This window comes from Giraffa tippelskirchi, chromosome 5 (assembly GCF_054371585.1).
Source record: "Giraffa tippelskirchi isolate mGirTip1 chromosome 5, T2T-mGirTip1v1.2.pri, whole genome shotgun sequence".
Lineage (NCBI taxonomy): Eukaryota > Metazoa > Chordata > Mammalia > Artiodactyla > Giraffidae > Giraffa > Giraffa tippelskirchi.
The window spans coordinates 99575756-99804701 of NC_137279.1; the positions used below are offsets into that span (position 1 = coordinate 99575756).

The window sequence follows — 228946 nt, forward strand, 5'->3', positions numbered from 1 at the left end:
GGATCTCCTTGCAGTCCAATAGACTCTCAAGAGTCTTCTCCAACACCACAGTTCAAAAGCATCAATTCTTCAGTGCTCAGCTTTCTTTATAGTCCAACTCTCAAATTCATACATGACTACTGGAAAAACCATAACTTTGACTAGATGGAGCTTTGTTGGCAAAATAATGTCTCTGTTTTTTAATATGCTGTCTAGGTTGGTCATAGCTTTTCTTCCAAGGAGCAAGCATCTTTTAATTTCATGGCTGCAGTCACCATCTGCAGTGACTTTGGAGCCCAAAAAATTAAAGTCTCTTATTGTTTCCATTATTTCCCTATCTATCTGCCATGAATTGATGGGACCGGATGCCATGATCTTAGTTTTCTGAATGTTGAGTTTTAAGCAAACTTTTTCACTCTCCTCTTTCACTTTCATCAAGAGGTTCTTTAGTTCTTTTTTGCTTTCTGCCATAAGAGTGGTGTAATCTGCATATCTGATGTTATTGATATTTCTCCCAGGAATCTTGATTCCAACTTCTGCTTCATTCAGCCCAGCATTTCACATGATGTACTCTGCATAAAAGTTAAATAATCTGAGTGACAATATACAGCCTTGACATACTTGTTTCCCAATTTGGAACCAGTTCATTGCTCCATGTCCCATTCTAACAGTTGCTTCTTGACCTGCATACAGATTTCTCAGGAGACAGGTCAGGTGGCCTGGTATGCCCATCTCTTGAAGAATTTTCCAGTTTGTTTTGGTCCACTCAGTCAAAGGTTTTGGCATAGTCAATAAAGGAGAAGTAGATGTTTTTCTCGGAGAAGGCAATGGCACCCCACTCCAGTACTCTTGCCTGGAAAATCCCATGGACGGAGGAGCCTGGTAGGCTACAGTCCATGGGGTCGCTAAGAGTCAGACGACTGAGCGACTTCACTTTCACTTTTCCCTTTCATGCACTGGAGAAAGTAACAGCAACCCACTCCAGTATGCTTGCCTGGAGAATCCCAGGGACGGCAGAACCTGGTGGGCTGCCGTCTATAGGGTCGCACAGAATCGGACATGACTGAAGCGACTTAGCAACAGCAGTAGCAGCAGCAGCAGATGTTTTTCTGGAACTCTCTTGCTTTTTCAATGATCCAACAGATGTTGGCAATTTGATCTCTGGTTCCTCTGTCTTTTCTAAATCCAGCTTGAACATCTGGGAGTTCACAGTTCACGTACTGTTGAAGCTTGGCTTGGAGAATTTGAGCATTACTTTGCTAGTGTGTGAGATGAGTGCAATTGTGCTGTAGTTTGAGCATTCTTTGGCATTGCCTTTCTTTGGTACTGGAATGAAAACAGAGCTTTTCCAGTCCTGTGGCCACTGCTGAGTTTTCCAAATTTGCTGCCATATTGAGTGCAGCACTTTCACAGCATTATCTTTTAGGATGTGAAATATCTCAACTGGAATACCATCACCTCTGCTAGCTTTGTTCATAGTGATGCTTCCTAAGGTCCACTTGACCTCGCATTCCAGGATGTCTGGCTCTAGGTGAGTGATTACACCATCGTGATTATCTGGGTGATGAAGATCTTTTTTGTACAGTTCTTCTGTGTATTCTTGCCACCTTTTCTTAATATCTTCTGCTTCTGTTAGGTCCATACCATTTCTGTCCTTTATTGTGCCCATTTTTGCATGAAATGTTCCCTTGGTATCTCTAATTTTCTTGAAGAGATCGATAGTCTTTCCCATTCTATTGATTTCCTCTATTTCTTTGCACTGATCACACTATGCATTGTAAACACTATGTGATAGAGCAATTGCTCTTCCAGGACTTGTCGCTATAGAAGACCTTGTACGAGGGGCCAACGATGTGTGTACAAGGATGACTACAGCATTATTTGTAACCATGAAAGCATATGGAAAGGGTTAAATAAATAGTATTAACAGTACGTGCAAAAAAAAAAAAAAAGACAATAGTGACTCCCCCGTTAAAAGCAATTCAGAAAGTAATTATGATATCTCAGGAATTTCCAGGGGACCTATTTTCCAGGTGAGCTCTTCTATCCAGCTCGGTGATGGCCTTCCGATCCCGCCTTATGTCCCTGTGTGGTGGACAGGAAACAGGAGACAAGAAGGTAGGAGTGAAGGGCCATTTTCCGCCTTTACAGTAGAGGATGGGCAGAGAAGAAAGAACCAAAAGACTTTCAAGTTATAGAAGACAGTGAGCGGAAAGCGTCTCTGGGTGGGCTCGAACCACCAACCTTTCGGTTAACAGCCGAACGCGCTAACCGATTGCGCCACAGAGACTAACGAATGACACAGCTCTCTCAAAGCCGTAGAGAAGAAACAGCGCTTCCAAGCCAGGCGGAGCCACACGCCTTTCCATCGACAGCGACACCGGCTCAAACCTTCCAACAACCGGAGAACTGACTTCGACGCAGCGCGTTGGTTCTCGTAGGGAAGCCGGGAGGCGGGCGATTCCGAAGCCAGAAGGGCAGCGGTTCGTCCCCGCCGCGCTTGCCTCCACACCCGCCGCAGATGCAGTGCCCCCAGGACGCCCCGGGACTGAGCCGAGGGGGGCCCGAGGGAAGCTGAACCCCCGGTGGGCCCTGTGACGGCTCCCCAATTGCTTCGCTGGCGCTGCCCTCCCTCCGCTGGTCCGCGGTCGGTGGGGCAGGAGCCGGAACCAGGGGGTGCGCAGGGTCGGTCCAAACGCGACGAGCCGGGAAAGAAGCCGGCGATGTGGGGACAAGGTGGGACCAGACTTCCCAGGCGGTCTGTGCAGAGGCACGTGCCTGACTTGGGGAGGCAAGAATTAGTTTCTGTTTTGATTTAGTCACCGTGTATCAAAGTTGAGAGGAAGGGACTGAATAACAGAGCGGAGATGAAGGAAAGTCTATGAATATCTGTTGTCATCCAGCAACAGCGCAGTGACTGGAATGAATTTCAGTTCAGTTCAGTCGCTCAAGTCGTGTCCGACTCTTTGCGACCGCAAGAACCGCAGCACGCCAGGCCGCATTGTAACAGCAAGGACCGCGACGGCAGCAGGAGCCGTGGCGCGCCGTGATCGTATAGTGGTTAGTACTCTGCGTTGTGGCCGCAGCAACCTCGGTTCGAATCCGAGTCACGGCACTCTTATCTGTCACTCCTGACGGCTACTCCCTTTTTACTTCGCCTGGAAACTTGCATCATTGTAACCCCACAGAGCACTCATCTCAACGTTCTCATCCCTGGTCTGAGCAGAAGGAAACTGAAGGCGGTGGTTTCTCCTCTGTGCTGCTGTGATATAGGGAAGCCCAGCAAGGAGCCTCCTGTGCTGTAATTGGTGGAACGCCTAGTTTCTTTGTGACTCAAGATGGGCAGGATAAAGACCCGATAAAAATTGTATCAGATAAACGACTCCTCCTCCCTAGACTTGTTTTGCCGGTTTCGTCTGGGCTCTTGGGAATCTCTGCTCCGAGGACTTTTTCAATCCTTGGCCATTTTTCCCTTCCCAGTCATCGTACTAACCTCTCTAGTGCCCTTCGTTTTACATCCTCAAGGATCTTAAATGCCTGTCGGCAGCCACACTCACTAGACAAATGGTATCCATCAGGACTGGACTACTAGAGAAACTTAATAATCACCGCTTATAAATGATGAAGAACGGTGACTACAGCACCCTCTGCTCTGACAACCAACTAGTGGAAATAGCGAACATGTGATTCTTCCGCCTGACCACGGCTTTGCTGGCAACAGACAGGAAAGTTATACTGAGAGCAGGACCCAAAGCGGGGAGTTTGGGTCAATCACAAATGGAGATCAGACTTGAAGATTCCCTGAGTAAAGGAAACTGTTTAGTTGTGCAAGCCAAAGCTCCTTTAGCTTATTTTGCAAAATGAGCGAAACTTACCTTGGGCCATTCTTGTTTATGCCTCTGAAAACCAAAAACAAAACAAAACTGATGGCTCAAATTGATAGGAAGTAACCACTTTTCACCAAGTCCCTATCACGAGGAAGACTCTAATTTATTGATACAACCAATCATCGGTGAAGAATAAACAGCCACTACCTCCTCACTGTATAAGCTGCTTTATAACAGTACACCTCTGAGCCTCCTTGCATAATTTGTTGGAACACTCCCTCTTCCTAAACTGTCTTTTTGGGCACCGTCAACCTTTACTAATTGCTGTTTTGGTGACCTGGTGGTTTTACTTCTGCTGTATATGGACTTTGACAGTGCCTCAACATTTTCATCTATCAGACTGGGCCAACAAGGGAACTAACTCCCAGCCCTACTGTTATTTTCCCCTTTGCCTGGATTTAGTGACTACTCAATCAGCAATGAGGAATCATTAAAATCGTTGTCATTGTCCTCTGATTTATTTGTTAACGATTACTGTCCAGACTCCTTTCATTTGTATATTTGCCTCTTCTAAAATGTCATGGAAATGGGATCATAGTGCAAATACTGTTTTTTTCCCCACACCTCTTTATCTGCATAGTCTCTCTGACTTTATCCATTGTTGAGTAAAACAGATGGCATCTCGTTTTCATTGTTGAGATGTATTCCATGGCAGTAACAGCACAGTCTGTTTACCATTCACTCGATAGAGAGCATTTGAGCTGTTTCCAGTATTGGCTATTGTGAATGAAGCTGCTCTGAACATTCTCTTCACAAGAGATTTTGTAGACATAGGTTTTCATTTCTCTTGGGAAAAAAACCTAAGTGAAGAATTGCTGGTCAAAGAGTAGTATATACTCAATTTCATGAAACATTAAAGCTTTTTCCAGAGCAGTTGTACCATTTTATATTACCCACAACAGTATGAATGAGAGTTGTGGTTATTCCACTTCTTTGCAATATTGTTGGTGTTTCTTCTTATAATTTTAGCCATGCTACTAAAAGAGTAGTGGTATCTCAATGTGTTTTAATGTCCTTTTCTCTGACAGCTACAAATAACGAGCACTCCTTGTACCCTTTGTTGGCCATGTGCATATCTTCTGAAGTACCTGTTCATATATTTTACCCATCTGGAAAAAAAAAAAAGTCGTTTGTTCTTTTAAAAAAAATTATTACTGGGTAGGAGAAGGACATACATTATAATCATGGGGAGGTGGGGTTGTCAGCTATGTTTTGTGAATATTTTCTTCCTGTCTGTAGCTTGCTTTTCCACTTCAGTGGCATCTTTGGCTGAGAAGACATGGTTAACATTGAGGATGTCTAATGTATCATTTGTCTTTGTTTTATATTCTTTGTGTCCTGGTTAATAAATCTTTGCCTACCAGCAAATCACAAAGTATCCTCAAAATGCCTTCTCACTTTTATGTCTTGGTCTATGATGCACCTCAGACTAATCCTCGTCTGTGAGATAGAAATAAACTGCCCCGCCCCCAATATTGACTCTATTTCCTTTCCCCATTGAACTGCTTTTCTTGAAAATTCACTCACTTACTGAGCTATGGGTCAGTTTCAAGTCTGTCAACTCAGTCCGCTTTGTATTTCTGTACTTTGACGCCACTTGCACTCTGTTGGTCTATAGGGGGTCATGGTAACTCTTCTAGTCAGGTAGAGTGACAAGTTTTCCTGTTCCGTTCATTTCCACACCAAATGATACATTTTGCAACATAACTCGTGGAACCATCACCCCGGCCAAGATATGTCATAACTTCCCCCTCTGCTTTCCCTTTGGGACACAGGCCCTCCCTCACATGTACTGGCTGCCCCATTGCGGCCAAAGATCCTCTATTGCACCCTCTTTGGAGAACAAATTCCCGCTTACCTGCAGCGCTGAAGAACCTGCAGGAAAGACCTACGAGTCTCAAAGCACTCTGCATTTCCAGATGATGGGGCAGGGTAGGTTGAAGGGTGGTGGTGGTGAAGGCAGGTGAGGAGGCAGCGGAAGTTAGCTCAGTTTTTAGTCCTTTGATCAAGAGGAAATTGTGTTAGTATACTGTAATGATGTTTTTCTTTCTGGCTTACTTCACTCTCTATAATAGGCTCCAGTTTCATCCACCTCATTCGAACTGATTCGAATGCATTCTTTTTAATGGCTGAGTAATATTCCGTTGTGTATACGTACCACAGCTTCCTTATCCATTCATCTATATATATGATATTTAGTCAATCGGTAAAGATAACCCTGTATGCAAGACATCAAAAGAGACACAGATAAATAGAACAGTATTATGGACTCTATGGGAGAGGGCGAGGGCGGGATGATATGGGAGAATGGCATGGAAGCATGTAAATTATCATATGTGAAACAAATCGCCAGTCCAGGTTCAATGCATAATACAGGGTGCTCGGGGCTGGTGCACCGGGATGACCCAGAGGGATGGGATGGAGACGGAGGTGGAAGGAGGGTTCTGGAAGGGGAAAACATGTACACCCATGGTGGATTCATGTCAATGTATAGCAAAACAAATACAATATTGTAAAGTTAAAAAATAGAAAATAAACTAATTAAAAAAAAAAAAAAAGAGGAAATTGTGCCTAGGGAAGTTCAAATACTACCAAGTGGGAAGACTGGGGATTGCCTACTCACTGGTACCCAGGCCATCCTTGTCTGCTTTGTCTACTTGGGTAGACTAGACAAGGGGACTCCATTCCCCTTCACCAGCCAGGCGGATGTTCCAGAGGAGGTGGACTTCAATGGTAACTCTAGATCCTGAAACCTCATAGGATTTTTCTTCATTTTTCCTTTGATCTCTCTTCCGCCTACCCAAAACGAAAGGATTCACAGCCTTTCTTTCTCAATCAGGACACTTTTGGGGTCCCTTGGGGACAGGACTGGAGTGGGCATCTGGTTTCCACTAAGTGTCCCTTCTGGTTTGGGTGTCTCAGGAGCTCAGGCTGACCCAGTATGAACTCCCAATGGGTGGGACCCCTGGGAGACCAGAGGCTGCAAAGCAGGGGGCTGGAGGTGTGGCCCCACATGTTGGACACCACATTTAAACCCTATTCATCCCTGTGCACCTCCTCCTCAGGGAAGCCTAGGGCGGCCCAAATAGAGTAGCCCCAAAGCTTCTCTGCAGGCTGAATTCAAAGAGACCTGAAATTCCAGATGGGGGAAAGAGGATCCTCAATGAGCAGACCCGACATCTGGCTGCCCTTGGTGGGCAGGCTCAAAGAGGTTGATTTCAAGGATGGAGACATAGTAAAGGCTTCATGGCAGAAAACCCTGCGCTCTCGAGATGAAAATCTTCAATCCTAATGTCTAGATGAGCAGGGGGCCGAGTTGAATCCACCCCTGCATGCTGAGCAGGAGAGTCATCTGCCCAAATTCAGAGGCCAGGAACGAGAGAGACTGGGCACATTGCTGGTTCTCTATCATGAGCAATTGGGCTCCCACCCTCACTCCCTGCACACTCTGTGACACTAGGCCCTATGTGGGGACATCTTTTACTTTTGACTGGGGGAGGGGGGATGGCGAGTTTCCCCCTGGCATCTAGTTGGAGGAAGGGTGAGAGGGGAGGTCACTAAATATGCTTCCGTCCTCAGGCAGAGTCCTATCCCATGACTGCAGAAGTTGAGAAACCCTGGTGTAGATCAATGTTCATAAACTAGAGAGATGAGAAAACACCAATACCTGAGTACTTGGATGAGGGGCCTGAGGAAAACTGTGGCGGCAGAGAGAACTCCAAGATTTTTGACCTGTGTATAGAGAAGGATGCAGCTGGCATGGACTAAGGTGGGAAAACTGTAGGTGCAGCAGGTTGTAGGGGGAGCTCATCCTCCGGGATTCTTCCCAGCAAGAGTACTGGAGTGGGTTGTCACCTCTTTCTCCAGGCAGTCTTCCTGGCCCAGGAATACAAACCCATGTCTCCTGTGTCTTCTACACTGCAGGCAAATTCTTTACCCACTGAGACGTCGGGGGACCCTATAGTGGGGAAGATCTGTTTTCAAATGGCACTCGGGTCCTCCAGCCCATTGCACGGAAGAGCCAAGCAACTGACACCACGTGGTGGCAAAGGAAAGTGCCCCTTTTACTGCAGGGTTCTGAGCACGGAGAACTGGCAGCTGATGCTCAAAAGACCCGAAATCATGGATGGCTTTCAGGCAAGTGTAAATAGAGACAGTGTGGAGGACAGGGTCCCAGGGTGTCTGATCAGCTCCCTACAGTCCTCTGACTGGTTGATGGTGAGGTAACAAGGTGGAGTTTCTGGAATCAACATCATCATTCTGACCCTCTAACCTCTAATGGGTCCACGTGCTTGTGGTCAGCGGTGTCCATCTGGGTTCTGTGAAAACAACCTCGGAATATGCGTCGAACATTGTTACCTATGTCCTAAAGGGAGGAACTACAAGTCCTCTGATGCTGCTACATGACTCGTTTATTGTGAAAATTGTTAGCAGTCCTCCTACCCGACTGCTGCTCTTTGTCTCTGCATGTTCTCATTCCTCTAATCACTAACTCTTGAGCCAGACTTTTGGCAACTCGGGGATGGCTCAGGAGACAGAAGTTTTTCTCCATGCCGAACCGGGGAACGCTGAGGTATGGGTTAACCGAGAAAGCCCATTCAGGGATTGCTCGACTTTGGATCCAGAATCCAGTTCTCAGTCTTGGAGCCAGACTCCCAAGAGCTTTCCATTCAAGCTCTCTCCGTTGCTGCATCCGCCCGAATCCTTCTGGACGGTAGAGATGCGGGGTCTCCGTGAGCCGTCCCTTCTCATCCCGGGCACAACGCCTCCCGCCTCCTCCGGGCCCCTGGCCCCCGCTCCAGCTCCCCGAGCCCCAGCGACCTTCTAGTCTATTCACTCCCGGGCACCTCGCTAAGGCGGATCACCAGTCCGGTTCTGAGGTGCGGCCGGAATGAGGCAACTTGCTCCTGACTTGGGGACCAGGCGGGACTCGGGGGCGCTGGCTGCCTCGCCTGCAGGTGCCTTTTCTGGGGGAAGAAGGGAAGGGATGGCCTTAGGAAAGGATTTCTCGAAGTGACGGAGAAGGCTCAAGACCTCCCCGGGGGAGAAAGAGAAACGGCCATTCTAGTCAGAGGCAAGAAGTAGAAGCGTCAGACCGTAACTCCCTGGTGGTCTAGTGGCTAGGATTCGGCGCTTTCACCGCCGCGGCCCGGGTTCGATTCCCGGTCAGGGAAGTCTTTTGTGCAGCGTTTTCATCCCCTGAGTCACCGTGTCGAGGAAAGCTACAGTCGCCGACTCTCTGACCAGAGGAAAGCAGCTTGTAAAGTATGCGGGTGGAGTACGTAGAGGAGACGCTGCGGGGTCGAAGGGTCGGGCGGAGCGGGCAGTCGGCGCCGTTCCTAGACCAGCTTTGCGGAGCGCGGGTTGGAAGAACAGCGAGGGCCGGGGGGAGGGCAGGGTGTTGACCGTGAGTGTCGGTGGAGGGATGGGAGGCTGCACCGTGTCTGCGGGCTGTGGGCTCACACTTAACCGGGCACCGGAGAGACTGTGGTTACGAAGGTAGCTTTTCCCAGGATGAGGCTCGTCTATTGCACTCGGGACCTGCAGATGCCGGGATCTCCGCTACTGCGAATCGCGTTCGTGCTCTCCGCCGATATCCCGCGGCTCATGACAGGCCACATCTCTTCCGTGGTGCCTCGCTGTGCTCCGCTCCCCAGATCCAGAGCGGGAGGCGCACCCCCAGCCAGCGCGCCACTGCTTGGAAATAGGGTCTGCACCCCCATCTGCCGGCTTTCCTGTTTCGTGACCAAAGCGTCTGGATGTGTCCTGCGTCTTGAGGCACGCCTCCTGTCTGTCCACAAGTGCCAGACGTGCCTTCTCCTGCAGCCTGCAGCCGGCCACGCGCGTGTGGGTGCGTGCGCGCGCCCGGCCCCCACCCGCCGGGCTCCGCGCTGGTCCGGGCGGTCCCTGCAGGCTGGCCCGGCGGGCATCTGCTGGGGAAAGGCCGCGCGGCCCGGGTGCCGGGAAAGCGTGGGAGCGTCTCCCGGAAGCCTCGCGCTCCACAGTCCCTTCGGGGCCAGGTCAGAAGGAGGCACCTCTTCCAGGAATGCGGAGGTCCGAGGCCTGCCTCCGCCCCCCAGGAGGCTCCCGGGGCCGGCGCGCCGTATCCCTGGCCCGGCCTAGCCGACTTCCCACCCGGCTAGCCCGTCCCCCTTCTCCTCTTCCACCCCAGCCGTGTTCCTGCCGAAAGTCAGCGCTCCCTCCACGCGCCCCTCGCCCGTCGGCCGCCCAACCCCCAGATATCACCTAGCCGCCTCTCCGGTGCCTGCGGAGGGAGTTGGATCTCTATTTTCCTACGGCGGGAGGAGAGAGAACGTGCGGACGCAGGCGGCAACCCGTTCCCTTGCCGGTTCTCTGGGCTCTGCCCATCGAGGGGCCTAGCTCAGGACCCTGGGTCTCCCGCCGCCCAGGGAGCCGGCCAAGCTGGGGCCTCTCTCACCGCTCCTCAAGAAAGAGCAGGAATGTCCTGCGGGGTCCAGAAGAGGCACCCGGGAAATCATCCAGCACAAGCCGGGACACTGCGCAATGGACCCCTTCGGAGCAACGCTTCCGTCGGCGCGTCCTTCCCTCCGAGGGCTTCGGGCAGACAAGAAATCGCCTAGGACGACGAGTTCTCCGCTGTCTTGACTGAGACCAGAGGAAAGGAGGGTATCTTCCAGGAGCGCAGCAGCACTGAAGCCTGTGGTCGCAGAGAGGCTTCTGGAGCCAGAGCGCCCTCTCTTCACCAGAGCTATCCAGGGGCTGTAGAAATCTCACCCGGCTGAGTCCGCCTCCTCCCCTGCCCCTCCTCCTACACCTTCCCCCATCTCCTACCCCCTCCTCCCGTCTTCGTTTTCTTTCTTGGTGGTCTTCGAGTGCCTCGGAACCTCTCACCTCCGCCACAGATTGCTTTTTTCTGGTAGTTCTGACCTTCGAATAAGGAAATGTATGTAAGCGTGCAACGAGTGTTCAACAATGGTGACCGCCCCCCCCCCTTTTCTGGAATCAGAAACATCTGAATTATCAGGATTGTCTCGTTTGTAACAATTGCATTTTCATTGTCGGAATGTACTGGTGTACATTTAAGCCTTACATGTTGAGTAATAAATCGGTTCTGCTATTTTATTAACAATAATGATGTGCGGAAGAAGATTCTTACACATACATCCTTGGCATTTCTGTAGGATAGAGACTGTTCTTTTATTTATCAGGTAGAAGGGTAGAAACTGGCCAGCGAGGTGGTGACTGGGAGGCACGCCAAATGCTGCTCGGTCACAGCCCTGGGACTCTGAAAAGTCCCAGTTCCCACGACTCCTTAAGTATCTTCTGCTCAGGGCTGCCTTCGGATTATAGTCCCTTTTCTTACTCCTGGTGGGTAGAACCACGACGTAACTGGACTCGGCGCGTGGAGTAGGCAAAACCAAGCAGTGAAAAGTCTGGGGTGAAAAACTAACACGAGCACGATGCATTGGCCGGGAATCGAACCCGGGTCTCCCGCGTGGGAGGCGAGAATTCTACCACTGAACCACCAATGCCCCGCTCCTTTGACTTTCTGACGGCTCTCCGGAAAAAATCTCCAAAGCGACTGCGACACCCTCGGCGGGGAAACAAAAGAGATTCCGAAACAGGCTTACACCGCTGTGCTTGGAAGACAGAGTTCACAGACCGACAGGCACTCGAAGCAAAGGCTTGCCAAGAAGGGCTACAATCAGGCAACAGCGTAAAGTGGGAACATTCAAATGAAAAGGTCAAAATATCGGCGTTATCAGCTCACACCACAACTCTGGAAAAGGCTCTTTATGACCATACCACAGACCCCTGCAGAAGAAACATCGGAAATCCATCCAGATCCCTTGTTTATGACCCCACACCTTCAACTGTCAACCTCAGACTCTTACCTTAGAGGGTATGAGAAAATTATCCAACTTGCTAGGTTAGGCAAGTGAAATTCTAATCCAGGTATGAAATAAGAAACAGAGGCAGAATCAGACTGTAATTAGAGGACGGAAAGGGCCAGAATCTAAATAGAGATGATGAAGAAATACACCATTTTCCGGTGTAAAATAGTGAGGCAGTCTTGTAAGCATGACAACAATAGTATGTGTCAGCTTTCTAAGGTGTTCAAAGGATTTCGATGGATAGGTGATATGTCATAATTATTTGAAGATTAATTAATACTGTTTGCAACCAATGTTTGATCAAATGGAAGAATCTAATCTCCTAAACTGGACTCTGTGTTGTGCTGAGTTTTCGCATTTGTGACTCTGAGATGCACACGGGGCTTACGTAGGTTTTGGTGTTTTGGTTGTGTAAGGAACAGACTCAATTCTAGAAAAGTATCGATGGGCGAAATGTTAACATATTGGTCCTCTGATGAGACTGAAGTACAGAATGATGTCTTTCCCTAGTTTTCCCTGAGGTATTTACACTGAAGAAAGGAACCGGGGGTGGGGACTCCCCCACATGTTGGGACTTAGGAATCATTATGACTTTTTGAAAGACAGGAGCTGCCGATATGCAGTTATACCAGATCTACATGTATTCCCACACCTCTTTCTAAACTGCAAACCTGCGCTTTCAACTCACAGCTCCTAATTCACAAGCCAATGCCTCCTATACGTCTGAGGGTCACAACGTCACCATCGAGTTCCCTTTCAGCATCACATACCACCCTCTGCTTCAGCTCTGTGTAATCAGACCCAGGCACAGCATCTTCCTAACAGTAGTGTGCCCTGTCTCTGGAGTGTTTCCGTCAATCACCAGTACACACCCAAATCCGTTCCTACCCTTACCTGCTGTGTTTACCCTCACCACCAGCCACCCTGTTGTCCAAACCAGATCTTGTTAGCCTCTTTGTATATACTCTCATCCTCCTGGCACAGAAGTTTATGTCCAGTATAACCAACAGAGAACGCCTAACTTCAGCGCGAACACCACTGGCTTACTGCCATTCTTTGTGTGCTCTCTTCACCTATCAACTCTTACATCCATTGACACAACCAGATTAAAAAAAATCAGCGTCGCTACAGCCAGTCTCTTTGGCCTTAATCACAATTCCGAAGAGCCGTGGAAGGAAAGAAGCTCAGTTGTCACCCAGATCTACTGCAATAACTCAGGCACGTCTCCCAGCATCCAGCTCCCGAACTGCTCTTGGGTCCTGAGTGCCTTTTTAGGGAAAGACCTAGTGAGTGTCTCAAGATTGGGAGAAGATTTGGGAGGCACCAAGCCATGAGAGGGCAAAGAGAACGAACGCGTTCTCACTGAGGAAATGAAGCGCGATGTTTTCATTTGAATCAGGACTCTGCGGTGTTGCCCGACTACAGCCTCCTATGCAAACCTTTGCTCGTTTTTTTTTTTTCCCTTCAGTTTTTCTCTGCCTTTCTACTGAAGAGACCTGTTCAAAAATAAATAAATAAATAAAGTTCTTCCTGAGACACTTCCTGGGGAGAACTAGTCCACAGTACTAGCCAGAGGCAGTGGTGGTTGAGTGGTAGAACTCTCCTTCCCGTGCTGGCAGCCTGGGTTCGACTCCTAGACAACACATGTGAGTATTCTGACCCGGTCTCCCGAAACTTAGGTTTCCACCAGCACCTAAGGTTGTAAAGGGAGGAAAATAGCAACAGGTACTCACTCTCGACAACATATATTTTGCAGCCCTTACATACTGTGAAGAGAGCATGTCTTTGAAGCTCCAAGTGTGTTTGCTGAATCCCGGCGTTTTGGAAAATTTGAAACTAAAACCATTTTTACTTTTATCCTATCTTCTAGAAATTAAGATCACTGTAAGACAGTAGCTGTAGAGGGAGAAGTGTTAGGAGTCCAGGAAGAAAGATGCTTTGTGGGAGCAATTCCTTCAGAGATATAAGAAGCTGGAGAGTGGAGCCTCTGACATTCCTGGTGAGGTAGATCCGAGTTCTCAGATCTTGGTAAATTTCCAGATAGGAAACGGCTTATCCAGCCCAAGGATATTGGCTATAGAAAAGGGGAGAGCAGACCAAAAAGCACGTACGTTGGCCGGGAATCGAACCCGGGTCTCCCGCGTGGGAGGCGAGAATTCTACCACTGAACCACCAACGCCTTAGGTGTACTTTGTTTCACTAGGTCTCCTCAGTAAGTGTGTCAGGAAGGACTTTTCTCTTTTTTTTTTTTTTGAAAACAGGCCTCTTCGGTGCGGAGGCAGAGAAAAACTGGAGAAAAAAAAACCCACCCCGTTAGTTAGGCATTCTCTGTTGGTTATACTCAGAGAAGGCAATGGCACCCCACTCCAGTACTCGTGCCTGGAAAATCCTATGGACGGAGGAGCCTGGTAGGCTGCAGTCCATGGGGTCGCGAAAAGTTGGACACGACTGAGCGACTTCACTTTCGCTTTTCACTTTCATGCATTGGAGAAGGAAATGGCAACTCACTCCGGTGTTCTTGCCTGGAGAATCCCAGGGACGGCAGAGCCTCGTGGGCTGCCGTCTATGGGGTCGCACAGAGTCGGACACGACTGACAAGACTCAGCAGCAGCAGCAGCAGTTGGTTATACTGGACATAAACTTCTGTGCCAGGAGGATGAGAGTATATACAAAGAGGCTAACAAGATCTGGTTTGGACAACAGGGTGGCTGGTGGTGAGGGTAAACACAGCAGGTAAGGGTAGGAACGGATTTGGGTGTGTACTGGTGATTGACGGAAACACTCCAGAGACAGGGCACACTACTGTTAGGAAGATGCTGTGCCTGGGTCTGATTACACAGAGCTGAAGCAGAGGGTGGTATGTGATGCTGAAAGGGAACTCGATGGTGACGTTGTGACCCTCAGACGTATAGGAGGCATTGGCTTGTGAATTAGGAGCTGTGAGTTGAAAGCGCAGGTTTGCAGTTTAGAAAGAGGTGTGGGAATACATGTAGATCTGGTATAACTGCATATCGGCAGCTCCTATCTTTCAAAAAGTCATAATGATTCCTAAGTCCCAACATGTGGGGGAGTCCCCACCCCCGGTTCCTTTCTTCAGTGTAAATACCTCAGGGAAAACTAGGGAAAGACATCATTCTGTACTTCAGTCTCATCAGAGGACCAATATGTTAACATTTCGCCCATCGATACTTTTCTAGAATTGAGTCTGTTCCTTACACAACCAAAACACCAAAACCTACGTAAGCCCCGTGTGCATCTCAGAGTCACAAATGCGAAAACTCAGCACAACACAGAGTCCAGTTTAGGAGATTAGATTCTTCCATTTGATCAAACATTGGTTGCAAACAGTATTAATTAATCTTCAAATAATTATGACATATCACCTATCCATCGAAATCCTTTGAACACCTTAGAAAGCTGACACATACTATTGTTGTCATGCTTACAAGACTGCCTCACTATTTTACACCGGAAAATGGTGTATTTCTTCATCATCTCTATTTAGATTCTGGCCCTTTCCGTCCTCTAATTACAGTCTGATTCTGCCTCTGTTTCTTATTTCATACCTGGATTAGAATTTCACTTGCCTAACCTAGCAAGTTGGATAATTTTCTCATACCCTCTAAGGTAAGAGTCTGAGGTTGACAGTTGAAGGTGTGGGGTCATAAACAAGGGATCTGGATGGATTTCCGATGTTTCTTCTGCAGGGGTCTGTGGTATGGTCATAAAGAGCCTTTTCCAGAGTTGTGGTGTGAGCTGATAACGCCGATATTTTGACCTTTTCATTTGAATGTTCCCACTTTACGCTGTTGCCTGATTGTAGCCCTTCTTGGCAAGCCTTTGCTTCGAGTGCCTGTCGGTCTGTGAACTCTGTCTTCCAAGCACAGCGGTGTAAGCCTGTTTCGGAATCTCTTTTGTTTCCCCGCCGAGGGTGTCGCAGTCGCTTTGGAGATTTTTTCCGGAGAGCCGTCAGAAAGTCAAAGGAGCGGGGCATTGGTGGTTCAGTGGTAGAATTCTCGCCTCCCACGCGGGAGACCCGGGTTCGATTCCCGGCCAATGCATCGTGCTCGTGTTAGTTTTTCACCCCAGACTTTTCACTGCTTGGTTTTGCCTACTCCACGCGCCGAGTCCAGTTACGTCGTGGTTCTACCCACCAGGAGTAAGAAAAGGGACTATAATCCGAAGGCAGCCCTGAGCAGAAGATACTTAAGGAGTCGTGGGAACTGGGACTTTTCAGAGTCCCAGGGCTGTGACCGAGCAGCATTTGGCGTGCCTCCCAGTCACCACCTCGCTGGCCAGTTTCTACCCTTCTACCTGATAAATAAAAGAACAGTCTCTATCCTACAGAAATGCCAAGGATGTATGTGTAAGAATCTTCTTCCGCACATCATTATTGTTAATAAAATAGCAGAACCGATTTATTACTCAACATGTAAGGCTTAAATGTACACCAGTACATTCCGACAATGAAAATGCAATTGTTACAAACGAGACAATCCTGATAATTCAGATGTTTCTGATTCCAGAAAAGGGGGGGGGCGGTCACCATTGTTGAACACTCGTTGCACGCTTACATACATTTCCTTATTCGAAGGTCAGAACTACCAGAAAAAAGCAATCTGTGGCGGAGGTGAGAGGTTCCGAGGCACTCGAAGACCACCAAGAAAGAAAACGAAGACGGGAGGAGGGGGTAGGAGATGGGGGAAGGTGTAGGAGGAGGGGCAGGGGAGGAGGCGGACTCAGCCGGGTGAGATTTCTACAGCCCCTGGATAGCTCTGGTGAAGAGAGGGCGCTCTGGCTCCAGAAGCCTCTCTGCGACCACAGGCTTCAGTGCTGCTGCGCTCCTGGAAGATACCCTCCTTTCCTCTGGTCTCAGTCAAGACAGCGGAGAACTCGTCGTCCTAGGCGATTTCTTGTCTGCCCGAAGCCCTCGGAGGGAAGGACGCGCCGACGGAAGCGTTGCTCCGAAGGGGTCCATTGCGCAGTGTCCCGGCTTGTGCTGGATGATTTCCCGGGTGCCTCTTCTGGACCCCGCAGGACATTCCTGCTCTTTCTTGAGGAGCGGTGAGAGAGGCCCCAGCTTGGCCGGCTCCCTGGGCGGCGGGAGACCCAGGGTCCTGAGCTAGGCCCCTCGATGGGCAGAGCCCAGAGAACGCAGGCGGCAACCTGCGTCCGCACGTTCTCTCTCCTCCCGCCGTAGGAAAATAGAGATCCAACTCCCTCCGCAGGCACCGGAGAGGCGGCTAGGTGATATCTGGGGGTTGGGCGGCCGACGGGCGAGGGGCGCGTGGAGGGAGCGCTGACTTTCGGCAGGAACACGGCTGGGGTGGAAGAGGAGAAGGGGGACGGGCTAGCCGGGTGGGAAGTCGGCTAGGCCGGGCCAGGGATACGGCGCGCCGGCCCCGGGAGCCTCCTGGGGGGCGGAGGCAGGCCTCGGACCTCCGCATTCCTGGAAGAGGTGCCTCCTTCTGACCTGGCCCCGAAGGGACTGTGGAGCGCGAGGCTTCCGGGAGACGCTCCCACGCTTTCCCGGCACCCGGGCCGCGCGGCCTTTCCCCAGCAGATGCCCGCCGGGCCAGCCTGCAGGGACCGCCCGGACCAGCGCGGAGCCCGGCGGGTGGGGGCCGGGCGCGCGCACGCACCCACACGCGCGTGGCCGGCTGCAGGCTGCAGGAGAAGGCACGTCTGGCACTTGTGGACAGACAGGAGGCGTGCCTCAAGACGCAGGACACATCCAGACGCTTTGGTCACGAAACAGGAAAGCCGGCAGATGGGGGTGCAGACCCTATTTCCAAGCAGTGGCGCGCTGGCTGGGGGTGCGCCTCCCGCTCTGGATCTGGGGAGCGGAGCACAGCGAGGCACCACGGAAGAGATGTGGCCTGTCATGAGCCGCGGGATATCGGCGGAGAGCACGAACGCGATTCGCAGTAGCGGAGATCCCGGCATCTGCAGGTCCCGAGTGCAATAGACGAGCCTCATCCTGGGAAAAGCTACCTTCGTAACCACAGTCTCTCCGGTGCCCGGTTAAGTGTGAGCCCACAGCCCGCAGACACGGTGCAGCCTCCCATCCCTCCACCGACACTCACGGTCAACACCCTGCCCTCCCCCCGGCCCTCGCTGTTCTTCCAACCCGCGCTCCGCAAAGCTGGTCTAGGAACGGCGCCGACTGCCCGCTCCGCCCGACCCTTCGACCCCGCAGCGTCTCCTCTACGTACTCCACCCGCATACTTTACAAGCTGCTTTCCTCTGGTCAGAGAGTCGGCGACTGTAGCTTTCCTCGACACGGTGACTCAGGGGATGAAAACGCTGCACAAAAGACTTCCCTGACCGGGAATCGAACCCGGGCCGCGGCGGTGAAAGCGCCGAATCCTAGCCACTAGACCACCAGGGAGTTACGGTCTGACGCTTCTACTTCTTGCCTCTGACTAGAATGGCCGTTTCTCTTTCTCCCCCGGGGAGGTCTTGAGCCTTCTCCGTCACTTCGAGAAATCCTTTCCTAAGGCCATCCCTTCCCTTCTTCCCCCAGAAAAGGCACCTGCAGGCGAGGCAGCCAGCGCCCCCGAGTCCCGCCTGGTCCCCAAGTCAGGAGCAAGTTGCCTCATTCCGGCCGCACCTCAGAACCGGACTGGTGATCCGCCTTAGCGAGGTGCCCGGGAGTGAATAGACTAGAAGGTCGCTGGGGCTCGGGGAGCTGGAGCGGGGGCCAGGGGCCCGGAGGAGGCGGGAGGCGTTGTGCCCGGGATGAGAAGGGACGGCTCACGGAGACCCCGCATCTCTACCGTCCAGAAGGATTCGGGCGGATGCAGCAACGGAGAGAGCTTGAATGGAAAGCTCTTGGGAGTCTGGCTCCAAGACTGAGAACTGGATTCTGGATCCAAAGTCGAGCAATCCCTGAATGGGCTTTCTCGGTTAACCCATACCTCAGCGTTCCCCGGTTCGGCATGGAGAAAAACTTCTGTCTCCTGAGCCATCCCCGAGTTGCCAAAAGTCTGGCTCAAGAGTTAGTGATTAGAGGAATGAGAACATGCAGAGACAAAGAGCAGCAGTCGGGTAGGAGGACTGCTAACAATTTTCACAATAAACGAGTCATGTAGCAGCATCAGAGGACTTGTAGTTCCTCCCTTTAGGACATAGGTAACAATGTTCGACGCATATTCCGAGGTTGTTTTCACAGAACCCAGATGGACACCGCTGACCACAAGCACGTGGACCCATTAGAGGTTAGAGGGTCAGAATGATGATGTTGATTCCAGAAACTCCACCTTGTTACCTCACCATCAACCAGTCAGAGGACTGTAGGGAGCTGATCAGACACCCTGGGACCCTGTCCTCCACACTGTCTCTATTTACACTTGCCTGAAAGCCATCCATGATTTCGGGTCTTTTGAGCATCAGCTGCCAGTTCTCCGTGCTCAGAACCCTGCAGTAAAAGGGGCACTTTCCTTTGCCACCACGTGGTGTCAGTTGCTTGGCTCTTCCGTGCAATGGGCTGGAGGACCCGAGTGCCATTTGAAAACAGATCTTCCCCACTATAGGGTCCCCCGACGTCTCAGTGGGTAAAGAATTTGCCTGCAGTGTAGAAGACACAGGAGACATGGGTTTGTATTCCTGGGCCAGGAAGACTGCCTGGAGAAAGAGGTGACAACCCACTCCAGTACTCTTGCTGGGAAGAATCCCGGAGGATGAGCTCCCCCTACAACCTGCTGCACCTACAGTTTTCCCACCTTAGTCCATGCCAGCTGCATCCTTCTCTATACACAGGTCAAAAATCTTGGAGTTCTCTCTGCCGCCACAGTTTTCCTCAGGCCCCTCATCCAAGTACTCAGGTATTGGTGTTTTCTCATCTCTCTAGTTTATGAACATTGATCTACACCAGGGTTTCTCAACTTCTGCAGTCATGGGATAGGACTCTGCCTGAGGACGGAAGCATATTTAGTGACCTCCCCTCTCACCCTTCCTCCAACTAGATGCCAGGGGGAAACTCGCCATCCCCCCTCCCCCAGTCAAAAGTAAAAGATGTCCCCACATAGGGCCTAGTGTCACAGAGTGTGCAGGGAGTGAGGGTGGGAGCCCAATTGCTCATGATAGAGAACCAGCAATGTGCCCAGTCTCTCTCGTTCCTGGCCTCTGAATTTGGGCAGATGACTCTCCTGCTCAGCATGCAGGGGTGGATTCAACTCGGCCCCCTGCTCATCTAGACATTAGGATTGAAGATTTTCATCTCGAGAGCGCAGGGTTTTCTGCCATGAAGCCTTTACTATGTCTCCATCCTTGAAATCAACCTCTTTGAGCCTGCCCACCAAGGGCAGCCAGATGTCGGGTCTGCTCATTGAGGATCCTCTTTCCCCCATCTGGAATTTCAGGTCTCTTTGAATTCAGCCTGCAGAGAAGCTTTGGGGCTACTCTATTTGGGCCGCCCTAGGCTTCCCTGAGGAGGAGGTGCACAGGGATGAATAGGGTTTAAATGTGGTGTCCAACATGTGGGGCCACACCTCCAGCCCCCTGCTTTGCAGCCTCTGGTCTCCCAGGGGTCCCACCCATTGGGAGTTCATACTGGGTCAGCCTGAGCTCCTGAGACACCCAAACCAGAAGGGACACTTAGTGGAAACCAGATGCCCACTCCAGTCCTGTCCCCAAGGGACCCCAAAAGTGTCCTGATTGAGAAAGAAAGGCTGTGAATCCTTTCGTTTTGGGTAGGCGGAAGAGAGATCAAAGGAAAAATGAAGAAAAATCCTATGAGGTTTCAGGATCTAGAGTTACCATTGAAGTCCACCTCCTCTGGAACATCCGCCTGGCTGGTGAAGGGGAATGGAGTCCCCTTGTCTAGTCTACCCAAGTAGACAAAGCAGACAAGGATGGCCTGGGTACCAGTGAGTAGGCAATCCCCAGTCTTCCCACTTGGTAGTATTTGAACTTCCCTAGGCACAATTTCCTCTTTTTTTTTTTTTTTTAATTAGTTTATTTTCTATTTTTTAACTTTACAATATTGTATTTGTTTTGCTATACATTGACATGAATCCACCATGGGTGTACATGTTTTCCCCTTCCAGAACCCTCCTTCCACCTCCGTCTCCATCCCATCCCTCTGGGTCATCCCGGTGCACCAGCCCCGAGCACCCTGTATTATGCATTGAACCTGGACTGGCGATTTGTTTCACATATGATAATTTACATGCTTCCATGCCATTCTCCCATATCATCCCGCCCTCGCCCTCTCCCATAGAGTCCATAATACTGTTCTATTTATCTGTGTCTCTTTTGATGTCTTGCATACAGGGTTATCTTTACCGATTGACTAAATATCATATATATAGATGAATGGATAAGGAAGCTGTGGTACGTATACACAACGGAATATTACTCAGCCATTAAAAAGAATGCATTCGAATCAGTTCGAATGAGGTGGATGAAACTGGAGCCTATTATAGAGAGTGAAGTAAGCCAGAAAGAAAAACATCATTACAGTATACTAACACAATTTCCTCTTGATCAAAGGACTAAAAACTGAGCTAACTTCCGCTGCCTCCTCACCTGCCTTCACCACCACCACCCTTCAACCTACCCTGCCCCATCATCTGGAAACGCAGAGTGCTTTGAGACTCGTAGGTCTTTCCTGCAGGTTCTTCAGCGCTGCAGGTAAGCGGGAATTTGTTCTCCAAAGAGGGTGCAATAGAGGATCTTTGGCCGCAATGGGGCAGCCAGTACATGTGAGGGAGGGCCTGTGTCCCAAAGGGAAAGCAGAGGGGGAAGTTATGACATATCTTGGCCGGGGTGATGGTTCCACGAGTTATGTTGCAAAATGTATCATTTGGTGTGGAAATGAACGGAACAGGAAAACTTGTCACTCTACCTGACTAGAAGAGTTACCATGACCCCCTATAGACCAACAGAGTGCAAGTGGCGTCAAAGTACAGAAATACAAAGCGGACTGAGTTGACAGACTTGAAACTGACCCATAGCTCAGTAAGTGAGTGAATTTTCAAGAAAAGCAGTTCAATGGGGAAAGGAAATAGAGTCAATATTGGGGGCGGGGCAGTTTATTTCTATCTCACAGACGAGGATTAGTCTGAGGTGCATCATAGACCAAGACATAAAAGTGAGAAGGCATTTTGAGGATACTTTGTGATTTGCTGGTAGGCAAAGATTTATTAACCAGGACACAAAGAATATAAAACAAAGACAAATGATACATTAGACATCCTCAATGTTAACCATGTCTTCTCAGCCAAAGATGCCACTGAAGTGGAAAAGCAAGCTACAGACAGGAAGAAAATATTCACAAAACATAGCTGACAACCCCACCTCCCCATGATTATAATGTATGTCCTTCTCCTACCCAGTAATAATTTTTTTTAAAAGAACAAACGACTTTTTTTTTTTTCCAGATGGGTAAAATATATGAACAGGTACTTCAGAAGATATGCACATGGCCAACAAAGGGTACAAGGAGTGCTCGTTATTTGTAGCTGTCAGAGAAAAGGACATTAAAACACATTGAGATACCACTACTCTTTTAGTAGCATGGCTAAAATTATAAGAAGAAACACCAACAATATTGCAAAGAAGTGGAATAACCACAACTCTCATTCATACTGTTGTGGGTAATATAAAATGGTACAACTGCTCTGGAAAAAGCTTTAATGTTTCATGAAATTGAGTATATACTACTCTTTGACCAGCAATTCTTCACTTAGGTTTTTTTCCCAAGAGAAATGAAAACCTATGTCTACAAAATCTCTTGTGAAGAGAATGTTCAAAGCAGCTTCATTCACAATAGCCAATACTGGAAACAGCTCAAATGCTCTCTATCGAGTGAATGGTAAACAGACTGTGCTGTTACTGCCATGGAATACATCTCAACAATGAAAACGAGATGCCATCTGTTTTACTCAACAATGGATAAAGTCAGAGAGACTATGCAGATAAAGAGGTGTGGGGAAAAAAACAGTATTTGCACTATGATCCCATTTCCATGACATTTTAGAAGAGGCAAATATACAAATGAAAGGAGTCTGGACAGTAATCGTTAACAAATAAATCAGAGGACAATGACAACGATTTTAATGATTCCTCATTGCTGATTGAGTAGTCACTAAATCCAGGCAAAGGGGAAAATAACAGTAGGGCTGGGAGTTAGTTCCCTTGTTGGCCCAGTCTGATAGATGAAAATGTTGAGGCACTGTCAAAGTCCATATACAGCAGAAGTAAAACCACCAGGTCACCAAAACAGCAATTAGTAAAGGTTGACGGTGCCCAAAAAGACAGTTTAGGAAGAGGGAGTGTTCCAACAAATTATGCAAGGAGGCTCAGAGGTGTACTGTTATAAAGCAGCTTATACAGTGAGGAGGTAGTGGCTGTTTATTCTTCACCGATGATTGGTTGTATCAATAAATTAGAGTCTTCCTCGTGATAGGGACTTGGTGAAAAGTGGTTACTTCCTATCAATTTGAGCCATCAGTTTTGTTTTGTTTTTGGTTTTCAGAGTCATAAACAAGAATGGCCCAAGGTAAGTTTCGCTCATTTTGCAAAATAAGCTAAAGGAGCTTTGGCTTGCACAACTAAACAGTTTCCTTTACTCAGGGAATCTTCAAGTCTGATCTCCATTTGTGATTGACCCAAACTCCCCGCTTTGGGTCCTGCTCTCAGTATAACTTTCCTGTCTGTTGCCAGCAAAGCCGTGGTCAGGCGGAAGAATCACATGTTCGCTATTTCCGCTAGTTGGTTGTCAGAGCAGAGGGTGCTGTAGTCACCGTTCTTCATCATTTATAAGCGGTGATTATTAAGTTTCTCTAGTAGTCCAGTCCTGATGGATACCATTTGTCTAGTGAGTGTGGCTGCCGACAGGCATTTAAGATCCTTGAGGATGTAAAACGAAGGGCACTAGAGAGGTTAGTACGATGACTGGGAAGGGAAAAATGGCCAAGGATTGAAAAAGTCCTCGAAGCAGAGATTCCCAAGAGCCCAGACGAAACCGGCAAAACAAGTCTAGGGAGGAGGAGTCGTTTATCTGATACAATTTTTATCGGGTCTTTATCCTGCCCATCTTGAGTCACAAAGAAACTAGGCGTTCCACCAATTACAGCACAGGAGGCTCCTTGCTGGGCTTCCCTATATCACAGCAGCACAGAGGAGAAACCACCGCCTTCAGTTTCCTTCTGCTCAGACCAGGGATGAGAACGTTGAGATGAGTGCTCTGTGGGGTTACAATGATGCAAGTTTCCAGGCGAAGTAAAAAGGGAGTAGCCGTCAGGGGTGACAGATAAGAGTGCCGTGACTCGGATTCGAACCGAGGTTGCTGCGGCCACAACGCAGAGTACTAACCACTATACGATCACGGCGCGCCACGGCTCCTGCTGCCGTCGCGGTCCTTGCTGTTACAATGCGGCCTGGCGTGCTGCGGTTCTTGCGGTCGCAAAGAGTCGGACACGACTTGAGCGACTGAACTGAACTGAAATTCATTCCAGTCACTGCGCTGTTGCTGGATGACAACAGATATTCATAGACTTTCCTTCATCTCCGCTCTGTTATTCAGTCCCTTCCTCTCAACTTTGATACACGGTGACTAAATCAAAACAGGAACCAATTCTTGCCTCCCCAAGTCAGGCACGTGCCTCTGCATAGACCGCCTGGGAACTCTGGTCCCACCTTGTCCCCACGTCGCCGGCTTCTTTCCCGGCTCGTCGCGTTTGTCCCTTCGGACCGACCCTCCGCACCCCTTGGTTCGGCCTCCCGCCCCACCGACCGCGGATCAGAGGAAGGAGGGCAGCGCCAGCGAAGCAATTGGGGAGCCGTCACAGGGCCCACCGGGGGTTCAGCTTCCCTCGGGCCCCTCTCGGCTCAGGCCCGGGGCGTCTCGGGGCCGCTGCATCTGCGGCACGTGTGGAGGCAAGCGCGGCGGGGACGAACCGCTGCCTTTTTGGCTTCGGAATCGCCCGCCTCCCGGCTTCCCTACGAGAACCAACGCCCTGCGTCGAAGTCAGCTTTCCGGTTGTCCGAGGGTTTGAGAGGGTGTAGCAGTCCGGAGAAAGGCGTGTGGCTCCGCCTGGCGCGCAAGGGCTGTTTCTTTACGTAGTTGAGAAAGACTTACCGTTCGTTAGTCTCTGTGGCGCAATCGGTTAGCGCGTTCGGCTGTTAACCGAAAGGTTGGTGGTTCGAGCCCACCCAGGGACGTCTTTCTTTCATAGTTTTAGAACCTATATTACTCTTCTCTGTCCATCCCCTACTGTAAAGGCCGAAAAAGACTCCTCCTCTTGTTTTCTGTGTCTTGTCCACCTCACAGGGACAGTAGGCAGGATCAGAAGACCATCACCGATCCGTACAGAAGAAATCACCCGGAAAATAAAGTGAAAGTGAAAGTCGCTCAGTCGTGTCCGATTCTTTGCGACCCCATGGATTGTCCATGGAATTCTCCAGGCCAGAACACTGGAGTGGGTAGCCTTTCCCGTCGGTAACCTTCCCAACTCAGGGATCGAATCCAGGTCTCCCTCATTGCTGGCGGATTCTTTACCAACTGAGCTATGAGGGAAGCCCCATCCGGAAAACAGGTCCCCTGGAAATACTTGAGATGTCATCGTTACTTTCTGAATTGTTTTTTAACGAGGGGGTTACTGCTGTCTTTTTTTTTCCTGCAGGTACTATTAGAGTATTTATTTAACTCTTTCCATATGCTTTTGAAATTAAGCTGGTTCTACGATTTCATGGTTACAAATGCTGTAGTCATCCTTGTACCCACATGGTTGGCCCCTTGTACAAGGTCTTCTATAGCGAAGAGTCCTGGAAGTAGTAATTGCTCTGTCACATAGTGTTTACACGGTTTGTATACAATTCCATTTCTGCTGAGACGTGTTGGAACATGAGAATGTTGCAGTCATTTTTTTGGTATATGTGCAATCATATATTAGATGACATCTAAAAATATTTACAAAAAACTGTAAGTGGAATAGCTGAGTACTCTGGTTTCTGGAATTATAAGTGTTAATTCCCGTTTAAAGATATTACCTCTCTAGTACATTTAATATACTTGAACACACAAATTTAAAATTTTATATTTATTGGATGCAACATTTGTTTATTTGATCAGTACAACAACTAGAGGAAATTAAGGAAGTGCAATTTAATTTGGATTTTCAAGTCAATATAAACCCAAGACTTGTATAGAGTAGACTATTATGTTATTATTATTTTCTACATTATAATAAAATGTGAAAGAAAATATATAGTCGCTTTTAGACCAAATTATTCCAAGAAGGCACTGGCGACCCACTCCAGTACTCTTGCCTGGAAACTCCCATGGACAGAGGAGCCTGGTAGGCTTCAGTCCATGGGGTCGCTGAAAGTCGAACACGACTGAGCGACTTCACTTTCACTTTTCACTTTCATGCACTGGAGAAGGAAATGGCAACCCACTCCAGTGTTCTTGCCTGGAGAATCCCACGGACGGCGGAGCCTGGTGGGCTGCCGTCTATGGGGTCGCACAGAGTCGGACACGACTGACGCGACTTAGCAGCAGCAGCAGCAGACCAAATTATTAAACCATTCTAACTTTTCTGAGTCACCTCAAAAAAAACGACATAAACCTTTCCGATGCCATTATACATCAAATATTTAAATTATGTAACTTCTTAAATATATTAAGATGCATTTTGTTATCCATTTCATTTCTTTCTTTCTTTTCTTTTTTTGTACCATGTAACCAAGAACATCAATTGCATCTATAACTAAATCTTTTATTTTCTCATGTTAGGAATTCAGCAGCATATTTTTCTTTCAGGAAATATGGCACTTAAATACAGGCATAAAACTCTTTCTCTAGAAATTCTTAATTTTCTCATTTAAAATTTATATTTAAAGTCATGTAAATGATTATTACTTTCCCTAAACTAATTGGGGCAGTAGCTCCTCTAAATTTTTCGATACTTAATTTGTCCTTTCTCTCTGGAGGAAGAGAAAGTATATTGATTTGTTTCTAAGAAAATCTATTTAAAAGGAGAAAATTCCATCAAACTGAGGGTATTATTTAAAGTGAAAGCAGAGGCAATGATATCTAGCAAAACCACTTGCCAGTGAGGGAAACAAAATGAAATAATTAAGCAACACTATTGCTTAATGTTGAAGGACCCTCATTCCTGAAAATCAGAGTAATTCTGTGATACACTTATGAGTCTCCTGTGTATGAATCTGTGCATGAAGTCATTGCTTTTCATCCATTTTGATTAAGGACTGAACTTGCTTGCAGTTCTGGAGGTATTCAATCTTGATTAGTAGAGCCGTCACAAGTGCTCATGTTGCTGACTCATTGCTTTTTTGTAATGACATAAATGTCTCTTCCTCAGCTTTCTGTTGTCTGATTTAAACAATCCTTAAAGGTCATTTATATGATTTTTTCAGTTATTTAGAAACTTGAGTATACCAATGAAAGAGAGCTGCCTGTTGCATGCTGAAACATGCAACAGTATTCTTCCTGTACTAATTCTTTTTAAGTGTAGCTATTTATTAATTTTAAGAGTTCCTTATGGGGGGAACCATTGTGTATTAAGACCATCTTTATCTTATATATTCCCATTTTGCAGTTGTTGACCACTATTGATTGGGCTCATATGGTTTTTACCAAACTGTGGAAAAACAAGAAGTGGACCCCTTCTCCCTGCTGTGGTGTTACTGTTTCATACTAATGAAATACCAGAATCCTCAGGACAAGCAGCAATTGAAAAAGCCTCACAGTCCAGATAAGCTGTCAACTTCTACCTCACAGGGAATGGATCCCTGTCAACCACATTCAACATGGATTATCCCCAGAAGTTCACTTCTTAAAATTACAAGCAGAATCCCACAGTGATGGGAGAAAACAACGATGCACAAATGAGAGGAAGAAAAAAGACTTGTCCAATAAACACCCTTAGTATGTAAAAGCCAAAGAGCTCAATTGTGCTCATGGGATTCAACCGTAGAATAGAGTAAACATGAGCCACTAGATCCGAGGGTCCAGGTCTGAAGGGGGAGCCTGTCGGGGGCAGGGTTCTATTGACTCTGGTGATGTGCTGATTTTTATGGACATAGTGGGGGAAAAAAAGGAATAATAGACAAATTCAAATGCCAATTCCCCATTTTATAGGAGGGAGGATAGGCACTAGATTATTTTCATCAAACCCAAATGTATAAATAAAAGAGGAAAAGGGAGAAAGAGAAAACAACTAGGATCAGCGAGATTTTTCTCCCCAGATAAGTTGCTTGGTAGGAGGTTGTCAAAGAAGTCATTCTGGCCAGTCTTCTCTGGACCTCCTTGACTAAGTCATCAGAGAAAGCAATTACAGTTATTGGAAGACTCAAAAAATATTGAAAGTTTAGGTTTCCAACATACAATATAGAATATCTCTGTGTAATGCCCACAGTGTCCATCTGCTGTCCTTCCCCTTAGTTGTGTCAGAAAGGCACTGCTCCCTTGATTAGTTAGAATATCACAGAGAGATATATGGAAAGACTGTTGTGTTGGCAAGTAAATGAAGAAAAGGACATTTAAAGATTAGAAAATAAATTGGAATATGACTCAGTCTCACTTCTGTAGAAAGTAAATTGGCAGGATTTGCCAACATAAAAACTGTATAAACACTGAAGGTAGCAATTGCACATCTAGTTCTCTAGACTATGGAAATACCTGCAAAAGTGGTCAATGGTATGTGTAAAATCATGATGGCTGCAGCAAATTCATAACCATAAAACCATGAAACCAAGTAATACACAAACTATGGAAGAAATACCCTTATCAAAAATAATGCAGGGGATAATTATGATGATGATTTCTCTGATAATATAATTGATAGAGCAAATACTAATCACTGGTCTCCTATTAAAAGTGAAAAACTTGAGGCAAATATATTTTAACTTACTGTCCAAGCCTTAAAAGACTGAATACATATTTCACCCCAGCAGAACATGGATTCTTAGGTCTCTTTCCAGAGCTCCTGTGTTAGGAACACTCTTACAGAAAGTGTTTTGTGAGAACAGAGCTAGCACTAGCCTGGCAGTAGTTGTAAGGTAGATAGGACCCAGAATAGAAAATCAAGAATGAACTGGAATAAAAACCACTCCCACCATTCTTGGGTGGGCTAGAACCACTAGCTTCCCGGCTAACAGCCTAGTGCGTTAATAGTGTGCACCAGAGACAGTAGTAGTCACATTTTCTGGACTCCATATGGAGTGCCTGCCTGAGTGAATGCTAAGTCACTCAATTGTGTCTCTTTGTGATGCCATAGTCTATATCTTACCAGGCCCCCTCTGTACCTGGGATTACCCAGGCAAGAATACTGGAGTAGGTGGACAAATCCTCCTCCAGGGGATCTTCCCAAACCCTTCTCTCCTGCATTAGCAGCTGAATTCTTTCCACAGAGCCACCTGGGAAGCCCTGGAGTAGACACATACTAACTCCCAGGATTGGTAGGGAGGTAGGAAAGAATTTGTGATTCTACCGCTCCCTTGATCGCTTTCTTGTCCACTCTCTCCTGGTTCTTCTTCCCATCCCTACAACTGAGAAATTCTGATATACAGCCATCTGTGAAGAAAGACCCAACTAATCTGTGCTCAGGAACACAAGCTCTGGGTTGTAAAAATGGTTCTGCCCTTGTGTGGCCTTGGATAAAGTAAATCTTTTGTGCCTCACTTCTTTCATCTGTAACAATGGGAGCAATAAGAGCATTCTACTTCATTTTGTTGTTTTTAGATGTGCCTGGACTTAGTTACTACTGGATCAATAATGTCATATGCAGGGAAATCACAGACAAGATAATTTTCATTATCCTTTTCATCTTTTGACAATTACTATCCCTATTTATTTCACTTTAAATTAGTTTTGCATCTTTTAAAATCTCTTGCATTCAGTATGTCATTCCTTTTTGTTGCTAAGTAGTAATCCATTGCATAGATATTTTACAGCTTCTTTATCATTCTCTTGGTGTTGGATATTTGGGTTGTTTTTAAGTTTTGGCTGTTGTGAAAAAGCTTCTATGGGCATTCTTATTATAAAGTGTTTTTGTGGGCACACTTCCCTTCCCCATTTCTCTGGGTTGACTACTTGAGGAAGGATCTGATGGAACCTAAGAGGAAGGGTGAGTATTTAATTTTACAAGAAACTGCCTAAATATTTCCCCAAATACCTTTACCAATTTATAGTTACATCAACACATATATGAGAGCTATGGTTGTTGAAAAACTTCTCTCCTTGACCAAACTCTAGATCAGGCTCCTCTGAACTCTCTTCTCAACTAGAACCTGAATTTCAGTCTTCAGAATTGGTCTTTGCATTGTCCAGTTTCAGCACAAATCCTTCGAAGTCATTTTAAACAGAACACACCTACCATGATACCTGAGAAGGCTCCTCCGCCTCCACCACCACCACACCCCAGCTGATGCCTGATCACTTTGGCTGGCATTCAGCAAGAATCCCTTAGGTTGGCTTAGCATAATCTCCATGAAACTCCTGATGTTTCCTCTTAGTAACGTTCTATCCACTAACCCTCACCCTGCTTCTTGGCTATAAATTCCCACTTTTCTTTGCTGTTTTCACAGTTGAGCCTGACCTCTCTCTCTTACCACCAGCCCACATTGCAGGAGTCTCCCTGCTACATATAATACATATTTATTTGAGTTCCACAAACGATGCATTGAAAAAAAAAAGGGCCCAATCTGAGGGTCAAACCTAGCCAGCTGAAGTGGCCCTGGGTGTGAGATATTTTCAATAGTGTGTGGTTGTTTTGTCTAGTTTCCCCCACACCTACAGGTCCTCACTTTAAAACTCTTCAGAAATCACTTTCTTGGCTAAAAGATTTTAAAGTACTCTTACTCCAAGTAAGGGCTTCCCTGGTAGCGCAGATGGTAAAGAATCTGCCTGCAATGCAGGAGACTCAGGTTCAATTTCTGGGATCTCTGGGTCAGGAAGATCCCCCGGAGAAGGAAATGGCAACCCACTCCAGTATTCTTGCCTGGAAAATCCCATGGACAGAGGAGCTTGGCTGGCTACAGTCCATGGGGTGGCAAAGAGTCAGACATGACTGAGCAACTAACACACACCCCTCCCTCAAGTAAGTTCATTTAAAAAAAATAGACTTAGCATTTAAACATGTATATTACCATATGTAAAACAGATGACCAGTCCAAGTTCGATATATGAAGAAGGGCACTCAAAGCAGGTGCTCTGGGACAACCCAGAGGGTGGGAAGGGGTGGGGAGGGAGTAGAGAGGGGGGTTCAGGTTGGGGGGACACATGTACACCCGTGGCTGATTCATGTCAGTGTGTGGCAAAAACCACAATATTGTAATTAACCTCCAATTAAAATAAATAATTAAAAAAAATAGACTTACCTGTTGCATGCTTGGAATCCATTTAAAGCCAAGGAAGAGAAGCTCAAGTACTACAAGTTCAACTACTGCCCATCGAGGAGGAAAAGGGGCTGCTTACTCACTGGCCGCTGGTCCCAGGTTGTCTGCTTTGGCTCCAGCTGTTGACAGGAACTCCATCCACCTTCACCAGCGTCGGGAGGACCTGGTCCCTGCGGACATCCACTTCATCTTCAGGGTGCTTTTCAGTTCAGTTCAGTTCAATCGCTCAGTTCTGTCCAACTCTTTGAGACTCTTTGGACTGCAGCAGGCCAGGCCTCCCTCTCCATCACCAACCCCTGGAGCTTACTCAAACTCATGTCCATTGAGTCAGTGATGCCATCCAACCATCTCATCCTCTGTCGTCCCCTTCTCCTCCTGCCTTCAATCTTTCCCAGCACCACAGTCTTTTCAAATGAGTCAGTTCTTCCCATCAGGTGGTCAAAGTATTGGAGTTTCAGCTTCAGCATCAGTCCCTCCAATGAATATTCAGGACAGATTTCCTTTAGGATGGACTGGCTGGATATCCTTGCAGTCCAAGGGACTCTCAAGAGTCTTCTCCAACACCACAGTTCAAAAGCATCAATTCTTCAGTGCTCAGCTTTCTTTATAGTCCAACTCTCACATACATACATGACTACTGGAAAAACCACAGCTTTGACTAGATGGACCTTTATTGGCAAAGTAATGTCTTTGCTTTTTAATATGCTGTCTAGGTTGGTCATAGCTTTTCTTCTGGAGTAAAGAAAGTAATTTCATGGCTGCGTCACCATCTGCAGTGATTTTGGAGCCCCCCAAAATAAAGTCTCTCACTGTTTCCACTGTTTCCCCATCTATTTGCCATGAAGTGATGGGACCAGATGCCATGATCTTCATTTTTTGAATGCTGAGTTTTAAGCCAACTTTTTCTTTCTCCTCTTTCACTTTTATCAAGAGGCTCTTTAGTTCTTCACTTTCTGCCATAAGGGTGGTGTCATCTGCATATCTATTATGCAGAGGTTATTGATGTTTCTCAGGGCAATCTTGATTCCAGCTTGTGCTTCATCCAGCCCAGCATTTTTCATGATGTACTCTGCTTATAAATTAAGTAATCAAGGTGACAGTATACAGCCTTGATGTACTCCTTTCCCTATTTGGAAACAGTCTGTTGTTCCATGACCAGTTCTAACTGTTGCTTCTTGACCTGCATACAGATTTCTCAGGAGGCAGGTCAGGTGGTCTGGTATTCCCATCTCTTGAAGAATTTTCCACAGTTTGTTGTGGTCCACACAGTCAAAGGCTTTGGCATAGTCAATAAAGCAGAAATAGATGTTTTTTGCTTTTTCAATGATCTAACGGATGTTGGCAATTTGATCTCTGGTTCCTCTGCCTTTTCTAATCAAGCTTGAACATCTGAAAGTTCATGGTTCATGTGCTGTTGAAGCCTGGCTTGGACAATTTTGAGCATTACTTTACTAGCATGTGAGATGAGTGCAATTGTGCGATAGTTCGAGCATTCTTTGGCATTGCCTTTCTTTGGGATTGGAATGAAAACAGAGCTTTTCCAGTCCTGTGGCCACTGCTGAGTTTTCCAAATTTGCTGGCATATTGAGTGCAGCACTTTCACAGCAGCATCTTTTAGGATTTGAAATAGCTCAACTGGAATTCCATCACCTCCACTAGCTTTGTTCATAGTGATGCTTCCTAAGGCCCACTTGACTTTGCATTCCAGGATGTCTGGCTCTAGGTTGGTGATCACACCATCATGACTATCTGGGTTGTGAAGATTTTTTGTATAGTTCTTCTGTGTATTCTTGCCACCTCTTAATATCTTCTGCTTCTGTTATGTCCATACCATTTCTGTCCTTTATGTGCCCATCTTTGCATGAAATGTTCCCTTGGTATCCTTAATTTTCTTGAAGAGATCTCTAGTCTTTTCCATTCTATTGTTTTCCTCTTTCTTTGCACTGATCACTGAGGAAGGTTTTCTTATCTCTCCTTGCTATTCTTTGGAACTCTGCATTCAGATGGGTATATCTTTCCTTTTCTCCTTTGTCTTTTGCATCTCTTCTTTTCTCAACTATTTGTAAGGCTTCCTCAGACAACCATTTTGTCTTTTTGCATTTCTTTTTCTTGGGGATAGTCCTGATCACCACCTCCTGTATAATGTCACGAACCTCTGTCCACAGTTCTTCAGGCACTCTATCAGATCTAATTCCTTGAATCTATTTCTCGCTTCCACTGTGTAATCATTAGGGATTTGATTTAGGTCATACCTGAATGGTCTAGTGGTTTTCCCTACTTTCTTCAATTTAAGTCTGAATTTGGCAATAAGGAGTTCATGGTCTGTGCCACAGTCAGCTTCCAGTCCTGTTTTTGCTGACTCTATAGAGCTTCTCCATCTTTGGCTGCAAAGAATATAATCAGTCTGATTTCGGTATTGACCATCTGGTGATGTCCATGTGCAGTCTTCTCTTGTGTTGTTGGAAGAGGGTGTTTGCTATGACCAGTGCATTCTCTTGGCAGAAATCTATTAGACTTTGCCCTGCTTCATTCTGTACTCCAAGGCCAAATTTGCCTATTACTCCAGGTATTTCTTGACTCTCTACTTTTGCATTCTACTCCCCTACAATGAAAAGGACATCTTTTTGGGGTGTTAGTTCTAGAAGGTCTTGTAGGTCTTCATAGAACAGTTCAACTTTAGCTTCTTCAGTATAGCTGGTTGGGGCATAGGCTTGGATTACCGTGATATTGAATGGTTTGCCTTGGAGAGGAACAGAGATCATTCTGTCATTTTTGAGATTGCATCCAAGTATTGCATTTCGGACTCTTTTGTTGACTATGATGGCTACTCCATTTCTTCCAAGGGATTCTTGACCACAATAGTAGATATAATGGTCATCTGAGTTAAATTCACCCATTCCAGTCCATTTTAGTTTGCTGATTCTTAAAATGTTGATGTTCACTCTTGCAGTCTCCTGTTTGGCCACTTCCAATTTGCCTTGATTCATGGACATTCCAGGTTTCTATACAATATTGCTCTTTACAGCATCGGACTTTACTTTCATCACCAGTCACATCCACAACTGGGTGCTGTTTTTGCTTTGGCTCCGTCTCTTCATTCTTTCTGGAGTTTCCATTGATCTCTGGTAGCATGCTGGGCACATACTGACCTGGGGAATTAATCTTTCAGTGTCCTTTCTTTTTGCTTTTTCATACTGTTCATGGGGTTCTCAAGGCAAGAATACTGAAATGGTTTGCCATTCCCTTCTCCAGTGGACCACATTTTGTCAGAACTCTCCACCATGACCCGTCCGTCTTGGGTGGCCCTACATGGCATGGCTCATAGTTTCATTGTTAGACAAGGCTGTGGTTCACGTGATCAGATTGGTTAATTTCCTGTGATTGTGGTTTTCAGTCTGTCTGCCATTCTCCATCAGAAGGCAGACAGGGTACTTTTAGATGAGGAAATCACCGAGGATTTTTTTCCCTGAATGTATTTCCACCTCTCCCTCCATCTCAAGATCGTTTTTGGATCCTAACTGGACAGGACTTTAAAGGAGAGGCCGCCCTTCTCCTACCGGTCTCTTACTGCCCCGGGGGTCAGAACGAGGCGTGCAGCGGGTGCCGCAGAACCACCAAGTCGCCGCGTGGGCCCACGCGCACCTGCGCCTCGCAGGCTCCAGGCAGTTTGAACCAAGCTGCCTGAAGCTCCTCCGCCATCGTCGCACGAGGTTTGCGGCTCCGGATCCCGAGAAAGCGGCTGCGCTGAGGCTGTCCGGTGGTCAAGGACCTGTCGGGGAGAGACAGGTTTTGACAGATCAAGGCGAGAAAAGCCTCAACTGCTGTCGAAATCCACGCACCCCAGGTTAAAAGTGTCAAACCCTAAAGTCAGTTGAATCAATCTGCATGCTTATATCAGGAGAGTCGAGGACCGAAATCAGATCAAGAAAAAGATTTTGTGGATGAAAATCCACAATTAGTCGAAATTTTTACTCTCACCAACTCCCTAGTTCTCTGACCTCTTGACCCAGATTAAAAGGGTTTCTGTGATTAGATCAGTCCATCTGGATAATCTCCCCATTTCAAGATCAGCTTTGTTACATCTACAGAAGTACCTTTTGCCACTTAACATAATTAGGCAAATAGCAACCATAAGAAACCAGGAGTGGTTATACTAGTACCAGACAAAATAGGAGACTTTACAATAAGATGTTACCAGAGATAAACAGTGATATTTTATAGTGATAAAAGGGTTAATCCATCAGGAAGCTAGAACAGTTTTAAACATAGTATATATAACAGAGTCCCATAATACATGAAGCAACAACTGACAGACTGACAGGATCAAAGGGAGAAATAGACAATTCCACAATAATTACTGGAGACTTCAACACCACACTTTCAATAATGGATAGAACAATCAAGCAGAAAAATAACAAGTAGACATTAAGAAGTAAACAACATGACCTTACAGACACCTGTAGACACTCCACCCAACGAGAGCGGAAACTATACACTAAGCCATAAAATAAGCCAAAGTACATTCAAAAGGACTGAAGTCATATACAATCTGGGACACACCAAAACTAGTCTAGAAGGAGGGTGGCAAGGGGGTTGGGTAGTTTGTCTTCCTTCCTTCACTTTGTCATGAATGTTCAGGGGCTCTCATGGCGGTGGCAGTGGTCAGACATGTGTAGGCCACTTGGAAAAGCTAGGCAGATACATATTTCAGGGAAGTTGCCCTAGTCTCAGTCTTCCAAAACGAGGGAGGAATTGATAGGTAGGAAGTAAGCTGAGGTCAGGGGACGACTTTCTGTCTTGCTTATCTGTGCCTCTCTTTAAAACCTCAGCTTCTTAAGAAAAAAGAAGAAACACTTCAGCTTCTATGTCACTAAATCCCACTGCACTGGAGTGTTGTAGGTTACCACCAACCACCACAGATCTTAATGTTTACTATGACCTTGATGTTTACTAAACCACCATAGACCTTGAGGTTTACTAAACATAGATCTTGATGTTTACTTTGTCTGAGAAGACAAATACAGGTCAATAGCTTTGGGTCATCACAAACTATCAATCAAAGTTCTATGAAAACTGCTCTAGATATGAGGAATAGCATTTGCTTACAAGTCATCCCAAATTAGGGGGCCACTACAGATATTCAAAGAAACATACAAAAACTATGTCAGTGACTTTGACAAGTTGGAAAGAAGCCCTGTGATGCTAGATTGACATTCACGAGTGACAAGCACAAAATCTTATATACAGATTAAAACACAAAGCAACCCATAGGAGAAGAGGAGGATGGGGCTGGAGGCAGGGAGGTCAAACCTGATTTCCAGTTAAATGAGAAGCCTATATGCTTTCCCAGCAAGGGAAAAGAAGCCTCCATAACACTGGTTTACAGCAAGAAGGTAATTAAGACACAATCTGGGGAGTTCTCGAGTGGTCCAGTAGTTAAGAATCTACCTTGCAACGTAGGGGACAAAGATTCCACCCCTGGTGGGGAAACTAAGATTCCACATGCCATGGAGCAACTAAGGCAGCAAGCCACAGCTAGAGAATCGATGCAATGCAATGAAAGGTCCCACATGTTGCAACCAAATAATAAAAAAAGCACAACTTGCTCAGTAGTCCTTGTAAATTAAACTGTTACCTAAAAGCAAATTCATGTGCTCCACACACAATGAGGCCAAACAATACTAAAACACTGGAGTCTGGAACAGAGAAAAGTTCATTGTAGGGCCATGCAAGGAGATGGGTGGTTCATGCCTTAAAAACACAGAAGTCACCCAAAGCTTTTGGCAAAGCCCTTTTATAGGAATAGTGAGGGAATGATGTGGTTAGTTGTTGCAAACTTCTTGGTGTCAGAGACTTTGTTCTTGAGTTCAGGTCATGAACAGGTAACGATGTTCCTGTGAATCTCTTCCAAACGAATGTTATTCTCTGTTTTGACAAGAAAGGGCAAGGCTCCAAAACACAATTTTCATCCTCTTAAGATCTTGGTTCTGGTTAAGAGAAAGCAGATCTCAGTTGGTGGCTTGCACAGGGCAAGGTCCCCAGACCCTGCCCAGCAGTCATCACTGAGGGAGGCGGTGCCCAACCCACTGGCCCTCAGGCTTCTCAGGTCCCCCAAATGGGGGGTGGGGTGGGAGGTGGGAGTCACGAAGACTGTGACCCAGGTCGACTGACACTACTATGAGGTCACAGAGACAGGGATGTGTGGGGTGGGGGTGTGGGGGAATTCACTGCTGCCTCAAGGCCTGGGCCCAGTCAGTGGGCAGTCTTGGTGAGGGCCCTGGAGCCCTACAAGACACAGTCCCCAGCCTGTTCCCTGGGCCCCCAGCTCACCCGCTGGCCCAAGGCCGGGTGAGTTGGAAGGCCCCAGGGAGAAGGCTGGGATCCGCTTCTTACCTCACTTTCCCCTTGATGACCACCACTCCACCTACTGTTGGCTGAGTCACTCACTGATGAAAGCTCACTGACAGTTTCTCATTTGTGGACAGGGCCCACTGCGGCACCAACCAAGGGCTAAGCAGAACTCGTGAAGGTCCCACAGTAACCGTTGCTGCTAACAGGGTGTGGGGTAATGGTGCACAGCAACAGCCTGTGCTAAGGGCTGCACTCGGCCTGGCTGTATTACAGTCACTGTATTATACTCAGAATTTTTTTCCCCTGCAATATTAAAATGGTGTGAAAAAACTAGAGAAACAAAGAACATCAAGACTATCTAAAAGTTTTCCATTTTTCTATAAGAAAAGTGTCTTCATGACAGTCCTTAAGCAATGAAAGAATTGGAAAAATCTCAATTCCTTCATGTTTTCTATGCTTGCAAGAGTAAACATTACAAAACAGGCTTAAATTTTAGAAAGAGATAGTTCTGTGGTATCAGTACGAGGGTACACAAATACGGAGAGTGGCTGCTGAGGAAATGTTCCCATCAATGGTGACCTTCAGAACAGACCAGGTGGCCTTTAGTATCAGTATGGCCTAGTCCACTGGAAGACAGGAGCTCCCAAGATTCCATGACACCCCCACCTTCCAGTTCTGTTATTGCAAAACTCCACGTGGTTACCTGCCATGCTGGGTCCTCCCTCTGGCACTCTTGTCAGAACCTGATCTCTGAGCTTTGGCTTCTTGTGCCTTATTTTTGCAGTTAAGGATTCTCAGAGTTGTGGAATGCTGACAAAGTCTAGACCAAAAGTAAATTACATCTATATTCTTATAAATTACATCTATATTCTTTACAAACCTGTTAAAAGACATTTCTTCACTTAATGAAAACTTATTAAGGTATAATTTATGTACTATAATACTCACCCAGTATCATTGTATGCTTCAATGATTTCAGTACCGGGCAGTACATCCATCACCATAATTCCTTCATTTGTCTCTAATTTCTTATTTCTCTGAGTTTCTTCTCCCCAGGCTCTGGCTCTGTTTCTTCCACCCTAAGCTTTAGCATGGCAGTATCTCTCACCACTTTCTCTGGTCCAAGGACAGAAACGAGCATCCTGGAAACCAACCAGTGCTTGAGCTCCCAGCTGGAAAAAAGGAAACAGGCCTTTCAAAAACTCACAGAAAAATTCCTCATGTCCCAAGCTACTGTTTACTCCCTGGTCAACCAGTTGCAATAATACAGTAAGTCCTCAGGGTCACAGTCACCATAGTGATAAAAGATTGTCCATCTTTCCCCAAAGAAACTAAACAAGCTCCAGACTTTCTTTTCCCTCCTTCATCAAAATAATCTCTCCCTTACTACACTCCTAGAAAGGTAGAAACAGGTAGTTTACTCCCACTTTGCAGAGGATGGAGACACTGAGGCACAAAGAAGTAAAGTTTGCCGTGAGACTGTAGGAGGAATAGAGGCTAAGATCTCATTCGGGCACTAAACTTTCTTTTCTCTCCCAGGAATACATTTCAGATTTTATAAACATATAATATAATAACAGATTCTATAAACATATAATATAATATCATTGTTGGCTTAAATGTCTTAGGATTAATTCAAATTTTTGCAGCTCATCCATTTGCAAAGCACTGCGCTAGCTGCATGAGGGGAGAATGAAGTGATAGGATATCCTGCCTACCTTAAAGGAGCTTAAAGCTGTCTGCTCCCAACTGAACCATAGAAATCGGAGATGAGAACACCAATAGCAGACAGCGAGGGAAGTCCTGATGTCTGGAGCAAGATCCTTTCCCCGTATATGTTCAAAGAAGATATTCCTCACACTCTTGTGAGATTGAGGGCATTTCCTGGAACTCAGAGGCTCCTTAACACCTTTGCTGTCTCTCCCTGGATATGAATTTGTAGATAGCAAGCAAGCCCAGGATCTGGACTTTGAGACACACGGCCCAAATGAAAATGAGGCCAAGTGGAGGAGACCTCCAGTCCCAGGAATGGGCCAGGTCAGTGAAGAAGCTAGCACTTCATGCTCCACAGTCAGTCTTCACATTTGAAAATCCACTGGAGCATCTCAAGCCTGTTCAAGATTGAGAGGACGGGTGGAGCTGTCATGACTGAGGAACGAGGGAACGAGAGCACAAGAGGGACAGGGATATAAGGGGAGGATTCTTAGTGACACTGAAGTTGTTTGCTTTCAATTTTCTACGATTATTTTTCAATAAACCAATGGGGGATAAAATTTTCTATCCAAGTTACTGACATGGACTAAAAAGTTAAAATTAGCTCTCCGCCTTAGCGCCATCTTTTGAGAAACCTCTGTGCCATGTGAGCAAAGTGGAGGAAGAAGCAAATGTGCAAGCTGAAGCACAAAAGAAGAAAGATGAGGCAGAGGTCCAAGTGGATTTGTACACCCATGGAAGCCACAGAAGCAGAAACAAGGGAAGCCAGAGGCCAGGGATGCTGATACAAATTGTGGACTGCATGCCTACTATCTAGAACTTGTCTCAATGGATCTGGAACATCTAGGACCATTCTGATTGCCTCGACCATCTTTGAGAGACCCACCTTGCTCATATCAAAGCTGTCCCTTTTGGACCTTTGCCCTGGACCTGTGATACTATGGACTAGTTCTCTTCTCAGTTGTGGCTGGATGTAGCATCTACAATAAATCATCTATTTTGTTGTCTTACATGAAGAAAAAAAGTTTAAATTAAAGCCTACTTATCAAATAAGTGACATGACAAACATTGGGGTATGGGAGTGTAAGGAGATTCTTTCTTTACATCTTTTATTGTAACCATAATACAGCTTCTTTGAAATTGGAGAAGGAAAGATACCATCCAACATCTTCATGTAAAGATAGCACAGTGCAGGGATTAAGAGCCTGTGTCCTGATGCCAGACTTCTGGGTTCAAATCCATGTTGTTCATCTTCTCCATGCTTCAGTTTCCTCATCTGTACTGATAACAGGAGTAGCATCTACCTCCTCAGGGAGTGGTGATGATTACAGGAAGATAATTCTCGAAAATCTACTAGAATAAGGCCTTGGCAAACACATTGCAATAGTCCTCCTCCAAACCTAACACAACACCCTTAGCATTTGAGCATATGTCTTTCAAGCTTTTTTCTCTTCATGTGCACTTTTGCACAGAAGTATCCAGATAAACTTTAAAAACTTTGAAATATTAATGGAATTACTGAAACTCAGCATGGGGTAACTATCAGCTCTACAGTCCTCAGAGCCTTCCCAAACACACAGGGAATTCCTACTCTGTGCCCAGGTTCATATTTTCCTTAAGAGGCTGCAAGGCTTGGTAAAGTGGCCCAAAATTTGGAGTCAGAAGTCAGCATATGTGAATTCTGACTTTGCTTCATTCCGGTTGAATCATCTTGAGTTGTTTTAACCTCTCTGAGGTTCTCTCTGCCCAGCTCTAATTTGGGGGGAATCAAATGCTAGTAGCTGGGAGGCTGAGGAATCAGATGTGGGATTCCCTGTGTGGAGCCTGGTACCCAGGCGACATCTGTCCTGGGGTGGCCCCTCCTCCTCCCTTAAAGGCTGGACCACAGCAGCAGCGCCAGCTTCCCCTGAGACAGTGTCTCTTTTCCCCACAGTGTGAAGAGTACAAGGACCTCATTGAATCTGTGCTGGAGGAGAAAGCACCCTTTGAGGAGGGGGAGTTGGCAGAGAAGAGGAGACTGGCTACACGGCTTGGGTTAGGAGGAAGCTGTGTGGGAAAGTGTGTCAAGTGGGGAAGCCCAGGGCGGTAGAATACAGAGTAAACAGAAGGGCAGAAATGTACACATAGACACAGAGCTAGACAAAGACAGCCCGCAAAGCTGTGGGAACTGATGGAGGACTAGTTAGGTCTCTGGATTCTCCCTGAAGTAATAAATGAATAAAATGGAGTCATATGCCTGGGTTGGAACACTGGTAATGTAGCTTCTAGCTGTGACCTTGGGCAAATGAACGCAACTTTACTGCATCTCAGATACCTCAGCAACCTCATCTGTAAAATGAGAACACCAGCATTATTTACTTCAGAAGGTTATGAAGATTAAAACGCGATGACCAGTGGTTAGCACCATCTCACACACATGTGAAGCTCTCAACAAATATTTGCTTAATTATAATACTTATTCTTCCCTTTTTTATAGGTGTGGTGATTGTCATCTTTTTTTAATATTAGATTTGGTTTATATTGTAGAGCACATACAAGGGCAAAGTGTTTCTACACAACTGCAAATCACATTTGGAAAGTAAGCTGTGAATAACCTGCTACTGTTTCAGGTTTCATGCAGTCCTGACTCAAGGAATCCATGGTGGCAAAACAGTCCTGGCTCCTGAGAGAGGCTTCCTGATGGTGGCTGCCCCAGGTTATCCTGTCTCAGGCCTGGACCTCTGTAAGACTAGGCCTCTGGGGAGGGGCAGTAGGGGACTGGGAGGACCTCTGCTCTTGACAAGCCTAAAACTTGGCCATGGCTGGGAAAGTACACTCCTAATTTCCAACATTCTCAAGTGCCTTTCTTGATAATAATATTTCTCTGGCACATTTGATTTTGTTTTCTAAGTGTCAGACTATGAGGAGTGTTAGCTGGTAGGGCCATTGACTAGATAGATAACTGAGCAGCTATGCCTAGAAAATGAATTATTAATTTGAAAGGACCAGCATTGCCCATCCTTGGAGAGTTTCAAATAAAAGGTATTAATAGATTGTGGCATTCAAGACATCTTTTAACCTTGGTTGAAGTGAAATCTGAGCAGCTCAAATGTGAAAGAGTCACTAAAGCAGAGATACTTGATTGAAGGAAGCCTAGGTCTGGAGATCCTCTTTCTCCCTAGTCTCTGCCTTCACCTCCTCTGACACTTTATAGCAACTCTAAGGAATAGAGACTCAGACATGAATTTGAGCAAACTTAGTTGAGGACAGAGGAGCCTGGTGGGCTACACTCTATGAGGTCGCAAAGAGTCAGAAAAGATATAGTGACTGAACAACAACAAGGAATAGAGTTTGAAAGACAATCTGTAGAAGATCATTTACTTGTAAGGCAATTCAGGCATCAGATAGGTTAGATGACTGTCAATGTTTAGTCTAGCATTAGGATTACGTGGTTCTAAATATTAACTGATTGCCTACTCGGGCGTGTGTGTTGTACTGTGTACTGTAAGTTGGGTCATGTGGCACTGTCATTAGCCTCACAGAGCTCAGATTCTAGTTGGATATCTATGAGAAATATTTGTACAATAATTACAAAATTGTGAAATCCCACAGAGTGATGCAATTATTACTCAGAATTTTAATTACTCTTAAGAGCCTCCTTACTAATATGGTTTATCTTCATGTCATTCAGAACAATGCTCTTCATCTTTTCAGACACTGATTTTTCTTTTCATCCTTTCAATTAATACCAGATGTACCTGTCCAACATTTCTGTACCTGGCTTCCCCATGCCTAGGGTTTCATAGATTCACTCTTATTGGTGACTTTAAAACAGAAAAGAGGGAATTAAAGTGCAGAAAGACAAAGGTGGTGCATGCTCAGTTGTGTGCGCCTCATTGTGACCCCCATGGACTGTAGCCTGCCAGGATCTCCTGTCCACTGAATTTCTCTTGCAAGAATACTGGAGTGGGTTGTCATTTGCTCCTCTAGGGGATCTTCCCAACTCGGGATCAAACCCACGTCTCCAGCATTGGCAGGCGAGTTGTTTACCACTGAGCTACCTAGGAAGCCCCACAGTAAGGAAAAACAAGCGGTCAAACACTAGCTATTTAAATCAAGCAGGGTCTCCTGAAAGAAGAGAAACTTCAGAGATGGGGCAGCCTGCCTCTTCATCTAGTCCTGTAGCTCTCCTTGTGATTCTTTGAAATAGCTGTCTTTGAAGTGAATGCCTCAGGAACCAGTAATAATATCACTCACTTGGGTTATAATTTTAAAAGAAGAGGACTGTCAGGTGCTTACACTACACCTGCTGCTCACCTTGTATTCTGGGGACCCTGACAATCTCCACAGACTGGCTGGGGGCAAGTACAATAGAGAATACACAGGGCTGGAGGCCACATTGTTACAACTGCCTCCTTCATCATAAGCTTTGGAGCACTTCTGGAATAATTCTCCCAGAGCATCCTGAACAAACATATAGAGGATTGTGTTTCTGGTCAGATAGGCCCTTGTATCTGTAAAACATGAAATGGGCCCTGCTCAATTTCCCACCAGCTCTATTTTTGGTTCCAGAAAATCACCATGATAAGAAGGGTGAAGACAGACAGGAGTCACTGGCAGCCAGATAACTCTGAGTGAAAGGGCTGATAATGGAGTGGTGAAATCTAGAGAGGAGCCTTGAAGCAAGAGACCCAGAGGCCAAAGGTCCCAGATCCAGGAGAAACCAGAAGCTGCTGATTATTCCTATTTCATTCATTCATCATACAATGATGTGTCCTTTAATCCATGTTATCTGTTCTCATTGAAGTTCTTGTATTAGCCACCATTTCTTAGTAATTCCTCAAGTTTACTTAACTGGAGTCATTCTGAACTAAAGGTAAACTGAACAGAGAACCCTAGTCTCTCTTTTCTAAAAACCTAATTAAAAACCAAAATGAGATGCTTACTTTATTTTCCTGCACATTTGTTCTAATATATGTTGGGAGATGTTTCATAGCCCAGTTCAGTTGAGTCACTCAGTCGTGTCCGACTCTGTGACCCCATGGACTGCAGCATGCCTGGCCTCCCTGTCCATCACCAACTCCTGGAGCTTGCTAAAACTCATGTCCATTGAGTCGGTGATGCCATCCAACCGTCTCATTCTCTGTTGTCCCCTTCTCCTCCTGCCTTCAACCTTTCCCAGCACCACGGTCTTTTCAAATGAGTCAGTTCTTCCCATCAGGTGTAGTATTGGAGTATTGGAAAAGTATTCCAATAAGTATTGGAGTTTCAGCTTCAGCATCAGTCCTTCCAATGAATATTCAGGACTTATTTCCTTAAGGATTGACTGGTTTGATCTCCTTGCAGTCCAAGGTAAAGTCAATCATTAAATATTTAAAGAGAGAGAGAGAGAGACCTAAAAGCTACAAGAGCAGTAGGAGGTTACATTCTGTCAGGAGACAGTATTTAATGGACCCTTTCATATACTATTGCATAAAATTTGTTCACAGCATTTTAATGTCAGTATTATAGGTCTCTATGTGTCCTGTGTGTCGGAGTATATTTTAGAGGAGACATTGAGTCTACTTCCTCCTCCACATTATGAGATCAGTCCACTGAACACATATTGCTCTCTCTCCTATCCCAACTGTGGGCACACTGAAACACCAGTCAGAAGTGAATTGTTACGTTTGTTTGTTTTTCCTCTTTGAGAGAATGACCCCTTTGGTTTCTGGTGTCTCTTCCATGAGCTTCAGATAAGCACCAGCTGTCAGGCTGTGGTTTCAGGTTGCCTTATTTTCATCTCTTGTCTTGTCTGCTTCCTTCTCCATCCCCCACTCAGGCTCAGCATGGGGCTCCAGGAAGAAGAAGTGAATGAAGTCCTAGAGGACTCACTAGATGAAAAGTATCTGATGCATTCCAGTAAGCATGACTCCCACAAGCCTCCAAGCAGCAATGCCTGTGTGTGTGATGTGCAGGACGCCAGCTCTGCTGTGAACAGAGCCAGTGAGTACTCCCAATATAAAGAGAATAACCCCCAACAACTAGAAGACTGAATAATAAAGCTCTGGTAGCTGCTACCTGCTAACCACCTCTCTAGGTTAATTGAGATCATCTAGGCAGGCAGAACCTAAGAACTAACCTTGAAAAAGTGATTAGGCTGAACACAGTTCTGGGACCAAGATTCAAGTAACAATCCCTAGTGGATCTGTTCATTTGCATTCTTCCTGGTCCATACCTCACCTCCCTTCCTCTGTCCCTCTCTGGCAAATGCAAGCTGAGGAACCCCTGGTAAACCAGACTGCAGAGAGTAAATGGATCATAAGAAACTCTGCCATCCTTCAGCACATGTACAGAATCTGTCCAATAAACTTCCTTCTTTAAGATGAAGCATCTTAGCTTTCCTGAAATGTTCTTGCTAATTACAGCTTCTGAACAATGTCTTGGGCTTTTCAAGCTTTCCAAGACTATCAGTAGTCCTGCCCAATTTCCAAGTCCATTTATCATGGTTCCTGTGTTCAAGTATCAGTGTCCATCCTCGCCCGGGTGGCTTCTCTCCCATTAAGGTTTCATCTCAGTATTAAAACGTCAGGTTGTATCTCTAGGTCAAGGCTCTGATCTTGGCAGTTCAGTTCAGTCGCTCAGTCGTGTCCGACTCTTTGAGACCCCATGAGCTGCAGCATGCCACGCCTCCCTGTCCATCACCAACTCCCGGAGCCTACCCAAACTCATGTCCATTGAGTCGGTGATGCCGTCCAACCATCTCATCCTCTGTCATCCGCTTTTCCTCCTGCCCTCAATCTTTCCCAGCATCAAGGTCTTTTCAAATGAGTCAACTCTTTGCATCAGGTGGCCAAAGTATTAGAGTTTCAGCTTCAACATCAGTCCTTCCAATCAACACCCAGGACTGATCTCCTTTAGGATGGACTGGTTGAATTTCCTTGCAGTCCAAGGGACTCTCAAAAGTCTTCTCCAACACCACAGTTCAAAAGCAGCAATTCTTCGGTGCTCAGCTTTCCTTATAGTCCAACTCTCACATCTATACATGACTACTGGAAAAACCATAGCTTTGACTAGATGGACCTTTGTTGGCAAAGTAATGTCTCTGCTTTTTAATATGCTGTCTAGGTTGGTAATAGGAGAAGGCAATGGCAGCCCACTCCAGTACTCTTGCCTGGAAAATCCCATGGACGGAGGAGCCTGGTAGGCTGCAGTCCATGGGGTCACTAAGAGTCGGACAGGACTGAGTGACTTCACTTTCACTTTTCACTTTCATGCGTTGGAGAAGGAAATGGCAACCCACTCCAGTGTTCTTGCCTGGAGAATGCCAGGGACGGGGGAGCCTGGTGGGCTTCCGTCTATGGGGTTGCACAGTCGGACACGACTGAAGCGACTTAGCAGCAGCAGCAGCAGGTTGGTCATAACTTTCCTTCCAAGGGGTAAGCGTGTTTTAATTTCATGACTGCAAATAACCATCTGCAGTGATTTTGGAGCCCAAAAAATAAAGTCTCTCACTGTTTCCGCTGTTTCCCCATCTGTTTGCCATGAAGTGATGGGACCAGATGCCATGATCTTAGTTTTCTGAATGTTGAGCTTTAAGCCAACGTTTTCACTCTCCTCTTTCACCTTCATCAAGAGGCTCTTTAGTTCTTCTTCACTTGCTGCCATAAGGATGGTGTCATCTGCATATCTGAGGTTATTGGTATTACTCCCGGCAATCTTGATTCCAGCTTGTGCTTCCTCCAGCCCAGCGTTTCTCATGATGTACTCTGCATATAAGTTAAATAAGCAAGGTGACAATATACAGCCTTGACGTACTCCTTTTCCTATTTGGAACCAGTCTGTTGTTCCATGTCTAGTTCTAACTGTTGCTTCCTGACCTGCATACAGGTTTCTCAAGAGGCAGGTCAGGTGGTCTGGTATTCCCATCTCTTTCAGAATTTTCCACAGTTTATTGTGATCCACACAGTCAAAGGCTTTGGCATAGTCAATGAAGCAGAAATAGATGTTTTTCTGGAACTCTCTTGATTTTTTGATGATCTAACGGATGTTGGCAACTTGATCTCTGGTTCCTCTGCCTTTTCTAAAACCAGCTTGAACATCTGGAAGCTCACTGTTCACGTATTGCTGAAGCCTGGCTTGGAGAATTTTGAGCATTACTTTACTAGTGTGTGAGATGAGTGCAATTGTGCGGTAGTTTGAGCATTCTTTGGCATTGTCTTTCTTTGGGATTGGAATGAAAACTGGTCTTGGCAACCCTTGTGTAAATGACCAGGGTTCCCATTCTTTGTGCAACACAAGATGTGGTGGGGTTATTTTTGTTTGTTTATGAATTTAGTTTCAGTGAAGTATTCTAATCTAAACCAACAACCAGCATATCTACTGGAGAAATGGCTGATACTAGCAGCAATGTCACTAGCATGTCCCTTTCCAAAAAACCCACCCAAACTCCTCCTGGGTTAGCAGACTCATGGGTGTGTGTGCACAGATGACGACCTCAACATTCATCTTCTTTTCCTTATGTGACTGATTTTTCTTTGGAGACAAAAGTTTGGATTGTTAGAGGACAATACATTTTATATTCTCTCCCAGGCAGGAGAAAGAGACTATCTTAAATTGCTCACTGTTAACTGAGTTTTTCATAGTGATATAAACCATGTCAAGGATTGTCTTTTTGCCAGTGATGGGTATAAACATGTCTTTTGTTACTCATTCCATCCCCGTACAAAGACATCTTCATTTACTGCTTCCCATTTCACCCTGAGGTGCAGAGGAAGGTCTTTGCCATCTCTTAAAGATGTTCGGTCATAAATCAGGTGGGAGAGGTATTTAGTAGAGAGGAACGTCTTACTAGTACATACAAAGTCATATGGAAAGGGGTCCACTCCTTTCCCAGTGCTAGACAAGCCCTACTCAGAAGAGGACTTCAATACTTTCCCACCTGTGTCAACCCCCCTTAGACTTCCCAGATCCTTATGCAGGAGGTGACCCTGTGGAGTGAGCTTAGCCCTGGGCCACACTTTGTTTGAAAGCCTAAGGGCTCTTACAGAAGGTTACCTGGTGTTTTCTGATGAGAAGAGGAAGTTGGTAGAAGATTGGTGAAAATCAGTGACCTTGCTGAAAAGCCCTGACCACTCCGTTACTGATAAAGACTCTTCATCTTCTACCTCATTCCACGTCCTGGGGGAATGGCTGCAGCAGATAAGATCCAGAACTACTATATACTTTGTGCTCCTCTCCTCTTGTATGATCGTCATTCAGCAGAACTCAGGTTGCTGAGCTCCTCTTGCAGCAGAGTGAGGGTCTCCTCTCTGCCTTCCCTTTTGTCTTGGTTAATTTTCATGGGTCCCACAGTGGTTCTTGTGCTGACATCTTCCTCTTGGATTGCACTCACACAGTGGTCATCATTCCATAGTCTTGTACTGGGACAGTGACCTGGCCCCTTTCCACACCAAAGCAGCAGCATTTTTTTAATGGGAAAGGCTCCCTTTCTAATTGCAGCCATTAGGTGTGATAATATGTATGTGTGTTTGTGCATGTGCATTTATATGTATGTGCATTTATAAAGGGCCATGTGAAAGTTAAGGTTCTGTCCCATCACACTCAAGTCCCCACCCTTGAGTCCCTGGTTTTGTTCTGGGCTGAGGCAGAAGCACAGGACAAGGAACTACAGAGAGCATCCTCTGAAGCAGATGTGTGTAACTTGACTAAACAGTAATTATTTCCTAGAACAGGATGCACTGCTCACTTCTACAGGCAGATCTTGGAATCCACTGCCCAGCTGTACAATGAAAACACAGACATCAGGGAAGAAAATCAGAGCCTTCCACATCACCTAAGTCATATTCCAGTGATAAGCAGTCAAAACCCACAGGGAGACCACTTTCAGATTGCTCTCTTTTCTTGCCACATCTGACCATCAAAACAAAAAATGTGGAGACCAACACTATTACACAATTCATAATTCTCATAGTTTTCTCTATCTAGAAAGATGCTCCCTTTACAGGTCTCCAGACTCCAGGCTCCAGGAATGAGCTCTAGGAAACCCTCCATTTAGTTACAAAATTCACCCTATTATTGAAGCCTGAATTCCAGGCTCAGGTTTCTTAATTTACAGGTCATGTGGCTTTAGTTACTTCTTAATCTCTTGACCGACTGTTTCCTCATGGGCAAAGGAAGTGTACTTGAATGTATGTAGGTTCTGGTGCCTATTCCGAGGTGGTAAGGGAGATTTCCCATTCCACAGGTTAAAGGTTAAGTGTTAAGTCCTACAAGACTGCGATATAGCCTCACACTCTGCCTGTTTCTGAGGGCATTGAAAGCCCAGGATATTACCTGTACTATTGACTGACTGGCTAAAAATCAGAGGCTATCACTACCCCTTCTCAATAATAATTTCCTAGAGTTGTTTCTCAACAACAACTCAGGGAAACATTGTACTTACTACATTACCATTTTATTATAAAAGGATATGTCAGGGGAGTGTGTAATTTCCTCAGTTCTGTCTCACCGCAGAAAAGATTTGATACAGTGGACCAGTGTTACAGCTTGGTTATAGTTCAGTTTTATTTGGCAAGCAAAGAATAATACACCCTCGAGGCATGAGGGTGGGCCGACCCCAAAGGAGAGGCCTCAATCTGTCTTGGCTTCCTCCTTTTATAAGTTTTGTCTCCTCTCGCCTGAGCCTGCCCTATGTAAATTGGGCTAGCCAAGAAGGGGTCGTGTTTGTTTCACCTGAAGTTCTCAGTCCTGTCCATGGATTTTCTTTTGTTCCATTTTTGAGGGCTTTTTTCCTTTCTTTGTCTTTTAGCCACTGCCATTTTGGACTCCTTTTTCCTATTCTAACTATGTACCAGGATATAACTCAGGAACAACAAATGGATGAGATGCACAGGGCAGGGCATGGAAAAAGTTGTGGAGCTTCCATGCCCTCTCAGAGAGAACCACTCTCCCAGCACCTCCATGTGGTCACCAACTTGGAGACTTTCACAACCCTAAAAACCTTTGAGACTTCATTACACTGGCCTGATTGATGAAACCATTGGCCATAGTGATTGAACTCAATCTCCAGCCCCTTTCCCCATCCATAGGTCAGGGGCTGGGACAGGAAGTTCCAATTCTTTAATCACAAGATGGACCTTCCTGGCAACAAGCCCCCAGCATTACTTGCTTCCAAATGTTGCTTCATTAACATAACACAATAACCTTTATCTTCTATCGCTTAGGAAATTCCAAGGCTTTTGGGTGTTCTGAGTCAGAAATAGAGATGAAGACCAAATTAATATACATTTCACATTATAAATCACAATGTACAGATGGTGTCTGCTGACTCTCCTGGTTTCACATTCTAGGACTGTTCCCTTGATACCATCCTCCTATTTAAAAGGCATAGGACATGGAGTTAGGAGACAGATTTCCATTCAAAATAGCCTCTCTTTCCTAGAACAGGGTGTTTCTGAATGTGCATGCTTAAAGCTAGGCACCTCTCTCGTGAGAGATGTGAAAGGCCTTCATTTTTCTCTGCAAGAGTAGAATGGAGAGTAAACTGATGCTGAGGAGAAGGAGATAGGGATCTGACTAATCCACCTGCGGCAGCTTTGAGCAAGGCCCTCAGTGTTTTGGGACAGTGGAGTCCTATGTTCCACACCACAGGGCTGATGGTATATTTCAGAGGACTTTCCCTCTAATCTGCTAGCAAAGCCTTCTCTTTCCAGATTGTAGCTGACCTCCATAGCTTATCCATGCAATGCATTCAGGTGGCACATGGCCTCTTTTCTCTTTAGTTCTCACTGCAACCTCAGTTAGGTATCAGCAGAATCTGATAGAAAATCCTGTTTTTGTTGTTTTCTGTTTCAGGTAACAACTAATGCTGAAACTATGAAAAGTTCTGTCTTATTTCAACAAAGCATAGTCACAAACATTTCCCCAACTGATGAGAAAAAATAACAAAACATCAAAACCCAAATCTGAAAGGAAGAGCAAGATTTCACCCAACCAGATTTTTACTCCAAACAGATAGTTCAATTGCAGAAATCACAGCCCTTCAGCCTACAAATATGACAACTACTCAGGAGACATCAGTGCCTAGATTCACAGATAATCTTGAAAACCCTAATCCTTCTTCTCCATCTCCCTCCTGTGGATAACTGGAGTCATCAGCAGCTGGAAGAAAATGCCAAGGACTTGGGTGAAGAATAAGTCAGAACAATGTCACTACAGACCATTCATCAGCTCTTCAGCACATGTCCCTTTTCCTGGGAGGTTGAGGGTTTAGAACAATCCTAGAATAAAGTTTATTTCATATACATTCTGTTGGCTATCATCTTTTTGTATAAATCAAAATCATAAAGCTTTCTTTCTTCTACATAAAGCAGAGAACTCAAACATTAATGTGCCCAGTGCATTTATAACCCAGAGTGATAGAAACCAAGTCTCAATGCATCACCTCATTCCAAAATTAAATGTTATTGAGCACCTAATACTACATAGAAAAATTCACTGTGTCTCACCATCTGGGAACTGAGATACTCAGGCAAAAAGTTCTGCACCCAAGTTGGGCATCTGCAAGCAGAGCAGCAGTCTCATACATATCCACCCAATGGGACACCCAAGGACACAATGGTAGAATCTCTCCCAGACAAGGATCCTGAGAAACTACTGTTCATTGTTGTACTTCAGATACACTCTAGCAAAAGTTCCATCCTAGAGGTCTGTGTCTAGAACCCATGAGAGAGATCTAACATACCTAGATAGAACTGGAAGCTCAGTGGTAAAGAATCCACTTGCCGATGCAGGAGATAGCAGTTCGATCCCTGGGTCAGGAAGATCCCCTGGAGAAGTAAGTGGCAACCCACTCCAATATTCTTACCTAGAAAATCCCATGGAGAAAAGGAGTCTGGCAGGTGACAGTCTATGGGGTGGCAAAAGAGTCGGACATGACTGAGCTACTAAACAACAACCATCTGCTTGTCTTTTGCTATCAAACATAAAATCAGGACATTTCATCCAGAAACTCTGAAAGGTATAAAGTAGCCTTCAGTTTACCAGTTTTCTAGGTTAAAAGGTTGATTCATGTAAGAAGGACAAATCTTGGGTGGCAGGAAAGTATCCTTTAGATAGGTTTCTAAAGCACACCAGTGACTTACATTTTCTTATATATGTGGGTGGCATTGAGCACTGTCACCTCATTTTGAAAGGGAGAGACCATTGAGAGCCAATTTTTAGTCCAGGACTGAGCTCTTCACAACCTCTTGTATTTACAATCATTTCCCCCCACAATTATGTACTTTGAAAATTTTCATACTTTTGGAAAATTTGAAAGAATCATACAATGAACCTCTCTTCTGTTCATCTAATTACAATAATTAATATTCATTTGTTCCTTTTCTCTGTCTGCATTCATCCCCCCTCAACACATTCATATTGCTTTAATGAATGCAGATAGAACACCCACTTCCAAATACTTCAGAATGTATTTCCTGGTATTAAGGACATCATTTATTAATACCAGGAAATATAATCACAATACAATTCAATTGTCAAAGCTTAAGACATTAATACTAACTCAGTAATATTATCTAATATATGCTTCAGATATAAATTTTCCCAATGTTTAAAAATGTCATATCTATATAGATATATACATGGGTATGTATATAAATATAGATGCATTTAATATATACATCTATATTATGCATATATATATGAGTGAGAGATTAAGAATTAGGTGTGTGTGTTGTGGTAATGCTATCTCCCCCATTCCAATTAAAGTTTCTAAATTGCGCTTTGGTTCTTATTACCTGGAACTTTCTCCTGATTTCTTTGCTTTTGTTGTTTCTGATGGCATTGAATTTTTGAAGAGGACAGGCTAATTATCTTGTTTAGTGTCCTACATTCTGACCAAACTAAACATTTTTGGAAAGATCAGCACATAGTATTTTTGCTTCCTACTGCATCTTGTCAGGAAGCAAGTTGCAAAAGAATAAAGCAACTAAATATTGTGATATCTTTTATCAAAAATATTAAAGGAAATGCGGATTCTCCCAGCAAATTTAGTCTGTGTTTTGGCTGCAGTAACCCTGGCTCCAGTCTAAAAGTGCTGCGTCTGGTATCTATCTGGACATGAAGTGACATGTCTTTCAGTTCAGTTCAGTTCAGTTCAGTCACTCAGTCGTGTACGACTCTGCGACCCCATGAACTGCAGCACACCAGGCCTCTCTGTCCATCACCAACTCCCGGAGTCTACACAGACTCATGTCCATCGAGTCAGTGATGCCATCCAACCATCTCATCCTCTGTCGTCCCCTTCTCCTCCTGCCCCCAATCCTTCCCAGCATCAGGGTCTTTTCCAGTGAGTCAACTCTTCGCATGAAGTGGCCAAAGTATTGGAGTTTCAGCTTCAATATCAGTCCTTCCAATGAACACCCAGGACTGATCTCCTTTAGGATGGACTGGTTGGATCTCCTTGCAGTCCAAGGGACTCCCAAGAGTCTTCTCCAACACCACAGTTCAAAAGCATCAGTTCTTCGGCGCTCAGCTTTCTTCACAGTCCAACTCTCACATCCATACATGACCACTGGAAAAACCATAGCCTTGACGAGATGGATCTTTGTTGGCAAAGTAATGTCTCTGCTTTTTAATATGCTATCTAGGTTGGTCATAACCTTCCTTCCAAGGAGTAAGTGTCTTTTAATTTCATGGCTGCAATCATCATCAGCAGTGATTTTGGAGCCCAAAAAAATAAAGTCTGACACTGTTTCCACTGTTTCCCCATCCATTTCCCATGAAGTGACGGGACCAGATGTCATGATCTTAGTTTTCTGAATGTTGAGCTTTAAGCCAACATTTTCACTCTCCTCTCTCACTTTCATCAAGAGGCTTTTTAGTTTCTCTTCACTTTCTGCCATAAGGGTGGTGTCATCAGCATATCTGAGGTTATTGATAGTTCTCCCGGCAATCTTGATTCCAGCTTGTGCTTCTTCCAGCCCAGTGTTTCTCATGATGTACTCTGCATATAAGTTAAATAAGCAGGGTGACAATATACAACCTTGACGTACTCCTTTTCCTATTTGGAACCAGTCTGTTGTTTCATGTCAGTTCTAACTGTTGCTTCCTGACTTGCATATGTCTTTCAGTTTGCTTTTAATCTCAGCACCAAATGTGACCCTTATTTGCAGTCAGAGAGCAGGAAAATCTGCAGCAAACAAACCTTGAGCTAGGCTACTGGGAAACTTGGACACGCCCACGCTCAGAAACCACCCCTCAAAAGTGAAATGGCTCTCTTGAGGAGCCTTGTCTGAAGCTTCCATTAATGAAATGGTGCCAACACAGCCATGTTTTCTAGTTGAGGTATTTACAATATTAGTGGGCTTCTGGCAAGGAAGGAGGATGAGCTTAGTGTGTTTAAAATATGCAAATCAAAACCCTTACACCTGTCTGCTGCTGCTGCTGCTAAGTCGCTTCAGTCGTGTCCGACTCTGTGTGACCCCATAGATGGCAGCCCACCAGGCTCCGCCGTCCCTGGGATTCTCCAGGCAAGAATACTGGAGTGGGTTGCCATTTCCTTCTCCAGTGCATGAAAGTGAAAGTGAAGTCGCTCAGTCGTGTCCGACGCTCAGCGACCCCATGGACTGTAGCCTACCAGGCTCCTCCATCCATGGGATTTTCCAGGCAAAAGTACTGGAGTGGGGTGCCATTGCCTTCTCCTTACACCTGTCAGAATGAGTATAATCAAAAAGTCTACAAATAACAAAGGTAGGTGAGAACATGGAGAAAAGAGAACCATTGTACACTATTAGTGGAAATGTAAATTGATGCAACTATTGTAGAAACAGTGTGGAAGTTCCTCAACTAAAAATAGAACTACCATATAATCCAGCAATTTCACTCCTGGGCATAATCCAAAGAAGATGAAAACACTGGTTCTAAAAGATATACATACATCTCAATATTCAAAGCAGCATTATTTTACAATTGTCAAGATACAGAAGCAATTCACGTCACTCAACAGATAAATGTATACACACACACACACACACACACACACACACGTCACTGTGGAATAGCTCTCAGCCTTAAGAAAGAATGACGTTTTGCCATTTCCTGGGCCTGAAGGGTATTACGCTTAGAGAAATAAGTCAGAGAGCTATATGAGACAGATACCGTATATTATCACTTATATGTGGAATTTAAACAATGAGATGAATGAATATGACATAACAGAAACAGACTTTCATATTTGGAAAATGAACTAACAGTTACCAGTTGTGAGAGGGAAGGCAGAAGGAGCCAAATAGGGATAGAGAATAAAGAAGTACACATTTATTAGCTACAAGTATATGTTGTGTAGCACAGGGACTATAGCCAATATTTAAAGTTTTAAGTGGAGTATAATCTATTAAAATATTGAATCATGGGACTTTCCTGGTAGTCCAGTGGTTGAGACTTCACCTTCTAATGTAGGGGGGTGCAGGTTCAATAGCTCCTGTCAGGAGGCTAAGATCCCATTTTTTTTGTGGAAAAAAAACCAAAATATAAAAAACAGAAGCAATATTGTTACAAATTCAATAAAGTCTTTAAAGATGATCCACATTTTTTTAAAAAAGTCTTTAAAAATGCTTAAAAAGTATTAAATAATTATGTTGTGCACTTGAAGCTAGTATAATATGTAGTTTAACTACATGTCAATAAAAGTAATATTTGTAAGTTCAGGGGGACTTTCCCAGTGGCCCAGTGGTTAAGAATACACCTTGCAATATAAGAAACTCAAGTTCAGTCCTTGGTCAGGGAATTAAGATCCCAAATGCTGCAGAGCAAATAAGATCATGCACTCTGGAGCCCATGTGTCACTAGAGAGCCCATGGGTCACAAGGAAACAGCCCACTTGATGCAGCAAAGATCCTGTGTGCCACAACTAAGACCTGCCACCAGCATATAAATAAATACATTTTTAAATAAAAATTTAAAGCTTAAAAATAATGTAAAATCACTAGGATCAACATCATCTTCTTTTCCTCTGCATTATTTACTGACAACCACTGGCCTATTTTTTTTTTCACTTTAGTCTTGCATCTTCTAGAACTTCATGTAAACAGAAGCACAGCATATGTATTCCTTTGTGTCCAGCTTCTTTGCACCATGTCTCTAAATTTTATCCATACTGTTGAGTATATCAGATACTCATTCTTTTTTTATTGTTCAGTGGTATTCCTTTGCTTGCATATACCAAGTTTCCTTACCCTTCACCTGATAATGGACATTCCAGTTTTTCCAGTCCTGGTTGTTGTGAATAAAGTTTCTTTGAACATTCTTTACACAGGAGATTTTGTGCATATATGTTTCTCCTTCTCTTGGAAAAATATCTAGGTGAAGAATCACTGATACCCAAGCAAGATATATGCTCAAGTTCATAAAACCCACCAAAGCATTTTCCAAAGCAGTTGTTATCACTTGATATCCCCACCAACATTGTGTGAAAGTTGTGATTTTTTTACACATCTTTGCCAAGATTGAGTGTTTGTTTGTTTGTTTGTTTTGTCTTTTTAATTTTAGCCATGCTACTGGGAGTAGTGGTCTCACAGTGTGGTTTCAGTATTCATTTCTCTGATAGCTAATCATATAAAGCACACTTTTATGTGCTTTATTGGACATGAATATATCTTCCTTTCTGAACTATCTGCTCAAATCTATTATCTCTTTTAATCAAGGCCTAGGGGCCTGGGAAAAAACTTTGGATATTCCCCTGCAAAAAACCTTTTGCACTCGTATTGTTTTCATCCTTAGTTGAAATTCTTCCTCTGAGTCAGGAACCCCACACATCCCTGTTCAGCTGGCAGAGAAGCTTCCGGCAGTGCTTTTTGGGGTTTGTCAGGATCCCCTTAGGCATAGGTGTCCAGGGGTCCAGGAACTGAGTCTGTGTTTCCCTTGGTGCCCTTAGCTGTTTCCAGTCCTGTAGGGGAAAGGGCAACCACTCCCTTTATTCTGTCTAGAAGGGATGCCAAAGTGTCCTCCAAGGCAGGAAGAGAATGAATGCTGTTCTCTGAATGGGTGGGGAAAGAGGGAGATAGATCAAAGAGGGAAGGGAAGAGCAGGAAGTATCAGGAAATTTCCTGATTAAGCTATCATGACATCTGCCTCACCTGGAACTGTCATTCCAGTCTCTGGTGTGGCTGACAGAGTCAATTCCCATTCCATTTTGAGGCAAAGCAGAACAACACTGACCTTGACGACAGGATGTTCCTGTTCCTGCCTTGGGGGATGAGGGGTGAATTTTTTGAGTATGAACAATGGAGGGAATTTATTATATGAAGAAAAGCTACTGCTGGAGACTTCCCTGGTGGTCTAGCAGTTAAGAATCCACCTGCCAGTGCAGGGGACATGAGTTGGATCCCTAATCTGGAAAGATCCCACATGCCGTCAGGCCCATAGCATGAAAGAGTAACCCGGCTGCCAGCACTAGAGAAAGCCCCAGTGCAGCAATGAAAACCCAGAGCATCGATAAATAAATACCCGTTTTTTTTTTTAAAGGAAAATCAACTGATGAGGGAAAAAAGAATACCCCTCAACCAGATTTTATTTTTAACTTCATGTCAAAAACTCCTGAAGAAGAAAAAACATTAATATCTTTCAACAAAGGAAATGCTTTCTGCTCGTGATCTTTTACTATGTGGAAAACGTGGGAACTTTTCAGATACTACCTTTCTCTGAAAACTGACTCTTCCTCATGGTTAAAATCCTCACTTCATGACCTGCTAAGCAGGAAAATTAAGCAGGCAAATAAAACGACGTTTAATTTCTAATAGTTGAAATTAAACAGCCCTTTTGAAAATAATCTCAGAAAAGAGGGAGAGATCCTGTGATCTGAAATCTGCACTGACTTTTCCAGGATCTTCAGGCAGGTCCAGAGCCCCTAGCGGTTCTTGAACAGCCTGGTGGCCAGAGCTTCAACTGAATTCAGTACAGGCCTAGAAAGTTTGATCGGCCTGCGTTGATGTTCCGTGTCAAAGAGCCAAAACCCCCAACGCAGAGCTTTTGTTACAGTACCTGCTAAAACGTGAAAATGGGATTCAACAACAGGACTGTAAAAGTCGACTGGCATACACCACAGCAGCAGGACCGGGGCGCTCACAGTCCCACCTCCAGGACTCTGCGGGGAGGATAGGGGGGAAGCGCAGCGGGGAAAGGGCTTGCGAGGAAGGAGCCCGCGGTTCAGGCGCTTCGAAGCAGAGGGAAGGCGAGAAGAGCAGGTCCTATGGCTCCCGGGTGGACTCGAAACATCGATCATTTCCGAGAGCGCCGAAAAGGCCGACTCCCTGCGCAGTGAACACGGTAGCGCCGGCGCTGGTCCACAGCACCGGAGGAGCGGCGTTTACACTGCTGGGCAACCGGGTCACCCGGATCTCAAACAAAGCCAAACCCCCCATCCCCACTCCTGTGGCTTCCCGGAGCTGAAGCGTCCGCAGAGGCGACCCCCGCCCTCGGGTGCATAGCAGCACAACTGGAGGCTCTGCACTGGGTGTGGGATCCGGAAGCCAGACTCTGAGGGGCCCGAGGGGCAGGGTTTCGGGGGAGGGGAGGAGCCCTAAAGCAGGGGCTCTTGGGAGCCACAGTCTCCTCGCCTGAGACCGGTGGTTCCAGGTTCATTCTTCAATTTGAAAGACTGGTGACCAAGAGAGTGTCGGCAGGACCTGAGGTTTGGGTGGACATAGGGTCAAATTCCAACACGGACCTCGTTTCCGTAGTGTAGTGGTTATCACGTTCGCCTCACACGCGAAAGGTCCCCGGTTCGAAACCGGGCGGGAACAGACTTGCTCTTTTCCTGAGATTTACATTCCCATTCAAGAAACTAAAAAGAGGGGCAGAAGGTGTGGCAGTAGCGGGTTCTCTTGAATTTTCCTTGGCCCAAGAAACATGGGAGGAGTTCCTTGCCACCTGAAAGCCCCATCGGCCCTAGAATCAGCCCTGATTTCTCTGCTCTTAGTCACACTGTAGACCAAGCCATAGTCAGTGAATCCAAGGAGGGCACAGGACAAGACTGACTTCAAGATACCTTTACCTTCTGAAATCCTCGCACCTTCTCATCTGGGACCTAAATAGTCTCTACCCCTGACACCTACTATGTCTCTGAAAACCAAGAAGCTCATTCCTTGTGAAGGCACTTAGCTTTCCCTCACCCCAGCACGCGTGAGAGACATCTAATTTGAGTCAGAGAACGAAAGAGAATGAATTCAAGTCTACACAGCCGGCTGGAGCCAAAGACGCAGGATAATGAGGGTCAGGCTCTGCGAATTGAGCTGATCGCGGAGGAAAAGCAACCTGTCCTCGTGCCATTATCAGGAAAGGCCCGGAAATAGGTCATAGATCAGGGAGTAGATGGACCCGCTCATCACCGACTGAGAGCCAAGTGGCCCCTGCTTCACAAGGAAACAGGTTCAGAAGGAGAGCGTCACCTCTCACCAACCCTGGATTCCAGGTCTTCCCCCATGATCTGGCGCGCCTGCCGTGTCCGCACCTTGGATGACTCCAACTTCCTCGCGCTCATACCAAGAGTAGTCTCGGACGCAGGGCTTTCCTCAGACCCCACATCCAGTTAGGACTTCGTGTTTGTTTCTCGGTCCATGCGGACTTTGGTCTACACAGGCCCCCTTGTTCTAGACTCTGAATTTGTGTAAACGACTTTCCTAATGAAGGCGGGAAATCAGTGGACTGCTTCGCTCCCTCACCCTGAAGCTCGCATGAGGATGGTGGTGGGGTTGGGCGGCCGTTGGGCTCCGTGCTGGGCGGCGTCCCTCTTCTGGGCCCGGCCTCATGGGCAGGGGCAGGGCCCGGTCCCCTCAGCGCGCTCCCCTCGCGGGCTCAGGAGCCCCGCGCCTTCCCTTGCGGCTGCAGGGAGCCTTGTGTCTGCAGGGAGCCTTGTGTCTGTGGTCCCTCAGGAGCTTGTTGTCCCTCCGCCCCGTCCGGGAAACGACAACCGCCCCCTGGTCCAGTCGACTTAAGACGGCAGCGCCGCCAGAGGCGACAGAAAGTTGGCGAATCCGTTCCTCTGGCTGGACATGGAAGGTGAAAACTAGGACCTGCAGGGGTGGAAAACAGGGGAAAGCTCATGAAATGTCCTGATCTAAAGCTATTTTGAAGTCCGACTCTTTGGGGACTCAGGCTCCAGCACTGGTGAGGATGCTGCCGCGCGGTCGCACCCTCGATTGCACTCGGAGTCCACGCGGAACCAGGCGGAGCCCCGCGGCCTGGGGTCTGGTGCGCATATAGCCCGCGACTTCCCTGGAGTAGGAGCCCCTGACCGAAAGAAAACGTGGTGACCGCCGCACTGAGAAAAGGAGAAAACCACGGCGGAGAAAACGGCACATGCACCTCCAAACTTGTTACCCTTCTAAAGGAAACCAGAGACAGACACACAGACAACCTTGCATTAAAGTCTTGCAGCAAAAAGAAACTCTGCCTGCTGTGAGATGAACACGAAAACCCCTCCAGACAACTGTTTTCCGGGAAAACCGCCTTTATCTCTCCTCCTAGGTTAAAATTCGAGCTCCAAGACCTGTTGGAAAATATTATAAAAGGCAAATAAAAGGCGTTTCAGGTATTGTAAAAGGTAAAACAAAGCTATCCTTCAAGCAGAATCTCAAGCACAATAAGGGAGGGATGAACCACCATGAGATCTGTGTGGACCGAGCCTGGCTCCTATGCGGCCTTATTCAGGGGCCTGGTCTGCAAGCAAATTCAGTATAGGCTGGGAGGCCCGACCCGCGTTCATGTTCGGTATTTCCAAACAGACAAAAGACCTGAGCCGTCAGCCTTTGCTGCCCTTCCTGCTAAAACGTGAAAGTGTGACGAAAGTCTTGGACTTAAACTTGACGACTAGAATAAGCCACAGAGGCAGGAACCTGAGGAATCCCCTTTCCCAGGGACGACGCTGGAGAGGCGAGGCTGCGAAAGGCCTGAGAGGAAAGAGCGCGCAGGTCAGGCGCATCGGAACGTAGGGGAGGGCGGGTCCTCGGGTTCCCGGGTGGCTTTAAAGCATGGACCATTTCCGATAGCCAAGCCCACAGACCGTCGGCGCCGTGAAAAAGGCCACCAAGGCGCGGGTCTGCAGCCTGTAAGGGGCTGTGTCCTCCCTGCTGGGCGTCGGGGTGGTCTGGGTCTGAGAGGCACCTAAAGCCCCAGGCTCCTGCGGCTTCCGGGAACCGGGGAGTCAGCGAGGGCGACCCCTGCTTTCCGGTGCGTAGCTGTACTCTAGTTGCAGGATCCCGAAGCTAAACTGTCAGGGGTCCCCGGGGACCTCGCTCCAGAAGAAGCGAGGAACCCTAAACCAGGGCCTTTCAGAAGGCACAGTCTCCTTATCTAAGGGATAGCCTGTGCTTCCAGGATCCCCTTCCTTCGAAGATTTCTGAGGGCCAGTGTGGTCAAACAGAATTGTTGGGTATGTCATCAGAGACTTGCTCCTGTGTGGTTTCCGTAGTGTAGTGGTTATCACGTTCGCCTAACACGCGAAAGGTCCCCGGTTCGAAACCGGGCGGAAACAACCTGTACTTTTCCCCAGAGTTTCAGATTTACATTTTAAACACAAAAAAGAGGCCAGCGGCGTGGAGTGAGACCTCGAACGCAGCTGCATTTCCCATCCCCAAGAAACAGGAGTTCCGTGACAGCCTGAAAGCCTGCTCCTCACTACAAACCAAGCCTCCTTTGTCTGAGTCACTGTGGACACCAGGGCACAACCAGTTACTCCAAGGAGGGCACAGAACCAAAACTTTACCTCTGGAAATCCCCTCAGCTCCTCTGGCGCCTAAATTTCCTCTACACCCTGACACATATTATGGCTCTGAAAACCAATAAGTTCATCCGTCTGAAGCACACTTAGCTTTTTCCCACCTCAGCACACTTGGTTTGCATGAAAGAACAATAGAAACCGAACCGACTCTTCACCGGGGGCTAGAGCCAAAGACGGGTAGAAAAGAACTCCGCTCAACTGAGCTGTTCGGGCATGAAAAGATGTCCATACACGTGCCATTAGCAGGAGAGGCACCTGAGCCAGGTCACAGATCAGGAAGTAGAGCGATCCACCCATCACCCGCTGAGAGCCAGTCAGCACCTGACTTAAGGACAGCAGAGGTTCAGAAAGAGAGCTTGACCTTGGCTCTGATGCACACAGTGCTAAAGCTAGACCAGGGTGGAACCCAGCCTGTCACCTTTCAGCCTGGCCCCAGAGCCCAAAGTATGGCCCAGGAGAGGAGAGGGGAAGGGTAATGAACAGCAGGGCACGAGCTGGGAGACTTGCACAGCTTTATTCAGCCCTGGGCCGCTGGGAATCGCCCCCTTTCCTGCTCTCAGCATCTATGGAATATAATATTTACTTTAGTTTTTACGTGGAGACGCTAAATAAGACACTTCGTGAGGTTCCCTGGTGGTCTAGTGGCTAGGATTTGAGGCTTTCACCACCACAGACTGGGTTTGATTCCTTTTTGCTGGCATTCTGATTTGTAGTTTGTATTGATTCCACTGTGTCTGTGTTCATTCCACTCTGTCCCTCCCCAAAATGAGGTACTGATACAGCTTCTAGGTTGAGAATTCCAGTGGATAATATCCAAGGAGTTTTTTATTGAAATTTCTCACTGAAATGTAACCCTGAAGAAGAAAAAAACAAAAGGTTTAGTTTCACTTTATCATAGAAACAAATTAGTATGTACCTAGTGTGCTAGTATAATAATTCAAGTTTATAATAAAGATAAATCTCAAATATTTTTAACACTATAGAAAATTATAATAATTGATACGTGATCATACAGAAAACTCCTTGTATGCATCACATCAGTTTAATAATTTAGGTCTAAAAACTACTTTGTTTTCCAAATATTGTAATAAATATGGAAAATATTGGTAGCATAGTATTGTAGTTTGCACAAGTCTTGGGCTTATTTTCTCTTCAAAATTCTAATAACACTGAACTGCCTAAGTTTTCTATTCTGGCTTTACTTGTTTATCAAAAATTTTTTAATCCAATAAATATTTATGTTTATAAAATTTTAAATTATGTGTTTCAGTAAATTAAGTATACCATATATGTTAACTGGAGATTGGTATTATAATTCTAGAAATCATAGTCACTTAAATTATTCTGCTTACAATTTGGGGTATCATTTACTGTATGATTCCAACATACATTTCTCTATTGTATGTCAGATCAACTTTTGATGTTAAGATCTATCTTATCTTTGAAGTCTTTGACTGATATTAAATTCATTGATGTGTGATCTTTGCCTGTATAATGTATAACTGAGATAGAAATGAGAAATGCTGTTTTACTTCAATGCTGCCTCCTATGTTTCTAGATTATAGAATGGCCATATGTGAACAGGTTAAGAGGAGGCTCAGGTACCTTTTACAAGGAGGTTAGTGATTGTGTCCATCAATGTCACTGTAAGAATTGTGGAACACATGGAATGTCTGCTCCAGGAAGTGGGGTGCTATCACTGAAAGCCTGCTGTTTCCTTAAAGTGCTTGTTTATGTAATAAGACTTTTTTAAAAAACAAGGTTTTAGTTCTTGGTTTCCTGCCTTCTAAATCTGAAGTCATCCATCTTACTGTTATCATCTTCATTATGCTTCTCTTATCTCCATCACTGCTAGAACCCTAGGCCGAGATGAGCAGATTAGCCTGGAAAAAACACACTGCCAGGAACCAGTTCTGCTCCCATTACACTGTCCCTTTTTGATGCCTCCAGATGTGGACTCACCAGGGCAGAGACCTTGGGTTGGCTCAAAATGCAGCATTTCTCTCCAGTGCTCAGTGATTAAAGACAATCTAGTGCAATGGTGAAAGAAAAGATGAAAAAGAGAAGAAATTAGGTTGATTTGGGGAGACCTAGAGTACAGGGACAGAGAATGACAGATAGAAAAAGACACACACTGAGAGAGTAGAGAGAATCTCCAAGAGTTAGGTCTTACTTTGTGAGACCCTAAGAGCTCATGAGAGCTCATGACGTTCAACAGAAGAACTCAGGGAAGGTCAACTAATAACTCTTGGTACAAGGTCTGTACAGATGTATTGTCAGATGCAGAATCCTATTGGCCCCAACAATTTGCCTCAAATGGGATAATTTTTGCAGAGACAGCCAAACACTGTCAAGGAATCACATAGAGACAGTGATTGGCATGTTAAGGTAGCCTTGAATAAGCGGTCAACCAGTTATTAAATGTGTGCATCCGGATGGCAAAAATATATTCATGAAAAAAAGGAAGAATAAATGTCTGAGACCAATGTTTTCCCCCTCCTATCAACAAATTTAGTGTGAAGCAATTCAGAGTCATGCTGGTCAGTCTTCTCTGGGCTTGAATAAGTAGGTCACCACCAGAATTAATTAGAGTTATTGGAAAGCTTTCTAGAAACATCTTGGAAGTTTAGCTGCTGGACATATGCAACAGGGTAATGTCCACTTGGACTTTTGTTGTAACTCTAGCTTAATTGAATCAGGAGGGTAACATTTCCTTTGTTAGAGTATCATATAGACATGTATCATGTTTGTCATGATGACAAGAATGTGAAGAAAAAAATCTGTTTCATGGAGTTGGAAAAATGGGAATACAAATTGGCACACCTGCTATTGAAATCAAACTAAGAACACTTAAAATGCCTTCAGCTTCTTACAAAGGTGGAGTGAAAAAATCAGATTTACCCTCCAACCTGAAATCAGATTTCACCCTCCCCTTCTTGCTTGCTCCCAAAGGAAATATAAAGGCAATTATATAATATCAGTTTCTAGAAACAGAAAATCAGGCAAAAGAGGACAGCAGCCTCTGAGAGATGAGAAACAAGGTGAGTCCTGCCATTGGCCCACGTGAATGCTTTCAGAGAGTGTCCAGGTTGGGCAAGAGAAGGGCGATCTGAGACCAACACTTTGGATTGTCGAGAAGAAGCTGAGTTTTGCTGGAGAGCAAGGCAGCCAGGGTTCAGAGAACAAAGGTCCAGTGATGAGAAAGCGATCCAGAAATACAAAAAAGTCTCCCTTAAGTAGGAAGCAGAGTTCTGATAAGAGCAGGCTTGTGGAGAAATGCCTAAGACCAAGAAAAGAAATTTTAAACAAGATCATAGAACAGTGCTTAATGTTCATCTAGGATAGGTGATTGTACTCACTGTTGCCAGTCAGACTAGACTACTGATACAACTCATGAGCCTTGGAGAAGACCACAGCTCTAGAAGAGTCAGCCCTTGAATGACCTACCAAAAAAATCATAAAGCAAAATCCAAAGAGATCAAACTGTTTACAAGTCACTTAACTATACCCCAAAGTAAAACTCAAGGTAATTCATAGAAATACCAAAATAGCTAGTATCCAGAAGTGAAATTTTGACAATGTCCAGCATCCAAACAACAACAACAAAATGCCAGGCATGCAAAGAGGCAGGAAAATATGATGCAAAAGAAAGAATATAATTAATCAATCAAAACTGAACCAGAATTGACATGATGTAAAACTCAGTAGAGAGGACTTGAAACAATTACCATGACTATGTTACATATGATCAAAGAGCTCATTAGAAATGTGGAACACAAAAATGGCATAAAAGCAAACTTTAGAGATGAAAATTATAACATCTATGAATCAACAACAGATTAGACATTGTAGGAAAAGGTCAGGGAATACTAAGCCTTGCACAACTAAAAATATCCAAAATGAAATGCCAGTAATTAAAAAAAAAAAACCTGAACATAACACCATTGAAAGGTAGAACAAGTTTAAAAGGCCAAATATAGGAGTGGTTAGAGTCTCTGAAAATCCAGGAGAAATTTTTTGAAGAAAAAAAATTTTGAGGAAATATAACAGATAATATTCCAATCATAATGAAAGTTATGAACCCACCAATCTAAGGAGCCAAATGAACTGTGAGCACAAGAAGCAGGAAGAAAACCATGCCCAGTCACATTATAATTAAACTGCTCTAATCCATTGAAAATGAAAAAAAAAAAAAACCCACAATGCAGCCAGACAGAAAAGACACAGCACATTCCAAAAACAAAAATAAAGTTTGTGTCAGATTTCTCATCAAAAGAAATGGGAGTGAGAAGTCAGTGACGCAACATTTTTAAAGGGCTGAGAGTGGAAAAAGTCGGGGTGGAAGTCTATGCCTACTCCCTGCCAAAAAAAAAAAAACAACAACAAACCTGAAATAAAATTTGAATGATGACATTTATAGACATACACAGGCTGAAAGATTTCATTATCAGCAAGTTCACACAGCAAGAGAAGTTAAAGGAATCCTTCAAGAAGAAGGGAACTCACATCAGATGGAATTCCTGATGTACACCAAGGAAATGAAAGAAAAGAGACATGGTATATGCATGGGAAAATACGTGCTTTTTTATTATCAATTAAATCTCTTTTAAAATATGGAACAATTTAAGGAAAAGTAATAACCTTGAATTTGGGGTTCATAACATATGCAAAGTAAGATTCCGGACAGCAAAAGCGTAAGGGCAGGCAGGGGAGAAATGTGAGGATGTGTGCCATCCCTCGAAGGCAGACTGTGCTGAATTACAGATGTATGTATGCTATCATACCTAAAGCAATTGCTGAAATAACAAGATATTTATAGCCAACAGGTCAACAAAGACAAGAAAAAGGAATCACATACAAAACCATGTAAAGTCTGCAATAAAGCAATTACTCCTCCAGGATTCTACCCTGTCCCCATGTGTACAAGAATGATGACTGTCAGAGGAAAAGCACAGAACCAAACCACAAAAGTACATAGAAGGGGTTAAATAGAAACTACTACAACAGTGGAAAAACTTCATTGGTAAAAGGAGTCTACAGGGTAAAGAAGATAAGCCTACTCTTTCATGAATTACAGGATTCCCAGTGACCTGCTGTCCTCCAGAGAGGATGAAGGAATACCTGGACATAAGTCCTTGTGTGTGTTCGTGTGTGTGTGTACAAGACAAAGGGGGCAGTTGGGTAGTGGATTTGGAAGAGGATGCGCGAACTAGACACAATCGTTCATTATTTACATTCTAAAAGAAGGACACGCGTCCCTGGGTGGGCTCGAACCACCAACCTTTCGGTTAACAGCCGAACGCGCTCACCGATTGCGCCACAGAGACACAAGAGGACGCTGCTCTTTATCCTCACCGAAAGCAAGCCTAACTACCACGCTAGGCAGAGCCACCTGTCTCTCACATGACAGTGGCTTCTGCTCCAAGCCTCGGACAACCGTGGAAAAGGAATCCCCTCAGCGCGTTGGATCCCATAGGGAAGCCGGGCAATGCCGAAGGCAGAAGGGCAGCCGAGCGTCTCCGCCCCGCCTTGCTCCTCTCCCGCCTCAGATGCAGCGCCGGGCGACGCCCCGAGCCTGAGGCGAGGGGGGCCCGAGGGAAGCTGAACGTCCGGTGGACTCAGTGATGGCTCCTTGTTTGCTACGCCTTTACTCAACCACCTGCGCCGCTGAGCAGCGGTTTAGTAGGTGAGGTCCGTGTGGCCGCAGCTGGAAAGAGATCAGATTCAAAGAGGAAAAGTGAAAAGCAGGGAGAACAAGAAAAGGCATGAATGAAACAAAGAGACCTCCCAGAAAGCCTGTAAGGAGATTCGGGCCAGATCCTGAGGGGGAAAAATTACTTTTATTAAGTAGCAGAATAGGGAGGGAGAATCAGAGAAAACATCAAAGAGCGAAAAGCACGAACTTCTGTAAGTGTGCATGAACAAAACAGCAAAAACAGTGTGGTACATTCATGTAGAGACCTGTCTGTGCAGTCATGCAGGTCTGTGGTGCATTGTGCTTGTATAGTGTAAGTGGTGCATTGTGGCAGCAGCAATCTCGGTTCCAATCCAGACTACAGCAAGGTAGTGTCTATAACCTGTCTTTCCATTTGCCTTTTTCCCTTTTTTTTTAGTTGACTTATAGTTGATTTACAATGTTCTGTTAGTTTCAGGTGTACAACAAAGTGATTCAGTTATACATACATATATGTCTTTTTTTTTCAGATTCATTTTCCTTATACTTTACTACAAAATATTAAGCATAGTTCCCTGTGCTATACAGTAGGTCCTTGTTGGTTATCTATTTTATATATAGCATGTGTATATGTTAATCCAAAACTCCTAATTTATCCCTCCCTCTTTTTCCCTTTAGTAACCATAATGTTTTCTATGTCTGCGGGGCCATCTGTTTTGTATACAGGTTCATTTGTATCACTTTTGGTTTTGTGTCTTAGATTCCTCATATAAGCGGTATCATACGATATTTGTGTTTGTCTGGCTTACTTCAGTTAGTGTGACAGTCTCTAGGTCTATCCATGTTGCTGCAGTTGGCATTATTTCATTCTTTTTTACATCTGAGTACTATTCCAACTGTTTGCTTTTAATTCCAGCAGCAGCTATGTCCCTTAGCAGTGGTGGGAAAACAGAGTTTCCCACTGGCCTTGCAGTGATATACAGTGAGAAGAGGAGTAAATCCCAAAGCGCACAAATTGACTGGTCAAAGCAAAACCTAGGACGATTACTGGTCTCACTGTTAAGCAGAACACATCCCCAAAGTTGAAATATCGCCTCTCAAGGAGCCTTGTCTATAGTTTCCACTAATGAAATAACGTGGTCATTGCTGGCTTTTTCTGGTAAAGCTATTTCTTTTTGTTTTGTTTTTAAATTTATATTTAATTTCTTTATTTTTAATTGAAGGATAGTTGCTTTACAATATGGTGTTGGTTTCTGCCATACATCAACATGAATCAGTCGTAGGTATACATATGTCCCCTCTTGATCCTCCCTTCCACCTCCCACCCCATCCCACTCCTGTAGGTTGTTACAGAGCCCCTGATTCAAGTTCCCTGAGTAATACAGCAATTTTCCACCAGCTATCTGTTTTACATACAATAGCCTATATGTTTCCATGCTACTCTCTCCATTCGTTCCACTCTCCCCTTCGCCCCCTCCCCTATGTGCATAAGTCTGTTCTCTATGTCTGTGTCACCTCTGCTGTCCTGCAAATAGGTTCCTCAGGACCATCTTTCTAGATTCCATATATATGTGTTAATATACAGTATTTGCTTTTCTCTTACTGAGAGTGAAGATATTTCTGACATCAGTGAGGGCTTTTTTTACACTAAAGGAAAACAAGTATTTAATGGCTTTACAATAAATGCAAACTAGTCCTCACAGTCTGTCTACAACAACTTGTCTCCACTCACTATCCACTGATTTTTATGGAAACAGTAAATCATTGAACTATATTTTACATAGTGTAAAAAGTACACACCTTTAGTTCATAGGCAGTTTGTTGAATTTTGGCAAATGTAGTCATCACCTGGATCAAGTTGTAGAAAATTCCCACCATCCTAGAAAGTCAGTCATTTGAGCCCCATTTCTAGGCAATCCCTACACTAGATCAATTGCTAATTATTATTGTGAGGTCTACTGCAATAGTGTACTGTTGCTTGCTCTTGAAATTCAAATGAATGAATGCACATTTTTTGTAACTTCTATTTCATGCAAAATTTTATTCATTAAACATATTCATATTATTATGCATATCACATTAATTTTGGTATTATTGGAGTAATTTCAGTGGGGATTTTCTGGTGTTAATTGGTGTTCTTGATGAATATTCTTAGTTATTTTGATGAATATTCCATACCAGACTTTTTGTGTACATGTACATTGACAGAAGTTCTGCAACTGCTGGATCATGGAGTCAAAGATTAACTTTAACTTTATTAGAAATTGCCAACAGTCTTCCAAAATGATATCAAACCAACTACTACAGATGCAATTGCTCCACATTTGTCAGTGTTTGATGTATGAATTCTTTTAAATACAGTCATGCTGGAGGGTGTGTAATGATATCTCCTTATAGTATTAATGTTTATTTCCCTAATGAGTAAAATTGTCAAGAATATTTTGTTACAACTCCTGGTCATTAAAATATCTACCTTTGTGATCCAGGAAGACCCTGGCTTAGGTTTCCAAGGAAAAGGAAAAGGGGTGCTGTGATCTATCCCCGTGGTGCAGATGGATCCTCCAAAGTATCTCTGGTAGACAGAGACCCAAGTTAGAGTTGTTCCCAGAGGCCACTGGTTCACATCCAATGACTGGCCCAGCAAAAGCAGATGCTGCCGGCCTCCCAGGTTTTTGTCATCTCCACCCACTTGTCAGTTGAGCAGGGTGGAATATGTTTTTTAAATACTCTCTTTCAATCTATTCATTCACATTCATTTCTCGGAGTAATTAGAATTTCCAATTCGTCTCACTACCACAAAGAAAAACCTGTTATTGGTAACATAAGCAGATCATTCCTGTAAAAATCAACACCAGAATATCAGTGCTCAGGCCTGGGGCATCTCCAGGTGATCCAGATAAATGCCCTGACTCTCCAGCTGCTGCTGTTTGGAATCCCTGTAGTCTCTACCAGGCAGTGGGCACGTTTTCCCTTTTCCCTTGGACACTTGCTCAGAAGACCTGTTAGGACAAATGTTATGTCCACTGTAGGGCAAGAGGTGAGAGAGGGAGTGGGGGTGGTAGATGAGGGGCGGGGGGTGTGGACCAAGCCTGTTGAGGCAGCAGTGGAAGAGACAGCACAGTGGCTGTGGGTGTGTGTGGGTCTGGAAGAGCTGCTGAAAGGCAGTCAGTCTGGTGGGTGAGTATGTGTGCTCTGCCTGTGTGGGGAGGAGCAGGAAGATTGGGAGATCTTGGCTAGAGTTACTTTGCAGAGAGGGATTTGGTAAGGGTGGAGGGGAGGAGGGTGACCCTGAAAGAAAGATGGTGGCTCATGGGGTACCTGGCAGCAGAGATACCATGATCTTGAAGGGGCTTTATCCAGGGCAAAGGCTTGTCCATTGCCTTCCTGTGGTGCTGAACTCTGTGAGTTCCTTACTACTGGGAAACTCGACTTCAGAATTTCTGCTTGATAATCCCTAGACAGTAAAATGTGTATATTCATTTAGGTGAGTTTGAAGAAAGGACAAGCTTAAACTGTGGAGTGGCCATCAGAATAGCTTAGAGTAGCAGGGGATGATAGGCATTACTTGGAAAATGTATCGAAGGGCCTCATCCATGTATCAAAGTGTATCATCCATACTTGGCTGATAAAAATTTTCTACATCTTGATCCTGGTAATTATTTCACATCAAATAGCTGTTCATTTGTGGATCTTGTTCTGTGATTACACACCTTAATAATTTCCTTTTTGGATAGAATTGGCGGTCACATTTCAGAGAACCCAGTGTAGACCATTACACGGTTTTAGAAAAAAAGGAAAGCAGACACCACGTGTAACTCTAATGCCGTGACTCGGATTCGAACCGAGGTTGCTGCGGCCACAACGCAGAGTACTAACCACTATACGATCACGGCGCGCCACACTCAAAGCTATGACAACTAGCTTTGATCTATGTTGTTTGACTTAAAATGATTCCAATCATTGCGCTGCTTTATTCTTGGAAACTGCAGGTATTCTTTTTCTCTCTTTCATCGCCAATCCCTGGTTTTCCCTCTCTTCCTCTCAATCCTGATACACGATGAGAAAACGAAACCAAACCGAAAACCAATTCGCACCCCCCCAGATATGGCACTCTCTTTCTGGGAAGTCTGGCTGTCTTCGTCCCCACCTCCTCAGCTTCTTTCCTGGCTCTTCGCGTTTGTCCCTTTGGACCGACCTTCCCCACCCGCTGGTTCCAGCTCTTGCCCCACCGACCGCGGCCGATCGGAGCGAGGGCAGCGCCGGTGGCGCAGACGGCTCGGTGAAGGCGGAGCAAAGGAAAGAAAGAACCATTACGAGCCCACCCGGCGTTCAGCTTCCCTCGGGCCCCCTCAGCTCAGGCCCAGGGCATCTCCGGGGCTCTGCTTCTGAGGCGGGGACGCTCGGCTGCATTTCTGCCTTCGGAATCGCCCGACGCCCGGCTTGCCCACGGCTTCTCCGGTTGTCCGAGGCTTGGATCCGGCGCCGCTCTCCGGGGAAAGGCGGGTGGCTCCGCCTGGCGTGGAAGGAGTGATCGCTCATCCCTGGGGATGAGAAGAACCTGACGTACACGCATCTCTGTGGCGGAATCGGTTCGTGCGTTTGGTTGCTATGCAAAAGGTTTGGTGGTTCAAACCTACACAGGGACGCCTTGCCTGTGCGCACCTGCAAGTAAGTACTCAAAGACTTTGTGGTTGTTTCTACTCCTCGCATCCTTTCGGAGAAAGGCCAAAAAAGCCTCTTCTACTACCACCCTCCAGCTCCAAGAATGAGTGCAACAAGCAACTAACTGTATTTCTTCACGTTCCTCCTTCACTGTGCATGTTATAAACCCCATAACTCGCCGTTGTTTTTAAAAATTTGTCCCATATTTCCAAAGAGATTTAAATTAAAAATCTTGTATTTTTCCCACGCAGATGCCGTCTCTCTTTTCCTTCATCCCTGTGTGTACATCTAGGTTTCCACCTGGTGGTGTTCTTCCAGGAAGGCTACTGTAACATTACTTGAAATGTGGGTCTGTTGGTGATGAAGTCTTTCAGCATGTGTATGTCTGTAACGGTTATTATTCACCTTCATTTTGAAAGCCTTTGGGTGTGGGTAGTGATGGAATTCCACCTTGACTTTTTAGGCTTTAGTCCTTTAAGGAGGTTGCTCTACTGTCTTATCAGTTCTATGCTTCTCTCTTTTTTAAATCTTTGTTTAATTTGTTACAATATTGTTTCTCTTTCTTTTTTTTTTTCCTTTTGCCAGGAGACATGTGGGATCTTAGCTCCCCAACCAGGGATCCAACCCACAACAAGGACCATCAAGGAAGTCCCTCACTTACATGCTTATGATGAGAAATCTGATATCTTTATTTTGCTTCTGTAGATACTGGTCTTTTACCTTTGGTCTCTTGGGGATTGTATTCTTTTTTTTCAAAGGGTTTGAGCACTTTAATTATGATGTGACTAGACATGGTTTTTCCATACTGTTGTGCTCATTTATTTTGTTCATTTGGCTCCTTGGATCGGTGGGCTTATAATCTTTACTACAATTGGAATTATCTGACATTGTTCCTCCAAAAACTATTTCTTGTCCCTGGGTATTTTCAGAAACATTAATCACCTATGTATCATCTCTTTTAACGTTGCCCTACCATTAAGTGACACTGTTTTCATTAAAAAGATTCTATTTTGGCATGAGTTTCCTTTTGGAAAAAACTATCCTTGACTTTGTGTTCCCTAATCTTGTTTGTTTGGTTTTTTTTTTTCCTGCAATGTCTAATCTGCTGTTCAATCTGATTGTCTTGGATGTTATAGTTTTCATCTCTGAAGTTTGATTTTTGGCCATTTTTGTATATCCCACAGTTCTAATTAACTTTTGGGACATATACACACAGTCACGATAACTGTTTAAAGTCTTCTCTGCTGATTTTTATATCATGTCAGTTCTGGTTCAGTTTTGGTTGATTAATTGATTCATTCATTCATTCATTAGGAGACGTCCTTTCTCTCTGTTGTTTTCCTGCTTCTTTGTATGACTGGCATTCTTTGGTAGGAGTCCAGACATGATCAAAATTTCCCTTTCTGGACACTGGCTATTTTGATACTTTTATAAATCTTCTTGAATTTTACTCTGGGGTACAGTTGAGTGACTTGTAAATGGTTAGATTCCTTTGGATCTTGCTTTCCTTATTTTTTTGGTAGGTCAGTCTAGTGCTAATTATTCCCATCACTGTAAAAAGAGTTTCCTGACCAATGGTCAATGAAATACAAGTAGTCCAGTCTGTCTGGGGGGATTGAATACAATTGTTTGTCCTGTATGAGCACCAGGCATTGTTCCAGAATCTTTTTAAAAGTTTCTTTCCTTGGTCACAGGTACTTTCCTCATAACCATACCCTGATCATTACTCTGCTGAGTACTTGAGTGAGACCCTTTTGTATCCCTGGATTCTCTCTCTCTCCCCCACTCACTCTCTTATCACTGGACCTTTTTTTTTAATGTTTCTTTTTTATTATTTACTTTTATTGGTGAATAGTTGCTTTATGATGTTATATTAGTTTCTACTATACAGCAAAGGGAGTCAGCTATACATATACACATAACCTCTCTTTTTAGGACTTCCTTCCCATTTAGGTAACCACAGAACATCAAGAGTATCCTATACTATACATTGCATTCTCATTACAATTCTACATTATTGATACTATTTTATACATAGTATCAATAGTGTATATATGTAAATTCCAATCTTCCAATACCAGCCCCCCTTTCCCCTTTGATACCCAAACATTTGTTTTCTACATCTGTGTCTCTACTTCTGCTTTGCAAATAAGCATCACTGGATCTTTGTCCTGTGAACTCTAGCTACCTTACTCTCCACCAAGACTCAGCTTCATTTTCACAGTCCAAGGAGTTGACCTCAGATCCCTTTCCTAGTACCCAGCCTGGGAATTCTCTGAGAGCAGTAAGCTGGGCCCAGTGGCAGAACTCATCTTGTTTGTTTCTCATCTCTCAAGGCTTCTGTCCTTTGCTGCCTGATTTTCAGTGTCTTGGAAACCAGTATTTCATGTCTTTTGTTTTTTTCCCTTCGGGGGTGGCGAAAAGGGGGAGAGTGAGATTTAGGCAGGAGGATTTAAATCAGATTTAAATCTGATTCCTGACACTGCACCTTTGCCAGAAACTGAAGGCATTTCTTTATGTTCTTAATTTTATTCAATAGTTGTGCTAAATTATATTCCAATATATTTTTCCAACTCAAGGAATGAGTCTTTTTCTTCATGGTCTTGCCATCACAACAAACTTTCTATACATGGATCTATTATTCTGACAAGGGAAGTAGTGACCTACTGACTCAGCTTAGTGGGAGGTAAAATGGAAGGACAATGTGGGCATTACCCAGAGATACTATATTGCACATGTTCAGCAGCTAAACTTCCAAGATGTTTGGAAAGTATTTCAATAGCTATAATTGCTTTCAGTGGTGACCTACATACTTGAGTCCAATGAAAACCAGTCAGAATAACTCTGGAAAGCTTCTTGCAGAGCAGCTTATTGATTAAAGAGAAAACAAAACAAAGTCCACTGGTCCCAGACATTTATTCCTTCCCTTTCCTTTATGAGTTGCATTTTTTCTTTGGTGGGATGCACACAATCTAATGAGGGGTCTCCCTCCAATATAATTTGCATGGCCATGACTGTCTTCATAAAACACCTTGACAGTATGTGGCTAAATCTGCAAAAATTATCTCATTTGAGACAAATTGTTGCAACTGACAGAATCCTGCACCTGATGATACATCTTGTGCAAACCTGGATCCTTATAGAGTTATTATTGGTTCACCTTTCACTGATTCCTCTGTTGAAGTTCATGAGGAAACAGCTCTTTGGATTTTCTGTACTCAATCTAGGATGTCTCTAGGTTCTAGGGCATTTCTCTCTGCCTCTCTCTCTCCCTCTTGGAGTGTGTGTCCTTCTGTTTCTCTCTGTCCCTTATACTCTAGGCTGCTGTGGATCTTACCCACTTTCTCTCCTCCTCGTCAGTTTTCTGGGACTGTGCATTAGGATTCCTTCAATAAGCAAGCACTTACTAGGTGCTCACCAGGTACCAGGCCCTTCTCCAGGAAAACCGCTGTATCAGGAGCAGTCAAGGTCCCAGTCCTTGCTGCACTCATACTGGAAGGCATCAAAAGAAGAATCACACACACACACACAATCACACTGGGAGCACAATCTGTCATGTCTTTTCCAGGTTCATCTACCTCCCAGGGCCTAAGGGCCCCAGCAGTGAGTAAAATAAGAATTTCATAGCATGTGAAAATGAGTGACTTGAGATCTACAAGGCAAGAAACCAAGAATTGAGATTTAAAAAAAAAAATAAATAAATGAGTACCTCAGGTAAACAACAGGTCCCAGGTCCTTACTTCCCAGCTTAGAGAGTCTATGTGTTTTACACTTTTTCAAGTAACATTATGGCTACATTCAGGAAATTTCCTAAAGGTACCCACACATTCTCTTAATCTGTTAACCTATGACCATTCTATAATCTATAAAAATAGGAGGCAGCATTATATTAAAACAGTATTTTATTATTTCTATCTCAATTAGAAGTTCTTCAGACAAAGATTATACATCAATTAAACCAATTTAACATCAAATAACTTAAAGTTAACAATAGATCTTAAAAATCACAAATTGAGCTGAACTGTAACAGAGAAATGCAAGTTGGAATCACATATTAGATGATACTTAAAACACTTACCCCTAAATTTTAAGTGGAATAATTAAGGCACTATGATTTCTAGAATTATAAGACTCAATCTTTATTGCAAAGATATTATGTGGTATATTTAATATACTGGGACACATAATTTTAAATTTTAATGTAATACTTTTTGGAATTCAAATTTGCTTAAGGGAAACTAAAACCAACATAGGAAATTTAAGTACTTCACTTTCATGAGGATTTTGAATAGAAAATAAATCCAAGACTTGTAAAAACAAGAATACTATGCCACCAATATTTTCCACATGGTTAGAAAATCTGAAAGTCAACATGAAGTAGTTTTTAGACCAAAATTATTAAACCAGTGTGATGCATACAAGGAGTCATCTCTGGTATTATACACGACAGATATTTTCTATGCAATTAATCATACACCAATTATTAGAATTCTCTAGAGTGTTAAAAGTATTTTGATATTCATCCTTATTATCAACTTGCTTTTTTTTTTCTTGTACCTAGGATGGAGAGCACTAATTTATCTAAAGCTAAACCTTTTTTATATTCCTGAGTTACATTTCAGCAAAACAGAAAGTTCAAGGAAAAGAAAACAAACCCACATGGTTTCTACCCACTGAAATCCTGGAAATAGAAGGTGGAAAGAGGCAGAATACATGTGGGAAAGCAGGATGCCTCTGTGCTTGAATTCAGACTGGACCTGGGACTGGGTCAAGGCCAGAACAACACAAGACTAAGCATTATTATCCTGGGGCAGCACCCCACCGGACAGCAAAAACACAATAGTTCTGGAAAGCTCTTGAGGATAGTCCCCCTCCCTTTGACATGTTTCCCATATGGTTCTCTCTTCCTCCAAGCACAGGGAAGGATTCTTCCCTCTGTGTCCTGACAGAACACTTTATGCTCCCTGCAGGGCACAGGGAGCCAGGCAAGAACCAAGGGGGCAGCTGCACTGCCTCGATGGGTTTCTAGCAAAGGAGCGTGGAAATCCCATGGACAGAGGAGCCTGGTGGGCAAAGAGTCGGACAGGACTGAGAGACTGAGCAGGAACATGAGGTGAATCTACTGCTCAGACTAACCGAAGACGCCACTGCTGACCAAGGCAACCAGCAAGGGGCCAGAGGGCAGCCGGTGCTGTGGAGGGAGGGAGATGGAAGCCTAGAAGGCTTCCTACAATCACAGGGCAAGACTGACCTGCACTTGGGAAATAGTCAAATAAAACACTGCCTGTAGCCTCTCTGCATCCTAAAGAGAATGGATTCCAGGTTCCTGAAGGGGCAAGAGGGTCCTCTTCCAGAGGACACAGCTATCCCTGACCTTCAAAATCATGTCCCACAGAAGTTAACTTTGAGAGGGACACCAAAGGAAAGAAGCGATCCCAAAGTATCGGCAAGTTATTATCAAGTGGTGTCATAATTCTTTTTTTTTTTTTAATAAATTTATTTATTTTAGTTGGGGGCTAACTACTTTACAATATTGTAGTGGTTTTTGCCATACATTGACATGAATCAGCCATGGGTTTACATGTGTTCTCCATCCTGAACCCCCCTCCCACCTCCCTCCCCATCCCATCCCTCTGGGTCATCCCATTGCCCCAGCCCTGAGCATTTATCTCATGCATCGAACCTGGAATGGTGTTTTGTTTCACATATGATAATATACATGTTTCAATGCTATTCTCTCAGAACGTCCCACCCTCACCTTCTCCTTCAGAGTCCATAAGACTGTTCTATGCATCTGTGTCTATTATTCTGTCTCGCATATAGGGTTATCATTACCATGTTTCAAATTCCATATATATGCATTAGTATACTGTATTGGTGTTTTTCTTTCTGGCTTACTTCACTCTGTATAATGGGCTCCAGTTTCATCCATCTCAATAGAACTGATTCAAATGTATTCTTTTTAATGGCTGAGTAATATTCCATTGTGTATATGTACCACAGCTTCCCATAATTCTTATATGAGGAGAGAGTGTGATAGCAAATGTGGGAAAATGTTAACTGTGCACTTAGGTACAAAATATATGATATTAGTATTCTTGCAACTTTTCAGTATATTACAAAAGGTTTTTGTTTTTAATGAATTTTTTGAAACTCGAGTCCCAGATTCTCCTTGGATGAAAACTATGTAAGGCTCCGGGTTTGTAACATGCCAGGAGAAAAGGGTGGAGATGCCAGCTGACCAGCCCAGGCTGTTCATGGTATCTCACCTCCAACAGTCAGCCTGAGGTCAAGGACCCCTAGGCCCTGACTTAGTGGCATTCAGAAACTCGGTGCAGAAGCTCTTCTGCATTGGATGACCCTAAAGCAAAACACAATTCCAATCTTGGTAGAAAGAGGATAACTCCTACGAGTGTAGGAACTAAACCCCAGCCGCAGCTATGAAAGTGCCAAATCCTAGCCACCAGACCACCAGTTCTAGATCACCAGGACAGAAATAGTACACACCTAACAGAAGCAGAAGATATTAAGAAAAGGTGGGAAGAATACATAGAAGAACTGTTCAAGTAAGATCTTCATGACCCAGATAACCACAATCGTATGATCACTCACCTAGAGCCAGACATCCTAGAGTACGAAGTCAAGTAGGCCTTAGGAAGCATCACTATGAACAAAGCTAGTGGAGATGATGGAATTCCAGCAGAGCTATTTCAAATCCTAGAAGATGATGCTGTTAAAGTGCTGCACCCAATATGCCAGCAAATTTGGAAAACTCAGCAGTGGCCACAGGACTGGAAAAGCTCTGTTTTCATTCCAGTCCCAAAGAAAGGCAACGCCAAAGAATGTTCAAACTACTGGACAATTGCACTCATCTCACACACTAGCAAAGTATTGCTCAAAATTCTCCAAGCCAGGCTTCAACAGTACATGAACCAAGAAATTCCAGATGTTCAAGCTGGATTTAGAAAAAGAAAGTGAAAGAAAGTGAAGTTGCTCAGTCATGTCCAACTCTTTGCAACCCTATGGACTATAGCCTACCAGGCTCCTCTGTCCTTGGAATTTTCCAGGCAAGAGTAGTGGAGTGGGTTGCCATTTCCTTCTCCAGGGAATCTTCCCAACCCAGGGATCGAACCCGGGTCTCCCACATTGCTGGCAGATGCTTTACCATATGAGCCACCAGAGAAAAGGTAGAGAAAGCACAGTTCAAATTGCCAACATTCTTTGGATCATAGAGAAAACAAGAGTTCCAGAAAAACATCTACTTCTGCTTTCTTGACTACGCCAAAGCCTTTGACTGTGTGGATCACAACAAACTGTGGAAAATTCTGAAAGAGATGGGAATAGCAGACCACCTGACCTGCCTCCTAAGAAAGCTGCATGCAGGTCAAAAAGCAACAGAACAGGATATGGAACAACAGACTGGTTCCAAATTGGGAAAGGAGTACGTCGAGGCTGTATATTGTCACCCTGCTTATTTAACTTATATGCAGAGTGCTTCATGCGAAATGTCAGGCTGGATGAAGCACAAGCTGGAATCAAAATTGCCGGGAGAAATATCAGTAACCTCAGATATGCAGATGACACCACCCTTACTGCAGAATGCAAAGAGGAACTGAAGAGCCTCTTAATGAAAGTGAAAGAGGAGAGTGGAAAAGCTGTCTTAAAATTCAACATTCAGAAAACTAAGATCATGGCATCTGGTCCCATCACTTCATGGCAAATGGATGGGGAAACAATGGAAACAGTGACAGGCTTTATTTTCTTGGGCTCCAAAATCACTGCAGATGGTGACTGCAGCCATGAAATTAAAAGACATTTGCTCCTTGGAAGAAAAGCTATGACCAACCTAGACAGCATATTAAAAAGCAGAGATGTTACTTTGTCAACAAAGGTGTGTCTAGTCAAAGCTATAGTTTTTCCAGTAGTAATGTATGGATGTAAGAGTTGGACCATAAAGAAAGCTGAGCACCAAAGAACTGATGCTTTTGAACTGTGGTGTTGGAGAAGACTCTTGAGAGTCCCTTGGACTGCAAGGAGATCAAACCAGTCAATCCCAAAGGAAATCAGTCCTGAATATTTTTTGGAAGGACTGATGCTGAAGTTGAAACTCCAATACTTTGGCCACCTGGCATGCTGCAATCCATGGGGTCGCAAAGAGTTGGACCATGGACTGCAGTATGCCAGGGTTCCCTGTCCTTCACCAACTCCCAGACCTCCTTGCTCAAACTCATGTCCATTGAGTCGGTGATACCATCCAACCATCTCATCCTCTGTTGTCCCCTTCTCATCCTGCCTTCAATCTTTCCCAGCATCAGGGTCTTTTCCAAGGAGTCAGTTCTTCGCATCAGGTGGCCAAAGCATTGGAGCCTCAGCTTCAGCATCAGTCCTTCTGATTGGCAGGTGGATTCTTTACCACTTCCTTATTATAATACTAATAGTTTTATATGTATCAAAAAATATTTTTGTCTTCTTTTTCATCCCAGTACAAGCTAATATAAAATGTGTTGATAGGAGTTAACTTTTTTTTTTTTTTGGAGTTTACTTTTAATCTCAGTGTTTTAAGTTAAAGGGTATCTATAAGTTAGAATGAATATGACTCAGAAGAAGAATGAAAATCATTCAAAGTTAAAGAGACTTTATCCTCTTTTGTGGAAGGGTTAGCATATTTTCATTGTTTGGGGTAAGCATGCTTTTGCTATTGTGTTTATTTAGAAGTTAAGAATGGTTTCAAAAGAAGGAGGGGGAAAGGGAGGAAAGGATGTAATTATACACACACACACACACACATGCCAAGCCCACAAGAAGCAGATCCTGGTAGATCTTTGTCAAGGTTGCTAAACTGGAAGCAAATTTCCCAAAGTTTCCATCCTTGCATAGTTCTGGATTAACTTGGGCCATAGGAAGATACTGAGATATGGAAAGCAGAAATTGAAGTGGCTGTCATATTCGTTTGGACCCTGGGCAGGCCATCGGAGTTCACTAGCATTGTTACTGCTCACACATATAATTTATCTGCTGGTACAAACAGGCCCACAGCCATTTGTAGCTTGTGTGTGTGTGTATGTGTGTGCGCGTGCACTCGCGCACTCAGTCGTGTCCGACTGTTTATGACCCCATTGACTAGAGCCAGCCAGGTTCCTCTGTCGATGGGATTCTCTAGGCAAGAATACTGGAGTGGATTGCCATTCCTGTCTCCAGGGGATCCTCCTGACTTGGAAAAAACCCGCGACCCAAGCACTGGCAGGCAGGTTCTTTATCACTGAGTCCCCTGGGAAGCTCCATTGTCCCCCATAACATAACTTTTAAAATCCCACCAAACACAAGACACATCCACTCAGTTGTCTAGTTGCTACACTTGGGAAAAGATAGAGATTTCAAAACCATAATTGAGCCAGGTAGCTGCCCAATGTGCCATGAACCACAGGCATCCCCTCCCCGATGCTGGAAAATGGTTATAGCCCCCACCGGATCTATTCCTAGTGTTTCACAGCCCGTGGGCCTTTAGTTGTTTTGTTCTTTGACAAAGTGCAAAAAGGACATTCCTATTTTTAGAGTTCAGAAGTTGGATGCAATAAGAGACTGAAGCAGGTTCTAGCTGTTTCTTGGGGGGCTTCATTCTCCATTAATATCTCGCAAGCATCGGCTCAGCATCCTAGCGAAGATTTTGTCGAATCTAACCCAATGTAATTTCTCCTTTATTAATAATACAACATATCAGGGAACTTCTAGGACACAAGTTTTAAAAACTCAAAACTGTGTGAACTCTTAAGGTGGCACAGAAAGTGAGAGCAATCAAAATGGAAGCCAGAACAGTCAAGTTAAGTGTGTCGGAAGAAGTGCTTAAATAATTCGTGGCAATAACGTACAATCATGCACGACTTATCTATCAAACCACAACAAAATGATTTCACATTAAAAGCTAAATACGTGCGCAAAAATTACTGGCAGCACAAGAATACAACCAACACTCTCAAAAATACCGTGATAAGTAAATTGGGTTCTAAAAAACACTGGGCTAATAGCTCAAGTAATGAAAGAGATTAAACATTCAGTAACAAGAAACAGGAAAACCTGGAATGTATTAGCTCATTGGGTGAAAGAATTGGAGGCTATGTAGCCACAACACTTCTGATACACACTGACAAGCAATAATCAAGCTGCTGTATCAAACCTCACAACTGCTATACTTGCACACACATGACCAAAGCCAAATCAATTCACCCCTACAGAGTGTTTTTGCACACAAACACACAAAAGGGAATGTCGTGAATGTAAGGACCCACGTTCAGTTCAGTTCAGTGCAGTCGTTCAGTCATGTACAGCTCTTTGCGACCCCATGAACCGCAGCATGCCAGGCTTCCCTGTCCATCACCAACTCCCGGACCCCACCCAAACTCATGCCCATTGAGTCGGTGATGCCATCAAACCATCTCATCCTCTGTCATCCCCTTCTCCTCCTGCCCTCAATCTTTCCCAACATCAGGGTCTTTTCAAATGAGTCATCTCTTTGCATCAGGTGGCCAAAGTATTGGAGTTTCAGCTTCAACATCAGACCTTCCAATGGACACCCAGGACTGATCTCCTTTAGGATGGACTGGTTGGATCTCCTTGCAGTCCAAGGGACTCTCAAGAGTCTTCTCAACACCACAGTTCAAAAGCATCAATTCTTCAGCCCTCAGCTTTCTTTATAGTCCAACTCTCACATCCATACATGACTACTGGAATAACCATAGCCTTGATTAGACAGACCTTTGTTGGCAAAGTAATTTCTCTGTTTTTAATATGCCGTCTAGGTTGTCCATAACCTTCCTTCCAAGGAGTAAGCGTCTTTTAATTTCATGGCTGCAATCACCATCTGCAGTGATTTTGGAGCCCCCAAAAATAAAGTCTCTCACTGTTTCCACTGTTTCCCCATCTATTTGCCATGAAGTGATGGGACCAGATGCCATGATCTTAGTTTTCTGAATGTTGAGCTTTAAGCCAAATTTTCCCTCTCCTCTTTCACTTTCATCAAAAGGCTCTTTAGTTCTTATTCACTTTCTGCCATAAGGGTGGTGCCGTCTGCATATCTGAGGTTATTGATATATCTCCCTGCAATCTTGATTCCAGCATAGGAACCTGGAATGTTAGGGCCATGAATCAAGGCAAATTGGAAGTGGTCAAACAGGAGATGGCAAGAGTGAACGTCGACATTCTAGGAACCAGCGAACTAAAATGGACTGGAATGGGTGAATTTAACTCAGATGACCATTCTACATACTACTGTGGGCAGGAATCCCTTGAAGAAATGGAGTAGCCATCATAGTCAACAAGAGTCTGAAACGCAGTACTTGGATGCAATCTCAAAAACGACAGAAAGATCTCTGTTCCTTTCCAAGGCAAACCATTCAATATCATGGTAATCCAAGCCTATGCCCCAACCAGCTATACTGAAGAAGCTAAAGTTGAACTGTTCTATGAAGACCTACAAGACCTTTTAGAACTAACACCCAAAAAAAGATGTCCTTTTCATTATAGGGGACTGGAATGCAAAAGTAGGGAGTCAAGAAACACCTGGAGTAAGAGGCAAATTTGGCCTTGGAGTAGAATGAAGCAGGGCAAAGGCTAATAGAGTTTTGCCAAGAGAAAGCACTGGTCATAGCAAACAACTTCTTCCAACAACACAAGAGAAGACTTGACTCATGGACATCACCAGATGGCCAACACCGAAATCAGATTGATTATATTCTTTGCAGCCAAAGATGGAGAAGCTCTATACAGTCAGCAAAAACAAGACCGGGAGCGGACTGTGGCTCAGATCATGAACTCCTTATTGCCAAATTCAGACTGAAATTGAAGAAAGTGGGGAAAACCACTAAACCATTCAGGTATGACCTAAATCAAATCCCTTATGATTATACAGTGGAAGTACAAATAGATTTAAGGGACTAGATCTGATAGATTGCCTGATGAACTATGGACAGAGGTTCGTGACATTGTACAGGAGATAGGGATCAAGACCATCCCCAGGAAAAAGAAATGCAAAAAAGCAAAATGGCTGTCTGAGGAGGCCTTACAAATAGCTGTGAAAAGAAAAGAAGTGAAAAAGCAAAGGAGAAAAGGAAAGATATACCCATTTGAATGCAGAGTTCCAAAGAACAGCAAGGAGAGATAAGAAAGCCTTCCTCAGTGATTAGTGCAAAGAAATAGAGGAAAACAATAGAATGGGAAAGACTAGAGATCTCTTCAAGAAAATGAGAGATACCAAGGGAACATTTCATGCAAAGATGGGCTCGATAAAGGACAGAAATGGTATGGACCTGACAAAAGCAGAAGATATTAAGAAGAGGTGGCAAGAATACACAGAAATATACAAAAAAGATCTTCACAACCCAATTAATCACGATGGTGTGATCACTCACCTAAGAGCCAGACATCCTGGAATGTGAAGTCAAGTGGGCCTTAGGAAGCATCACTACAAACAAAGCTAATGGAGGTGATGGAATTCCAGTTGAGCTATTTCAAATCCTAGAAGATGATGCTGTGAAAGTACCACACTCAATATGTCAGCAAATTTGGAAAACTCAGCTGTGGCCACAGGACTGGAAAAGGTCAGTTTTCATTCCAATCCCAAAAAGAGGAAATGCCAAAGAATGCTCAAACTACTGCACAATTGCACTCATCTCACACACTAGTGGTAAAGTAATGCTCAAAATTCTCCAAGCCAGGCTTCAGCAATACGTGAACCGTGAACTTCCAGATGTTCAAGCTGGATTTAGAAAAGGCAGAACCAGAGATCAAATTGCCAACCTCCGCTGCATAATCAAAAAAGCAAGAGAGTTCCAAAAACACATCTACTTCTGCTTTATTGACTATCCCAAAGCCTTTAACTGTGTGGATTACAGTAAACTGTGGAAAACTCTGAAAGAAATAGGAATACCACACCACCTAACCTGCCTCTTAAGAAAACTGTATGCAGGTCAAAAATCAACAGTTAAAACTGGACATGGAACAACAAACTGGTGTAAAAAAATAAATAAATAAAAAAATAAAAAGCAAAGTAAGTACAGACAATAAAAAAAAGAAAGAAAGAAAAAGAGTATGTCAAGGCTGTACATTGTCACCCTGCTTACTTAACTTCTATGCAGGGTACATCATGAGAAATACTTAGCTGGAGAAAGCACAAACTAAAACCAAAAACCTCGAGAACAATATCAATAACGTCAGAAAAATCCATCACCCCAAGTTAAACACCCTAGTTTTCTCCCAGAATTGCGGAAATCACAGAAATCAACACAACCAAAGGCCTGAAGCACAAAAATCTGAAAACGAGAAAAAGATAACGTTACTGTTTATTTCATCTAGCCCTTCGTGCAAGTAAGTTCCTACTTCCTATCCCACTTCAACTTCATAGGTCCTGCACTGTACACACATGCTCACCATACTCCACGCATCTTCGCCCCTTCTTGGACCTTCCACACAGCGGAGGCACGCACTTTCAAGCAAAAAGTCCTGGATTCTCTCCCACGCTACGGGAGACCATCTCGTGTTTAAGCACCAGATGACGGACCAGCAGCCCCTGCGCTCAGATATCTACATACGACACGCCCCATCCATGACGTCAACGGGAATCCGCGCTTTTCCCTCCAGCCCACGCCCCGCTCTAGTCCCCGCCTCCCTCTTCCCACGCCGTCCGGCCCGGCCTACCTGCAGGCGGGCGCCCTCTGGGAGAAAGGACGTCCGCCTCCCGCTCCTGGTCTCCCATCCTCTACGTGTTAGGACCCGGCGCGCTCGGCTGCCTGCCTAACTTTTGTCCTGCCCACCACCGGTCTGGCCGTCGGCTGAAGCCTGTGCACCTTTTTTCAAATAACGGCGTTCAATGCGGAGAACAGAACATTTAGCAGTCCAGAGGAAACCGGTTCCTTTCAAATCCAGTTGTCTTTGTGATGTAGTATCGTGTGTATGTCTAGTAAGACGCATTACGCATCACGACTGACCGTAAACTCAGTTCCATTCGTGAAAATTGTGTCATTCATCAAAAATTTCATTCATTTTATTTCCAGATTCAGGTGTGGTTTTGACTCTGGACAGATTTTAACACCTGTCTGTATCCTCTGTCTAACTGAGACAGGCTGGAACCTGGGACCCTTTGCTGCAGTGTTTGCACTTGGACACACTGAGGCAGGAATTTGATGGGCCCCAGGGTGAGCAGCTGCAATCTATCCCCTGTAGACAGTTAACTCCAGGCTAAGAGCAGGGACTTCCCTAGTGATCCAGTGATTAACTCCATACTCCAGTTCAATCTCTAGTCAAGGAACTAGATCCCACATGGGACAACTAACAGTTTACATGCTGCAACTAAAGATCCTTCATCCCTAATAAATAAATATTTTGTATAAAGATAAGATGCTCCAAGATAAGGATATTAGGAGGAGCAAGAGGAGCTGAGTCCTTATTGGATAGAAGATAGAGACCACCTATTTTGCATTCTTGAGGTCCAGGAGACCTTCACAGACTACACATGCTCAGAAAAGTTCCTCCCAGGTTAAAAAGGAGGGGAGGAGCCACCCGGTAATTGGTGGTGTCAACCTCCCAGGAGGCCTCTGTGCTGCAATCCTTCTTAGCAAAAAATTTCACATACATGTCAGGAAGGGCCCCTGGAGAGGTAGGGTGTGGAAAAAGAGATAATTGGCCAAAAGTAAACAAAGACCTGGAAGAAATGCTCTATATAAGTGATTTGAATCACCTCTCTGATGCACTGCTCCTCATTAAGGAGGACACCCACACCCTTTCTAAGTGTACATCTCTGCCTTACTTCTATCTTAAATAAGCTGTGTATCTATATGCTCTCTGACTTGTGTTGTGGCTCTAATAATAAACTTTGTACCTACTTTTACAGCTTTTGCCTCTTTGAGAAATTCATTTTTCAGTAGAGGCAAGAGCCCGGCCAACCATGCTTCTAGCCCTAGCTTCTGATGGAATGGTGGCTAGGATTCCTGGTTTTCACACAGGCTACCCAGGTTCAATTCTTGGACAGGGAACAAAGATCTTGCTTCAAGCGACCACTCACTGCTGTGTCCTGGAGATCAAAATGTCTCCTCCAGCAACAAAATACAAAGAAACAATAGGGACTAAAAACAACTGCATGTAAGCAGTTGGAGAAGATTATGGACAACAAGATACAAAAAGACCAAAAATTCAAGTGTCATCTATGAAGAGCCAGTGGCAAAAAGAGAATCAGTTCAGTTCAGTTCAGTGGCTCAGTCGTGTCCAACTCTTTGCGACCCATGGACTGCAGCACACCAGACTTCCCTGTCCATCACAAACTCCAGGAGCTTACTCAGACTCATGTCCACTGAGTCGGTGATGCCATCCAACCATCTCATCCTCTGTCGTCCCCTTCTATGCCCGCCTTCAATCATTCCCAGCATCAGGGTCTTTTCAAATGAGTCAGTTCTTCCCATCAGGTGGCCAAGGTATTGGAGCTTCAGCTTCGGCATCAGTCCTTCCAAAGAATATTCAAGACTGATTTTGTTTAGGATAGACTGGTTGGCTCTCCTTGCTGTTCAAGGGACTCTCAAGAGTCTTCTCCAACACCACAGTTCAAAAGCTGGGAGCAAAAGCAGAATACTGCACATTCCCCCTGCACACTACACCACCAAACTCATAGGCAAACCACCTAAGTCAATTTTAAAGCCTGATCCCTCTGTAACAGGAGGGAAAGGGGCAGGGCACAACTTTTGAAAGAATGACACAGCCCAAGGACACAACATAAACCGGTTTTAGAATCAAATGGGACCAAGACGGCAGACAAGACTAGACCTTGATCCACAATCAGCAAGGAAAATGACACATCCAGAGATGCCATGACAGTTTCAAGGCAATGTTGAAGCATTGGAAGATAGCCAAAGAACAGGATACTGAGCCCAATCTCCTCGTGGTGCTGTGAGGTCACCATGCTGAAAGTGAATTCGGCAGGCCCAGGTCAGTCTTAGTAGCACTTGTTAATAAAGTTAAAACAAACAAAAAAATTCTTCGGCCAGGTCATTTGTAAATATGGAAAACAATGTTCAAGTTATTTAGACATCATAATGCTCCTGCCTAAACCTTAATTTTAAAGTCACTGAAAATAATCCAGGACTTCCACCTATGGCCATAGTATAATAATGTCACTAGATTAGACTTCTTGCCTTCAGTTCAGTTCAGTTCAGTCGCTCAGTCGTGTACGACCGGCTCTTTGTGACCCCATGAACCGCAGCACGCCAGGCCTCCCTGTCCATCATCAACTCCCAGAGTTTACCCACACTCATGCCCATTGAGTTGGTGATGCCATCCAATCATCTCATCCTCTGTCGTCCCCTTCTCCTCCTGCCCTCAATCTTTCCCAGCATCAGGGTCTTTTCAAATGGGCCAGCTCTTCGAATCAGGTGGCCAAAGTATTGGAGTTTCAGCTTCAACATTAGTCCTTCCAGTGAACACCCAGGACTGATCTCCTTTAGGATGGACTGGTTGGATCTCCTTGCAGTCCAAGGGACTCTCAAGAGTCTTCTCCAACACCACAGTTCAAAAGCATCAATTCTTCGGAGCTCAGCTTTCTTTTTTTTGTTTGTTTTTTGCTGGTAACATCAGTTTTATCGGTTGGGGTGGCAGCTAGCCTGGCTGGGGGCAGGGCCAGCCCTCAGAAGTTGTTGAGCTCCAGCAGTGTCTGGTCGAGGGTCTGGTGGATCTCCATGATCTCCTCCTTGGCACTGGCCAAGGTCTCTTCCAGGTCATCGATGGTTTTCTCCAACTTTGCCACTGACCTTTCGGCAAACTCTGCTCGAGTCTCAGCCTCCTTTAGCTTCTCCTCCAGCAGTTTGATCTCCTCTTCATATTTATCTTCTTTGGTGGAATACTTGTCCGCTTGGGCTTCCAGGGATTTCAAGTTGTTGGTAACAATTTTCAGCTCCTCTCTAGGTCCCCACATTTACTCTCAGCCACCTCAGCTCTCTCTTCTGAGTGCTCCAGCTCTCCTTCCAGGATCACCAGCTTCCTGGCCACCTCCTCATATTTGCGGTCTGAATCCTCGGCGATGTGCTTGGCCTCCTTCAGCTGCATCTCCTGCAGCTCCATCTTTTCCTCATCCTTCATAGCTCGGTTTTCAATGACCTTCATTCCTCTCTCGCTCTCATCAGCTGCCTTCTCAGCCTCCTCCAGCTTCTGCAGGGCTGTAGCCAGACGCTCTTGTGCCCGGTCCAGCTCCTCCTCTACCAGCTGAAAGCGGCAGTTCAGGGAGGCCACATCTGCCTCAGCATCAGTGGCTTTCTTCTCAGCCTGCTCCAGTTTCTCCTGGGCATCCTTCACTGATTCAGAATACTTTTCCACCTCGTCCTCCATCCCTTTTAGCTTTTTCTGGAGGGCCTGCTGCTCCTCTTCCAGCTGCTTGCAGCGGTCCTCAGCTTGCTTCTTGTTAGCCTCGGCCTGCTCTGCGCGGTCGATGGCATTCTCCTTGTCCAGTTTTAACATCTGCATCTTCTTCTTGATGGCGTCCATGGTTGCGGTGGGGGACTGGCCGGCCGGCGGGCAGTGCGGACCAGGAGAACTGGGCTGGCCTCACGGACTGGGCGCACGGGTGGCGGGCGAGGAGCACCAAGCGGGACTGGGATGTCCCTGCCGCGTGGGCGCCTAAAAGGCAGGGAGGGACCAGGCGGAGCCGGGGGCCAACACCCTCCCCCACTGCGTCCCAAACCTTGTAGGGGCAGAAGCACTGCAGGGTCAGGGGGCGCGGCCACCCCCTGCACCCACCCCCTCCCGGAGCTCAGCTTTCTTTATACTCCAACACTCACATCCGTACATGACCACTGGAAAAACCATAGCCTTGACTAGACGGACCCTTGTTGACAAAGTAATGTCTCTGCTTTTTAATATGCTGTCTAGGTTGGTCATAACTTTTCTTCCAAGGAGTCAGCGTCTTTTAATTTCATGCCTGCAAACACCATCTGCAGTGATTTTGGAGCCCCCCCAAATAAAGTCAGCCACTGTTTCCACTGTTTCCCCATCTGTTTGCCATGAAGTGACGGGACCGGATGCCATGATCTTCGTTTTCTGAATGTTGAGCTTTAAGTAACTTTTTCACTCTCCTCTTTCACTTCCATCAAGAGCCTCTTTAGCTCTTCTTCACTTTCTGCCATCAGCCTGGTGTCATCTGCATATCTGAGGTTCTTGATATTTCTCCCGGCAATCTTGATTCCAGCTTGTGCTTCTTCTTGCCTTAAACAACCATAAAAATGGGCAAAATGTGTGAAGCACCTGGTTATACACACTGGACAGAGGCAGTGCAAGACTCTGAGTGCCTGAGAGAGAGTTCTGGAAATGACCTGCTGGTGGTACAGCAAGCTGGAATTCCAGCAGAGCACGGTGCTCACACAAAGCTAAGGCAGAGATCAGACGGCAACTGAAACAACTAGAATCTGCAGAGAACCAGAAAGGAGAGAACAGTTTACAGGCTAGTTTTCAAAAATCCATATTGGGTGTCCTGCCAGTCATTTGCTGAGTGCTAGGCTGCTCATGGGTGGAGCACTTATGCAAGGCTTATGGGACAGCAGATGCTATGGGGTGAAAACCAGAACAGAGATTTTAGAAGTCTCTGCGGGCAACACTGGAATTCAGGCCTTGTTAACTCTTTATCACCCTGAGCATTCAGTTGATAACTCCAGAGAAGACTGTTTTAGGAGGAAAGACCATACCCTAGTGAGAGGTCTACTCTTGATCCTCCCCCCAAAAGTGTAAAACTAAGACCTGACCAGGTTAGCAGGGTTTGGAGGTTGAGTCACACCAAGGAGGGCTTTGGGAAACACCTTGGACTTTCCACAGATCTACCAACACAACCCATAAATCCAGCCCTACACAAGTTCAAAGTCATTGGCCAGTAATCAAAGCGCTTAGTAGAACAAAAGTTGATCCATTTTGGAGAAAGATACCAGAATCCAGAGTCTCTATAACGTTATCATTCAAAGAGTCCAGTAAACAAAAGTGAAACATGCAAAGAAACGGAAAAATGCTACCCATTCAACACATAGTTTTAAAAAGAAAAAAAAAAGACAACTCCAAGATGTCTCAGATGCTGGATTTAGCAGACTTTAAAGCAGGGTTGTAGATACTAGCTGAGATTTGGAAAGCAGAAATAGAAGTGGCTGTCTTATTCGCCTGGACCCTGGGAAGAGCTCCGGAGGTCACCAGCACTGTTAACCCCTCAGAAAGGTAATTTATCTGCTGGTACAAACAGACTCGCAGCAAGTTATACTTCCTACCAGATGTCCTCTTACTGTTTCACAGCTCTTGGGCCAGGTAACTGTTGTGTTCTTTGACAAAGAGCAATAGGAGGACACTTCTACTTTTAGGGTTGGGAGTTTAAAAGCAGTAAGAGACTGAAGCAGGTTCTATCTAGCTCTTCTTTGTGGGCTTCGCTTCTCCATTAGGACCTCGCAAGCGTGGGCTCAGGTACCCAGCAAAAACCGTTGAATCCTAATCCATTGCAAGTTTCTGTTATTAAGGACATACCAGGGTGCTTCTAGGATACACGTTTTAAAAACTCAAACTGTGTAAACTCTAAGGCGACACGGAAAGTGCAATCAAAATGGAAGCAAGAATGGTCAAGCTCAGAGAACGTGTATGAAGTACACGTGTAAGAAGAAGTACTTATCTCCTGGCAATAATGTAGTCACGAACGACTTCGCGACTAAACCACAGCAACATCATGTCACATTACCAAGTGAGCACCGCGCAAAGCCGCTCGCCGTATTAGAACACGACAATCATGAGTAACACCGCTAGCAGAAAAAAAAAAAAAACCACTGCACTAAAAAAAAAAAAATCACCACTGTCAGGAATACAAGAGATGAAATGAGTCCTGAACACTTGTTGGCAAACACTGGTGCTGAAGCTTCAATAGTTTGGCCACCTGACGCGTAAAACTGGCTCATTGGGGGAAAAAAAAAAACCCCGATTCTAAAAAACAGTAAAAGCAGAAGAAAACCTGACAACAGAAAACTACACAGTTTGACCTCATCACCGATTCAATACACGTGAATTTCAATAACGTCAGAGTGTTGGTGAAGAAGAACTGAAACCTAAACCCAGCATGCTCCAACTTGCGGGACACCACAAAAATAGACAGCGTTCAACTGCCGTCGGCCGCGGCTTTTCAATAATCATAAAAAAAGCTCAAATGAAAAATAGTTAAAAAGGCTACTACTGCTGCAGAGAACAAAACTGCGCGACTTGTTAATGCACCCTCACAACAAAACGAGGTAGCTTCATTCACACTCGTCTAACGTTCAACAACTAAAAGATCAGGGGAAAGCGCGAACGCAGTCCCCCACTACCACAAATTATGCAGTCGAGTTTCCCACATTTGGGGAAATCGCAGGGGTCAGCACATCCGGAGTGCAATGGATAAGCCTCGCCCTGGGAAAACCACCTTCGTGATCATGGTATCTCCCCTGCCAGGTAAGTATGAGTTGCGAGCCTGCCACCCCAGCCCAACCTCGTACGCCCTGCACTGTACACACAGGCTCACTTTACTCCTCGCATCCCCGCGCCTTCTTGGACCTTCCACACAGCGGATCCACGCACTTTCAAGCAAGAAGTCCTGGATTCTCTCCCACGCCACGGGAGACTCCATCTCGTGTTTAAGCACCAGATGACGGACCAGCAGCCCCTGCGCTCAGATATCTACATACGACACGCCCCACCCGTGACGTCAACGGCAGCCCGCGCTTCCCTCCAGCCCACGCCCCGCCCTAGGCCCCGCCTCCCTCCTCCCACGCCGTCCGGCCCGGTCAACCTGCCCGCGGGCGCCCTCTGGGGGAGGTGACGTCCGGCTCCGGCTCCTGGTCTCCCATCCCCTAATGTGTTGGGACCCGGCGCGCTCGGCTGCCTGCCTAACTTTTGTCCTGTCCGGCACCGGTCTGGCGGTCGGCTGAAGCCTCTGCACCTTTTTTCAAACAACGGCGTTCAATGCGGAGAACAGAACATTTAGCAGTCCAGGGGAAACCGGTTCCTTTCAAATCCAGTTGTCTTTGTGATGTAGTATCGTGTGTATGTCTAGTAAAAAACGCATTAAGCGTCACGACTGACCGTGAACTCAGTTCCATTCGTGAAAATTGTGTCATTCATCAAAAATTTCATTCATTTTATTTCCAGCTTCAGGTGTGGTTTTGACTCTTTGAACAGATTTTAACACCTGTCTGTACTGTCTAATTGAGACAGGCTGGGACCTGGGACCCTTTGCGGCAGTGTTTGCACCTGGACAAACTGAGGCAGAAATTCGATGCGCCCCACGCTGAGCAGCTGAAATCTGTCTCCTGTGGACAGATACTCCAGACTAAGGACAGGGGCTTCCCTAGTGGTCCACTGGCTAAGATTCCACACTTAACCAATGCCTGGGGCCCGGGTTGGATCCCTGGTCGAGGAACTAGATCCCACCTGGGACAACTAACAGTTTTCATGCTGCAACTAAATATCCCATGAACCTAATAAATTAAAAAAAAACAAAAACAAAAAACTTCTTTAAGATAAGGATGTTACGAGGAGCAAGGAGGAGCTGAGTCCCGCTTGGATAGAAAATAAAGAGACCACGTATTTCCTATTTTTGAGGTCAAGGAGATCTTTGCAGACTACCCATGCTTACAAACCTTTTTCCTGGGTCAAAAAGGAGGTAGATGGAACCACCCCTTAATAGGCGGTGTTAACCTCCCCCTAGGCCTCTGTGCTACAATCCTTCTTGGCAAAATGATGCACATGTCTGTCAGGAAGAGCCCAAGGACAGGTCAGGTGTGGAAGAAGAAATGAGATACTCATCCAAAGGTAAACAAAGACCCGGAAGAAAGGCCCTAGGTAAGTGATTTGAATCACCTCTCTGATGCACTCCTTCTCGTTAAGGAGGACACAAACCTTTCTCTCTGAGTGTATATCTCTGCCTTGCTTCTGTCTTAAATAAACTGTGTATCTGTGTGCTCTCCAACTTGTGCTGTGGCTCTGCTAACAAACTTGGTACCCGCTTTTACAGCTTTCGTCGCTTTAAGAAGTTCATTTAAAAAAAAAAAAAATAAGAAGTTCATTGTTCAGTGAAGGCACTAGTGAGGCCAAGTTTGCTTCTGGCCCTAGCTCTTGATGGACTGGTGGCTGGATTCCTGGTGTTCACACAGGCTACCCTGGTTCAATTCTTGGACAGGGAACAAAGATCTTGCTTCAGGCCACCACTCACTGCTGTGTCCTTGAGATCCAAATGTCTTCTCCAGCAACAAGATACAAAGGAACAATAGGGGACAAAAAATAACTGCGTGTATGCCGTTGGTGGCAACTGCGGACAACAAGATAGAAAAAGACCAAAATCCCAACTGTCGTCTCTGAAGAGCTGGTGCCAAAAACAGGGTACCCGGAGCAAAAGCAGGGTACTGCGCATTCCCCCTGCACACAACACCAGGAAACACAGAGGCAAACCACCTGAGCCAGTCCTATAGCCTGACCCCTCCACCCACCCCTATCCTCACCCCGTGTGAGGAACCAGCACACCTCCCCGCACCAGCACACCTCCCCCCACCAGCACACCAGCACACCTCCCCCCACCCAGGGCAAACAAGGGAACCTGTTACTTGTTTTGCTGCAGCAGGGATCCCAATAAAGCCTTACCCGACTTTCTAGTCTGTCCTCTTATCAATTTCTATTGATTAAGGAAGGCTAAGGTGGTGCTTTAGTCACTAAGTCGTGTCCGACTCTTGTGACCCCACGGACTGTAGCCTGCCGGGCTCCTCTGTCCACGGGATTCTCCAGGCAAGACTCCTGGAGTGGGTTGCCATTTCCTTCTCCAGGGGATCTTCCCCACCCGGGAATTGAACCCGGGTCTCCTAGGAACTCTTGATAAATAGATAAGCCGAAAGCCATCAAGCGGCTAGGCTGGACTGGTTGATCTGGTTGAAGATGACTAATCAGGTAAATATTTTTGGCTCCATGTGTGGATGCTCCAAAAGTTCTTGAAAGTTTAGTAGTGAAATAAATGTGGCAAATTTCCCTGTGTCATGCCTGCCAGAGTCCTCCCTTTGACACCTCTGAGACAGCTAAGCCTAATTGAACTACTTTCCTCATCAGGATTTCTCAGTTTCATATACCACCCTTTTCCTTGGCTCATAATTATTTTCTTCTTCCATAATTATTTAATTTATTTATTTTGTTTTTGACTGTGCTGGGCCGCGCTGTTGCGCATAGGCTTTTCGCTAGCTGTGGCAAGCAGGGGCTACCCTGTAGTTGCGATGCTCCGGCTTCTCTTGGCGGTAACCTCTCTTGCTACAGAGCACAGGCTCTAGGCTAGCGGGCTCAGTAGGTGTGGCACACAACACAGGAACATTCCCTTACAAGAGATGAAACCTGTGTCCCTGCATTGGTCGGCAGATTCTTAAATATAATTATTACAATTAATTATTCTTAAAATTACACTTCATTTTCTCCTTGACACAGTATTAACAGTTGAAGGTCAACTGACGATAATGATTGTGAGCAACATAGAAATAAGTCATCAGCTATCTGATAGTGAAGGAAAGCCGAAAGTCTGAGGACAGCAAAAATAGCCCAATAAATATTTCGAGTTTACTTTGCCTCCCGGCCCAGGCCGAAAGAAAAGAATAAGTATCAACATCACATTAGCCATAACCAAGTGGTTTTAAATGTTTGACAAAGTGAGGAATAACATGTGTAAAGTTCAAGGAGTATACGCTTCCGAGACGATTACCAGTGTACACCAACCTGAATAACTAATGAAACATTAGCAAAGATCCAAGGTGTGATAAATCACCAGACCACGAAAGGCTTCCTCACGACTTCCATGAAAGAGCTCAGAGTAATCACACACACACACACACCCCTCCGAAGAACTGGGTTTGTTTATTTGGAAGGAGGGGCATGGGCCTGACTTCTTTCACTCAGCGTAACGTCGATGAAATTTAACCATAGTTTTCAGGCAGTTCTTTGTCTCTGTGTGCGTCCCTTGTAAGAATATATCCCACTATACTTATCTACTGTTGAACATCTGAGTTGTTTCCAGTTGAGGATATTCTGAAATGGTACGATACAAACATTCTTTTATGACTTTTCAAGGACATACACATTTCTCTAGGGCAGCCCTTTCCAATAAAATAATGCCAGGGTTGACCCTTCAAATAAAAATTTTAGGATTTTCTCCCCAACAAAGTGGGTTGATTCAGAAATAGCCGGGGAACCACAGAGCAGGACAAGTAAACTGTGGCAAAAGCATAGGCAAATTGCACACAAAGGAGAAGGAACATTCTTTGAGAGAGAGAAAGGGAAAGAAGCTGAGAGGACTTGTTCTGAACCAAAGGACACTGGAGAAAAGTGAAAGTTCAGGGTGGTGACAGTTTCTCATTGGCCGAGTTGCTGATATCTTGCAGGAGATACAAGGTGCATCTTGTTCTGTCCGGGCCTATGATTGATTGTTCTTTCCTATTGGTGATTCTTCTGTTTCCGTCTATGATGGACAATTCTTCCTGTATTTGAACTTGACTGGTAATGCAGGAGAGCTCCCCCTTCTGGTCTCCTGACTCAATTTTAGTCAGGTTTCCCCTTCTTAGCATTACACCAGTCACCTGGAATTTAAACTTTTCAATTATAATCTATTTTAAAAGTTTGTGAGATTTACTACATAAAAAAAAAAAAAATCTCATCATTACCACATGCGACACTAAAAACACTACAGGTGTTCAGTAGTTACCTGTGACTCGTACCTGTCACATTGGACAGCACAGGTCAAATGCATAGCACAGATAAACGTACGATTTCCGGGCCACAGCACGTATGACCCTTAGTCGATGCTGCCAAGTCTCTCTCCAACTTTGTTGACCTTACTGACACTCCTTTTAGAAATGAAGAAGAATTTAGAGTGCTCTCCGTCCTGTGAAATTTTGGTATTGTTTGCCTTTTTATTTTTCGTTCTTAAGTTTATTGAGGTGTAGTCTACATAGTAAAATTTGCCAACATTAGACTATTTTACACTCTATACTATGATATCATATCTCTGCAAAACTGGATTTGGGTAGTTGCTATGATAGAAAGCAAGTGCCATGCAAAAAAAGATGGATGCCTAATAAGAAATAAGGTGACACTTCGAAAAAGTTTGCGAAGCTATGCAGCGCACAGCATCAAGGTTATGATTCTGAAATGTCAGAGCACCAAAAACAACAAACCACTGTACTGAACTTTTGTCAAGGGAACACATAGTAATATGCCCAGCATCGGCCATATACGAACAAGATACAGAGATATTTGTAAACAACAACAGCATTCCCCAACGAAGGCGGTATTTCTGCTGTCAGCCAATCCACCAGGAAATTAGGACAAACGGGAAGGGCAAAGAGAGAACAAACTTGCAGGCAACGAAAGATGATTCATTCATTAAATCAATTTAATATAGTCAAAGGATTAACGTTAACTATAGATCATGAATCTGTAATTTAAGCAGACCCATGTTGGAACACGAGAATGTTGGAATCATATACTGGTATATATGGAATCATATATTACAGGACACCTAAACGTACGTGCCAGATATTGTAGGGGGAATGATTGAGTCCTCTGGTGTCTAGAATTGTAACTATTCATTCCCCTTTAAAGATATTAGTATATTCAATATACTGCAACACATGAATTTAAATTTTTAGACGTGTAAATACTCATTGGCTGTGTTGGCTTCTCTGAGCAGTACAACCAGTATAGGAAACTTAGGAAGTCCAATGTAATTCAGATTTTCAACCTAAATAAACCCAAGACTTAAATACTAAAATATGATACCACCATTATTTTCTGCACCTTTATAAGATAATCTGAAAATACATACAGAGGTGGTGTTAGATCAAAACGAGAAAAACAATGTAATTTTTCTGAGTCACTTCCACGAGAAAAAAAAAAAAAACAACATGAATAAACATTTTGAAGGCCATTATGTAAATTATTTAAATGGTTTAAAAGTATTAAGAATAATCTGTTATCACTTTCATTCCCTCATTGTTGCTGTTCCAAGTAATCAAGACCATCTACTCAATCTACAGCTGAATCTTTTTTTTCCTTGTCACAAATTTAGCAACAAAGTTTTCCTTATATAAATACCACACGGAAGCATAAACAGTAGAGTATCTTCCCCAGAAACTCTTCATTTTTTAATTTTACATTTATGGAACTGATTCTTACTTTCCTTAAGAGAAGTGACACCTTTAAATTTCGAGAGGCCTAACTTGTCTGTTCTCCCCAGAGTTAAGAGAAAGCGTATTGACTTGTCTCTGAGAAAATATATTTAAATGGGGGAAAGAAATACGTCAAAGCGGTGGGCCTTGCTAGACTTCCCTGGGGGTACAGTGGATGGGAATCTGCCTGCCAGTGGAGGGGAAACAGGTCCGATCCCCGGTCTGGGAAGATTCCACATGCCGCAGAGCAACTAAGCCCTCGAGCCTCCGCTGCCAAGCCTGTGTGCTGCCACTGCTGAAGCCCATGCACCTAGACTCTGTGCTCTGCAACAGGAGACGCCACCGCAACGAGAAGCCTACACACTCCAACTAGAGAGAACCCACACAAAGCAACTAGTACGGGGCAGCCAGAAATAAGTAAAATAAATAAATTTTTTTAAAAATTAGTGAGCCTTATTTAAGGTGAAAGCAGAGTCAATGATGTTTATTAACAACACTTGCCAGTGTGGGAAACAAAATGAAATATAGTTAAGCAATAGTGGAGGAATCTCACTGAGGAAAATAGGAATTCTGTAATACACTTATGAGTCCCCAGTGTCTAAAGCTGTGCTTGAGGTCATTGCTAGTCATTCCTTTTTCTTAAGGGCTGAACTTGCTTACAGTTCTGGAAGTATTCAATCTTGATTTGCAGGTTTGTCAGAAATGCTCACGTTGCTGACTTCATTGCTTCTTTGCAAAGATATAAATCTCTTTTTCTCTGCATTCTGTAGTCTGATTTCAACAATCTTTACCTCATTTGTTGAATGTTTTCAGCTATTTAGAAACTTTCATATGCCGGTGAAAGAAACTGTCTGTTCCATGCTAAAAGTTCAGTATCCTTCCTGTGTTAATCTCTTTTATTAATCTTGAGTTTCTCACGAGGGAACTATTGCATAGTAAGATCGTCCTTACTGTAGATACGACACCTGTCCAGTGCTTGACAAGTATCGACTGGGCCCACGTGGATTTTACCAAACCGTGTAAAGAGGAGAGGTGGACAACTTCTCACTGCTGCCGTGTCACATCCCGGGAAACACCAGAATCATCAAGACAAGCGGCAATGAAAAGAGCCTCACGGTCCAGAGTAACTGTCATCTTCTACCTCACAGGGAATGGGCCCCTGTCAACCACCACTCAGTGTGGATTATCCCCAGAAGTTCACCGTCCTAAAACGAGACCAGATTCCCACACGGATAGGAGAAATCACGCGTGTGGGCGCTGAATCGCTTCAGTCGTGTCCGACTCTGTGCAACCCTATGGACGGTATCCTGCCAGGCTCCTCTGTCGGATGGGATTCTCCAGGCAAGAATACTGGAGTGGGTTGCCGTGCCCTACCCCAGGGGATCTTCCTGACCCAGGGATCCAACACCGTGTAACTTACATCTTCTGCAGTGGCAGGCAGGTTCTTTATCACTAGCGCCACCTTATCAGTGATGAACAAATCAGAGAGAGAACATATTTGTCCCCAAACCACACAGTACGAAAACATCAAAACGCGCAGTCTCTGCACATAAGATTTACTAGAAGAACAGAGCAAACAGGAGCCAATAGCTCTAAGGGTCCGGGTCTGAAGCCGGAGCCTGTGAGGGGCAGGATTCCGGGGGCTCCCACCACACGTCTTGGATGGGCTAATTTTTATCAGTTCAGTTCAGTTCAGTCGCTCGGTCGTGTCCGACTCTTCCAAAAAACAACCAAACCAAAAAACTGTCAAGGAACAAAGTAAACGGGGTGTTCCACGGTAACACCCCATTTTATAGGGGGAGGGACAGGCATCAGATTTTTTTCCCTCAAGTTAAAAGTGTAACCAAAGCTTGTAAATAAAAGAAGAAAGGGGAGAAGGAAAAAGCCTCTGGGATCAGTGAGATTTTTCTCTCTGGATAAGTTGCTCGGCAGAAAGAGGTCATCCTGGCCGTCTTCTCCGGACCCGGTTGACCAGGTCACCAGACAAAACAATGGACAGTTACCGGAGGACTTTAAAAATGTTCAGTGACTAACTCTCCACCATAAGCAATAGAGTAGCTCTGTGTAATGCCGCAGCGTCCCTCTGTTGTCTTTCCCCTTAGTTGGGTCAGGAGGCCACTGCTCCCTTTGTTAGTTAAGAGAATCATAGAGAGATGTATAGAAAGATTGTTGTGTTGCCAAAGTAATTGAAGGAAGGGACGCGGAACGACTGGAAAATAATTTGAAATACGATTCAGTCCCACTTCTGTGGAAGGCAAATTTGCAGGATTCACCAACTTAAGAAGCATACAAACACACTAAAGGTAGCAATTGCACTTCCAGGTTTCTACACTGTGGAAGTAAATCGCTGCACAAACGGTCAGAAGTGTGTGTTCAACCATAATGATGGTTGCAGCATATCTGTCGTCATGAAACCATGAAACCAAATAATACATGAACCATGTAGGAAATGCCTTTCTAAAAAAGAATGCAGAAGCTAATGATGATGGTGGGTTCACTGATAACATTATTGACAGAACAGTTGGTAAGTGCTGGCCTCCTTTTACAGGTGAAAAACCTGGGGCACAAAAGGTATAACTTACTTGTCTAAGTCAGTGTACTTGGCAGCATAAAGACTTGACCCCACCAGAAACTGGATTCCTTGATCTCTCTCGGGAGGGCCTGAGGTAGGCAAGTACGGGTGAACGGGAACACCCGCGCACTCGCAGAGAATAGGGCTGGAAAGGAGAGGTGGCCCCGGCTGGCAGCAGTCCGGAGGTGACCAGGACCCCGAATGCAGGAGAGCATATTTTTGCGTGAGCCGATGTCCAGGTAATAATAATCGGCGTGGAACCCCTTGAATGGTCGTCAGCACGGAAAACCTTGAATGGGTTCTAAAACCTCGACCGCCCGTCCCTGGGTGGGCTCGAACCACCAGCCTTCCGGTTAACAGCCGAACGCGCTAACCAATTGCGCTACAGAGACAGCAACACACCGCGCCCCTCGACTCTTTGTGCTGGAGGCAAGAATTCCCAGGACGTGCCTCCTGCTCCGCAGAGAAACGGTGCCGGTTCCAAAGCCTCGGCAAAACGGAAAGATGAGAACGGTGAATCACACTGGACCTGGGACTGGGTCAAGGCCAGGAGAAGACTACACAAAACACCATTACCCGAGGACGGCCACCCAAGCAGACAGTTCCCGAAAGCTCTTGAGAATACTCCCCCTCCCTTTGATGCATTTCCCACCTGGTCCACTCATCCTCCCACCACAGGAGAGAAGGCTTCCCCTTTGCGTTCTGGGCACAGAGAGCCAGGCAAGAGCCAAGGGGGCAGCTGCACTTCCCCATGGGTCTTCCCGAGGTAGGTGGTTCTAGCGCTCAGGCTGACCCAAGACCGCACTGTCCACCAAGACGATCCGGAGGAGTCCGGATAGCAGACGGTCCTGGGGGTGGGGGGTGGGGGATTCCTACAAGCGCAGAGCGTGCCTGGCCTGCACGTCCTGGAGAACCGAACCAAACTCCCCCTGAAGCTTCTCTGCATCCGAAAGAGAATGGGTTTCAGGTTTCCATGGAGAGAGTGAGAAAGCAAACGTGGGAAAATGTGAACTGTGCAGTTAAGTACAGAATCCACGATGTTACTATTCTTGTAACTTGGATGTGTGTTTTGGAGGGTTTGGGGTTTGGTTTTGAATGAATCTTTGGAACTCGAGTCCCTGATTCTCTTTGGATGAAAACTCTGTAAGGAAGACGCTGGGTTTCTAACAAGCAGGGAGAAAAGAGTGGAGAGGAGAGCTGGGCAGCCCAGGCTGTCCGTTCACTGCATCCGGGGAGTCTCCTCCAGCCTGCCTGATGTCAAGGACCCTGAGGCCGGGACTCACGGGCATTCGGGACTCAGTGAAGACGCCCTTCTGCATTGGACCTTGAAGCAAAAGACAACTCTGATCTGGGCAGGAAGACTCCGAGGAGTGGAGAAGAAAAGAGCTTTCCCTGACCGGGAATCGAACCCGGGCCGCGGCGGTGAAAGCGCCGAATCCTAGCCACTAGACCACCAGGGAACCGTGCAGAGATACCGACTTGGCGTGTCCAGGTGAAAACTGAGAGTGGAAAGATGAAACCAGAGATGCAGAGAACAGGAAAGGAAATGTCCCAGCGCCCCCACGGCTGTAAGCAGCCGTGCGAGGCTCCCAGCCCTTGACCCGCTGCTCATCGCCCTTCAGATCCCCGTTCCTGGGCGACGCTTCTCGTTCTGAGACCAGGTCACAAACTATCCGTTTGGGTCCCTCCTGGTCCAGCTCTAGCGCTGTGTGCTGCCGAGCCCAGGTCATGCTCTCTTCGTGACCCTCGGTTTTCCCTCGAGTCAGGCGCCGACTTGGCTTTCAGCGGGTGATGAGAGGATCCGTCTACCTCCAGATCTCTGACCTGGCTCCGGGGCCTCTCTTGACGACCGCACGCGTACCGGTTCCTTTCCCTCAGCGACCGGCTCAGTTCGTGGAGCCTTACATTCTTCACTTCCGTGTCTTTGGCTGGAGCCCACGGTGAGACCTGGGTGCGGTCTCTTGTCTTCTACCAGGGAGATACAACTGCTCCTCAGGTGTTCCGAGGTGGGGGAAAGCAAGTGAGCGTCACGGGAATGAACTCCATGGTTTTCAGAGACAATCTGTGAACACGTGGAAGAGACCCAGGCGCCCGACAGGGAGCCGAGGGGGCTTCCGGACGTAAGGGTGACCCGGAGTCAGTCTTGTCCTCCCCTCCCCCGCCCCTACTCCCCCCACCCCCCCTCCCCCCAACTCCCCGGGAGGAACTGGGCCTGGACTCACAGGGACTCGGAGCAGAGAAAGGAGGGCTGCTTCCTAGTGCTGAGTAGACTTCCAGGTGGTCACCAGCTCCTCCTACAGCTGCGTCCCCTGCTTCACCCCGGGGATGGGGGTGGGGGGTGGGGAGGGAAGAAAATAAGCGCTCTGTTTCCGCCCGGTTTCGAACCGGGGACCTTTCGCGTGTGAGGCGAACGTGATAACCACTACACTACGGAAACAGGACACTCGGTGCTCTCTAACACTGTATCCATGAAAACCTGAGGTCCCGCCATCAGTATCCAGACCACCAACTTCTAACACTCAAACAGGAACCTTGAAGCCCCAAGCTCTCTCAGGCACGGAGACGGCGGCTCCTGAGGGCCCTGCTTTAGGGTTCCTCATCGCCCCTGAAGTGAGGACCCTCGGGCCCCCACAGGCTGCCTTCGGGGTCCCGCACCCAACGCAGAGTCGTCAGACCCTCAGCTCCGCACCCGATCGCAGGGGTCGCCCCCCCGCCGACTCCCCAGCTCCCGGAAGCCGCAGGGGGCGGGGGGTGCGCCCGAGGCCCAGGAGACCCCGCAGCCCAGCAGTGTGGACGCCGCCCCTCCCGCGCTGCAGACCCGCGCCTCGGTGGCCCTTTTCACGGCGCCGGCGGTCAGCGCTCTGGGCTCTCAGGAATGACCGACGCGTCCAGTCCACCCGGGACCCGCCCTCCCCGCTGCTCCTTTGCACCTGACTCCTGTGCTCTTTCTCTGCAAGCCGGCTCGCCGCGGCACTTCTCCGGTGTCCTCTTGGCAAAAGGGAATCTCTCTGGTGTTCTCCAAAACCTCACCCCACCGTCCCTGGGTGGGCTCGAACCACCAACCTTTCGGTTAACAGCCGAACGCGCTAACCGATTGCGCCACAGAGACAGCCGTACAGGTCTCTTCTGGACTCTCTATGGAGTAGACACTTACTCATTCCCAGGGTACGTTCCCTACCCCCAGGGATACGGCGCCACGTCCTTGCCCCCTACCCGCCACAGATGCCACAGCCCTCAGAGATACCGGGATCCAGGGCTCGGACCCTCCGGGCCTGAACCGAATGAGACCCAAGGACAGCTGAACACCCGGTGGGCTCCCATGATGGCACTTCCTGTTTCCTCGCCTACACCCAATGAATGAGAGTTTGCCCACCCTGGCAAAGGCCTTCGGGGCCGAGGTTGTGCTTAGGTTTCCTGTGTCCACCAGGCGGTTTCCACCAGGACCGAGGTCGCGGGGATGGTCGCCCTGGGCCCGCACGCCCAGGACAGGGTCTGGCACTCACCGCGACGCTCTAGGACTTGGAGGAATACATTGTCGTCTTTAGCCCTTCGTCCCATTAAGACCCCTGCGAATGGAAATACGGAAAAGTTTTCGAAGAGCGAAAAGTTCTTTTTAAATGCCTTTATGCCGGTTGTTAGATTTCGCAGCATCCCGTGAGGCGGGCAACGGAAAGGTCTCCGGTGCTCCCGCTGTGCCCAGCTGGGTAGGCTGCGTTCTGTGGGGTCCAGGTGGGAGCGGGAAAGGGCGGGAAGTGAAAGCCAAGCGGGGAAGGCGGGTTTGGGAGGAAGGCATTGAGACCTGCCAGGATCTTGGTCAGGGATCCCGAGAGAGGAGCATTGTCCCAGTCCGGTAACAAGAGTGGGGAAGGAGGGAAAGAGCTGGTGCCGGCAGGAAAGCAGGAGGCAAAGCGAGGAGGGGAGGGGAAAGATGGGAGGGGAAGGCCAGGGAGGGGAGAATCAAAGAATGTGTGCTTCCACCCGTCCCTGCTCCTTCTCTTGCCTTCTCTCTTCCTTCCTGCTCTTCTTCCCATCCCTCCAACTGAGAAATGTTGACACAGCCACATCTTGAGAAGAAAGACCCAACGAATCTTGTGCCCAGGAGCACAAGCTCTGGGTTGTAAAAATGGTTCTGCCCTGTGTGGCCTTGAACAAATAAAGAAAACTCTGGGTATCTCCCTACTTTCTTGTGCAAAATGGGAGCAGTAAGAGGATTCTTCTTCATTCAGCTGTTGTCAGATGTGCCTCGGTTTAGAAACTACTGGATCAATAATGCTATAGGCAGCAAAATCACAAATACGATTATCATAATCCTCTGAATCTTTTGACAATCACTATCCTTATTTATTTCACCTGAAAGTAGCTTTCTGCCTCTAGAAATTTCTGTAAACTAATTGCTCTTGCGGTTTGCTCCGCTGTGGCCAGACCACCCCGTTCATCACCGGTTCTCTGCTTGCTAGACGGGGACCCACGTGCAGGTTGGAGGACATGGGAAGAGCACAGAGCGGTGGGGAAAATGAGCCTTTGCGCACCCTTTGGGGAGGCCTCTGGGACCAGTGGGGTCCTCCCGCTGCCTTCTTTGGTTTCAAGGGAGCTCCAGGAGGGCGGGGATCTGGTGGCGGTCGCTCTTGTGTCCCCTCGCCGAGAACAACTTGAGGGCCTCCTCACTCAGTCTCCCAGAGACCCTCAGAGTGTCCTGCCCAGAGAGCAAGGTATTCGTGCTTCCTGGGATGGTGGGAAATATTCCCGCATCTTCCTCCTAACTGTGGAAACCGGAGGTGGTTGAGGAGCGCTAGCGACAGAAGAAGGAGGTCCAGAAAGACAGGGTGGACTGGGAGGGGGAGGGGGAGGGGCTGCAAAGGGGGGATGGGGAGAAAGAGAGCGAGGAAGAAGGGGAGATGAGAGCGAGGTGGAGCCGTACAAAGGGAGGCGGAGAGAGTGGGAGGACCAGCCAGAGGGAAGCGGCAGTGGAGGAGCGGGAGGAGGAGGAGTTACCTCCCCAGGGTAGTTCTGTTCACCGGCCCCCCAGCACAGGCAGCTCCCACCACATCCCCACCAGCTCCTTAGCTCTCAGGCTTTCGTCCCTCAAAGACTGTCTCTCCACCCATTGCAGTTCTAATCTCGTTTGATTTTTCTCCCTGCCCTTTGTGAGAGCCTGGTTCTCTGGGTTTCCTGGCCATTCTGTGATCTGTCAACATACTTTCTGTGCATTTCTTCTCTTCCTATATCAGCCAGAGACCATTACTGGTCCTTGCACTCATCAACTTTGACTGACCTTCAAGGGCTCCTGGAGGAGCACTTTGTGTTGTTTGTTACCCCCCAGCTTCTTGATTTTCCAAAAGGAAGTTTCATCTTTTCATCCCGGAGCTGTGAACTTCCTCCTCCTAAGAGGAGCCTCCCCTTTGCCTCCTTCCTCCTGTGTCAACCTCTGTCCAGTCTCTGGGAACAAAGTACCTGTCTCCAGGCAACACTGGCCACCTTTCCGACTCCTTTCGTTGGGCCGCAGCTCTCTTCTTCAGATGCTGTTTTGTTTTGTTTTGTTTTTCTGTTCTGTGTATTGGATGAGGGAAGAAATGGCTTTGGGATAGAATGAAGAGGTAAAGATTATTACTTTGAGACATCATGTGGATTTATACTTATTCTACATGCAAATATTTAGTGTGGTGGTATTTTGTGTACATAAATACTGTCTACACTGTAAGACAACTTGGATACATACCTTCTAAATATGTGTACACTTTTTTTTTTAACCGTGCAATTTCTGGATATGTTCAGAAATTGGAATGAAACTGACGTGACCAAGCTCTGACAAGAGTCTGTGACTGTCTAAGTGTCAGAGCCCTGCCTCGTGGGCTCCACCACATGTGGTTGATTTGGAGCCACCCCAGGTGCTTTTGGCCTGGTTTGTCTGAGGGTTTTGTGTAAATGTTCATTTTTCCTTATACAGCAAACCTGACAAATTTGGGGAGAAAAACTTACCCCCCAAATCAGAACTGTATGGAGAAGAAAAGGAGAGTTCTCCTGCCTCCCTCTCCACTCCACACACTTTATATGTTACACATAAGAGGTGGTGGCTTTGGAGTGTAATCGGTGCTACAAGAAAGCCGAGGGACCCAGGAGATCCCACCTCCTGCCCTGACGATCATCTGCCCTCTCTGGGCTCCGGGGAAAGGGTGAAGGCAAAGGAAAGGAAAATAACACTCTTATTTGCAGAAATTTTACCTCAGCACGGGACACTCTGGCAAACCGAGGCAGAACATGCGGTTGATGACGGTGACTTAAGGGGGGTGGGGGGGGGGCCTTTCCTGACCGGAAACCCAGAGTGGAAATTTTACTTCATTGTCTGAGGTGCGAGTGAACTGAGAGATGTCAGTCAAAGGAGAGGAGCAGAGAGAAACCAAAGAGGGATGAACACCAAAGCGGGTCATCCGTATTCAGATCTTGTCGGGTCCTTGGAAGAACTGCCCTGAGATTATGGGTGGGACGTATGGAGCCTAAAGAAGCAGGTGCCGTTCTCTGGCGATGGAAAGACGCTGGCTTTCAAAGGGGTTCCATGGTGTAATGGTGAGCACTCTGGACTCTGAATCCAGCGATCCGAGTTCAAATCTCGGTGGGACCTTTCTCTTTAATTACAAGAAGGACACGTTTTACTCCCCTCATAAGACCTACCTGCTTTCCGGCTCCCGCGACCCCCAGCGGCGTGGCTCACACGGACCCTGCGGACAGATGTGGGACCGACCGGGACCGGGGGCGTCCTCGCTGGGCCCGGGCGGCTCTGCCCATCCCCGGCCGTCGGAGGCCCGGCGCCTCCCTTGCCCTCGACCCCCCCTCCCCAACCCCCCCCCCCACCACCCCAGCCAGGGGCGCAGTGACCCAGCCAGTGCTGCCCCCTTGTCGGGTCCCCTGGGTCTCGGGGGTAAAAGGCCGAGGCTGCGCCCACCGAGTCCTGCCCCGCGAGGGGGCCTCACACCGCAAGTCTTGTAACTGCACGGTGGTCCCGGTGCGTAAATGGTGGCGGGGAGGGGCTGCGATGTCGCTGATCAGCCAGGATGGGAGCTTTCGGGTGGAAGGTTCCAGACCTGACTGGGGATGAACTGTGTTTTATTCAGGTTCTCTATTATTCCGAATATTAATTGACCCTGTCCCAGTTTTTTATGATTTTATTCAGAGTTTCTCGCTCCTAAGTCTCCGCTGGGCACGCAAAGCCGCTGTTCCGCCAAGATTTGAACCTTGACTCCTGGAAATCGCGTCCTTTGGTCCCAAGCTCAGCCCGAAAGAGGAGCGCGGGTCGCGGATTCCCGCATCTGAGGAGACCCCAGGCCCCTGACCCACGGCCGCCCGGCCAGGCTGCTCCAGGGCGGAAGAGGAGACGAGCCACTGGGAGTCCGCACCCCCGGCCGGGCCCCCTTCGTCCTGCCGAGACTCCGCTCCACCGAGAAGACAACCCCACGACATGAGCGGATGGAAACACTTGAGTCCTCTACTGCTCGGGAGAAAAATACGGATGAGGCCCGTGATGGACTTGAAAAGCTGGTTAAAGCGTTCTCTTCGCGGTGCTAAGGAGCATCTCTCTCACGCTTGTATTTTGGAACTTTCAGCGGTTACAAAGGACTCAATGACGCAGCTGTCTTTGGAGGACGGGAAGAGAAAGGTGTGAGGCCGGTGAAAAGATCCGAGGAAGGGGAAGGGCAGGAGAGACCCGAGGATGAGCCAGAAGGGAGAAGGGGACTGGCGGGTACCGCGGCGGGGACGGTCGCTGGGTTGGGGTGACCACAGCGAGCGCCTCACTCTGGAGCAGTTCCCACCCTTTACTGACGTGTCCGGGAACCCGGTTCACCCTAAATCGCAAAGCTGCTGGCCTGGCATTTGTCCTGACCAAGTTTCCTTGGCGGGTTCCCTGCGGAGCGGTGAGGTGGGCTGTGCGAGTCCGCAGGCGAGTGGAAGTCCTGGCGGCTGCCTTGGGGATGACTGGCGGGCAGGGAAACGCACACACTCCACTTTCCCCCTTCGCAGGCCCGTCTGCAGGGCCTGGGGTGGGAAACTGGAAAATCGGAGCGTCAATATTTATTTAGAGATAAGGAGATAAATAGCCAAACAGTTGGTTACCTGACCTGAAACTGTTTATTCTTGGAAAACAAGAAATGTGGGATGGGATCAGGGTCCACTTTCTCCCATAACAAGTTTTGGGGCATATGTAACTGACTATATATATATATACACACACACATATATAAAACTGACTGTATATAATATATATGTACATATGTTACTGCATATAATGTATACAGATATATTATATGAGTAAAATTCACTGCTTGTGTTTCCAACTTAAATTTTTATGTAATTATATGTACCAAGCTTTTAAAATGCTGGGTCCAGTGTCATGTGTAGAAATGTCTTCCATTGTAAAAACGTAAAAAAAATTGGGCGGCTGTGGGGGGGGGGCGGCATTCTCGAAGCAAGCAATTGGACCATTATTCCCCTTTTGATGGGCTGATCACATGAGCTAGTAAACAAACTGGCAGATCCTCTCAGCCCAGGAGGTCACTGCTTTCGTCTCTAGGAAGGTTCATAGTCACTGAAACGTGTCAGTAACAAATCAAATCACACCCAGTCTTTATGCAGTGTTGCTCCCAAAATGCAAGAGGTTACACCCAATGAAGACACGCAAAGTGCCATGTGCCCAGGCATGGTCTACAAGTTTTAAATGGGTTTACTCACTTAATCCTTTCAAAAGGCTTGTATCATGTCATCATCCTCATTTCACATATGAGAAACCTGAGACATAGAAAGGTTAAGTAACTTGTCAAGTCAGTCAGTGAGTGGGATCTGAAAGCAGGAATTTGAACTGAAGCCTTCCTGGCTCCACAGGATATCCTACCAGTCAAAGAGGAACACAAACCGTAAAAATGCTTGATAAGAAGTTTAAGTCCGTATATTTCTTTTGAAAAAACACCCAAGAGGAGTCACGTAACAGGCATTCAGTTCAGCCGCTCAGTCATGTCCAACTCTTTGCGACCCCAGGGGCTGCAGCACGCCAGGCCTCCCTGTCCATCACCAACTCCCGGAGCTTGCTCAAACTCAAGTCCATCCAGCCGGTGACGCCATCCAACCATCTCGTCCTCTGCCGTCCCCTTCTCCTCCTGCCTTCAATCTTTCCCAGCGTCAGGGGCTTTTCCAGTGAGTCAGTTCTTCGCATCAGGTGGCCAAAGTATTGGAGCTTCAGCTTCAGCATCAGTCCTTCCAATGAATATTCGGGACTGATTTCCTTTACGATGCACTGGCTGGATCTCCTTGCAGTCCAAGGGACTCTCAAGAGTCTCCTCCAATACCACAGTTCAAAAGCATCAATTCTTTGGCGCTCAGCTTTCTTGATGGTCCAACTCTCACATCCATACACGACTACTGGAAAAACCACAGCTTTGACTAGACGGACCTTTGACTGCAAAGTAATGTCCCTGCTTTTTTAATATGCTGTCTAGGTTGGCCGTAGCTTTTCTTCCAAGGAGCAAGCGTCTTTTAATTTCATGGCTGCAGTCACCATCTGCAGTGATGTTGGAGCCCCCCCAAAATAAAGTCTGTCACTGTTTCCGTTGTTTCGCCATCAAGTGATGGGACCAGATGCCGTGATCTTCGTTTTCTGAATGTTGAGTTTTAAGCCAAGTTTTTCACTCTCCTCTTTCACTTTCACCAAGAGGCTCTTCAGTTCTTCTTCGCTTTCTGCCATAAGGGTGGTGTCACCTGCGTATCTGAGGTTATTGATATTTCTCTGGGCAATCTTGATTCCAGCTTGTGCTTCATCCAGCCTGGCATTTCGCATGATGTACTCTGCATATAAGTTAAATAAGCAGGGTGACAATATACAGCGTTGACGTACTCCTTTCCCAAATTGGAACCAGTCCGTTGTTCCATATCCGGTTCTAACTGTTGCTTCTTGACCTGCATACAGATTTCTCAGGAGGCAGGTCAGGTGGTCTGGTATTCCCATCTCTTGAAGAATTTTCCACAGTTTGTCGTGATCCACACAGTCAAAGGCTTTGGTGTAGTCAAAAAAGCGGAAGTATGCTTTTCTGGAACTCTCTCGCCGTTTCGATGATCCAACGGATGTTTGCAATTTGATCTCTGGTTCCTCTGCGTTTTCTAAATCTAGCTTGCACATCAGGAAGTTCTCGGTTCACGTACTGTTGAAGCCTGGCTTGGAGAATTTTCACCATTACTTTGCTGGCGTGTGAGATGAGTGCAATCGTGCGGTAGTTTGAACACTCTTTGGCATTGCCTTTCTTTGGGATTGGAATGAAAACAGACCTTTCCCAGCTCTGTGGCCACTGCTGTCAGTTAAGTCGCTCAGTCGTTTCTGGCTCTTTGGGACCCCATGGACTGCAGCATGCCAGGCTGCAGTTTTCCAAATTTGCCAGCATAATGAGTGTAGCATTTTCACAGCATCATCTTTTAGGATTTGAAATAGCTCAGCTGGAATTCCATCACCTCCACTAGCTTCGTTCATAGTGATGCTTCCTAAGGCCCACTTGACTTCACACTCCAGGATGTCCGGCTCTAGGTCAGTGATCACACCATCGTGGTTATCTGGGTCATGAAGATCTCTTTTGTATAGTTCTTCTGTGTATTCTTGCCACCTCTTCTTAATATCTTCTGCTTCTGTTAGGTCCATACCGTTTCTGTCCTTTATTGTGTCCATCTTTGCATGAAATGTTCCCTTGGTAGCTCTAATTTTCTTGAAGAGATCTCTAGGTCTTTCCCATTCTATTGTTTTCCTCGATTTCTTTGCGCTGTTCACTGAGGAAGGCTTTCTTAACTCTCCTTGCTATTCTCTGGAACTCTGCATTTGGATGGGTATATCTTTCCTTTTCTCCTTTGCCTTTCGCTTCCTTTCTTTTCTCAGCTATTTGTAAGGCCTCCTCAGACAACCATTTTGCCTTTTTGCATTTCCTTTTCTTGGCGATGGTTTTGATCACTGCCTTCTGTACAGTGTTACGAACCTCCGCCCACAGTTCTTCAGGCACTCTGTCTAAATATATATATGTAAGAAAATAAGCTGCCACCCGTAGTCCCAATCCCCGGAATTAACTACTGTTATTCTAAGTTTTGGCAAAACATATATATGCTTAGTTTATAAAATTCAAATGATGCAGAAAATACAAATATGTAAAATTTTGAGACATGTTAAATTCAAAAATAACTTCTGTTAAGGTAGTTACATATTGATGGAGTCATCTTGGTATATCAACAGAGAGGAAAAAAATATATCGTGGCTGAGTTGGTAAAGAATCTGCCTGCAATGCAGGACACCCAGGTTTGATTCCTGGGTCGGGAAGATCCCCTGGAGAAGGAAATGGCAACCCTCTCCAGTATTCTTGCCTGGAGAATCCCATGGACAGAGGAGCCTGGCAGGCTACAGTCCATGGGGTCACAAGAGTCGGACACGACTTAGTGACTAAACCACCACCATACTTTTATAAAATAGAGCTCTTATAGATTCTATTTTTATTTTTAAGCATTCAACTTAATAGTGCATAAATTCAATGGAAGAAAAATGAAGAAATTGTTGAACTTTCAATCAAATTGTTTACACGAGAGATGCTTTTCTGAAAGGATTCCCTAAGGCTAGTAATAATTTAATTAATACATTAAATTTTGGAGTGATTCTTCTCGTTACTTTTAAAAATCAAATTTCTTAAGGTATAATTTGAAAATAATACAATGCATCCATTTCAAGTTTGACGACTTTCGACTAACAAACGTACCCATGGAACCACTATCCTGTTCAAGGGAAAAGAATATCTCCAGTACTCCAGACTGTCCTCTGTGCCCCTTTGCAGTCAATCCCCCTACCGCTCCCTGACCCAGGTAATCAGTGATCTAGTTCCTGTCTCTGTGGATCAATTTTTCAGTTCTCGAAATTCACATAAATGGAACCACAGAGTATGTACTTTTTTCCTCACTCAGCATGACGCGCTTGAGAGTAATCCATACTGTTGCCATGTATCAGGTATTTGTACTGCTTTATGGAAGAGTAGTATTCCTTTGAATGAGTATGTCACAATCCTATATATCTATCTATTCACCTCATGATGGACACTTGAAATGTTTTCAATTTGGGGACTATTATGAACAAAGCTGCTATAAGCAAGTCCCTTTTGTGGGCTTACGCTTTATAAATTCCAATTACATTTTTAAAATTCTTTAATACGAATTTACTTTGTGAATGGATGGTACATTCACAAAGACAATTTATTGAAGAGTTCCAAGCTTATCTTTGATTGTTTCCTATCAGGACATACTTACTATAAGCCACAGGTGTATTTTTGATTATCCCATTTAATCTACACAACAACTTTTTGAAGTACTTTATGATGATTACTTTCATATGACACTTGCAAAATTGGCCTAGCAAATGGGAGTCGGCCCAAGGTCAAACCGGAAGGCAACATGAAAAGGCAGGTGGCAACATGACTGAAAAGGAGGCCCGAGGCCCCACCCCCCACCCCCCACCCCCCAGAAGCTGCGTTCCTAACCGCAGACCCACCCCGATGTCTTCCTAATAACCTCCGTGTGTCTGACAGGCCTGGAAGCCAGTGTGCAAGCCGGTCCTCCTCACGGTCTTACTTACTGATCGGCTTCTTCTGGTCAGAAACTCCTCCATCAGGGGTCCAGAGCCTAACAGCGTGGACAAACTTGAGGGTGAGGAAATCTGTTAAAAACTCCAAAAACCGGTTTTCTCATCAGTAAGCCACTAAAAATTAACCTTGGTCTTGGTGCAGATAGTTCATATTTGAGCAAGGAAATCCTCCCGCTGTTGGGGCGACAGAGGAGGATGTTCCACTTTCACTTTCAACGACCTAGATCCTCGATCTGCATCCTGTGTGCTTTTTGGTTAGTTTTCTTTGGACCCACCCTTAAGCATCACCCCACTCCCAGCACCTCCTCGGAGCCCAGAGGCTTCTTGGGGCTGAGCGGATCTACGAGTGCCGTCCCGGAAGCAGCCAGGAGGGGGAGGACAGCCCTTCCCGCCATGGTCCTGCCTTTTCTGTTTGGCCGAGTGGTTTCTATTTGCCAGGAGGACTTTGCGAATCAGAAGTGAGCACAACACATCCTGAGAAAGGGGTTGGCAAATAGCCCACAAGCTGCCGACAACTCGGCCTGGGGTTTTCTCCTAGACTGTAGTTCAACGTTTTCAGATAGGAAGAAAAGAAAAACTACTTTCGACCGAAAGGGCGGGGGTGGTGGTGGGGGAAACGTTAGGTACGATTTCTACTGCCATTTAAGGAGAAAGGAATGTTAAGGAGGTTTCCTAGTTTGCCAGACTACTGAAGCATGCATGTCAGGTGCACATTTGACGCTGAAACAGAGGTACTGTTTTCTGACTGGGAAAGGTAACGAGAGAAAGCCTGAGAGAAAAGGCGGGGGTGGGGGTGGAGCGAACTGGATCCAGAAATACGAAGAGGCCGCTTGAGGTGGGAAGCGGTGAGTGGGGTGGTATTCAAGCAGCATCTCCAACAATGACAGCTGACCGCGCAAAAAATGAAGCCTCGGAAAGGAGGACACTGGTGGGAAAACGGCTAGCGGCAGCCTCACAAAGCAGGCAGCCGAGAAGTTCGTCACGTGGCACCGGTGGCGGCCTCTCTGGTTGTATCCTGCGCGCCAGAAAGCTTTCCCTAACCCACAAACTGAGGCAACGTTCATGGGCGAGCCTGCCACGAAGTCGGCGATAAACGTACATCAGAAATCCGCACCCACGCGTAACCCGGGCAGGCTCCTGTTGTCGCAGAACCGGAAACAGGCGCGCGTTCCTCAACGGGTGAGACACTGTTCTCGTACTCTCTCTGAAACGTCGACTGCGGCCCTTAAGGGAAACTCTCAGCTCCGGCCTCCCAGTCGTGGTGCGCGGATTAAGGAACTCTCGTATCGTAGACGGGCACCCTACTCAAAAGCATCGAATGTCGCAGCTCGCCGGGCCACGGTCCCCACAGCAGGCCTGCAGCATTCTCGAAACACTGTTTGAACACTCTGGGCGCGTCCAACTTGTCTTTCCAAAAGAGGGACTGCACACACCTGCACAAGGAACGCCTATCGCAGGCTCACCGCAACCCTTTTATCTCTGTTTTTCGACACAGAAAAAACCAGGGGAAAGCGCGAACGCAGTCCCCCACTACCACAAATTATGCAGTCGAGTTTCCCACATTTGGGGAAATCGCAGGGGTCAGCACATCCGGAGTGCAATGGATAAGCCTCGCCCTGGGAAAACCACCTTCGTGATCATGGTATCTCCCCTGCCAGGTAAGTATGAGTTGCGAGCCTGCCACCCCAGCCCAACCTCGTACGCCCTGCACTGTACACACAGGCTCACTTTACTCCCCGCATCCCCGCGCCTTCTTGGACCTTCCACACAGCGGATCCACGCACTTTCAAGCAAGAAGTCCTGGATTCTCTCCCACGCCACGGGAGACTCCATCTCGTGTTTAAGCACCAGATGACGGACCAGCAGCCCCTGCGCTCAGATATCTACATACGACACGCCCCACCCGTGACGTCAACGGCAGCCCGCGCTTCCCTCCAGCCCACGCCCCGCCCTAGGCCCCGCCTCCCTCCTCCCACGCCGTCCGGCCCGGTCAACCTGCCCGCGGGCGCCCTCTGGGGGAGGTGACGTCCGGCTCCGGCTCCTGGTCTCCCATCCCCTAACGTGTTGGGACCCGGCGCGCTCGGCTGCCTGCCTAACTTTTGTCCTGTCCGGCACCGGTCTGGCGGTCGGCTGAAGCCTCTGCACCTTTTTTCAAATAACGGCGTGCGATGCCGAGAACAGAACATTTAGCAGTCCAGGGGAAACCGGTTCCTTTCAAACCCAGTTGTCTTTGTGATGCAGTATTGTGTGTATGCCTAGCAAAACGCATTAAGCGTCGCGACTGGCCGTGAACTTCTATTCTTCAGAATTCAGTTTCACTCATTGAGAATTTCACTTATGTTTAGTTCAAACATTTTTTATTAGTATTCCTAAATACCTTAGTTTATTTAGTAATTGGTGTCTCAGTATCTTATTTTTTTTTTTTGAAACTACCTAGTTAATTAATTTACTTCCACCAGTTAAGTCAGCACAACTCTCGGACTTTACCAAATATCTGGAAAGATCATTTGAAGTAGACATCTCTAAAGTATAATTTTTTTAAAGAGCTTACCCAAAGCTCTTATCTCATTTAGATTTACTTCAAGCTTTCATCACATCAAGTTATTTTCCTTGCAAAAGATATAATAAGGTCTTATTTATTAAACCTAGGTACAATAAAGTTCAAAATTGGGAAAGGAGCATGTCAAGGCTGTAAAATATTGTCTCCCTGCTTATTTAACTCATATCCAGAGTACATCATGCAAAGTGCCAGGCTGGATGCCTCACAAGATGGAGTCAAGATTGCCCAGAGAAACATCAACAACCTCAGATATGCAGATGATACCACTCTAATGGCAGAAAGCAAAGAGGAACTAAAGAGCCTCTTGATGAGGATGAAAGAGGATAGTGACAAAACTGGCTTAAAACTCAACATTCAGAAAACTAAGACCATGGCATCTGGTCCCATCACTTCATGGCATCAATAGAGGAGAAACAGTGGAAACAGTGACAGACTTTATTTTGGGGGGGCTCCAACATCACTGCAGATGGTGACCGCAGCCATGAAGTTAAAAGACGCCTGCTCCTTGGAAGAAAAGCTATGAGCAACCTAGACAGCATGTTAAAAAGCGGAGACGTGACTTTGCCAACAAAGATCCGTCTAGCCAAAGCTATGGTTTTTCCAGTAGTCGTGTATGGATGTGAGAGTTGGACCATCAAGAAAGCTGAGCGCCAAAGAATTGATGCTTTTGAACTGTGGTGTTGGAGGAGACTCTCGAGAGTCCCTTGGACTGCAAGGAGATCCAACCAGTCCATCGTAAAGGAAATCAGTCCCGAATATTCATTGGAAGGACTGATGCTGAAGCTGAAGCTCCAGTACTTTGGCCACCTGATGCGAAGAACTGACTCACTGGAAAAGCCCCTGACGCTGGGAAAGATTGAAGGCAGGAGGAGAAGGGGACGACAGAGGATGAGATGGTTGGATGGCATCACCGACTCAGTGGGCATGAGTTTGAGTAAACTCCCGGAATTGGCGATGGACAGGAAGGCCTGGCGTGCTGCAGTCCATGGGGCTGCAAAGGGTCGGACACGACTGAGAGACTGAACTGAACCAACAAAAATATACACACTCAAGTAGAATGAACTTTACTGCTGACATTAACAAAAATATAGGCTCAATTATAATGGCTTCTTTGCAGGGGCAACCTCCTCTCCCCTGTCAGGTCAACAGTTAAGGAAGCCCTTCCAAAGTTAACCTGGTCCCTTCCCTATCTAGGCCCTTCGACGGCTGTTGTTCTTCTCCTTTTTGCTGCTGCTGCTGCTAAGTCACTTCAGTCGTGTCTGACTCTGTGCGACCCCATAGACGGCAGCCCACCAGGCTCCCCCATCCCTGGGATTCTCCAGGCAAGAACACTGGAGTGGGTTGTTCTCCTTTTTAGCCCTTGTTTAACACTGTTGTGGAATCCGGAGTCGCAAAACACACCTCAGAGGACACTCAAGACAGTGGAGTACAGTTTATTACGCCAGTGAGTCCAAGGGGAATCAGTTCCCAACAAGGACCCTGATGTTTCTGAGAGCCCCGGTTTTATACCCCCCACTATGTGACCGGTTACATGTTAGCAACCTCTTTGTTGTGTATGATTGAGTTTTACAACAGGTAGGTGTTAGGAGAACAAACAATTAAGGTTAAAGCCGGGGTGGGGGTGGGGTGGGGGTCGGGTGGGGGAACAATGGTTATACATCAAGGTGGGGATGTCTCCATGGTTAATCTAACAGGGGCAGCCTGACCTCAACTACAATCTCCCTTTGTCATCTGTAGGGAGGGAAGTCTCCAGGAGACCTGGTTTTCACTAGCAACGGTTTCCTCACTCTTTCGGGCAAGGTTCAGGCGCAGTTCACATCCAGTCTTTAAGATGATAACAGGCTTCAAGATGAAGTCTCTCCTGCTTTCCTCACACTGGCCCAAACATTCCTCCCTCCTGATGCTCATCTTACCTTTAACGATGGGCATCAGTCATGGGTAAGTATTGCACACGGGGACTATGTAACTGCAGCAGGACTGTCAGTCTGGAGGGTACACATCGAGTTATACACTGGAGAATACAAGGCCCCAAAATTAATGATACAATGATTAACAAAATAATTACAAAAAAGATTTTCCACCAATCAACTGTGATCCAAGAAAATACCGATGTCTAAAAAGGAGGATTATCATTAGACATAGCTTTTACCTGGTTTTTCATGTCGTCTAGAATGGCTGACATATTGCCAGATAAATCAGGGATATATACACAACATTCAATTTTAATTATAGCGCGTGTCCCTCCTTGGGCGGCTGTAAGTACGTCTAAAACCATCCGATTTTGAATCGCTGCCTTTCTCATTTGTATTCGTTCTTCATTTAAAGCTTGGCTTGCCTTTGCGTTGTCCGGGAGGGCCTGTTTCGTGAAGTTAGTTACAGCTTTTATTTTAATCATCACAGACCTTGCCCATCCTGCATGTAAATAAGGTAAATTTACTGGGGCTTGTTGTAAGGATGGCTTAACACTTCCATGAGCAAAGGCAAATCCTAATGTGCCACGGCCAACCCAACCGACTGGAAGCGAAGGCCATAAATTCGATCCACACAGCTACTGGGTGCCTTTAGTGGCCACCCATCAGATCCCAGGGTTGTACTTCCAGTCTGAGCCAGGCCAGTGGAGCTGGTAAATCTGGGCGATAAGTGACCTCTAATATTTGTTCACATTGCTCAGAGGACAAGTATCCCACATATTTTAATTCTTTTGGATCCATGGGACGGTCACCAAACCCAACTTCTTGTTCCCTTTGTTCCCAACAGATGGGGCAGGGACAATAGTTTGACCTTTTTCTGGGGTCATCCAAAAATATTCATCCTATATGTTGTAAAATTGTTCCAATTACCTGATGGATTGGCCCTTCTTACCGGCCATTGTGTTCTCATTCTTTTTATTTTTTTAGCTAAAAGGTATAGGCTTTGGTTACTTTTGTAAGGCTTGCATTTACCTCAAATGTTACCCCACGGCCTTGATCAATTTGGTTAAAGTCCAGGTTACACCAAGTAAGAAGCAACAGGTTGTGAGTTACCAAGGAAGCAAACACCTCTCGTTGCTGTCTCAAAAATGAGCAGAGGGAGCTAAAGTCCCCTCTGCATAGGGGAGACACCCACCAGGGGAGTCCATCGATTACTGACAAAGGCATGGCCCCACAAACCTAACAGAAGTATTATGGAAGTTTGTATACGAGTGGGCCCAGGACAGGAACACATTATCCTGAGTTTGCAGTCCCGGTTGGGTCATCGTGCCGATCAGGAACAGCAGAAATATTCACAGCAGCTCCATCCTGAATCTGTGGTTGCTGATGGAAAACTAAACAGGTCTTCAATGGTTCCTTCAGGTTAGGAAGGAAGGAAGGTCCCTTTTCCTCTGCTGCTGTCTTGAGCTGGGTGTGGTGAATCTAGGGAGTAATACCTGCAACTTGAACTGCAGTGGGAGTGGTTAGTACGATAGTGTATGGCCCTTTCCATGTGGGGGATAACATCTGCTGTCTCCCATCCTTTACCCATACTAAATCTCCTGGTGAGTATGGGTGTACAGTAGTACCAAAAGAAAAGGGAATTCTTTCTTTTTGAACATAAATGGTGATGTCATGGATTACCTTCCCCAACTGTTCCAGTTGCTGCGACACCTCCATCCCTCCTCTTTGTAATAAATTTCCCTTTACTTCCTGAATAAGTAGGTGAGGCCTCCCGAATATTATCTCATAGGGGGAATACCTGTGCAACCGGGGGGGGGGGGTCATTCTGATACTCTTTAACACTACTGGCAACAAGTCCATCCAGAGGGGTGCCAGTTTCTTGCACCCATTTTGCCAAAGTCACCTTGATGGTCCGGTTCATTACTTCAACCATTCTTGAGCTTTGTGGCCTATATGCTGTATATAGTTTCCATTTAATATTTACTGCTTTGCAGACCAGTTGGAGTAATTCAGCCACAAATGTGGGCTCATTATCTGATTCTATGCTCAGAGGAAACCTAAACCTAGGAATAATGCCTCTCAGCAAGAATCCGGACACTTGGTTCGCTTTTTCAGTCTTGGTGGGGTAAGCTTCTTCCCATCCCACAAAAGTACATACCATCATCAGCAAATAGTTGTATCCTCAGCATGGATTTACCTCAGTGGAGTCTACTTCTACATTATGTTTAAATGGAGTTGTCCCTTATAATTGTATTGCGGGAGGCGTGGTCGCCTTGGTGGGCAGGTTATTCTTAGCTCAATGGCAGCTTGAATCTGCACACAAGGCTATTAGGATTTGCCTTTGCTCATGGAAGTGTTAAGCCATCCTTACAACAAGCCCCAGTAAATTTACCTTATTTACATGCAGGATGGGCAAGGTCTGTGATGATTAAAATAAAAGCTGTAACTAACTTCACGAAACAGGCCCTCCCGGACAACGCAAAGGCAAGCCAAGCTTTAAATGAAGAACGAATACAAATGAGAAAGGCAGCGATTCAAAATCGGATGGTTTTAGACGTACTTACAGCCGCCCAAGGAGGGACACGCGCTATAATTAAAATTGAATGTTGTGTATATATCCCTGATTTATCTGGCAATATGTCAGCCATTCTAGACGACATGAAAAACCAGGTAAAAGCTATGTCTAATGATAATCCTCCTTTTTAGACATCGGTATTTTCTTGGATCACAGTTGATTGGTGGAAAATCTTTTTTGTAATTATTTTGTTAATCATTGTATCATTAATTTTGGGGCCTTGTATTCTCCAGTGTATAACTCGATGTGTACCCTCCAGACTGACAGTCCTGCTGCAGTTACATAGTCCCCGTGTGCAATACTTACCCATGACTGATGCCCATCGTTAAAGGTAAGATGAGCATCAGGAGGGAGGAATGTTTGGGCCAGTGTGAGGAAAGCAGGAGAGACTTCATCTTGAAGCCTGTTATCATCTTAAAGACTGGATGTGAACTGCGCCTGAACCTTGCCCGAAAGAGTGAGGAAACCGTTGCTAGTGAAAACCAGGTCTCCTGGAGACTTCCCTCCCTACAGATGACAAAGGGAGATTGTAGTTGAGGTCAGGCTGCCCCTGTTAGATTAACCATGGAGACATCCCCACCTTGATGTATAACCATTGTTCCCCCACCCGACCCCCACCCCACCCCCACCCCGGCTTTAACCTTAATTGTTTGTTCTCCTAACACCTACCTGTTGTAAAACTCAATCATACACAACAAAGAGGTTGCTAACATGTAACCGGTCACATAGTGGGGGGTATAAAACCGGGGCTCTCAGAAACATCAGGGTCCTTGTTGGGAACTGATTCCCCTTGGACTCACTGGCGTAATAAACTGTACTCCACTGTCTTGAGTGTCCTCTGAGGTGTGTTTTGCGACTCCGGATTCCACAACAGTGTTAAACAAGGGCTAAAAAGGAGAACAACCCACTCCAGTGTTCTTGCCTGGAGAATCCCAGGGATGGGGGAGCCTGGTGGGCTGCCGTCTATGGGGTCGCACAGAGTCAGACACGACTGAAGTGACTTAGCAGCAGCAGCAGCAAAAAGGAGAAGAACAACAGCCGTCGAAGGGCCTAGATAGGGAAGGGACCAGGTTAACTTTGGAAGGGCTTCCTTAACTGTTGACCTGACAGGGGAGAGGAGGTTGCCCCTGCAAAGAAGCCATTATAATTGAGCCTATATTTTTGTTAATGTCAGCAGTAAAGTTCATTCTACTTGAGTGTGTATATTTTTGTTGGTTCAGTTCAGTCTCTCAGTCGTGTCCGACCCTTTGCAGCCCCATGGACTGCAGCACGCCAGGCCTTCCTGTCCATCGCCAATTCCGGGAGTTTACTCAAACTCATGCCCACTGAGTCGGTGATGCCATCCAACCATCTCATCCTCTGTCGTCCCCTTCTCCTCCTGCCTTCAATCTTTCCCAGCGTCAGGGGCTTTTCCAGTGAGTCAGTTCTTCGCATCAGGTGGCCAAAGTACTGGAGCTTCAGCTTCAGCATCAGTCCTTCCAATGAATATTCGGGACTGATTTCCTTTACGATGGACTGGTTGGATCTCCTTGCAGTCCAAGGGACTCTCGAGAGTCTCCTCCAACACCACAGTTCAAAAGCATCAATTCTTTGGCGCTCAGCTTTCTTGATGGTCCAACTCTCACATCCATACACGACTACTGGAAAAACCATAGCTTTGGCTAGACGGATCTTTGTTGGCAAAGTCACGTCTCCGCTTTTTAACATGCTGTCTAGGTTGCTCATAGCTTTTCTTCCAAGGAGCAGGCGTCTTTTAACTTCATGGCTGCGGTCACCATCTGCAGTGATGTTGGAGCCCCCCCAAAATAAAGTCTGTCACTGTTTCCACTGTTTCTCCTCTATTGATGCCATGAAGTGATGGGACCAGATGCCATGGTCTTAGTTTTCTGAATGTTGAGTTTTAAGCCAGTTTTGTCACTATCCTCTTTCATCCTCATCAAGAGGCTCTTTAGTTCCTCTTTGCTTTCTGCCATTAGAGTGGTATCATCTGCATATCTGAGGTTGTTGATGTTTCTCTGGGCAATCTTGACTCCATCTTGTGAGGCATCCAGCCTGGCACTTTGCATGATGTACTCTGGATATGAGTTAAATAAGCAGGGAGACAATATTTTACAGCCTTGACATGCTCCTTTCCCAATTTTGAACTTTATTGTACCTAGGTTTAATAAATAAGACCTTATTATATCTTTTGCAAGGAAAATAACTTGATGTGATGAAAGCTTGAAGTAAATCTAAATGAGATAAGAGCTTTGGGTAAGCTCTTTAAAAAAATTATACTTTAGAGATGTCTACTTCAAATGATCTTTCCAGATATTTGGTAAAGTCCGAGAGTTGTGCTGACTTAACTGGTGGAAGTAAATTAATTAACTAGGTAGTTTCAAAAAAAAAAAATAAGATACTGAGACACCAATTACTAAATAAACTAAGGTATTTAGGAATACTAATAAAAAATGTTTGAACTAAACATAAGTGAAATTCTCAATGAGTGAAACTGAATTCTGAAGAATAGAAGTTCACGGCCAGTCGCGACGCTTAATGCGTTTTGCTAGGCATACACACAATACTGCATCACAAAGACAACTGGGTTTGAAAGGAACCGGTTTCCCCTGGACTGCTAAATGTTCTGTTCTCGGCATCGCACGCCGTTATTTGAAAAAAGGTGCAGAGGCTTCAGCCGACCGCCAGACCGGTGCCGGACAGGACAAAAGTTAGGCAGGCAGCCGAGCGCGCCGGGTCCCAACACGTTAGGGGATGGGAGACCAGGAGCCGGAGCCGGACGTCACCTCCCCCAGAGGGCGCCCGCGGGCAGGTTGACCGGGCCGGACGGCGTGGGAGGAGGGAGGCGGGGCCTAGGGCGGGGCGTGGGCTGGAGGGAAGCGCGGGCTGCCGTTGACGTCACGGGTGGGGCGTGTCGTATGTAGATATCTGAGCGCAGGGGCTGCTGGTCCGTCATCTGGTGCTTAAACACGAGATGGAGTCTCCCGTGGCGTGGGAGAGAATCCAGGACTTCTTGCTTGAAAGTGCGTGGATCCGCTGTGTGGAAGGTCCAAGAAGGCGCGGGGATGCGGGGAGTAAAGTGAGCCTGTGTGTACAGTGCAGGGCGTACGAGGTTGGGCTGGGGTGGCAGGCTCGCAACTCATACTTACCTGGCAGGGGAGATACCATGATCACGAAGGTGGTTTTCCCAGGGCGAGGCTTATCCATTGCACTCCGGATGTGCTGACCCCTGCGATTTCCCCAAATGTGGGAAACTCGACTGCATAATTTGTGGTAGTGGGGGACTGCGTTCGCGCTTTCCCCTGGTTTTTTCTGTGTCGAAAAACAGAGATAAAAGGGTTGCGGTGAGCCTGCGATAGGCGTTCCTTGTGCAGGTGTGTGCAGTCCCTCTTTTGGAAAGACAAGTTGGACGCGCCCAGAGTGTTCAAACAGTGTTTCGAGAATGCTGCAGGCCTGCTGTGGGGACCGTGGCCCGGCGAGCTGCGACATTCGATGCTTTTGAGTAGGGTGCCCGTCTACGATACGAGAGTTCCTTAATCCGCGCACCACGACTGGGAGGCCGGAGCTGAGAGTTTCCCTTAAGGGCCGCAGTCGACGTTTCAGAGAGAGTACGAGAACAGTGTCTCACCCGTTGAGGAACGCGCGCCTGTTTCCGGTTCTGCGACAACAGGAGCCTGCCCGGGTTACGCGTGGGTGCGGATTTCTGATGTACGTTTATCGCCGACTTCGTGGCAGGCTCGCCCATGAACGTTGCCTCAGTTTGTGGGTTAGGGAAAGCTTTCTGGCGCGCAGGATACAACCAGAGAGGCCGCCACCGGTGCCACGTGACGAACTTCTCGGCTGCCTGCTTTGTGAGGCTGCCGCTAGCCGTTTTCCCACCAGTGTCCTCCTTTCCGAGGCTTCATTTTTTGCGCGGTCAGCTGTCATTGTTGGAGATGCTGCTTGAATACCACCCCACTCACCGCTTCCCACCTCAAGCGGCCTCTTCGTATTTCTGGATCCAGTTCGCTCCACCCCCACCCCCGCCTTTTCTCTCAGGCTTTCTCTCGTTACCTTTCCCAGTCAGAAAACAGTACCTCTGTTTCAGCGTCAAATGTGCACCTGACATGCATGCTTCAGTAGTCTGGCAAACTAGGAAACCTCCTTAACATTCCTTTCTCCTTAAATGGCAGTAGAAATCGTACCTAACGTTTCCCCCACCACCACCCCCGCCCTTTCGGTCGAAAGTAGTTTTTCTTTTCTTCCTATCTGAAAACGTTGAACTACAGTCTAGGAGAAAACCCCAGGCCGAGTTGTCGGCAGCTTGTGGGCTATTTGCCAACCCCTTTCTCAGGATGTGTTGTGCTCACTTCTGATTCGCAAAGTCCTCCTGGCAAATAGAAACCACTCGGCCAAACAGAAAAGGCAGGACCATGGCGGGAAGGGCTGTCCTCCCCCTCCTGGCTGCTTCCGGGACGGCACTCGTAGATCCGCTCAGCCCCAAGAAGCCTCTGGGCTCCGAGGAGGTGCTGGGAGTGGGGTGATGCTTAAGGGTGGGTCCAAAGAAAACTAACCAAAAAGCACACAGGATGCAGATCGAGGATCTAGGTCGTTGAAAGTGAAAGTGGAACATCCTCCTCTGTCGCCCCAACAGCGGGAGGATTTCCTTGCTCAAATATGAACTATCTGCACCAAGACCAAGGTTAATTTTTAGTGGCTTACTGATGAGAAAACCGGTTTTTGGAGTTTTTAACAGATTTCCTCACCCTCAAGTTTGTCCACGCTGTTAGGCTCTGGACCCCTGATGGAGGAGTTTCTGACCAGAAGAAGCCGATCAGTAAGTAAGACCGTGAGGAGGACCGGCTTGCACACTGGCTTCCAGGCCTGTCAGACACACGGAGGTTATTAGGAAGACATCGGGGTGGGTCTGCGGTTAGGAACGCAGCTTCTGGGGGGTGGGGGGTGGGGGGTGGGGCCTCGGGCCTCCTTTTCAGTCATGTTGCCACCTGCCTTTTCATGTTGCCTTCCGGTTTGACCTTGGGCCGACTCCCATTTGCTAGGCCAATTTTGCAAGTGTCATATGAAAGTAATCATCATAAAGTACTTCAAAAAGTTGTTGTGTAGATTAAATGGGATAATCAAAAATACACCTGTGGCTTATAGTAAGTATGTCCTGATAGGAAACAATCAAAGATAAGCTTGGAACTCTTCAATAAATTGTCTTTGTGAATGTACCATCCATTCACAAAGTAAATTCGTATTAAAGAATTTTAAAAATGTAATTGGAATTTATAAAGCGTAAGCCCACAAAAGGGACTTGCTTATAGCAGCTTTGTTCATAATAGTCCCCAAATTGAAAACATTTCAAGTGTCCATCATGAGGTGAATAGATAGATATATAGGATTGTGACATACTCATTCAAAGGAATACTACTCTTCCATAAAGCAGTACAAATACCTGATACATGGCAACAGTATGGATTACTCTCAAGCGCGTCATGCTGAGTGAGGAAAAAAGTACATACTCTGTGGTTCCATTTATGTGAATTTCGAGAACTGAAAAATTGATCCACAGAGACAGGAACTAGATCACTGATTACCTGGGTCAGGGAGCGGTAGGGGGATTGACTGCAAAGGGGCACAGAGGACAGTCTGGAGTACTGGAGATATTCTTTTCCCTTGAACAGGATAGTGGTTCCATGGGTACGTTTGTTAGTCGAAAGTCGTCAAACTTGAAATGGATGCATTGTATTATTTTCAAATTATACCTTAAGAAATTTGATTTTTAAAAGTAACGAGAAGAATCACTCCAAAATTTAATGTATTAATTAAATTATTACTAGCCTTAGGGAATCCTTTCAGAAAAGCATCTCTCGTGTAAACAATTTGATTGAAAGTTCAACAATTTCTTCATTTTTCTTCCATTGAATTTATGCACTATTAAGTTGAATGCTTAAAAATAAAAATAGAATCTATAAGAGCTCTATTTTATAAAAGTATGGTGGTGGTTTAGTCACTAAGTCGTGTCCGACTCTTGTGACCCCATGGACTGTAGCCTGCCAGGCTCCTCTGTCCATGGGATTCTCCAGGCAAGAATACTGGAGAGGGTTGCCATTTCCTTCTCCAGGGGATCTTCCCGACCCAGGAATCAAACCTGGGTGTCCTGCATTGCAGGCAGATTCTTTACCAACTCAGCCACGATATATTTTTTTCCTCTCTGTTGATATACCAAGATGACTCCATCAATATGTAACTACCTTAACAGAAGTTATTTTTGAATTTAACATGTCTCAAAATTTTACATATTTGTATTTTCTGCATCATTTGAATTTTATAAACTAAGCATATATATGTTTTGCCAAAACTTAGAATAACAGTAGTTAATTCCGGGGATTGGGACTACGGGTGGCAGCTTATTTTCTTACATATATATATTTAGACAGAGTGCCTGAAGAACTGTGGGCGGAGGTTCGTAACACTGTACAGAAGGCAGTGATCAAAACCATCGCCAAGAAAAGGAAATGCAAAAAGGCAAAATGGTTGTCTGAGGAGGCCTTACAAATAGCTGAGAAAAGAAAGGAAGCGAAAGGCAAAGGAGAAAAGGAAAGATATACCCATCCAAATGCAGAGTTCCAGAGAATAGCAAGGAGAGTTAAGAAAGCCTTCCTCAGTGAACAGCGCAAAGAAATCGAGGAAAACAATAGAATGGGAAAGACCTAGAGATCTCTTCAAGAAAATTAGAGCTACCAAGGGAACATTTCATGCAAAGATGGACACAATAAAGGACAGAAACGGTATGGACCTAACAGAAGCAGAAGATATTAAGAAGAGGTGGCAAGAATACACAGAAGAACTATACAAAAGAGATCTTCATGACCCAGATAACCACGATGGTGTGATCACTGACCTAGAGCCGGACATCCTGGAGTGTGAAGTCAAGTGGGCCTTAGGAAGCATCACTATGAACGAAGCTAGTGGAGGTGATGGAATTCCAGCTGAGCTATTTCAAATCCTAAAAGATGATGCTGTGAAAATGCTACACTCATTATGCTGGCAAATTTGGAAAACTGCAGCCTGGCATGCTGCAGTCCATGGGGTCCCAAAGAGCCAGAAACGACTGAGCGACTTAACTGACAGCAGTGGCCACAGAGCTGGGAAAGGTCTGTTTTCATTCCAATCCCAAAGAAAGGCAATGCCAAAGAGTGTTCAAACTACCGCACGATTGCACTCATCTCACACGCCAGCAAAGTAATGGTGAAAATTCTCCAAGCCAGGCTTCAACAGTACGTGAACCGAGAACTTCCTGATGTGCAAGCTAGATTTAGAAAACGCAGAGGAACCAGAGATCAAATTGCAAACATCCGTTGGATCATCGAAACGGCGAGAGAGTTCCAGAAAAGCATACTTCCGCTTTTTTGACTACACCAAAGCCTTTGACTGTGTGGATCACGACAAACTGTGGAAAATTCTTCAAGAGATGGGAATACCAGACCACCTGACCTGCCTCCTGAGAAATCTGTATGCAGGTCAAGAAGCAACAGTTAGAACCGGATATGGAACAACGGACTGGTTCCAATTTGGGAAAGGAGTACGTCAACGCTGTATATTGTCACCCTGCTTATTTAACTTATATGCAGAGTACATCATGCGAAATGCCAGGCTGGATGAAGCACAAGCTGGAATCAAGATTGCCCAGAGAAATATCAATAACCTCAGATACGCAGGTGACACCACCCTTATGGCAGAAAGCGAAGAAGAACTGAAGAGCCTCTTGGTGAAAGTGAAAGAGGAGAGTGAAAAACTTGGCTTAAAACTCAACATTCAGAAAACGAAGATCACGGCATCTGGTCCCATCACTTGATGGCGAAACAACGGAAACAGTGACAGACTTTATTTTGGGGGGGCTCCAACATCACTGCAGATGGTGACTGCAGCCATGAAATTAAAAGACGCTTGCTCCTTGGAAGAAAAGCTACGGCCAACCTAGACAGCATATTAAAAAAGCAGGGACATTACTTTGCAGTCAAAGGTCCGTCTAGTCAAAGCTGTGGTTTTTCCAGTAGTCGTGTATGGATGTGAGAGTTGGACCATCAAGAAAGCTGAGCGCCAAAGAATTGATGCTTTTGAACTGTGGTATTGGAGGAGACTCTTGAGAGTCCCTTGGACTGCAAGGAGATCCAGCCAGTGCATCGTAAAGGAAATCAGTCCCGAATATTCATTGGAAGGACTGATGCTGAAGCTGAAGCTCCAATACTTTGGCCACCTGATGCGAAGAACTGACTCACTGGAAAAGCCCCTGACGCTGGGAAAGATTGAAGGCAGGAGGAGAAGGGGACGGCAGAGGACGAGATGGTTGGATGGCGTCACCGGCTGGATGGACTTGAGTTTGAGCAAGCTCCGGGAGTTGGTGATGGACAGGGAGGCCTGGCGTGCTGCAGCCCCTGGGGTCGCAAAGAGTTGGACATGACTGAGCGGCTGAACTGAATGCCTGTTACGTGACTCCTCTTGGGTGTTTTTTCAAAAGAAATATACGGACTTAAACTTCTTATCAAGCATTTTTACGGTTTGTGTTCCTCTTTGACTGGTAGGATATCCTGTGGAGCCAGGAAGGCTTCAGTTCAAATTCCTGCTTTCAGATCCCACTCACTGACTGACTTGACAAGTTACTTAACCTTTCTATGTCTCAGGTTTCTCATATGTGAAATGAGGATGATGACATGATACAAGCCTTTTGAAAGGATTAAGTGAGTAAACCCATTTAAAACTTGTAGACCATGCCTGGGCACATGGCACTTTGCGTGTCTTCATTGGGTGTAACCTCTTGCATTTTGGGAGCAACACTGCATAAAGACTGGGTGTGATTTGATTTGTTACTGACACGTTTCAGTGACTATGAACCTTCCTAGAGACGAAAGCAGTGACCTCCTGGGCTGAGAGGATCTGCCAGTTTGTTTACTAGCTCATGTGATCAGCCCATCAAAAGGGGAATAATGGTCCAATTGCTTGCTTCGAGAATGCCGCCCCCCCCCCACAGCCGCCCAATTTTTTTTACGTTTTTACAATGGAAGACATTTCTACACATGACACTGGACCCAGCATTTTAAAAGCTTGGTACATATAATTACATAAAAATTTAAGTTGGAAACACAAGCAGTGAATTTTACTCATATAATATATCTGTATACATTATATGCAGTAACATATGTACATATATATTATATACAGTCAGTTTTATATATGTGTGTGTGTATATATATATATAGTCAGTTACATATGCCCCAAAACTTGTTATGGGAGAAAGTGGACCCTGATCCCATCCCACATTTCTTGTTTTCCAAGAATAAACAGTTTCAGGTCAGGTAACCAACTGTTTGGCTATTTATCTCCTTATCTCTAAATAAATATTGACGCTCCGATTTTCCAGTTTCCCACCCCAGGCCCTGCAGACGGGCCTGCGAAGGGGGAAAGTGGAGTGTGTGCGTTTCCCTGCCCGCCAGTCATCCCCAAGGCAGCCGCCAGGACTTCCACTCGCCTGCGGACTCGCACAGCCCACCTCACCGCTCCGCAGGGAACCCGCCAAGGAAACTTGGTCAGGACAAATGCCAGGCCAGCAGCTTTGCGATTTAGGGTGAACCGGGTTCCCGGACACGTCAGTAAAGGGTGGGAACTGCTCCAGAGTGAGGCGCTCGCTGTGGTCACCCCAACCCAGCGACCGTCCCCGCCGCGGTACCCGCCAGTCCCCTTCTCCCTTCTGGCTCATCCTCGGGTCTCTCCTGCCCTTCCCCTTCCTCGGATCTTTTCACCGGCCTCACACCTTTCTCTTCCCGTCCTCCAAAGACAGCTGCGTCATTGAGTCCTTTGTAACCGCTGAAAGTTCCAAAATACAAGCGTGAGAGAGATGCTCCTTAGCACCGCGAAGAGAACGCTTTAACCAGCTTTTCAAGTCCATCACGGGCCTCATCCGTATTTTTCTCCCGAGCAGTAGAGGACTCAAGTGTTTCCATCCGCTCATGTCGTGGGGTTGTCTTCTCGGTGGAGCGGAGTCTCGGCAGGACGAAGGGGGCCCGGCCGGGGGTGCGGACTCCCAGTGGCTCGTCTCCTCTTCCGCCCTGGAGCAGCCTGGCCGGGCGGCCGTGGGTCAGGGGCCTGGGGTCTCCTCAGATGCGGGAATCCGCGACCCGCGCTCCTCTTTCGGGCTGAGCTTGGGACCAAAGGACGCGATTTCCAGGAGTCAAGGTTCAAATCTTGGCGGAACAGCGGCTTTGCGTGCCCAGCGGAGACTTAGGAGCGAGAAACTCTGAATAAAATCATAAAAAACTGGGACAGGGTCAATTAATATTCGGAATAATAGAGAACCTGAATAAAACACAGTTCATCCCCAGTCAGGTCTGGAACCTTCCACCCGAAAGCTCCCATCCTGGCTGATCAGCGACATCGCAGCCCCTCCCCGCCACCATTTACGCACCGGGACCACCGTGCAGTTACAAGACTTGCGGTGTGAGGCCCCCTCGCGGGGCAGGACTCGGTGGGCGCAGCCTCGGCCTTTTACCCCCGAGACCCAGGGGACCCGACAAGGGGGCAGCACTGGCTGGGTCACTGCGCCCCTGGCTGGGGTGGTGGGGGGGGGGGTTGGGGAGGGGGGGTCGAGGGCAAGGGAGGCGCCGGGCCTCCGACGGCCGGGGATGGGCAGAGCCGCCCGGGCCCAGCGAGGACGCCCCCGGTCCCGGTCGGTCCCACATCTGTCCGCAGGGTCCGTGTGAGCCACGCCGCTGGGGGTCGCGGGAGCCGGAAAGCAGGTAGGTCTTATGAGGGGAGTAAAACGTGTCCTTCTTGTAATTAAAGAGAAAGGTCCCACCGAGATTTGAACTCGGATCGCTGGATTCAGAGTCCAGAGTGCTCACCATTACACCATGGAACCCCTTTGAAAGCCAGCGTCTTTCCATCGCCAGAGAACGGCACCTGCTTCTTTAGGCTCCATACGTCCCACCCATAATCTCAGGGCAGTTCTTCCAAGGACCCGACAAGATCTGAATACGGATGACCCGCTTTGGTGTTCATCCCTCTTTGGTTTCTCTCTGCTCCTCTCCTTTGACTGACATCTCTCAGTTCACTCGCACCTCAGACAATGAAGTAAAATTTCCACTCTGGGTTTCCGGTCAGGAAAGGCCCCCCCCCCACCCCCCTTAAGTCACCGTCATCAACCGCATGTTCTGCCTCGGTTTGCCAGAGTGTCCCGTGCTGAGGTAAAATTTCTGCAAATAAGAGTGTTATTTTCCTTTCCTTTGCCTTCACCCTTTCCCCGGAGCCCAGAGAGGGCAGATGATCGTCAGGGCAGGAGGTGGGATCTCCTGGGTCCCTCGGCTTTCTTGTAGCACCGATTACACTCCAAAGCCACCACCTCTTATGTGTAACATATAAAGTGTGTGGAGTGGAGAGGGAGGCAGGAGAACTCTCCTTTTCTTCTCCATACAGTTCTGATTTGGGGGGTAAGTTTTTCTCCCCAAATTTGTCAGGTTTGCTGTATAAGGAAAAATGAACATTTACACAAAACCCTCAGACAAACCAGGCCAAAAGCACCTGGGGTGGCTCCAAATCAACCACATGTGGTGGAGCCCACGAGGCAGGGCTCTGACACTTAGACAGTCACAGACTCTTGTCAGAGCTTGGTCACGTCAGTTTCATTCCAATTTCTGAACATATCCAGAAATTGCACGGTTAAAAAAAAAAGTGTACACATATTTAGAAGGTATGTATCCAAGTTGTCTTACAGTGTAGACAGTATTTATGTACACAAAATACCACCACACTAAATATTTGCATGTAGAATAAGTATAAATCCACATGATGTCTCAAAGTAATAATCTTTACCTCTTCATTCTATCCCAAAGCCATTTCTTCCCTCATCCAATACACAGAACAGAAAAACAAAACAAAACAAAACAGCATCTGAAGAAGAGAGCTGCGGCCCAACGAAAGGAGTCGGAAAGGTGGCCAGTGTTGCCTGGAGACAGGTACTTTGTTCCCAGAGACTGGACAGAGGTTGACACAGGAGGAAGGAGGCAAAGGGGAGGCTCCTCTTAGGAGGAGGAAGTTCACAGCTCCGGGATGAAAAGATGAAACTTCCTTTTGGAAAATCAAGAAGCTGGGGGGTAACAAACAACACAAAGTGCTCCTCCAGGAGCCCTTGAAGGTCAGTCAAAGTTGATGAGTGCAAGGACCAGTAATGGTCTCTGGCTGATATAGGAAGAGAAGAAATGCACAGAAAGTATGTTGACAGATCACAGAATGGCCAGGAAACCCAGAGAACCAGGCTCTCACAAAGGGCAGGGAGAAAAATCAAACGAGATTAGAACTGCAATGGGTGGAGAGACAGTCTTTGAGGGACGAAAGCCTGAGAGCTAAGGAGCTGGTGGGGATGTGGTGGGAGCTGCCTGTGCTGGGGGGCCGGTGAACAGAACTACCCTGGGGAGGTAACTCCTCCTCCTCCCGCTCCTCCACTGCCGCTTCCCTCTGGCTGGTCCTCCCACTCTCTCCGCCTCCCTTTGTACGGCTCCACCTCGCTCTCATCTCCCCTTCTTCCTCGCTCTCTTTCTCCCCATCCCCCCTTTGCAGCCCCTCCCCCTCCCCCTCCCAGTCCACCCTGTCTTTCTGGACCTCCTTCTTCTGTCGCTAGCGCTCCTCAACCACCTCCGGTTTCCACAGTTAGGAGGAAGATGCGGGAATATTTCCCACCATCCCAGGAAGCACGAATACCTTGCTCTCTGGGCAGGACACTCTGAGGGTCTCTGGGAGACTGAGTGAGGAGGCCCTCAAGTTGTTCTCGGCGAGGGGACACAAGAGCGACCGCCACCAGATCCCCGCCCTCCTGGAGCTCCCTTGAAACCAAAGAAGGCAGCGGGAGGACCCCACTGGTCCCAGAGGCCTCCCCAAAGGGTGCGCAAAGGCTCATTTTCCCCACCGCTCTGTGCTCTTCCCATGTCCTCCAACCTGCACGTGGGTCCCCGTCTAGCAAGCAGAGAACCGGTGATGAACGGGGTGGTCTGGCCACAGCGGAGCAAACCGCAAGAGCAATTAGTTTACAGAAATTTCTAGAGGCAGAAAGCTACTTTCAGGTGAAATAAATAAGGATAGTGATTGTCAAAAGATTCAGAGGATTATGATAATCGTATTTGTGATTTTGCTGCCTATAGCATTATTGATCCAGTAGTTTCTAAACCGAGGCACATCTGACAACAGCTGAATGAAGAAGAATCCTCTTACTGCTCCCATTTTGCACAAGAAAGTAGGGAGATACCCAGAGTTTTCTTTATTTGTTCAAGGCCACACAGGGCAGAACCATTTTTACAACCCAGAGCTTGTGCTCCTGGGCACAAGATTCGTTGGGTCTTTCTTCTCAAGATGTGGCTGTGTCAACATTTCTCAGTTGGAGGGATGGGAAGAAGAGCAGGAAGGAAGAGAGAAGGCAAGAGAAGGAGCAGGGACGGGTGGAAGCACACATTCTTTGATTCTCCCCTCCCTGGCCTTCCCCTCCCATCTTTCCCCTCCCCTCCTCGCTTTGCCTCCTGCTTTCCTGCCGGCACCAGCTCTTTCCCTCCTTCCCCACTCTTGTTACCGGACTGGGACAATGCTCCTCTCTCGGGATCCCTGACCAAGATCCTGGCAGGTCTCAATGCCTTCCTCCCAAACCCGCCTTCCCCGCTTGGCTTTCACTTCCCGCCCTTTCCCGCTCCCACCTGGACCCCACAGAACGCAGCCTACCCAGCTGGGCACAGCGGGAGCACCGGAGACCTTTCCGTTGCCCGCCTCACGGGATGCTGCGAAATCTAACAACCGGCATAAAGGCATTTAAAAAGAACTTTTCGCTCTTCGAAAACTTTTCCGTATTTCCATTCGCAGGGGTCTTAATGGGACGAAGGGCTAAAGACGACAATGTATTCCTCCAAGTCCTAGAGCGTCGCGGTGAGTGCCAGACCCTGTCCTGGGCGTGCGGGCCCAGGGCGACCATCCCCGCGACCTCGGTCCTGGTGGAAACCGCCTGGTGGACACAGGAAACCTAAGCACAACCTCGGCCCCGAAGGCCTTTGCCAGGGTGGGCAAACTCTCATTCATTGGGTGTAGGCGAGGAAACAGGAAGTGCCATCATGGGAGCCCACCGGGTGTTCAGCTGTCCTTGGGTCTCATTCGGTTCAGGCCCGGAGGGTCCGAGCCCTGGATCCCGGTATCTCTGAGGGCTGTGGCATCTGTGGCGGGTAGGGGGCAAGGACGTGGCGCCGTATCCCTGGGGGTAGGGAACGTACCCTGGGAATGAGTAAGTGTCTACTCCATAGAGAGTCCAGAAGAGACCTGTACGGCTGTCTCTGTGGCGCAATCGGTTAGCGCGTTCGGCTGTTAACCGAAAGGTTGGTGGTTCGAGCCCACCCAGGGACGGTGGGGTGAGGTTTTGGAGAACACCAGAGAGATTCCCTTTTGCCAAGAGGACACCGGAGAAGTGCCGCGGCGAGCCGGCTTGCAGAGAAAGAGCACAGGAGTCAGGTGCAAAGGAGCAGCGGGGAGGGCGGGTCCCGGGTGGACTGGACGCGTCGGTCATTCCTGAGAGCCCAGAGCGCTGACCGCCGGCGCCGTGAAAAGGGCCACCGAGGCGCGGGTCTGCAGCGCGGGAGGGGCGGCGTCCACACTGCTGGGCTGCGGGGTCTCCTGGGCCTCGGGCGCACCCCCCGCCCCCTGCGGCTTCCGGGAGCTGGGGAGTCGGCGGGGGGGCGACCCCTGCGATCGGGTGCGGAGCTGAGGGTCTGACGACTCTGCGTTGGGTGCGGGACCCCGAAGGCAGCCTGTGGGGGCCCGAGGGTCCTCACTTCAGGGGCGATGAGGAACCCTAAAGCAGGGCCCTCAGGAGCCGCCGTCTCCGTGCCTGAGAGAGCTTGGGGCTTCAAGGTTCCTGTTTGAGTGTTAGAAGTTGGTGGTCTGGATACTGATGGCGGGACCTCAGGTTTTCATGGATACAGTGTTAGAGAGCACCGAGTGTCCTGTTTCCGTAGTGTAGTGGTTATCACGTTCGCCTCACACGCGAAAGGTCCCCGGTTCGAAACCGGGCGGAAACAGAGCGCTTATTTTCTTCCCTCCCCACCCCCCACCCCCATCCCCGGGGTGAAGCAGGGGACGCAGCTGTAGGAGGAGCTGGTGACCACCTGGAAGTCTACTCAGCACTAGGAAGCAGCCCTCCTTTCTCTGCTCCGAGTCCCTGTGAGTCCAGGCCCAGTTCCTCCCGGGGAGTTGGGGGGAGGGGGGGTGGGGGGAGTAGGGGCGGGGGAGGGGAGGACAAGACTGACTCCGGGTCACCCTTACGTCCGGAAGCCCCCTCGGCTCCCTGTCGGGCGCCTGGGTCTCTTCCACGTGTTCACAGATTGTCTCTGAAAACCATGGAGTTCATTCCCGTGACGCTCACTTGCTTTCCCCCACCTCGGAACACCTGAGGAGCAGTTGTATCTCCCTGGTAGAAGACAAGAGACCGCACCCAGGTCTCACCGTGGGCTCCAGCCAAAGACACGGAAGTGAAGAATGTAAGGCTCCACGAACTGAGCCGGTCGCTGAGGGAAAGGAACCGGTACGCGTGCGGTCGTCAAGAGAGGCCCCGGAGCCAGGTCAGAGATCTGGAGGTAGACGGATCCTCTCATCACCCGCTGAAAGCCAAGTCGGCGCCTGACTCGAGGGAAAACCGAGGGTCACGAAGAGAGCATGACCTGGGCTCGGCAGCACACAGCGCTAGAGCTGGACCAGGAGGGACCCAAACGGATAGTTTGTGACCTGGTCTCAGAACGAGAAGCGTCGCCCAGGAACGGGGATCTGAAGGGCGATGAGCAGCGGGTCAAGGGCTGGGAGCCTCGCACGGCTGCTTACAGCCGTGGGGGCGCTGGGACATTTCCTTTCCTGTTCTCTGCATCTCTGGTTTCATCTTTCCACTCTCAGTTTTCACCTGGACACGCCAAGTCGGTATCTCTGCACGGTTCCCTGGTGGTCTAGTGGCTAGGATTCGGCGCTTTCACCGCCGCGGCCCGGGTTCGATTCCCGGTCAGGGAAAGCTCTTTTCTTCTCCACTCCTCGGAGTCTTCCTGCCCAGATCAGAGTTGTCTTTTGCTTCAAGGTCCAATGCAGAAGGGCGTCTTCACTGAGTCCCGAATGCCCGTGAGTCCCGGCCTCAGGGTCCTTGACATCAGGCAGGCTGGAGGAGACTCCCCGGATGCAGTGAACGGACAGCCTGGGCTGCCCAGCTCTCCTCTCCACTCTTTTCTCCCTGCTTGTTAGAAACCCAGCGTCTTCCTTACAGAGTTTTCATCCAAAGAGAATCAGGGACTCGAGTTCCAAAGATTCATTCAAAACCAAACCCCAAACCCTCCAAAACACACATCCAAGTTACAAGAATAGTAACATCGTGGATTCTGTACTTAACTGCACAGTTCACATTTTCCCACGTTTGCTTTCTCACTCTCTCCATGGAAACCTGAAACCCATTCTCTTTCGGATGCAGAGAAGCTTCAGGGGGAGTTTGGTTCGGTTCTCCAGGACGTGCAGGCCAGGCACGCTCTGCGCTTGTAGGAATCCCCCACCCCCCACCCCCAGGACCGTCTGCTATCCGGACTCCTCCGGATCGTCTTGGTGGACAGTGCGGTCTTGGGTCAGCCTGAGCGCTAGAACCACCTACCTCGGGAAGACCCATGGGGAAGTGCAGCTGCCCCCTTGGCTCTTGCCTGGCTCTCTGTGCCCAGAACGCAAAGGGGAAGCCTTCTCTCCTGTGGTGGGAGGATGAGTGGACCAGGTGGGAAATGCATCAAAGGGAGGGGGAGTATTCTCAAGAGCTTTCGGGAACTGTCTGCTTGGGTGGCCGTCCTCGGGTAATGGTGTTTTGTGTAGTCTTCTCCTGGCCTTGACCCAGTCCCAGGTCCAGTGTGATTCACCGTTCTCATCTTTCCGTTTTGCCGAGGCTTTGGAACCGGCACCGTTTCTCTGCGGAGCAGGAGGCACGTCCTGGGAATTCTTGCCTCCAGCACAAAGAGTCGAGGGGCGCGGTGTGTTGCTGTCTCTGTAGCGCAATTGGTTAGCGCGTTCGGCTGTTAACCGGAAGGCTGGTGGTTCGAGCCCACCCAGGGACGGGCGGTCGAGGTTTTAGAACCCATTCAAGGTTTTCCGTGCTGACGACCATTCAAGGGGTTCCACGCCGATTATTATTACCTGGACATCGGCTCACGCAAAAATATGCTCTCCTGCATTCGGGGTCCTGGTCACCTCCGGACTGCTGCCAGCCGGGGCCACCTCTCCTTTCCAGCCCTATTCTCTGCGAGTGCGCGGGTGTTCCCGTTCACCCGTACTTGCCTACCTCAGGCCCTCCCGAGAGAGATCAAGGAATCCAGTTTCTGGTGGGGTCAAGTCTTTATGCTGCCAAGTACACTGACTTAGACAAGTAAGTTATACCTTTTGTGCCCCAGGTTTTTCACCTGTAAAAGGAGGCCAGCACTTACCAACTGTTCTGTCAATAATGTTATCAGTGAACCCACCATCATCATTAGCTTCTGCATTCTTTTTTAGAAAGGCATTTCCTACATGGTTCATGTATTATTTGGTTTCATGGTTTCATGACGACAGATATGCTGCAACCATCATTATGGTTGAACACACACTTCTGACCGTTTGTGCAGCGATTTACTTCCACAGTGTAGAAACCTGGAAGTGCAATTGCTACCTTTAGTGTGTTTGTATGCTTCTTAAGTTGGTGAATCCTGCAAATTTGCCTTCCACAGAAGTGGGACTGAATCGTATTTCAAATTATTTTCCAGTCGTTCCGCGTCCCTTCCTTCAATTACTTTGGCAACACAACAATCTTTCTATACATCTCTCTATGATTCTCTTAACTAACAAAGGGAGCAGTGGCCTCCTGACCCAACTAAGGGGAAAGACAACAGAGGGACGCTGCGGCATTACACAGAGCTACTCTATTGCTTATGGTGGAGAGTTAGTCACTGAACATTTTTAAAGTCCTCCGGTAACTGTCCATTGTTTTGTCTGGTGACCTGGTCAACCGGGTCCGGAGAAGACGGCCAGGATGACCTCTTTCTGCCGAGCAACTTATCCAGAGAGAAAAATCTCACTGATCCCAGAGGCTTTTTCCTTCTCCCCTTTCTTCTTTTATTTACAAGCTTTGGTTACACTTTTAACTTGAGGGAAAAAAATCTGATGCCTGTCCCTCCCCCTATAAAATGGGGTGTTACCGTGGAACACCCCGTTTACTTTGTTCCTTGACAGTTTTTTGGTTTGGTTGTTTTTTGGAAGAGTCGGACACGACCGAGCGACTGAACTGAACTGAACTGATAAAAATTAGCCCATCCAAGACGTGTGGTGGGAGCCCCCGGAATCCTGCCCCTCACAGGCTCCGGCTTCAGACCCGGACCCTTAGAGCTATTGGCTCCTGTTTGCTCTGTTCTTCTAGTAAATCTTATGTGCAGAGACTGCGCGTTTTGATGTTTTCGTACTGTGTGGTTTGGGGACAAATATGTTCTCTCTCTGATTTGTTCATCACTGATAAGGTGGCGCTAGTGATAAAGAACCTGCCTGCCACTGCAGAAGATGTAAGTTACACGGTGTTGGATCCCTGGGTCAGGAAGATCCCCTGGGGTAGGGCACGGCAACCCACTCCAGTATTCTTGCCTGGAGAATCCCATCCGACAGAGGAGCCTGGCAGGATACCGTCCATAGGGTTGCACAGAGTCGGACACGACTGAAGCGATTCAGCGCCCACACGCGTGATTTCTCCTATCCGTGTGGGAATCTGGTCTCGTTTTAGGACGGTGAACTTCTGGGGATAATCCACACTGAGTGGTGGTTGACAGGGGCCCATTCCCTGTGAGGTAGAAGATGACAGTTACTCTGGACCGTGAGGCTCTTTTCATTGCCGCTTGTCTTGATGATTCTGGTGTTTCCCGGGATGTGACACGGCAGCAGTGAGAAGTTGTCCACCTCTCCTCTTTACACGGTTTGGTAAAATCCACGTGGGCCCAGTCGATACTTGTCAAGCACTGGACAGGTGTCGTATCTACAGTAAGGACGATCTTACTATGCAATAGTTCCCTCGTGAGAAACTCAAGATTAATAAAAGAGATTAACACAGGAAGGATACTGAACTTTTAGCATGGAACAGACAGTTTCTTTCACCGGCATATGAAAGTTTCTAAATAGCTGAAAACATTCAACAAATGAGGTAAAGATTGTTGAAATCAGACTACAGAATGCAGAGAAAAAGAGATTTATATCTTTGCAAAGAAGCAATGAAGTCAGCAACGTGAGCATTTCTGACAAACCTGCAAATCAAGATTGAATACTTCCAGAACTGTAAGCAAGTTCAGCCCTTAAGAAAAAGGAATGACTAGCAATGACCTCAAGCACAGCTTTAGACACTGGGGACTCATAAGTGTATTACAGAATTCCTATTTTCCTCAGTGAGATTCCTCCACTATTGCTTAACTATATTTCATTTTGTTTCCCACACTGGCAAGTGTTGTTAATAAACATCATTGACTCTGCTTTCACCTTAAATAAGGCTCACTAATTTTTAAAAAAATTTATTTATTTTACTTATTTCTGGCTGCCCCGTACTAGTTGCTTTGTGTGGGTTCTCTCTAGTTGGAGTGTGTAGGCTTCTCGTTGCGGTGGCGTCTCCTGTTGCAGAGCACAGAGTCTAGGTGCATGGGCTTCAGCAGTGGCAGCACACAGGCTTGGCAGCGGAGGCTCGAGGGCTTAGTTGCTCTGCGGCATGTGGAATCTTCCCAGACCGGGGATCGGACCTGTTTCCCCTCCACTGGCAGGCAGATTCCCATCCACTGTACCCCCAGGGAAGTCTAGCAAGGCCCACCGCTTTGACGTATTTCTTTCCCCCATTTAAATATATTTTCTCAGAGACAAGTCAATACGCTTTCTCTTAACTCTGGGGAGAACAGACAAGTTAGGCCTCTCGAAATTTAAAGGTGTCACTTCTCTTAAGGAAAGTAAGAATCAGTTCCATAAATGTAAAATTAAAAAATGAAGAGTTTCTGGGGAAGATACTCTACTGTTTATGCTTCCGTGTGGTATTTATATAAGGAAAACTTTGTTGCTAAATTTGTGACAAGGAAAAAAAAGATTCAGCTGTAGATTGAGTAGATGGTCTTGATTACTTGGAACAGCAACAATGAGGGAATGAAAGTGATAACAGATTATTCTTAATACTTTTAAACCATTTAAATAATTTACATAATGGCCTTCAAAATGTTTATTCATGTTGTTTTTTTTTTTTTTCTCGTGGAAGTGACTCAGAAAAATTACATTGTTTTTCTCGTTTTGATCTAACACCACCTCTGTATGTATTTTCAGATTATCTTATAAAGGTGCAGAAAATAATGGTGGTATCATATTTTAGTATTTAAGTCTTGGGTTTATTTAGGTTGAAAATCTGAATTACATTGGACTTCCTAAGTTTCCTATACTGGTTGTACTGCTCAGAGAAGCCAACACAGCCAATGAGTATTTACACGTCTAAAAATTTAAATTCATGTGTTGCAGTATATTGAATATACTAATATCTTTAAAGGGGAATGAATAGTTACAATTCTAGACACCAGAGGACTCAATCATTCCCCCTACAATATCTGGCACGTACGTTTAGGTGTCCTGTAATATATGATTCCATATATACCAGTATATGATTCCAACATTCTCGTGTTCCAACATGGGTCTGCTTAAATTACAGATTCATGATCTATAGTTAACGTTAATCCTTTGACTATATTAAATTGATTTAATGAATGAATCATCTTTCGTTGCCTGCAAGTTTGTTCTCTCTTTGCCCTTCCCGTTTGTCCTAATTTCCTGGTGGATTGGCTGACAGCAGAAATACCGCCTTCGTTGGGGAATGCTGTTGTTGTTTACAAATATCTCTGTATCTTGTTCGTATATGGCCGATGCTGGGCATATTACTATGTGTTCCCTTGACAAAAGTTCAGTACAGTGGTTTGTTGTTTTTGGTGCTCTGACATTTCAGAATCATAACCTTGATGCTGTGCGCTGCATAGCTTCGCAAACTTTTTCGAAGTGTCACCTTATTTCTTATTAGGCATCCATCTTTTTTTGCATGGCACTTGCTTTCTATCATAGCAACTACCCAAATCCAGTTTTGCAGAGATATGATATCATAGTATAGAGTGTAAAATAGTCTAATGTTGGCAAATTTTACTATGTAGACTACACCTCAATAAACTTAAGAACGAAAAATAAAAAGGCAAACAATACCAAAATTTCACAGGACGGAGAGCACTCTAAATTCTTCTTCATTTCTAAAAGGAGTGTCAGTAAGGTCAACAAAGTTGGAGAGAGACTTGGCAGCATCGACTAAGGGTCATACGTGCTGTGGCCCGGAAATCGTACGTTTATCTGTGCTATGCATTTGACCTGTGCTGTCCAATGTGACAGGTACGAGTCACAGGTAACTACTGAACACCTGTAGTGTTTTTAGTGTCGCATGTGGTAATGATGAGATTTTTTTTTTTTTTTATGTAGTAAATCTCACAAACTTTTAAAATAGATTATAATTGAAAAGTTTAAATTCCAGGTGACTGGTGTAATGCTAAGAAGGGGAAACCTGACTAAAATTGAGTCAGGAGACCAGAAGGGGGAGCTCTCCTGCATTACCAGTCAAGTTCAAATACAGGAAGAATTGTCCATCATAGACGGAAACAGAAGAATCACCAATAGGAAAGAACAATCAATCATAGGCCCGGACAGAACAAGATGCACCTTGTATCTCCTGCAAGATATCAGCAACTCGGCCAATGAGAAACTGTCACCACCCTGAACTTTCACTTTTCTCCAGTGTCCTTTGGTTCAGAACAAGTCCTCTCAGCTTCTTTCCCTTTCTCTCTCTCAAAGAATGTTCCTTCTCCTTTGTGTGCAATTTGCCTATGCTTTTGCCACAGTTTACTTGTCCTGCTCTGTGGTTCCCCGGCTATTTCTGAATCAACCCACTTTGTTGGGGAGAAAATCCTAAAATTTTTATTTGAAGGGTCAACCCTGGCATTATTTTATTGGAAAGGGCTGCCCTAGAGAAATGTGTATGTCCTTGAAAAGTCATAAAAGAATGTTTGTATCGTACCATTTCAGAATATCCTCAACTGGAAACAACTCAGATGTTCAACAGTAGATAAGTATAGTGGGATATATTCTTACAAGGGACGCACACAGAGACAAAGAACTGCCTGAAAACTATGGTTAAATTTCATCGACGTTACGCTGAGTGAAAGAAGTCAGGCCCATGCCCCTCCTTCCAAATAAACAAACCCAGTTCTTCGGAGGGGTGTGTGTGTGTGTGTGATTACTCTGAGCTCTTTCATGGAAGTCGTGAGGAAGCCTTTCGTGGTCTGGTGATTTATCACACCTTGGATCTTTGCTAATGTTTCATTAGTTATTCAGGTTGGTGTACACTGGTAATCGTCTCGGAAGCGTATACTCCTTGAACTTTACACATGTTATTCCTCACTTTGTCAAACATTTAAAACCACTTGGTTATGGCTAATGTGATGTTGATACTTATTCTTTTCTTTCGGCCTGGGCCGGGAGGCAAAGTAAACTCGAAATATTTATTGGGCTATTTTTGCTGTCCTCAGACTTTCGGCTTTCCTTCACTATCAGATAGCTGATGACTTATTTCTATGTTGCTCACAATCATTATCGTCAGTTGACCTTCAACTGTTAATACTGTGTCAAGGAGAAAATGAAGTGTAATTTTAAGAATAATTAATTGTAATAATTATATTTAAGAATCTGCCGACCAATGCAGGGACACAGGTTTCATCTCTTGTAAGGGAATGTTCCTGTGTTGTGTGCCACACCTACTGAGCCCGCTAGCCTAGAGCCTGTGCTCTGTAGCAAGAGAGGTTACCGCCAAGAGAAGCCGGAGCATCGCAACTACAGGGTAGCCCCTGCTTGCCACAGCTAGCGAAAAGCCTATGCGCAACAGCGCGGCCCAGCACAGTCAAAAACAAAATAAATAAATTAAATAATTATGGAAGAAGAAAATAATTATGAGCCAAGGAAAAGGGTGGTATATGAAACTGAGAAATCCTGATGAGGAAAGTAGTTCAATTAGGCTTAGCTGTCTCAGAGGTGTCAAAGGGAGGACTCTGGCAGGCATGACACAGGGAAATTTGCCACATTTATTTCACTACTAAACTTTCAAGAACTTTTGGAGCATCCACACATGGAGCCAAAAATATTTACCTGATTAGTCATCTTCAACCAGATCAACCAGTCCAGCCTAGCCGCTTGATGGCTTTCGGCTTATCTATTTATCAAGAGTTCCTAGGAGACCCGGGTTCAATTCCCGGGTGGGGAAGATCCCCTGGAGAAGGAAATGGCAACCCACTCCAGGAGTCTTGCCTGGAGAATCCCGTGGACAGAGGAGCCCGGCAGGCTACAGTCCGTGGGGTCACAAGAGTCGGACACGACTTAGTGACTAAAGCACCACCTTAGCCTTCCTTAATCAATAGAAATTGATAAGAGGACAGACTAGAAAGTCGGGTAAGGCTTTATTGGGATCCCTGCTGCAGCAAAACAAGTAACAGGTTCCCTTGTTTGCCCTGGGTGGGGGGAGGTGTGCTGGTGTGCTGGTGGGGGGAGGTGTGCTGGTGCGGGGAGGTGTGCTGGTTCCTCACACGGGGTGAGGATAGGGGTGGGTGGAGGGGTCAGGCTATAGGACTGGCTCAGGTGGTTTGCCTCTGTGTTTCCTGGTGTTGTGTGCAGGGGGAATGCGCAGTACCCTGCTTTTGCTCCGGGTACCCTGTTTTTGGCACCAGCTCTTCAGAGACGACAGTTGGGATTTTGGTCTTTTTCTATCTTGTTGTCCGCAGTTGCCACCAACGGCATACACGCAGTTATTTTTTGTCCCCTATTGTTCCTTTGTATCTTGTTGCTGGAGAAGACATTTGGATCTCAAGGACACAGCAGTGAGTGGTGGCCTGAAGCAAGATCTTTGTTCCCTGTCCAAGAATTGAACCAGGGTAGCCTGTGTGAACACCAGGAATCCAGCCACCAGTCCATCAAGAGCTAGGGCCAGAAGCAAACTTGGCCTCACTAGTGCCTTCACTGAACAATGAACTTCTTATTTTTTTTTTTTTTAAATGAACTTCTTAAAGCGACGAAAGCTGTAAAAGCGGGTACCAAGTTTGTTAGCAGAGCCACAGCACAAGTTGGAGAGCACACAGATACACAGTTTATTTAAGACAGAAGCAAGGCAGAGATATACACTCAGAGAGAAAGGTTTGTGTCCTCCTTAACGAGAAGGAGTGCATCAGAGAGGTGATTCAAATCACTTACCTAGGGCCTTTCTTCCGGGTCTTTGTTTACCTTTGGATGAGTATCTCATTTCTTCTTCCACACCTGACCTGTCCTTGGGCTCTTCCTGACAGACATGTGCATCATTTTGCCAAGAAGGATTGTAGCACAGAGGCCTAGGGGGAGGTTAACACCGCCTATTAAGGGGTGGTTCCATCTACCTCCTTTTTGACCCAGGAAAAAGGTTTGTAAGCATGGGTAGTCTGCAAAGATCTCCTTGACCTCAAAAATAGGAAATACGTGGTCTCTTTATTTTCTATCCAAGCGGGACTCAGCTCCTCCTTGCTCCTCGTAACATCCTTATCTTAAAGAAGTTTTTTGTTTTTGTTTTTTTTTAATTTATTAGGTTCATGGGATATTTAGTTGCAGCATGAAAACTGTTAGTTGTCCCAGGTGGGATCTAGTTCCTCGACCAGGGATCCAACCCGGGCCCCAGGCATTGGTTAAGTGTGGAATCTTAGCCAGTGGACCACTAGGGAAGCCCCTGTCCTTAGTCTGGAGTATCTGTCCACAGGAGACAGATTTCAGCTGCTCAGCGTGGGGCGCATCGAATTTCTGCCTCAGTTTGTCCAGGTGCAAACACTGCCGCAAAGGGTCCCAGGTCCCAGCCTGTCTCAATTAGACAGTACAGACAGGTGTTAAAATCTGTTCAAAGAGTCAAAACCACACCTGAAGCTGGAAATAAAATGAATGAAATTTTTGATGAATGACACAATTTTCACGAATGGAACTGAGTTCACGGTCAGTCGTGACGCTTAATGCGTTTTTTACTAGACATACACACGATACTACATCACAAAGACAACTGGATTTGAAAGGAACCGGTTTCCCCTGGACTGCTAAATGTTCTGTTCTCCGCATTGAACGCCGTTGTTTGAAAAAAGGTGCAGAGGCTTCAGCCGACCGCCAGACCGGTGCCGGACAGGACAAAAGTTAGGCAGGCAGCCGAGCGCGCCGGGTCCCAACACATTAGGGGATGGGAGACCAGGAGCCGGAGCCGGACGTCACCTCCCCCAGAGGGCGCCCGCGGGCAGGTTGACCGGGCCGGACGGCGTGGGAGGAGGGAGGCGGGGCCTAGGGCGGGGCGTGGGCTGGAGGGAAGCGCGGGCTGCCGTTGACGTCACGGGTGGGGCGTGTCGTATGTAGATATCTGAGCGCAGGGGCTGCTGGTCCGTCATCTGGTGCTTAAACACGAGATGGAGTCTCCCGTGGCGTGGGAGAGAATCCAGGACTTCTTGCTTGAAAGTGCGTGGATCCGCTGTGTGGAAGGTCCAAGAAGGCGCGGGGATGCGAGGAGTAAAGTGAGCCTGTGTGTACAGTGCAGGGCGTACGAGGTTGGGCTGGGGTGGCAGGCTCGCAACTCATACTTACCTGGCAGGGGAGATACCATGATCACGAAGGTGGTTTTCCCAGGGCGAGGCTTATCCATTGCACTCCGGATGTGCTGACCCCTGCGATTTCCCCAAATGTGGGAAACTCGACTGCATAATTTGTGGTAGTGGGGGACTGCGTTCGCGCTTTCCCCTGATCTTTTAGTTGTTGAACGTTAGACGAGTGTGAATGAAGCTACCTCGTTTTGTTGTGAGGGTGCATTAACAAGTCGCGCAGTTTTGTTCTCTGCAGCAGTAGTAGCCTTTTTAACTATTTTTCATTTGAGCTTTTTTTATGATTATTGAAAAGCCGCGGCCGACGGCAGTTGAACGCTGTCTATTTTTGTGGTGTCCCGCAAGTTGGAGCATGCTGGGTTTAGGTTTCAGTTCTTCTTCACCAACACTCTGACGTTATTGAAATTCACGTGTATTGAATCGGTGATGAGGTCAAACTGTGTAGTTTTCTGTTGTCAGGTTTTCTTCTGCTTTTACTGTTTTTTAGAATCGGGGTTTTTTTTTTTCCCCCAATGAGCCAGTTTTACGCGTCAGGTGGCCAAACTATTGAAGCTTCAGCACCAGTGTTTGCCAACAAGTGTTCAGGACTCATTTCATCTCTTGTATTCCTGACAGTGGTGATTTTTTTTTTTTTAGTGCAGTGGTTTTTTTTTTTTTTCTGCTAGCGGTGTTACTCATGATTGTCGTGTTCTAATACGGCGAGCGGCTTTGCGCGGTGCTCACTTGGTAATGTGACATGATGTTGCTGTGGTTTAGTCGCGAAGTCGTTCGTGACTACATTATTGCCAGGAGATAAGTACTTCTTCTTACACGTGTACTTCATACACGTTCTCTGAGCTTGACCATTCTTGCTTCCATTTTGATTGCACTTTCCGTGTCGCCTTAGAGTTTACACAGTTTGAGTTTTTAAAACGTGTATCCTAGAAGCACCCTGGTATGTCCTTAATAACAGAAACTTGCAATGGATTAGGATTCAACGGTTTTTGCTGGGTACCTGAGCCCACGCTTGCGAGGTCCTAATGGAGAAGCGAAGCCCACAAAGAAGAGCTAGATAGAACCTGCTTCAGTCTCTTACTGCTTTTAAACTCCCAACCCTAAAAGTAGAAGTGTCCTCCTATTGCTCTTTGTCAAAGAACACAACAGTTACCTGGCCCAAGAGCTGTGAAACAGTAAGAGGACATCTGGTAGGAAGTATAACTTGCTGCGAGTCTGTTTGTACCAGCAGATAAATTACCTTTCTGAGGGGTTAACAGTGCTGGTGACCTCCGGAGCTCTTCCCAGGGTCCAGGCGAATAAGACAGCCACTTCTATTTCTGCTTTCCAAATCTCAGCTAGTATCTACAACCCTGCTTTAAAGTCTGCTAAATCCAGCATCTGAGACATCTTGGAGTTGTCTTTTTTTTTTCTTTTTAAAACTATGTGTTGAATGGGTAGCATTTTTCCGTTTCTTTGCATGTTTCACTTTTGTTTACTGGACTCTTTGAATGATAACGTTATAGAGACTCTGGATTCTGGTATCTTTCTCCAAAATGGATCAACTTTTGTTCTACTAAGCGCTTTGATTACTGGCCAATGACTTTGAACTTGTGTAGGGCTGGATTTATGGGTTGTGTTGGTAGATCTGTGGAAAGTCCAAGGTGTTTCCCAAAGCCCTCCTTGGTGTGACTCAACCTCCAAACCCTGCTAACCTGGTCAGGTCTTAGTTTTACACTTTTGGGGGGAGGATCAAGAGTAGACCTCTCACTAGGGTATGGTCTTTCCTCCTAAAACAGTCTTCTCTGGAGTTATCAACTGAATGCTCAGGGTGATAAAGAGTTAACAAGGCCTGAATTCCAGTGTTGCCCGCAGAGACTTCTAAAATCTCTGTTCTGGTTTTCACCCCATAGCATCTGCTGTCCCATAAGCCTTGCATAAGTGCTCCACCCATGAGCAGCCTAGCACTCAGCAAATGACTGGCAGGACACCCAATATGGATTTTTGAAAACTAGCCTGTAAACTGTTCTCTCCTTTCTGGTTCTCTGCAGATTCTAGTTGTTTCAGTTGCCGTCTGATCTCTGCCTTAGCTTTGTGTGAGCACCGTGCTCTGCTGGAATTCCAGCTTGCTGTACCACCAGCAGGTCATTTCCAGAACTCTCTCTCAGGCACTCAGAGTCTTGCACTGCCTCTGTCCAGTGTGTATAACCAGGTGCTTCACACATTTTGCCCATTTTTATGGTTGTTTAAGGCAAGAAGAAGCACAAGCTGGAATCAAGATTGCCGGGAGAAATATCAAGAACCTCAGATATGCAGATGACACCAGGCTGATGGCAGAAAGTGAAGAAGAGCTAAAGAGGCTCTTGATGGAAGTGAAAGAGGAGAGTGAAAAAGTTACTTAAAGCTCAACATTCAGAAAACGAAGATCATGGCATCCGGTCCCGTCACTTCATGGCAAACAGATGGGGAAACAGTGGAAACAGTGGCTGACTTTATTTGGGGGGGCTCCAAAATCACTGCAGATGGTGTTTGCAGGCATGAAATTAAAAGACGCTGACTCCTTGGAAGAAAAGTTATGACCAACCTAGACAGCATATTAAAAAGCAGAGACATTACTTTGTCAACAAGGGTCCGTCTAGTCAAGGCTATGGTTTTTCCAGTGGTCATGTACGGATGTGAGTGTTGGAGTATAAAGAAAGCTGAGCTCCGGGAGGGGGTGGGTGCAGGGGGTGGCCGCGCCCCCTGACCCTGCAGTGCTTCTGCCCCTACAAGGTTTGGGACGCAGTGGGGGAGGGTGTTGGCCCCCGGCTCCGCCTGGTCCCTCCCTGCCTTTTAGGCGCCCACGCGGCAGGGACATCCCAGTCCCGCTTGGTGCTCCTCGCCCGCCACCCGTGCGCCCAGTCCGTGAGGCCAGCCCAGTTCTCCTGGTCCGCACTGCCCGCCGGCCGGCCAGTCCCCCACCGCAACCATGGACGCCATCAAGAAGAAGATGCAGATGTTAAAACTGGACAAGGAGAATGCCATCGACCGCGCAGAGCAGGCCGAGGCTAACAAGAAGCAAGCTGAGGACCGCTGCAAGCAGCTGGAAGAGGAGCAGCAGGCCCTCCAGAAAAAGCTAAAAGGGATGGAGGACGAGGTGGAAAAGTATTCTGAATCAGTGAAGGATGCCCAGGAGAAACTGGAGCAGGCTGAGAAGAAAGCCACTGATGCTGAGGCAGATGTGGCCTCCCTGAACTGCCGCTTTCAGCTGGTAGAGGAGGAGCTGGACCGGGCACAAGAGCGTCTGGCTACAGCCCTGCAGAAGCTGGAGGAGGCTGAGAAGGCAGCTGATGAGAGCGAGAGAGGAATGAAGGTCATTGAAAACCGAGCTATGAAGGATGAGGAAAAGATGGAGCTGCAGGAGATGCAGCTGAAGGAGGCCAAGCACATCGCCGAGGATTCAGACCGCAAATATGAGGAGGTGGCCAGGAAGCTGGTGATCCTGGAAGGAGAGCTGGAGCACTCAGAAGAGAGAGCTGAGGTGGCTGAGAGTAAATGTGGGGACCTAGAGAGGAGCTGAAAATTGTTACCAACAACTTGAAATCCCTGGAAGCCCAAGCGGACAAGTATTCCACCAAAGAAGATAAATATGAAGAGGAGATCAAACTGCTGGAGGAGAAGCTAAAGGAGGCTGAGACTCGAGCAGAGTTTGCCGAAAGGTCAGTGGCAAAGTTGGAGAAAACCATCGATGACCTGGAAGAGACCTTGGCCAGTGCCAAGGAGGAGATCATGGAGATCCACCAGACCCTCGACCAGACACTGCTGGAGCTCAACAACTTCTGAGGGCTGGCCCTGCCCCCAGCCAGGCTAGCTGCCACCCCAACCGATAAAACTGATGTTACCAGCAAAAAACAAACAAAAAAAAGAAAGCTGAGCTCCGAAGAATTGATGCTTTTGAACTGTGGTGTTGGAGAAGACTCTTGAGAGTCCCTTGGACTGCAAGGAGATCCAACCAGTCCATCCTAAAGGAGATCAGTCCTGGGTGTTCACTGGAAGGACTAATGTTGAAGCTGAAACTCCAATACTTTGGCCACCTGATTCGAAGAGCTGGCCCATTTGAAAAGACCCTGATGCTGGGAAAGATTGAGGGCAGGAGGAGAAGGGGACGACAGAGGATGAGATGATTGGATGGCATCACCAACTCAATGGGCATGAGTGTGGGTAAACTCTGGGAGTTGATGATGGACAGGGAGGCCTGGCGTGCTGCGGTTCATGGGGTCACAAAGAGCCGGTCGTACACGACTGAGCGACTGAACTGAACTGAACTGAAGGCAAGAAGTCTAATCTAGTGACATTATTATACTATGGCCATAGGTGGAAGTCCTGGATTATTTTCAGTGACTTTAAAATTAAGGTTTAGGCAGGAGCATTATGATGTCTAAATAACTTGAACATTGTTTTCCATATTTACAAATGACCTGGCCGAAGAATTTTTTTGTTTGTTTTAACTTTATTAACAAGTGCTACTAAGACTGACCTGGGCCTGCCGAATTCACTTTCAGCATGGTGACCTCACAGCACCACGAGGAGATTGGGCTCAGTATCCTGTTCTTTGGCTATGTTCCAGTGCTTCAACTACATGCTACTCCAAATCATGCCAGTTTGGCCTAAGAATTATTTTGAGCTAAAGGCATTTGGAAAACAGGAAGTACATTCTTATGACCAGAGACAGGAAGTCAAGTCCCAGAGAAATCCACACAAACAGATTTTGTTAACTCCTATCTTCCTTTAGTCTTCCCATATATTTTACTTTTCCATTATCACCTCTCTTTGTTCAACCTAGTATATAAATGCTTAGATCTAGCCAGTTCTTTGGCTTTTCACTTTCCTATTGGAGTTCCCATGGACATGTGACAATCAGTATGTTTTCCTCCTGTTAGTCTGTCTTATGTCAATCTAATTCTCAGGCCCAGCTGGAGACCCCAAGAGGCTTAAGGTGAAGTTTGCCTCTCCTGCAGACTCTTCTAGGACCACAAAAGAAAGGATTAGCAAAAAACTATCTAAAAGGGACAAGAGGGCACTTGGTGTAGGCTTGGTAGACCTAATAGGAAATGTTAGAGGGCACTTGGTGTAGGCTTGGTAGACCTAATAGGAAATGTTAGAATTCCCAGGATTAGATGGGTGGAAGGGTGTCTGCCTTAAGACAAAGGTTGCTAGGGGAGGCCCAGAGAGACAAGCTGTCATATAACTGGGGACTAGTGACTAAATTTCTCCTTTGAATCTGTCTCTTTCCTCCCCTTTCCTATTCTTCCTCCCAGTTCTGCCCTTCTTTCTTCTGAGTCTTCCTTTCCATTTCTTCCCCGCCTGTAATTAGGCTGCACCCAGGGCCTGGGGCAATGTCTCTATGTGTTTGGGTTTTTAATCTTTCTTCTACCAAAAACCTCCCTTGATGATCTGCTGAAACCTGCACAGCCTTCTTAGATCAATGAATTTTAATGCATAGAATCAAATACAGTTGTCTCTGGGGGCTTCCACAGCATCATAGAAAGAATGAGCAGGAAGGTTGAGCTTACACAATCAACCTCCCATGCTTAGATCCAAGATGACCCTAGAGTTGGGGTGGTGCAAAATAAGAAATCATGGGTTCTGCGAGCCTCAGAGGAATTAAAACTACTGTACATCACTATTTTTACTATCCAAACTGAGAAAAAGTAGTGGTTCCTGGAACAGAGTTCCAATGAGAAGGACCACAAGCTCCCTCGTGGCTACTGTGGGGAGCAGCACAGCCCTGAATCTGTGGCTACTAATCCAAAGAAAACCAAGTAAAAGGCACTGGGTGCTGGGCTATGCTAAAGACTTTGAAATTAGAAGTTTTGCACGCTACAAACTGAGCTAGCAGGATGACAAAGAGCCATGAGCTTTCCTCCCTACCAGCTTGGGATCAGTTGCCCAAATGTAAAATGGCTTGGCGAAGACCGAAGGCAAACTCAGAGAGCTGCTAATGAGGAAATAGGTTTGTAATAAGTGTAATGGATTCCCTCCTCCCCAGGGCTCATCGGCAGTAAGTCACAGACCAGGCCTACGACCATGCTACTTCTGAGCTCAAGGAAAAACCGAGCTAGTGCGTAGAAACTACTGCTCAGAGGTGGGGTTGGGTTGAGGAAGCAACTTCACCCTTCTCCAGGTCTTGTAGAAAGGCCTCTCCCTGCTCATTTCCGCCCAGATGGAACCTCAGACATCCAAGACGGAAGGATCTTTTCCAATTCATCCTAAGAATGTCCTGCTGAGATTTACCAGATCCACCTCCTTAGTCTTGTTATTGGAATTTTCTGACACTCCACGACAATTCTGAATACTTTTCTCCAAGGTCTTCAGTCACAAGGGAGAGTTCACACAGCACCAAATGCACTTCGTGTCTCAGCAACCCCCCCGCCCCTGCATCTTCCACCTCTTCTGTGGGGGCTGTTGGGGAAATAAGAAATCCAGACTCAAAGAAAAACGCAAATTGATAAGTAGAGTATTAGCTAATTTTATTACCGAGGAAAAAAAGCCAGAGTTCCTGCTTGCAGGTAGCCCACACAAGTCTACAAAACTATTGTGGACTTCCAGCTCTATTAATGTGGGATGAAAGCTACAGTTGTCATCATCCTACCTTTAGTAAACAATCAGCATTACTCCAGGAATGATACTAGGCCTTCTCTGACAGTGCATCTACTTGACGGTACGCCGGGTTAGTACCATTTAACATTCCTCGGCAAGGAGGGCGGAGAGGCAGCGCGCCGCCGACTCCCAGCCGCAGAGGGTTGGGGCGGAGTCGGAGTCCCCCTGGCGGGGGAGCGCTTTCAACCCTCCTGGGGTGAGCCGGGCGTGTGCTCCCTCTACCAAGCAGGGCCGCGGGCCCCTCGCCACCCGCTTAGAGGTTTGGACACCTCACGGCGTGGTGGTCTTTAGCCAACCATTTCAGAGAGGAACATCAGTCATTCCAATTCGAGAGCATACAACAGTAAACAATCGTGGTCAGCGCGGTGGCCGACAGAAAGAAGGCAGGGAGAGGGTAATCAAAGCGATCTAACGAAAATAGGCATTTTCCGTTTTCTTTTGGCCTTTTCCCTCAGTGGCCAGAGCACTAGCATGCGCGCTCTCCATCCCTCCCCGGGCTGCCTCCACTCCCACTCGCTTTCTTCTCCTCTTCTTCAGCTTTCCCTGGTCGACCCTCCCCTCCCCTCAGGACGGATGACCCCAGACTGCGGCTGAGTCGCAGCCCACGGTGGGGAGCTCGCTTCGATCCCAGTGCGCACATGTCCAAAGTCGGGACCTTTGCCTTGTTCTTAATCAGCTCCGGGAACAAAAGCGCCTCCGGCTTGGAGAAACCTTTTCCGCCTTCCGTTTCCGGAGTTCCTCGTAGGTCCAAAAGCTTAAAGCACACACTGGAATTCTTGGTTGCCCTAGGACCTTGGGGTAGTATGCATCCTTCGCCCGGCATTTATGAGTGCCTACTGGGTGCGATGGACATGAGTTTGAGAAGGCTCCGGGAGTTGGTGATGGACAGGGAAGCCTGGCGTGCTGCAGTCCATGGGGTCGCAAAGAGTCGGACATGACTGAGCGACTGAACTGAACTGAACTACTAGGTGCGAGGCCCTGCCCTGGAGGACCCGCTGCATCGCGAGCAATTCCGAGGTGCCTGCGGGTCGGAGTCCACAGCTGGAGGCACAGGGCGTGGGCAAAGCAGTGGGGGCACAGCCGGTTCGTGTCCTTGGCACGGAGTGGTAATATGGACGCCCTCAGCCCGGGAGGCTGCGGAAGTCACCCGGCGCAGGGCGGGTGTTGAGGTGGGGTGGAGCCGGCGGGAAGGCTGTGGATCTGGCCTTCGGCCGTCAGAGCCCCTTAGCTGACTCCCAGAAATTCTATCGATGTCCAAACGTGACCAGCGACACCAACTCTGGGCTTCAGGGTCTCGCGCACACCTCCGGTTTCCGAAGTATGGGAATATGAAGATAGTCCCAGTGAGAGGCTGAAAAGCAATTTCTGGGATTAGGACACAAATTTAGAGAGGTGAGTTCCCGTGTCTCTGTGGCGCAATCGGTTAGCGCGTTCGGCTGTTAACCGAAAGGTTGGTGGTTCGAGCCCACCCAGGGACGCACCCTTTTACTTGCTCAAAGTCCTTTCTTGCAATTTCAGGTTATCTCAAAGTTCAGGAGACTGCAAAGTCCAAGGTCAGGGTCCGGGACAGATATAGTTCTTGGTGAGGGTCTTCTTCCCAGAGGCTTGCAGAAAGCCTGTACACTGAGAGAGGAAACTGCTGTCTCTTCTGTTTTTATAAGGACACTAATCCCAGCATGATTAGTGAGGGCTCCACCCTCAGGAACTCATCTAAACCTAACTACCTGCCAACGGCTCCACCTCCTAATACCGTTACACTGGGGAGTTAGTGCTTCAACATGAATTTGGAAGGAATATCAACATTCAGCGCAGAATAGGTAGTAGCATAGACATTCCTCAAGTGTCTAAAATGCCTTCATAGTGACTTAATTGCACAGACTTAATAGTCATGTATGAGTGGTAGAGAAGTTGCCCTGTGTAGTTCTTTTATTTTTTCTTCCTGGAGAGATTGTGTTTGTGTGTGTGTGTGTTTACACACAGAAAATCAAGGAATTATAGAAAGGTACATATATTGAGAAAATTCTCACCTCCACTACTCATTCCCAAAGGCCAAACAAATATCAACCTTATGGTTATCGATAAACAAATTTATTTTTAATAAAATAAAAACATTTTATCTTTAATAAAGCCAACAGCATGACTTTATGCTTTTTATAACAAAATAGTCACCTACTTTATAAATATATATATTAAAAACCTTGGGCAAGCCAGGCTATATTCACCTGCTGTAACTCAAATTTGACTATAGGATGCTGAAGGCACAAGGCCAGCCATGAACCCACAGTCACAGCCTTTCCTCTGGAATCTTCAGCAACTAACAATTTCTATGACTTCTTAAAGCATCAGGATCTAGAAATTCCACAGAATTTTCTTTGCTTCTTTCTCCCCTTGTTTCCTTGCCTGATTTGAGCTAGAAGCTCATAGATAATTAATTTAACAAACAAAAATGAAAAAATCTAAAACCTCGACATTTTGAAATTTCAGTTGCATTACCAGTATTTTTGTGGAAAAGAGAATCCAGCTATGGTATGAAAAGTAGCCAGTTAAAAGTATACATACATACATATCTCCAGTCCAGATATCATACAGGTCTAAAAACAACAAATAAATATTCTCAAATAAATGAAAGAATTCAGGAAATAAAAAACCTTTTTTGAAAAACCTATTTGATACCAAAATGCAGCTAATGAGATGCTTTCACAATTAAAAATCTCAGGACTAGAACTATAAAACACAAAGCATGAACCCAGTGGAAGCCATTAACATTAATAATAATGAATCAATATTAGTTCATCAATTGGAACAAATGTACCACACCAGTGCAAGAAGTTAGTAACAGGGGAAGCAGTGCGGTGGAGGAGAGAGAGCACATGGGACTATTTATTTTTAATCTCAAGAATGGAAATACCATATTTGCTGGGTATTATGCATTTGTTCCTCCAGATATATTCTCATCATTAGCCACCCTATTATCACCCCAGAAAGAGTCTTCTTGAACTGTGCAGAAAGACTCCTCTGCCCACTGCTTCTTGTTGGCTACAGCCAATGGGATGTACTGACTGGGAATGGGGAGGATGGGAGGAATATGAAGTCAGGGTAATTGTTTCCTGCAGATTGGCAGTAGTTGTGTTCTTTGCCACTCCCCAGGACAGTTACTGTTCAGTGGCACTATACTATAGTTACAGCCTTACCTACAACTATTGCTTTCCCAGGTTCTAGAAACAGCTCTCTCCCCTTGGCCAATCAGGCCTAGTAACTGCTCTTCACTATAGCTAGCCCTAAGATGTTGCACCATCTATTTAGTGACTGCATCTCCTTCTTAGAGCCCAAGAATACTGAGTTGGGAGGTCGCAGGAAACCCTCTTACTCTTCAGCAGGTCTGGGTTTAAGAGGGCCTCAGGGAATATGCCACAAAGTTATCTGAGAGCTCATTGCTTCTGTTCAGCTCATTAGCAGAAGAACAGTTACAACTTTCTTCCTTCAGAAAATACCCCTAATAAAACTTCTACTGTCCTGTAGGGAAAATGTTTTTCTAAAAATGACATAAAACTCAAAATCCCTAGGGAAAGAAAAAAAAAACCCAATACCTTTACCTACATAAAAAGTTTAAGAATTTGTTTAGCTAAAAAAGGGCTTCCCTGACAGCTCAGTTGGTAAGGAATCTGCCTGCAATGCAGGAGATTCCGGTTCAGTTCCTGGATCAGGAAGATGCCCTGGAGAAGGGAAAGGATACCAACTTCAGTATTCTGGCCTGGAGAATTCCATGGCAGTATTTGTGTTCTTTGCCACTCCCCAGGACAGTTACTGTTCAGTGGCACTATACTATAGTTACAGCCTTACCTACAACTATTCTGGCCTGGAGAATTCCATGGACTGAGTTGGACAGGTCTGAGCCGCTTTCACATGTACCTATGTAGCTTAAAAAAACAAAAGGTAAATGAAGCACTCAACATCTGACAAAGCCAAGGCCTGGGTGATTCAGCCTGTAAAGATATAAGTCACTTTTATTATTATTGTCATTATTTTTTTATTTTAGACTGTGCTTGGTCTTTATTGCTGTACTGGCTTTTCTCTAGTTGAGGTGCACAGCCTTCTCATTGCAATGACAAGCCACTTTTAGATTCAAACGATTTATTACTTACATACACAGCAAAAGGAAGAGTAGTTGAAGGTATAGACTTCACGAGTCCTCATCTCCAACATCCAAAGGGATGTCACTGAAACAAAAGGGGTCAGTGACTGCAATGCAAGTTGTTAGATACCCTGTTATTGAGGAGTTAATTCTAGACTGCAGCTAAGAGTTTTACAGTCTGCAGCTGTCCTCAGAGAAGGAGTGAGGAGGTAAGCAGAATGCCTTAAGTGTGATTAGAAGTTGCAAGGCAATGAAAAACTGTCCCAGGGTAGACAGGGAGGGGAATGGAAACTGTCTCCTGGCTGCTCTTCACAAGCCTCCCATCCTCTCCTGTTTGGGGACAATCACAAGGTGCTTTGCCTTGTGGTAAGTTTCACAATAGTTTCACTTCAAGTCTTGATTTGTGTGGCCTGTGCAAATACATAGAAGGTCACCTGGGTGCCACAGCAGAACTGTTCCTCTACAATATTCAAAAGACGACAAATTGGTAAAAACTTGAAACACTACAACATATGAAAAGCTTTTTTATTTAGTATTTATTTTTAGCAAGCTTATATATGCACATAGTTTAGAAAGTCAAACATGTACAAACCTGGTAATGAAAACCGATGATCCCCTGAACCTCTCTGCCATTTCCTGCTCCCTAGAAGTAACTACTTTAAATTATTTTAATCAGTGATTGGTTATTCATCTGTTTCTATAAACAAATATTGTTAATTCTTGATTTTCTAGGTTTAGGCACTTTATCTCTCCTTTACATACTCCCACTATACTTATCACTACACACACGTATACATTTTCCACTTTTCCATTTTCCCAATTGTGATGGTTAATTTTATGTGTCAGTCTGGCTAGGCCATGGTACCCAGATACTGGGGTCAAATATTAATCCAGATGTTCCTTTGAAGGTATTATTTAGATGAGATTAACATTTAAATCAGTAGACTCTGAGTAAAGCAGATTACCCTCCAAAATTTGAGTAAACCTCATCCAATCCATTGATGGCCTTAAGAGAAAAAGACTTAGATCCCCAAAGGAAGGCAGAATTCTGCCTCTAGACTCTGTTTTCAGATTAGAGTTACAACATCAATTCTTCCCTGGGTCTCCATCCTGTTGGCCTACCCTGAAGAGTTTAGATTTACCACACTCCACAATAACATCTCTGTATACAAACTAAATTTCTATATACATATGTGTGTATCTTCTATTGGTTCCGTTTCTCTAGGAAACACTAATATATCAATATGTTTATGTCATAATTTTGAGAGATTAATGATTATCATTTTTACTATACAAACTATTAACAGAGAATTTAATGTGACCACTTTTTGAATATATTTTTCTGTTGGCAGTAACAATTACTGCCAAATTTTCCATCTGCTTAATTTTCCATGTATTTATTATTGAATTATAACCAATTTCTGTAAGTCTTCTCTCAAGAGCTTTCTCATTCTTTTCTACAGCTATATTTAATTGTGTGGTTGTATTGCCTTGAGAACCCCATGAACAGTATGAAAAGGCAAAAAGATAGGACACTGAAAGATGAACTCCTCAGGTCGGTAGGTGCCCAATATGCTACTGGAGATCAGTGGAGAAATAACTCCAGAAAGAATGATGGGATGGAGCCAAAGCAAAAACAATACCCAGCTGTGGATGTGACTGGTGATAGAAGCAAAGTCCGATGCTGTAAAGAGCAATATTGCATAGGAACCTGGAATGTTAGGTCCATGAATCAAGGCAAATTGGAAGTGGTCAAACAGGAGATGGAAAGAGTGAACGTCGACATTCTAGGAATCAGCGAACTAAGATGGACTGGAATGGGTGAATTTAACTCCGATGACCATTATATCTACTACTGTGGGCAGGAATCCCTTAAAAGAAATGGAGTAGCCATCATGGTCAACAAGAGAGTCTGAAATGCAGTACTTGGATGCAATCTCAAAAATGACAGAATGATCTCTGTTCGTTTCCAAGGCAAACCATTCAATATCACAGTAATCCAAGTCTATGCCCCGACGAGTAACACTGAAGAAGCTGAACTTGAACGGTTCTATGAAGACCTACAAGACCTTTTAGAACTAACACCCAAAAAAGATGTCCTTTTCATTATAGGGGACTGGAATGCAAAAGTAGAAAGTCAGGAAACATCTGGCGTAACAGGCAAATTTGGCCTTGGAGTACAGAATGAAGCAGGGCAAAGGCTAATAGAGTTTTGCCAAGAGAACACACTGGTCATAGCAAACACACTCTTCCAACAACACAAGAGAAGACTCTACACATGGACATCACCAGATGGTCAACACCGAAATCAGATTGATTATATTCTTTGCAGCCAAAGATGGAGAAGCTCTATACAGTCAGCAAAAACAAGACCGGGAGCTGACTGTGGCTCAGATCATGAACTGCTTATTGCCAAATTCAGACTTAAATTGAAGAAAGTAGGGAAAACCACTAGACCATTCAGGTATGACCTAAATCAAATCCCTTATGATTATACAGTGGAAGTGACAAATAGATTTAAGGGACTACATCTGATAGACAAAGTGCCTGATGAACTATGGACAGAGGTTCGTGACATTGTATAGGAGACAGGGATCAAGACCACCCTCATGGAAAAGAAATGCAAAAAAGCAAAATGGCTGTCTCAGGAGGCCTTACAAATAGCTGGGAAAAGAAGAGAAGCGAAAAGCAAAGGAGAAAAGGAAAGATATTCCAATCTGAATGCAGAGTTCCAAAGAATAGCAAGGAGAGATAAGAAAGACTTCCTCAGCGATCGATGCAAAGAAATAGACGAAAACTACAGAATGGAAAAGACTAGAGATCTCTTCAAGAAAATTAGAGATGCCAAGGGAACATTTCATGCAAAGATGGGCTCGATAAAGGACAGAAATGGTATGGACCTAACAGAAGCAGAAGATATTAAGAAGAGGTGGCAAGAATACACAGAAGAACTGTACAAAAAAGATCTTCACGACCCAGATAATCACGGTGGTATGGTCACTCACCTAGAGCCAGACATACTGAAGAGAGGTCAAGTGAGACTTAGAAAGCATCACTACGAACAAAGCTAGTGGAGGTGATGAAATTCCAGTTGAGCTATTTCAAATCCTCAAAGATGATGCTGTGAAAGTGCTGCACTCGATATGCCAGCAAATCTGGAAAACTCAGCAGTGGCCACAGGACTGGAAAAGGTCAGTTTTCATTCCAATCCCTAAGAAAGGCAATGCCAAAGAATGCTCAAGCTACCACACAATTGCACTTATCTCACACGCTAGTGAAGTAGTGCTCAAAATTCTCCAAACCAAGCTTCAGCAATACGTGAACTGTGGACTTCCAGATGTTCAAGCTGGTTTTAGAAAAGGCAGAGGAACCAGAGATCAAATTGCCAACATCCGTTGGATCATCGAAAAAGCAAGAGAGTTCCAGAAAAACATCTATTTCTGCTTTATTGACTATGCCAAAGCCTTTGACTGTGTGGATCACAATAAACTGTGGAAAATTCTGAAAGAGATGGGAATACCAGACCATCTGATCTGTCTCTTGAGAAACCTGTATGCAGGTCAGGAAGCAACAGTTAGAAGTGGACATGGAACAACAGACTGGTTCCAAATAGGAAAAGGAGTACGTCAAGGCTGTATATTGTCACCGTGCTTATTTAACTTATATGCAGAGAACATCATGAGAAACGCTGGGCTGGAAGAAACACAAGCTGGAATCAAGATTGCCGGGAGAAATATCAAGAACCTCAGATATGCGGATGACACCACCCTTATGGCAGAAAGTGAAGAACTAAAGAGCCTCTTGATGGAAGTGAAAGAGGAAAGTGAAAAAGTTGGCATAAAGCTCAATGTTCAGAAAACTAAGATCATGGCATCTGGTCCCATCACTTCATGGGAAATAGATGAGTAAACAGTGGAAATAGTGTCAGACTTTCTTTTTTGGGGCTCCAAAATCACTGCTGATGGTGATTGCAGCCATGAAATTAAAAGACACTTACTCCTTGGAAGGAAGGTTATGACCAACCTAGATAGCATATTAAAAAGCAGAGACATTACTTTGCCAACAAAGGTCTGTCTAGTCAAGGCTATGGTTTTTCCAGTGGTCATGTATGGATGTGAGAGTTGGACAGTGAAGAAAGCTGAGTGCCGAAGAATTGATGCTTTTGAACTGTGGTGTTGGAGAAGACTCTTGAGAGTCCCTTGGACTGCGAGGAGATCCAACCAGTCCATCCTAAAGGAGATCAGTCCTGGGTGTTCATTTGAAGGACTGATGTTGAAGCTGAAACTCCAATACTTTGGCCACCTCATGAGGAGAGTTGACTCATTGGAAAAGACCCTAATGCTGGGAAGCATTGGGGGCAGGAGGAGAAGGGGACGACAGAGGATGAGATGATTGGATGGCATCACCAACTTGATGGACATGTGTTTGGGTAAACTCCGGGAGTTGGTGATGGACAGGGAGGCCTGGCGTGCTGTGATTCATGGGGTCGCAAAGAGTCGGACACGACTGAGTGACTGGACTGAACTGATTGCCATTTATTTAGTCACCCTCAAACTGATGGACCTTTAGAGAATTTCCAATCTTAGTTAATAAAAAGTGTTTCTTGAATAACTTTGTACACAATTTCACACTTGTATAGGTATATTGTAGGATAAACTTCTAAATGTGGATTGCTGAAGTAAAAAAAAAAGTTTGTGAAAATTTTTTATGTTGTTCAAAAAGCACCCTGTAGAACTTGTACCAATTCACCCTCTTGTTAACAATGTTTATTCACTCTCCAACATATTAAACTTCAAAACAAATTTTTTTTTTACACAATATGAGTTTTTAACACAATATGAGTTGCAAATACTTCCCCAAATTGTCATTTGTCTTTCAACTTTGCTTATGGAGATTCCATTCACTTATATAGTGAAATTCATCAATATTTTCTCTCAAGACTGAGTTTGTGTCATAGTTAGAACAGCCTTTTCCACACACACACCAAGAAAACAAAATAGTTGTTTCATGTTTCTACAAGAAATTTTATGTTCCTTTTCATTTTTATTTTAAATCTTTGATCAGTTTGGAATTTACTTTTACGTAAAGGATGTCACTGGGCTTCCCTGGTGTGGTTCAGTGGTAAAGACTCTGCCTGTAATGGAGATGTAGGAGACCCGGTTTCAGTCCCTGGGTCAGGAAGATCTCCTAGAGGGGGCCATGGCAACCCACTCCAATATTCTTGCCTGGAGAACTCCATGGACAGAGGACCCTGGCAGGCTACAGTCCATGCCATCTCAAAGAGTCTGACAAGACTAAGCGACTGAACACACAAAGGGTATGATATTCACTGACCATTATTTTTTTCTCAGCTACCTAGTTATTAAGAAATTGCTCATTAGAATTATTGATTCGAGTCCTTCTTTCTACTATATTACATTCCTTTATGTATTTTGGTCTATTTTTGGACTTTATGCTGTCCTGTTGATTGCTGTTTCAGTCATACAAGATATTTTGCCACTTTAATCATTATAATTTATGGCATTTTAATATTTCATAGGGTTAGTCCGTCCTCCTTCCTCTTTCTTAAAAAGAATTTCCCTGACAGTTACTGCTTGTTATTTTTTCCATTTAAACTTTAGGATTATATGTTATCCAGTTTGAATAAAAAAAAAATTTCTTGACATTTTAATGAAAACTGTTAAATTCAGACACCAGGTTAAGGAGAGGTGTTATCTTTCTGATGTTGAGTATCCTACCCAAGAACATGGTACATCTTGGTTGATAGGAAAGGAAGTTGCTCTAATACAGCTGTTCCTGAACTTGAGCATTTTATCCAAATCACCTAGTGAGTCTGTCTGTTGGGCCCACCTCAAGAGTTTCTGAATCTGGAGGTCTGAGGTACGGCTTGAGGATTTGCATTTCTCAAAAGTTTCCAGGTGATTTTGGTGATGCTTGTCTTGACACAATACCTTGAGGATAATTGGCTACTGTATTGATGATTTTGGAGATGGTTCCATATATAATAGAGTCTAAACATTTACAAACTTAAAAAAAAAAAGTAGGACTGGCCAATGATCCTTCCGGAGAAGTGGGAAGATCTGCATGACGAATTAAGAGGGAATGTCCGCATTGTGGTGGAGAAGCCTGATGACTGGTGCCAAACTCTGCTTCCACCCACCTTGAAAAGGGACTTTACTCACACCACCCATCCCAACACTGAATGGGAGATTTAGCAGGGACAATATAAACAACTTCGGGCCTTCCGGGTAGAGCAAAGTTCGATCCATAGTTAACTCAAAATGACCGATCAATAGCCAATTCAAAAAGCTTGCGTGCAGCGTTCCAGAGAGACCGGATATATTCATCCAATGACAGCACTGCAATCTCCCCACCTGCCCTGCTCCAGGCCTTCATCCTTGCTCCTCCCGATCCTTTCCCTCTTTCTTTGCTCTTCCGCGTCCCTCCTCCTCAGCTTCTTTTCCTGGGCCTCTCCTCTTTTTCTTTTGGAGATCAGTCCTTTGAGGCTGATGGACGTTTCAAAACCCAGAAAGCAAAGGCACGTTGCTTAGCACCTAACGGCCAACATTTTAACTACCTAAGAAGGCACTTCAAAACCTCATCCAAAATTTCCCACCGACCAAAAGAGAACGAAGTGTTTCCGTTTGGTCGTGTCCTAAGACAGTGCACTCCCCAACTTTTTGACACCAGGAAGTAGGTTCGTGGCAGAGTTTTTCCACAGCTGGGGTGGGGGTGAGGGTGAGGGGGATGCGGGGTGCGGGGATGGTGTTCGGGAGGTAATCCGAAGGATGGGGAACGATGGGGAGCAGCAGATGAAGCTCACCTCCTGCTGTGCGTCCCGGTTCGTAACAGGCAGCGGACCGCTAGTGGTCCGCGACCCGAGGGTTGGGGACCCCTATTTTAAGACGTCTTCAAGGTGGGGCAAGTCGAAACAGAACAAACGGGGAGCTCCGAGAGCCCCGAATTCGGTCCTCGGAGGAGCCTGGGTTCAGGGAGTCGTGGATCAGGGACCCCTGGTCTCAACCTGAGATGCTGCAATCGGTAGCCCAGATTCCTCTTTTTTGCTGAAATTTGGGCAAATAGAGGCGATTTCTGAAATAGTTTACTGAAGTTTAAAACAGCAGTGACCACAATAGTTGTTTAGAAGCTGCTGGTTCAGTTGGCAGCGAATAAAGGAAGATTTAATAAAACCAAAGGTGGGTAGGAAAAACAAAAGCTCTAGTCGCCCAACGTGGGGCTCGAACCCACGACCCTGAGATTAAGAGTCTCATGCTCTACCGACTGAGCTAGCCGGGCACTGGTGCCCAACGTCTTTCGTACAGAAGTATAGTTTCTTTCAAAGGCCTACCGGCATGGTCAAAGATATACGCAACTTAATTTGAAAGAATTCTCGAGTTCTAGGATTTTATAAATGCACTAGAAGCCTTTGCCACCAAAAAACTCGAGGCTTCGATAGTGAAGGGACTGCGCGAAGCCAGGGGGGCTTGCCGAGGACCCAGGAATCACGAATCCTGAAACCCCGACGTTTCTTCAGATTCCTTTTAGACCGGTTTTTAGACCTTTTGGTTAGCAAATTCCTTTGAGAACCCGGTGTCTGGGACCCAGAATACTGAAGAGGAGGCGAAAAAGCGCGAGGGAACGGGGATGACAGGCGCAAACTGCCGCAGGGACTAGGAAGGGCGCGGGAACCTGCTCTCCCGAAACCTTGGTGCTGAGCCTCCTGCTTCCTTCCGGGTCAGAAACGGTTCAGCCATTAGGACCAGGGGGTGAGGTGGAGGTGGAGCTGGCGCACGCGTCTCTCGGAAAATAGGTCCAATTCACTATTCATTTGGGGCACGATTTTGTTTTTAAATACTAAATTCTGTGTGACCTGAGTAAAAGACCATGTTCATTACGTGTAAAAGCCCCACTGAGATTTCAAGTCGGATGGAATTCAGAGCCTCAGGCGTGGGCGCTCACGGGAGATTTCACTCAACTCCCCGAAACGTTTATTTCTCCAACTTCTGGAAGAGGTGCTGAGTTCCGGAATCACCCGCGAAAAGCTGTCTCCTCTGCTCAGGTGAAGGCAGGCTTTTCTCGCAGCTCCGAGGCGCTTCACACCGCCCTGAAGTGCCTCTGCCGGGGCTGGTCAGGTTCGCCTAGGTCGATGAGCCGCAGAGTGAGCTCCGCAGAGTTAAGACAGTTATTCGTTTAATTCATAGACTGCATATTTCTGCGGTGCAGTCTTGAGCAAAAGTGGATTACAAACTTTTTTTTTTAATCGCTAAAAGTTTCCGGAAAACAAACACAACCGACGCGAATTACAGCCATGTGCCGTGACTCGGATTCGAACCGAGGTTGCTGCGGCCACAACGCAGAGTACTAACCACTATACGATCACGGCGTGCTACCTTCGCGGCGGCGCAGTGCAGTTGGATTTAATATCCTTTGAAACAGGATTTTCATATTGTAGCTTTCTTTGCCTAGTTGGCGCTATTCGCACATAAAATCCCAAATGTTTCCACTCACAACTTCGAAGCCAGGTCTGACACCCGAATCTGGGTCCCAGAATCTCGCGGTGTCAGCACCAGTATCACCCCCTCTGCTGGACGGCGGCGCACTGTCGAGATATGAGAGGTCTGTCGCCTGCAGCCGGGGGACCGCGTCCCCAGTCGCCTTCCTCAAACCACTTCCCTCTTTCCCCTCCAAATATTCAAGGCGTTCGGCCTAGGCAACCAGAGCATTTGCCTATTTACACCTCCACCTGGTATCCTGGAGCTGATGTTTCTGTTTCCTGAATGTTGGAACCGAAAGAGAAGCGGAGCTGGTGAGTTGCGAAAGGCTTTGACGTCCCTTTATTTTTTTCTTGCTTCCCTCACCGTTCCTTGGCGCCCGCTCTCAGAAACTAAGGACTCTTGGGCTGACTCTTCAGTAAATCTAAGCCGCCTCGGAGTATTCAGAAAAACAAATCAAATCAGCCTCCTTTTCAGACATTACCTAAAGGCCCCCCAAAGGACAATTACCATAAACTGGTGGGAAGCAAGAGGCCAAACCCAGCAGGCCAAACCCAGGCTTGGCTTGGTAGGTGCAAGAAACCTGGAGCTTCACTCTCGCTAGAAACTCCCTGAAGGCTTAGAGTTTGAGGACAAATGGGTGGTCAAAAGATCTTTCTCCTTCCGTTTGGCCTTCACAAGGTTTGGGCGGATAAAAAAAGAGAGGTTGCTGCGTTGGCCGGGAATCGAACCCGGGTCAACTGCTTGGAAGGCAGCTATGCTCACCACTATACCACCAACGCACACAGGAAGCAAAGCTGCTTTATTTCCCTATGACGAGTTGATTACTTTGGTCTGCCTGCTTCATGTTTAGAGATTTATGTTGGGAAATATTCAACACAAAGCCAAAGGACGAAAAGGAAAAGAAGACCTCTAGGATTTCTTCTGTGAGTACATTAAAAATTTTGTGGTAGTTTTTTAGTTGTTTCAGAGGTTTAAGGAAAATCGCTTTAGCTTATCTATTGTCTTTTGAATCGTGCCTCTGAAATCCAGCGGACAAGTTCAGGCCTTAATGTGGGTGTTATCTCTGTACATATATTGTTGAGCGTTTCAGACTGCTTCCTCAGCACAAAGGCATAGAGGTAAAGTTGCCATTGAAAAGCTATATTTTTAAGATTTGGATACATATTGCCAAATTGCTGTGTGGCGCAATCTCACCCAACGTGTATTACCAAATTATCAATTAGATATCATCTTTCTTTTTATTTTTAAGAAAGTGTAACATAAAAATTTGGAGTCTCATTTTAACTTGTATTTCCTGTACTACTACTGAAGTTGATAATTTTTCATAAACTTTACTAATTATTTGTATTAGTTTTGAGAACTAAATCATACACTTGGTTGACTTTTTCTATAGGGTATTTGTATTATATGTATATTACTGACATGCTAGTTTGCCATTTGTCTTTTAATATTATTTATAGGATTTCAGATGGGCAGTTTTCTGTTTTTATGTAGTTTTAACTGTCAGTTTTGATTTCTGTGTTTGTTTTTATCTTGAAAAAGTCTTCTCCAGCTCAATAAGATAATTATCCACTATTTTTAATTGTTTCAGTTCTTATATTTAATTATTTAATCCATCTAATATATGAAATGGTAATTCCACTTCTATGAATTTATCAGAAAGCAGTATCCAAGGATAGACAAAGACGTATTCACACAGATGTTCATTAAAGTGTTATTTGTAAAGCCAAAATTTTAAGGACAAAAACCTAAAAGCACAGAAACACAATTGATCAAATTCATTTTGATGAAAACTCACATGAGCTTTTTTTAAAAAAGTTTATATTGTACATTGCTGGTGGGAGTATAAATTGATAGGACCTCGAAGGAGGGCATATTGGCACTACCCATCCACAAATGCACGTATCTTTTGAACCAGCATTTCAGTTTTTGGACATTTATTTTACACATGTGCAAAATGACTGGAGAAGGAAATGACAACTCACTCCAGTATTCTTGCCTGGAGAATCCCTTGGACAGAGGAGCCTGTTAGGCCTCAGTCCATGGGGTTGCAAGAGTCAGACACGACTTAGCGACTAAACAATGATGACAAAATGACATGTAGAAGATTATTTTTATGGCGGCAAGGGATTAGAATAACATCCTAAGTGTCATCAATAAGAAGCTGGTTCCATTATTTATGGAGTATCAATACAATGGAATACTATGTACCATAGAAAAGAATGAGGAAGGTCTTCATGTGTAACCTGGAACTATTTTTTAAAATACATGTTAAGTGAAAAAGGCAAAGTTCAGAAAAGTGTGCATGGATTGCTATCATATGTGTAAGAAAGAGGAACGTATTTAGATATATGTATGTATGCATGTACTTGCATTTAGAAAAAATTTAGATTTTATATTTATAGTATACTTACACTACAGTATAATTACAACACTTACTATTGACTGCCTTATTAGAAGAAAACTAGTAGGCAGAGGTGAAAATTAGGTTTAATAGTTATGCCCTTTTGCATATTTGAATCCTAAACCATGTGACTATATTACCTTTACAGAAATTAAATAATTGCTGCTGCTACTGCTAAGTCGCTTCAGTAGTGTCCGACTCTGTGCGACCCCATAGATGGCAGACCACAAGGCTCCCCCATCCCTGAGATTCTCCAGGCAAGAACACTGGAGTGGGTTGCCATTTCCTGCTCCAACGCATGAAACTGAAAAGTGAAAGTAAAATCGCTCAGTCGTGTCCGACTCCTAGCGACCCCCTGGACTGCAGTCTACCAGGCTCCTCCGTCCATGGGATTCTCCAGGCAAGAGTACTGGAGTGGGCTGCCATTGCCCTCTCCAAATTAAATTGAAAGATATGATTTTGCTTAAGTATATTTATTTCCACTGAAAAGTGTTAGAAATATATTAACTTTAAAAATAGTTTGTAATAAAACAGTATGTAGAGCATTATTCCATTTTGTATTTCAAATACGGGTAGAATTCTAAGCCATTTTGTATGTTCTTCTGTATTTCCTATGTTTCAGCTAAGGTCACCCATGTGAGAACTGAGTAGAAGAAACGAAGTTAATCGTAAGAAGTATTCAGTAGAAAGTTCAGGAGGGAAAACAATCACTTCCCTGACCGGGAATCGAACCCGGGCCGCGGCGGTGAGAGCGCCGAATCCTAACCACTAGACCACCAGGGACGATGGCGAGTTTCTGCGGATACGAATATATGAGACTAACTCAATGTGTGTCTCTGCTTAACCATTCGGTGACGTGTGTTCTTTCAGCTATCTAGATCTTGAGATTCTTGACTACCGGGCCCTCCCCTCGCCGAAACTACTTTTTCCTCGCAAAAAAACTTTTTTTTTTCTTCAAGTAGAAAACCCTGAACGCTCCAGCTTGGCTCCCAGAGCTAAGTGAGGATCATATGCACGCGATCGCAATTCCCAAAATTAAAGACAAATGTCCGGAGAAAAGATCTAAAGACTAATAGGAAACTCTCAGCTTCCCGTGTTTGCAGTATTTCCTAAATTGCGATCAGCGAAAAAGTAAAAGCCCCTAGTTAGGCTCTCGCAGGAATTTTTCCTTAAGGAATATAGAGGTCCTACAGCATTTTTTTTTTTTTTAATCGCTTGTGAATTTAGGCCAAACTCTGTTGACCAAAGCGAACATTACAGACAAGTAAAAGTGATTCAGCCTATGGATGGTTGGTTGTCAGCAGGATCTGAGCATAATTCGCTTGTGGGAGACTAAGAGAAGACTTTTGGAGCTTCAAAAATTGCAAATATGAAGAAGGAAGAGAGGGAGAGAGGAGAAAGAAAAGAAAACTGGAGTGCATACCTAGACTGACGGACTCTTAAAAACCATACCCCTCAATGTATGCAAATTAGCTTTATAGGAGACAGAAAGCAAATATGCCAAAATGTTAACAATGAATCTTGGCAAAGATAATCTTGGTAATTGAAATTGTATTATTTTAAATTTTTGTACGTTTGATATTTTTCAAAATAAAAATTTGAGAAAACCAAAAATGAAAGAGACAATCAAGTCTCCTCTCCTGACGTTTTTTGGTCTGAAGACTGCACTGTGATTAATTCTCTGCACATAAGTTCAAATATAAAGTTTAAAAAGCAACCCCCATGATTTAAGATCAGAAAACACTTTTGACAATAAGTGAAAAAGCGAACTAAAAAATTGAAGCAAAAATCAGCAGGGCCTGATAGAAAAAATGAATGGTAGGATGCCAGATGTTTATGGGGAGTTTATTGCTTCCTTTTGCTTTCAAAGTACCAATATTAAAGAGTTGTGTAAGAAAAGTGTCAATCCTCCGGTCATCCAATCCACACTTTCCTAGGGAGAAGAGTAACTAAACATTAGACATTTATTTTCACAAAACCCAAGTAATCCTGGTGTCACAAGTCACCAAGGAACTCAACAAAGTTTCTTTTACTCCATCTCTGTTCCCACTGGGCAGCTACCTGTATTCAAATGCTGAAAAAAAAAAAAAAAAAATCTAACCCTCAGAGCAACATTTTGGGATTGTATCCAGGGTGGGTACAAGGCAATCCATTTTATTTTTCTGTCACAAAGGAAATCAGCCTCCCTATGTTTTGGTCAACAGTCTACTTTCATCAGTTATTCTGCCACCTGCTGGTAATTTTCAGTAACATGAAAAACTGGGAAGTATTGCAGTATTAGCTCTTGCTTGGAGCAAGCCTCCTTTCTCAACCTCAAAGCACCAGGAGAAATCTCATCATTCAGAACAGGATTAAGCCTCCTCCTTCCTGGCACCACACACCTAAAGATGGATGAGGGGGAGTGCAATTCATTTACTTCATTCCAGGTTCTATTTTCTTTTTCCCTTTTTGCAAACATTTACAGATTATGTGCCAGAGTAGGTACTGAAGATTAAAAATTTACGTAAAGAGCTCACAATCTAGAGGAAAACCAAATAAACAAGTGAATAAAAGAGAATGGATCGGAGGAGATTCAGCAGATGTACTTTCCTCTATTCTCCCTGCTAATACCACTAAAAACCCTGGACATTTCATATAGAACAAACATATGAGAGTCTGAAAAATAGAAAGAGGCAGACTAGCAAGGGGTCTCAGAGCCCAGGGAACCAAATAGTGATGATTTCCCTGGGTTTTCTTAGTGCCTCATATATCCCAGACTTGGAGCTGAAGAAGCTGGCAACCTGGAAATGCAATGGATGCAGCCAAAAAAACCAAACAAGATCAAAACAATAACAATAACAAAAGCCTGCTCTCTCTAGTCAAAGGACTGGGAAAGAGGTAGCCTAGCAAAATAAAAAACTTTTACATAATAACTGCTCTATTCCAGCCAAATGCCACAGAAGGAGCTGTGGCCCACATCAACCCACACCAGCAAAGACTGAATGGGATACCTAGATTTCCATTCTCAGCAGGCCTGTAAGGAAGTATTCCTCCTCTTCCCTGCCGGATTGCTATCAGAGGAAACATGGTACTTTCACCAACACCTGGTGATAACGAAGGCACTCCTATCCTGCAGTGTCAGTGGAGGCCATGTGGGGAGCTGGAACTCCTACTCCTGCCCATCAGTAATGAGGAACCCCTCTGCTCAGATGTTAATGGAGACCAAGTGGGGAACCTGGAATTCTACACCTGTGTGGTTTTCACAAGGCATCTCATCCACCACTTCCTTTACCTGATTAGTATCAGAAGAAGCCAACTGAAACAGAAGGTTTAAATAAGATCCGGAGTCCCAAATGTTCAGGCTTTAATTAAAAAGCACTCATCATATCAATAAGAAAGATCTTGAATTGAATGAAAACAGACAATACCTAGATGATTGAGATGGCTGAATTATCTGACAAAGATTTTAAGGCCGTCATCATAAAAATATTTCAACAGGCAATTATGAACATGCTTGAAACAAATGAAAAATTAGAAAGTTCCAGCAAAGAAAAGTTTAAGCAAAGAAATAGAAAACATAAGAAAAACTGAACAGAAATTTTACAACTAAAAAATACAACAAAAACTCTCAATGGATGGGCTCAACAGCAGAGTGGAAGAGACAGAGAAAAGAATTGGTGAACTGAAAGATAAAAAAACAGGAATTACTCCATCTGAACAACAGAGAAAATGGAATTTTAAAAAAGCAGGGTTGCAGGTACTTGTGGGATTATAACAAAAGATCTAACATTTGTGTCATCAGATTTCCAGAAGGAGTAGAGAAAAAGAACAGGAATAAAAAAAGTACTAAAAGAAATAATAAGTAACTCCTCAAATTTAGCAAAAGTCAAACCTACAGATTCAAGAAGCTGTGCAAAACCCTAAAGAAGATAAACCCAAACAAATTCATGCCAAGACATATCATCATCAAATTGCTGGAAACTAAAAACAGAAAAAAATCTTGAAAGTGGTGAAAAATGACACCTTGCCTACAAGAGGTAAGCAGTTTGAATGACAGCAGATTTCTCTTCAAAGACCATAGAGGCCAGAAGAAGTGGCACAATTTATTTCAAGCACTGAAAGAAGACTGTCAACCCAGATTCCTATATCCAGCAAAAATATCCTTTAAGAATGAAGAGGCTACCACTCAACAACAAAAAGACAAACAATGCAATTAAAAAATGAGTAAATGATTTGAATTTAATTTCTCCAAAGAAGATATTCAAATGACCAGCAAGCATATGAAAAGATGCTCAATGCCATTAGTCATTAAGGAAATGCAAATATACCACAGTAAGATACCACTTCACACTTTCCAGAAAGGCTATAATTTTTAAAAATGGAAAATAACAAGTGTTGGTGAGGATGAGGTGAAATTGAAACCTTGATCCACTCATGGCAGGAATATAAAATGTTGCAGCTGCTGTGGAGCACAGTTTGGCAGCTCCTCAATATGTTAAACATAGACTACAATCCAGTAATTTCTCTCCTTGGTATAGATCCCAAAGAACTGAGAGCAGGTACTCAAACAAATACTTGTACATGCACACTCATAGCAGCATGATACTAGCAATAGCCAAAAGGTAGAAATAGCCCCAATGTCCATTGATGAATAAGTGGATAAACAAACTGCAGGATATACATACAATGGTATACTATTTGGACATAAGAAAGAATGAAGGGACTTTCCAGGTGGTCCAGTGGTTAAGAATCTGCCTTGCAATGCAGAGGACGTGGGTTTGATTGCTGGTTGGGGAGCTGGGATCTCACATGCCGTGCAGCTGCTAAGCCCTGGTGCCACAACTAGAGAGTCCAGTGCACTGCAATGAAGGATCTGCATGATGCAGCGAGGACCCTGTGTGCCACAGCTGGAACCTGACACAGTCAAATGAATAAATACTAGACATTTTAGAAAAAGAAAGAATGAAGTACTGACATGCTACTACTTTGATGAACCTCTAAAACATGCTAAATGGAATAAGCCAGACACATAAAGTCACATATGATTTCATTTATATGAAATGTCCAGAATGGACCAATCCATAGAGACAAAAAGCAATCAGTCATTGCCAGAAGTTGGGGAATGACTTCACAGTGGGAACAGGGCTTCCTTTTGGGGTGATGAAAATGTTCTGGAACTAGATAATGGTGATGGTTGTATAACATTTCGAAGGTACTAAATGCCATGGAAATGTACACTTTAAAATAGTTAAAATTGTGAACTTTGTGTTTTATGTATTTTGCTACAATTTAAAACTTAGTAACAGGGAAATGCTAGCAAGATTTTTTTGTAGACATAGACAAAATTATTGTAAAACTTGTATGGAAAGGCAAAAGAACTAGAATAGCTGAAACATGTTTTGAAAAAGAATTAAGTGGGAAGAATCAGCTCATCCATTTTCAAGGTTTATTAAAAAGCTACAGCAGTAAAGATGGTATGGTATTGGCAGAAAAATAAATATCAGATCAATGAAACATAATAGTGAACTCAGCAGCAGACCAAAACAAATATGCTAGTTTTTTTTTTCACAAAGGTGGAAAAGCAATTCAATGGAGAAAGAATAGCTTTTTCAATACATATTGCTGAAGAAACTGGATATCCATAGGCAAACAAATAAAGAGCAAACAAACAAAACTTTCAACCTAAGTCTCATACCTTATACAAAAACTAACACCAAAGTGGATCAACAGTTTAAATGTGAAGCATACAATTTTAAGAAAAAAACAGAGGAGAAATTCTTCATGATCTAAGGCTAGACAAAAATTTGACACCAAAAGCATAATCTGTAAAAGGAAAAATTCAATAAGAAGATGTCATCAAAAGTAAATATGTTTACTCTGCACAAGATACTATTATGAGAATGAAAAAGACAAGCTAATTGGGAAAAAATATGTGTAAACCATATACCCAAAAAAGGATTATTGTGTAGAATATACAAAAACTCTCTAACTCAACAGTACAAAAAAAAAAAAAATACAATGAGAAAATGATCAAAAGACATGATGGAACATTTCCTCAAAGAGGACACACAGAGCAAATAAACACATGAAAGGATGTTCAGCATCATTAGCCATTAGGGAAATACAAATTAAAACCACAACTCGATATCACAATATGCCTATCAGAATGGCTAAAATTTAAAATGACAACCTCAAATGCTGGTGAGAACAATGCAGAGAAACTGGATCAGTCATACATTGCTTGTGGGAATGTAGAACAGTACAACCACTGTGGAAAACAGTTTATTTAGAAAAAAAAAAAACAGTTTATTTAAAGAAAAACCTTAACTATGCAATTAAACTATTAACTATGCAATTAACTATGCAACTAAACATGATCCAGTGTTTATACTCCTGGGCATTTATCCCAGAGAAATAAAAACTAATGTTCACACAAAAAAACCTATGTGCAAATCTATTAATGAAAAGCCAAAAACTGAAAACAACACAGATGTCCTTTAACAAGTGAATGGTTAAAGAAACTGTGGTACATCTATAGCATGGAATAGTACTCAGCAATAAAAAGGGACAAACTAATGATATACACACAACTTGGATGAATCTCCAGAGAATTCTGCTGGGTGATAAATGCTAATCCCCAAAGGTTACATACTCAAACCTGTTTATATAGCATTTTTATAGAAATGGAAATCAGATTAGTTGTTGCTAGATATTAAAGTGGAGATGAAGATAGAAGGGAAGTGAGTGTGGCTACATAGGGGATCCTTTGATAGAAATGTCCTGTATCTTGCTAAAGATAGTCCCTATAGTGAAAAGACTTCTGCTAAACCAGTTTAGGTCATGGTAGTATGAGACCACCTAGGATTGAGACTATCTGGCAGTATTCCTCAACCAGAGTGGTACCACCTTCTGGGGGGCCTTTGGAAACATGTAGGGGCATTTAAACATTTACATTGACTGGGGATGGCACTTGACAGGGGAGGGGAGACAAAGAATGCTAAATGTACCGCACGAGGCAGGACAGTTCCACACAAACACACAAAATTGTCCCTCCTATAATGTTAATAAGGCCCCATTAAGAAACTCTGAAGGCAGTTTTATAATCAAGGTCTCTATGACACACCTCAGTATGCTTTGAGCCCTAATCTCCCTTTTTCATTACTTTCACTGCCTCTGCTTACCCATCTCTGGTTCTCAAATTCACCTTCGTGATTGAGAGGATAATCCTTTTTCAGACATTAGAAGATCCACAGTTTCCATGGAGATCAGGAGCCTCTGGTCCATAAAATAAATAAGTAAGTGTGCTAGTGATCCAGATGCTGTACACACAACAAAAGAAACATGAAATACAAAAACACTTTATGGCAACATGACAGGATTTTCTATCCAACTAGTTAATTCTCTCTCCTGTAAGACCTCAAGATAGAAATTAATATAAACCCAAATAAACAAAACACAATCTGTGAGGGCATATACTATAGTGGATATTCTTCAGCAACTGAGGGAAGTTTTTTAGAACTACTCGATGCATACCGCCCCCCAACCCACCCCCACTATGGGGCTTTCCTGGTGGCTCAATGGTAAAGAATCTGCATGCAATGGAGAAGATGCCAGATTGATCCCTGGGTCAGGAAGATCCCCTGGAGGAGGAAATGGCAACCCCACTCCAGTACTCTTGCCTGGAGAATCCCATGGGCAGTGGAGCTTGGCTGGCTACAGTCTATAGGGTATCTAAGAGTTGGATGCAACTGAAGGGACTTAGCATACTTCCACAATGGCCATAATAGAATTGCTTCAAAGAGAATATAAAATACTCTTGGAGTAGGAAAAGCACAGACATACTTGAGCATTCTCTGAGGACAGGGCTCATATCTCTCATTATGTTTTCAAGAGGAGTTTGTGATCCAAAAAAATTAAGCACTAGCGATTTATAAATTCTTAATCCCAAGTAATCTCATATGGCCACCATCCTAAGCAGTTCAACTAAAGAAAACCTATCTTTTGCTCACTTGCAGTCTTTGATTTTAGAAACATTTTATTTTTGGAGCTCTCATCTTAATACAAGGAAATGCAAACACTGCATTCTTCACCTTTGCAGGAATTGATAAAAACATTAAACGTGTGGGAAAAGGTGGCACAAAGAATACATCTTTATATAATAGCTACAAATGAGTAAAACAGCAACATCCCAAACTATGAAAAATGAATGCCTTTATATTTAATTTAAATTTAAACTCATGTGTGCTAAGTCGCTTCAGTCGTGTCTGAATCTTTGTGACCCTGTGGGCTGTAGCCAGCCAGGCTCCTCTGTCCATGGGATTCTCCAAGCAAGAGTACTGGAGTGGGTTGCCATTTCCTCCTCCAGGGGATCTTCTTGATCCAGGGATCAAACCCACATCTCCTGCATTGCAGGTGGATTCTTTACTGCTGAGCCCCTGGGGAGGCCCCTACATCTCTCTATTCTACATCAAAAACCCTGGGTTATGGGACTTCCCTGGTGGTCTAGTCGTTGAGAATCTGCCTGCCAATGCAGGGGTCACCAGTTTGATCCATGGTCTGGGAAGTTCCCACGTGCCACAGAGGAACTAAGCTCCAAGTGCCACAATGACTGAGCCAGTGCTCTAGAGCCCATGAGCCACAATCCCTAAGCCCAGGAGCTGCAACTACTGAAGCCCATGTGCCTACAGCCTGTGTTCTACAACAAGAGAAGCCACTGCAGTAAGAAGCCTGTGCACTGCAAGGAAGAGTAGCCCAGCCCCACCGCCCCCAGTCACAGCTAAAGTCTGTGCACAGCAATGAAGACCCACCAAAACCAAAAATAAATAAGTAAATCTTAAAAAAAAAAAATCCTGGTTCACAAAGACACTAACATTATTACTCATTTGTTTTATCCAATAGTATACCCACAATCTTCAAGGATCACATCCTGGTTGGAGCAAAGGGGCTTGCGTAATTCAATGAAGCTATGGGCCATGCTGTGCGGGGCCACTCAAGACAGACGGGTCACAGTGGACACTGACAAAATGTGGTCCACTGGAGAATGGACTCTCAAACCACTCCAGTATTCTTGCTGTGAGAACCATGAACAATATGAAAAGGCAAAAAGATATGAAGGTGTCCAATATGCTACTGGGAAAGAGCAGAGGGCAATCACTTATAGCTCCAGAAAGAATGAAGAGACTGTGCCAAAGCAGAAACAGTGCTCTGTTGTGCATGTGTCTGGTGGTGAAAGTAAAGTTTGATGCTGCAAAGAACAATATAGCATAGGAACCTGGAATGTTAGGTCCATGAATCATCATAAACTGGACATGGTCAGGCAGGAGATGGCAAGAGTGGACATTGACATCTTAGGAATCAGTGAACTAAAATGTATAGAAATGGGTGAATTTAATTCAGATACTATTATATCTACTACTGTGGACAAAAATCCCTTAGAAGAAATGGAGTGACTCTCATAGTCAACAACAGAGTCTGAAATGCAGTACTTGAGTGCAATCTCAAAAACGACAAAATGATGTTGGTTCATTTCCAAGGCAAACAATTCAACATCACAGTAATCCAAGTCTATGCCCCAACCACTGATGCCAAAGAAGCTGAAGTTAACCAGTTCTATGAAGACCTACAAGGCCTCCTAGAACTAACACCAAAAAAGATGTCCTCTTCATCATAGGGGATTGGAATGCAAAAATAGGAAGTCAAGAGATACATGGAATAATAGGCAAGTTTGGTCTTGGAGTACAAAATGAAGCAGGGCAAAGGTTAACAGACTTTTGTCAAGAGAACACAGTGGTCATACCAAACACCCCTTCCACCAACGCAAGAGATGATTCTACACGTGGACATCGCCAGATGGTCAATACTGAAATCCAATTGATTGTATTCTTTGCAGCCAAAGATGGAGAAGCTCTATACAGTCAGCAAAAACAAGATCTGGAACTGACTGAGGCTCAGATCATTGGCTCCTTATTGCAAAATTCAGACTTAAGTTGAAGAAGCTAGGGAAAACTTACTAGGCCATAAGGTCAATCCCTTATGATTATATGGTGGAGGTGATAAATAGATTCAAGAGATTAGATCTGGAAGACAGACTGCCTGAAGAACTATGGACAGAGGCTCATGACATTGTACAGGAGGCAGTGACCAAAACCATCCCAAAGAAAAAGAAATACAAGAAGGCTAAGTGATTGTCTGAGGAGGTTTTACAAATAGCTGAGGAAAGAAGAGAAGGGAAAAGCAAGGGAGAAAGGGAAAGATATACCCAACTGAATGCAGAGTTGCAGAGATAGGAAGGAGAGATAAGAAGACCTTCTTAAATGAACAACGCAAAGAAGAGGAAAAAATAAAATGGGTAAGATCTCTTCAAGAAAACTGGAGATATCAAAGGAACATTTCATGCAAGGATGGGCATGATAAAAGACAGAAACGGTAGGGACCTAACAGAGGCAGAAGAGATTAAGAAGGTGTGGCAAGACTATATAGAAGAACTATACAAAAATGGCCTTAATGACCCAGATAACCACGATGGTGTGATCACTCACCTAGAGCCAGACATCCTGGAGTGTGAAGTCAAATGGGCCTAAGGAAGTGCAACAAATTCTTGCAGATTTTCTTTTCATTTTTATTCTATTGCAAATATTTTCCAATTTCTCTTGTTATAGCCAGTGGAGGTGATGGAATTCCAGCTGAAGTATTTTAAATCTGAAAAGATGATGCTATTAAAGTGCTGTACTCAATATGCCAGCAAATTTAGAAACTCAGCAGTGGCCACAGGACTGGGAAAGGTCAGTTTTCATTCCAATCCCAAAGAAGGGCAGTGCCAAATAATGTTAAAACTACCAAACAATTGCACTCATTTAGCATGCTAGTAAGGTTATGCTCAAAATCCTTCAAGCTAGGCTTCAGAAGTACTTGAATTGAGAACTTTCAGATATACAAGCTGAGTTTAGAAAAGGCAGAGGAACCAGAGATCAGATTGTCAGCATTCAGTGGATAATAGAGAAAGCAAAGGAATTCCAGAAAAACTTCTGCTTCATTGACTACATGAAAGTCTTTGTGTGGATCACAACAAACTATGGAAAATTCTTAAAGGGAAGGAAATACCTGACCACTTTACCTGTGTCCTGAGAAATCTGTATGCAGCTCAAGAAGCAACAGTTAGAACCTTACATGAAACAATTGGCTGGTTCAAAATTGGGAAAGGAGTACAACAAAGCTGTATACTGTCACCATGCATATTTAACTTCTATGCAGAGTACATCATGCGAAATGCTGGGCTGGATGAATCACAAGCTAGAATCAAGATTGCCAGGAGAAATATCAACAACCTCACATATACGGAGATGATACCATTGGCAGAAAGCAAAGAGGAACTAAAGAGCCTCTTGAGGAGGGTGAAAGAGGAGAGTGAAAAAACTGGCTTAAAACTCAGCATCCAAAAAACTAAGATCATGGCATCCAGTCCCATCACTTCATGGCAAGTAGAAGGGGGAAAAGTGGAAGTAGTGACAGATTTCATTTTCCTGGGCTCTAAAAATCACTGTGGACGGTAACCGCAGCCATGAAATTAAAAGACGCTCGCTCCCTGGAAGGAAAGATATGACAAACCTAGACAGCATATAAAAAAGCAAAGACATTACTTTGCCAACAAAAGTCTCTATAGTAAAAGCTATGGTTTTTCCAGTATTCACATACAGATGTGAAAACTGGACCATAAAGAAGGCTGAGCAGTGAAGAATTGATACTTTCGAATTGTGGTGCTGGAGAAGGCTCTTGAGAGTCCCCTGGACTACAAGGAAATCAAACCAGTTCGTCCTAAAGGAAATCAACTCTGAATATTCATTGGAAGGTCTGATACTGAAGCTGAAGCTCTAATACTTTGGCCACCTGATGTGAAGAGCTGACTCATTGGAAAAGACCCTGATGCTGGGAAAGATTGAAGGCAAAAGGAGAAGTGGGCAGCAGAGGATGAGATGGTTAGATAGCAACACCGACTCAATGGACATGAATTTGAGCAAACTCCAGGAGATACTGAAGGACAGGGAAGCCTGGCATTCTGCAGTCCGTGGGGTCACAAAGAGTCAGACACAACTTAGCGACTGAACAACAACAACACCTAGAATACTTTCAGAATAACAATACCAATTCTACCACCAATAATATGACTACTTAAAATATCTTTGCACTTCTTTTTGTCCTTAAAAGTATATACCACTTGGGATGTCACAGTCAAATTATTGTTTTTAAATTACTTGGAGAGTTTGGGTGGATTCATTTTACATTTCTGTAATAAAAACCCTTGTGATATGGCTTTATGTGGTGGAGAGAAAAAATTTTTCAGATCTGTATGTATAAAAAAGAGAAGAGTACTCTGTGGACTTCTGGATTCTGAATTAAATGTAGAGCAAATTAGTGCACGTGCCTTAGTGACACTATTTGAAATCAGTCCTTGTGTTAATTTCACTTGGCAAGTACTAAGAAATGATGATCCCTGATGCCTATGGGTGCAAAAATACAACGTGGCTAACTTCCTTGGCTGCAGTCTCTTAAAAGGTCGCAAGATTATGTTACTTCACAAAAGTATCTTTCTGAATCTCTTTTTCTCTCACTTTATCTCTCCAAGTTCCTCTCCCCTTCAAAAAATTGTATCCCCATTCCTTCTTTCCCTCACTGACTTCACTAGCTTCCTCCCTCAGCAACTCAGAAGCTTATGTGTTTGTGTGTATACCTCCAAAGAGGAGCTGCTATGTAAATAAGGTAATGAAAATGGAGGCGGTTGGGGAATAGACAGCTGCGAGGATCTGAGCTGGTAGACTGAAACAAACACTCATCCTAAACAACTCAGAGCTCAGATTTCTTCTCTAGACAGCTGGCTTTTTGAGTCCTTCTGAAATACTCTACAAAGATGGGGGAGGGGCTGTGAACTACCTCTGTTGTGGACCTTATTTAAAGTCAGCTACCTCCTAGATATGTTCTGTAGAAACTAAATGCAATATTCAATATGGCAGGGATGAGGGTGCTGAGCTAAAGGTATACAATTGTCCACTCTAATTTTTAAAGGCCAGAGGGCTTTTAAATTATTGTCAGTGCTGGAGGGCTGCTTGGAGTAGGCAGTGACTAGAATCATGTAAGCTCAAACTGGATATCTGATTTGCTGGTCATATTTCTATCCCTGCTCTGCCACTTGGCACCCTATACTCCATATTCTTTCTAATCCTCCTACCTTCTCCACCCTCCCCACTCCCTCGCCAATACTCCAACACCCTACCCCCATCAACACTCCTGGAATTTTGGACTTAGCTATTTTTAAAACAGTCAACTCAGTAGCCACCTCCCTCCCCCGCTCAGCTGTCCAGTACTCCGGCCAGCCATCTAGTCTCCCTTCCCCCCACACCAGACCTTCTCTGGTTCCCTGACCTCAGTGAGACTGCAGCCGGTCTGGGGACCTAGGGGAGACATGGAGAAAGAGACGGGGGATCCCCTGGCTGGAGCTGACTGATACAGTAGACAGTCATGGATGGAGAATTGGATATCAGACTAATGTTTGACCTCTGGAAACAGTAAGTCAAAATTAAATTGCAATTCCTTTAAAAAGCTTCTAAATTGAAGTTAGAATGTCATAAAATTATGACATCAACTTGGATGTCTCTGGTGCAAATGTAGGATCTCTTCCATACCAAAGTGCCCCAGTCTCCATTTCTCCTTCTGTCTTAAGCTTTCTGGCCTCTGGCCACTAGAAGTTTAAACCTCCATCTCTCCTCTGGGAGTCTTAGCTCTCTCCTCCTGTTACCTCAAGACTTTTGATGAAGTCTCCTTCTTTAGTAGAAGTTTCCTACACCTCCTATTCTGTGGTTTTCTCACCAAGGCCAAATTTAGCTTCAGATGATTAGTCACTGATACCCTCTATCTTGTTCCTACTTAACAGTGCCCTTCACATTGGGCTTCCAAGCATGGGGATTACTCCTTGTTGTAAATGATTTCTCCCAACAACTTCAGTCCCATTATCCTATTCTCCCTCCTGCATGACTCTCCCTCAGTCATATCCCTAACTCCAGAGAGAGTAGTTTGTCAAGAGGGAGTTAGCCCCTCTCCAAGCCTTGTCCTCATCAAAAGATTGACTTCCAAACTTGCCAAGTTAAGATCGATGGAAAGATAAGATCAATGGAAAGAGTGGTTCTTCAGTCAGATTTGAAGAAATGTTGACTCATGAAGAAGAAATGTTGACTCATAACAAACAAATATTGATTTGCATGCCTGGTTTGCATCCATTGTTCCATGAGACAGAAGGATAATTTTAGTTCTCTACAGATGAAAGAGACTGGTTCCCTTTTCATTTGAATACTGATTCCAGAGATGGGATGTGTATCCCACCCTTACTCCTCCTTACTGAAAATTCTGACACAAAGGAGGAAAATCAATGAATGACCTCTGGAGGGTGTCCCCTCCTGATGTAGAAGGGCAAATAAGAGGTAGTCTCTGATGTATTTTCAGATCTTAATTCTGTTGGGGAGCCCACTGGTATGACTGAGATCTGATCTATCCACATGATTCCTCTTTTTGACATTTCTGCTGTTTGGTAGCTCAGAATGGAGCAATACAGTGGACTCTGCCCCCCGAGTCCACTCAACCTTTCTTCCACCCCCACCTAGGCGTATTGCATAAGGGGCCTGAAAGTGGTCACAAAAGCAGGGCACAGAGGCTTAACAGCCTCATGTTTAGTTCAGGGAGCCCCATTTCCCCCAAACTCCAGTTAGCTCATTCTTTTCTTGCTCTTCCCAGATTCTCTTCACATCATTCTGAACAATCTTCAACTCTTCTCTTCCCCATGCCCAGCCACATTTCTTTTTTCAGTCCCTTACAGGACGTCCGGTCAAAATTCACTAGGTAGGAGGGTCATCAGCTGGAAAGAACCGGAACCTGGGGGGACCTGGCTGGATAGGTATGGGGGATCCAGGCCAGTCCCCTAGTCCCTGGTCCCCCCATGGCAGTCCCCCAACTCTAAGCATTCTCACTCTCCTGCTGCTCCTCTGTGGACATGGTAAGGAAGGGTTAGGTAAGGCTTTGGGGGATCTAGGGGGTAGGCTGTTATGTAGGGGTGGGCATGTGAGCTTGGGTGAATGAGATGAGATGGGTGCTGAGGGGTCCCAGTCACTCGCCCCACTCTCAGATAGGTATATTTTATTCACCATTCAACCTGGGGAAGGGCACTGGGAAAGCCCTTGATCCACAGGCAGAAGAGATCTAGCAGGGCTTACCCATCTTTAGCAAGACTGAATGAGGACAAGACTAGGAAGCCGGGGGCTGGCAGCTGGGGACTGGGAACTGGGGGAGGCTCTCAGGTGGGTTTTAGGATCCTCTGCTATCCCCCCCATGAGACCTGGGAAAATTATGGTTGAGGTTGAGCGGGCATCTGGGGACCAGCTCACACTCCTCTCTCCCTTCCGCCCTCAGCTTATTCTCAATGCAAGATCCTCCGCTGCAATGCTGAGTATGTATCTTCCACTCTGAGCCTTAGAGGTGGGGGTTCACCAGGAGCCCTTCGAGGAGGAGGCCGGGGTGGAGGGGTGGGCTCCAGCGGCCTCTGCCGAGCCCTCCGCTCCTACGCGCTCTGCACTCGGCGCACGGCCCGCACCTGCCGCGGGGACCTCGCCTTCCATTCTGCTGTGCACGGCATCGAAGACCTGATGATTCAGCACAACTGCTCCCGCCAGGGCCCCACGGCCCCTCCCCTACCCCGGGGCCCCGTCTTCCCAGGCGCAGGCCCGATCCGAGCCTCTGGTTCCCCAGCCCCGGACCCCTGTGACTATGAAGGCCGGTTTTCCCGGCTGCACCGACAACCCCCAGGTTTCTTGCACTGCGCCTCCTTCGGGGACCCTCACGTGCGCACCTTCCATCACCACTTTCACACGTGCCGTGTCCAAGGAGCTTGGCCCTTGCTGGATAATGACTTCCTCTTTGTCCAGGCCACCAGCTCCCCCGTGGCATCGGGGGCGAACGCCACCACCACCCGGAAGGTCAGGGACTCAATTGCTCCTCCATGGTCACCCCAGGGTTCCACTCCCATGCCCAACCCCACCAGTTTTCAGCAGTGCGGCTCTATTCCCTTTCCTCCTCAGCCACTCCCACATCTTGAATCACTCCCTCCTACGGGACACTTGCTCCTGTAAATCACTTTCCCTCGGTGGGAATTTCACTCCAATGCAGAAAAGAGCCAGGGAGAGGAAAGTTGAGAAGCCCTGGGTTGAGGAGTTACAGAAAGGAAACTTGTCCTTCTCCTATGGGAGCAGCTGAGGTTGAGCCCAAACAGGAAGGAAAGGGATGGAGCAGGGGTGCAACAGTATTGGAAAATAAAGACAGGATCAAGGAATGAGGACCGTGATAAGCCTTGCATCTCTGCTGGGATCAGATCCCTATGTACAATAATGAGGCCTGGTTGATGGAAGAGGGGAGGGTTGCACTGAGCCCCAAATGAACTGTTTTCCCTCTTGCCCTTACAGCTCACCATTATATTTAAGAACATGCAGGAATGCATTGATCAGAAGGTCTACCAGGCTGAGGTGGACAACCTTCCCGCAGCCTTTGAAGATGGTTCTATCAATGGAGGTGATCGACCTGGGGGCTCAAGTTTGTCCATTCGAACGGCCAACCCTGGGAGCCACGTGGAGATCCGAGCTGCCTACATTGGCACAACTATAATCATTCGGCAGACAGCTGGGCAGCTCTCCTTCTCCATCAGAGTAGCAGAGGATGTGGCCAGGGCCTTCTCAGCTGAGCAGGACCTGCAGCTCTGTGTCGGGGGATGCCCTCCAAGTCAGCGACTCTCACGCTCAGTGCGCAGTCGTCGGGGAACTATAACCATGGATACTGCCAGACAGCTGTGCAAGGAAGGGCTGCCAGTTGAAGACGCTTACTTTCATTCCTGTGTCTTTGATGTTTTAATCTCCGGTGACCCTAACTTTACTGTGGCAGCTCAGGCAGCTCTGGAGGATGCCCGAGTCTTCCTGCCAGACTTGGAAAAACTACACCTCTTCCCCTCAGATGCTGGGGTTCTTCTCTCCTCAGCAACCCTCCTAACTCCACTTCTTTCTGGGCTATTTGTTCTGTGGCTTTGCATTCAGTAACCAGGCCAGCATTCAGTAACCATGATGGGTCTAGAAGTGATTTGCAGATAGAGATTGGCAAGAGAGAACATAAGAATCACTGAAGGGAAACGATGAGGGTAAGAAACACATGAAAGAATAACATTTTTCCAGAGTAAGAGAAGGCTGCAGTCTAGGGTTGAAATGATCACAGAATAAGGATTCTGGGCAAGGTTTCTGCATTCCAGACCTCAGTAGGGGCTCTTCACTAATTTTCCCAGTCTCGTTTATAGTAAGCAAATTGTTCCAGTCCATCTCCTCCTGAGATCACCCCTACAAGCTCAGAGGTTATGGGGTCCTGAGGGTGAGTAGAAAACTCAAGGGTTGAGACTTTAATAGAAAAGAACTGAAAGAGGAAGACATGATCATTACTCATCAGAAACTCAAAATCAAATGATATTTTCTCTTGGAAGGTAGAAAGAGGAGGAAATGATGAGGAAAGAATCTATTTGATAAGTATAATGTGGGTAAGATGTATTCTGCTTTCTTGGTTCATAAATGAAGTGGGAGTGGTTTGTATTTTTGGTGAAGGGAATCTCTGTCTTTGGAGAATGACACAGGTAGGAAAGAAGCTATCATCCCCACCCCTAACTAATCTGATATTAAAGCTACAGCATCTTCACATTGTTGTCTATGTTGAATCTCTTTACAGACGCTTAAGATGGCATAAAGTCAATGTGTTCACTCTACTGAAAGAGGGCTCAAAAGCGTGAGATATTGTTCTGCCTTCAGGAAGTTTACAGGCTATTAGGGAGACAAACTGACTTACATGAAGGAGTGATGAGTGTGTAATTATTCACTAAATTCCATGATACTATGAATTCAAATGGGAAGATGATTGAGAAGAACTCAAGAAATAATAAATAATAAGAGGTAATAGAGGAGATGGGATCTGAAGTGATCTTTGAAGACTGGGTAAGATTGGATTTGAATTAAGGATCTTCCAGGCAGGGGAAACCATCTAGACATTCACAGATTCATGATTCAGTGAAGAAACCAGCAAAACTCAAATGAATTAGATGAGAAGTAACGGATAGATAGATAGAAGCCAGATTATGAAGTGCCTTGAAAGTGGGGCCAAGGAGTTTAAATTCAATTAACAGCTAACACTTATTGAGAGCTTAAAACCTGCCAGGCCATTTTCTAAACAATTTAAAATTATTAATTCATCTAATACTCACAACTGTCTAAGGAAGGTAATTTTCTTATCTCTATTGTTATATAAGGAAAATGAGGTACAGGAAGACTAAGCAACTTTTCCACAGAAACGCAGCTTACAAATGGTAGAGCTAGAAACTGAACCCAGGCAATTTGGCTTCGGAGACTTGACTTAATCTCGACACTATACTGTCCTGTCAAGGAAACAGCCACTGAAGATTTTAGTTGTGGATTAGGCAGGGAAAAGAAGCTACAGGCAGCGGCTGCCATCACAAAAACTATTTTCTTCTTCTGTCATATGAAACCCAAAAGGGAGAGCTGGAAAGTAGGGGGAAGCCCCAAATAGAAGGAATCTAGTTAGTAGAAGAAAAGAAAATAGAAGCTGTTCTAGTCCAGGATGTTCTAAAGTAACAGTGCTTTACTCCTCTCTCTTCTCTCAGTGTCACCCATCTAACCTAACTCCCCAGGACACACATACACACCAGCCAGTGCTTACCAGACAAAGCATCCTTTCGGTCTGCTATTTCAAATTTCTTTTGCAATTCTTTATCTTCTATTCCCATCTCTATCTTCTCTAAGGACCGCAGCCACTCTGCCATTCCCCCAAAGCACAGTCTCTTTACTTTTAAAGATGACCTGCTTCCCTGGTAGCTCAGATGGTAAAGAATCTGCCTGTAAGATACAGGTCAGGAAGATCCCCTGGAGGAGGAAAGGGCAACCCACTCCAGTATTCTTGCCTGGAGAATTCCATGGACAGAGGAGCCTGGTGGGCTACAGTCCATGGTGTCACATAGAGTCGAATGCGACTAAGACACTTAGCTAATCCAGAAAACAATCTGTTCTAATGGAAGAAAATTAGAGGAAACATATCCATTGCTGTCCTCACTTACAGATAACTTAGGCATTTTAACTCAAAACATCTTTTTGAGAAACTGCTCCTTATATTGGTTAACGCAAAAGAATACATAATTTCATCCCTCAAGTGTGGGAATTGCAAGTAAGTTAAGAAGAATTTCATAGCCAATTGGGGAGTGAGATTCTTTTATGGCACCTGTCATTTGCTTCATTTGCCCAAACTCAGGGTTAACCCTATTATCAATGGAGTATTTAAAAATGAGTAGTTCAAAATAAGCACATGAAAAGATGCTCAACATCATTATTCATCATGGAAATGCAAATCGAATTTGAAAAACAAGGAGAAAACACTACATAACCACTGGAATGATTCAAATTAAAAAGACTGACCATATCAAGTGTTGGCAAATTGTGAAGCTCTGACATGCTATTGGTGTGAATGTAAATTAGTACTACTTTGTAAAATTTTTGGCAGTTTCTTCACAAGTTAAGCATATACTTACCGTACACTCTAAACAGTCCACCTCTAAGTATTTATCCAAGAGAAAGGATAAAGACTTGCATACAATACCACTCAGCAATAAAGTGAAATAAACTACTGATACACATAATAATATGATGAATCTCAAAATAAGAATGTAAGCGAAAGAAGCCAAACAACAACAAAAAAGAGTATATACTGTATGTTTCCATTTGTATAAAATTACAAAAAGTGTAAACCAATATATATTGACAGAAAAAAGATCAGTGGTTGCCTGCGGATGGTCGGGGGAGGGAGAGAGGGATGGTTTACAAAGACACATGAGGAAATTGGAGTAGAATGTTCATTATCTTGATAGTGGCAATGATTTCAAAAATCATTAAACTATACACTTCAAATATGTGCAGTTTATCAAACATTAGTACATCTAATAAATGTGTAAGTAAAATAAATAGGTAGCTGACCTTTCCCTCTTCCTTTGGTGGGTCAGTCAAAGGCTTAGAAAGACCATTGTATGAAAAGGAAGATTATAACAGAACTTCTTTCTTCTAGGAAAATACAGCAAAGAAGAGGATGACAAGGCAAAGAAAGAGAGAATTTAGGGACTTCCCTGCTGGTCCAGTGGTTACGACTTCGCCTTCCAGTGCAGGGTTTGATCCCTGACCTGGGAACAAAGATCCCATATCCCTCAGGGCCAAAACATTAAAACATAAAACAGAAGCAATACTATAACAACAAAACATAAAACTGAAGCAATATTGTAACAAATCCAATAGAGACTTTAAAAATGGTTCACATCAAAAAAAAGAAGGAAAGAGAATATTTAAATATTTTATATGCTCTTTTCTATCACAAGGACCATATTTCTTCCTCCAGATTCTCAAGGTCAGAGATCACGGAAAGGACATTTTCTGGTTTAAAAACAACCCGGTGCTTCATTTTTGTCCTTCCACTCCACTAACAGTCAGCAGATGGCGCTGATGATTAAAAAGAATTATCCAGTGGGGATGGAGCAAGTCTTCAGGAGAAACAAAACGAATTTCTTAGATTGTCTAATATGCTGACTATCTGAGAGAAAATATTAATAAGTATTTGACAGAATTGGCATTTCAGAAATAAACTTAAGGAAGGCAGGTTCAAGAGGGAGTGGATATATGTATATATTTATAGCTGATTCACGTTGTACGGCAGAAACCAACACTATAAAGCAATTACCCTCTAATTCAAAATAAATTTAAAAAAGAAACTAAAGGTAGGTGCATAATAAACTAGATAAATTGCTTAAATAATTATGGCTTCATAACAAACAAAGCGTTGTTCAAGACATGAAACAATCAAAATATACTACCTGACTCCACAATTGATGTTATTTAGTGATATATGTAATTAATATAGTCATAATTGAATTGTGGTGCTGGAGAAGACCCTTGGGAGTCCCTTGGACTGCAAGGAGACCAAGCCAGTCAATCCTAAAGGAAATCCACCCTGAATATTTATTGCAAGGACTGATGGTGAAGTTCTAATACTTCAGCCACCTGATGCAAAGAGCCAATTCACTGGAAAAGATCTTGATGCTGGAAAAGATTGAAGGCAAAAGGAGAAGAGGGCAGCAAAGGATGAGATAGTTAGATAACATCACCAACTCAATGGACATGAATTTAAGCAAATTCTGGGAGATAGTGAAGGATAGGGAAGCCTGGCGTGCTGCAGTCTGTGGGGTTGCAAAGAATTGGACACTTAGCGTCTAAACAACAACATTGGTGATAATAATGTAAATATTGACTACTGATTTGGCCAAAATTGTAATATAACTCTATCAGGAGGATGAGGTAGGAGGAATGGGAAGGTAGGGATAGGGAGTATGGTGTAAGACACTTAAAATTTCAAATACTGTAGCAAAAAGAGAGTATGATATGTCTCATATTGGGCTGCTCTGGTGACTCAGATGGTAAAGAATCTGCATGCAATGCAGGAGATCCAGGTTCTCTCCCTGGGTGGGTAAGATCCCCTGGAGAAGCGAATGGTCATGCACTCCAGTATCTTTGCCTGGAGAAGCCTATGGACAGAGAAGCCCGGGGGCTACCGTCCAAGGGTCGCAAAGAGTTGGACATGACTGAGCAATTGACCCCATGGACTGCAGCACGCCAGGCTTCCCTGTCCTTCACTATCTCCCAGAGTTTGCTCAAATTCACATCATATATTTCTAAATTAAGAAATAAAAGAAGAACTATATAATTTAGAAATATGAGGGGCTTCCCTGGTGATCCAGTGGTTAAGAATCTGCCTTGCAATGCAGGGGACAATGGTTCGACCTCTGGTCTGGGAAGATCCCACATGCCAAGGAACAACTAAGCCTGTGCACCACAACTACTGAAGCCCGTGCACCCAGAGCCTGTGCTCCGCAACAAGAGAAGGCACTGCAACAAGAAGTCCATGCACCGCAACTAGAGAAAGCCCCTGCAGCAATGAAGATCCAGCACAGCCAAAATCAAAAAATCAATTATTAATTAATTAATTCATAAAAAAGAAATATGAAGTAAATACCGGATGAAAAAGTTGAAATAATTGAAAGAGAAATAATTAGAGTAAACTGAGAACTGCTGTTTTTTTGTGTAAGAATTAAAATTATGGGATTTTTGACTAAGTTATAGTACATTACTTTGATTTTAAAAAAGAGACCGCATTTCTACCTTGGCCAGTCCTGAGTATTTCCCCTTAACTTCTTTTACTTGTGGACACCTCCATCATTTTTCAAACCCACCCAACCCCCTTCCTACCCACTTCACCCCACCTTGTATACTTCATGGCAAGTTCCTTCCCACATTTCTTCTCAAGGAAGCAGAGATAATTTCCATGGTCCAGTAATTGGAGGTTCTCAAAAGCAGTGCCAAGAAACTGCAGCAGCACTAAGGAAAGGAAGGAAGGCAGAACATTAGAAAATAATAGGCCTTCCTCAATTTTTCTGCCTACTCCCAAACCAAATTATTCATCATCCTCTTAATAGCTATTAGGAAGAAATAAGTCACATGTGTTTCCTGAGATATAATTTGTGTGTGATTGGAGGGTGGGCTTTGAGAAAGTGAAAGAGAAATCAAAAATATAATTGGATTCCGCCTCTACTGCAGGGTTATTGTGGAATCATTCTTTGCTACTGGTTCAAAGAACCAATCTTCTGAATATCAAGGGTTTTGTGGACTTCCCCGGTGGTATAGCAGAAAAGAATCCACCTGCCAATGCAGGGGACACAGGTTCCATCCCTGGTCCGGGAAGATTCCATATGCCTCAGAGCAACTAAGCCTGTGGGTCCACGTTGTAGAGACCACAAGCCACAACAACTGAAGCCCGTATGCCTGCCTAGAGGCCGTGCTCGAAAACAAGAGAAGCCAAGGTAATGAGAAGCCTGTGCACTGCAATGAAGAGTGGTCCCCGCTTTCCACAACTAGAGAAAGCCCCTGCACAGCAACAAAGGCCCAATAAAAACTGTGTAATCGGTCTTTGATACAGCACTCTTCTACTTCTACCTATGAGGAATTAGTTAAGCTGCATTTTTTAAAAAAATTAATCAATCTTTCATCCTGCCTTGCAACCCCACCTCACTCCAGCAAAGAATCAAAAAATCCTTTGCTGAAAGTGTAGCGCCTGAAACAGAAAATGTTCTGCCATGGTTTAATTTTCTCTTTATGGAGGTCACTGCCCTGCATCTACCATGACCAAATCTACAGGGAGAATACCATCAGTGCTGGAGAAGAAACCAAAACCAGAAGGATGGGCTAAATATGCGACATATTAGCTGATCAGGCTAAAATAATCCTATGGATTGACTTTGACCATTATTTAGAATTTTTGGAACACCTAAGCTATGCCAGGCCGTAAGACAACATGGCTCCTATCTTTGGGGAACTCAGTTTAGTAGGCAGGAACAAATAAACAGATATATGATTAATATTTATAATATAGAGAAATATGTCCAATATGCTATTGAGAATACAAAGAAAATGACAAATCTGCTTGTAGAAATCAGAGAAATCTTTACAAAGGAGGTGACTTTTTTTTTTTAAGGATCAGAGATGTGCTAGTGGCAAGATTTTCGAACCATAAATTAGATGAATTTCATCCTAGTTCTGTGAATTAAGCAAGCCTCTTGAGCTCTCTGTATTGCAATATTCCTTTCTGCAAAAATATCTGCCTATCTGGTGAGAATCAAATGTTTGTGTAATTGCTTTATAATGCACATGTATATTTAGCTCTATGTACACTTTAAAATGTATTAACACAGAAAGTTCTCTGAAATGGATAAAAAACAGAAAACTGTTTTAATATGTAATTCCTTCCTGTCAGTCGTGAACACCTTCCTCTGCTTCTTCTTCTTTAGATCAAAAAATCATCTTCCTCACTCAGAGGAGCTGTCTGGTCAAGTTTCTGGTCTCAGAAACACTTCTGTGTGAACTAAGGATCTCGATTTTGTTGTTGTTGTTCAGTTGCTCAGTGGTGTTCAACTCTTTGAGACCCCATGGACTACAGCATGCCAGACTTCCCTGTCCTTCAACATCTCCCAGAGCTTGCTCAAACTCACGTCATTGGGTCGGTGATGCCATCCAACCATCTCGTCTTCTGTTGTCCCCTTTTCCTCCTGCCTTCAATTTTTCCCAGCATCAGGGTCTTTTCTAATAAGTCAGCTCTTTTGCATCAGGTGGCCAAAGTATTGGAGCTTCAGCCTGAGTCCTTCCAATGAATATTCAGGATTGATTTCCTTTAGGATTGACTGGTTTGATCTCCTTGAAATCCCAAGAGTCTTCTCCAGCACCACAGTGCAAAAGCATCAGTTCAATTCTATGCCGCCTAGGTTTGTCATAGCTTTTCTTCCAAGGAGCAAGCCTCTTTTATTTCATGGCTGTAGTCACCATCTGCAGTGATTCTGGAGCCCAAGAAAATAAAGTCTGTCACTGTTTCCACTGTTTCCCCATCTATTTGCCATGAAGCGATGGGACCAGATACCATGATCCTAGTTTTTTGAATGTTGAATTTTAGGACAGCTTTTTCACTCACCTCTTTCACCTTCATCAAGAAGCTCTTTAGTTCCTCTTCGCTTTCTGCCACAGGGTGGTGCCATTTGCATATCTGAGGTTGTTGCTATTTCTCCCAGCAATCTTGATTCTGGCTTGTGCTTCATCCAGCCCCGCATTTCTCATGATATACTCTGCATACAAGATTCAATAACCAGGGTGACAATATACAGCCTTGACGTACTCCTTCCCCAATTTGGAACCAGTCTGTTGTTCCATGTCTGGTTATAATTGTTGCTTCTTGACCTGCATACAGGTTTCTCAGGAGGCAGGTAAGCTGGTCTGGTATTCCCATCTCTTTAAGAATTCTACAGTTTGTTGTGATCCACACACAAAGACTTGAGCATAGTCAGTGAAGCAGAGGATCTCGATAGTACTTTAATTTATCCACTGGGTGGCAGGGCTGAGCCAACTGGATTACACAATTGTGTAAGAAAGAACTTCTCAGAAAAGGGGAAGTTGGGTTAAGCACAAAATGTCCCATCTCCCTCATATTTATAAACATCAGTACAGTCCAATTTTTCATCACAGGAAAACAAACCATCACCTCTCACCGCCTCACCACCCTTGCTCTATAGGTAACTGGGCCATAGGCTTTGAGGAAGAGGGACTGGTTATGTTCAAGTGTAGCAGAAAGAACTGAGATCAGGTTTCTTATTGTTGATAAGAAACAATACTAGGTTCTGAATTAGTGGCATATTCTATTGCACAGACATATCTCAATCTATCAATTCAATTTATATTCAATAACATATTTTCTCTATGAAATGTACTCTTCTAGATGCTATGAAGAATAAAAATATTTAAAAGGACACAGATCCTGCTCTCTAGGAATTCATTCTAGGAGAGAAAAGAAACTTTACATGTAAGTTCCATATGAGAAATATAAAAAACATTCCAAGAGAATGTAATTCTATTTGGTTATAAGGTGAGAGATGAGGGGATTTGGTAATCAGGAAAGGTTTCATAGAGGAAAAGTTATTTGGCTGTCTACTGAAGAGTGGGTAGGATCTTAAAAAGTAGAGATGGGGAGGAAAGGCAGGCATTCCAGGTAGAGAGAAAAGTATAAGCAAATGCAGGGAAGGACATATTAGGGGAACACGGTGTACTCAGGTTTGGCTGAGGAGTAGGGTACATTTCTGAGGAAGCAGTGGGAAATGAGACTGGAAAGTTTAGTTGAGGTCACTTTGTGAAAGCTTTAAATATTAGGTTGAAGTATTTTAATTTGATTCAGTAAGGAGAGGGTTTGGGAGCATCACAGAACAGATAGGAACTCAACTGTGTAAGATTAATCTAGTTGAGGTTTATGGATTACAGCAGAAAGATCAGTTTAAAACTATTAAAAATAATTTATGCAAAAGTATTAATAACAAGGATATGAATCAGAGTGATGGCAGTGGAGTAAGAAATAACAGCTTCTAGAAAAACACTGGAATGATGGCCTCTTCAGAATTTGGCAACTGACTGAATGTGAGGAATGTCAGAAAGGAAGGAATTGAAGACAGTTTCTGAATTTTATGCCTTGATATCTAGGGGAACATATAATGGTCCCATTAAAAGAAACAAGGGTAAGAAGTGAGTTTGAGCACAGGGGGAAAATTATGAATTCCATACTAGACAAGTTGAGTTTGAGATGCCAACTAGAACTTTCAACATAGGCTAGAGGTTTCCATGAGTGATGTACAGATGGGCACACTGAACAGCAAAGACTGAAGACAGAAAAGGAGACAGCCAAGCAGAAAAGCTTTCAGCGGGGCAGAGAAAAAAGGAATTGCTGACAAGAGAGAAAAGGATAAAGTCCAAAAGAACATTTAAATTTACAAAGATGGCAGTTTTCAAATTATATAGAAGTCAAGGGGAATATTGGCCTAAAAAATCACTCTGGTTTCCTCGGAAACTTAAAGAAAACCATTTCAGTGACAACAGAAGCCAGGCTACAAAGGGACAAGTTTAGCCAACAGAGAAAGCTGGTGTAAGTTACTCTCTTAAGAAATTTGACAGTAAACGAAAGAAAACATATGGGTGATAGCATGATAAGGGAAAAAAAATCTTGTATATCATAAAACTACCTTAAGAAATATCTTAAATTAGTCTGCAGTGGTTTTGAATAAATTAATTCACCTCCTCTCTCCATCTTTCCCTGAAATTGGACAACTCTCAGATCTTCATTCCTTCCTCAACATAATAGAAAAATAGAGACACCAATAAACATAAAATATGGACTTCAAGATGAGATGATTTCTTTTTTTTAATGGCTGTTCTGGGTCTTCTAAACTGCTGGGGCTTATCTTTAGTCGAGGCAAGCTGGGGCTACTTGCTAGTTGCAGTGCTCAGACTTCTCACTGGAGTGGCTTCTTTTGTTGCAGAACACAGGCTTCAGTAGTTGCAGCTCCTGGGCTCTAGCGCACAGGCTCAATAGTTGTGGCCCACAGTCTTAGTTGCTGCAAAGCATCTGGGATCTTCTCAGATCAGGGATCGAACCCGTGTCTACAGCATTGGCAGGCCGATTCTTTACCACTGAACCACCAGGGAAGCGCCAAGATGAGTGTTTTTTAAATTGAGGTATGATTGACATACAACATCATATTAGTTTCAAGTGTACAATCTAATGATTGACATTTAGATATGTTGCAAAATGATCACCACAATAAGCCTAGTTAACATCTGTCACCATATATAAATACAGAATTTTTTTCTCGTGATGAGAACTTTTAAGATCTACTCCCATAGCAACTTTCACATAGGCAATATAGTATTATTAACTATAGTCACCATGCTGTGCATTACATCTCTATGACATTTATTTTGTGACTGTTAAGTTTTTACCTTTTGACTCCCTTCACCCACTTCACCTACTCCCTACCCCAGGCAACCAGCAATCTGTTCAGATGAAGTTTTTGTTTTTTTTTTAATAATTAAACCTAAACTGAGAAACAAGAACCTTCAGAAAACAAGCTAGAGACAAGACTCTAGATTAAGTATTAAGAATGCTGAGTTTGGAGAGTGGCTCCACCAGTTACTAGCTATACATCCTAGAGCAAGTCTACTTAACTAAAATAAGGAAGTACCTCTCTTTAAAAAAAAAAAACGACTGCTAGAGTCCCCTTTAACTTTAATATTTTATGAGTCTTACGCTAAACCCTTTACAGTGAAGATCAAACAAGAAACCATGTGTTAAAGCACTGAGAAGCAGGACAACACAATAGAAAGAGTACCTAGTTTATTTATTTATTTTGGCTGCCCCACACTCAAGGCATCTTAGTCCCTGACCAGAGTCTAAACCCACACCCCCTGCAGTGGAAGCAAGGAGACTTAATGGCTGGGCTGCCAGGGAAGTCCCCAAGAGTACCTACTTTAGATCAGACAGACCTGGGTTCAAGATTTTGCTCTACTTACAAAAACTGGTGACTGCAGGCAAATTACTTAACCCTCTGGGCCTGACTTAACCATGAGTCACAGAGTTATTGTGAGAATTAAATGAAATAATCTAACCTAATCTAATCTAATCCTTCTGGAACAAGGTGACAGATGAACCTATAAATAAAATATTACTGAGATAATTATGTAAAGGACCTGGTCCATTACAGGTGCTCAGTGACTTGGAGGAATACCCAAAGTTGATCAGCCTCAAATGCCACACTCTCTTTTAAACCTTTATTTGTCTTTAAATTAATATTCCCTAGAGGAAAATGGGAAAGGTAAGAGTAAAAGGGAAATTTTCAGAGTGGAAATGAAAGTCGTGATTAAAAGGACAAAAAAAGGGGCTATTAGGAACCTTGAGTCTTTAGAGTCTTAAATGTTTATCAAAACATAAGTTAAAGAAAAGAGAAATGCAACCAGCTCCTTGTATCTGATTGGAACTGAGCGTAGAGGGCACTTCTTTTGCTGGAAGCTTTGGCTTTGCTCAACCATCTCCTGTAAAGCAAACAACAATCACCCCTTGGTTTCCTATTGATACTGGGGTTGAAGAGGGTGGGGAAGGAACAGGTAAAGATGATATAATCTGCAAAACTCTTGGATTTAGCCCTCCTTTGCTGTTCCTTACTGGACCTGCTGTTTTCCTCACTTGCATCCCACAAATGTTTGTACTCTGTTTTCAGGACAGAAGTTTGTAAGAGTTTTTCTTCTTTGGCACAGGAACTGAGAAAAAGAATCAGAAGGCACGTTTTTATGAGAATACCAGGTTATAAGGTGAAAGGTTGTAAACAACTCTGTCCAGGACAACTCCATTTCAGAACATGTCTTGGCTACAGGCCTGGTAGGCAGCAGCTGCCAAAGTGAAATCGTTTTCTGGCATTTAAGGCAACCCAGGCACAAAACAGCACAAACAAGTGGTCTGCACCGTGTTTTGCAAAATGGGAAAGAAAGAAGAAACTGGAGCCCAAGAGAGGGACTTAAAGCAAAAGAGAATAGTATTAAGATTTTTAAAAAAAAGCAAGTCAGTACTCCATAGCTGTGCCCAAGTAAATATTGGCATTCCCCTTTCTCTAAGATGTTCCAAATATATACCACCCTGGTCTGTCACACTCACCTCTCCTCCCAGCCCCTCAACCTTTATGCAGTTACACATCACACAGTTTAATAATAGTCATTATGTATGTATTTACTTGTCAACATTTTGGTATTTCAGATTTATGTACACTTCCACATCTATCAACCTAAAAATTCTCTCAGAAGCTACAATTAAACATTTTAAAATTACTTCAGTGAGTCTCACCTTTCCTACTCTACCTACTTCAACCAATATTGTTGACCAACTAAAAACAACTCGGGCCTTATCGGTTAACTTTCTTAAACAGGGTGCTGCCTCAAACCCACACACCCTAAGGATCAACATGTTCCCCTTTTGTTCTGGGGGTTGGTCCTGTGGGTGTGTGTTTTCCAGTAGTCTTGATGCCTAATTCTTGAGCTTGCTTAATACTGCAGTTGGGTTGTAACTTGTTAGCCTTAGGGTGTCAACCCAGTTAGGGTGTGCGAGCAAGTAAGAAGGATCCTTCACAGCAATGAACAGCCATCTTCTTGCTAAGAGGGTAGGATCTCTATATATTCTAATGCTTCTTGTTTACTTCCCCATCTCAATCTTGGGAACACTGTCTTCCTCTTTCTAGCACAAGAAATGAGGTAATAATCTCCTGATTCTCCAACCCATGGGAGGAACTCAGGAATCAAAGAAAAGGGAGAAGAATTCCTGTATCTGTGGACACAAGTCTTTCTTATTGCATCTGTGAAAAATTTCTCAGGAGTCAGCTCCTAAGGCACCTCACGGCCAGCTAGGGAAAAACCCATCTGACAGAGAGCCAAATAACACAGGATGAAGAGTCAGGGTTTCTTTTAGCTTGAACATACAGTGTGCTTACGATCCTTCTGTCTTTTCTTCCCTTTCTTAAATATTTCTAAACAGTTTAGGGGGAAAAACTTTTCAAAGACTGCAGAATGGTTCCTTCAAACAGAAATACGGCCATCTTTCCCTAACACTTTCCCTCTGACAAGTGGCAACTTTCCTGCTTTTAACTAACTTGAAGACTGTGAGGAGTGTGGGCAGCAGATTTAGAGGTGTACCTTTGATTTAGTAAGTTGGAAAGGGGACTAAGACGAGAGAATTAAAATAACTCAGGGAAAAGGTGACGAGCGAAGCATCCTTTTTTTTTTTTACTTTCCTGGAGAAGCAGGGAGTGAGCTACTCAGAGCCCAAAGAACACACTTTAACGAAGAGGTAATGAGGTAACTGGGAGAATAAATAAAGTGTTCCCTAACTTTGCAGATCAGGGACTGAAGAGATGACGGGATAAGCGGCAGGATGTGGACACGCCCGTGCTGTACTGGTCCAGAGAACAGAGAGAACCGAGTGGAGGACACAGGGGCAGAGGCACACAGACCGGAGCCCACAGCTTCCAGCCCAGGGGGATAGAAAGGGAGTGGGGCATGGCCAATCAGTCCCACATATTCGCTTTGCTGTGACCGCTGAAGAGAGGTTAAAATTTTGTGACAAGTTCTCTTTTCCTTCCTACACAGCCGGGATTTTTTATGGGGGGAGCGGGGAGGAGCAGGGAGTTGTTTGTTATTTTTAAGAGAGATGCGGGGCAAGAGAAGGACAAAGGGGATCTTCCTGAACAGTAACGACTGCACACCCTGTCCTCCGCCCCATCCTAAAGTATTCTTGGAGCTCTGGGATTGTTTTTCACACGACTTGCGATTTGTGAGCCGGGAATAAACAGTCGCCTCTAAATTAATTACATTGGCTGAGGTTAGGCACGAAATTCCATCATAAGCACATTTTCTTTTTACCTCAAAATATAGCTCCCACTCCAAAAGCATCCGCACCCGCCCTTCGAAGACCACTGGCCTCGGTTAAATTTTGGGGTCAGCGAAGCATTCCTTCCTTGGGCACATGGGAAGCCGCCCCATAGCCCCTCCGCCCCCTCCTCCCAGCCCCGCAGCGATGCACAACAACCATTTTCCCCGCCAGGAGCACACTGTGTCCACGCGCTGCTGTGACCTCGCTGATTGGTAGGGCTCCTGGTAAACAAGGAGCGGGCAGCCAATGGGAGAGCTGTGCACGAGGGCAGCACGAGCCTCCAGGCCAGCGCTCGCGTGGCCCTGCCGGTCGGGCTTACTATATAAAGCAGTTTCCGGCTCTCAGTTGCAAACTCTCCTTTCGTCTTCTGAGGTGGAACGCTTTCAGCCTCCCCTCCGAAATCCGGAGCTTTTCTCCAGCTGTTAGAGGGAAAAAAAGGAAAGAAATAGTTTATTTTTCTCTTGGAATCTCTTGACATAACCTACAGCTTACATTTTTGGGTGGACGTGTTTTCGAAAATTTAGTAGAGAATTGAAAAGTGAAAAAGTTTTAACTTACAGCAAAGGGTCCTTTGATAGAGTTTTGTTTTGTCCTCATTTTTAACTCTTAAGCAAACGCAGCCCAACATGGTGATATTCAAGAAGATCAAGTCTTTCGAGGTGGTCTTTAACGACCCCGAAAAGGTGTACGGCAGTGGGGAGAAGGTGGCTGGCCGGGTGATAGCGGAAGTGTGTGAAGTCACTCGAGTCAAAGCTGTCAGGATCCTGGCTTGCGGAGTGGCCAAAGTCCTGTGGATGCAGGGATCCCAGCAGTGCAAGCAGACGTTGGACTACCTACGCTACGAAGACACGCTTCTCCTAGACGACCAACCAGCTGGTGAGTGACCCAACTGTTTGCTGGAGGGTGAAAGCGGATTCAAGAAGGGAACTGATAAGGGTAAAGCCCACACTGTAGATCCTAAGTTGCTCGGGTTGTGGGGTTTGAATTTTGTGTGGCTTCCTTATCTTTTTTAGCTTTAACTTGCAAACTACCCCCCACCCCAAAAAAGGGTGATTTGTGCAACTTCTCAGGGTGCTGTGTTCTGCGGGTGATCCTGAGGGATGTTGACTTAGCTATTGAAAGATTTTTCTATCTACATAAATTGCTTGTTCTTTGCTTGCTTCTTGTTTAAGATGATGATAGGTTGAGCTTTTCAGCACTGCAGGGCTTTGCAACTTTTTGTTTAACGAATGCATCAGAATCTCATTTAAGAACAGAAGAGGTTCTGCATTACTCTTGCACGCTGCCCAAGAATTCCTTTTCGCACAGATGCATTTTAAGTGTAACAAGAAACCTATAAGCTACTCCTGTTTCTCTCCCTTCAGGTGAGAATGAGATGGTGATCATGAGACCTGGAAACAAATATGAATACAAGTTCGGCTTTGAGCTTCCTCAAGGGTAGGTTATGAACCAAATGCAGCTATGATCTTATCTGTCTGTAAAAATCTTCCCCTCCTTTGATCACTCTTCTTGGAGAGCATTTTTAAATTGTTTCCTTTTTCTTGATAAAGGCCTCTGGGAACATCTTTCAAAGGAAAATATGGGTGTGTGGACTACTGGGTGAAGGCTTTTCTTGATCGCCCCAGCCAGCCAACTCAAGAGACAAAGAAAAACTTTGAAGTGATGGATCTAGTGGATGTCAATACTCCTGATTTACTGGTGAGATTTATTTTAAGAGTCTCTTCTTGGTGGGTTTCAGAGATAAGTAGTCAGGTTTTTAGGGCATTAAAGTGAAGCCCTTCGGGGAATCAAGTCCTTAAGTCATCAAGGTGGGAGGGAAAACTATCTACTTTAAGCAGTGGAATGAGAAGCAGAGAAAGGATCTCTAGAAATTCTCAAAACTCCTTTTTCCACTTCATTCTACATAGGAACCTGTGTCGGCTAAAAAGGAGAAGAAAGTTTCCTGCATGTTCATACCTGATGGGCGGGTATCTGTCTCTGCACGAATTGACAGAAAAGGATTCTGTGAAGGTAAAAATCTAGTGCTTAAAATGGGAGACTCTTAAAACAGGAGCTGCGGGTTTGGGAGTAAGGGCAGGAGGCAGGGACAGATTAAAAGTCATAGACTGCACTGAGCATCAGTTTTCATCTTTCTCATTTTCAGGTGATGAGATTAACATTCATGCTGATTTTGAGAATACGTGTTCCCGCATCGTGATCCCCAAAGCTGCCATTGTAGCCCGCCACACTTACCTTGCCAATGGCCAAACCAAGGTGCTGACGCAGAAGTTGTCATCAGTCAGAGGCAATCATATTATCTCCGGAACCTGTGCATCATGGCGTGGCAAGAGCCTTCGTGTGCAGAAGATCAGGCCTTCTATCTTGGGCTGCAATATCCTGCGAGTTGAATACTCCTTACTGGTGAGTAGGTGGATGGGGTTGGAGAGAGAAATTGTTAATTTGTCGAAACAATAGTGGTGTTTCTCCAGATTTCTAGCCTAACAAACTGATGTCTTCCTTTCTAGATCTATGTTAGCGTCCCTGGCTCCAAGAAAGTCATTCTTGACCTGCCCCTGGTTATTGGCAGCAGGTCAGGCCTCAGCAGCCGGACGTCCAGCATGGCCAGCCAAACCAGCTCTGAGATGAGTTGGGTAGACCTGAACATCCCAGATACCCCAGAAGGTGAGCCAGATACCTGATGTCATTTTTTCCTCTCTGGCCTGGGTAGGTTTGTAAAATTGTGATGGTTAGGCTTTTCTTGGCTCCGCTTCTTATCTCCATGCTTTATCTCTCTAGCTCCTCCTTGCTATATGGATAGCATTGCTGAAGATCACCGGTTGGAGAGCCCCACTACTCCTCTGCTAGATGACACAGATGGTTCTCAAGATAGCCCTATTTTTATGTATGCTCCTGAGTTCAGGTTCATGCCACCACCTACTTATTCTGAGGTGAGAATTGTCATTTACCACTACATCTGTCCTAAGCCTTTTATAGGAAGTGAACTTCTCAGGATTGCCAGACTGGATTGTTGGTTTTTTTCTTACCCAAACTAAAATACTCTATTTCTTTTCTTCCTCCCAGGTTGATCCCTGCATCCTGAACAACAATGTGCAGTGAGCATGTGGAAGAAAAGAAGCAGTTGTACCTACCTGTTTCTTTTCATCTGTCTTCCTGGACTCGTTTAATTTTTTAGAGACTCAACAGTCTCCACAGTGGGGTACAGGTCCACCCCAGCCTCTGACTCTCCCGTGTAGGAGGTGATCAGCAGGCAATCTCTTGGGCCTTAAAGGGTGCGCACTCGTCCTCAACCAGTGAGATGATGTGATACAGAGTTTTTTTTGCTAGATGGGTTTAAAAACACATTCGAAAAAATGTTAAGGCCCATCCCATTTTCTTGAATCTCTTTGAAAATTGAGGCATTTTCAGTAGTTTTGAGTAAGGGGTAGAAATGGCATCCTGGCATGGTGTTCCCACGGTTGAATGGAGGGGATTATATACTAGATATTGTTATAACAACAGATCTTGAACCTCTGCCATGTGGAGGAGAGCCAATTTAGCAAACTAGGAAAGGGAAAAGGAAAAATGGTCATGGCCAAAACTTTGGGAAAAGGATGTTCTTAAAATCATTGTTCCCCATTGTTTGTACACTTACAGAAAAAAAAGAAAAGCCCTCCAGAATTGATTGGGTTTGGACTTTGGAGCAAGCTTCCCATGTGAATTAAAGGGGAGGAGTTCTAAGTTTCTTTGTTTAGAAAGTAATCTTAATCATAAAGCAGTAGTAACTGTCCCCCACCAGAGGTCTTAAAAGCCATTTTTAGAGCCTATTGCACTGTGTTCTCCTGTTGGCAAACATTTTTATGTGGGAGAATTTTTTTTTTTTTCATGTGACGCCTTGGAATTGATTCTGAGGTGATGTCCTTAGCACTTTAGTTTGTGTCAAATTTGGGGTTTTTTTTCCTTTCTCATATGTAAGCTAAAACTGGTCTACTATGTCTCTAGGGGTAAGCACAATGACAGGGAAAAAAAAGTGTTACTGCTTTTGAGACTTTGTCCCAGTGTACGGAATTCTGCAGTTCTGACACTGATTACGTGAGAAGGGTTGCTGCTATCAGCCTTGCCCACTGTGACTTCTCCAAACCCAAGGAGGAACCCTAGATAAAATGCCCCAACACTGTGATCAGAGCATCCAGATGTTGCCATGAGAAACCAGAAGGCAGATCTTCACAGAAGCCCTGAGGGCTCACTTCCTGCCCAGTGTTAGGAGACAGGGTTGTTGACAGCCCCCGTCTCACTGCAGCCTCTAGCACTTGGTCAGTCACTCTCCGCCTTAGCACTTTGTTCACTGTCCTGTGTCAGAGCTCTGAGCTCTATCTACCCTTTTCTGAAAAAGAATGTGGGCTGAAGGTGGTTTCATTTTTTGTTTTTTAATTGTATATCTTTTTGTATGAGAAAAACTATATTTTGTACTTAACCAGATATATTTTTCACCCCAGGTGGGGGTATTCTTTGTAAAAAAAAAAAAAAGGAAATAAAAATAAAGTTTTTTTAATGGCAAAAAAATGTTTCTCTTCTTGTCTGTGAGATAATATTGAAGCTATTAGAAGATGTGCCTGAAGGAGCTTTCCCCCTTACTTCACAACTCAAGATTGTTGAAAACCCTATAGAGAAACCATTTCTTACTGATGCTAAGGACTATAGTCAGAATGGGGGTTAGGAGGTTGAGGAGGGAAGGAATTTGAGCTACATTGTTTTTTGTCCAATTTACTATAGTGGGGTCTTCTGGTGGTCTAAGCTAGTTTTCTACATCTTTAATCATTATTAAATTTCTTCAACTTGGGAGTATATAAGGCTTTTTTTTTGTTTAATGAGCTCCTGAAGTACAGAGAAATGAATTTTGTAAGGGCATTTGGGAGAAAAATGTTATGGTACTTTTATTTCTTATTTTGGTTTCATCATAGTTTCTTGCCAGTAACAATGTGGTTTATATGTAGGAAGACATAAGATACTACAGGACTAAAGGATTTTTACAGTTACAAATAAATTTTTTGAAGACGGGCTGCCTTTTTTTTTTTTATCTCTGCAGTTCCTAGAACAATTCCTATCCAGGCACATGATCATAACTCAGTAAATGCTGAACATTCAAATCCACCTTCATCCTTAGGGTATGCTCTACAGTTCCTGTTACTTCTTTGTAGAGTAGTAACAGATTGATAACATAACTCAACCTCTAATTGAAATGATTATTATTCTTAAGGGAGTGACTTACAGTGATAAACCCCGAGATGGCAGAGGTTAACATATTTTCTGATTTCTGTTTCATTTAAACTTCTGCAGACAAATTTAGTCTTAGCCTTTATTGGGAGAAGGGGGTTGGCTTTTCTGTGGACCTCCACATAGTAATTCCCAACTTCAGACTCCTGAAAGTTCATTAAAAATGAAAGTGTTAGTTCAGTTGTGTCTGACTCTTTATGACCCTGTGGGCTGTATCCCACCAGGGTCCTCTGTCTGGAATTCTCCAGGCAAGAATATTGGAGTGGGTAGCCCTTCCCCACCCAGGGATCAAACCTGGGTCTCTGCATTGCAGGCGGATTCTTTACCGTCTGAGCCCCCAGGTTCATAAAAATCAATGTAAATTGAACAGAAAGTGGGATTGAAAAGATTCTTTTCCAGTTCAGTTTTTGTGTCTAGCTTTCATTCTCAGTAGCTCTTTTGTGCCTCCTGTTTTTTCTTTATCAAGGCATCAGGTTTTAGCTCTGTTGCCATGGTGACTGTCACCTTCACTCTCACCTTTGCCGCCTCCATTTCTCACCTGTTCAAGAATTTAGGGCCTCCTCCTTCTTTCATATCTGTGACCAGATTTGAAACCAGGTCAAAGTTGATGGAAAAGTTTTTCTGGAGCTTGTTTTCCAGGGACTGGAGGGGTGGGGCAAGGACAAGAGCTGGCCAGAGGGCAGGACAAAGAGAAGGGGAGACCATGGAGCACAAAACTGTGGTTGTGTACACAGCCTGGCTACTGGAGTGTGATACAAGAAGGGGATGGAGAGGGTAGATAACTTACAGCCAAGGTCTGATAGAGACTTGAGCCTTGAAGGCCCAGAACATATGCACCCCCTCCTGATAGCATAATAGTTCAAATCCAGCACAGTCCAACAGAACTTCTGTAATGATGGAAAGGTGGTACATTTGCACTAATACAGTAGGCACTATTCACATGTGACAAGTGAGCTCTGAAATGTGTGGCTGCTTTTACTGACAAACTGAATTTTTGTTTTTGTTTGTTTTAAATTTAGTTAGCTCCATGTGACTAGTGACTGTTGAACAGCGCAGAATAATCTGAGGAACGAAGTAAGCAGCTATAGCTGTTCACCCAGAGGAAATACATCCCTCCCTTAAAGCACAAAAGTCTCTACTGGACTTCTTTTGACTTTGATACACAACTTCTACCTCACCTCAGGACATCTGCATATGGGCTCACTTAAGTAGTCCTCCTTGGGTCCTAGCCCAGCTGTTTCTCCATTTAAGTGGGTGGATATTTTGGGTCTTCCTTTCCCATACTCTTCTCATATGTCTACTAATTTTTAAGGAACTATAACCTACACATACACCCATTAAAGAAGATCCAGTTCTTAGTTTCATTTATTCATTAGGTCTAATCTGGTATAGGAAGATCTAAAAGAAGACAGAAAGAAACTATCTAAAGAGAGAAAATAGCTAGAGAAAGTAAAATTAATAAGAAAAGAACTGATACTTCTACAATCAGGATCCTGGACCACCTTGATAACTCTGAACAGACTGGAAAAAACAAAGATATAATTTGGGAGGGAAAAGTATGGAGAAGATCTGACCAAGTACCTGGTCAATAAAAAAAAAATCACATAAGAGCTAAAGGTTATAAAGTGGGCTGAAGAAGTGACTTTTGGCCAGTTTTTTCACTACTATATAGACCTTTTCCTAGAATTCCTTCCACAGACTATCCCTAGGTGACAGAATGAGTAAGATAGATAAGGAAAATGTTTTGCCGACCCTCCAGTGGCCCAGCCCTTGTCTCAAGTATCCTGAACTCGGTAGTTCTGGAGTGGAAAAAAAACAAAGCAACTTTTGTCCCAGTCTCTGTTCTGTCCCTACATCCACTTCCATTTCCTAAGCAGAAAAACTCCCTCTCAGAGATGGCTACAGATCCAGGGCTGCCGTCCTGGCCCAGTAGGTGAATCTATAGCGTAGAAGTTCAAGATCAGCCTTCTTATACTATTAAGGAGAAATAGTATAGTGTGGTAATTAAGCACATGTACCCTGGAGTCAAGCTATCTAAATTCAAATCCTACTTCCACCACTTAACAAACTGTATGACCTTGCAATTTGTTTAACCTGTGCTACAGTTTATCTGTAAAATGGAAAATAATAATAGTACCTACCTTAGAAGATTGCTGTAAGAATTTTAAAAATCTATGGGAAGTATTTCAACAATGGCAAACAAGTGCTTTTTTAAAATTTTAAGTATTTATTTATTTTTGGCTGTGCTGGGTCTTCATTCTTCCCATGGGCTTTCTCTAATTGGCGAGAGCAGGGCCTACTCTCTAGTTCTGGTGCACGGGCTTCTCATTGTGGTGGCTTCTCTTGTTGCAGAGCATGAGCTCTAGGCGCACGGGCTTCCGTAGTTTCAGCTTGTGGGCTCTAGAGTTTGGGTTCAGTGGTTGTGGCAAACGGGCTTAATTGCCCTAAGGAAGATGTGGAATCTTCCTGCACCAGAGATCAAACCTGTGTCCCCTGCATTGGCAGGTGGATTCCTATCCACTGTACCACCGGGAAAGTCTGGAAACAAGTGCTCATAATCTAAAATATTGCAAAGGCATATTCACCACCACCACCTTGATTAGCTCAGTCCCAGGCATGTCCCCAGAACTGTTCTTCCTCTGACCTGTCATAAATAACACCATTCTCTCTTTGTTCCTCTGGATTCCCTTTCTGTGTTGGGGGAACAAAGGCGTCTAAGAAGAGGTCAGGGTACAGAAGCTGACTCCACCTTAGTTAATTTTGTGGTGGGAGAGAAGTGGCCCATTATTGGGACTCCCAACCACTGGGCCAGGATAGGCCCTCTGCACACTCCCATGGTATAGTTCTTTCATACTCCTGCGTGCTTCACAGGCCTCTGGAGTAACTCTGTTACTTCACCTTCTGGAAATTAGTTAACTGAGCTCTCAACTTTTCAGTACTGTGGGGTTGTCAGAGTCGGACACGACTCAGTAACTAAACAACAACAAACTTTTCAGTACACAATTTCAGGAAAAAGAGTCCCACCATTTGAAGTGATAAACTGAGAGACAGAGAGTGATGGATATACAATGTGACACTACAAAGAACTCTCAGACTCCTCATTTGAAGGCATTGCATCTCATTTGATTTATTTCCCTAAGGTAAATGCATGAGTGAGTAGCACAAAAACCAGTGGAGGTGAGCTCCACTGATGAAGCCCAATTTAGCCAATTTAGGCTCTTCCTGTCTTGTCTTGACCCTTCCCTTGGTGTGACCCTGCTGTGTGCCCTAGGGAGCCTGTTATGTAAGGAGAAAAGAATGGACAGGCTCTGAAGACTGGGGTTTTTCTGACTACCAATTGGTTAGTCATCTTCAGCTAATAGAGTGATGGGAGAAGGAAGAAGAGAGGCAGAACATGGGGATGTAACTGTGAAACCCACAGGCTTTGAGTCCTGAGATGTCACTCAGGGTCCATTCTTATTCCTTGTGAGTGATGGAGCTGCTGGCCACCTCTCCAAGTCAATCAAACAGTCAGTAAACAGGTTCTTGGAAATGTCTGGCTGAGTACCCAGCTCAGATATTTTTAACCTCTTGGATAGATGGACAGAGGAAGGATTTCAGTTGCTGGGAGGAGAGGTGGGGTTCAGGACTGTGAGAACTGTGTTTCCCTTGTATGGTTCTGTGGCTAAAGACCCCTCCCTCTCCAGTCCACCTGTCTATATTCCAACTTCCCCCTTCGCCTATCCAGGCTCATAGTTTCCTTCCTTCCTTCGTCTCCTGTTCTCCCATTTCTCTGTTTCATCTTTCATGCTTGCCTCATCTTCCAACCCTGAGGAATCTTTGATTTCTGTTTCAGATCCCAATATGTTTTTAGCTCCATACCCCTGAAGATCGGGGAAAGGTGGTTGAGTGGTGACCAGCGGCTCCTTTGCTTTTGCTGGAGAAAATGTTGCCTGCCACTGGTACCCAAAGGCTTCTCTTTAGTTCTACTTCCTGAGCTGTCCTGGAGGAGAGCTTCATTCTCTCCTGCAGCCTCATGAACCTTACTGCCCTCAGCTCTTGGCAACAGAATTGGAGGTCTTGGAAGGCCAGGTTTGGGCCACATATACCTTTGGAAAGTAGAAGAAATGTTGGTAGAGGTCAGAGGCAGCAAACCATGGGCTCATGGGTGGAATCAGCTTGCAGGCATTTAGACATTTCTACAGTTTCTTCTTAAATATCAATATTTGAATTGGTTGTAAACATTAAACACCCTGGAGGAGGGCATGGCAACCCACTCCAGTATTCTTGCCTGGAGAATCCCCATGGACAGAGGAGCCTGGCGGGCTACAGTTCATGGAGTCATAAAGAGATGGGACACGACTGAGCAACTAAGCACAGAACAAACATTAAACAACCAGATGTCAGTAAAATCTATTGTCTGGCACCCCCTAAAAAGTAACCATCTTTGGTAACACTGAGCCCACATTCCTTGATGCCATCAACCTGCTGGAGCTAAAAGAGTTAGGCAGACTCATATTTACCAGTTCTCGCCATCCCCTATTGCATTCCACTCACCTGCTTCACTTCTTTATACCCTTGTCTGGTGTTAAGGTTTGGCTTAGGTTGTTACCTCTGGTCTAAGTAGAGCTTCTCTAGTATTTCCTCTGAAGGACCCCTAAGATTACAGAGACTGAATTTCCCCCCTCAGGGTTCCAGAACCATCCAAAGTAACCTGTCACAAGCCAGAAATGTCTTTGAAGTATCTGTTTTATGTTTAAAAACTACAAGTTTTGATTTATAGGGCATAATATATTTGTGTAGTTTTAGTATAAGAATAGTGTATCTTCCCTCACCAAATCTTAAAAGTAAAATTGACATTCTGGAAGATGTGCCATGTGTAGTCTGCAGCTCCAAATATATTCACCATATCACCAATGGTAAACTAATTTCAGTAGCACGATGCTAAAGACATGAGGCAAAGAGAGACATGGAAAGAAAGACATGGCTAGAGAGTCAGAAAAGGAAAGGAATCTGAAAGACAATGAGTTGGAGGGACAAGCTTGCTTTCTGGCTCTTAGCCACCCCTCCTCACCTAGCCCAGCCCAGCTCCTGAGAAGTTTGTAGACATCCTTGATATGTCTGGACAGGTGTTAAGAGTGGTGGCTCAGGGTGAAAACCTAGTGTCAAAATAGGGGCCAAGTATGGGAGAGGTGAGGGGCCAAGACAAGCCAAGTATGGTCAGACAGGAAACACTGTCCAGGGGCCAAGGAATAGGCTTGCAGACAGGAAGCGGAGGGCTGAGAAAAGGACTAGTCAGCATTTGTCCTTTCTCTCACTGAGCCCATCTTTGTTTCACATCCTCTTACCACCCCTGCCCAAGAAAAAATGAGGCAAAGAGTTACCTTGACCTCCTTAGAGGTAGGAATTTCTTCTCCAGAATGGCTGTTTCTGTGGCCACAGAACAGTATAAGGAGGATGAGCACTAGGACTCCTTTCCCCATCCACACGGGATGTCATCTATTCTCTCCAAGATAGGAAATACCCCAGATCTGTGTCCCTGAGTCAGCTTAGTTTGTTTCCTCCACTTCTTTGGTGGCCAAGACAGGTCTAATCTCCCTCCTATTCTAGCACTATTAATGCTGTTGTTGTTGTGGTTTAGTTGTTAAGTCATGTCCAACTCTTTGTGAACCCATGGACTGTAGTCCACTAGGCTCCTCTGTCCATGGGATTTCCTATGTAAGAACACTGGAGTGGGTTGCCATTTCCTTCTCCAGGGCATATTCTAGACCCAGGGATTGAACCCACGTCTCCTGTGTTAGCAGACAGATTCTGTACTTCTGAGCCACCAAGGAAGTCCACTACTAATGCTACCCTGAGTGTAACAAAGAATGTTAGAGACACAATTTGGATATTTCTCCTTGTCCATTTTATACTAAGGGAAATGGAATTACAGGGTGGAGAAGATTCAAGGAGAGGCAGGGGTCCAAGTTTTGGGAAACTCCAGTCCGCAGCTGAGAATCCCAGGAGGAGGAGAAGTTTGAAAATGGAGAAGTCCCAGAGTCAGAGGTCATTGGGGCACACCACCCCCTGCATTGGTCAGGACTGCGTTGAGGAATCCCTGGATTCTTTTCCCAAAAGTCTTGGTGCCCAGGCTGCTCACACTTAGCCTCACAGGTCCTACAGTTAGGGTTGGATCACTCTCTTTCCACTGACTCCCATTAGAGTTGCAGAGGGAACCTCCTTTCCCTCCAGAATACAAAATGGCAAGTTAAGTCCTGTTGGGGATAAGGCAAAGCCCTTTCTGAGGTGATTCTAGGAAACTAGAGCTTCTTATTTCCAGCTTTCTAGTCCCAAATGAACTTGGGGAAAAAGTAAGTCTCAGTAGGGGAAAGGTCAGTGAAGAAGAGGTTACCACTCTTCTGGCCGGATTAGCTAAGTGAGCTATTTCTGTTTAGCTCATTTCTCCTCTTTATCCTCTGGCCAGACATGCTATGTGAGGGGGATAGACAAGACCTGCCCCATAGGCCCCTTCCTCAGTCAGAAACTCCCTAGGAGCCTCCGTGAGTCCTGGCTTGCTTGTTGTGACCTTGAACTCTTCTTCCTTGCTAGTTAATGGAATTGCTGATCCTCTGGCTACTTGGGCTGAAGCAGTTTCTTGTAAAGGACTGCTAGATGCCTGAGGTAGCTTTAGCATGTCCAGCTGAAAATGAGGTGGGGAAACCCAGCGGATGGAATGAGTTCAGCATAAGTAGGACACATCTTCACCTTTGTTCTCAGGACCATTTATTTGGATTCTTGCAGCAGATCAACAACAGCTTCAAAGATTCCTTGTGGATGTCTAAATTCTGCTTCATACATGAAGAATTTGAGACTCGTTGACTGGATATGACTTCCCCAAGGGCACAAAGCTATGAAATGGTGAAACTAGGACCGCAAATCAGTGCTTTGCCCAGTTGAAATGGCAGCTTTCCCCCTTGGCTTAGTTCTTAAACTAGCCTACGCCTACAAGCCACCCTTCCTTCCTTTCAAAGTTCAACAGCAATAAAAATGAATTGAGGGGATGTCAGGATACATATAACAGGAGGCTTCCTGTGTGCTGTTTTTCAGTCTTGCATGAATTCTGTGTTCCGTAACAGCACCCGAATACAGGTTCCAGAGAGCTGGCAAGCCAGCTTTTGGGGATTCATGTATCTCATTCGTATGGAAATTCCATATGGTGAACAGCAGCCATTTACAACTCTCTTCCCTTCTGTTATGTAAAGTAACTTTTACAACCCCTCTATTGAGAATGATTCTAGCCTCTGGCTTTCTGGATGACTTGTTAGATTTTTGATCCCTGTCTCTGCTAAAAAGGGCTATCTTGTAAGAGAGTATATATATGCCCACAATATGTTAAATAAACACCTTTGTTCCATCAGAGCACTGGTCCCCATGTCTTTCCTCATTTCTCTCTCTCTCTCTGTCCCCTTCAGGCTGCTCAGCCTCTTTTCTTCCTTCTTTCACTTTCTTATCGGTCGACTCTGTACCCCCAAGTTCCGGTCCATTTAAAGGGCCACAACAAGGGGACTTCCCTAGTGGGCCAGTGGTTAAGACTTCTCCTTCCAATGTGGGGGTGGGTGCTGAGTTTGATCCCTGGTCGGGGAGCTAAGATCTCAGATGCCTGGTGGCCAAAAAATAAAACAGAAGCTATATTGTAACAAATTCAATAAAGACTTTTAAAAAATGGTCCATATTTAAAAAAAATCTTTAAAAAATGAATTGAGGAAAATATGTGTCCTTTTCTGACCAAACCATGGGTGTTCTGGGCATCCAACATTTGACCCTCTAATTTTCTTCAGTTTCCACTCCCTATCTTCTAAACTGCATGTTGCATCTCCCATTCAGCACTCCTTCAAATCACTTGAGTCCCTGAGCCTAAACCTGCAGACCCCAATCTCAAGCTTCCAGCCCAAGGTGGGAGGGGAACAATAGGCTATGGCACATATGGTAGGGAAGGATACAATTCTTGGCTAAGAATCTACCCTGCCTGAGACCAGAGCGGCTTAGGTCATGGGCATGGGAACAATCTGTTCAGCACAAGCAAACACGTAGTACAGGGCTGAGCAAGAACGGTGTGGGGCCTCTCTAAGCGTTTGTAAGCAGTGTCTTGACCTCAGCCCTTTCAGATGGTCCTCCAGAGGACTAGCAGCCCCCATGCCATGTACTGAGCCTTAGGCTTCAGCTTCAGCCTGCCCAACAGAACCTATGGAAAGTAGGGGAAAGGTCAATGGAAACAGTCTAGCTCATTCCTGGAACTGTTCCGGAATCTGGGGAAGCTGCTGGGTCCCTTGTCTCTGGCTTTGTTCAGCAAGGTCACCTGCCAGGAAGGACAGGAGGCCAGATAGGAAAGAGTCCAAGAATGGACTGATCTCTCTTGACACTTGGTCTTTGAGGCAGTACAACCGATTCTCCAGAGGCCACTCTAACCTTTATCCTTTCCCCTATTTCATGGGAAAAGGATGTACGTGTAAAGAGGCAGGCGGAGGTGTGTGTTCAGCCTCTTATCTAGAATTCTTCTCTGTTCCCACTCTTTTTTAAGTACACATGCTGGCATTAGGTGGGATTTAGGAGGCCAGCTGTGCCTCCTACATAGACACAGATCTAGTTAACCAGATAAGGTCTGGTGTCTGTGTATATGCAAGTGAGTTAGGCAAAAGCAGATTTTTTTCAGGGTCTTTTATTTTTGTTTCTTGCTGATTTCTTCCTAGCCACAATCATGTTCTATGTCTACGGGGAACCCCTGAGACAGGTCCCTTGGCCCCTCCCTCCACTCCACTCACACAATTCCTCAGAGAACTAGAAAAGGAAACACAATAATCATCACAAATTGCTCAATAACTCTGGAATGTTCTGTCTCTATTTCAGTTTCCTTCTCTGTTCTCCTGGCTGTTTCTTCCTATCACACTTACTACCTAACACTTACTACCACACCCAAACCTGGCTTTTAAGATACTTTCCCTCAATGGAGTCACAGCTCCTGTTCCTTCTTTACAATGGGGTCAAAAATATCTAACAGTAGACTGCCAGTCTCTATCACTTGATGCCGCAAGGAATTCAATCTGCCTGCCTAAATATGGCTGGGGACTTTCTTGAAGTTTCTCCCGCCTCCCATCTTTATGGCTTTCAAATGTTTAGTAAGGTCGCTATGACAGCATCCACAGCTCTCAGTGCCTGTCTCCTTATCCAGTCCCTATTCTGGACACGCAGCTCGCCCGTGACTGTTGCATGTCAAGTGGCTGGAACCAATCGGTACGTCTAAGGCTTCCTCGGAAGCCAATCAGAGCCTAGAGAAGTGACCTCACCCAACGGGAGGACTGTGTGGGCGAGAACGCACCTCCTAGAGCTGAGTGTCCCTAAGTCACTCCCTTCCTCCGCACCCTCCTTACTTCCTGTAAAGCAGTACTGCCTACCCCATCCCCCTCCACACCAAGGGAGTGAGAGAAAGGCTAACTAAATCCCACAGAAGAGAAACTGCAACTCAGCCACAAAGCAGCTTCTGCAAGTGGAGAATAAGACATTCAGTGGGCTCCCGCTTCACAACACACCCTTCAAAGTGGGGTTCCCAGGGTCTGGAAGAGAGTGAGTGTGCTAAAGAACAATCAGCACCTCCTCCCTCCCCACACCTGGTTTTCTTGACTCCACAAAAATAGCTGTAATCATTCCTTGAAAACAAGGACAAGATCAAGGTCAAGTGTGGGAACGTGAGAGCCTGTGTCCCATGAACACATGTGAACAGAGATAATCACGTCCCCATTGCCTGAGGACCAGAAGCTCAGAAGTCAGCTGGTCTTCAGGGCATGGGCTGTTTACAGTCATTCCGTGTAGCCCTGCAGATGAGCTCCTGAATGTTCCTTGGCAGAGCTAGGTGGGGAGTAGGTGTCCCATCATGGGGGTAGGAGGGAAGGGACAAAGAATAGGAAGGCTGTAATGCCCATTGTTACACTGGACTCTCAACAGGTAAGGAAAGAAGAAAGGTTTACTGGGCATCCCCTTCATTCCTCCAGCCCTCTCCCAACTAGGCCTCACCCTGGACAGAGAGACAGATAAAAACATTTTATTGAAACTGTAAAACTGCCCTTATTCCTCTTAACTGCTCACACCCAGAAAGAACTATAAAAAATCGTTAGGGGCATGTGTACAGCTACCTCAGCTCTAATAACTCCAGTCCTCGTTTTGACCCTCCTTTTTTCCTTTCATACAGCTGAGACACTGGTCCTTTGCCCTTTTCCCCAAGATATCAGAGGTGATACCACACCACAGGAGAGAGGGAGGGTAAGGGCAGAAAAGAGAGCTATCTACTGTCACTCTCCATTTCTGTCTCCAGGGTCCAAACAGGTTAGCTGGATTCTAAGCAAAGGATTTGCTTGTCTACAAACCCAAATAATAGGGGACAGTTACTCTCTGTGTCCTAAATCAAGAAAGATATGAAGGTCCAGGGTATTGTTTAGAGTCCATCTTCAGTATATAGCCTCATCCATATTGTCATCACTGTCACCCCCAAAGTCCTCCCCATTGTCAAAATATGACATGATGTAATCAGTTTCCTGAAATAGAAAAAAAGGAAGGGAGGCAGAAAGGTTAGGTCAGGCATGCTTTCAGCCTTCTCAGTCTCCTCCCCTTCCAGTCACAGTACTCCAGGCTTGGGAGGTCCCTTCAAGCTGTAGTTCACTCTTAAGAAGAGCCTAAGGACAGATAAAGCAGAGGGTACTATCCTTTGTGGGCAGTATCTCCTTTGGCCCTCCAACCCTCTGAAGAGAACATCCCTGGTGGACAGAGTTGAGATCCCTAGAGCTTATGAGTGGAAAAGACAGGGTCTGAGAATGAAAGGTGGTTCCCTTTACCTCTTCATGTTCTTCTTCATCATACTCCTCTTCTTCTTCCTCTTCCTTCTCTTCTTCTTCTTCTTTCTCCTCATCTTCCTCTGAAGTCACTTCTTCCTCCTTCTTCTCCAGAGTCTTATGTGAGGGTGAACAGGAAGAGAAACCAGACTCAGCTCACAGACGGGAAGAACTGAGGCACCCATGGGCCAAAGCAGAGGAATGAATCTGGGGCCCAGATGGCCCCTATTCACATTTCTTCCTTACCTCTAGTTTCTGTATTGTTTCCTCCTTATCTTCTGTGGTCTTAGGGGGTCTCTTGGGGAGTATAATGGTGGTCCCTGTTGAGAGGATCACAACGTAAACCATGAGAGAGCAAACTTGCTTCTTAGCTTTCTGCACCCTCTTGCATAGACCACGTCACTTTGCTGCCCTCATGTGGCCATCAGGGCACCCAGCAGCCATACTCGGTAGATGGGGTAGGTAGGCATTGGGAAAGCAGGCAAGACCACCCGCAGCCTTGGCCCTCCAGTTGATGAAGGAAATCTCTACTTTCCCTCCTTTTTCCAGATACACTCACGTTCCTTCTGTAGCTTCCGCACTCGGATCTTTAGCTCCCGGGGCAGACGTCGCCAATCTAGAAACAGCGAGAATGTAAAAATCAGCCAGACTCTGCCTGGGGTCTCCTATGAACGGTGACTCTTTTAAAGGAGAGATAAGGATCAGGGTAAGGGCGAGGAAGGAAAGGATTGGGTCAAAGTTCCTTGGAACAGAACTGTGGTTTGGATATCTCCAGAGGAGTAGGGGACATTTACCAGGTTTTTAGATAGTCTGTGAGCACATCTAATCCTCCTGAATAGGGTGGAGGTTGGGGACAGAGGAGGGTGGATGGGGTGCTGGCTTGAGGCAGCTCAAGCATTTGAAAGAAAAGAAGTCAGTGAAAGGGCCCATCACCTACCAGGGTTCCAATCGATGGCATTGTCAATCGGCCCTGACATCTGATATTTGTCTGAGTAACGCTCCACATCTGAGGGATCAGAGGTCAAGGGTCAAAGTTTTATCTTATCAGAACCCTCGGGTTCTTCCTGAGGGTCTAGCCCTCTCAAAACTCAGAAATTGTTTTCCTCACCCCAAACCCAGAGCCCAGGGACGGCAGCTTCAGTGAGGACCTTCAATACTCTTTTAACCTGTCTTTTCACCATCCCAAATTGCAATGTTTTTGCTATCTCTCTTAACCCCAAGGCATGGCTATATTGACTGGGAGTGTGTTACAGTGGAAAGCATACTAAAGCAAGAAAATAGGGTTTCTGTCTTCCCTCTACTCCTTGTTCACGGGACTAACTTGGGCAAGTCTTTCAACTGTCTGAACCTCAGCTTCTAGAGCTTTAGGAGGAAAGCACCAGTTGTCAATACACTGAAATACTATACTTCCACACCAACTGGTAAATACCCACTATCCCAGGCCTCCCAAGTATGCCCCCTTCTCCAGTTCCTCCTGGCTCCATGACCTCTCCATGAGCCACAAACCAAAGGGCTAATATTTTAATTTGCAGGGCTTCTCAGAGACCCCTTCTCAACTCCTTCTGACTGGTTAGTGCCTGTAATATCCAGATTGTTAAAAAATTTTAATACACCTCCCCATTTATATCTGTAAAATGGGCACCTTAATACTTAAGCTCTTACTATCCAAGACTATTGTGAAACTCAAAACAAACCATGGATACCATAATGCATTTCAAACGCAGGGGTAATTACTATGATCTCCCCAGCTAGGCAGTGAGCTTTCTGTGTCTCTTCTGACCTCTCTGGGGCCCCAGTGGTGCTAAGTACCGGGCACTATTCATGAAAGGCACTCAGAACATCCAACTGACCTCTCTTGGGGACAGCAGGCCGGATGAAGTAGGGGAGCTGCCGCATGGCCCCTCGAAGCTCCTGTTTCAGGGCCAAGACATATTCCCCTTCCTCTCCTGAGGGCAGAGGCACTGGGCGGAACTCCAAGGGCTAAGGAGGCAGAGGCAATGGTCAGTTCAGAGAAAAAATGCTGGAGTATAAATCTGGGAGGGCCTCTCCTCTCCCCACACTTCTATCCAATGCTCCCACTGAGCAGGGGACCAAAGGCAAATGCTGGGAGCAACACAGCATTTTGAAAGCTGGGGAGCAGAGAGTATAAAAAGTAAGGGCAGACACTTCCTAGTCTGGAAAACATCCCATGTAAGTTGCAAGTACAGAGACAGGGAGGGGCCAGATGAGGATGATTTTGATGACCCAGGAGGAATCCAGGATTGTATACAGTCAGTCAAGGGCATAAGGGAGTCTTGGGAAAGGGAGGCAGACACTCACAGGGAAGAGTGGAGAAGGCTGCAGGGTGGGTGGAGGCAAAGCATCCCCCTTCCCAATGCCCACAGCCTCCACGTTGAAGGTCAACTGGCCCCGGCCACAACCCCGGCCCCCACCCCGGCTGGCCATGATGGAGGGGGCCTGGGGATTCAGACATCCATCAGGAAAAACCTGATAAAGAGAAAAACAAAGAGAAAAAGTACAGTAGAATGGACAGGAAACCAGGGAGGTACAAGACACTCAAATCGTTTCTCCCAGAGACCTGAAAAGCCAGTTTAATTCAATGAATTTTGAGAAGGCATGGTGCCAGGAAAGGTATTTCTGAAAATATAAATAAGGATGAGACATGGTCCCAACAGGACAGATAATTGCAACATGGTGTAACTGAAGTACAAGGAGGAAAGTGACTAGACACTTGGATAAAATTTCCCTATGTTCCCAAGTTAACTGGATGTTTATCATCAGCTGCATATCTACATATGATCTTTGAATTCTTTCTCTCCTCACTTTCCAAACCCAACTAGGCCCCAATTCAATCTAATGCAATGCATTTCAGCAAAACATTTATTAAGCATCTACCATGAAAAAGGCAGTGTGCCAGACACTGTGAGGGAACAGAAATGAGTCATCAGTCTCACTGTCAATTGGTTGGGGGTGGGGGTGGGGGGTGTGTGTGAGAAGAGATACTACACTCAAACAGATCTTTTTAAACACCACTTGGAAACACAGAATCTTAGAACTGGAAGGACCCATGGAGTCTTCTAGCTCAATGATCCTCCCAGTACAGTACTACCTTCTGTAAACTGTCAGTCATTCAGCTTCTGGTGGCATTTTCCTAAAGAGATGGTGTTCATTTTCCCCCAAGGCAGCCCCTTCCATGTGATCAACTGTGATGAACTGAAAGTTCTTCCTGCTACTGTAACTGAACTCTGCCTCTTACCATCATTTTTGAAAAACCAGTCAGATAGGATGGGGAATAAAGAAAGTCATCAAATGAAAAAGAAACTTGAAAGAAATTATATCCCAGTAGCAGGGAAGATACCTAGCACCCAGATCTTGGCTTCTCATACCACTCTCCAGCAAAAGGAACCAGGGCTTCTTGGAGAAATGCAGCTTCTCCAATGGGGCAGGAAATACACAAGACGAGACTGAAGTATCTTGTAGTACCAGAAAGTAAGAAGGTGCTCAAAAAACAACACACACATTGATGGGGCTCTGTCAAAGGTATATAAGAGGCAAATGAAAGCGCTCCCAACGGCCAAAGCCTGAACAAGTTGAACCATAAAACAAAGTTGTATTGGAATGTAATATCAAAGTATAAAATAAATATCGAAGAGACTATACTGATATAAATAAACATTTGAACAAATTAATACATGGGAGAGAAAAAAAATCCCGTATGCAGAATTTCAAATAAACTATGTAGAAAGAAAGTGTTAATCGTTCAGTTGTGCCCGACTCTTTAAAACCCCGTGAACTGTAGCCCACCAGGCTCCTCTGTCCGTGGAATTCTCCAGGCAAGAATACTGGAGTAGGTTGCCATTCCCTTCTCCAGGGGATCTTCCCAACCCAGCGATCAAACCTAGGTCTCCTGCATTGTAGGCAGATGCTTTACCATCTGAACAACCAGGGATTTCACCCTAAAAGGGGAGAGTGTAATTCCTCATTGCTTAAGTGTGGCCTGTGCATAGGGAATTTTGTCCAAAACAATTTTGGAAAGGTGTGTTGGGGGGGTAACTTTACAGTATAGAAACTGGACAAGCATTACTTCAGTCAGGTGACCAAGGTCAACATGAACAACTTTAAATCATATCATTAGTATGTACCCTTATGTTCTCAGTCATGTCCAACTCTTTGTGGCCCCTTGGACTGTAGCTCACCAGGCTCCTCTGGCCATGGAATTTTCCAGGCAAGAATACTGGAGTGGGTTGCCATTCCTTCTCTAGGGGATCTTCCCAACCCAGGGATCGAACCTGTGTCCCTAGCGTCTCCTGCATTGGCAGGCAGATCCTTTACCACTTAGTTCAGTTCAGTCGCTCAGTCGTGTCCGACTCTTAGTGACCCCATGAATTGCAGCACGCCAGGCCTCTCTGTCCATCACCAACTCCCGGAGTCTACCCAAACCCATGTCCATCGAGTCGGTGATGCCATCCAACCATCTCATCCACTGTCGTCCCCTTCTCCTCCCGCCCCCAATCCTACCCAGCATTAGGGTCTTTTCCAATGAGTCAACCCTTCGCATGAGGTGCCCAAAGTATTGGAGTTTCAGCTTCAACATCAGACCTTCCAATGAACACCCAGGATTGATCTCTTTTAGGATGGATTGATTGGATCTCCTTGCAGTCCAAGGGACTCTCAAGAGTCTTCTCCAACACCACAGTTCAAAAGCATCAATTCTTTGGCGCTCAGCTTTCTTCACCGTCCAACTCTCACATCCATACATGACCACTGGAAAAACCATAGCCTTGACTAGACGGACTTTTGTTGGCAAAGTAATGTCTCTGCTTTTAAATATGCTATCTAGGTTGGCCATAACCTTCCTTCTAAGGAGTAAGCGTATTTTAATTTCATGGCTGCAATCACCATCAGCAGTGATTTTGAAGCCCCAAAAAATAAAGTCTGACACTGTTTCCACTGTTTCCCCATCTATTTCCCATGAAGTGATGGGACCAGATGCCATGATCTTAGTTTTCTGAACATTGAGCTTTAAGCCAACTTTTTCACTCTCCTCTTTCACCTTCATCAAGAGGCTCTTTAGTTCTTCTTCACTTTCTGCCATACGGGTGGTGTCATCCGCATATCTGAGGTTATTGATATTTCTCCCGGCAATCTTGATTCCAGCGTGTGTTTCTTCCAGCCCAGCGTTTCTCATGATGTTCTCTGCATAGAAGTTAAATAAGCAGGGTGACAATATACAGCCTTGACGTACTCCTTTTCCTATTTGGAACCAGTCTGTTGTTCCATGTCCAGTTCTAACTGTTGCTTCCTGACCTGCATACAGGTTTCTCAAGAGACAGGTCAGATGGTCTGGTATTCCCATCTCTTTCAGAATTTTCCACAGTTTATTACGATCCACACAGTCAAAGGCTTTGGCATAGTCAATAAAGCAGAAATAGATGTTTTTCTGGAACTCTCTTGCTTTTTCGATGATCCAGTGGATATTGGCAATTTGTTCTCTGGTTCCTCTGCCTTTTCTAAAACCAGCTTGAACATCTGGAAGTTCACGGTTCACATATTACTGAAGCCTGGCTTGGAGAATTTTGAGCATTACTTTACTAGCATGTGAGATGAGTGCAATTGTGTGGTAGTTTGAGCATTCTTTGGCATTGCCTTTCTTTGGGATTGGAACGAAGACTGACCTCTTCCACTAGTGGATGTGATATCCTCTTCCCCCAAACTGATACCCCAGTCTGTAAACAGGAGAAAAAAAAGCAGACAAATTCCAACGGAGAAGCATCCTATAATATACGTGACCAGTACTCTTCAAAACTGTCAGGGTCATCAAAAACAAGAAAAGTTCACACTTCCATTGTAAACGAGACAGCTGTCCTAGTGGTAGCAGTCTTAAAAAAAAAAAAAATTCTTTTGTTTTCTAATTACAGAAGTAGTATATATTCATTCTAGAAAACTTGAAAAGATACAAATGAGGTATAAAGAAAAATATCTACTAACCATGATGTAGTAATAATCATTATGAATATTTGCACATGCATTCTTTCAATTCCATTTCTGTATTATACATACAGTTTGGGCATATATATGTGTCTATATATATAGACATAATAAGGCCATGATAACTAAATGTAATGTGGTATCCTGGACAGGATCCTGGAACAGAAAAAGAGCATTAGGTAAAACTAAGGAACTCCAAATCAAGTATAGACTTTACATAATTACAATGTATCAATACTTATTCATTAATTATAACAAATATACCATATTAATATATGATGTTAATAATAGCGGAAACTGGTGTCAGGGTGTATGGAAACTTTTTGTACTACCTGCTTAGTTTTTCTGTAAATCTCAAAGTGTTTTAAGAAATAAAATCTATTAATAAAGAAAGAAATATGAGTATCAATTCAAAATTCATAGTTCTCTGACCTTCCTTATTTTTCATTACCCTGACAGTTTTATTAAAGATTATTGGTCAAATATATTATAGGATGTTCCTCTATTGGGATTTTTTCTGAGGTTTTTCTCTTGATTAGGCTGGGGCTGTGGATTTGGAGGAGGATGGTCAACAAGATAAAGTGACATTTTCATCACATCATATAAGCGTATATACTAATAACATGTTAGTTATGGAACAATAAGAGACAATATAACACATAATCACGACCTCTCAAATTAGTGGTTCATAATATAATTGTTCCCACAGTCCAGAGAAGGGAGAAAGCTAAGAGGACTGGGATGGTGAGGGGAGGCTTTAGGAATCACAACGTCCCAAGTTTGGATCAGACCTTAGAAATCATGTTTCCCTTCTTTCTTTCAACAAATATTTATTGAGCATCTACTATAACTTGTAGCTTGGTTGGTAAAGAATTTGCCTACAATGCAGGAGACCCAGGTTTGATTCCCAGGTCAGGAAGATCCCCTGGAGAAGGAAATGGTAACCCACTCCAGTATTCTTGCCTAAGGAATCCCATGAACAGAGGAGCGTGGCAGGCTACAGTTCATGGGGTCACAAGAGTCAGACCCGACTTAGCAACTAAACCACAACCACCACCACTATAAGCCAGACATAATGCTAGACAATGGAGATCATGGTGAATTCTTTACTTTAGACATGCAGCTTTCCTTTGATAAAACATATCTAGTAAACTGTTATCCAGCTTCAATTTAAACTTTTTAGCAAATATTTTTATCTCACTTTACAAGTCATTCCATTTTGGGATATTTGTTCTTTAATCAAAATCCAATAAATAAAACAAGAAATATATGACTCAACAAAATGCACTCCACAAAAGATTAGTCAGTGAAAAAAAGATATAAAAATATATTCAAGGTAATCTATTTTGTCAAACTTACACACACCCATACATATAAGTAAAAAAGTTGTTCTTTTTTAAAAAATTAATTTATTTTTTATTGAAGGATAATTGCTTTACAGAAAAGTTGTTCTTAAAGGGTATACAACAAGAATTAACATTAGTTAATTTAAGGTGATGGGTTTTGGAGATTTTTTGGTAATGTGTATTTTAAGCGTTGTTTTTCCTCTGTACCAAAAAGATATTGCTTTTATAATAAGAGGAAAATATTCATTAGAAAATTAAAAATATAGTAACTGAATAGTAGATGAGATTAACAATATGTAGCAGGGAGAAGAGGGTAGGGAAATGTTTGCTTAAGAAATCTGGAAAGCTTCAAGTCCAACTGCCATGAAAAATGTGAGGAAAAGACAGCTGTTAATGAGGTATCATCTCACATTAGTCAGAATGGCCATCATCAAAAAGTCTACAAACAATAAATGCAGGAGAGGGTGTGGAGAAAAGGGAACCCTCCTACACTGTTGGTGGGAATGTAAACTGGTACAGACACCATGAGGAACAGCATGAAGATTCCTTTAAAAACTAAAACTAGAACTACCATATGATCCAGAAATCTCACTCCTAGGCACATACTTGGAGAAAATCATAATTCAAAAAGATACATGCAGCCCACGGTTCATTGCAGCACTTTTTGCAATAGCCATGATATGGAAACAACCTAAATGTCCATCAACAGATAAACAGATAAAGATGGTGTGATACATATAATACAATACAATGGAATATTACTCAGCCATAAAAAGGAATTAAATTCTGCCATTTGCAGAGACTTTGATGGACTTAGAAACCGCCATACAGAGTGAAGTAAGTCATAAAGAGGAAAATCAATATCATATATTAACACATATATGTGGAATCTAGAAAAATGGCATAGATGATCTTATTTGCAAAGCAAAAATAGAGACAGACATAGAAAACAAACATGGATAGCAAGGGGTAAGGGGGTTGCTGGGATGAATTGGGAGACTGGGATCGACACATATACACTATTGATACTATGTATGCAACAGATAACTAATGAGAACCTACTGTAAGCACAGGGAACTTTACTCAGTGCTCTGTGGTGATCTGAGAAAGTGACGTCGCTCAGTCATGTCCGACTCTTTGCGACCGCATGGACTGTAGCCTACCAGGCTCCTCCATCCATGGGATTTTCCAGGCAAGAATACTGGAGTGGGTTGCCATTTCCTTCTCCAGGAGATCTTCCTGACCCAGGGATTGAACCCAGGTCTCCTGCATTGTAGGCAGATGCTTTACCATCTGAGCCACCAGGGAAGTCATGGTGATCTAAATGGGAAGGAAATCTTAAAAAGAGAGGATATATGTATACATACAGCTGATTGACTTTGCTGTACAGCAGAAACTAACACATTGTAAAGTCCAATAAGAAGTAATAAACAAAAAATGGCTGTTAGTTAATAGATTAAACTGTGATCTGATTTAAAGAACACATTAGGTGAGAGAGGATGTCTTATGGATGTGAGAGAGGGACTAAGAATTTGCCATTGTGTTTTCAGGCCCTTTCAAAGGAAAACACTCTTAACTAGCCAGCTTAGGTGTCCCTCCACCTGATAGATACAGTTCTATCAGTGGAGACAGGAGTTGTTTTGATCGTAAAGCAGTGAGGAGTTAAGAAAAGGCCATGAGCTTTGAGGTGAGACAAATCTAACTCATGCCAGGTCCACATACTGACCAAGTGACCCTCAAGAAATGTGGGGTAAAAAGAAGACAAATTTTTATTTAATTAAGGCACTAAACTGGTGGTTAGGAAACTGTAAACCATCCATCTGTACCCTACTCAGCTCAGGAATCTACAGTCTCTTCTATTTAAGATTGTGATGAAGTGATTGTGATTCTTGAAGATGTTCAAGGTTTCCTACAATCTGGTCCCAAACTGCCCCTTCATAAACATCACGCGTTCTCCTTCCCCCACAAACAACATCCCAAATATGTTATACTCATTCCCAACTGTGCCATAACTGTTTTAATATGGTAGAAGTTACTAAAAAGACTTTTTTAAATTTGATGTTATTGCTTTTCTGTATTTTTTTTTTGAAAACTGCTTCTTAGTAACTTCTACTACGTTACATAGTTCGGCACAGTTGGGAATGAGTATAATATATGTGAGATCCTGTTGTTTGTGGGGGAAGGGGAGTGCAAGAGTGAATAATAGAGAGGGTTGATGTTTCCTTATCTGTAAAATGGAAATAATAATAATAAAAAAAAACCACCTTAATTCATTCAACGAATATTTACTGAGTTCTTATTCAGTGTCAGGCACTGTTTCAAATGCTAGGGATGTAGCAGTGAGCAAAATGGACAAAAAACTGCTGTACCCATGGAGTTTAAAAGGAGCTTACATTCTATTGGAGGTCTCAGTATACAAATGTTTCAAGTCATGAGACTGGGAGAGATTCCTAAAGGAGTGGATGTGAAGAGAGAAAAGAAGAGATCCAGGGACTGAGGCTTGGAGCACTCTAACGTTTAGAATTTGCTATATTTGTAATAAATAAGACAAAGAGTTAACACTCTTAATATATTAGAACTCATGGAAATGAGGAAAAATCATCCCAACAGAATAAATATGCAAAGAACGTGAATAGGCAATTAACAAAAGAATGGTCAATCAAACCATTTTTTATCTATAAAATTGGCAAAGATTTAAAAATTAATCAGGCTTCCATGAGTTTTTTTGAAGTGGACACTCTCATATCTCACTGGAAGAATTATAAATACAATATTTTGGGTGAGCAATTTGACTCTTTGAATCTACAGCCTTTTAAAAGTTAATATCCTTAATCCAGTAATCCCACTTTTAAAACTTATCCAAAGAAATCATCAGATACATAGTCAGAGATATAAGTAAAAGCATATTTATCAAAGAGCTATCCATGGTAGCACAAATTCTGAAATAACCTAAATAGTCCAACAAAAAATGAATGGTTGGGGCTTCCTCACTGGAGAAGGAAATGGCAACCCACTCCAGTATTCTTGCCTGGAGAATCCCATGGACAGAGGAGCCTGGGGGGCTGCCGTCTATGGGGTTGCACAGGGTCAGACACGGCTGAAGCGACTTTAGCAGCAGCAGCAGCAGGGGCTTCCTCAGGGGTCCAGTGGTTAATAATCTGCCTTGCAACACAAGGGACACTGGTTCAGTCCCTGGTCCTGGAAGATCCCACATGCCATGGAGCAACTAAGCCCGTCTGCCGTAACTACTGAGCCCACACATTGCAACTTCTGAAGCCCATGCGCTTAGAGCCTGTGCTCCTCAACAAGAGAAGCCACCACAATGAGAAGCCCGCACACCGCAACAAAGAGTAGCCCCCACTTGCCATAACTAGACCCAACTAGAGAAAGTCTACTTGAAGCAACGAAGACCCACCACAGCCAATAAATAGATAAATCTTAAACAAAAAAAAAAGACTTAATGACCAACTTCAATAAGCGGGCTTTATTTTTTAAAATATGAAGAGTTAAAAAAAATCAAATATCCATCTTAGACTATTATGTAGACACAATAAAAATTTCAAATAATATTTAAAGGCAGAAAAATGTTCACAATATGATGTAAAGTGCAGAAAGCATGATAAAAGGTTGTACTTGTTGTATGGCCCTATGTGTGTAATATATACACAAAAACACACATATATATACATGTGTATACATGCAGGAAATAAATTGAAGGGATATATGTTAAAATAGTAACACTATATCATTGTCATGATATAATAGACATTTTATGGTTTTCTAGGATAAATGTATATTACTTCTATAAACAGAAAACAAAGAGAAGATTTTCTTTATCTTTAAGAATGTTACCATTAGGACAGTTCTGTCTCTTTTACAGTGGAAATGTGGAATACATTTTGTTGAGCCATATATTTCTTGTTGTATTTGTTGGATATTGATTGAAGAGCAAAGTGAGATAGGAAGTTCTCTTACTAAAATGTTTAAACAGAAGCTGGATAATAATTTACTAAATATGGTTTATCAGAGGAAGGATGCATATCTAAAGTAAAGGATTCACTATGATCCCCATTCTCCAGCATTATGTCTGACATATAGTAGATGCTCAATAAATATTTGCTAAAAGAATGAATACATGACTCCTCAGGTCTGTTCCAAACTTGAGACCTTGTGATTCCGAAAGGCTCCCTTTACCATCCCAGTCCTCTTAGCTTTCTCCTTCTCTGGACTTTGGGAGCAATTATATTATGAACCACCAACTTAAGAGGTCATAATGATATACTGTATTGTATTTTACTTTGTGTTTTATTAATTACTCCCTAATTACATCACAAGTTTAAATTCTTCCTTTCCAATCAATTCTGTCCAATTAACTTTTACTGGGCACTGTGCACTTAATACACAATACATTGCATTGTATTAAATACTAGAATTTGCCCTACAAAACTTTATATTCTAAGTAGAATAGAAACATTAAAGAAGGAGCGGGCACTAAGGGCTCCAGTAAAAGTACGCGTAAAATGCTATCGTCAGACTGGGGAACAATTAATCCTGAAAAAAAAAAAAGTCGTCCAGAAAAGCTACAGGTAGGAGGTAATATTTCATCAGAGTTTTGATAGACAACGAGAGTCTGTCAACCTCTTAATACTAATAGATTTAGGGGAAGCTGGTTCACAGTAAAGAGAGGTACCAGAGTCTTCCACTTTCTACTCTAATACATCTCCCCTTTGCGCGAAGGAAAACTACGGTTCTCCAGTGTATAATCAACACAGCAAAGGGAGCCCGTAGGGAGAGGGTGGGGAACTAGAAGGGAGCAGATCCAACAGGCTTCCGGAAAGCGTTGTCTCTCTAGCTAGCAGCTGGTCCCTGGTGAACTAGTTCGGGAGGTGCGGGATGGAACCAGGTCAGAGCCACCAAGTCGGGGCCTTACCTGCTGCCCCTCCCCCAGCGGAAAACACGCTGCAGCCAACTTGAAATTTGCTTGTCTTCCTCAAGCTGGCGGCGTTCTAGGTCCGCCTCCCAGAGCTCCTCATTGGTGAGTTCTCCCAGCCAATCTAGGGGAAGCCGAGGAGGTCCTCCCACTTGAAGCTGAGGAGAGGAGGGAGGGACAGAGTTAGCCGGAACTCAGGCTAGACAAGCCGGGTGAGTAGAAAGATGGGGTTGCAGAACCAACCAGGGGGTCAGTCATTTCAGACCTCATCTCAGATGGAGGACCCCTTGGCCTGGCGACGGTTCACAGAAGGAAGCTGATCCTTAGATTTCACCGAGGGACTCTATAGAAAGAGCTTCCACAGAGAAATAAAAATCTGTGAAACCTGCTCCCTTAGGGATCATTCTTTTTGTGGCTTCACACTTGGCCTCTCCTCCATTCCTCCAGTCTTCCCTTCAGTTCTGGGCTGCTTCCCTCCAGCACCAACCATGTGTATTTCTTTTCTAGAAAAATGTTTTCATGTAGGTTGCTGCCATGTCTGTGAGAAGATGTAAAGAGGCTTTGGGAAAGGAAGGATTAGGAAACCAGATAACCCGAGTTGGGGATATAGGGCAGGAGTCCAGTGATGACTGCATTTTCCACCTCCTTCCAGCTCCTCCTAGCCTTTGGTTAAAGAGGGTGGGGTTGGAAGGAGGGGTCCCACTTTCACAAAAAAACAGAAACAATGGGAAAGAGATCAGAGTAGAGATAGAATCTAGAAGTTAGTCAAGAACAATAACCCTGATGTCAGAGAAAATGGCCCTGGGAGTGAAGCCTCTGGACTGGGAAGGCTGTTGGTGGAGTGGCAAGCACCCAGCCTTCAGAATAGGACAGAAACAAAGCTGTGAAGCTTTGGAGAACTGCTTAACTTTACTAAGTCACAGTTTCTTTATAACAAGAAAATAATTCCTACCTTACAGCATTGTTGTGAGGATTGAAGATAATGTGTGTAAAGTACTTACGTAATTGGCACATAGTTGGTTTCCAGTAAATGGTGTGTGCATGCTAAGTTGCTTCAGTTGTGTCCAACTTCTTTGTGACCCTGTGGACTGCACCCTGCCAGGCTCTTCTGTTCATGGAATTCTCCAGGCAAGAATACTGGGGTGGGTTGCCATTTCCTTCTCCAGGGCATCTTGCCGACCCAGGGATCGAAACATGGTACCTAGTACAAATGGGTAGCTTCCCTGCAAATATTTCTCTCTCCCCCTTCTTCAGGAACATTATATCTTGTGTCTGATGGCCTCCAGCCTCTGAATTATCTCAGGTAAGTTTTCCAAATCCTTAGGATTTTTTCCTCACCCCCTCCCCCCTTCCCTTGATGCCTTCCAGCTGGACACAAACTCATTCCTAAAATATGCAGATGGAAGCTATGGTAACCATGGAGACAGGGCAGGTGGTGAGGAGAGGCAGAGACAGACACTGAGAGAAACCGACTGCTACAGATAGGGAGAAAGAAGACTTTAAGGAACGATTCAAACA

At 45.0% G+C, this 228946-nt stretch overlaps 4 protein-coding genes, 8 long non-coding RNA genes, 32 other non-coding genes and 2 pseudogenes across 86 annotated transcripts; 22 read left to right on the forward strand and 24 right to left on the reverse strand.

The window, feature by feature from the left end:
* Nucleotides 1-2195: 2195 nt before the first annotated feature.
* TRNAN-GUU (transfer RNA asparagine (anticodon GUU)) lies at nucleotides 2196-2269 on the reverse strand. Its single transcript has one exon. It is a non-coding gene; the product is annotated as a tRNA-Asn (tRNA).
* Nucleotides 2270-3022: 753 nt separating this feature from the next.
* Nucleotides 3023-3094, forward strand: TRNAH-GUG (transfer RNA histidin (anticodon GUG)). The gene has a single exon. It is a non-coding gene; the product is annotated as a tRNA-His (tRNA).
* A 5874-nt stretch (nucleotides 3095-8968) lies between these two features.
* On the forward strand, nucleotides 8969-9040 carry TRNAE-UUC (transfer RNA glutamic acid (anticodon UUC)). The gene has a single exon. It is a non-coding gene; the product is annotated as a tRNA-Glu (tRNA).
* Nucleotides 9041-11309: 2269 nt separating this feature from the next.
* On the reverse strand, nucleotides 11310-11380 carry TRNAG-CCC (transfer RNA glycine (anticodon CCC)). The gene has a single exon. It is a non-coding gene; the product is annotated as a tRNA-Gly (tRNA).
* A 2471-nt stretch (nucleotides 11381-13851) lies between these two features.
* TRNAG-CCC (transfer RNA glycine (anticodon CCC)) lies at nucleotides 13852-13922 on the reverse strand. Its single transcript has one exon. It is a non-coding gene; the product is annotated as a tRNA-Gly (tRNA).
* Nucleotides 13923-15733: 1811 nt separating this feature from the next.
* Nucleotides 15734-15804, forward strand: TRNAG-CCC (transfer RNA glycine (anticodon CCC)). Its single transcript has one exon. It is a non-coding gene; the product is annotated as a tRNA-Gly (tRNA).
* A 2258-nt stretch (nucleotides 15805-18062) lies between these two features.
* Nucleotides 18063-18134, reverse strand: TRNAE-UUC (transfer RNA glutamic acid (anticodon UUC)). Its single transcript has one exon. It is a non-coding gene; the product is annotated as a tRNA-Glu (tRNA).
* A 5875-nt stretch (nucleotides 18135-24009) lies between these two features.
* Nucleotides 24010-24081, reverse strand: TRNAH-GUG (transfer RNA histidin (anticodon GUG)). The gene has a single exon. It is a non-coding gene; the product is annotated as a tRNA-His (tRNA).
* A 758-nt stretch (nucleotides 24082-24839) lies between these two features.
* TRNAN-GUU (transfer RNA asparagine (anticodon GUU)) lies at nucleotides 24840-24913 on the forward strand. Its single transcript has one exon. It is a non-coding gene; the product is annotated as a tRNA-Asn (tRNA).
* An 8231-nt stretch (nucleotides 24914-33144) lies between these two features.
* LOC145507737 (uncharacterized) lies at nucleotides 33145-38691 on the reverse strand. Its single transcript, XR_014055089.1, has 2 exons — nucleotides 38411-38691; nucleotides 33145-34880 (listed from the first exon to the last, which is right to left on the reverse strand). It is a non-coding gene; the product is annotated as an uncharacterized LOC145507737 (long non-coding RNA).
* On the forward strand, nucleotides 34781-51440 carry LOC145507736 (NBPF family member NBPF6-like protein). Of its 29 annotated transcripts, XR_014055072.1 has the most exons (8): nucleotides 34781-34955; nucleotides 36462-36504; nucleotides 38589-38731; nucleotides 41109-41209; nucleotides 41785-41897; nucleotides 43727-44030; nucleotides 44976-45139; nucleotides 50990-51440. XR_014055072.1 is itself a non-coding variant. In XM_081495074.1 (4 exons), the coding sequence occupies exons 1-4, from the start codon at nucleotides 38270-38272 to the stop codon at nucleotides 50998-51000; spliced, it is 300 nt and encodes a 99-aa protein (XP_081351200.1). In that variant the 5' UTR covers nucleotides 38201-38269; the 3' UTR covers nucleotides 51001-51440. The 29 variants fall into 29 exon arrangements, 1 of the variants encoding a protein (XP_081351200.1); XR_014055062.1 differs by lacking the exon at nucleotides 36462-36504 and having other exon boundaries at nucleotides 34781-34977; nucleotides 41652-41897; XR_014055073.1 differs by lacking the exon at nucleotides 36462-36504 and having other exon boundaries at nucleotides 34781-34977.
* A 7422-nt stretch (nucleotides 51441-58862) lies between these two features.
* Nucleotides 58863-58935, forward strand: TRNAV-CAC (transfer RNA valine (anticodon CAC)). Its single transcript has one exon. It is a non-coding gene; the product is annotated as a tRNA-Val (tRNA).
* Nucleotides 58936-61591: 2656 nt separating this feature from the next.
* TRNAV-AAC (transfer RNA valine (anticodon AAC)) lies at nucleotides 61592-61664 on the forward strand. The gene has a single exon. It is a non-coding gene; the product is annotated as a tRNA-Val (tRNA).
* A 5499-nt stretch (nucleotides 61665-67163) lies between these two features.
* TRNAN-GUU (transfer RNA asparagine (anticodon GUU)) lies at nucleotides 67164-67237 on the reverse strand. Its single transcript has one exon. It is a non-coding gene; the product is annotated as a tRNA-Asn (tRNA).
* A 4168-nt stretch (nucleotides 67238-71405) lies between these two features.
* Nucleotides 71406-71477, reverse strand: TRNAH-GUG (transfer RNA histidin (anticodon GUG)). The gene has a single exon. It is a non-coding gene; the product is annotated as a tRNA-His (tRNA).
* A 17340-nt stretch (nucleotides 71478-88817) lies between these two features.
* LOC145507738 (uncharacterized) lies at nucleotides 88818-92921 on the reverse strand (annotated as a pseudogene). The gene has a single exon (XR_014055090.1). The product of XR_014055090.1 is annotated as an uncharacterized LOC145507738 (transcript).
* LOC145508158 (U1 spliceosomal RNA) lies at nucleotides 92557-92720 on the reverse strand. Its single transcript, XR_014055413.1, has one exon. It is a non-coding gene; the product is annotated as a U1 spliceosomal RNA (small nuclear RNA).
* A 5985-nt stretch (nucleotides 92922-98906) lies between the features above and the next one.
* LOC145507739 (uncharacterized) lies at nucleotides 98907-104045 on the reverse strand. Its single transcript, XR_014055091.1, has 3 exons — nucleotides 103953-104045; nucleotides 103245-103331; nucleotides 98907-103133 (listed from the first exon to the last, which is right to left on the reverse strand). It is a non-coding gene; the product is annotated as an uncharacterized LOC145507739 (long non-coding RNA).
* On the reverse strand, nucleotides 101341-101414 carry TRNAN-GUU (transfer RNA asparagine (anticodon GUU)). Its single transcript has one exon. It is a non-coding gene; the product is annotated as a tRNA-Asn (tRNA).
* TRNAE-UUC (transfer RNA glutamic acid (anticodon UUC)) lies at nucleotides 102411-102482 on the reverse strand. The gene has a single exon. It is a non-coding gene; the product is annotated as a tRNA-Glu (tRNA).
* Nucleotides 103387-103459, reverse strand: TRNAV-CAC (transfer RNA valine (anticodon CAC)). The gene has a single exon. It is a non-coding gene; the product is annotated as a tRNA-Val (tRNA).
* A 12-nt stretch (nucleotides 104046-104057) lies between the features above and the next one.
* TRNAN-GUU (transfer RNA asparagine (anticodon GUU)) lies at nucleotides 104058-104131 on the reverse strand. Its single transcript has one exon. It is a non-coding gene; the product is annotated as a tRNA-Asn (tRNA).
* A 3435-nt stretch (nucleotides 104132-107566) lies between these two features.
* Nucleotides 107567-107638, forward strand: TRNAQ-CUG (transfer RNA glutamine (anticodon CUG)). Its single transcript has one exon. It is a non-coding gene; the product is annotated as a tRNA-Gln (tRNA).
* Nucleotides 107639-109932: 2294 nt separating this feature from the next.
* LOC145507740 (uncharacterized) lies at nucleotides 109933-115534 on the reverse strand. The gene is made up of 3 exons (XR_014055092.1): nucleotides 114756-115534; nucleotides 113648-113711; nucleotides 109933-112045 (listed from the first exon to the last, which is right to left on the reverse strand). It is a non-coding gene; the product is annotated as an uncharacterized LOC145507740 (long non-coding RNA).
* On the reverse strand, nucleotides 115159-115322 carry LOC145508159 (U1 spliceosomal RNA). Its single transcript, XR_014055414.1, has one exon. It is a non-coding gene; the product is annotated as a U1 spliceosomal RNA (small nuclear RNA).
* Nucleotides 115535-123842: 8308 nt separating the features above from the next.
* LOC145508161 (U1 spliceosomal RNA) lies at nucleotides 123843-124006 on the forward strand. The gene has a single exon (XR_014055415.1). It is a non-coding gene; the product is annotated as a U1 spliceosomal RNA (small nuclear RNA).
* A 1187-nt stretch (nucleotides 124007-125193) lies between these two features.
* LOC145507741 (uncharacterized) lies at nucleotides 125194-129235 on the forward strand. Its single transcript, XR_014055093.1, has 2 exons — nucleotides 125194-125517; nucleotides 127120-129235. It is a non-coding gene; the product is annotated as an uncharacterized LOC145507741 (long non-coding RNA).
* Nucleotides 129236-131526: 2291 nt separating this feature from the next.
* TRNAQ-CUG (transfer RNA glutamine (anticodon CUG)) lies at nucleotides 131527-131598 on the reverse strand. Its single transcript has one exon. It is a non-coding gene; the product is annotated as a tRNA-Gln (tRNA).
* A 3435-nt stretch (nucleotides 131599-135033) lies between these two features.
* On the forward strand, nucleotides 135034-135107 carry TRNAN-GUU (transfer RNA asparagine (anticodon GUU)). The gene has a single exon. It is a non-coding gene; the product is annotated as a tRNA-Asn (tRNA).
* A 598-nt stretch (nucleotides 135108-135705) lies between these two features.
* TRNAV-CAC (transfer RNA valine (anticodon CAC)) lies at nucleotides 135706-135778 on the forward strand. Its single transcript has one exon. It is a non-coding gene; the product is annotated as a tRNA-Val (tRNA).
* Nucleotides 135779-135815: 37 nt separating this feature from the next.
* On the forward strand, nucleotides 135816-140258 carry LOC145507742 (uncharacterized). Its single transcript, XR_014055094.1, has 3 exons — nucleotides 135816-135920; nucleotides 137656-138132; nucleotides 138506-140258. It is a non-coding gene; the product is annotated as an uncharacterized LOC145507742 (long non-coding RNA).
* On the forward strand, nucleotides 136683-136754 carry TRNAE-UUC (transfer RNA glutamic acid (anticodon UUC)). The gene has a single exon. It is a non-coding gene; the product is annotated as a tRNA-Glu (tRNA).
* TRNAN-GUU (transfer RNA asparagine (anticodon GUU)) lies at nucleotides 137751-137824 on the forward strand. The gene has a single exon. It is a non-coding gene; the product is annotated as a tRNA-Asn (tRNA).
* A 5982-nt stretch (nucleotides 140259-146240) lies between the features above and the next one.
* On the forward strand, nucleotides 146241-150348 carry LOC145507746 (uncharacterized; annotated as a pseudogene). The gene has a single exon (XR_014055095.1). The product of XR_014055095.1 is annotated as an uncharacterized LOC145507746 (transcript).
* Nucleotides 146241-162013, forward strand: LOC145507748 (uncharacterized). The gene is made up of 3 exons (XR_014055097.1): nucleotides 146241-146391; nucleotides 154370-154471; nucleotides 158675-162013. It is a non-coding gene; the product is annotated as an uncharacterized LOC145507748 (long non-coding RNA).
* Nucleotides 146446-146609, forward strand: LOC145508162 (U1 spliceosomal RNA). The gene has a single exon (XR_014055416.1). It is a non-coding gene; the product is annotated as a U1 spliceosomal RNA (small nuclear RNA).
* On the forward strand, nucleotides 154484-154557 carry TRNAN-GUU (transfer RNA asparagine (anticodon GUU)). The gene has a single exon. It is a non-coding gene; the product is annotated as a tRNA-Asn (tRNA).
* Nucleotides 162014-164434: 2421 nt separating the features above from the next.
* Nucleotides 164435-164507, reverse strand: TRNAK-CUU (transfer RNA lysine (anticodon CUU)). The gene has a single exon. It is a non-coding gene; the product is annotated as a tRNA-Lys (tRNA).
* Nucleotides 164508-165522: 1015 nt separating this feature from the next.
* TRNAH-GUG (transfer RNA histidin (anticodon GUG)) lies at nucleotides 165523-165594 on the reverse strand. The gene has a single exon. It is a non-coding gene; the product is annotated as a tRNA-His (tRNA).
* Nucleotides 165595-166413: 819 nt separating this feature from the next.
* Nucleotides 166414-166485, reverse strand: TRNAG-UCC (transfer RNA glycine (anticodon UCC)). The gene has a single exon. It is a non-coding gene; the product is annotated as a tRNA-Gly (tRNA).
* Nucleotides 166486-166525: 40 nt separating this feature from the next.
* Nucleotides 166526-169731, forward strand: LOC145507749 (uncharacterized). Its single transcript, XR_014055098.1, has 3 exons — nucleotides 166526-166629; nucleotides 168259-168510; nucleotides 168733-169731. It is a non-coding gene; the product is annotated as an uncharacterized LOC145507749 (long non-coding RNA).
* TRNAE-CUC (transfer RNA glutamic acid (anticodon CUC)) lies at nucleotides 168822-168893 on the reverse strand. The gene has a single exon. It is a non-coding gene; the product is annotated as a tRNA-Glu (tRNA).
* A 3791-nt stretch (nucleotides 169732-173522) lies between the features above and the next one.
* On the reverse strand, nucleotides 173523-199233 carry LOC145507747 (uncharacterized). Its single transcript, XR_014055096.1, has 4 exons — nucleotides 199067-199233; nucleotides 190510-190624; nucleotides 178628-178787; nucleotides 173523-175408 (listed from the first exon to the last, which is right to left on the reverse strand). It is a non-coding gene; the product is annotated as an uncharacterized LOC145507747 (long non-coding RNA).
* HJV (hemojuvelin BMP co-receptor) lies at nucleotides 181515-185846 on the forward strand. Of its 6 annotated transcripts, none has more exons than XM_081495078.1 (4): nucleotides 181515-181645; nucleotides 182919-183123; nucleotides 183537-184099; nucleotides 184583-185846. In XM_081495078.1, the coding sequence occupies exons 2-4, from the start codon at nucleotides 183027-183029 to the stop codon at nucleotides 185204-185206; spliced, it is 1284 nt and encodes a 427-aa protein (XP_081351204.1). In that variant the 5' UTR covers nucleotides 181515-181645; nucleotides 182919-183026; the 3' UTR covers nucleotides 185207-185846. The 6 variants fall into 6 exon arrangements, with proteins under 6 accessions (XP_081351204.1, XP_081351203.1, XP_081351206.1 ...); XM_081495077.1 differs by having other exon boundaries at nucleotides 182937-183123; XM_081495080.1 differs by having other exon boundaries at nucleotides 182937-183123; nucleotides 183537-183929.
* Nucleotides 199234-199423: 190 nt separating the features above from the next.
* Nucleotides 199424-203615, forward strand: TXNIP (thioredoxin interacting protein). The gene is made up of 8 exons (XM_081495084.1): nucleotides 199424-199952; nucleotides 200441-200513; nucleotides 200627-200774; nucleotides 200984-201086; nucleotides 201220-201476; nucleotides 201581-201737; nucleotides 201852-202003; nucleotides 202137-203615. The coding sequence occupies exons 1-8, from the start codon at nucleotides 199703-199705 to the stop codon at nucleotides 202170-202172; spliced, it is 1176 nt and encodes a 391-aa protein (XP_081351210.1). The 5' UTR covers nucleotides 199424-199702; the 3' UTR covers nucleotides 202173-203615.
* A 7438-nt stretch (nucleotides 203616-211053) lies between these two features.
* Nucleotides 211054-227490, reverse strand: POLR3GL (RNA polymerase III subunit GL). Of its 8 annotated transcripts, none has more exons than XM_081495105.1 (10): nucleotides 227429-227490; nucleotides 221153-221308; nucleotides 220840-220969; nucleotides 217484-217651; nucleotides 217015-217144; nucleotides 216102-216170; nucleotides 215724-215780; nucleotides 215411-215484; nucleotides 215168-215281; nucleotides 214365-214870 (listed from the first exon to the last, which is right to left on the reverse strand). In XM_081495105.1, the coding sequence occupies exons 4-10, from the start codon at nucleotides 217607-217609 to the stop codon at nucleotides 214784-214786; spliced, it is 657 nt and encodes a 218-aa protein (XP_081351231.1). In that variant the 5' UTR covers nucleotides 217610-217651; nucleotides 220840-220969; nucleotides 221153-221308; nucleotides 227429-227490; the 3' UTR covers nucleotides 214365-214783. The 8 variants fall into 8 exon arrangements, with proteins under 8 accessions (XP_081351226.1, XP_081351227.1, XP_081351232.1 ...); XM_081495104.1 differs by having other exon boundaries at nucleotides 220840-221043; XM_081495100.1 differs by lacking the exons at nucleotides 214365-214870; nucleotides 220840-220969 and adding an exon at nucleotides 211054-211947.
* Nucleotides 227491-228946: the final 1456 nt, after the last annotated feature.

Coding starts and splice junctions, on each gene's coding strand:
- LOC145507736 (XM_081495074.1), top strand. CDS start 38,270: ATGCTGACAAAGTCTAGACCAAAA. Junction 38,294..41,108: donor TGACAAAGTCTAGACCAAAA/GTAAATTACATC, acceptor TTTTCCCCACAG/TGTGAAGAGTACAAGGACCT. Junction 41,210..44,975: donor AGACTGGCTACACGGCTTGG/GTTAGGAGGAAG, acceptor TCCCCCACTCAG/GCTCAGCATGGGGCTCCAGG.
- HJV (XM_081495078.1), top strand. CDS start 183,027: ATGGGGGATCCAGGCCAGTCCCCTAGTCCCTGGTCCCCCCATGGCAGT. Junction 183,124..183,536: donor GCTGCTCCTCTGTGGACATG/GTAAGGAAGGGT, acceptor TTCCGCCCTCAG/CTTATTCTCAATGCAAGATC. Junction 184,100..184,582: donor ACGCCACCACCACCCGGAAG/GTCAGGGACTCA, acceptor TTGCCCTTACAG/CTCACCATTATATTTAAGAA.
- TXNIP (XM_081495084.1), top strand. CDS start 199,703: ATGGTGATATTCAAGAAGATCAAGTCTTTCGAGGTGGTCTTTAACGAC. Junction 199,953..200,440: donor CCTAGACGACCAACCAGCTG/GTGAGTGACCCA, acceptor CTCTCCCTTCAG/GTGAGAATGAGATGGTGATC. Junction 202,004..202,136: donor CACCACCTACTTATTCTGAG/GTGAGAATTGTC, acceptor TCTTCCTCCCAG/GTTGATCCCTGCATCCTGAA.
- POLR3GL (XM_081495100.1), bottom strand. Junction 215,781..216,101: donor TGCCATCGATTGGAACCCTG/GTAGGTGATGGG, acceptor CGCTGTTTCTAG/ATTGGCGACGTCTGCCCCGG. Junction 215,485..215,723: donor GCGGAAGCTACAGAAGGAAC/GTGAGTGTATCT, acceptor TCCTCTCAACAG/GGACCACCATTATACTCCCC.